The 288,358-nt window shown below is 36.6% G+C and overlaps 5 protein-coding genes and 1 long non-coding RNA gene across 13 annotated transcripts in view; 3 read left to right on the top strand and 3 right to left on the bottom strand.

The window, feature by feature from the left end:
- The window catches only part of LOC149925538 (ubiquitin carboxyl-terminal hydrolase 40-like), a 6,599-nt gene extending 1,379 nt beyond the window's left edge, over nucleotides 1–5,220 (top strand). The window contains exons 6-24 of the mRNA XM_090160770.1: nucleotides 19–103; nucleotides 332–469; nucleotides 536–604; nucleotides 675–814; nucleotides 869–1,002; nucleotides 1,065–1,146; nucleotides 1,205–1,373; nucleotides 1,630–1,723; nucleotides 1,809–1,882; nucleotides 1,943–2,135; nucleotides 2,903–3,084; nucleotides 3,143–3,260; nucleotides 3,326–3,414; nucleotides 3,475–3,601; nucleotides 3,671–3,931; nucleotides 3,991–4,276; nucleotides 4,350–4,569; nucleotides 4,641–4,825; nucleotides 4,896–5,220. Of these exons, the coding sequence (XP_090016896.1) occupies nucleotides 19–103; nucleotides 332–469; nucleotides 536–604; nucleotides 675–814; nucleotides 869–1,002; nucleotides 1,065–1,146; nucleotides 1,205–1,373; nucleotides 1,630–1,723; nucleotides 1,809–1,882; nucleotides 1,943–2,135; nucleotides 2,903–3,084; nucleotides 3,143–3,260; nucleotides 3,326–3,414; nucleotides 3,475–3,601; nucleotides 3,671–3,931; nucleotides 3,991–4,276; nucleotides 4,350–4,569; nucleotides 4,641–4,825; nucleotides 4,896–5,016 (2,767 nt within the window). The 3' untranslated portion in view covers nucleotides 5,017–5,220. The remainder of the gene's footprint in view (nucleotides 1–18; nucleotides 104–331; nucleotides 470–535; nucleotides 605–674; nucleotides 815–868; nucleotides 1,003–1,064; nucleotides 1,147–1,204; nucleotides 1,374–1,629; nucleotides 1,724–1,808; nucleotides 1,883–1,942; nucleotides 2,136–2,902; nucleotides 3,085–3,142; nucleotides 3,261–3,325; nucleotides 3,415–3,474; nucleotides 3,602–3,670; nucleotides 3,932–3,990; nucleotides 4,277–4,349; nucleotides 4,570–4,640; nucleotides 4,826–4,895) is intronic.
- Nucleotides 5,221–27,540: 22,320 nt separating this feature from the next.
- On the bottom strand, nucleotides 27,541–28,156 carry LOC149925537 (uncharacterized). The gene is made up of 3 exons (XR_016477120.1): nucleotides 28,056–28,156; nucleotides 27,645–27,749; nucleotides 27,541–27,558 (listed from the first exon to the last, which is right to left on the bottom strand). It is a non-coding gene; the product is annotated as an uncharacterized LOC149925537 (long non-coding RNA).
- Nucleotides 28,157–40,730: 12,574 nt separating this feature from the next.
- Imp (IGF-II mRNA-binding protein) lies at nucleotides 40,731–113,300 on the bottom strand. 6 transcript variants are annotated; one of them, XM_090161426.1, is made up of 12 exons: nucleotides 113,232–113,300; nucleotides 101,706–101,763; nucleotides 48,774–48,880; nucleotides 46,846–46,912; nucleotides 46,591–46,779; nucleotides 46,217–46,453; nucleotides 46,016–46,132; nucleotides 45,489–45,948; nucleotides 45,322–45,408; nucleotides 45,132–45,260; nucleotides 44,947–45,060; nucleotides 40,731–44,873 (listed from the first exon to the last, which is right to left on the bottom strand). In XM_090161426.1, exons 1-12 carry the CDS (start codon nucleotides 113,266–113,268, stop codon nucleotides 44,652–44,654), a joined length of 1,824 nt encoding a protein of 607 aa, XP_090017552.1. In that variant the 5' UTR covers nucleotides 113,269–113,300; the 3' UTR covers nucleotides 40,731–44,651. The 6 variants fall into 6 exon arrangements, with proteins under 6 accessions (XP_090017552.1, XP_090017553.1, XP_090017550.1 ...); XM_090161427.1 differs by having other exon boundaries at nucleotides 46,217–46,441; XM_090161424.1 differs by lacking the exons at nucleotides 101,706–101,763; nucleotides 113,232–113,300 and adding an exon at nucleotides 83,337–83,581.
- Nucleotides 113,301–141,095: 27,795 nt separating this feature from the next.
- Nup205 (nuclear pore complex protein Nup205) lies at nucleotides 141,096–147,181 on the top strand. The gene is made up of 2 exons (XM_090161398.1): nucleotides 141,096–141,158; nucleotides 141,235–147,181. Exon 2 carries the CDS (start codon nucleotides 141,253–141,255, stop codon nucleotides 147,103–147,105), a length of 5,853 nt encoding a protein of 1,950 aa, XP_090017524.1. The 5' UTR covers nucleotides 141,096–141,158; nucleotides 141,235–141,252; the 3' UTR covers nucleotides 147,106–147,181.
- Nucleotides 147,182–147,305: 124 nt separating this feature from the next.
- Zyx (lipoma-preferred partner zyxin) lies at nucleotides 147,306–152,209 on the bottom strand. Of its 2 annotated transcripts, XM_090161399.1 has the most exons (10): nucleotides 152,083–152,209; nucleotides 151,413–151,617; nucleotides 149,650–149,858; nucleotides 148,803–149,061; nucleotides 148,451–148,552; nucleotides 148,303–148,370; nucleotides 148,191–148,238; nucleotides 148,000–148,130; nucleotides 147,818–147,938; nucleotides 147,306–147,752 (listed from the first exon to the last, which is right to left on the bottom strand). In XM_090161399.1, exons 2-10 carry the CDS (start codon nucleotides 151,603–151,605, stop codon nucleotides 147,621–147,623), a joined length of 1,263 nt encoding a protein of 420 aa, XP_090017525.1. In that variant the 5' UTR covers nucleotides 151,606–151,617; nucleotides 152,083–152,209; the 3' UTR covers nucleotides 147,306–147,620. The 2 variants fall into 2 exon arrangements, with proteins under 2 accessions (XP_090017525.1, XP_090017526.1); XM_090161400.1 differs by lacking the exons at nucleotides 151,413–151,617; nucleotides 152,083–152,209 and adding an exon at nucleotides 149,945–150,088.
- A 25,438-nt stretch (nucleotides 152,210–177,647) lies between these two features.
- On the top strand, nucleotides 177,648–277,842 carry LOC149925533 (ubiquitin carboxyl-terminal hydrolase 48-like). Of its 2 annotated transcripts, none has more exons than XM_090160525.1 (22): nucleotides 177,648–177,694; nucleotides 181,668–181,798; nucleotides 181,857–181,977; nucleotides 182,045–182,104; nucleotides 182,164–182,251; nucleotides 182,314–182,389; nucleotides 182,459–182,641; nucleotides 182,705–183,030; nucleotides 183,103–183,384; nucleotides 183,781–183,893; nucleotides 183,952–184,136; nucleotides 184,206–184,298; nucleotides 184,368–184,484; nucleotides 193,401–193,531; nucleotides 193,618–194,023; nucleotides 216,040–216,147; nucleotides 219,131–219,252; nucleotides 226,564–226,754; nucleotides 230,856–231,128; nucleotides 234,594–234,719; nucleotides 267,955–268,030; nucleotides 277,543–277,842. In XM_090160525.1, exons 1-22 carry the CDS (start codon nucleotides 177,650–177,652, stop codon nucleotides 277,563–277,565), a joined length of 3,276 nt encoding a protein of 1,091 aa, XP_090016651.1. In that variant the 5' UTR covers nucleotides 177,648–177,649; the 3' UTR covers nucleotides 277,566–277,842. The 2 variants fall into 2 exon arrangements, with proteins under 2 accessions (XP_090016651.1, XP_090016652.1); XM_090160526.1 differs by lacking the exon at nucleotides 177,648–177,694 and adding an exon at nucleotides 181,450–181,605.
- Nucleotides 277,843–288,358: the final 10,516 nt, after the last annotated feature.

The raw sequence follows: 288,358 nt of genomic DNA, 5'->3' as shown, positions 1-288,358 counted from the left end.
TGTGTGTTTTTTTTTTAGCGGATGTGGATACGGTGGTCATTATCATGCTTATATCCGTGATATTGATAATTTAGGAACATGGAAAGCTCCACCCTCAGCCGTGGTATGTCTGTTCTACACAATAAGGGTGTGCGAGTGGTTTTTTTTGGTATCAAGGCCTTTATAAATTGCGCTGTACTAGTATTTTTTTATTGTTTATTATTGAGTTATATATATTTTCCATGTACTTATTTAAGTTGTAAAATAAGAGATTAAGAGTACGTGTACCCCTTAATTTTTGAGTTCTTGCACACCTTTAGTTTACAAATGATTTTTATCTACTTTTCTTTAGCCCAAGCCACCAATGAAAGAGTGCGAAATAAAACCAAAAGTTCCTAAAGTTGTTGATAGAAAAAATCCTTTGCAACTACTGATTAGTATTCTTTTAGAGCAAGTAAATGGGAGTACTACAGTAAATAGTTTATGTTCTGTAAGTTTTTTAAACGTTTAAAACAAAGATAATACATGTAAGGGTATTTATTTACAATTTTTACAGCAACTCGTAAACTTAGTTGGTTCATCTTGGAAATCACTTTACAGGCATGATTATGGTCCTATTGTCAAGGTTTAATTCTATATACTTTTAAATGTTTAATAAAATTTTGCATATCTTGATCATATCTCTTTTACTTTAGTTCCTGATAAAACATAGTGATATATTTACTATAAATGATGTTACAAGTATTGTTTCTTTGAATAAAGTCAACAAACCTTCCAGCCCTACTGTGCCTGAACCAGTAACCCCAAATACAGAAACGTTGCCTATTGATGAAATGTATTAATGTTCATTTGAAACTAGAACTTGAAATTTGATTCATGATTATTTTAGACAAGCGTGGTTTGATTTCAATGATGGAGACATCACTCCAGTATCAGTTAATGATATAGAGAAACAATTTTCGGGAAACGAAAGTGCCTACATGCTTTTTTATCGTCAGAAATGCCTAACAAGGCCTTCTGAAGGTTCTATTTCTTTATCAATTTTATTATATGTTACGAGTTTTATAAATATTTTATTTAAATAGCCAAAGAAAATCCGTTATACCAATTACCAGAGCATTTATTAGAGCTTGTACTGGAAGAAAATTCAAAGCTACTTAAAGAGAGGTAATTTTTATCTTTTATTTGCAAATTTTTCTTTAAATCAACGTTTAATTACGATTAGATTGTCTTTCGAGAAAAGTTTGAACGAAGTTAACATTAAAGTCTGTTTCGGAATTCACTATCAATACGTTGACGGAATGCTCAAGTCTTTACCAGACTCTATCAATAGTGTTCAGGTTAGCATTGACCAAAGAAATACCCTCAAGCAACTTCGTGACCAAATATACAACGTAATTACTTTGACTTTCTTTGGTTTGTTGTACCAGAACATTATATATGCATACAAGTTTCGAATTAGAAAATCAATTTACAACTTATATTTGAAATATCTTAAGCCCCTACAGTTTTTCTTGGTCTATTCGCATTAAGTTAATGGCTATGTAGCAATATAAATATTCCAATTGTATGCGTATACAGTTTCCTGGTTGATTTATGTGCAAAAGCTTAAACACGCAGTTCTTCAGTTAAATAAATGTCTGATTTTAGCTCGCCCCAGATTTATGCTCCTCTCCGGATTTCAATTTGTATTTTGCCAAAGATTTACCCGCAGGTGTACATTTACTTAAAAAGTTAACATCAGGTTTGCTAATTTTAATATTTAAAGAAAAAGTTGCGTAAATTCTTCTTAATCATGCATTTTTTATTTAGTAATTTTTTGGTTTCAGATTTAGAGGAAAAATGTATTTCTGAGTTAAAACTAGTTAATAACGACATCCTTTTCGTAACTTATGGAGAACAGGTATTGTCAAAAATGATATACTAAAGCATTACCAAACTCTTTAAATCCGTGACTTTGTAGCTTTCAGATGTTCCTATTGGTGAAGAATGTATCCCGATTCTTCTAAATATAATCTATTTGATGGAAAACCAGGATAGTCATCTGAGTCGAGCCTTTCCACATAACTTCTCAGTGGCTGAAGTAAAATTTTTCCTGAGTAGTGTCACAAAGTTGACTCTTCCAATTACTCTGAAAATTTCTGGAAGAATACAAGGTAGTTCAGTCATTTAAGGTTAACCATAAGTATGTAGAATTTGTATAGTTTAATATTTCAGTTGAAATCAGAGATATGCTTTATTTAATGTATTAAGCTAAAAGTTATTTGGTGACTTGAGTATAAAATCCAAAGAATAATATTAAAAACAACTTTATTTGTGCAAAAAAATTTAATGCGTAAATGAAGTTGTTGTGTTATTTAATGCATAATTAAACCTTAGAAACATGGCCATGCAGAAGGGGAGCAAAATCCACACAGCCGAGTGGAAAAAAGCCCCAGAAGCATCCATTTTAAGGGCCCAGTAGCCTTCACCAGCACCCCCTCTCCCTTAGAAGGGCCCGCGATGTTTTGTAGCAGAGCAATTTTAAGGGTTGATACTTTTCCCCAATTTAAAATGTTACCTTCGCTGCCTCTCTCTAATTTTTCAAAATACATTTTTGGAATATTGAAGGACGAAATATGTCATAAGTATTAATTTATTTAACACAATTAGGGTTAAATAAATTATATAGTATTAATTTATTTAACTCTATTAGCGGTAAAAAATATGGTTTATAAATTAGTAAATCCATAAAAAAAACATTGTCGTTATGTAGAGTAATATAGATGATAAATTTTAATCCCTAACCTTGCAATAGTATGTTTTCATTTTTATGGCATAATTGGGCATTTATCTCCTAAGATATATTGAATATACTTTTGGTTTTCTTATATCCTTCGTTATCAGGTTCAGTATTATTAATTATAATTTTTATCAAAATCAGGCGAAATTGAATTAGAGGACGATAAAAATTTAAGTGACTATGTTCTGTTTGACGGCGACACGTTGATGGCTCATGATACGAATGTTGATGAAAATGTTATCAATCTTATCATTTATAATAAGTGTAAAGGCGTAGAAGCTACAGTGTGTCAGTCAGCTGATATGTTGATATCAAGGAATGTTGTAAGGTTATGTCATGTTGTATTTTATTTTTGGAAATTGATTAATTGTGTCTTATCAGAGATTGTCCAACTTGAAGATTGAAGTTCTGTTAAAATTTGGAATGGATATATCGTGTCATGGTACTTACAGGCTTAAAAAAGCTAATGAGTGCGATTCAACAAACAACAGGACCCCATGTAATTATACATTAAAATTCCAATTACTTATTATGAATTATATTTTATTTTGTCTCACATTACAGTGTATGAAGAGGATATAATTGGTAATGTTTTGGTTAAAAATGAACGGGAATTTGTTTTGGAAGAAGGTGTACCTCCAGCTGCGGATGAAGTATAAGTTTTTGTTAAACTATTTTTTATTCATTTCACTAATAGAATTTATTACTTTCAGATAACTTTGTATTTTGGCATTGGAAATGTAAAGGATGCCAACACTTTTACTCTGAATAAGAATTTTTCTAAAACAATGACGGTGCAAGAATGCAAAGATCAAATGATTAAAGCAGTTGGTTTAAATGGTATATTTTGCAATGACATAATCGGCTATAATGACGTTTGTGTACTTAAATAAATTCCCGTATCTTTAGATGGATTGGAATGGAATCTTTGCCAAATAGATAGCTGGTCGGAGGAATTTAAAGTTATCAAGGACACTAAATTGACTTTGGAAGATGTTGAATTAAAACACGGAGAGGTGCTTTGTCTTAAGGAGAAAGTGACTCCTATAAGTGCAAAAACAATATTAACATTCTATTTGCGCTTGTTTCGTACCCCTGAGAAAATTTCGTCCCTCGTTAATAAAATTTTTCCAAGTGAATCTCAAAATGAATTGGGGAAAGCTATAAAAAGTATATTCTATTTTTTAATTTCACATCAATTTACGTTGATAATTTTTAATTGAATTTAGGTTCGGTTGAGGAGCTCTTCTCTGGGGGTAACGAGGAGTACATTGCCTTGGGACCCATTGAATTAGAAGATAACTCAACATTTCTTGACATGAAGAACCAAATCATGACATTGCCAATTATTTCAAATCTTCCAATTCCTAACGTTAGATATATGAGGTTACGCCTCTTTGAAAACGGTCATCTCGCGACTATCATGAAGAATCATGAACAGACTTTGAAACAGTCAAAATTAGTGGATAAAAGTCTAATTTGCATTCAAGTTTTGCCAATGGAGGAAGAGCTGAAGTACAGTGGTTTTCATATTTTTTTGTATGATCCTTGTAGAATTTCTAGTTTAATTGTTTTGTTCTATACTTAGATCAAGAGAAACTTTACTAAGCATAACTCAAAGAATCCCTGACACTAAAACTTATTTACCAGCTAATGATATAGTATGGGATGGAGAGAAGAACTTCTATTTGAAATCGTTTCAAAAGTGCATTTCAGAAGCTCTTGGAATACCAGCTCAGAAAGTGATCATGGCAAAATACTTTCCTAATAAGCATGAATGGAAAGTTTTAACTGATTTTCTCCATGGGGTACTTACGCCACAAAAAGTTAATCCTCGAAAATATTAAAACTTAACAATTTTCTTTTATTTACTAACAAGAAAAAATCTAATAAAAAGAAGGGAAAGATAAATATACGGCAAAATCCGTATTATCTGCGCGACGGAGATACAATTGGAGTTATAAACAAAGAATTTGATCTCGATTGGGAGGATTTTTCAAAGGAAGAGGACAAAACAGAGTTCCTTATTAATGCCATGGCTGAAGTCAAACTTCATGAACCAAAGTAATTAATACTGACAATTTTTATGAATTACGTGATTTTAAATTTTGGTTAATATCGCTTTTCTTTGTAGTGAACAACCCCAGTTGGTGGGAGAGTCACCAAGAATCAGGGGTGGATCTTTAAACAGCCCGGTTAAAACATATCGACGTTCAGAAGTTGGATTAAAAATACACGTGGATGATTTTACATAGTGATGTTCAGTCTATTGTTTTTGTATCAAAATTATAACATTATTAATCTGAAAGTGCAGTTTATGTTATTTGTTATTAAATAGTCAATTGTATAAAACGCGTGTTGTCTTTTTACTTTGTTATAAAATATATTAATATTTGTACCTTTTTAGCCGAACTATTTTAATCGTTCGTTTTTACATTAAAAATTATTTGTTTTTAAAATATGCACACTGCTTTTCATTTCTATTGGGTAGTTCCAACACAAGCCGCAACCATATTCTGGAGCTCAATTCGCCTTAAATTGAATATAACCTGCAAAGCAATCTTTATGGAAGACCCCTTCAATTTTTCAAATTTCCCTGTACAGTGGCGATAAACATTTTTAAAGCCAAAGGCAAGAGCGGCCAGAGCTGCAAACGTTGGTGTTCCACACCAAATACCTGAGGTTTTATTCCCTTTAAAGGTATTGCATGACGCAGAGAGCAGACAACTGTTTGCTTTAGAATTTAGGCCTTGATCTGTCTGATTCTGTCACGTGGTTTGAAAACAAGGTTACTAAAGTATTTCTTATAGATTCTTTTACGGAGAATATTCGTGGGGGAATCCATAGCTTGACTACATGGGGAGGGGACCCGTTTGGGGAAACAAATTCAATAGTGGAGGCAGAGGTAGTACGTCGGTGGCGGCCGCCACATGGGAAATTGTAAAGGGGGGTCCATCGCAATGGTCTAACCACGACCAACTTTGACTATCGCACAATAGCGGCCAACCAATTCGTTGAAGTTTCTATGTTAACCTCAATGAGGGGGAAATCCTTGTTCATGGAATTTCGGCGAATGGGTTGGCCGTGGTCCGACTGACGTGAAGTTTTCAGCATGTTTTCTTATTTAATTTCGTTACTGGTTTTTATTAGTTCCAGGGGCGAAGCCATGGGGGGGGGGGCACCCATAGAGATAGAAAAGAAATAGAGGCACTATTGTATCTGGCGAAGTTGACCGTGAGTGCCGACCCCCTTTTCGCCAATGTAGGAAGCCATGAGATGGGCAGATTACGTGGCGCCATCGACGCGCGGTGAAATGAAATACGTTATGCCTTTTGGAAAATCAACCGTCATTTGATGTAAACAAAGGAAGGATAGATGGCGTTGTAAATTCAGCGCGGGGGGATGAATTTTCCCGGTCAAAAACAGGGGTGCCTTAACGCGGTAATCTTCAACCTATTTATTTTATATCTCTATGGAGTCACCCCCACCAACTTTTTCCAGAGTTGGCAAACTAGGCCTTTCAATAATTATAGTTGGCAAACTTAGAATTTCTATATTTCGAAAAAAAAACTTCAATTCGTTAAAATATATTTTAAACTATATGTGTCGCTCCTCTAGATGCATTAATCCCAAAATCCCAATATATATTTAGCCTTTTTCCAACTCTAGTCCAGGCCCGGACTGGCCTGGGCGGCTAACCGGCGATCGCCGGTCAGATCGGGGCCAACTCAAATTGGGGGCCAAAGAGGAAAAATTTGGCATTAATGGGAAATGGGGCCCAGACGATTGCATAACCGGTGGGGCCAACTACTAGCCAGTCCGGCCCTGCTCTAGTCTGTTCTGACTAAATTCCCTACGCCGTTTTTTATTTAAAGGGAATATAACCTGCAAAGCAATCTTTATGGAAGACCCCTTCGATTTTTAAAATTTTCCTGTACAGTGGCGCCAAACATTTTTAAAGCCAAAGGCAAGAGCGGCCAGAGCTGCAAACGTTGGTGTTCCACACCTAATACCTGAGGTTATATTCCCTTTAAAACAATAGAGTAATATCGGCATGACGTATGTCGACGTCATCCGGCTCTCTTAAATCCTGATTGCAAAGCCTCCTCGTGGCGAGAGCCGGGCAACGTATGGCGGCTGATTTGCACAGGTATCACTGTCCCTATCCGGATTGTCCTTAATGGGGTCACTGGTGTCGTTCGCGGCTGCCGGGCCTGATTTCTGGGCTTGCGCGCCAGTTCGCATCGCCCCCTTCGCCGCCAGCCGGAGGGGTGACGGATGTGTTCGTGGTTGCTGGGCTCGGGGTTTGGGTTCGCGCGATGGTTCGCTCCATACCTGTCATTTGATAACCTTATCGGGGATGGTATTTGCAGTGGAAGAGAAAGTCTCTCTAGCCCTCAGCTGTGCGAGGATGGGTTCTCGGGCAGACCCATGGTGTCGCCTTTTGTTGGGCCGTGATGAGGGCGTTTGTTTGCCATATGTGAGCCTGTTCTTATAGCTGTCTCACTGGCCGAACGTTTGTTTCGCAAAGCGCATTTTTGTCCGGACCTGGTTGAGTGTTGTGGGCCGCCGTAGTGCCTAGTGGAACGGCGGGGTACAAATACATAACTTTATGTCGACGTCATCCATACTTTTTCCTATAGATAAAAAACTGCCCTCAAAATGGCGGCCATAGCTCAAACCAACAGATCTATACTACTCTATAGAAAAGTGGGTACTCGGAATAACAAGTAACGGGAATAGTGGGTACTCGGGACAGCAAGGAACTGGAATAGTGCGTAATCGGAATAACAATTAATGTATCTAAAGGGCAAATGTTTCATTCCGGAATAGTCGGTAACGGGAAAGGTGGGTACTCGGAATAAAAAGTAACGGGAAAGGTGGGTACTCGGGACAGTAAGGAACTGGAATAGTGCGTAATCGGAATAACAATTAATGTATTTAAAGGGCAAATGTTTCATTCCGGAATAGTCGGTAACGGGAAAGGTGGGTACTCGGAATAACAAGTAACGGGAATAGTGGGTACTCGGGACAGCAAGGAATAGTGCGTAATCGGAATAACCAGTAATGTATTTTAAGGGCACATATTTCATTCCTTATTAGTCGGTAACGGGAAAGGTGGGTACTCGGAATTACAAGTAACGGGAATAGTGGGTACTCGGGACAGCAAGGAACTGGAATAGTGCGTAATCGGAATAACCAGTAATGTATTTAAAGGGCACATATTTCATTCCTTATTAGTCGGTAACGGGAAATGTGGGTACTCGGAATAACAAGTAACGGGAATAGTGGGTACTCGGGACAGCAAGGAACTGGATTAGTGCGTAATCGGAATAACCCGTAATGTATTTAAAGGGCACATGTTTCATTCCTTATTAGTCGGTAACGGGAAAGGTGGGTACTCGGAATAACCAGAAATGTATTTAGAGGGAAATAGTTGATTCCTTATTAGTCGGTAACGGAAAAGGGGGGTACTCGGAATAACAAGTAACGGGAATATTGGGTACTCGGGACAGCAAGGAACTGGAATAGTGCGTAATCGGAATAACCCGTAATGTATTTAGAGGGCAAAGATTTCATTTCTTAATAGTCGGTAACGAGAACAGGGGTACTCGGAATAACAAGTAACGGGGATATTGGGTACTCGGGACAGCAAGGAACTATAATAGTGCGTAATCGGAATAACCCGTAATGTATTTAGAGGGCAAAGATTTCATTTCTTAATAGTCGGTAACGGGAACAGGGGTACTCGGAATAACAAGTAACGGGAATAGTGGGTACTCGGGACAGCAAGGAACTGGAATAGTGCGTAATCGGAATAACCAGTAATGTATTTAAAGGGCACTTATTTCATTCCTTATTAGTCGGTAACGGGAAAGGTGGGTACTCGGAATAACAAGTAACGGGAATAGTGGGTACTCGGGACAGCAAGGAACTGGAATAGTGCATAATCGGAATAACCAGTAATGTATTTAAAGGGCACATATTTCATTCCTTATTAGTCGGTAACGGGAAAGGTGGGTACTCGGAATAACAAGTAACGGGAATAGTGGGTACTCGGGACAGCAAGGAACTGGATTAGTGCGTAATCGGAATAACCCGTAATGTATTTAAAGGGCACATGTTTCATTCCTTATTAGTCGGTAACGGGAAAGGTGGGTACTCGGAATAACCAGAAATGTATTTAGAGGGAAATAGTTGATTCCTTATTAGTCGGTAACGGAAAAGGGGGGTACTCGGAATAACAAGTAACGGGAATATTGGGTACTCGGGACAGCAAGGAACTGGAATAGTGCGTAATCGGAATAACCCGTAATGTATTTAGAGGGCAAAGATTTCATTTCTTAATAGTCGGTAACGGGAAAGGTGGGTACTCGGAATAACAAGTAACGGGAATAGTGGGTACTCGGGACAGCAAGGAACTGGAATAGTGCGTAATCGGAATAACCAGTAATGAATTTAAAGGGCACATATTTCATTCCTTATTAGTCGGTAACGGGAAAGGTGGGTACTCGGAATAACAAGTAACGGGAATAGTGGGTACTCGGGAGAGCAAGGAACTGGAATAGTGCATAATCGGAATAACCAGTAATGTATTTAAAGGGCACATATTTCATTCCTTATTAGTCGGTAACGGGAAAGGTGGGTACTCGGAATAACCAGAAATGTATTTAGAGGGAAATAGTTGATTCCTTATTAGTCGGTAACGGAAAAAGGGGGTACTCGGAATAACAAGTAACGGGAATATTGGGTACTCGGGACAGCAAGGAACTGGAATAGTGCGTAATCGGAATAACCCGTAATGTATTTAGAGGGCAAAGATTTAATTTCTTAATAGTCGGTAACGGGAACAGGGGTACTCGGAATAACAAGTAACGGGGATATTGGGTACTCGGGACAGCAAGGAACTATAATAGTGCGTAATCGGAATAACCCGTAATGTATTAAGAGGGCAAAGATTTCATTTCTTAATAGTCGGTAACGGGAACAGGGGTACTCGGAATAACAAGTAACGGGGATATTGGGTACTCGGGACAGCAAGGAACTATAATAGTGCGTAATCGGAATAACCCGTAATGTATTTAGAGGGCAAAGATTTCATTTCTTAATAGTCGGTAACGGGAACAGGGGTACTCGGAATAACAAGTAACGGGGATATTGGGTACTCGGGACAGCAAGGAACTATAATAGTGCGTAATCGGAATAACCCGTAATGTATTTAGAGGGCAAAGATTTCATTTCTTAATAGTCGGTAACGAGAACAGGGGTACTCGGAATAACAAGTAACGGGAATAGTGGGTACTCAGGACAGCAAGGAACTATAATAGTGCGTAATCGGAATAACCCGTAATGTATTTAGAGGGCAAAGATTTCATTTCTTAATAGTCGGTAACGAGAACAGGGGTACTCGGAATAACAAGTAACGGGGATATTGGGTACTCGGGACAGCAAGGAACTATAATAGTGCGTAATCGGAATAACCCGTAATGTATTTAGAGGGCAAAGATTTCATTTCTTAATAGTCGGTAACGGAAAAGGGGGGTACTCGGAATAACAAGTAACGGGAATAGTGGGTACTCAGGACAGCAAGGAACTGGAATAGCGCGTAATCAGAATAGTGTTATTGGAATGAGAACTCAAAAAAAATTCGAAAAAAGTTTTAGTTTCGGATAAGTAAATTTGGTTTTTCAACCCCATTTATAAAAAAACGACGTCAAACAAACAAACCAATAACTACCTATTTTCCGGAAACTTAAAAGTTTGCAGCTCACGATGGCAGCGCCACCAAGTAACAGATAAGTTATATTAAATACAAAACGGTGGTTCACTTTATATAGAACGCGCAATAACATGGAGCCGGTTTTTGAGTTAAAGTTACTATGGATACGTAAAATTTTATATTGGGAAAATTAACTATGCATTAAATTGGAATTCAAATTCGTATTTTATAACTTATCTGATATTTGTATATATTTCAGGAATTTGGGGCAATACATTATTCCCTCCCCTTATTTTTCTAACCACTTGTCATACGTGTTAAATATAGTGGTTTTTGAGGAATTATCCCACTAAAAGTATCCCCGCTTTGGTAGCGCCTTAATTTCTTATATCTACTAGAACGTCTTTCGTGAATCTAAAACCACGTACCTCATTATTAAGAAATTATATTTGAATAAATATCCAAACTATAATGAAAATAATTAATTGATAGCTCTGATATTGTTGTTTATATGTTAATGAAGGGTTCAATGAAAACAAAACCACTAAATATGAAACAACAAAGGTTTCAAGTGAGAAAACCTCTTCAGGACGGGCACGCTTCCTCTAATAGAAGAATTGGGGGTTTCTACTACAGAGGTGGGCATTTTCCGAAATGGTTCGTTTTGAAAAATTTTCGCTCACCGAATCTGAAGCGCATTATAACGTTTCACGGCAGTCGTTCGCGAGCGAGAACTGATTTACGAAGGGGATTTCCGAACAAGAGCGAACGTTTCTATAGAACGAGCTTTGGAATAAAAGTTCGTTAAGCGAACCTCTCTAGAAGGAGTTTCGGAATTATAGTTCGGGAAGCAAACTTGTCTCTAGAATGAGTTTTGAGTAATAGTTTGTCAAGCGAACGTGGGCTAGAACGAATTTTGTAAGAGTAATTCGATAAGTGAACTTGTCTCTAAAATGAGTTTTGAGTAATAGTTCGGTAAGCGAACGTCTCTAGAACGAATTTTGTAAGAGTAATTCGATAAGTGAACTTGTCTCTAAAATGAGTTTTGAATAATAGTTTGTAGGGATGCAACGGATAACCGGAACCGGCACCGGAACCGAGAAGAACCGCGTAAATTCTAGGAACCGGAACCGAAACCGGAACCGATAATATAAAAATTTGATAACCGTATCCGGAACCGGAACCGATATTTGTAAAAAAATGATAACCGAAAAAAGAACCGGAACCGAGTTTTTCATTGTTTTAAACGGTATTTAAACGGTTCTTTAACTTTATTTACCAACATTTAGCGCATGTTGAAATTCAGTAATTAATCTTCCTAATTTACTATTAGTTTTTCATATAAGGTCATCTTTATCCTATCTCAGATAACTCTATGTGGGTTAATTTTCTACGTAACTGTCAACTGACACACCCTTACGTATTCTCAATTTGAAAATGGGCTCGTCCTCCAAATGTTTGCTTTAAAAACTGGCATAATCCGGAAATCCGCGATAGATTTAGTTTTATTTTCCGCAGTCGAAAAACACGACACAATTTCACAACTGTAGCAAAGGCCACAAAAAATATTTGTCGTCTACTGCTACTAGTGTACCTAGTGGGGCAATGGGCAAGCATAATTTTTGATCCCCTTTGAACCCGACTTAGAGGAGAAACAGCAGAAAAGACAGTGGCGTAAATAACGCCCAGGCAGACTGCGCAGTGCGGGGGGGGAGTTCTGCCATCGAGGGTCCCCCAAATTGCCTATGGGACTGTGTACAGTCTAACCACGCGAGGCCTCGTCTAGTTTTTTCTCCTGTCGTCTCAAGTTAATGTTTTACTTGCTTGAAATATTTCTTTATAAAACTTTATAAATACAACCACAATAACCGTCGCATAAATAACCAAACAACGTACATTATGAAAGTGACATACTGAAGTTTGAAAAGTATCGAGACAAGTGTTTTATAGCACATCGTTAAACCTTGTAAATTAATAACTAAGTAAGTTGTGTTTCTGAATTTTAAGTTTTTAAGGTATGGCTAATTCGTTTGCATAATATAATCGTTGGCCTGGGTAGTTTTTGTCTAGAAAATCTAAAATTTAAACTTATGCATTTGCTTACATTTCACAAATGACAATGCTTATTGAAATCCCGTCTTTATATTTTTCAATGAAATGAGGCAGGGGCGTAGGAACCAGGGGCGCAATGCCCCTCCCTATAATTTTGCTAGGAGGAACAAATAATGTTATTGCCCCTTCATCTTTTTGGTCAATTGAAATCTTCAAAAGCTCATATTCTCAATTTAAAAGTATATAAAGCTTATAGAAACGCAACTGTGTCTTTTCCCGCCAATTTACATAGTAGTCAAACAGTAACACGTGAAGCTACACTCCTTTAAAAATTCAAAACCATTCTCATTTTATTATTGTGGATTTGTGTATTTAAAATCATAAACGACTCTAAAGACTAATATACACTTCGTATGATAACTGTTGTTACTGTTAATGCCTTAATGACATTCGCGACCGATTACTCACTCTACATCGGGGGCTAAGTTCCTAGACCCCCGTTTCGTTTCTCTTTGCCCCCTCCAACTTCTAAAACGTTCCTACACCCCTGAAATGAGGAGCGGAAGGGAAGGCATGTCTCCCCAAAACTTGAAGGTACACCATCTTGAAACAATGAAACCGTGGGAATTTTCAAACAGAAGATTTCATTTTACCCTACTTTATTGAATAAACAAATGAAGCGCTTACATGAGTTCCCTACGAGAGCATAGTAGCAATAATTTTTTTTAATTATTTTACATTAAATCATCTAGATCGTGATTCTGGTCGGACTTGGGAGTCTGAACTCCAGACTTGCAAGTTCTACCAGATCCTTTGTTTTTAATGCTCCTGACGAGGATTGCCGTGATTTATCTTAATCGTATCACTTAGGGCTTAAAGCCATTTTTAAGCGTTTTATCTATTTAACACGCAAGTACGCGTTAAATCTAATTGTAGAAGGCGAAACATGTTAGCCCTAACTCTAGATGGCGATAATCGTGACTCGGCCTTAATGAATATAAGGGACCCCAAACCCCGAAACCATCGCTACGTCACTAAGAAAGCTACTATTTTTATAATATAATTTATCAAAAACAAATTTAAATTCTATATAAATAAATGTGGTGGATTTTATTTACCTTTGACTTCATTTGAATTGCTTGTGTATTTAACTTTAATTAAAGGGCAACGCAAGTGACCATGCAGGGGGGTAAATTATCTTATAGATAAAAAGAACGACTGCGCATGCGCTATCTGCCATAGCCTTTCCCTCTGTAAAAAAAGCAGAACCATATTTTCCGAATTTATTTTGTATAAATGCGCCTCTCGCGGTTTTTACGCAAAATCCATGCATTCTTTAGTCGCGAAAATGGCCGAGGAAAGTGAAGTCTCCGTGCTTACCGACAAATTGGATCCTAAACTTCTACAAAATAAATGTAATAAAAAAAGATAAATATTCTGTCGGGGTATAATGATATGGAAATTGTTAAGAGAGACGGGATATAGGAGTGTGTGTGGTGTTGAATTTTCTTAATTCAATGTGAGGCTAGCGGCAGAGATTTACCGCGTCCAAGGCCTAATGTTTCAACTTCCATTATTAAAAATATTCAATTCACAAATAATTTTATTCCAAAACATTGTTAAATCGAAAATGTCAAAGTCCAACTCTCGGAAACTAACCCAGTTCTTTTCTCCATAATAAATAAATTAAGCTAGGAATAAATTCCTGGGTTCGTTGATTGCGAGCTAACTCAGCGAAGAAAATCGAAAAATTCGCGAATGAGAGCGAAATTGCGCTGTATAAAATCATCCTTGGAAAACCTACTTACGGCTTGTTGAAGAAAACATAGATCCCCCCCTGCATGACCACTTGTGTTGCCCTTTAATACTAAACACACTGGAACCGTATAGGAACCGGAACCGAAACCGGAACCGTTAAATTAAAATTTTAAGAACCGGAACTGGAACCGGAACCGAGATAGTCCAAAAAAGTGGAACCGTTGCATCCCTAATAGTTTGGTAAGCTAGAACGAATTTTGGAAGAATAGTTCGAGAAGCGAACTTGTCTCTAGATTGAGTTTTGAATAATATTTCGGTAAGCGAACGTCTCTAGAACGAATTTTGGAAGCGAACCTATCTTTTGGCCGTGGGATCTCATTCGGTTCTAACCTAGATTTTTCGTAGGAATAGAGCGACTACCCTTTAAAAATTTCGAGAGCCATTTTTTCAGGAGTTGTTCGGAATCCGCTTGTCTGCAGAATCGTTAGTTCTCATTTCTCGCCAGACAACGAAATTTTGAGCTAGTTTAAATTTCTTTAAATAAAATGCTATTCTTTAGACTTACAGTGGTGGGCATTTTCCGAAATTGTTCGTTTTGAACAACCTTGCTCACTGAATCTGAAGCGCCTTCTAACGCTTTACGGCAGCCGTTCGCGAGTGAGAGCGCAACTACAACGGGGATTTTGAAACAACAGCGAACGTCTCTATTGTCAGTCGGAGAAAACACGAGTCGAGTGTAAGAGATTTAAATTGATTGACAAACTTATAATATACAATCCAGAAAATATTTATGGAAGTTTCTTCTTTTGGGAGGCACTATAAATAAGGCAAGCTTTCACAGCCTAATGCTTCCTATCTCTAGCGCTCTCGACAGGCTTGGCTTTTCAGCCTTAATAAATCCCGTTCGAAAGAAGACTCTCCTCTTCGGCCACTGTGGGCATGGGCCAAATAATGATAAATACAGGACATGCCTCTGGTACCTTCATACGTACTAAATCGGTCGTCCACCAAAAGTAACGGGCGGCCATTTTAGTAGGCGGGGAAAAGGTGCAAATAAAAAAAATTGGGAGCAAAATCAAGCAGAAATTTCCGGTTTCCCGAACGCCATCTTGTGTTGACTAAGTCGAAATTCGGAAATAAGTGGCGGTTGTAATTCGAAAATCCTGCCATATTGGCCCCTCATTTTTAGATTAATGTTAACGATTCTAGGAAAGTAAATATGTTTAATATTATATAATTATATATATTATACTAATTATGAACCTAGTACGTAAAAAAGTACTTACATTAATAACCACACTAGATATGATAACTGTGAATAAATATTCCAGGATATTTACTACGACGACCACGTGTATTTTTTTTTAAAACTGCCTCTAAAAAATTTGCCCCCAAAATGACGTAGGTCCGCGATCGCGCATTTTTCCCAATAGTGGTCGGGTGTTAGCGCTATTGGACGGGTTTTTCGCATAGAGTCATGTCCTGGATTTATCATTATTTGGCCCATGCTGTGGGGACCTTTTATACACTCTTTTGCGCGCCTCCGAAATCGACCGCCATTACATTACAGTCTACGGGGAGGGTGATGAAAAAACTGGTTTGGGGGGATGAAATTTCTGCGGTAGAGCGCTTGCTCGTTTGTTTCCTGTAGGATAATGGCGGCGCCCAGAAAACGTTTCTAAAAAGAGTGTATATCCGGTCGAGGGGACGCGCTCTTCTTGCGGGAATAACCCTTTATCCCTTCGGGCGGTGACGTACGCGATTGCTGCCCGCTGAAGGTTGACTTGGTGTCCGTCGTTGGGCGCGACACTATTGAACGAACTTTGGAATTTTAGTTCGTTAATCGAGCATCTCTAGAAGGAGTTTTAGAATAATACTTCGGGAAATAAATGTCTCTAGAATTTTCGAGAGCCGATCGTTCACGAGTTGTTCGCAATCTGCTTTTCCGCATAATCGTTAGCTCTATTTCTCGTCAGACAACCAAAATTTGAGCTCGTTTCAATTTGTTAAATAAAATTATTATCGCGTAATGAACTAAGGTAATGGTCGCTAAAATATAATTTATATCAGAGGTAGAAAAAATCTTTATACAAAAAAGAGAGGTCGCGTGATTACGTTAGATTCATCGTACTGTTCAGTACCGTAACTAGAACGGTGCCAGCGCGCGCGCTGTAAGATAAAACGCTTTTTTACGTGTATTTGTTCGTGTTATATTATAAGAAGGCCTATTGCAAAGTGCTACGTGATTTAGGCTATTTATCTTGGTAGAACCTTTTAACAAGTCGGCCCAGGCCGTAATATTAGTTCCACATCAGTGTATTCGAGTGAGCAAACCCATACACCCTTAGTAGACACAGGTAGGCAAACTAATATAAAAACTGTTGAGGCCATGTGATTTCCTATTGTTTGATATATAATTTACCAATCTATGTTAAAGAGTGCACACCACCCACCCTCTGGATAGGCGGGTGGGCAAACCAATACAAAAGCTGTTGAAGCCATGTGATTTCCTATAGTTAGATATATAAAATACCATCCTAAGTTGAAGGATTAAAGCTTGGGCGTCACCCACCCTCAGGATACGTGGGTGGGCAAACCAATACAAAAGCTGTTGAGGCCATGTGATTTCCTATTGTTTGATATATAATTTACCATCCTATGTTAAAGAGTGGCCACCGCCCACCCTCAGGATACCCGGGTGGGCAAAACAAATTAACCAATACAAAAGCTGTTGAGGTCATGTGATTTCCTATCGTTAGATAGACGGAAAGTATCAAAGGTGAAATAGGTAAGCAAAACACGACGAACATAATTCTTTTAAATTATTGAAATTAGTGGAAATATGATTTAAAGAAATTCTTAAACTGGGATTCAAATGGGTTTATTTTAGGAAATTTATATCAAATGTTTGGGTAGTTTAGGCACCAAAAGTCATGTAAATTCGCAAATTCATAAAAAATACCCATGAATTTATTAACTTGTCTTTTTCGATCACTCTCCCTTTAGGGGGCTGGTCGGTGGAGGCGGAAATTAACGGCACTGCGTGCGCGTCAAAGAGTTCTATCAAATGAGACCAACTTGTTTTTTTTGTCACTCTCCCTTTAAGGGGGTTGGTCGGAGGGGGCGGAAATTGCCGGCACTGCGCGTTCTATCGTTTGATATAAAAAGTACCATCCTAAGTTAAAGAGTTGATTTTAACGTATTGTTATGAAAGGGGGGTCGAAATTGTGCCCCCTGTTTACCTGACAGACCTGAAACTGGCCATTGGTAAAAGTTGTGTAGCTCCACACTGTAATTCAAATTTCCCGCCACGCCCCTGTCACCGTTCGTGAAAATCCACTGGGTGGGGGGGGGAGCCGAAGTTTGAGGTTCACTGGACCTTAAAACGCCGGAAATATACGTAAAATAACGCGGAAAAAGGAACGACAATTGCGACAACTAAAATTGCCAAATCCCCCCGCGTCGCTAAAAATGACTAAAAGTTCAAACAAAAATCGTAGAGAACGGCTTATCTCGGTTGGTAAAGGCGTCCGTTTTGGAGGTTCCGCGGCCAGCAGCTATCTGTGTTCGAGTCCCGGTGCCGCCAATAATATAATTTATATAGTTTATTTTTCGCAGCGATGTGGAACTAAAAAACTCAAGACCTCTTATTGGCAAAATGGCATTGCTAATTGAATTCCAAAATTACGATTTCCTAATTCAATTTGAAATTAATTTCGATTTACTAATTCAATTTGAAGTTAATTACGATTTACTAATTCAATTTGAAATTAATTACGATTTACTAATTCATTTTAGAAATAATGTGTATTAATTCAATTCCAAAATTTCTAAAATGTACCCCTACTCCCCATTTTCTCAGGTGTTCAAGACACTCGCGTCGAGTTTCATTGATGTCACCACCTAATTTTATTTGTATTGTATTTTTGTATAATAAAAACTAACTAAAATCGAAGCCGTCAAAACGGTAAAAAATAAAGAAATCATTTAAAATCAAATCCTGATGTCCGCTTAGATATGTTTTAAATTAGTAAAAAACTATATGCGCGTTTATAAACTTCAATAACAAGGCATTTTTTAAATTAAAACGAAGGCTGTTAAGTCCCCTAATGTTACGCAACCCCAATTTTATCTAAAAACCTAAAACAAACCTATTACCAATGGCGAAGCCAGAAATTCGTCGAGGGGGGAGGGGGTGGCGAAGTATGTGAATGTTAAGAGTCGGTGGAGACGGTGGTAAAAGTACAGTCAATGGTAGGCCCAATTGGACACGGCACTGGCTCTTATATCGTTTTATTCAGTCGGCGAAGTAAAAATTACTCTCCCAGAGAACCAGCAAACCCGAATAGAAAATCATCAAACCCAGATAGAAAATCATCAAACCCAGATAGAAAATCATCAATCCCAGATAGAAAATCATCAATCCCAAATAGAAAATCATCAAACCCAGATAGAAAATCATCAATCCCAGATAGAAAATCATCAATCCCAGATAGAAAATCATCAATCCCAGATAGAAAATCATCAATCCCAGATAGAAAATCATCAATCCCAAATAGAAAATCATCAAACCCAGATAGAAAATCATCAATCCCAGATAGAAAATCATCAATCCCAGATAGAAAATCATCAATCCCAGATAGAAAATCATCAAACCCAGATAGAAAATCATCAATCCCAGATAGAAAATCATCAATCCCAGATAGAAAATCATCAAACCCAGATAGAAAATCATCAATCCCAGATAGAAAATCATCAATCCCAGATAGAAAATCATCAATCCCAGATAGAAAATCATCAATCCCAGATAGAAAATCATCAATCCCAGATAGAAAATCATCAATCCCAAATAGAAAATCATCAAACCCAGATAGAAAATCATCAATCCCAGATAGAAAATCATCAATCCCAGATAGAAAATCATCAAACCCAGATAGAAAATCATCAATCCCAGATAGAAAATCATCAATCCCAGATAGAAAATCATCAATCCCAGATAGAAAATCATCAATCCCAGATAGAAAATCATCAAACCCAGATAGAAAATCATCAATCCCAGATAGAAAATCATCAAACCCAGATAGAAAATCATCAATCCCAGATAGAAAATCATCAATCCCAGATAGAAAATCATCAAACCCAGATAGAAAATCATCAATCCCAGATAGAAAATCATCAATCCCAGATAGAAAATCATCAAACCCAGATAGAAAATCATCAATCCCAGATAGAAAATCATCAATCCCAGATAGAAAATCATCAATCCCAGATAGAAAATCATCAAACCCAGATAGAAAATCATCAAACCCAGATAGAAAATCATCAATCCCAGATAGAAAATCATCAATCCCAGATAGAAAATCATCAATCCCAGATAGAAAATCATCAATCCCAGATAGAAAATCATCAAACCCAGATAGAAAATCATCAAACCCAGATAGAAAATCATCAATCCCAGATAGAAAATCATCAATCCCAGATAGAAAATCATCAAACCCAGATAGAAAATCATCAATCCCAGATAGAAAATCATCAAACCCAGATAGAAAATCATCAATCCCAGATAGAAAATCATCAATCCCAGATAGAAAATCATCAAACCCAGATAGAAAATCATCAATCCCAGATAGAAAATCATCAATCCCAGATAGAAAATCATCAAACCCAGATAGAAAATCATCAATCCCAGATAGAAAATCATCAATCCCAGATAGAAAATCATCAATCCCAGATAGAAAATCATCAAACCCAGATAGAAAATCATCAATCCCAGATAGAAAATCATCAAACCCAGATAGAAAATCATCAATCCCAGATAGAAAATCATCAATCCCAGATAGAAAATCATCAAACCCAGATAGAAAATCATCAATCCCAGATAGAAAATCATCAATCCCAGATAGAAAATCATCAATCCCAGATAGAAAATCATCAAACCCAGATAGAAAATCATCAATCCCAGATAGAAAATCATCAATCCCAGATAGAAAATCATCAAACCCAGATAGAAAATCATCAATCCCAGATAGAAAATCATCAATCCCAGATAGAAAATCATCAATCCCAGATAGAAAATCATCAATTCCAGATAGAAAATCATCAATCCCAGATAGAAAATCATCAAACCCAGATAGAAAATCATCAATCCCAGATAGAAAATCATCAATCCCAGATAGAAAATCATCAATCCCAGATAGAAAATCATCAAACCCAGATAGAAAATCATCAATCCCAGATAGAAAATCATCAATCCCAGATAGAAAATCATCAATCCCAGATAGAAAATCATCAAACCCAGATAGAAAATCATCAATCCCAGATAGAAAATCATCAATCCCAGATAGAAAATCATCAATCCCAGATAGAAAATCATCAAACCCAGATAGAAAATCATCAATCCCAGATAGAAAATCATCAATCCCAGATAGAAAATCATCAATCCCAGATAGAAAATCATCAAACCCAGATAGAAAATCATCAATCCCAGATAGAAAATCATCAATCCCAGATAGAAAATCATCAATCCCAGATAGAAAATCATCAAACCCAGATAGAAAATCATCAATCCCAGATAGAAAATCATCAAACCCAGATAGAAAATCATCAATCCCAGATAGAAAATCATCAATCCCAGATAGAAAATCATCAATCCCAGATAGAAAATCATCAAACCCAGATAGAAAATCATCAATCCCAGATAGAAAATCATCAATCCCAGATAGAAAATCATCAATCCCAGATAGAAAATCATCAAACCCAGATAGAAAATCATCAATCCCAGATAGAAAATCATCAATCCCAGATAGAAAATCATCAAACCCAGATAGAAAATCATCAAACCCAGATAGAAAATCATCAATCCCAGATAGAAAATCATCAATCCCAGATAGAAAATCATCAAACCCAGATAGAAAATCATCAATCCCAGATAGAAAATCATCAAACCCAGATAGAAAATCATCAATCCCAGATAGAAAATCATCAATCCCAGATAGAAAATCATCAAACCCAGATAGAAAATCATCAATCCCAGATAGAAAATCATCAATCCCAGATAGAAAATCATCAAACCCAGATAGAAAATCATCAATCCCAGATAGAAAATCATCAATCCCAGATAGAAAATCATCAATCCCAGATAGAAAATCATCAAACCCAGATAGAAAATCATCAATCCCAGATAGAAAATCATCAAACCCAGATAGAAAATCATCAATCCCAGATAGAAAATCATCAATCCCAGATAGAAAATCATCAAACCCAGATAGAAAATCATCAATCCCAGATAGAAAATCATCAATCCCAGATAGAAAATCATCAATCCCAGATAGAAAATCATCAAACCCAGATAGAAAATCATCAATCCCAGATAGAAAATCATCAATCCCAGATAGAAAATCATCAAACCCAGATAGAAAATCATCAATCCCAGATAGAAAATCATCAATCCCAGATAGAAAATCATCAATCCCAGATAGAAAATCATCAATTCCAGATAGAAAATCATCAATCCCAGATAGAAAATCATCAAACCCAGATAGAAAATCATCAATCCCAGATAGAAAATCATCAATCCCAGATAGAAAATCATCAATCCCAGATAGAAAATCATCAAACCCAGATAGAAAATCATCAATCCCAGATAGAAAATCATCAATCCCAGATAGAAAATCATCAATCCCAGATAGAAAATCATCAATCCCAGATAGAAAATCATCAATCCCAGATAGAAAATCATCAATCCCAGATAGAAAATCATCAAACCCAGATAGAAAATCATCAATCCCAGATAGAAAATCATCAATCCCAGATAGAAAATCATCAATCCCAGATAGAAAATCATCAAACCCAGATAGAAAATCATCAATCCCAGATAGAAAATCATCAAACCCAGATAGAAAATCATCAATCCCAGATAGAAAATCATCAATCCCAGATAGAAAATCATCAATCCCAGATAGAAAATCATCAAACCCAGATAGAAAATCATCAATCCCAGATAGAAAATCATCAAACCCAGATAGAAAATCATCAATCCCAGATAGAAAATCATCAATCCCAGATAGAAAATCATCAATCCCAGATAGAAAATCATCAATCCCAGATAGAAAATCATCAATCCCAGATAGAAAATCATCAAACCCAGATAGAAAATCATCAATCCCAGATAGAAAATCATCAAACCCAGATAGAAAATCATCAATCCCAGATAGAAAATCATCAAACCCAGATAGAAAATCATCAATCCCAGATAGAAAATCATCAAACCCAGATAGAAAATCATCAATCCCAGATAGAAAATCATCAATCCCAGATAGAAAATCATCAATCCCAGATAGAAAATCATCAATCCCAGATAGAAAATCATCAATCCCAGATAGAAAATCATCAAACCCAGATAGAAAATCATCAATCCCAGATAGAAAATCATCAAACCCAGATAGAAAATCATCAATCCCAGATAGAAAATCATCAAACCCAGATAGAAAATCATCAATCCCAGATAGAAAATCATCAAACCCAGATAGAAAATCATCAATCCCAGATAGAAAATCATCAATCCCAGATAGAAAATCATCAATCCCAGATAGAAAATCATCAAACCCAGATAGAAAATCATCAATCCCAGATAGAAAATCATCAATCCCAGATAGAAAATCATCAATCCCAGATAGAAAATCATCAAACCCAGATAGAAAATCATCAATCCCAGATAGAAAATCATCAATCCCAGATAGAAAATCATCAATCCCAGATAGAAAATCATCAAACCCAGATAGAAAATCATCAATCCCAGATAGAAAATCATCAAACCCAAATCCCGATTTTCTACACCCTAGTGATAGCGACGGTCACCTATAAATTCCGACTTCTCGTGGGCATTGTAGTTGCTGGCAATATTGACAATAGTTACAATGCGGTTTCTATACCAAAAATATAATTACATATTTGGAATGCGAAGAACTATCACTTAACTAATATTATGTTTAAAGGCGTATGAGTTGAGTGTATATATACGTTTGATAAAAAATTTGAAACCCAATAATAATAAAGCTACAGTGGAAGTGTATAATATACGTATACCTGAGAAGTGTGCGTATCCCGATAATCCTAAGGTTATTAGCTTTATAGGCAGACTCCCTCTAGGTTTTCAAAATATTTAAATATGTAAATTCATTTCACAGTGCGATTAATGTTTCCGTCAGGTGCCAATTTTTCATCATTTTATTTTAGACTAGCCGAAACGCCCGGCGTCCGGCCGGGCTTTCAGCTAGATGAGTATATTTGTGTTCATTAGACTACAGGCAAAGTCCGAAGATCATGTCACACTTATATTTTACTTCTGAGCGCTAAACATCAGATTTTATATACAGGGTCTTTTTTTTTGCTCGGAAAAGTGTTTTTTTTTCAAAAACTATTTATAGTACCGATTTCAAATTTGGAAGGTCAATTCTCTATACCGGGGGACATCGGTTTGAGAAATTTGAGCGTTTTCGGTAATGTTTTTCACCAATTTTGAAAAATTATTTTTCGACCACTAGGTGCGAGATAAAAAATTTCTATTATAAAGTTGTAGGCCGTCATCGAAAACCCTTAAAAATTGTTCACTCGACGAAAAACAACTTATTTATCAGTGAAAATTCGAGCTTGAAAAATTTACAAGTTGGTGAAGCCAAATTACGATTGTTTGAAACGATAATTGAAAAGGGAACAAGTCTAATACAAACGTAGTAGAGTTTTCACACTTGAAAAAATGTACACGTTTGGTTTTTAAATGCAGATATTTTATTCACATAAATTCTTACAAAACATTTTCAATAATATCACCATTGGCTGCAACACAGGTTTGTGCGCGGACAATTAAGTTCTCAAACGCTTTCTCTACCATTTCTGGTGTGACGTCTCGGCAAGCACTGATTATTCGTCTAATGAGTTCCTCCCTAGTTTCAATGGGCGTGGCGTATACCTTTGCTTTAACGAATCCCCAGAGAAAATAATCCAGCGGTGTTAGGTCAGGTGACCTTGCTGGCCAATGCACTGGACCATTTCTCCCTATCCACCTTTCAGGAAACTCGTTGTTGAGGTGCTCAGTTACTTGCCGGGGAAAATGCGGAGGGGCGCCATCTTGCTGAAACCACAACTGACGTCTTTCAGCCAATGGAAGGTCGTCGATTGCGTCACTCAGTTCGTTCTGTAGAAAATGTAAATACCTTTGGCCGTTGAGGTTCGTCGGCAGGAAAAAGGGACCAATCAAACGGTTTCCAACAAGTCCAACCCAAACATTGACCCGTTCAAATTGAACCTGCATGGTGATGATATTCAAAACCCCAATGTGGGTTGATGTCAGACCAAAGATGGCTGTTTTGATGATTAAAGGGCCCATCTCTAGAAAATGACGCTTCGTCGGAGAACAAAACATGGCGCAAAAATTGTCTATCTTCTTGGACAGCATTTAGTAACCAGTTGCTAAATTCATAACGTCTTTGATAGTCTCCGTCAATTAGTCCTTGGTGGAGCGTAGCTCTGTATGGGTGATAGCGATTCTTACGAAGAATTTTCCACACACGATTTGCAGAACAACCCAAATCAGCAGCGGCGTTAGCGCAACTGTGACGAGGATATGCCACAAAGTACGCGAGTACATTGTTCTCGAAGTCTAAATCCGGTTGACCCAATCCGCGAAACCTAGGTTGCAAGTTACCAAATTGATTGAAATCGTGAATTGCTCGTCTTACTGTATTTACAGATGGTGCTCCATTTGGATGTCTTTCTGCGAAGATTTCAGTAACTCTTCTAAGGTTTTGCGCTGCTTCTCCATAGTAAATGGCAACTATCTCGGTACGCTCAGCTACTGAATAACGAGGCATTGTTCGAAATATTATCAAACACTGATAATAATCTCCCAAAGTTTTCCTTTAAATACCCAATGCATGTTTAGGATTGACCTATAGCCTCGTGTTTTTTAAATCCGGTCGTTTTTTTAACCAAAGTTTCAACTGGATTAGGTAATTCGGTTTCAATTATCGTTTCAAACAATCGTAATTTGGCTTCACCAACTTGTTAATTTTTCAAGCTCGAATTTTCACTGATAAATAAATTGTTTTTCGTCGAGTGAACAATTTTTAAGGGTTTTCGATGACGGCCTACAACTTTATAATAGAAATTTTTTATCTCGCACCTAGTGGTCGAAAAATAATTTTTCAAAATTGGTGAAAAACATTACCGAAAACGCTCAAATTTCTCAAACTGATGTCCCCCGGTATAGAGAATTGACCTTCCAAATTTGAAATCGGTACTATAAATAGTTTTTGAAAAAAAACACTTTTCCGAGCAAAAAAAAAGACCCTGTATATAGATTTTTGCTCATATACAGTACTTTACCTTAAATTTTGATTGTTGCGAGGTCAGATTAAAGTTTCGAAGAGTGAAAGGTTTTGACAAGGTTTGACGAGAATCATACCCGATGAGAGAATTCCAGATTTTAGGGAAAACCATTGAAAAAATGAAATTTCCTATTCCAAAAACCCAGCGATACGTCTTCGCTAAAGAATCCTTTCGCCTTATCAATTTTTATTTACTTGTCAATAAAATTATTATGACCAGATTCCTTTACTAAACTCCATTGGTGAAACTGGCCACAAATGAAGCTTTTTCCCAAATTTGGGTAAGATTCATTTATTTATCTAGCTTCTCGAGGAGCGAGCGAAAATAACATGTTCTCCCAATTGTTGCTCTATTTTAAAAATCACAGAAGTTTCGTTCATTTATCGAACTTCTCGGAGAGCTTGCGAAAATAATACGTTTCCCCAATTGTCACACTCTTTCAAAATTCACGAAAGATTCGTTCATTAGTCGAACTTTTCGCAGATCAACTACAAATAAAACGTTCACCCAAATTTCGCTCTCTCCTAACAACCTTTGTACCAAGGCTCGATTGAAAAAAACTTCTTTGCGGGAGAGATTTTTTCAAACTTTAGTGTCGCCGAATTCATGCTGAGAGAGATAAGGAGTACGTTTGGGTCCGAATAATTCATGCAGTGAATTTTGGGCGAACGAACTAAAAAAAAGTTCAAGAGAAGTGAACTAAATGTCAGTTTTGCCCAGCTCTGTTCTACCACGGCCAACTTTGATTTCGCGCTGCCGCGCTATAGCGGCCATAACAAAATTTTCAAATCCCATGTAAATAAGCGAAAGAAAATTGTCCCGCTAGGGCGCTACGTCTCCTCACAAAATATGTAAATTTTATTACAGGCAAAGGCGGGGGACTCGAATTAAATCCGGAAAAAACGTTTTCTCTCGTAATAACATAATTTTTTCGGAAAAAAACACGTTGGCATAAATGAAATGAAAATAACATGTTTTAGAATTATGTTCGGGTAAAATTGCCAGATAAACTAAACTAATTAAAGGAAATGTGTTTTTTAGTCAAAGAGGGGAGAATTTCATATAAAGAGACGCGTAATTGATACAAGGCGCCATTTTTGAAAATCGGGCTTAGAAACGTCTCGGTAATTTTTGATTTATTGTTATTAATAATAAAACGTATATAAATATGAAACCATACCATCTTGTACCTCAAATACAAAAAATATGACAGATTTGTATTTTCACGAGTTCCCAAGCAATGAAAATCTTCGGTTATTATGGTTAAAAATCATTAAATGAAAAGATTTTCAAATGAGTGAAAATGGTAAAGATGTAGTCTACATTTCAAGGACGACGATTATATTTCAGGTTTGTCTCTTTATTTAAAAAAATATTTATCAGTCATGTTGAAAGTGCTAGTGCAAGTTCTTCAGGAAAAAATATTTCTGAGGTGGCTGAAGATGAAATCGAAAAAGAAATTGTAGAACTATAAAAACTCAATAAAAGTCACCATAAATAACTGGCAATCAAAAATTTGGCGTCAAAACCTAAAATTACAGGTTAATTAAAGGTTACCAATTTTCAAGGAAAAATGGTTTCCTAAAGCTCCCATCAAAGATGACACTGAAGAGATACGTTGGAAAAATTAATGGTGAAACGGGAGTTACAAAAGCCATCTCCTTGGTGTGATACAAGACCTTCTAAATTGTCCGACAATCAAATTCCTGAAGACTATAAAAATATTTTAGATGCCCTTTTGATCACTCCTGAAACTCAATGTTCTACCTTAAAATTAGCCTGTGAAGCATACTTAGCTGGGTATGTTTTGAGGGAATTACAAAAGAAGGAATTTTGTGGCTGCTGCGTTGTAAACATTTCCCATCCATGTCACAGCTCTCCACTATTGGATTTGATTAAAAACCAAGATAGAGGAAATCTTAAATATCCAAGTCGTCCATTCATATTAATTGTATCAAGAATAGTCACCTTTGTGCAACATTTGCGGGTCTCAAGGTGTTTACGATGAACTTGAGAAATGCATTTTGCCAAAGCACGAACTCTGTCCACTATTTTATAGTTGTGATCCAGAACCTGCCAAATTAATTGTAGGAAAATAGTCCCTCCGGTTATGGATAACATAACGCGCACAATTTCTGCTAAGCATGAAAAAGTAAAAGAACTTGTATATAAGCCAATATCTAGAAAAGAATACAAACTTCAGTAACATTTACTTTGTTATTCAAAGATTCACTTTACAACTATACTAAAAATATATCTATTTAATATCAAGAATAATTATCAACAACATTATTTTAAAGATGTAGGTAAATAATTACTTAATTTAAAATATTTGAATTATTGGTTTTATAAAAAATACTATTCATAATTACGCATTACCGTGATAAGGTGTTGACCACATCTGCCGGAGCAGAGCCGGAGATACACATTTTTTATTTTTATTGTCGTAGAATATAAATAGAGTATTAAAAATATTTCAAAGCTAAATTATAATTTAAATATAACTAAAATATTAATTTACTCTTTCGTTAATATAAAATATAAAACCTGGGAAAAAACGACTTTTTCTTTGAAGAATAACAGCTGATTGCACTGGAAGGCGGCAATAAAAAGAGAAATTATGTGAGGAGTTCTAGCGCTACTTCTCCCTGGCGGGAAAAATCTTATTTTGCAAAAACACGGCGATTGTTATGGCCGCTATAGCGCGGCAGCGCGAAATCAAAGTTGGCCGTGGTTCTACTATCGTTCTAGACTAGCGCCATGAGCGAGAAAAGAGAGAAGCTATGGCGCACCCTCCCAAACAAGGAGGGTTCTACTCCCTTTAAGGGAACCAAGTACTTTGTTAAAACGCTGAGCTTCGACTGAACTGTAAATTATGTAATAGCACATAGTGCATTAGAAATATGATTTTTTACGAGTCTATCAACTTTCAATGTTAAACGAAATACCGCACGAAACATTTGGTTACAATACCTAAATGGTTATTTTTAGATACTTGATTTTGGAAATTTAGTAGCCAATCGCGAAAACGAACCATTTCTTGATTTTTCTTTAGTGAAACATAAACTTTTCACATACCTTTCAAACTCAGAAAGAGGTGTAGTCATTTTTATTTACTTTAAGTAACGGTGCCAAATACACAGTCAACTAAAAAGGTACAGTTATATTTAAAAGGCAAAAAATTTAAATTTAATTTTGGCAACGCCACTGTTTTGAGTTACATGACTGCAGGGGATCTAAACGTACCCAAGACGATCACAAGAAAAAATATTATTAGAATGGTCTTTTTATGGCAATTTTAGAAAAGCGTTGCAAAATCATGGCAAATTAGTGTTTCCGAAATATGTTGGAAAAGCATCGACATTACTAGGTGGTCCCGATCGATAAAAATTGAAAGATTTCGCAATTTATGACAAGAATACCTAACTACTGCGATATTTCGGTAACAGCAATAGTTCTACCCGAAATATAGATCGTTATGGAACTAAAAACTATTAAAATATAGGTATATTCGAGGTGAATTGCCAAGTTTATATTCAAGCAAGTGTCGGCTCTATCATTGCCACCTGTATTACGAAAGGCCCTTGTTATTAGAGATGGCAATGTATCTGTCTGATTCTTCAAAATAATGACTTTACTGGAGAATGTGGTGCCATCTATTAATGGCCAAAGAAGCTAAAATTCAAAATAGCGAAACAATAACGTCGTCAGAGAGCCTTTGTAGCGTATAATTAGACTAATAATACTCTACTTAGTGTTATTAGTAGACTTTAACCTAAATTATATATCCCATATAAAATATATTGATAATATTACTATAATTTATAAGTTATTGTTATTATAATTAGAAAACTTAAACTACTTACAATTGTTAGTTAACTTTAATCTAAATAAAATAACCCCAAATATAATATATTGTTAACATAACCATAATTTAAGTTATGAAATTTTCGAAAGTGCCAATCAACGCGAAGGTTATTTTTATGTCCAGAATTTTGGGTCAAAATATAGCATCATGTTTTGATTTGGACGCTAGCGACATCTGTTGAAAAAAGAGTTACTTCACGTGGAGCCGACACTTGCTTTAAATTGCGTAAAGAAAAACAAGTTGGCAAGCCAAAATATACCTCTCCTCGGAAGAATGGTCCCTAGTGGTATTAATTTCTCGAGATAACCCTTAAAGATATATCTCCGCAATTTAGAGTTATTTGTTAAAAATATTAACCCATTTCTATCCCGCCCGGTATAAAATTTTAATTTTAATTTAAATAATTGAGACGAAACAATCGAGTTTAATTTATTCAGAATATTATAAATTAAGTAGTTACAACAGCGAGTTAGACTTACTAAAACAATGCACAATTGAATTTAACCCTTTTTACAGTACATGTTTATCAGTTGAATATAATACTAAGCAAATTTTAATGAAAGAAATATCTACAGATGGTAATTGTATTTTTCTCGCTTACGAAATACTTGCCGCATCTTTAACGCTCATTTTATTTCAACACTCGTAGACTTCCAGTTGACGTTGTGACACATACCGCATGAAAAAGACCAATGCCGTCCAATTTCCAATATCATATAATGACTCACACACCCAGGAAATCACTGACTGCGTTAGAAATCGTAGATATCCAAATATCCACACCAGATATATTTACAAGAAGCAAAAACCTTACCATTAACAAAACACAGAGAGCCACTTGACTAACCGCCAGCTCTTAAAGCAATAAACGTTAAATTATCGTCAAGCAGGAGGTCACGGGTTCAAATCCCGCCCGATGCGATCGCAAATTGATACTAAGACGAATACCGTGTACAACTGGTGGAAACCCTGCCATTGGACGTTGAGAGGTAGCATTATACTCAGCACTCGGTCCGTCCCAAAGTCATTAAGAAGAAGTTGGAGAGAAAACGCCCATATAAACACAACAGACTTAACATGCACAACCATCAGAACACAAACACAACAAATTCAACATGCACAACCATCAGAACACAAACACAACAAATTCAACATGCACAACCATCAGAACACAAACACAACAAATTCAACACTCAAAACCTACGCATAAACATTACAGAAACGTAATACACCAAACCGTCACGACGGTGAGCGAAAAAACACCATCCAAACCAAACCGCAAATGCATCCGTTAACGCTCACCGTCACGCGGTGGTTTTGCCAACCCTTCGAGAAACTGCGAACGCAGTGATTACACTTTGCACCGAAAATGCGAACGCGTTCGCAGGCCTGACAGACAGACCCACAGACAGACACGGTGGTTGTATAACCCCTCCTAGGGGACTTTGTCCCCTCGGAGAGGTAAAAAACACTTTTTCGACGCTGTCCTCTCTCTCGTAACGCAGAGTAACAAATAAACAGACCCTCCACCCTAAAATTACGTCACAAATGATCAATTCCCCCTCAATGATTAAAGCACCTTAACATTATTGATTTGAATGATTTTACTGACTAATTGGATTACGCACTATTCCGCTTTCTTGAGATTCCGAGTACCCACATTTCCCGTTTTCTGCTAATTTTGAAATCGGTGCCCAAAAAGTTGGATCTTTGACCATTTTAGTGTTTTTCGCGATTTTCGACTTTAAATCTACATACTTTTTTTTTATTAAGACCGACTTGGTTGAAAATTTTATTTTCAGTTAGTACTGATCATTTCTGAACTACGTTTTCGGTTGCATTCTGCCAATTCGCGAGACTCCACAACCCGTGTACGCACTATTGTGATCGCCTTGACTGCGTTCGGGTTTCGCTACCTGATATACAAAACCAGGTAACTCTAAAAAATTATTTTCAATAAAATTCCTCTTGAGTTTATTAAGTTAATGTACAATATTATTTGTTCAAATTTAAATTTAATATTTGAAATACTTTTAATACATCGGGGGGATTGTAAGTACTTAAATGTCCGTGACATCTTGTTCTATTTAGTTCAATCTTCCTTTTAGCAATTTGAGACGCCATATCTTAACCGATTTCGCTGTACCACGACTATAAGATTATCAGGGATGTAGGAACCGGGAAGGGGGCAATTTTCTGGGGGAAGCAAGGGGCAATTTTCTGGGGGAAGCAAACTAATGAAATTGCCCCCCCCCCCAGTTTTAATTATCAATTTAAATACATCTATATAAAGGAGCAATTTGACGTGCACAAGTAGAAACTTTTGCCTCCTAGGCTCCTAGCTCTTAAATTTGAAATGAAAGGTTTTTAGTATACAGTTAAAAATTCTATATTTTAGCAAAAATGTGTTACGTAAGGTTCTGAATTTAATAAAATGTCAAGTTACACCCTGTTTTACCCACCCAGTGGCGTAGCTAAAGGGCAAGGGCCCCGGTGCAAAAAACAAATGGGCCCCCTAATCAATATGTTTAAATTAAATAGATAATGAAAAATCTTTTATTTTTCTATTTAAAAAATGTTAAATGAAAACTTGCAATCTTTTGTTTAAAAAATTATGTTAATTATTATGTTAATTATGTTAATAAAATTATCAATCACTTCGTTCAAATTCAATTTTGATGCAGCCTTGTTCTCGATAAATAGCCAAGCCGATTTTGTCCCAGACTATTCCGCAAATAACTTTGAATTATTTTTAGTTTGCTGAAAGATCTTTAAGCTGTTGCAGAAGTTACAGATATAGTGTGAAATAATAAAATTGCAGTAAACACTTCTGTTACGTCACATTCAAGAACTCTGCTCCGTCCATATCTGCTAAAACTTTTGGCGTTAGAAAATCAAACGTGTTACATATAACATATTTCTCTCATACTAACGCCGCTTTACTGGAGATATCAAAATGTCTAACACATTATTGAAAATGGTCACTTTAAAAATATCTTCCCTTTTTTCGAATCGGTGGTCAGAAGCTAATTCGTCCAAATATTTTTTTAAATTTTCTCTGCCGTTTTACTTGGAATTGGGGATCAATATCATATTTTGCTGAAGTTTCAGTGGCCTTGCATTTAAATGATTCGAAGTCAATTCTGTAACTTTTCAATTTATATCGAGCGTCTTCTAAATCTTCGTCCAAATCGATTTCAAATTTTGGCAAAATTTTTTAAACATAGTTAATGCACACGGTGCATGAATTCGCAGAGTAACAAATATTCGAAATTGAACATTTGTTTTAATATTTTCTGCTTCAACCCGTTCGTCTTTACTGTGACTTTTAAGGATTATTTCTGACAACGCTTTGATAATATCGAAAAAACCAAGTTTCACTACACATAACGTGTTAACCCTGCTGGACCATCTGGTAGGATTTAATTTTTTCAAGCTGATTTCTGATTCGCTAGTGAATTTCGATAGCAGACCCCAACGCTTAATGCTATTACCAAAAAAATATATACGGGTCTTGAATAGTTCCGAAAAAGTTCTGTATTTCCACACAACCACGCACGGCATCGTTTATCACCAAATTTAGGTTATGACTAGCACAGTGTACATATTCGGCGTTTGGCTGAATATCCTTAATTTGTTTTGTACACCATTATACATACCACTCATTACACTGGCCCCGTCATAACCTTGGCCAACACACTTTCTCATATCAAGATTTATTTCGGAAAATAAATTTTTCGTCTGGGGTATTGATTTTAAACGTCGGATCGAGCCGACCATCGAGAGGCTCTAGCCTAGATTTCTCAACCGATTGAACCGATGAGGTGGCGACCAGTTCCACATCTTCAAGCAGTAATTCCTTATCAAAAGTGGAGTCTGGCGGGCCGGGCGACTCTGGCACTTTCGCAGAAATAGCTGAGGCCGGTTTAACTAAATATTTATCTAGTTTGGGCAACTTTTGTTTACTTTCTTCTCTTTCTTTTTTTTTCGGCATGACGAAGCGTCGAAGTATTTACGTAAATACGAGCATGTCACGAATTTTTCCACACTATAGCCTAGGCTTAGGGGCCCCCCCTGAGCTATGGGGTCCCGGTGCACCGCACCGCCCAGCCCTATGATAGCTACGCCACTGGCAGCGTCCCTCGAGAATCTTCTCTCCTTTTGAGGGGGTGGAATTTTCAACGAGAAAGAAACTTACCCCCCACGCTTTTGTAAGGCATTTGCGTTTCCAGAATTTCAGGCTCTATAGAATAATATCGGCGTGACGTATGTCGACGTCACCCATGCTTTTTCCTATAGATAAAAAACTGCCCTCAAAATGGCGGCCATAGCCCAAAGCTACAGAGCGATACTACTCTATAGTAACTTCTCCTAATCTAATTCTGGGAAGACCTATCTTTGTACGAGTTTTTTAGCGAAGAAAGCCTTCGAAGTTTATGGTTAAAAAACATTTGTCGGGATGATTTTGTACCAAAAGATACACAGAAGGTCTGCAGCCCGCATTTCAAGGAGGATGATTTCTGTTCAGGTTTGTACCTTTAGTATGGAAAACATTTTTAGTCAGATAAAATTACAAACCCTTACCAAAAATGTATTTATTTATACTCAGGGAGAATGAATATGTCGAGATTATTTTTAGCGTTTCTCCAATTAGTTTTTTTACAATTAAAACAAGGAATAAAAAGAATAAACCGTTTGTTGCTCAAAATATTTCTGAATAACTAGGTCTACTTTCTTTTTTTACCCATTTTTACCAAATAAAACTTTATTTACTTATTTAAATGATATGCAATTATAGAAAGAATACTATATTCTTAAGCTAGACTACTTCGAAGTAAGGCTAAACCAACGCAGATGCTCGGAATAACCAAGTGAAAATAAAACTAACATTTTAGCAGACGACAGATGAATTATGAATGTGAATTTTTCTTAATCAGGGCTAGACATAAGTATTCTTCCTATTAAACGTATCAAACTATTCTAACACGGCCTTCGACTCCTTGGAAATTCGCAACCAAAACGAATCTTGGTGGCGCAGCGGTGCCTAGCTCTTCGACCTACTGTTTGCTGGAGTTAAATTACATTTTTAAACGATGCAAAAATACACTAAAACGCGAATAACGTTCGGCTTTGAGTTTTGTAATCTTGTGCCACGTATTTTAGGTACATTTTAGCCCGAAAGATCAAAGAAAATTGAGAAAGTGAAACACGAGTACGATGGTAAATTACGATGGTAATTTACCACAGTAAATTACCCTGGTAATTACCAGGGTAATTACCATTTTCGTAATTTACCAGAGAAAATTGTAAATTACTGTTACCAGGGTAATTTACCGCGTAAATTACCAGGGTAAATTACTGATTCGTATCTCTACCCCCGGTATGCTCCTCCGCTTTAATAAAATCAAATAATACTGCAATCTCATTGGTTCTTAAAAATTACGTTTTTCGACGCGATTAACGCTGCTGCGAGGACGCAAAAAATAAGACCCCCTCCTTTTTTCATCCCCCCCCCCCTTAGCGTGACGGGGTTAGGGGCTCAACGTGTCCGTCGATAGTTTCGACATATTCATTCTTCCTGAGTATAAATAAGTACATTCTTGCCCTTACTAAATAGACCATATTATTCTAGGTTTAAAAAGACGAAAGCTTAAAACTTGTTTAAACCTAAAATTATAATTTACTGCGCTTATAATATATTATTATTATTTAATTTAAAATGTTAAAATAATATATTTACCCTGAGGCTACAGTGAATATTCTTTTCACTTTTTTTTGTATTTTTTTTATTTATTTACATGTGTTTCAAGTATTACGCAATAATACTATGTTGCTGCCATCTAGGAGCAACAAACACAACACGGTCAACACCCCACACAAGGAGAACGCAACCCTTCGAAAGCCGTGCATTTTATCGTGTACAGTTTTCATTGGTTAGACGCTTTAGCGCCTGCTGCCGTCGGTAGGGGAAAATTCGGAAGTTGTCCTCCCCCTTTCCGTAAAACGTTTAGCATAAAGGTTCGTCCAATGAAATTTGTACACAGCCCTGCGTTAGCGTGTTTAAAGGCTAGCTGCGTTCTCCTTGTGTTTGTTGCTCCTAGCTGGCAGCATCTAGAGGAAGTTGTTGGTTTCTGTTTAACTCTTTTATAATTTATTAACACCGTTTAAAAATTAGAATATTTAAAACAATATTATACTATTATTGAAATATTAATTAATTGATTTTTCCTATGTGACTTAAGTTTAAAAAATTTCGTAGCGGAACCCTGGCGGGAAAATATTTACACGTTAAATTCAAGCGATTTACGGAGCCGCTAAAGCTAGTTCGAAAAGTGGCAAGAAATGGCAGCTAATAACTAGTGTTTACATAAACTCACAATTACCCGAAATTAAAAAAGAACTCTCCGGAGAAAACCAGCTGGCGCAGGCTTCTCTGCAAGGCAAAAATCATAAATTAAAAACGCAAAATACCAGATTGCAAAACTATCTGACGTAAACAACGGGCTACTGGAATTTCTAACTCAAGAAAGGAATAAAAAGATATTTGCCCAGGCTGAATAGGCGCTTAAATATCTTCAAGGAAATCACTAACACTTGTAAGAGGCAATATTTCCGAGATCCTGCAAGTTACTATAGACAGGGTGTTTTTGAATTGCTCTGACTGGTCATTTTTTTCAGAAACTGCAAGAGATAGAGTTGCGAAATTTTCAGGGTATTATTTCTAGTGTGGGATCGCTTTAAATCCTAAATTTCAGAAAAATCGGAAATAATTTCGGGTTTTTGTAAAAAATATTTTTTCACTGGTAGGTGCTAGAAAAAACGTTTCAATGAGAAAGTTGTAGAGTGCTGTCGCAAATGTTCAAAGAAATTGGTTTCATTGGAAAAGAACACTTTTTCACGAAGATGTGAGCTGATGAAAAAAAAACATAATGTTGGGCGGGTTTGCTCGGGGATCGAGTTATTGGCCCATTTTTCCTCCCAGCTAGTCTTAAAGGGGCTCAAAAGTTCGGTGGCAAAAAAAAATTGAGGATGCTTTTCAGGCAAGGTCAACCGTAAATTTCGCACTTTACTGACTTTACACACATTTTGTCACCGAACTTTGGAGCCCCTTTAATGGACAACGCTACTTGGCGCTTTTGCAGAACGAAGTAGCAGACGCTTTAGAAGATATTCCGCGGGAAGCTTACAGACAGATGTGGTACCAACATGACGGCGCACCACCCCACGTACCAAAATGTGTAGTGGAGCATCTTAACAACGAGTTCCCTCAGCGTTGGGTTGGCAGGACCGATCACGTTCGATGGCCTGCGAGGTCTCCGGACCAGTGATGTTCCGGCGTGATTTAGGAATGTACTTTCCCCTAGGTCAAAATGTACTTTTGGAGGATAAAATGTACTTTTCGTTTATAAGCTGAGCGGCGCGCGCCCTCTATGAGTTTTTTTACCAAAAAGCGCGGGAAATTTCCAAACGTTTCTAGTTTTTTAACTTTTTTATTGCTATAATCATATGTAACATAATCACTTAAAAGTATGCCAAAAAAGCATTTTCGCTAATGAAACCTTGTTCACGGGATATGACCTAAATTACGTCACTTACAATTCCGTGACGAAATACGCGTCATCAACTTTACTGATTGGAAACGGAAGTTAGTGAGAATTCCTCGCGCGTTTCTGGCTTTGTCCATGTCAAGTTTAGCTCGTGCCTCGCGATCACATGATTTCATTTTCATGGTAACCTTTTCAATAGCGCAAGGATTATAAACATTTTTGCATCTTTGGGTCCGCTCAATGTATGTTCCGCGTGAAACAAGGTCTCATTGAATTTTTTTTCATTGGAAATGTTATACAGAGCCATACTTATCAGTAATTATGTTACATATGCTATAATAAAAGAACAAACTGTAATAACGCAGATGTTCCTAGGTATAACTCAGATGTTACATTACACAAAATTAGATGATGGACGCGAAAATTGTAAATACAAGAAATGAGTGGAAACAAAAATTTGCTCAAATTTTAATATTTGTCCAAAGTTTTCTAAAACCCACCCCATCTATTGTGTGGTGAAAACCCGAAAATAAACCATAAAAGTAGTAAGTACACAAAACATTCCACAAAACAAATGTACACCTGTTACCCCGCGAGTGATTCAGAGCAGTCAAGTAGATTTCACTATTCACTTCATTTCCTGCATTTAAAGCTGCTCTATGTCTGCAAAAGAGGTGGACCCCCTATTGATACTGATGAACGGTCAAAAGAAGAAGTCCGAAATATTAACTGCCTTTAAAACGCAGCTGCCCTTGAAAACCAGTATTCCAGTAAGTCGGAGCTATGAGCGGAATAGGTGGTTCTACAAAAGATTTTTGCTATAGAGGCTCATGGGAATTCAGTATGTTTGAGCAAGGCATCGTCTGCTAAGATCCGGCTGCTGATACTAAGGCCCGCGTATAGACAATTTTAGTTTTAAATATTAACCGGGAGGCAGAGCTTGTGGATGGCCGTGTGAGGACGACCACTAATTCCCCAACGGGTGGTTGTCATACTTCCGCCACGGGTGTCCCAACCCTATCCCCAAGTATCCCCCCGTTGGCGTGGCCGTAACACATATCTCGCCCCTGATTAATCAAATGGACGAGCGGACTGAATTGTCCCACCCGTTACAATCGCTCATAACGAGCTTCTAAAAAAAAAAAAATTATTAACCGCGTTACAAATAAATAAATAGATAAGGCTAGGGTTGTATTAAAAATATCTTTTTATGTGTTATGTATATTATAAGGTAGTCTGGTTTTAGTTATTTTTAATTTACTAACCTTGAAAGATATAAAATTCTCAGCAAAAATAAATAATCTTCTATAGCAGTTAGAACTTTCACTTTACTGTTAAACTAAACGACAGGTAAGCCTTGTCTTAAATAGCGGACGACACTAAATTATCGGCCAACTTCGAGATTTCATTTGACCGTAGTGACGCAAACTTACTGAAAACACGTGACCACCGATCTTTTGTAAAAACACCTATTTCGCTATCTATGCAGGTGGCTGAGGTCAGGAGGGTGGGAGAGCGGGGGTTTACAATGGAAATTCGGAGAACATTTGTGATGGTTAAATTTAAAACAATCCCCCAAATTAAAAAATGTACTTACTATATGTGAAAAATATAAAAATGTATTTTCGTTTCATATATTTTCAAAATGTACTAAACACGTATCTAAAAGTTTACTTTGGTATCATAAATTTACAAAATGTACTAAATACGTATTAAAAATCTCAAAATGTATTTTTGTACTTCAAAATCAAAAATGTATTAAAAAAGTACAAATGTACCGCCTGGAACATCACTGCTCCGGACCTAACTCCGATGGACTTTTCTTGTGGGGGCTCATCAAAGCACAAGTTTACGGGACGTCCGTTTAGAACATCGAAGAATTGCGTCACCGAATCATTGCAGCCTTCGAACTTGTCACTCCTGATATGATCAGACGCTCGTTTCAAAACATGCTTCATCGTGCCCAAACATGTATCGCGGCCAACGGATTTATCATAGAACCTCAATTGTAAAATTCTTACGTTTATTCGAATAAAATGTTCAAATATATCTTTCAGACATTTCTTTCCTTTACGTACAAAAATGCGACAACTTGTTTGTTTTCATCAGCTCATATCTTCGTGAAAAAGTGTTCTTTTCCAATGAAACCAATTTCTTTGAACATTTTCGACAGCACTCTACAACTTTCTCATTGAAACGTTCTTTTCTAGCACCTACCGGTGAAAAAAATATTTTTTACAAAAACCGATTTTTCTGACATTTAGGATTTAAAGCGATCCCGCACTAGAAATAATACCCTGAAAATTTCGCAACTCTATCTCTTGCAGTTTCTGAAAAAAAATGCCCAGTCAGAGCAATTCAAAACACCCTGTATATAGCGCTTGTTGAAATAATGGAAACTTTTCACTTGTACGGTATGCAACAAGTGTTTAATTTTAACCAGGTAGATATTTTTTAACATATTTGCAGGTCCTGGCTCTCGGAAATATTACTTATTGGTGATTCCCTTGAAGAGGTTTTATTTAAGCGCCTATTTAGACGCTTCAATAAATCATCCTCCAAGGAAATTGCCAAGATGTAGTATTTCCGAGAACCAGGACCTGCAAGTCACTGTTTATATAGTGCTTGTTAAAGTAATGGAAATTTTCACCTTTACGGCAGCAACAAGTGTTTCCTTTTAACCAGTTAGGTTTTTTTGACATATTAAGGCTTGGCAAAAACAAGACGTTCTGTTTACAGGTGAAAAGTTACCATTATTTCAACAAGCATTATATAAACAGAAAGTTGCAGGTCCTAGCTCTCGGGAATATTACTTCTTGGCGATTTCCTTTTAGGATGATTTATTTAAGTGCCTATTAATATAAGGAAATGTTCCAGTGCACAAGTTATTAAAAAATTAATAATTAAAAGCTCTTGATAATGGTACCATAAAGGTTATCAAAACCTAGTTTGAGTTTTCTAATTACACTTTCCATTTGATTGCTCGAGATTTGCTCCGAATGTCTCCGACGTCATAGATCTCGCCCCAATCGACTAGTGTAAAACCGCAACATTCCACTATCATATTCCGGCGCTTTGTTGTTTTTCGTCTGCTAGTAATTGGAATTTTAGCGTCTTGGTCTGCCATTTTGCCAAGAAATCGAAAAGGAACACGCAAAAATTTGCTCCGATCTCGATCCGTTGATCTGTCGAAATCGGCAGATTGGTTTTGGGCGATCTCGGAGCACACGAGAGCGAGAAATGGAATACGCGAAACTTGATCCAAGCACGCAAATGTTGATCAGAGCGATCTAGATCAGTCAAATGGAAAACGCTATGAAATACGCCAAAAACTAGATCAGTCTACCCATAAATATTATTAAACTTAAAATAGTATTTGTAAAAAGACACTTAGTTTCCTTTTAGACGAAAGATGGCGCCACAAAATGTTTAAAATGGATGGAATAGGAAGTAGATAAGCCAGCACACCCTAGTACTATGCTGGTTAGTTTTCAGTTACATCCTGTTCTTGCAACATTTATTGATTTACCGTGAGAAAATGATGGATGTAATATATTAAACAGAATTGCCATACAATATTTGATATAAAAAATTCAGCTATTACGCGTATGTTTTAATTATAAAAAAATTGACACGGAATTCGTTTAACTAGAATAATTTAATTTCTCGTTAGAAAAGGTAGAACGTGCGAAATATGGTATCAGTACAGCAAAACTGGAAACAGCTCTGACAATCTTAAGGTTTTTTTCTTATGAACTTTTCTGGCAGTCTGTTTCTGTTTTTATTTTAAACGCCAAACTTTCACGAGTAAACAATAGGGCTCCATTTGGCCTCCTCCAATTTTAACACTACCACCAACATACACGGACCATTATTAAGTATAATATAAAAACCAAAAAAATGTAATGCAAAAATTATTCTATCAAATAGGTTCCACTAGATTACCGAGGTTTTTTTTTTCAAATAGACTATTACAATATTAGAAAATGATTTTCATTAAAAAAATTATGACAACAAAAAACAATGTAAAGTAACGGAAAGTGGGAAGGGATTAAAAAGAGTACCCACCACCAAAACAGCTACAGTTCTGAACTCTATTATAAAACGAAACGTTTGTACAGTATGGTATTAATTATTCGCTTAGTATTTTTCAATTATAAATATTGGTACTATTTGCTTTAATATTTAAAACCCGTTTTTTTCCTGTAATACTATACAGTATATAATTATCAATGTCGAAATCCCTGCATTACGAGGTATATGGCACAAACATGCCAATTATTTTAAATATATATAGTTCATTCTCTAAATAAAGTAAAACATAATATTCAAAAAATCCTGAGTCAGTTTCAAGAGTTCATCTCTGGCTGTTTTGGAGGTTCTATTTCTAACAAATCGCGAGGTATTTTTTATCGTTATATTTAGGTAAAATTAGAGCCAGTTAAATGACTTTTTCATAATATTCAAAACAACAGCTCCTGAGGGGGTATATTTTTCTTTGATTTATATATATTTTCTGGATATTGTCTAATTAAATAAATACTGAATGAGACTGGCCTACAGATTTTCCTCTCGTGACCAACACATCTAGGGTTTTACCTCACATTTGACATTTTTTATATATAATTTTTCTTTTTATAGAACTACATGCTTACAATAACAGAATGAATTACCTAAGAATGATTGCGGGAAACGAGTGTACATCAATTAAAAATAAAAAAAAGGAAATTACTAATTTTTTTTTCCTATTTCATTGAATAGAATTGGTTATTTTTTAAGAAAACAATATAAAGCTTTAATATCAAACTACGTGCCACACTACTAAAAAATAGATAGGGGTTTTTTATTTCATTTTTTCATTTGTTTTAAAAAATGCCATTTGATTTTAAAAATTGGCAGTGGGTTAGATTCCTTTTTCAATTAACTCCAAATTTTTGTTAATTCGCTTATCAACTTTTTTCGCTTTGAACGTAATTTACATTTTCACCAAGGGGCAATATTTTGACAGGATTTTTTTTAAAGGTGAGCAAAAAACCAGGGGAGTTAAGCGTGAACAATTACAAAATAATGTAAATAAACTAAATTGGCTTTTTATAAAACGAAAATTATTCCTCACATTTGAGGCGCAATGCTCTCTCTATAATCCACTCAGAAACAGTTTTCATTTTTTCCCCCGCAAAACGGACAATTAGACCATAAACTGCGAGAATGGATAAATGTTCAATGTATTTCATTATTTTTCCCCCGAAACTAAAAATATAAGATTAATTTTATATCCAGTTAAATTCATTCCAAACTGGTTATTCTTTTTTCATAATTGTAGATTTGCTCCGTATTTTTTGTTTCATTCCATAAAGTGGAGGGAAAGAAATTAAAATCAAGGAATAATGGCAGTTTACTTTCATTGGCTTTTACCATTCTTTGTCATTATACACAGAATTTTGCCACAAAACCATGACTTTTTCATTATCGTAAACTTTAATCCTTTTAGTTCTTTGCAATAAACTTTTGTGCCCCTTTCCTTTATTTCTTTATAAATTATCTGTAGATTTGAGGTAGTTTTATATACGATGCGGTCCAGCTACTCAGACAAAATAACACCGGCAAACGGCTCCCAAATATAAATGGTATATTTGGCACCGTCAAATTGAACTATTTATCAATTTTCGTGAAATTGAAAAGGAAACTTAAAAATTATTTTAACAGTCTTTTTATTTTTTTATCTCTGTCATTAATATTTCCTTTTCATCTTTGTTTTTTTGGTAGAACTGGAAAACATTCGTAAATCCGGTTAGTTTCGCTTTTTTCTTGACCAGCATTATTTTCACACTCTTTCCTTAAGAGCATTTTTGTTTAAAAGAACGTGGGTTAAATTTTCAAACAAAAAATATTCTGGGATCTCGAACATGTTAAAAGGGGGGAGGCAGCAATTTTTTTTTAAACGTATTTTCTTCAAAACTGTTGTTTATTTAGTAGCAAATACCCCTGATTTTTTATGCTTCCCCATTTTAACTTGTACTAAAACATCTATAAATTTTTTTAGTCTTTAACAAGGCATCCAAGATTGTACTGTTTGTTGCATTTTGTTTTGTTTTTTCTTTTTAAATTTCTACATGATTTTTTACTTATACTTATGATTCTTTCTATAAAAACCTTTATAAAGTTTTTATAATCATAATAATGTTCTTATAATCATTTTGAGAGTGTTTCTTCATTTTTGGGCCATGATCATTTTAAACTTTTTTTTTAAGAAACAAAAAAATTAACTTTGCAGGTATTTACAAGTCTTATTGAACTGATTAATTTTTTCTTAAAAATGGAAGATGTCAAGCTTTGTTTGGTTTTTATTTAAATATTTTACTCAAAAATATTTAGTAAGGGATTAGAAGTCGTCCCTACATCTGGACAAATTTCATTCGGAGCTGAAATCAATGGAAGAGAGAGATGTCTAATTTAATTTCTAATTAAAGGATTATTTCAAACACGGTTTTCATTTAAAAAAAAAGCGTGTATGAAATAAAATCCTTTAAGGTTTTAACAGTTACGTTTTTAATATTATTACCATTAATAAGTTAGGACCCAGATCTGTCGATTACATTAAGGTAAAAAAAAGAAATGCTTTATGATTAATTCGTTTAGCGGTTAGAAGATCTTGCGTCTTATTGGAGAAACTTCGGAACTGATATTAAACGAGTTTTGTTTATATTTATATACTTTCCAGAGGTATTTTTGGCCACTTTTATTTAAAGCTTATTTTTTTGGCGTAATAAATGCCACTTTTATAAAAATTCTTAACAAAAAAAAGTTTCTCCAACAAGTATCAAAAATAATTTTTCTTATAACATCATTTTACAAAAAAGACCAAGATATATTTCAACAATAGTGGTCCTATGTAGTTATTCTTTGTACTAACTAAACAACAGCTGCATTCTTTTAGTATACCATTTCTCCAAATCTTTTATCCTTTTCATTTCAACAAAAAAAAACCAAGAATTTGCCAAATCTAGTGGCAAAATTTAAAAATCCTAGGACGTAGCGCAAAAGGGCGCTCTTTCGTTAAATAATTTATATTAAAAAAACCCTTTCTCTCTCGACTCTCTCTACATTTCTTACTGAAACACACATTGAAAAACCAATATATTTAGTTAGGAGAAAGCGAGAGAGCAGGGTTTTAAAATTTGGGTCCCGCATCTCTGGTTTATTATAAACCACGCGGAAAACCAAACAAAGCGTTCCAATTCCTCATTTGTCTCGTTAAATACCATTTCAAAACAAAAAAATAACTTTAACAATTATTTATCTTCAATTATTTCGCCTAAAAGACTTTTAAATCACCAAACATCTTTTCTCACAAATACTCTCCGGAAAAAAATTAAGGAAGCCAGAAGTCCCTTTATTTTCCTCCTAGCTCACCTCTCTTTGGTATTTGTTTCGTCAAGTCCGTAGTTTAAAAATAAAACTCAGCAAAGATGCCGAAAGTGGATTAAAAGTCTCTACCTTTTTTAAACCTCATGACGAAGCAACGATAACGCGAAGTTTGCGAAACGCTTAAGTTTCCATTTAGTTACCAGTTTGATTGGGACGTTGAGTAGGTTGTGGGGCAGTTTGTTGAGGTGGCAGTTGCTGCTGGGGCGGTGGAGGAGGCTGTTGATGAAGTTGAGGTGGCACCTGTTGCGTTTGCGGCTGATTTGGTGGTTGAGGTACACCACCGCGGCGACTAGGCCCCCGCGGGGCAATGGGTTGATTTCTGTTGACCAGAGCTCTAATTTGCCGCTGCGCAGCCTTTGTGTCAGACAAACCACAAACCGTTATTAACCGATAAAATACTACTGTAAAGAAAGTAAAAATTAATTACCTGAGTGCTGTAAAAATCGCCAATAATATGGACAGGCGTTTCTTCAGCCGTTGTGTTTTGACTTTCTTCTGGGAGTTTAATGATAGCGTGAGTCATTCTTTGAAGCTCTCGAACCTATCAATAGATATTGTAAAATTTATTGATACCGAAGGACCAATGGGAAGCAAAATAAAATAGGAACTTACAGTTTGACCACCCTTGCCAATTATTCTTCCTACTTGATTAGATGGTACAAAAATTTCAACTCGAAGTCTCGCTTCTTGTGGACCAGCAAAACCTTCGTAACTAACTTTCTTGAAGATCATAAACTGAGCCTACAATAAAACACTTATTGTAAAACCTATTAAAAATAAATTTGGAAAAATATAGTCCGACCTTCCATTGTGATTCTGGTGAGCCTACTATTGTAACTTTTCGTTCCGCTTGCCTATCTAACGGTTCATCTTTATTGGGTTGAGCGACCTACATTGAAATAAAAATTTAATAAACTTCAATTGAGGGGATCCCAATCAGTGATCAAACATTGGAAAAGAGACGCTAACTTTTATACTGGCCCCAGATGAGCTAATCATATCTCTAATGGTACTTCCACCTGTTCCGATAATGGCGCCAACAGCGGAATTGGGGATGTATAGGAACACGCTTTCCTTGGAAGGCTCCTGCTGCGCCTGAGGAGGTTGTTGCTGTTGCTGAGGACTAACGGAACTAGGAGGATACATCATAGGCATGTACGAAGGGGGTGTTCCATACATGCCAAAAGGCGGGGCTTGAGTGGGTCCACCCCTGGGAGGAGGATAACCCTGGGCACCCAGAGTTGACATCATGGCCATCGGGTGCAAACCAGGAAACATCAGGGCTTGAGGAGCCATCACCGCTAAGTCATTTTCATAGCTTTGACGTAATTTGGCACTAATCATTTGTTCGGCTTTACATATGTTTTCCAATTTCCCTTTTATAGTGATGATGCGTTCCAAATTAAAACTGTTTACATCGTGAATACTACTGCAATTTTGCAAAAAAAAGGTATTATTAAGTTAATCATTTAAGCCATCTATAATTCAAAAGTTACCTAGATACTGTAATTTTTGTGTCAGTCTGTTCCATAATTCGTTTGATAGTATTTCCGTTCTTTCCAATAATTCGACCAATTAAATTATTGTGAGCTAAAATCTTTAAAGGTATTTCACTAAAAAATGAAAATTAAGTTAGGATATTTAAACGTTTACCAAATTTTATCGAAATAAAATTTACAAGGAAAAAGGTAGCTTACCCCCTATTCGTGTTATCAGCTTCTTGCTGCATGACTTCGAGGATTTTCTGGCAAGCTAAGGAACAATTTTCAGGATTTCCATAGATGGTGATCACCTTCTCGAGTGAGCCGGCGTTTTCTTTCCTATGCACGTCGACCCTGGCCCTCGATTGCTGCGTGATCTGCCTGATTGTTCCCCCCGATCTCCCGATAATGGCACCAACCATGTCACTCAGGACCAGTATCCTGTAAGAAAGACTATTTCCAGCCTTACGCTTTATCACGCAAACACAAACAAAAATATTGAAAATAATAAAAATAATATAATGCCCACAAGAAATGGATGTCATGCAAATACCAGCACCAGTCTCGGATGAATCTTAAGTTTTGTATACCTGAGGGGAAAATCTGTGGGACGAAGGTTAGACTGATTTCCTGAGTAGGGGAACGTGCCCCGAAAATTGCCGCCACCACCACGGCCACCCCTCGCGCCTCGTTGTTGCGTCCTGCCAGGTTGGTCCATAACAAAGTCCACCTTCAAGGGGGAACCTTCAAATTCATAGCCATTAAGCTGGGCAAATGCTCTGTCAATAAAATAAGATTTTAAACAACTCTTTTGGCACTCCCAACAGGTTTTTAATGAAACATACTGTTGCGCTTGGTCCTGAGTTTCATATATCACAAGAACACAGTAGCTTGATTCAACTTTAGAAGGACCTTAATGCAATAAAAGACATTTACAATCAATTATTTATTTCAGCAATATTGAATTTAAGTTTATGAGAAAGTACAAGTCAACTCATTTATGGTAGCAAGTACTACATATGCCTGACTGAATAAGGCAATGCAATTCAAATTGAAACAATAGACAGGTTAAAGGAATTCTAGTTTTTCCAGATTCTAATTCCCTGTTTTCCCAACCATTAAGGTAAATTAGACAGTTTTTAACATCACATTTTACTTTTATCAGAAGTTCATAAATTTGAATCAACGTATATTTCAGTACAAAGGTTATTTCAAAGTTAAAAAACCTTTCAAGGAACTAAATAATAGTTTCAGCAAACCCATTTCTAGGTGTTCTATCAACCTCCTGAAAGTAGCAGACTCTCGTGTAAACGTCTAGAAATGGGTTTGCTGAAACTCTCTAATAGTAATAGAATTTGTCATAGAGTAAAATACCTTCAAAAAGTGTCAAGATAAAACTTAACTGACTTTATAGATCCAAATTTAAATTTCCCGACTTTTAAGGCAAATTTTTAAAGTTACTCCCTAAACTTCTACAAGTTCCTCCTATGAATTTTCTGGCGCAAGATTAACCTGTCTAGTAACACCCTGTGTCAGAAACTTGTTTTGAAGTATTTTTTATTGACAAGATTATTGATAATTTACTATTTTGCTAATTATAATTAAAAAATAAATCATTAAATCCAACTTAAATTAAAGTGGCACAAACTGAACTTATAATTAAATTAAACCTTATACGCCTTTCCTCGAAAGGTAAAAGATAAGGTTCGATACCAGATGGCGCTATACAATTAAAAAAATAATGGTTTGGGTTTTGAGATTGAAATTTAGGTAGTAAGATCAAAGATAATTTAAACTCGTACCCTAGATTCGAAATCACTCTCTCGCGCGTTGCCGATAGCGTTTACCCACTTCCCGCCGGAACTCAGAAAAAATTCGCTCCATGGTTTGCGCCTTACCGCAACCGATGGAGCCCGATTTTTCTGAGGTCACGTGCCGGAAAAGGGTAAACGCTTCGTAACAAAACCGTCAATGGGAAAGCTCTCAGTATTCGATTCTAGGGTACGAGTTTAAATTATCTTTGGTAAGATCATGCTCGCGTTGTAGAATCATTGAGTTGGGAATAAATAGAGATACAACTAAATCTGGCTGGCGCGGGACCAATTTCGTTCAATATGGAGACTTTTTCAACTATATCGTTCAACCGTGGCGGCATCTGTCTCTAGTGGTGGCAACTATATTGCAATTGAATTTTTGCGCGAATCATATAACTTTACAAAATATAGATGGCGCTACCGCCTAATTATAAAGATGAATTTCGTAGTCTTCTCAGAACAGGTCCCGCGTAACCATGGCAACCGAAATCGTAATTGTAATTCTAGCAGTATTATTCCCAATTCAATGAGTAGAATCGATCGTTCTCAGTTAACTAAATAAGTTCTGAACACCTTCAATAAGTAAAACAAAGAAAATAAATTGAACAAATTTTTTTAAACACCCCTGCACAAGAATAAAGTAGGTCTTAAAAATCCACAAACATTTTAACAAAAAAAAGAGGATATATTAATATGCACAAGGTCATAAGTGTAAAAAGTTAGTTTTTGATCACAGACCTTGGAAGTTAAACCTGTTTCCCCTATGTGAAATTTTTTATTTAACTTATAAAGCTAAGTTCAAGATGGTAGATACACCCTCCTCCCAAAAAAACGTACCCAAAAACACCAACGAAATCGTTTAAGTTACCCTTCATTTATCCGCAGATAAAACCTTTTTTTAAAGACAAAACCCCTGAGGACTTATTAGCGGGAGAAGAAGATATATATTTAATACTGACCTTGGTCGCACTGTTGAACATTCCCAAACGTGGACAGTAGCCTTTTGACTTCGTCCCACTGGACATGGTTAGGAATATTGCTTACTTGAACTTTGTTGGTGCGACTCCTAAAGAGATAAATAAATTTACTTTATTAGTTAAAAACCGAAAAATGTGACTACGCCTACATATTAAAATTGTTTACCCGCCGAACAAGTTGACTTTTAAACTAGCCTAACTCTAAGGGGTGATATTACTTGAAAACAACAATGTTCGGGATTAGAGCTCAATGGTCAGCATGCTTCTACAGGGTTGCCACAATTTTCATATTCAAATTCGACCTTTTTTAGAGATTTTTCCTTAAACTTAGAAGGCCAAAACTAGTCATAAGTTGAATGCCTTTCCTTCGGCTTATATTCTAATATAAAGCTCAATGTATTTCAAGTTTCACAAACCTTAATTTTGGTAATAACATTTTCAAGATTTAACACGGTTGCCAAAATATTTTCAGATTCAAATTCCTTAACTATTCCCTAGTCATTTTTTTAAGAGATTTTTAGTGACTTTTTAAGGCCCAAAATTAGAAAAATTTTAACTTTTATCAGAAGTTAATAAATTTGTATCGACTTATATTTCAGTTCAAAGTTTATTGCAACGTTAAAAAACCTTTCAATTAAATAATAACAAAATTTGTCTGAGATTTACAATAAAATTACCTTCAAAAAGTGTAAAGATAAAACTGAATTCCCGACTTAATAGGAATTCTTAAAATTTCCCGACTTTCAGGCTTATTTTTAAATTCCCCAACTTTTCTCTGGCGTGTGGCAACCCTGTTTAAATTCCCGGATTTCTACGCTTACTTTAACCGCGTTTTATGATATTACTCCAAAACTATAAAAAAAATGGTTTCATTTATTCCAATACAACCCTGACTTTTCCAGATTTGTACGCTTATCCACGCTCTACGATATTACTCCACAATTAAAAAAAAATGGTTTCATTTATTCCAATACTTGAGAGATCACAATGGAGAAACCAAAATGGATAAAAGGGGATCCAAAAACGGCAACAAATTTAAGCCTCAAAATGTAATATCATTAAGAAAGTGGGAAACCCAAAACTTTCAGCCGGGAGAGACGGTTTAAAAAGGTTGAAAAGACGAAATGCGTCACTCCGTCTAAAAATAGGTAAGTCAGAACGGTACCCCGAGGGTGAGCCTCTATGAACCAAAGCTTAGATGCGAAGCTTCAATCTCTTCTCTCTCTAAGACTATTTTCAACCCGAAGAAAAGCTATTTTTGCTCGCCAAGGGGCAACGCCGGGAAAAATAAAACCACACGTGAAACTTCAGACTTATTCACACGAGCCAACATTTTCGCGAGACCCTGTTGGCAAATACGGTTTTCGAACCAAGTTGGTTTTGTCCCCCAAGTTGTAATTGACGTCCGAGGCTTAGCGATATTTAAATTTAATAATTTTCATACACATATATATTATCACGCAAAACTGAATAATAATACTAAATATCTTTATTAATGTAAATTAGAGTTGTTAATTTTCCGTAAAAATTAAATGCGGGAAAATTTCGGCAAATCGGATAAATAAAATTTCTAAAACATTTTACTTTTTAAGAGATTTAATTTTAGACTAGTCTAGAGGTTTAGTTTTACTTTTGGATTCGACAAAATCATGCGAAAAGCCGCGAAATTTAAATTTGCGAACAATATTAGGCTAGTCATGGAATTGAAAACGTTTTTTAATTTTTTCCGGAAAAATACGGAAAATGTTCCGGAAAAAGGCCTCGGTAATTAAAACTCTAATGTAAATTGACATATTTTGCCGCCAATACCCGAATACCGGAAGCAAAAATGTTATTTGCTTTATTATAAATTATTAATGTAAAACTTAAATATATATATTATAAAAACAAACAAAATATACGATTGTAAAAAGATTTAATTTAAAACGGCGCAAGCTTGAGAAAAACAGCTAAGTTGCAGAAGGGGCGGTTTCGGGGAATCAATCAAAACTAATCACGCCATTTACAAAAAGTAGCGCATCATTGAACCGTAGCAAAAACTTACCAATATCCCATGGTAAGAATTTCTAGCCAACTACGCGAAACAAATTCATCCTAACGGTACCATATTTATTTTTAAGAATTAAGAGTACATTTTAGAAGGCACGAATTTCTTTAGCGACTAAAAAATAAAAAGTCGTACAGGCAAAAACAGAGGGAACGACAAAGGCCGATAAGACAAACTGAAATACACGTGATCCCATAAAAGAAAAAAAATCTGACAGACTTGAACAGAGAACTTCCACTATCGTAATTTCAAGAAGCTATAGTAGTGGTGTTTCGATAAAGATTACCTAACAATTGAATAAAACGCGGGATGACACCGAGATTAGCCTCTAGTAGTATTAGTTAACCGTCCCGGGAGAGACGTTTGGGGTAATCCTCTTCTATCAAAATGGCAGTACATCTACATCGAGCCAGAGGGCAATAGCTCGCGGCGAGGGGACCCGCTGGCCTTGAATGATATCCGCACCCCCTCATCTCCATTTTTCCGTCCGCGCCAGTCCCCCCCCCCCCCTCCCACTGGCTATGGTTACGACGCTTACTTCCGGTGGACGTGACGTCGTGAATCATTAATGGTTTCTTCTCGATGTCCACCCGCCTTCGAAGAGTGTCTCATTGGGAAGACCCAGAGACAAGCATTTGCACGCTGTCGGAATTGCGCTGGCATTTTTTACGTTATTACATATTGCCCGTGTTGGTTTTTATCAGCGTCCATCGTCGATAAGTTTAACAGGGTTGCCACAATATTCTCAGATTCAAATTCACTGTTTTCAATGACCATTTTATGTTATTTTACCTGACTTAGTCAAAATTAGACAATTTTTAACTTTATATTTACTTTGATCAGAATTTAATAAATTTATATCGACTTATATTTCAGTACGAAGGTTATTGCAACGTTAAAAAATCTATCAAATCAAATAATAACAATATTCGACTGAGATTTACAGTAAAATTAGATTCAAAAAGTGTCAAGATAAAACTAAATTCCCTGACTTAATAGAAATTCTTAAAATTCCCCAACTTTTTGGGTTCATTTTTAAATTCCCCAACTTTTTGGGCTCAGTTTCAAATTCCCCACTTTTCCCTGGCGTGTGGCAACAATGTCTAAATTCCCTGATTTCTACGCTTATTTCAACCACGTTCTACGATATTACTCCACAATTAATAAATTAATCTAATTATATTTCAATACAAAACTTATTATTTCAACGTTAAGAAACCTTTCAAGGATATAAATAATAACAGAATTAGCCATAGATCTAGAGTAACATTACCTTAAAAAAATTGTCAAAATTAAACTGAATTCCCCAACTTTTTACAAATGCTTAAACAGGGTGGCCACAAAATGTTCAGATTCAAATTCCCTGACCATTTTAAGAGGTTTTCCCTGGTATTTTTTTTTTATTTTTTGCTTTACCTTTATCAAAAGTTAATAAATTTAGATTGACTTATATTTCCGTAGAAATCTTATTGGAAAAATTAGCCAAACTTTCAAGGAAATAAATGATGATCATAGAATTTGTCATAGATCTAGAGTAAATTTACCTTCAAAAAGTGTCAAGAAAAAATTGAATTCCCTGAGTTTTCCCAAATTCTTAAAATTCCCCGACTGTTTAGGCCCATTTTTAAATTCCCTGACTTTTCGATGATTTCCCTGACGTGTGGAAACCCTGTTAAAATTCACTGACTTTTTCGGCTTATTTTTAAATTCCCAGATTTACCTGACGTGTGGCAACCTTGATTAATATGACCATGAATGTACAGGGTTCGTACAAAATTTCCGGTATTAAATTCCCTGACATTTCCAGGTTTTCCCTGACTAAATTGCCAAAATTCCCTGACCATTTTTGTAGAATAAATTTATGTTTTGATGTATAATCTTGCAAAATGTTAATTATGTATTTTTAATACATTTTTCAAAAAATTATTTGTCGGATTTGTTTTTGGGGTCTTTTAAAATTCCCTTACTATTTTGGACCATTTTAAATTTCCCTGACTATTCCCTGACCATTGGGAATCATTTTCAAATTCCCTGACCTTTTGGAAACATTTTCAAATTCCCTGACTTTTCCAGGTTTTCCAGGTATTCCAGGTCGTGTACGAACCCTGATGTATGAATTTTATTCATGAACATCATCGAACTGCATTAGGTAGTCTAGACTCAGTCGCTAGGATAGGAGGAACTTAATTATTATGACGTTGGTAACGCGCCGCCGCTCAATAATTGTATTGAAGGGAATCATTTCGGAACATGACTAGCTTCAGTGCCAACGCTTCGTGCGAAATTTAGTTTCTAAAATTTGAATATTCATCTTTTTGATTGAACGAAAATAGGTAAGGATATTAATAAAAAAATCCTTTATGATTATCAAGTAATTTTGATAAAATACAGGTATTTTTCTAAGACTCACGAGTCATTTTGTTCGCCGGTTAAACGAGCAATCCCAGAAACGTCTCCTGATTGGCTCAAGTGATGACGTATGCCGCAGAAAGGCACCGCCCATCTTAGCCCCAGATGGTAGAAAGGGTAATGATGTAATAATAATCCCAAGGCACCACCTTAGACCTAAGTCATACAGCGACTTTTAAAGCAAATAATTCACGTGGCCGGGTTACAATGCGTAGGAGGGTGGTGGAAAGCCCTTTAAGCCACGCGAGCCGATATTGATGGTAGAAGTTACAGGGTTGCCGGATTTTTTCACAATCAAATTCCCCGACTTTTCCAGGTTTTCCCTGACTTATTTTGTGCCATGATTTTGAAATTTTTTACCTATATTTTAGTAAAAGTTTCCTATTTGCAACCGAAATTAAATTCCCTGATTTATAGAGTAATTTTTAAAATTCCCCAACTTTTCCCTGATTTTTATACCCGTATTCAAATTCCCCAACTTTTCCCTGATTTTTATACCCATATTCAAATTCCCCAACTTTTCCCTGATTTTTATACCCATATTCAAATTCCCTAACTTTTCCCTGATTTTTATACCCATATTCAAATTCCCTAACTTTTCCCTGATTTTTATACCCATATTCAAATTCCCTGACTTTTCCCTGATTTTTATACCCATATTCAAATTCCCTGACTTTTCCCTGATTTTTATACCCATATTCAAATTCCCTGACTTTTCCCTGATTTTTATACCCATATTCAAATTCCCTGACTTTTATACTCATATTCAAATTCCCTGACTTTTATACCCATATTCAAATTCCCTGACTTTTCCCTGATTTTTATACCCATATTCAAATTCCCTGACTTTTCCCTGATTTTTATACCCATATTCAAATTCCCTGACTTTTCCCTGATTTTTATACCCATATTCAAATTCCCTGACTTTTCCCTGATTTTTATACCCATATTCAAATTCCCTGACTTTTCCCTGATTTTTATACCCATATTCAAATTCCCTGACTTTTCCCTGATTTTTATACCCATATTCAAATTCCCTGACTTTTCCCTGATTTTTACACCCATATTCAAATTCCCTGACTTTTCCAGGAATTCCAGGTACCGTGGCAACAGTGAGTTAATATATTCATGTTATGACTATATTTAAATATTTTCAGGGATACCACGGGTATTTCAATGTTTATGTTCAATATAAATAGTTCTAAGTATGCGAAATACGCATAAATATATGGTAAATTACTGACCCACAGATGGCGATTATAACATATGGTTCAATCAAACTCCACCCACAAAATTTGGAATAAAGTAATCTGGGAAACTTTTGGATACCTGTTTGTTTGTTCCCAGTTCGTGTTTCTACTTATATGGCTCTATCGAAATTTCGATAAAATAAGTATAATAAAATTCTTCAGTTCAAAAATAGTTTGACACTATTGAATTCACAATGCAGGGTTGCCACAAAATTTTCAGATTAAAATTCCCTGACTATTCCCTGACCATTTTAAGAGATTTTCCCTGACTTATTAAGGGCAAAATTTTTCGTTTATATTTTACTTTTATAAGAAGTTAATAAATTTGGATGGACTTATATTTCAGTAAAAAGGTTATTGCAATGTTGAAAAAATTAGCCAAACATTCAAGGAAATAAATGATAATCGTGGAATTTGTTATACATCGAGTTAATTTACCTTCAAAAAGTGCCCAGATAAAATTAAATTCCCTGACTTTTCCCTGAATCTTTACAAATTCTTAAAATTCCCTGACATTTCCCTGACTTTTTAGGCCCATTTTTAAATTCCCTGACTTTTCCCTGACGTGTGGCAACCCTGCAATGGAATCGCGAAATCCGACCAGATAAGGGAATTTAAAATTTTCGATTCTAAAGTTAACAAAATATTTCTGTTGGTGTTTATAGTACAAGCAAAGATAAAACCCTAGATTCAAAATCACCCACTTCCTGCCGAAACTCCGAAAAAAACTTAGTATTGTTTGCATTTAGTTCAACTGTCTAACTACAGTTCAATATAAAAAATGCACCGCACCCTCGGAGAGTGGTACAATGTCTAGAATAAATAAATGTCATACTGGCATTGCAATGTTAGTATAGTCACCCTAGAAGTATTTTATTTCACAGACCTACGACGATGATAAGCGAAAATTCAAGAAATTTATCTTAAAATGTATTCTATAGATTGAGGGGGTGGAATATGGGAGTTATCTGAAAGACCCTTAACCGAGTTACTATCTCGGTTTAGAAAGATACACCAGCGTGATTGCAGTATTGCCAGATATCCAGATTTCCCACTCACTTGGGCTTCTTTTTCAAGTGCGATGCGGGGAAAACTACGCCTGGAAACTTTTATTGGACACATTTTGAACGGTTTAGATTATAACAAGAATATTTTCTGAATATTGGTTTTATTGATAATAATGATTACTAAAGACGGCATCTTTTCATTTCTGGGCGAAAAATTACCGTTACTATTTGTAATATTTGAAGTTATGTTTGAAAAATATTTGTTTTAATAATAATAAAAAATTTTGGGCAAGAAATTGGGTTTTCTAAATTGAAAACTGCCCATTTCTTTAAACACGGTTCGTAGAAAATTTCCGGAATTGAATTCCAGAACATTTCCAGGATTTCCCTGACCAAATTGACAAATTTTCCCTTACAATTTTTGTTAAATAAATGAATGGTTTGATGTAAAATCTTGCCAAATATTTAATATGTATATTATGTATCTTTCAAAAATGTATTTGCCTGATTTTTACGGGGTCAATTTCAAAATCCCTGACGTGTTGGCCATCATTTTCAAAATCCCTGACTTTTCCCTGACCTTTGGGAAGCATCTTCAAATTCCCTGACCTTTTGCAACCATCTTCAAATTCCCTGACCTTTTGCAACCATCTTCAAATTCCCTGACCTTTGCAACCATCTTCAAATTCCCTGACCTTTTGCAACCATCTTCAAATTCCCTGACCTTTTGCAACCATCTTCAAATTCCCTGACCTTTTGCAACCATCTTCAAATTCCCTGACCTTTGGGAATCATCTTCAAATTTAGACCTTTTGTAATCATTTTCAAATTTCCTGACTTTCCCCAAACCTTTTGTAATCATTGTCAAATTCCCTGACCTTTCCAGGTCGGGTACGAACCCTGTTAAAGGAACTTGAAAGGTCTGGATGGAAATCCAGTAGCACCACGTGATAGATCAGGCCACTCGTATTAAAATTATAGGAAGTATAGGGAGTATAGGGATAGGAATTTTTTAGGTAAAAATATATTGGAAAAATACTTCCCCATAAAAACCCTTGTAACAAAAGTCAAATACTTAAAAACTTATATCGCTTCAGTATTTACTTAAAACGTGTTTTAAAATTAAAATTGTAAAAATGTTTTAGTGTTTTGAGTTTATCTTTGAAAAATTATATTTCATAAGAATGGCATAACGCTGCTTACATCATTATTATCAGGTAAGAGCCCCGCTAAGTGATTTTTTAAGATTTCCTATAAGTTAAGGTGTTTAGTACATTTCCCATAAGCGTTTCAGCAGCTACCTTATGACAATTTTTTAAAATTATAGGGATTTATATGTACAATTTTGTAAAAATAGGAACAATTTGAAAATATAGGAATTTATGGGTATATTTATACATCGCGCTGAAAAAATAGTACAAAAGCCTAATGGGCTATAATCAGTGGCGGCGCCAGGAATTTTCGCGACGGTAGGCAAACCAAATAAATGGGCCCCCGACCCGGGACCCCCCTTTTCTCAACGAAATACTTCAATAAAATAAAGTAGTGATGTACATGACGAACAAAAAAGTTCTAACAACAGTAAAACGAGTCCAAATATAACAGAACTGGTTTTATTTACTAGGAGATACCTCAAACATTTCTAAATACATTATCGACATTTGTGTCATTGTTATTTATAAATAATTTTATCTCTTGGGACAATTTTGAGACCCTTTCTAGATCAATTTGGGGCCCCTTATAGGGTGATTTTGGGGCCCCTCAAAATTTTAAGGTAGGCAGTGGCCTACCTGGCCTACCCCCTAGCGCCGCCACTGGCTATAATTTCCGATATTTTAATTTCCAATTTATACCTGGCAACACCGCAGATTGAAGCTATGGGTCCCCCCCCCCCCCTCCCCCTCAGTCAAGCAATTCAATTTACTTGACTAAGCTTATTCGTTCGTATAGGCGGGTTTTAGAAGGAAACTCCAAGTCATGGCGAAGCGATATATTTTCCCTCACCTATTCCGACCTTAAGTTTTCCAATCGCGTTTTACAATAGGCGTGAAGCCACGGAGTAGGATAATCGAATGTGGAGTTTCACATACTGAAAAAAGTAGCGCTGTGAGAAGTCTACTGAAACGTGATAAAAGCCATTGTAATCGTGTTCCCGGATACGTATTTAGCTAAGTAATATCATGATTGTATTCATTTCAACCATGAATGTCGAACTACATTAGGTAGTTTGCCCTCAGGTGCTAGGGTGGACCAAAAACGCTTTATGAGAAACGTTTCGATACTTGACTTAGTATTTTTTCGATTTAATATTTAAAATTTTAGTTTTTATTTACGATAATCGTTTAATTTTTGGGCCACGAAAGGTTTTGCGTATCAAGTCAACGACAAGCGAAACTTCTCCTGACTGACTTATAGAGTCACACCGGCGTTTGAAATAATTCAGGCCGGATTTACCACGTGGTAGCAGATCCGACCATTCATATTCTGGATAATTCCCTGATTTTTCTAGGTTAAAGATAACTTCAAATAAAAACTACGATTTACAGAGTAACTCATTTTATGATTGTCATTTAAGTTAAATTGGTTCCATATTATAATATAAAATAAGTATTAAAGTCAAAGAAAAACTTATTGATGTAAATTTGTATTTACTATGGACTGATGGAAATAGGGTAAAATAGTGACCAAATTTGAAAATAGGGACCAATGTTCAACAACATGCATTATTTTCATTATACTATCCTAAAACCTCCAATTAGTTTTTGAATATATGTTCCAAAACATTTTCAATTTTATTTATACCCAAAACATACGTTTTCGAGCAAGTTGTAACTATTGTGTATTGATTAACATCATTTCTGCTTTCAAAAATTTTAAGTTCCCTTCTATTGTATAAAACAAAATTATAAAATTGTTGGAGTTTTTTACAGAATTTATTCATAGTAGGGTACTTTAGGGACCTAATCTCGATTTTTGGGTGGTTTAGGGACCTTGAAAAATAGTAGGGACTTTTAGGTATTCTAGGGATCTGGTTTAAAAAAATTATTTTTAAGCGCAATAACTATGTTTAAAACTATCTTTAGAAGTTTCTACTTGCATTTCATTAATATTAGACTATAATTGAGAGATGTTAAACCCCTCCTAAAAAACACGAACGGGAACTTATTGGCGTGAAGATAGTACGCAACAAAGCTACGGCGACACTTCAAGTTGTCCGTTGATGTTTTTAAGGATTGGCTTAACCTCTAATCTAAAAATTATTATTAGGCAACTTACGTATAATAACAATATAAGGAAACATGAAAAAAAAAACTTTAATTACGCTATAAAAATTTAAAACATGGTAAAAATGTTTTAAATAAATTTTTATGGCGTATCTCAAGTTGTTTTTAAATTTCTTTATATTATTAACCTCTAATATTGTCAATAACTTGGGTTATTTATAAAAATACAATAACAATAAGAGACAGCTTTGACTGCAATAAATTTTTGACCCTCTTTTCAACCCTCTGCCCAAAAATTAACTTATCGCCCCGAAACCTAATTATCAAATCTATTTAAAAAAAAAGATTTCAATGAATTCCAGTTCCAAGTTTTTCCAAGAATCGTCCAACAAAAAAAATAGTGGAAATAAGTTAAAGGAACCACCAAAGTTCTCTAAAAACTACTTGGTAAAAAACGCTGATAATTTCTGAGAAATGCAATAGCAAACCGGCCCCGGGAAGAAAAAAAGTTGGCGTGGCGGTGTATATCAATCGGCAGTGTTGGTAGACGATATTAAAAGAGAACGAAGGAGCGATAGGATTCCCCCACTCTCCACCAGGGGTCGTTGCTCAGGATCTCATGCCCCCGAGCCTCTACAAATTCTTACATATTTCTTGACCCCCGCTTTCTCTTACGCAACGAGATCTCAGCCTTTGTATTCGCTGACAAGTGACGCTGAGAGAAAAATACCCAGGGGAGGATTCCCTTTTTTAACGGTTCCGAAGCCCAAATTCCTGTTTATATAATAAGCGTCAGCCAATTTACCCATTTTTTGAATTCTTTCGTAGAGTTTAAAGAACTATTTAAAATATACTAATTGTCTTTTAAAATGTTCCGCTTGTTACGTCATAACAAATTCAAATACAAAAATCAAAATCTTATTAATAAATGCGAAGACTACATTTTAAAAAATAAATGAGACTGAATTTGAATTTTAAAATTCTTATTTTTTCCGCGAACAAAACGTACCTACGCAGTTAACCGTTCGTATAGCTAAAGACTGGGCCGACAGCCGGAGTATTTTGTTATCTTTCCTAAGCCTCGGCTCTGAAAAAGATGCACCACGTGGTCGGACCGGCGGGCGAATAGAAAAAAGAAAAGTCAAACGCACCTGTAAACAAGATCGCATTTTTCTAACGTTACGGAACATGGCAGTCTTCGAACGTATTGTAAATAACGCAAAAAATGTTTGCGTAATAATAAAACTAGCGGGAGATTCGTTACAATGGCTCCATGTTATTATTTAAAAAACTGGAAGTACGCGTCGGGTCATTTTTAAAATTGCTAGACCCCATTATAACGGGCCAACTAAAGCTCGTTTGTATCGAAGGTTTTTGGGCGGGGAATTGTAACAAGAGCACCTTACCTATCGCTTTCACTGTATTCTTCGGCTTCCCAACCACTTATCTCTTCTTCGTACATTTTTTAGCTAGTATGGATGTTCCAAAATATATCTCAATCTTTAATCAATTTTGGACAATAAAATTAATCCACATCAACGGTATTGTAGTTTGAATAATCCATCTGGTATTACGCAACGTAAGGCACTAGGATAAATAACGTAAATTCCAATTTCTTTTTATAAAGAATTTTTGGTCGCTTTTCACGAAATTTCACACTGACGCGCAACATTAGCCGAATATGGCGCTAAAGTACATTGTACCTGTCCTCATCAGAACTCGGTGTAGTAACGTTTTTACTACCAAACTTCGAGCCAGCGGTACAACCATCCAGGGTCATTACCCGAAGTAGGGGGAAGACCTCGAAAGGGGGTGCAGTTAAAAAAATTGGGGGCCGCGAAAGGGAGCCCCCAGATTTGGAAAACGGGTAAAACTCAAAGGCTTCGCGCCAACCGAGACGGTATCGCTCATCCAGAGGAAAGTAAAGTTTCGCGCGGACTTTTCCCTCGAAAATACACTGCCGACAATCGACGGAGAACTAGCCAAGATGATAAAACTTTTTCGGAAAAGTTGAAGATGGAGAAAAAAACCGAGAGATATCCGCCCTCTACGAAAAGATAACGTTACGCGAAAGAAGTCCTCGCCGCAAACCCCCCCAAAAACGTTTAGAATTTTAAATTTTTCTTAAAGAGACTCGTAGATTTTTAAAACCAAAAGGACCGACACAGCGCGGAAGGTAAAAACGGAATCAATTTTCTCTTTTTTTTAGTGAGGAGATCGCAACCTTTCTCGGGGCTTCGGCAAAAACGCGAAAGCGAAGTAAAAATAACGGAGCACGTGGCGTGATCTACCGGCGAAAAAAGGAATTAAAAATGCCGGTTTTAAAATGGTTTTTGCTTTTTCTAAGCCGAATATTTCGAAAATCGTCGAGAAAATTGTGACATTAGCGAGACGAAAGAGCTAATAGAGTAATTCGTGTCCGGAAATTATCTAGGAATGGATTTTCCATCGATTAACGTTGAGAAACGCAATATTTACCAGCGCGATGAGACTTGACCGAGGCTTAAGATTTTCGGGTAACGCTACGCCATAGCGGAAAACGCGTAGTTTCGAAGTGACATTTCGCGAAAACAATCTACGATCGCAGCCAAATCCAAGCCGTAAACGGTGAGTAGATAGAAACGGACGCGAAAACACGATGAAATAGACGAAAAAATACGCGCGAAAATGTTTGACGGCGAAAGAACTGGAAGGCGAATTTACAAACGCGGGAGCGTGTGGCCTCTTCGGGCTCGCAGCTTGGCGTCGCGGTGCAATTTTGCGTCTAGCAAAGAAAAGTATTCGGCGGGGGCTGAGGAAAGCGGCGCCCGGTTCTTCTACCAATCGCCGTCCACCATGCCTATTTCAGGGGGATAAAACCGTGTCAGCCCCCGCGGGACCCCTGGCACCTCGACTTCACCGCGATACTTCACACGAGCGCGGGATGAAAACGAAATAGTTAGGCTTAGTGGGAACATTTTTTTTTCGTTCGCTCCTCCGGTTCCGAGGACGCAAAAAGAAACGCTTAGGATGAAACTGGAAAAGACTGAAAAGAAGAGCGCCTCATCTAATTCAAGAACTACGCGCGGTTGGTTACGCTATATATTTTTTTTGCACAAGCTCAGCCAAGATTTTTCAGGATGGGGCCCGTTATGGGGAAACCCGGCTAGACGTGAGGCTAAAAACGGGTGCAATATCTGCGGGTTTAGCGCTCTCTCTCTCTCGCCGATAATTTAATAAGTCTATACGAGGTAAAAAACAGCAAAGATACGGTTCCGCGAAGGGTCGGGCATTATCAGGCGACACTTTTCACGTGATACGGAAAGTAGAAAGAGAAACCGGGGGCCCTGGATTTTTAGACCAGCTACAAAACTAGAAGTAGTAGAACGGCTTGTATAGCGCGCGCCCGGGACGATTTCCATGGTAACGCGTTGACGTCAGAAATACATTCAACAGGAACTCAACGCGGAGGGGCAGTGAGGGGAGGAATAAACATTGGAGAGAGGAGGGCATGGCGCAGAATCGGGCCCGAGATGGAAAGGGGGGGGGGGCGGCGGCGGGGGAGAAATTTATGGATGGTAAGAAGGCGCGGGGGTGGAGTAGGACAATGTTTCCGAAGCGGGCTGATATCGACCCTGGATCAACTGGCCTCCATTTGCCGTCTTCATTCAGAAGCCGCGGCTTCAGTCGCTCTCCGCGAGGGGGAGCCACTGTCATTCAAGGAATACGAGCGACGGCCGTGTGCGCGCAGTTTCCCGCCACGCAGTTCCGCTCGACTTTTCAAATCTCGTCAATTGTCAACTATGTCTCTACGATTTTTAATTTATCAAATTACGCTTACGAGATACGAAGCTTGTCGATACGCTGCTGCGGATAATATCGAGATTTCAACTACTCAAAACCAAATTACTTTCTAGCAAAAATTATCGTCTTTATTTCACACGACACAAATTTTAAATATAAAATAAATTTAATAAGGATTTCAACACTTAATCGTTACCTCAAATTCGGGGCTATTTCGGATTTAACCAAAAATAAATATTTAAAACAGTCCAATCACAGAAATTATCCAGTTCGATATCCCAATTTAGTCGCGAATATTTAGATAAAAAGAGTTCACGGCACTTTATAAATGTCAAATATAAAAGAGAGAGTTTTAACGGGTCGCGACAACCGGTCCGTGGTGTCCGACTGACATTAAAAACAAGCGGCGAAACTGAAGGGTTGGCTCGGATTAATTTTCGCCTACACAAATGTCTACGCGGCCTGGCCCGGGATCGTCTCCGATTGGTCGCCAAACGGTCCCAGATCGGGAGGAGGAGTCGGGCCCGGCCCGGGAAGGAGTGGCCCCGGAATAGGCCAAGAGGAGGAGCCCCGCGTTGTAGACCTTTTTTCACCGGCCACCGAGGACCGCCCCTGAAAACGGGTTGAGTTATGTAACCTTGAAAAGAACGACCACGTGCTGCTCCCTCTTTCCCTCTTTATTCCGTTGCCACGACGGACAAAACGAACCTAGTTCAATGCGAACGGGCCTCAAGTTAGTCGAAAGCGCGCGTCTCTCCGAGAGGCAAATCGCAACTAACTCGAATGTTGCGAAGCGATTTATTATTAAGTTAAAATTATTTATTGTAGACTTTTAGGGAATATAAGTTGGCCTTTTTATTCTTAAGAGGACACATTTTATTTCAGGGATCGTAACGCCACTATCAATCAACTAATTTCGCATTTATCTCACCAGGTTTTATCAGAAGCGAAGGTCAAAGTGCAGGGTGACCAGGGAAGGCTTTGAAAATTTTATAGGAAAAATAGCAATTTTAGAATTGTAGGAAAATACAGGAAATATAAATAGGCGAATTGTAGGAAAATAAAGGAAATATTAATAGGCCAAATGTAGGAAAATAAAGGAAATATAAATAGGCGAAATGTAGGAAAATAAAATAAAAATAAATAGGCGAATTATAGGAAAATATAGGAAATAAAATAGGCGAATTATAGGAAATTTTATAGGCTAATTATAGGACACTAAATAGGAAAATATAGGAAATAAAATAGGCGAATTATAGGACTTTATAGGCCAATTAAAGGACACTAAATAGGAAAAATAATTAAGTAATTATTGCATATCGGTATACTTTGACTCGATAATTTTTTGTACACTGCTTTCTTGCATTATTGGATCACTTAGCGGATTTAGAAAGCTATATAGGAAAATAGGTGAAAATAAATTAGTTTATAGGAAAGCATTAAAAATATAGGAAGTCTGGTCACCCTAAAGTGTGTAAGCTAAACGTTTCATTCTTGAGTGTTGTTTGGTTGTATTATTGGCAAGAGGAGCCGGGTTCGATCCCAACTTGTGGCACTGGGTGAAAAGTCGGACCAACTCCTGCGTTGAGTTTGCAAGTTCTCTCCCCACTGGTTAAAGTTCTTTTCCCAGAGTTCTTCGGTTCCCCCTTTCCATAAGAACTTGTAGAGGTTACCGGTTAGTTAGTTAGTGTCGGGAGCTGTTGGCTCGCGTGGCGTAAAGGGCTGGCCACCACCCTCCTACGCATTGTAACCCGGCCACCTGAATTAATGGCATTAGAAGTCGCTTGATGACTTAGGCCTAATGCCATTGGAATTAGCCTAGCTGATTATTTATTATTGTTATTTCAGGGCCTGTTCCGGAGCCCAAAGAGTACACCATTACAATAAAATAGTGCACCAATAGTGCAGATTAAAACTCGTTTTTACAGTAGGCTCCCCTAGGGGCTGATCATTTACTGCAATCAGTGTAGAGCCTGTAGCTTTGACTGTACTAAATTGATTACGTAACTTCAGATATGGGTACAGCCAATATTTCGGGCGGTATTAACAAAGTTATCTATCATAACAGTAGTGTATATGATAAAATCATTGTAAAATACGGACCATTCTTTTCTAATTTTTCATTAAAAAATTTTGCAAGAGCATATCCGAATTTTACTTGATACATATTTTCTATCACAAATCTAATATCGTTATTGGTTTACACTCGTAACCCCCGTTCTAAAAAAAGGTATGATCTAGCTTCTGAAGTCTGGCGTACGTGGCGCGGCCAATCAAATCAAATATTATCATTAGTTGGTTAATCGAGAATTTTCTTATTTTTAAAAGTTTTTCCTGAAAATATTTTACGAATACCGGTATCGGCCAATATCGGTTTCTTTTAAGCCGATATTAGAAAAATAAGCCGATATATCAGCGCATCCCTAGTAACTGATAAGTCTTTAATCGGTTTACTTTTATCAGAAGTTAATAAATTTAAATGGACTTATATTACGTTATTGCTATGTTGAAAAAATTAGCCAAACTTTCAAGGAAATAAATGCAGGGTTGCCACAAAATTTGAGATTCAAATTCCCTGACTATTCCCGGTTTTCCTGACCATGTTAAGAGGTTTTCACTGACTTTTAAAGTCCAAATTTTTTATTATATATTTTACATTTAAATGGACTTATATTAAATAAATAATAATCATAGAATTTGTCATAATTCTAGAATAAAATTACCTTCCAAAAGTGGCAAAAGAAAATTGAATTCCCTGACATTTCCCTGACTTTTTAGGCCAATTTTTAAATTCACTGACTTTTCCCTGATTTCCCTTGACGTGTGGCAACCCTGAAATGATAATCACCGAATTTGTCTTAGATCTAAAGTAAAATAACCTTCTAAAAGTGTCAAGATAAAATTGAATAGCATGACTTTTACAAATTGTTTAAATTCCCTGACCTTTCAGGCCCATTTTTAAATTCCCAGACTTTTCCCTGTTTTACCTGACGAGTGGCAACCCGGTTTTGAGTGGTATAATTAATTTTGTATCTTTCATATCGCAATTTCCCACGCTATATCCGGATAGCAAATAAACGTGCGAGTTTCTACCACTACTTACAGTGGCAGGTGTGCAAATATTCGTAGTAGAAAATAAATTGTTTTCAGCAAAATAAAATCAGTTTGTACGTAATCTTCAAGCGCAACTGAAATCGAGGGCTTGGCAACATTAACTTAAAATTATTTGACTAAAAATGGTAACCATTTAAATTAATTTGAAAATGCGACACTGAAACGAACGAATATAAAATTAAAAGAATCAATACGAACTTGGTATGCTTTTTTCCAATTGGAAAAAGCATGAGTGACGTATTATCTACGGTATGCTGCCGAGTGCCTAATTATAATTATATACTCATAAAATCTCGTGAAATATATATTCCACAGGCTAATAATTCCGGGTCCCACGAGAGCCTTACTAGTCTACATTTTCGGGTAGATAAATATTGAGAAAGATACCTGGCTTCTACAAAACAGTCCCTCAGGCGGCACGGGCCCCGGTACCGGATTCCCGGCTCAGTTTCCGGCCCAAACGTGTTGTCTGCGAACCCAGATCGTCATCTCAAAAGAATCAATGGCACAAGGGGAGTGTGCAAAACTCAATTCGGCTTTTAGGTCTCAGGGATGGGCGCAAAACTCAATTCGGCTTTTAGGTCTCAGGGATGGGCGCAAAACTCAATTCGGCTTTTAGGTCTCAGGGATGGGCGCAAAACTCAATTCGGCTTTTAGGTCTCAGGGATGGGCGCAAAACCCAACTCGGCTTTTAGGTCTCAGGGATGGGCGCAAAACCCAACTCGGCTTTCAGCTCTCAGGGATGGGCGCAAAACCCAACTCGGCTTTCAGCTCTCAGGGATGGGCGCAAAACCCAACTCGGCTTTCAGCTCTCAGGGATGGGCGCAAAACCCAACTCGGCTTTCAGCTCTCAGGGATGGGCGCAAAACCCAACTCGGCTTTCAGCTCTCAGGGATGGGCGCAAAACCCAACTCGGCTTTCAGCTCTCAGGGATGGGCGCAAAACCCAACTCGGCTTTCAGCTCTCAGGGATGGGCGCAAAACCCAACTCGGCTTTCAGCTCTCAGGGATGGGCGCAAAACCCAACTCGGCTTTCAGCTCTCAGGGATGGGCGCAAAACCCAACTCGGCTTTCAGCTCTCAGGGATGGGCGCAAAACCCAACTCGGCTTTCAGCTCTCAGGGATGGGCGCAAAACCCAACTCGGCTTTCAGCTCTCAGGGATGGGCGCAAAACCCAACTCGGCTTTCAGCTCTCAGGGATGGGCGCAAAACCCAACTCGGCTTTCAGCTCTCAGGGATGGGCGCAAAACCCAACTCGGCTTTCAGCTCTCAGGGATGGGCGCAAAACCCAACTCGGCTTTCAGCTCTCAGGGATGGGCGCAAAACCCAACTCGGCTTTCAGCTCTCAGGGATGGGCGCAAAACTCAATTCGGCTTTTAGGTCTCAGGGATGGGCGCAAAACTCAATTCGGCTTTTAGGTCTCAGGGATGGGCGCAAAACTCAATTCGGCTTTTAGGTCTCAGGGATGGGCGCAAAACCCAACTCGGCTTTTAGGTCTCAGGGATGGGCGCAAAACCCAACTCGGCTTTTAGGTCTCAGGGATGGGCGCAAAACCCAACTCGGCTTTTAGGTCTCAGGGATGGGCGCAAAACCCAACTCGGCTTTCAGCTCTCAGGGATGGGCGCAAAACCCAACTCGGCTTTCAGCTCTCAGGGATGGGCGCAAAACCCAACTCGGCTTTCAGCTCTCAGGGATGGGCGCAAAACCCAACTCGGCTTTCAGCTCTCAGGGATGGGCGCAAAACCCAACTCGGCTTTCAGCTCTCAGGGATGGGCGCAAAACCCAACTCGGCTTTCAGCTCTCAGGGATGGGCGCAAAACCCAACTCGGCTTTCAGCTCTCAGGGATGGGCGCAAAACCCAACTCGGCTTTCAGCTCTCAGGGATGGGCGCAAAACCCAACTCGGCTTTCAGCTCTCAGGGATGGGCGCAAAACCCAACTCGGCTTTCAGCTCTCAGGGATGGGCGCAAAACCCAACTCGGCTTTCAGCTCTCAGGGATGGGCGCAAAACCCAACTCGGCTTTCAGCTCTCAGGGATGGGCGCAAAACCCAACTCGGCTTTCAGCTCTCAGGGATGGGCGCAAAACCCAACTCGGCTTTCAGCTCTCAGGGATGGGCGCAAAACCCAACTCGGCTTTCAGCTCTCAGGGATGGGCGCAAAACCCAACTCGGCTTTCAGCTCTCAGGGATGGGCGCAAAACCCAACTCGGCTTTCAGCTCTCAGGGATGGGCGCAAAACCCAACTCGGCTTTCAGCTCTCAGGGATGGGCGCAAAACCCAACTCGGCTTTCAGCTCTCAGGGATGGGCGCAAAACCCAACTCGGCTTTCAGCTCTCAGGGATGGGCGCAAAACTCAATTCGGCTTTTAGGTCTCAGGGATGGGCGCAAAACTCAATTCGGCTTTTAGGTCTCAGGGATGGGCGCAAAACTCAATTCGGCTTTTAGGTCTCAGGGATGGGCGCAAAACCCAACTCGGCTTTTAGGTCTCAGGGATGGGCGCAAAACCCAACTCGGCTTTTAGGTCTCAGGGATGGGCGCAAAACCCAACTCGGCTTTCAGCTCTCAGGGATGGGCGCAAAACCCAACTCGGCTTTCAGCTCTCAGGGATGGGCGCAAAACCCAACTCGGCTTTCAGCTCTCAGGGATGGGCGCAAAACCCAACTCGGCTTTCAGCTCTCAGGGATGGGCGCAAAACCCAACTCGGCTTTCAGCTCTCAGGGATGGGCGCAAAACCCAACTCGGCTTTCAGCTCTCAGGGATGGGCGCAAAACCCAACTCGGCTTTCAGCTCTCAGGGATGGGCGCAAAACCCAACTCGGCTTTCAGCTCTCAGGGATGGGCGCAAAACCCAACTCGGCTTTCAGCTCTCAGGGATGGGCGCAAAACCCAACTCGGCTTTCAGCTCTCAGGGATGGGCGCAAAACCCAACTCGGCTTTCAGCTCTCAGGGATGGGCGCAAAACCCAACTCGGCTTTCAGCTCTCAGGGATGGGCGCAAAACCCAACTCGGCTTTCAGCTCTCAGGGATGGGCGCAAAACCCAACTCGGCTTTCAGCTCTCAGGGATGGGCGCAAAACCCAACTCGGCTTTCAGCTCTCAGGGATGGGCGCAAAACCCAACTCGGCTTTCAGCTCTCAGGGATGGGCGCAAAACCCAACTCGGCTTTCAGCTCTCAGGGATGGGCGCAAAACCCAACTCGGCTTTCAGCTCTCAGGGATGGGCGCAAAACCCAACTCGGCTTTCAGCTCTCAGGGATGGGCGCAAAACCCAACTCGGCTTTCAGCTCTCAGGGATGGGCGCAAAACCCAACTCGGCTTTCAGCTCTCAGGGATGGGCGCAAAACCCAACTCGGCTTTCAGCTCTCAGGGATGGGCGCAAAACCCAACTCGGCTTTCAGCTCTCAGGGATGGGCGCAAAACCCAACTCGGCTTTCAGCTCTCAGGGATGGGCGCAAAACCCAACTCGGCTTTCAGCTCTCAGGGATGGGCGCAAAACCCAACTCGGCTTTCAGCTCTCAGGGATGGGCGCAAAACCCAACTCGGCTTTCAGCTCTCAGGGATGGGCGCAAAACCCAACTCGGCTTTCAGCTCTCAGGGATGGGCGCAAAACCCAACTCGGCTTTCAGCTCTCAGGGATGGGCGCAAAACCCAACTCGGCTTTCAGCTCTCAGGGATGGGTGCAAAACCCAACTCGGCTTTCAGCTCTCAGGGATAATGTGTTTAAAATATGTCTGGCTCTTGAAACTGGTATCAAGAGCTTTAGCACTGGTCAAATATTAGAAATTAAATTTACAACTTTGACCCAAAAATTATAAGTTGAACAGCTAATGAAATTATCTTTTCGAGTGTAATTTAAAAAAGGCACGCCCCTTACGTTCTAGATGACAAAGCCATGAATATCGTTCAAACTGGCTTCACATTCAAATTCCCCGACTTTCCCAGGTCAAGGAATATCTGGTATAACCGGGATTTTCAACTAGTTCCGAAAATTACCAAAATGGTTTCAACTAGTTCCGAAAATTACCAAAATGGTTTCAACTAGTTCCGAAAATTACCAAAATGGTTTCAACTAGTTCCGAAAATTACCAAAATGGTTTCAACTAGTTCCGAAAATTACCAAAATGGTTTCAACTAGTTCCGAAAATTACCAAAATGGTTTCAACTAGTTCCGAAAATTACCAAAATGGTTTCAACTAGTTCCGAAAATTACCAAAATGGTTTCAACTAGTTCCGAAAATTACCAAAATGGTTTCAACTAGTTCCGAAAATTACCAAAATGGTTTCAACTAGTTCCGAAAATTACCAAAATGGTTTCAACTAGTTCCGAAAATTACCAAAATGGTTTCAACTAGTTCCGAAAATTACCAAAATGGTTTCAACTAGTTCCGAAAATTACCAAAATGGTTTCAACTAGTTCCGAAAATTACCAAAATGGTTTCAACTAGTTCCGAAAATTACCAAAATGGTTTCAACTAGTTCCGAAAATTACCAAAATGGTTTCAACTAGTTCCGAAAATTACCAAAATGGTTTCAACTAGTTCCGAAAATTACCAAAATGGTTTCAACTAGTTCCGAAAATTACCAAAATGGTTTCAACTAGTTCCGAAAATTACCAAAATGGTTTCAACTAGTTCCGAAAATTACCAAAATGGTTTCAACTAGTTCCGAAAATTACCAAAATGGTTTCAACTAGTTCCGAAAATTACCAAAATGGTTTCAACTAGTTCCGAAAATTACCATGTTAAATACATATATTTTCGCTATTATATAACCTGCAAAAAAATGGATGAAATTAAAGAATTAACATGATTTTAAAGTGGGTTATAGGGATTTTTTATGTTTGTGACTAAACTTAAAAATCCAAAATGAAATATTTATTTTTATAAATTAAATACTTAAAAAGCATTCCAGGATTTTTTAAATTAGCTGTACATAAATCATTTTAAATTGAATATAGGCAGAGAGCATGGACTAATTAACACAGGGACACCCCGTTCCCGAATATTTGCTTCGGGCGATTGTTAAATGTGCGCTCTGGCGGTATAGTTAAGAACTAACGGAAAACTAGGGTCAAACGGGGATGAGTAAAGGGGGGGATGAACATAAAGCTAGTCCATGTGGCTACCACGTTGTGGTGCGTACACTTTCGTTTTTCGGATTTAAATTAGTTATAATTGTCCATGGATTAATCCATGAATTGTCCTTCTTAATTTGAACTAAATATAAAATGATTTTTTCTTCATAAACGTATGAAGCGATGTTTATTTCTCCACTTAAAAAAGGGAAAAAATGAATTGGATGTCGATTTTGTTTTTGGTAAGTGTTTACCAAGGCTTAATAAACAGCCTTTTTATCGCTATCAATTTCAAAATTTAGCTATTGTAATATTGATTTTATTTTGTAGATGATGATGATGATTTAGGGTTTAGAGAATGGTTTAAAAAACTCCACTCATATGCTGTATCTTTAATAACTTTTACAAGATTTACAGAGTTTTTCATTTTTCCCAATAAAAATATAATCTAATGCTAAAAAACGATCATAAAACATATTATTGCAGCAAAAAAAGACCGTTGTAAAACCTGAGATAGAACCGTCTGCTACTTTTTCAAAATTCAGAAGTGATATTAAAACTACTAGATGGTGGTAGCCGTTTCCTTTTTGTGACGTTTTGACCCGAGTAAAATTCTGCCGGGGGGGATAAAAAGAGGAAGAGCATTTAACAAGGGTCTTTCGGAGCTCCCTATAGGAATAACATGGGAACGGTTTGTCCCTGTGTTAATTAGTCCATGCAGAGAGTATACTTGGTAATAGGCTGTAGTACTCTGGCATGGTTCCATATCGATATTTTTATTGCAATCCGAACCCTTATCGAGGAAATTTTATCAATGGAAATGTATAAGTAGAGAAAGAATTGTGAAAGAACGTTATACACGATGTTACGGGTAAATGTGTCGTAAATTTTAAAGAGTTTCTTTGGTTCCCAATGAGTCAAAAATTTCTTATGAACATGGGTCCTAAAATGCTCTGTTCCAAAGTTTTAGGCCCACAAAAACCGGGGCTCCAAAACCAATGCTAAAAGTTCATTATTGAACTAGCAGAAGTGTGCTAAATCCTACAATGATTTTATTCGTGCCAAGTTCAATTATTTTAAAGAATCTAGTTTAATCGACACTGTTAAACATAATCAGAAATTTTGGAAATAAGCAACTTGTACGAGGTGAATGCCAATTCAAAGTACTTTCCCCGATGGATGCTGCAAGGTTGGCAAAAACCAGAAAAAAAGTGGAAAAAGCTCTTTTCATGCTAAATTAATCATTGATATATCTATTAAGTGACTAATTTGATCATTGCAAATAGGAGAGATGAAAAAAGGCCAGAAGAAGAGAGAATAGAAGAATATACTGCTTTTATTATTTATTTTTTATGGAATTTAAATACCACTAGAGGTGGAAAAAACCATGGAAGTACGATTTTCCACACTGTTTTTAACAGGAAAACAATAAGTGGAAAAAACCGCGGAAAAATCTATTTTTTTTTTTCACCCGGTTTTTTCCGCCCTTGGCAAAATTGTGCCAACCCTGGGATGCTGTGATAGTGCTTTTCATTTTGACAAGCGCGCAAGAGCGGAATGAGAGTGTTAAGGAAACGGAATGGTACTTGTTAGTGTTCAATACGCAAAATGGTACTTGCGAATGCTTACAATTGCTTCCTTTCAGTAATAATTGGTTTTTTAATGGTGAAACGATTATGACCATAACTGGTGTCATTAATAGACTTAGTGTTAAGTGTCATAAGTCCTACTATGGATTTAATAACACTTAGATACAGTTTTTAACGAACCGACATTAATTGTAATTACTTGGGATTGAAGTTTGAAATGCAAATTGCTTTTAATTAAAACATTACAAAAATTGTTTAAAATGGCCACCTCCGGCTCTAATACAGGCACGAGCTCATCGAACAAACTTCATGTCTTCGAGTAGCTCGGGTAAATTATCTTGCAGAAATTGTAACAGGGTTGTCACAGTTTTTTCACAATCAAATTCCCTGACTTTTCCAGGTTTTCCCTGACCATCTCTGGAGATTTTCCCCGACTTATTTTATGCCAAGATTTTCTATTATTTTACCTATATTTTAGTAAAAGTGTTCTATTATTTTACCTATATTTTAGTAAAAGTTTTCTATTTGCAACCAAAATTAAATTCCCCGACTTTTCCCTGATTTTTATACCCATATTCAAATTCCCCGACTTTTCCAGGAATTCCAGGTATCGTGGCAACCCTGTGTAAGTATGCCTGACCATTCAACCAAGGCGGAAGAAAAAAAGGACTAACTATATGGTCACCAACAATACCACACATTTAAGCTGAGCTGCACTTGATGATATCTAACTAATCTCGTGGGGGTTATCTTGACCACTGGTAAGTGTTGTGCAGGTCGAGAATACCATCACAGGAAAAATTATCTCCATCGGCTGTTAACATAATACTCGAGAACCGATGGTCAACAAACCACTGAGAAAAGTCAACTCGCCTAGGATAGTCGCGTCGTTCAGAGCTTGAACCTTTTTTGAAGGTGATACGGGTGAAATTGATGACCATGCAGAAGACGCCAAACCACAACGTGATTTACACCCAATTGTCTCCCGACTCGCCGGGTGCTTGTTCCAGGATCGTTTTCGACAATGGTAAGAACTAAATTGTGTAAATCAACGTTGGTAAAGTAATTTACTTAACTAAAAGGCAAGACGAATCATTTCGAATAACGTTTTAATCAAAAACTAGTTGAAACAAATTGGTGTAAGTAGCTGTTCAAGGTTTTCTGGTACGTTTTGCACTCTCTCACCAGTTTGTCCTGGTTATCTCAACAGCAGCAAATGCGCGTCGATCTGGTAACTATCTTTGAGGGAACTGTACTCGGTACAATCTTTGGTCTTCTACACCATTTCCCTGAGCCTCCCCGTATCTTAGGTGCATGTCCGCGTACTCAGAATTAGTCAAATGCGCCATACTTAAATTTGGATACAAAATAATGAATTTCCGATACAGCAGTTTATTTTGTTCTTCAAAAAGCACCCTACCTTTAATAGTAAAGAACAAATTCTAAAAGGCCTTTCTGAATTTCAAAAAAAATAAATAACGAAATATAAATGGATCCCCTGACCTAATGCGTTCAGAGGAGATAAAGTTAGATAAAGCCTACACAACTACTGTTAGGTCACATGAAGTACAGCTTAGGCAAAAACGTTTGGTGTGGTATTGTTAGTGGAATTTGTTTCTTCCGCCTAGGCTAAATGGTCAGGCTTTACACAAATCAAACTGTATTAGTACCATTCCGTGTCTTCCACAGTTTCCTTAACACTCTTATTCCGCTTTTGCGCACTTTCCAAAGTAAATGGCACTATCCCAGCATGCACTAAGGAAAATACTTTGAATTGGCATTCGCCTCGTACAAGTTGCTTATTTCCAAAATTTCTGATCTTGTGTAACAGTGTCGATTAAACTCTAATCTTTGAAATATTGAAACTTGGCCGGGACGTAAGAGCTCATCTTGACGCGACTTTGCCTTTAAGGTGGATAGGTCGTGGTGGACCAGTTTTGTGGCCAGCACGATGTAACCCACGCGACGTTTTCCTCCGGGGCTATCTTAAAGACTTAGTTTACAAGACAAATTCGGGCCGTTGACGACGCATAAACGATGGCTGTGAAACTATCCGCAACACAGTTTCAATCTTGCAAGAGTTCGAGAATCGTTTGTTCAATGAGCTCGTGCCGGTATTAGAGCCGGAGGTGGCCATTTTGAACAATTTTTGTAATGTTATCAATAAAACAGAAACTTGCATTTGTAACCGAGGGGTAAGACACTCTGCGAACTCTGTGTACACTGCCGTACCTTTGACAGTGCTAAATGGAACTCGCGAACTCTTGAAAATACGTACCTTTAACAGTGCTAAGTGCACGAACTCTGTGTACAGATTATCTGAGACTGTCTTACCCCTCGTTTGTAACTTCAATTCCAATTAATTATCATTATTGTCGGTTCGTTAAAAACTTTATCCAAGTGTTATTAAATCTATTGTAGGACTTATGACACTTAATATTAAGTCTATTGATGACACCGGTTATGGTCATAATCGTTTCAACATAAAAAAAACAATTATTACTGAAAGGAAGAAATTGTAAGCATTCGCAAGTACCATTTCGCGTATTCAACAGTAAAAGTACCATTCAGTTTCCTTAACACTCGCATTCCGCTTTTGCGCACTTTCCAAAATGAAAAGCACTATCCCAGTATCCATCGAGGAAAATACTTCTAATGGGCATTCACCTCGTACAAGTTGCTTTTTTCCAAAATTTCTGATTATGTTTAACAGTGTTGATTAAACTTATTCTTTAAAATAATGGAACTTGGCATTAATAAAATCATTGTAGGATTTAGCACACTTCTGCTAGTTCAATAATAAACTTTTGGTATTTGCTATTGTGTTCATCGCTTCACCGTTAAAAAATAAATAAATAAATGGGAACCATTGGGTTCAAGACCGAATACCGAACTTCGCATTACTGGCTATTTCGCTGTTTGTTCATACGACATTTTTGATTCATTAGGACCAAAAGAACACGCCCAAAAATTTGACATATACTTATCAGTAGCACCCTGTATACGCTATTTTTGAGATAATCCAATCGGAATCTAGAGAGGCGACCTCATAGTCTTGTACAAAGCCGGAGAATTCATTTACGTTCTGTTGATCAACTAAATATCATCTAGGGGATAGTCATGATAAAATTGATATTGCCAATTCTAGACTCACTTGGCGAATATTTAAATGAAGGTGGTCGAAATCTTCATTTTGACAACTGAACAAAATGATTATAAAGGGGGGAATCCCTAACTTATCCCCGAAATGATTATTATTATTATTTTGCATTGCTACAACGCTATTAAGGCCTGAAATTATGGTTTTACTAGGGCCTGGGCCCGCTCTCTGTACCTTGCCTAATATTACTAACAAGAACAAACGAACTTTTACAGGGTTGCCACGAAATTTTCAGATTCAAATTCCCTGACTATTCCCTGACCATTTTAAGAGATTTTCCCTGACTTATTAAGGCCAAATTTTTTCTTTTATATTTTACTTTTATCAGCAGTTTATAAATTTAGATGAACTTATATTTCAGTAAAAAGGTTATTGCAATGTTGAAAAAATTAGCCAAACTTTCAAGGAAATAAATGATAATCGTGGAATTTGTCATACATCTAGAGTAAAATTACCTTCAAAAAGTGCCCAGATAAAATTGAATTCCCTGACTTTTCCCTGGATTTTTACCAATTCTTAAAATTCCCTGACATTTCCCTGACTTTTTAGGCCCATTTTTAAATTTCCTGACTTTTCCCTGATTTCCCTGACGCGTGGCAACCCTGTTTTAATTAACGTCAAAATTCAGAAACCTGTAAAAACCAAGTAAATTCATAGCACAAAAGCCAGCAGGGTCGCTTTTGGCTACATAAGTTCGCATATTCAATTATTTAAATTTATAAATCTAAGCCATCCCTGACCCGCAAAAGACTGAAATTGTTACGAAATGAACGTAATTTCTAATAGAAATGAAACAGAGTCGCGTAAGTGGGTTTTAGTAATACACCAGTAATGCACTGAAAATCCCGCCGATACACCGAGTTGCTCGGGTGTATCCAATAGAGGTTTCACTAATTATAGGGAATTATTACCATTAATTAAATTGATACGGATAAAATATTTATTAACTAATTATTATAATCTTGAAGAACAATTTGCGATGCGAGGGTTTCAACGTTACGCCTCCTTTAAAGGTCGAATTTTCCGCAATCAGAAAAATGAAAGATTTAAGTGGGCCAAAATCTTAAGGCTTCGGGTAAAATGAGTTGCCAGACTGGACTGCTGGGGCGGAGGGAGAGCGGAACACCTCTGACATTTAAACGGCCGATAACAGAGCGAGCACTATACAGAAGAAATTAAAAATCTCGAGAAATCTAGAGAAATCCAAAGAAATTTTGGAAATCTAGAAAAATAAACTGAAATATTTAGAAATCAGAAATCTTATTTACAGTTTTTTTCGAAGTGGCTACCCCCTCGCCAATTATTAATGCTTTATTGTATTAGACATATCATCATCAACGGAATAGGCGCTTAAATAAAACATCTTCCCAGAAATTGCCAAGAAGTAATATTTCCGACAGCCAGGACTCATGAGTTACTATGTTATTATTTATATAGTGCTTGTTGAAATATTAGAAAGCTGGAAACTTTTCTCGAACGTAACATCGGTTTTTTGCTAAGCCTTAACATGCCAAAAAAATTACCTGGTTAAAAGGAAACACTTGTTGCATACCGTACTGCAAAAGTAATATGTTTAGTTCTAAAGGAATGAGTTTTCATCTTTTTCCAAAAGATAATTTTATACGAAATGAATTAACTCTGCCTCCATGAGAAGCTTTAAAATTGCCTGGTATTATAAAAATATTACATATAATTTTAATTATTTATACCATAAGAGGATGATAATAATAATAATAATAATAAAATCTTCTTATACTTAGTTTTAGTAACATTATATATTTTATCTTCAAATATATTATCGAAAATGAACATTAGTATGTTCCTTATACACGTGAGCCGACGCGTTTCTTATCTGACGCAAAATTCTAATGAGGGCAAAAACGCGTCTCCAATTGGCTTAAATATGACTCTGTGGCTAGCCATTCTAACCGTTTAACCGACCGACCGGAAATAGCTCCTTCCCAGAAGAATTTGGAGAGGGGAGTAGAAACCGAGTATCTTTTATTGAAGCGTCCATTGGGTTTGAAAATCTTATGGAAATAGATTTTCGGATGAAGTACTACGTATCTTTAAGGAAAGATAATAAAATTTCGCCCCAAAATTACCCCTAAAATTCATATCTTAGAAACAGCATTTATCAATAGACCATTCTATAAAATACTACTTATGTGGCTATTTCCTTTTGCGTATAGAGAAGCAGAAGGTTTGGGTCGATTTTTCATGAACCAGGGAGGCTCAAAAACGGATTCTCTGGCAAACGTGCCAACCTAGTTGTCTGGATAAAAAGTGGATTTTTAATTACAATCCTACTCATTGAACGGTTATAGTTTTAAACAACCACTAGAAATTGTTAATTAACTATATCTCATTGATTTTATAAATAGTTCAGTTTTGGACTTACTATATTTTGAAATATACTATCTTCACGTAGGCTACCTTAGCTATATTTTGGAAATCGGCTTTATGGGTGACGCTTCAGAAAATATCAATCAAATATAAATAAGCATAAGCAAAATTATAAAACCAAAGAATAAATAAGTTTGCAAGTCCTACTGAAGTAGCGCTATGTTTGGCCTGTTTAACTAGGAATTTATAGAAAGGTCTATTGGAAATCGCTCTCGCACGCTCCTCAACGGACGTCACGCGTTAAAATGAGCGGGACTTTCGGGTCGGACCGATCGTCACATCCTATTACAGTAAACAAGGTCAATTGCGTTATGTTTCAAACTAATAATCAGCTACGCTAATACCCAAGGCACCACCTTAGGCCTATGTCATCAAGCAACTTTTAAAGCCATTAATTCAGGTGGCCGGGTTACAACGCGTAGGAGGGTAGTCCCGCATGCCACGCGAGCCAACAGCTCCCTACACTCACGATTACGGTTAACCTCAACAAGTTTTTATGGAAGTGGAAACCGAAGAGCTCGGGGGAAAACCCCTTTAACCAGTGGGGAGAGAACTTGCAAACTCAACGCGGAAGGAGTTGCTCCGAGTTTTCACCGAGTGCCTCAAGTTGGGATCGAACCGGGCTCCTCATGCTGCGAGACGAAAGTGCTAACCACTCCGCCACCGCACTATAAATAATTAGTAAATTAAGCTGAGCGTGCTACGCTTATCGCTCTAAGTATATCTCAAAATAAAAACTTTTACTTTCGCAGGTTCGAGACACTTTTCAAAGAGCTCGATTTTTCCGCCTTTCCGGGGTGGAAAATGTTTAGAGTGTAATTCCTATGGAATTTACTCGTGCATAGGTTATAGGTAGCTAAGCAGAACAAAAGAATTACAACCCAAAATTATGATATTTTAAACGGTTTTCTACGATATGAAGATTTCTAACTTTATTGAAAGTTAAGTATTCCTTTATTTAAGTCAATAATTAATAATAATTTGCTAGGCTATTACCTTAAGCCCACGTCATCTAGCAACTTTGAAGGTCTTTTATTCGTGTGGCCGGGTTACAATGCGTAGGAGGGTGGTGGTTGAAAGCCCTTCATACACTTACATTGTTAACTTTCCCGAATTTATGAATTATAATAAATATTCGAAATTCCCTAATATTTTTTTTATATTTTGGTCAAGAAATTAATTCCTTGATATTTCCCTGTTGTAACTTATTCCAGGTTTGTATAAACCGTGTTAGATATTTGCGTTAAGCCTCTTCAAGCAAACATTTTCTCCATTCAATGGGCTATTGAAGTTTTTAAAAAATGTTGGCTTTTGTGAATTAACGCGAAACAACGTAATTTCTTACTTAATAAATATTGTCTAAGCTAATACCCAATGGACCACCATAGGCCTAAGTCATCAAGCGACTTTTAAAGCCATTAATTCAGGTGTCCGGGTTTCAATGCGTACGAGGTTGGTGGTAAACCCTTCATGCCACGCGAGCCAACAGCTCCCTACACAAACTATTACCGTTAACCTCAAGTTTTTACAACAATTAGTAGTTCGCGATAGAAAACCCACAACAATTGCATGTTTATTCATTTTGACAAAGAAACGTTCACAAACCCTATTTTATCGAGATGGAAGACTTAAGTAATCAGTTGTACAAATCAAAGGTAATCCCGGGAAATCAGTTGTACAAATCAAAGGTAATCCCGGGAAATCAGTTTAAATAATCACTGGAAATCACCGAAAAATTATGAGAAATCACTGGAAATCACCGAAAAATTATGAGAAATCACTGGAAATCACCGAAACATTATGAGAAATCACTGGAAATCACCGAAAAATTATGAGAAATCACTGGAAATCACCGAAACATTATGAGAAATCACTGGAAATCACCGAAACATTATGAGAAATCACTGGAAATCACCGAAACATTATGAGAAATCACTGGAAATCACCGAAACATTATGAGAAATCACTGGAAATCACCGTATATTTTACGAAAATTGAAATCAGGTGTACAAAATATTTACCCCCTCGGCAACTTATCAGGGCCGAATAAAAATTTTAAATGATTTCCAAGCGTTTTTTGAGGGGAGGGGCTTGCAATGCGTCTATGTAATTTTCCTAAAACAGGGTTGCCACATTTTTCAGATTAAAATTCCCTGACTATTCCCTGATCATTTTAAGAGATTTTCCCTGACTTTTCAAGACCAAAAATACGGAAAATTTTCCGGGAAAATGGCTACGGTCATTTTCCAACTTACAACACTATAGTTCAGTAAAAATTTCATTGTAATGTTGAAAAAATTAGATACACTTTCAAGGAAATAAATGATAATCATAGAATTTGTCATAGATTGGCTGTTGGCTCGCGTGGCATGAAGGGCTTGCCACCACCCTCCTACGCATCGTAACCCGGCCACCTGAATTAATGGCTTTAAAAGTCGTAGCTGACTTAGGCCTAAGGTGGTGCCTTGGGTATTAGCCTAGCTGATTATTATTATTATTACTATTAGATCTAGAGTAAAATTACCTTAAAAAGTGTCAAAATAAAATTTAATTCCCTGAAATTTCCCTGACTTTTTACAATTTTTTTTAAAATTCCCTGACTTTTTAGGTCCATCTTTAAATTCCCCGACGTGTGACAACCCTGTAAAACCCTTACAAATTCGCTAAACAGCGATCATCCAACGAGCCCGGATTTGCTGATATATGTATTACAATAATTCTAGAAAAGATTATCCCTGGCGGAGCCATTACAGGTTTTTTTTAAATATAACGGGGAAAATTTTAAAAGTCAAACTAAGTTTATTACTCGAATAAAATCAAGTTCCTGTATCTGATAATTATCACCTTTCAGCAGTGTCACGCCGATTCTGCCATCCCCGTGCCACGTTTGTTGCCTTTTACTAGTAAACCTACCTCCCTGTATACTACCAACAGGGTCGCCGAGAGCGGGCCAGGGAAAATATTATTTCCGGGCCCCAAGAGAGCAGTTTCTACTGGAGATTAAAATTAATAAGTTGACAACTTACGTATATAATAACCACAATTTTAAAATTGACAACTTTATTTACTAATCTTTGGAAATTCTAAAACACCGTAGAGAAAAAAATATACTAAACTTTGGTTAAAAAATTGTTTGACGCGCCCACTGTGCAATCATGTGACGAAGTTGAAAACTCCTTCCACGGCCACTCCAGAATTTAGACCTGAAGATGCGAAACTAGTCGTTGTATTGAACTGCATATATGCATACATATGTTTTTCATTCTGTTTTCATTGCGTAAATAAAGTTGTCCATTTTAAAATTGTGGTTCTACTGGAAATGACTACAAACACGGGTCCCTAGACTGCACGGGCCCCGGTAAATTGTACCCCCCCCCCCCTCTTGTTGCGCCTGACGACCAATAATGAATTCGGGTACCAAGAAAAAGGGAAAGCCAAGATTTATAACCCCCACGCGAGCATATTTTGTGGAGAAAGTTCGTCAGATTTTCACGATCGGCATCTATGTTTACAAATTGAAGCTAAGAAGTATGCGAAGATGGTACCAGATGCTAACGCTATACTCCCATATTCTTAGGTACCCGAATGTATCCTACTATCATGAGTTAATTTGTAAATTATACCAGAAGTAAATGAACCGAAGTTATCAGACTGCTATACTCCCCATGTTGGAGGCGTTTTCCTTATGAAGTTAAATTTTTACCTCGAATTTAAAATTGTTTTTATGAAACAATTTTTTTATAAATATAAATAGCAATACCAACAATTCCCAAATGCAATTTACCACGTCCAATGAAATTAGCTTTTATTGGACTCGATTTTCTCATCATTTTCATAAGGAAAAGCAACTCCGATTTTGATCGCTATTTCGATAACTTCGGTTCACTTACTTCTAATTATACGATGTTAAACGTTTTTCTTGACGCGGCAGAGGTAATAGGCGAAACTATTAAGAAAATTTGGTCTTAACCCACTTGTTAAAATGGAAAAACAAAATCACGTGACTGCCAACTTCGATTCGGTAACTCGTGTTCATAGTTGGCCGTGCGACGGTAAAGAAAAAATTATTCCTTCCAAATATAGTAAATACTGCGGACAACTAATTAACTTACACCTTTCTATTACAAAATGGTTTAAATTAATTAAATAATATAATTAAAATTTAAACCGCCATTAGCAAAATAAAATGCATAATAGTACGTATTTCTTAGGATAGATGTCACTGCAGCTCTCCACAAAGTCACGTGACTACCATCTTTTCAGCCCCCCTGGACTTTATAGTTTCGCGTATTAAATTTTGGTGCCTAAACGTGCATATTTTGATGTATTTGGGGGGGGGGGGGCCATAGGCCTTACGAAACCGAATAATATAGAAGCATTAAAATGTATTTATTTCGCGTCACCCAATAGTTAAAAAATCCCCAAAATTCGTCGGCATTGTAGTTGCATTCAGATAAATTCTAATGTACAGGGTGTTTCAAAAGGTTATGCAAACATTTTAAGTGGTTGTAGGGGGTGAGTTGATAAGTATGCTTGTTTTTTTCCCGTTTTCCTACGATAAGTTAAAAGAGCGCCAGAGAGCATCAAAGTGTGGCCTACTAGCCCCTGGAAGTAGGCTGCAACGAGCGCAAAACCAAGCAGCAGGGAAATGCGAACATTAATGTTTGGGTTCGTGTGATAGGTAAAAAAGGACTTTGTAAACAAATCGAGGTAACCAGCGTAAAAAAGTAAACAAACAGTATTTAAAGCGATTTAAAGTCCCTGCTGCTTGGTTTTGCGCTTGTTGCAGCCTACTTCAACGGGACCAGTAGGCCACACTTTGAAGCTCTCTGGCGCTCTTTTAACCCATCGTAGGAAATGGGGAAAAAAGTTAAAAAAACAGGCATACTTCTCAACTCACCCCCTACAACTCCTTCAAATGTTTTGCATAACCTTTTGAAAAAACCCGTATAAATTGCTGTAGCGTTTAAAGGTTAATGTCAGATTTTAAGACAATTGGTTTACGATTTCTGATTGAACTTATCATCCTCGCGTACTTTTAAGGGGTTTTCCCATCTATAAACATTTGTTGAAGTTATCGGTAATAGTGAGTGTAGGGAGCTGTTGGCTCGCGTGGCATGAAGGGCTTACCACCACCCTCCTACGCATTGTAACCCGGCCACCCGAATTAATGGCTTTAAAAGTAGCCTTGATGACTTAGGCCAAAGGTGGTGCCTAGCTGATTATTACTCGCAACGTATGAGATGCTAACGCTATATACTCCTATATTCTTAGGTACCTACAATAGGCCAGAATCCAAGATATATCATATAAATAAACTTAACCTTAAACTATAAAGGGTGACCTTTAAAGACGAGCTAGTAAGCAACAACAGCAAAAGTACGAGAGAGGGTAGGAGCAGTGGCGCACCACCGGAGGGAAGAGGTGACGAGCAAGGTCGAGACAACAGTGGGGCCAGTGAGAAGGCTGTTGAGCCGGTGGCCTTACCTAAACAAGCGGGCTCTTTCGTGGTGGTAGTAGGGGTCAATGTACTGCGGAGGGGCGCTGGACGTCGAGGCCACGGCGTAGTGGGGATCGTGCGGGTGGTGCGGATGAGGCGGCGGATGCTGATGGTGGTGATGGTGATGCGGATGAAGGTCACCCCTGGAGGCCGGATGCATCGGCGGCTGTTGGTGCTGCTGTTGAGGACGACCCGGTCCTCCGTAATACTGAGAATCTCGGTACATGATCCAATGATTTGGTCGGTGGCACTAATATAGTCTATCGGCGTTTGTATCAAAATAGAAGTGTTCGAATGTCTATTCGCGAAACGTTATTCGTTTGGGCTTGCAGGATTGTTCGAGATTATTTTTGGCAGTTGAAGTTGTTCATAATTTAGCGGGTTTTTTTTGTTAATATCACATACGCTGCTCGTTAAATATCTTTTAAACTGTACAAGAAAGAAGGGACACTAGAAATACGCGGTTTCTCGCTTCCTATCTGTTACTAACAAAAAATTACAAACTTTTCTTGATGAAAATTACGTATCAGAGTTTTAAGATTAGATAATTTCTAGCTCAGAGGGAGGGAAACATTTTATCTTGCGATTAGTGGATTACAATTTCTCAACGAAAAAACTATACGGGATTTTTTTAAATATAATTATTTTTTATACAAACGATAAATTTAAATTTGAAATTTCATTAAAAGCAATGATTCCGTCGTTCTATAGCTTTATACAATATATTTCTAAAATATTTTTTATTTTTTTATATATATATATATATTTTTTGTAAATTAAATTTGCTTTTTCTTAAACGTACGATAGATGCTTTTAACGCGCGTAACAATTTAAAATGTATACATTTGTTTTGTACATATGAAAGGTGTGGGGGTGGAAAGGTAATATATATATTGAAATCTAGAGCCTATCCTAAACGACGTGAACAATGACTAGAGCAATAACCCGGCTGGACGTGCAGCCTCCTTCCGACAGCGACACCCTCTTCAGCCCCAACCTGCGCCAAACAACGTTTTCGTCTTTTAAACATACAACGCTCTGTGGTCGCGAACGTCTGAAGAAGATCGCTTCCAAAAGCGCGGCACCGTCGATTCCGAGATTCAAAAACGGCGCGCTTTCACGGCGGACTTGACGATCGGTCCGGGGCTCGACTCGCCTCCTGCACGGTGCATTTCCCGCACCGCGAGCTGCCTTTTCCAGTTTCAGAGGAATTAATCGTCTGGCTAAACTTTCGCAACCCGCGTCGGCCAATTTTTGCAATTCGTTGAAAGTTCCCGCCGCGAATTTCAAGTTATTTGTTCCTGCAAATTCGAGGCGCTCCTGGAAGGTGTCTCATCCGTATCGCGGCGTGTCCCGGCAGCGGAGATGAACCCGAGCTGGCGCACTGGCACTAGCGCGATTCGCTCCTTTCGTGAACTCCGGTGGCCCGTTCCGACAGAATAACTTCCCCTTCGAAGCGTCTTTCCCCTAGTGCTCCTTCCCGCTCTTCCCGTCACTATAGGAACAAGCCTTGACGTCAGCGCCGACGTCAGTCCTTGGATACGGCTATTGATTGGCCGAAAGACCCCGACACTTACTCGAGTCCAAAGGCGGCCGGAGAGAGACCCAGAAAACATTTCAAACTTTATAGATATACTGGAAAACGAGACAGCCCGCCACGCAATTAAACGCTCTTTATATTACCACGAGAAACATTGCGCAAATTACATCTCCTTAAAACCGTCGGCTCGCCGATACATTTTTACGCGTTCTTAGTTTTTCCATTTTATAAAAAAATAACACGCTATAGTTCTCGTTGCGTTAACGAATTAATAGAAATTCGAATTCTACAAAGCTAACATCTCTACAGATGCTATTACATTTCGCAGTAGCTGAGCGTTACTAATTCAAAAATTGCAAAATATTGGACGCCTATATCTTAAGCTATAGACGTCCAATATTTTGCAAAGTAATTGCGATTCGCTATAGATGCTATTACATTCCGCATTAACTGAGTTACTAATTTAAAAATAGCGCAAAATTTAACCATCCAATATTTTGCAAAGTAACTGCAATTAAATGGAAAGCTAACCTCGCTACAGATGCTATTCCATTCCGCAGTAACTGAGCGTTACTAGTTTAAAAATAGCTCAAGATTTAAATTTACAATATTTTGCAAAATAATTGCTACTAAATTGGATGCAAACAGAGCTACAGATGCTATTCCATTCTTCTACTGCAAAACACCGCGAGCAATGATGCTAATTTTCTTATTACACGTAACAAAAACTCAACAGGCAAAAATATTAAAAATCAAGCGAAAACTGGAGTAGAGGCGGTAAGATGGAAAGTGTAGGCTTTGCGTAGAAACGGGCTGCCTATTGGGATTGTAGGCTGCACTACACAACACGGCCTGGGGAAGATTTCATAGAACGGGGAATAAGAAGCTCGAGCTTCTGGATGCGGAGGGGGGGGGGCTGTCGAAGGGGGATGACGCCAGCCAGAGCCGTTCATGACGTCAGAAGAAGGGGCCGTGACGTGAGACCATTGTGAGAGACTGCAAAGCCACAACCGCCCGACGGGAAGCAGCGAGAGGGGGGGGGGGGGACTCGGGGTCACGGGTCAAGAGGTGCATCCTCCCTACATCATAAACCCCGCATAGACTATTTAAATTTAAATTAAGTTCTGGAATTTATTTAAAAAAGATACCTTAAATGTATACTGTAAAATATTATTGCAACGAAATTTTCCGGAAAATGACAGAGGCCTTTTTTCCCGGAAAATTTTCCGTATTTTTCCGAAAATAAAAAAAAAAGTTTTAATTCCATGACGAGTCTAATATTGTTTTCAAATTAAATAAAACAGCATTTTCGCCTCATTTTATTGAATCTAAAATTAAAACTAAACCTCTAGACTAGCTTTAAACTGATTAACAAAGAAACACAATGTTTTGTAGTATGTTTACTGTTATTAGACATTTTATATAGATAAAAAGTTATAGACATTAAAAACCCTTAAAAAGTAATTTGTGTTTAATTGTTTTATTTTTCCGATTTGCGCAAAATGTTTTGCAATTCGGTAAATTTTCAGGAAATTTTTCCGGAAAATTAACAACACTAAATGAAAATCATCACGCATTACTAAATATATCAAAACACGGGTTAGTACCACGAACTAAGAATATCAACGATTAGCTCAGTATAATTTTCCATCAATTTATACACTTCATACTTTAGTCCCTTTTGCAGAAATACCGGAAGTAACCGGATATTAATTTGTAGAGCAACGAATTAATCATTTGGCCACTAATTTCGGTTCACGGCAACATCACTGATCAACAAATGTAAGTTTGCTTCCGGTTAGGAAACTTTCATCATTTCAAATTCATAGTAATTATAAACATCAAAATCGCGACGTGCAAAAAGTGTCGACCAGAGAGCGGGCCCGGGCCCGGGCCCTGGTAAAACAACTACTAATCCCGTGAAAGTACGCGCTACAAGCGCAATCCCAGGTGCGTGATAGCGTGGTGGGCCTTGGTAAACCGCGGGCAACAATGGTAGCGGACCGAGTAACATATTCAGAGCCCGGGCAACAGTTACGGGCCCGGGCCTCATGCGAGCCGTTATTACGTTTTTGGAGAAACTCCGACCTACAAATACTTTGGTTCTTATTTCAGGGGCCCCACTCAAATCTTCAATTTGTTATAGGAAAAATAGGATTATATTTCTAAAATTATAGGACTTTATAGGTCTATTTTTCAAAATTATAGGACTTTATAGGTCTATTTTTCAAAATTATAGGACTTTATAGGTCTATTTTTCAAAATTATAGGATTTTATAGGACTATATATGTTATTTAATTTACGAACTTTATGCATATAAAAATAACATATATACTTACAATTTTGTTAGTGAAATAAATCTGATTTTCATTTAAAAAATAGAAACTATTTAACCATTTTATCACAAAAATATAATAGTAGCTAACCATGTTAACAATAACAAAAGTATAGACTACAATGACTTTGTACAAGAATTTATCCTATAGCTAAATCTAGCAATTTCACTGACAATGAGACTACCCGAGGTGGTTATCTCCGATTTGGTTCAAACTCTGGTGGTAAGTAGACCTTCATGTAACTTAAAAAATCCTAAAGGGAATTTATGCAATGGGCAACGGTTTTGCCATGGCAACGAAAAATGTTTTTGACAACATAAAATGGAATTTTTTCCTATTTATGCCATATCGGTTCATTTTCACCCATTTGGTTCAAATTGATCAATTTTGATTTTTTTCGTCAATTTTTAACATTTTTTTTTTTAATTTTGGTATTTTAAACTTTTTTCAATTTTTTAAAATTTTTGATTTTTCAAGTTACATGAAGGTCTACTTACCACCCGAGTTTGAACGAAATCGGAGATAACCACCTCGGGTAGTCTCCTTGTGAGTGGCGAGATTTGAAATGGGTAAAATATCCAAACTGTAGGATTTTATAGGACTTTTGGGCGATTTTGCTAATAATATAGGATGTTATAGGATATTTTTGAAAATATAGGATTTTATAGGACCCTCTGGAGGCCCTATTATTTCATTATGAAATTTTAATGTGGATTTTAATTTTAAATTAGTTTTCGTAACCGTAAACAGCTTTGTTTCCATTGAAAATATCACGGAAAGCTGGTTTTTTTGTCGGGGAATTTTGCCTAGAAGAGATTCACCCAGGAGCCAAAAATTAAAACTAATTAATTCGGTAGTTAAGCTCAAATTAATGGACAAGTATTTCCCCAATCTGGAAAGACAACGCACGGAGATATTTTATTCGACCAAGAACGTCTTTATGTTACTGAGAATGTACGCGTCAACATTGCATTTTAGAGAGAAAAAAATTAAATCCTCTAGTTGTTTCGCATTCCACCGAATAGTTTAAGTATATTTCAATTATTCAAATGATTATGGAAATTATACATATAAAACCAAGACTGATTTTTCTCAAAATCGGTGGTTGATTTTTGCACTGACATTTTCCCTATGATATCACGCCATCTAGTGTCGGTCAAAAAATTATTTTAATGGATCTTTCGAACAAACATAATTAGTTATGGTTAAGGTGCCACTTTTATATAAGATGGCTCAAAATGCTTAACAAACGAAAATCTTTGCGTTAATTGAAAAGTCTGAAGCAGTGATGTGACACGACGTCATCCATGCTTTTTCGCATCGAGAAAAAACCGCACAAAATGGCGGCCATAGCCAAAGCTACGAAGTTAAATTACTCTATAGCAAGAAAATTATTTAAAACAAAGTCCCCGACAGATGGCGTTTCCGTTTCAAGTTGAATTGCGATTCACAGTTCGTCCTAGGCAACACACTGATACTTATGGACCATGATCAGGGTTGCCACAATATTATCAGATTCAAATTCCCTGATTATTCCCTGACCATTTTAAGTTATTTTCCCCGACTTTTTAAGGCCTAAATTAGACAGTTTTTAACTATTACATTTATCAGAAGTTAATAAATTTAATCAACTTATATTTCAGTACAAAGGTTATTTCAACGTTAAAAAATATTTCAAGGACCTAAATAATAATAACAGAATTTGCCATAGATCTAGAGTTGAAATACCTTAAAAAAATGTCAAGATAAAACTAAATTCCCTGACTTCCCACAAATTCTTTAAATTCAGCTCGAGAGGGGAGAGGAGGAAAAACGTCACCAGCACGCGCTTCAATCGCAAAAGTAAATATTAATATTTCAAATAAAAATTACACTGTGTAAATTGAACTTTCGGGGCCTTTAAAACTGCAATCGGCGGCAAAGTTTGCTTACGTGGCATTTTTATTCACTGTATTAAACTAATCACTTAATTAAAATCTTTAAACGAGGTCCAAACAAAACCGAGCGGAAAGTAAAATGGTAGGCTAGCGTTTCTCTAACAGAAGCGGACGATTCGAGACGTCGAAAGCGAGGACCGAAACAATGTATCCCAAAATTCCCCGGAATGCACTACTTTTCGCGGGGAAATATGTCGAATAAAGTGCTTTTCTATTGGTGGAAAAAACACGTGATCGATAGCTCTTTAAAAAGGATGTCAAGCATGGTGCAAGGTAAAATCTGAAGGCACTATTAGACTATCCTATTTACTTTTGATTTTAGGGAGCCTATGAGAAACCGTGCTGATTTAATTTTGTTTAGGGGGAAGCCAGTACCAATTACCGGGGCCCGTGTCCTCCAGGGGTAGAGGTCGGGGATGGTTAACTTTTATTCAATAGATAAAGCTCTCAAAATTATTCGTAAAACGTTTTGATCAAGTAATTTATATTCCTGTATTATCCGATTAATTTTTAGATAAATTTGTAAAATTCATCGGAAAAACGACGTTTTTTTCGATAAAAGGCTCAAATTTTACGAAGAATACATATTTTTTAATCATTTTCCGAAATATTAACCGGTAAATTTCTTTGTTTACATTTTTCCCCAAAAAAAATCAATTTAATCATGGATAATGATTAACCGTTACCGACCTCTATCCAGGGGGCCCCCCGTGTTTGAACAACGAGGTATACTTCACCCACGTTTTTCTCCGAAAAAGTACCTCTAGTATTAACGGCTCTCTTTGGGACCCGTTATTTATATTTTATAGGGGCCTGGGTCCCCTCTCGGCGGCCCTGGTTAGTTCTTAGGTTCTTCGCACCCTAAATATGATCTTGATTGTCGTAGGGACCCAGAGAGCTCGACGATCTAAGTTCGTAGAAAAATGTCCGCCGTATGGGCATCGGGGCACGCGAAACATTTTCGGAGAAATGATCAAAGCGTTCTGTTGTTTGCAATCGGAGTACGCTTCCTACGAATTTAACGAGAACCTTAAACCGAGTCCTTTTCCTTCCACGTTACGCGATTATTAGTACAAGTTAACACGCCTTAATATACACCCATCCTAAATTGAGGGTGTCATTTAACGTATAATTTATATCATTTAATTTATCGCTAGTTGAATGAGAGATATTCGAAACGCAAGTGGTCATTAAAGCCGGTTAAAGCTCTGCAAAATACGAAGCTCCTAAAAACCCCTTTGATGTTTTTCCCGTATTACACCAATAAGGCCCGTAAGGCACCCCCCCCCCCTAGCGTCGCTTCAATTAAAAACAGCGAATACAATCTACTTAAGGTGTAAATTTCCGTCTTTACTTTTATTTTTCTTTAAGATACCACTCTATAGATTATTTTCAGTTCGTAGCTTTGGCTATGGCCGCCATTTTGTGCGGGATTTTTTATCTATGGGTAAAAGCATGGGTGACGTCGTGATACTGAAATCACTGTATAGAGTATTTTCACTTCGTAGCTTTGGCTGGGGCTGCCATCTAGGAGCAACAAACACAACACCCCACACAAGGAGAACGCAACCCGTCAAAACTCATGGATTTTCTTGTGTACGTTTTTCATTGGCTAGACGCTTTAGCGCCTGCTGCCGTCGGAAGGGGAAAATTCGGAAATTGTCTTCCCCCCGCCCGTAAAACGTTCAGCGTAAAGGCTCGTGACGCTCGTCCAATGAAATTCGTACACAACACTTCGTTAGCGTGTTTATTGTTTAAAGGCTAGCTGCGTTCTCCTTGTGTTTGTTGCTCCTAGCTGCCATTTGGTGCATGGATGACGTCGGGGGAGGGGGTTGTTTCAGATCACAAACTTAAGGGAGTGCACAGCTGAAACCTCATCCGAAATTAAATTCGGAGCCACCACTTTCTTTAACAAATCAAGTTGTACTTTCACCGAAGATTATCAGACTGCTATACACCCCATGTTGGAGGCGTTTTCCTTATGAAGTAACATTTTTACCTCGAATTTGAAATTTGGCGCGCTCCTAGGCCAAAAAAAAGGTTTTTATGAAACATTTTTTAATACATAGAAATAGCTATACCAACAGTTCCCAAGTGCAATTTATCGCGTCAAAAGACGGGGATCGAAATTAGCTTTTATTTGACTCGATTTTATCATCATTTTCCTAAGGAAAACGCCCTCCGATTCTGAACGCTATTTCGATAACTTCGGTTCATTTGCTTATGGTTTTACGCACCACGGTTCATACAGCTATTGGCAACCACCCGATTTCCCGGATATTTCCAGGTTTTCCCCCGGGATATTTCGCTGATTTTTCAAGGTACAAGATAAAATAAAACTAAGGTTGACGGAGTTACTAATTTCCTGATTATCATTTAAGTTAAATTGGTTCAATATTATAATATAAAAGAAATATTAAAGTCAAATTTTAATAAGAAAACTTATTGATGTAAATTTGTATTCATTAGGGCAAACTTTCTGAACCCTCCTAAATTTCCCTGATTTTTCCAAAAAAATTAGAATTTCTGACTTTTCTGTCGAGATATTGGAAATATGCCCTCGTCGGCATTGATAACATTCGTGAGATCGAGGCTATCAAAATCTACATACTTTTTTAAATTAAGAGCCACTTGGTTGAATGTTTTATTTTTAGACAGTACTGATCACTTCTGAACTACGTTTTCGGTTGCATTAAGAAATTTTAATTTTAAGTGAGATTTCTGACCAATAGTTCTTTTTATAAAATAACCTTGTCCGTCTTAAAATTTCAGGGACATAATCATTACTATATTTTCTATCATTCTGTAAAAAAACCTCGTAAATTTTGGTTTTGGTGACAATTTCCCTTTAAGTAGTTTTTATACGTTTAAATTTGAGTCAATCCTATAGTACTCCGATGTTAATAAACTCTATACCAAAATTTAAATTTATTTTTGGGGTTTATAAATAAGGGGCTGTTCACAAATTACGTAACGCGGTAGGGGGGAGAGGGGGTTTGTGCAAGCGTTACTAATTGTTACGTGGGGGGGGTTCACTAAAATGTTACGTAACACATTATTTTTAATATCGTAGAATAAAATTTTCACAACTTTCAGAAACAGTCGTAATTATTAAAAACATAAGCATTTTCATTGGTTTACTCACGTTTAAAAGAATTGCATATGACCTTGATCTACAGTTTCGCCTATTTTCCCCCGCTCGGGATGGACAAAAGTCTGGATCTACCACGTGAATTTTAAAGTTTTAAATTTTTTCCTCAGTTTAAATTGATTTTTCATTGTTAAAAATGGACAAAAGCGCTCTATTTACGTCCCTCATATCTGCTTACGGAAAAGCGTTCCCCGATAAGACACCACAATAAAACCCATGGGTGGGTATAAAGTGTTGCATAAAAATACAGTTGTCATTTCAAGTTTAAATTACAAACAATAAAATTTAGTACCTGATCTTTAATATTGTACTTTATTACCAGCATATTAGTTGTTAGGTGTTATAATAATATAAGGGGGGTCGATATTTGTTACGTTATTTAAGAAGAGCGGTCTTTCCATTTGTTACTTTTTGTTACGAGGGGGAGGGGGGAGTCTAAAAAGTAGTTTTTCTGGGTTACGTAATTTGTGAGCAGCCCCTAACCGAATTTTCCAATAGTATTCGTTTGAAAACGTAAGTTAAACGTTTATTTCAATAACGTCGCGTCACCTGACTCAGCGACTGTTCGAGTTTCGTTTAGTGTGGTTTTGTTTGCCAGAGTGACGTTAAGTGTGGGACAGCTTCACTGAATTTATTTCTAAAGCTTTAAGCATTTTGGCGAGAAATAGCTTTATCATTGCCACCTGTATTATGATACGGCCCTTGTTATTAGAGATGGCAATGTATCTATCTGATTCTTCAAAAACACGACTTTACTGGAGAGGGTGGTGCCATCTATTAATGGCCAAGGAAGCTAAAATTCAAAATAGCGAAACAATAACGTCGTCAGAGAACCATTGCAGAGTATTGTAATTAGAAAACTTAAACTAATAATAACCTCAAATATAAGCCGGGAGTAGTGGCTCACTCCTGTAATCCCAGGCGTCCGGGAGGCAGAGTTTGTGGATGGTCGTGTGAGGACGACTACCAATTCCCCAACGGGTGGTCGGAATACTTCCGCCACGGGTGTCCCCACCCCTGTCCCCACGTATCCCCCCGTTGGCGTGGCCGTTACACATATCTCGCCCTGATTAATCAGATGGTGTTTCGCCGGGCTCGCGGTCTTCTCAGACTCAAATCAGCCCTTTCTTCCTTGAATAAAAAAAAAACCTCAAATATAATATTTTGTTAAAATGACTATAAGATTGATAGTTTTAATCTAAAGGATAATCGTTTTAAATCAATTATTCGTTTTCAAAGATCATTGAAAATTTAAGAAATTTAATTAAAATCTTTGGCCTTTTTGCTTTAGGAATCGGAAAGAATCGGAATTTAGTTTTAAAATAATTGAAAAGTAAAAGTTGGCCCTAGATGGATTGGAGTGTGCAATAACTGGTGGCTTTACCGGGGAGTCGGGGTCCGGCTCTTGTAACACATAAGGGCGGTGGCGCACTGGGAAATGTTAGCTCTGATCAAATGGTCCTTTCTCCACCTCCGACTTTGGCCAGGTTTGGCTGTAAACTGAACTTCGGCTCGGGCTAACGGAGAGGATCCAGGCAAACTGGTCGCAAACCAAACAAAACTAAACGAAACGCGACCAGTCGCTGAGTTACCTGACGCGACGCTAACGAAAGAAAAGTTGTTTCTTTCCCTTTAAAAACCGATTATTCGATTATTCCTTTAAAAACGATTATTCGATTATTCCTTTAAAAACGATTATTCGATTATTCGATTATTCCTTTAAAAACGATTATTCCGTTAAAAACGATTATTCGATTATTCCACCTTTTTTCATGAAAATTAGAATAAAATGGTATGACACTGCACCGAACCGTACAATGATTTTATCATATACACTACAGTAGTGTATATGATAAAATCATTGTACGGTATAACAGTAACTGTAATATTGGCCAATATATCTTCCGATATTAACGCCGATAAATCGGCCGCCCGATATATTTTCTGTACCCATATCGGTGCATCCCTAAGAATTATCCGATGGAAAAACCATGATAATTATCAAATTACCGTGGATTTGGCAAAATACGAGTTTATTCAAGCATTATTTACAGGTTGTAAGTAGAATGTAAATGAGCGGCCACTGGCCATCGCGCAAGCTTCTACTGAAATACTCCTCATCACGACTGTCCTTATTTAATACTCCTTGGCGTCGGTGGATAATTGAGCAGGTTTATTGAAAAGTCTATTCTGGTTACGAATATGTAGGGCACTTTTCTACATACGTGCGATTAAAAAAACAGAAATTTTGGTTTTTTTCGGAAAAAACCGGATATTTATTAAAAAACCGGATAATAATAAAAAACCGGATAATAATAAAAAACCGGATAATAATAAAAAACCGGATAATAATAAAAAACCGGATAATAATTAATAAATCGGCTAATAATGATAAAAATCGGCTAATAATGATAAAAATCGGCTAATAATGATAAAAATCGGCTAATAATGATAAAAATCGGCTAATAATGAAAAATTTCGGATAATAATGAAAAATTTCGGATAATAATGAAAAAATCGGATAATAATGAAAAAATCGGATAATAATGAAAAAATCTGATAATAATGAAAAAATCGGATAATAAAAAAAAATCGGATAATAAAAAAAAATCGGATAATAAAAAAAAATCGGATATGATAATGATAAAAACAGATGATAAAAAACAGATGATAAAAATCGGATAATTAAAAAATCGGATAATAATGAAAAAATCGGATAATAATGAAAAAATCGGATAATAATGAAAAAATCGGATAATAATGAAAAAATCGGATAATAATGAAAAAATCGGATAATTATGAAAAAATCGGATAATTATGAAAAAATCGGATAATTATGAAAAAATCGGATAATTATGAAAAAATCGGATAATTATGAAAAAATCGGATAATTATGAAAAAATCGGATAATTATGAAAAAATCGGATAATTATGAAAAAATCGGATAATTATGAAAAAATCGGATAATTATGAAAAAATCGAATAATTATGAAAAAATCGGATAATTTTCACACCTGTCTGTGGTACAATTATTGAAACAAAAATACATTTAATATTTATTATTGAAACCCCATATTTAATTTTATGGCGCCAATCCGAAACGTAAAAATTTCTAATTATCTAAATACCAAGAAACTGAATGTTTCTAGTATAAAAAGATCGCTTGAAATAGTATTAATGGTTTTTGTACAAAATTATATAAGTATTTATTCCACATTGTCAGTATCTAGCGTAAAATTGAACCTCTAAGGATTTCGCTCTAAATGTTAGTTTCACTGTAAGCAATTTCCGAATCCGCGTACAGGGCTGATATCCTGGAAATTTTCTTAGGCCGCCTCTCCCAAAATAAATTCCCGCGCGAGGTCAACCAGGGGTCACGACCCATGTTTTCCAAAAGTAGAGATATTTTTTTCCCGGCGGGACACCCCTCGAAAACGCGAAAATGAGCCGGTTCCCCGAGAATCCGAATCGGAGACGAGATTTTTTACTCGGCGAGCAACATAAAAGGAGGGCCCTGGTTCGTTCCCCGTCCCAGCTCGGGCCACTTTGTTGAGCTCGCATGGGATGATTTCGGGGGAAGGGAGACACCCTGCCCTCCCGGCGGACGTTTCTCGCGCTTTCGGCATAAAAACACCGAAAATTTCGAAGACTCAACTGGCACTTCCGCGAAAAGCGGGGAGACAACAGACGGAATTGGATAAAAAATGTCAGGTGAAAGTCAAGGCGGACTTCGTGAAAATGCAGCCGTCAGACAGTCGCGTTTGACACCGAGCGCGTAGCCGCGAGTACAATTTACCGGATTCGATTTCTCAATGAATACTAAATTCTTATTTACCACGAAATTTTTTAGCAAAGCTTTTACCACTAATTTCTCGAAAGTGAATGTTTTAGTATATTGTCAGAAAAAGATTTAGTCCCGTAGATTTATATGGAAAATCATTCAAAGAAAATTCCAGATTTTGTTTAAAATCCAAAATTCCTTAGTCCAAAATCATAATTAAGATTCCAATTCCCTGAGTTTATCCTGACCTTTTAAGGCCAAAATAAGACTAATTCTTTAAAATTCCATGACATTTGCCTGATTTTTAGACTAATTTCTTAAAATTCCATGACATTTGCCTGATTTTTAGACTAATTTCTTAAAATTCCCTGACATTTGCCTGATTTTTAGACTAATTTCTTAAAATTCCCTGACCCCTGACATTTGCCTGATTTTTAGACTTAATTTCTTAAAATTCCCTGACATTTCCCTGATTTTTATCCCAATTTTTTAAAATTCTGACATTTCCCTGATTTTTATCCCAATTTTTTAAAATTCCCTGACCTTTCCCTGATTTTTTATCCTAATTTTTTAAAAATTCCCTGACTTTCCACGGAATTTCAGGTACTGTGGCAACCCTGTTCATGGTAGCCAAATAAATGAATAATCAATGGTAATTTTGTATTCAATGGTAAAATATCCAGATCATTTTGACACTAGGAATTCATAGAATTGGAGGAGAATGAACAAGTTTTGAAAGATATTTAGTAGGTTTTTCGTAGAACCTGATACTTTGAAAAACGTAAGCATTAATAGTTGATTCTGAAATATAATATCGACAAATACATGTACAAAAGAGTTAATTTTATGGGCGCGCGCTCTTGATATATTAGCAGATTGTGGCTCGCGCGATGAAAATGAAAAATAAAACGCACGCTCAAATACTTTAACCGTACGACAGAAAGTAACCAAATCATGTGACCACCGATCTTCTTCGGAATCACCTATAGACGCTAAAAGAAATTATTCGCTCCAAAATAAAACCGTCAAAAGGAAGGGTTTTTAAATTAAAAACGCGCGAATCTCGATGATATCGCCCATTTTTTCGTCGCACGTGTAATTATTTATTCTGATAATAAAATAGAATCACGTGGGCTTAGCAATATTTATCCGCATTTGTCTTAGCCAATAAGATTATCCCTTCCGAGCAAGCACGCGCCAATTTACACAATATAACCGTTGAATTTTTTCAAATCAATTTCTTTTAAGATCTATTCTTCCTACTGGCAAATCGAAGTAAATATTTAAACTTTTTAAGATAGTACAGGGTTTGCGCGCATTATTTGCAGATTGAAATTCCCTGACCTTTTTAAGTTAACTTATATTTAACTTTCGATCACAATTTAATTTATTCACTTCAAATATATTTTCGTACAAAGGTCATGTTTTTTGCTCCAATTAATTCCCCCTAAAAATTATGTTAATTGGGATTTAATTTGGGGTGAAAAGGGGTTGACGGGCATATTATACCAAATTACCCATGGTTTGACTAAAGATACGTTTCATTGCAAGGTTTATGAAGTTCCAAGACAAGTTTAAATTCCCTAACCTTTCACCTATTTCCCCGAACCTTAAATGAATATCGGTTTAACTTGAAAAATTGAATTAAAATTGCGATCATACAATTTTACAGGGTTGGCTGATTTAAAACTTGTCAAGGTTAACGGTAATAGTTAGTGTAGGGAGCTGTTGGCTCGATCGTGTGGCATGCAGGGCTTGCCACCACCCTCCTACGCATTGTAACCCGGCCACCTGAATTAAAGGCTTCAAAAGTCGCTGGATGACTTAGGCCTAAGGTGGTGCCTTGGGTATTAGCCTAGCTGATTAAAAAATCAACTTGATTTTAATCACGATTTAAATCAATTTTTATATAGTATTTTTTGAAAAAGAAAAAACCTCGCAATTGCTATTATTTAGGTTTAAATATAATCTTTCTCGTACTTTTCCCTAATGTTGCATTGGATTCTACCTGTGGCTGGGGATTATGCCGATTTGTTTTGTAAAGTACCAAAATAGATTTAAAAAAATAAAAACTTCTACATTATTATTAGCTTAAATTTAATAAATTTATTGTACATATTAGTCAATAAAAATTAAAACATTTGTTTTAGGTAAAATTATGATACAAATTATATAAATCCTTGAAATTTTAATTAAAATCAAATAAATCAATAAAAATCCGATTTAAATAAAAAAATCGATTTAATTGTTTTTTTTAAATCAAAAAATTTCCAACCCTGCAATTTTATTTCATTTTACTTTAAACTTGGCAGTTACGTAAATTTATTATTACCATTGTCCTATAATCCACGCGGATGATAAAATACGCGAAAAAGTAGATAAGTCCATAATTAAAAGGGATAATATAGCTAAATCCTAAACAAATTTGAAGAAATTTAAAAACTTACTAATAACTCGTACCGATAGGTCTTCGAGCAACGCGAAACTCGGATCAAATAGATCTTCGAGTAATAAACTAAATTAAAAATAAATAAAATAGCCAGAAATTCCAACGGTAGACCGGTTTCGTTCTATTTGGAACTCGTCAGTACCGTGCGGGAAATCTGGCTGGCGACTATCAAATCGAAAAGAGAAACTAAGCCTAAACATTAAAAATTTCAAAACGCGTTGCATATAATCCACGCGGCCTAAAATAGACAAAAACAGACTTAATAATTTTCTCAGTTTATTTTCCTTTCGAGATATTTTGGGATGTTTTCAAGGTGTCCGAGACGCGTCTAGGCATCCCTTTTTCGTTATTATTGCGACAATTTGTTTGTTACCTGCCATCCAAAGAAACCTCATTTTCTTTTCGTGCTGAAAGGTTTCGTCTAAAAATTCCTTTTTAAACACTTTAATCAAATCATCCCGGTACATCATTGGTTCCTCAAAAGGACGTCATCATTGAAGCTCGCGCCCGTGACGTCATTCCACCCCATCCCCTTTCGTGAACGGGGGACACTAACCCATGGTGGTCACAGGAATGTATTTGCGGTATTATTCAATTTAATAAATATGTTTGAATGAGAGTAGAAAGCAAATCGAGGAAATACAGGTATTTATAACTTGAGGGGTCTGACATTCACCAAAAATGTGTACGGGATTTTTAAATCCGGGATTTAACGCTTAATTTCCTGGGGGGTCCCGGATTTCGCGGTTTTCCTAACCCGGGGGGGGGGTCCCGGATTTCGCGGTTTTCCTAACCCGGGGGGGGTCCCGGATTTCGCGGTTTCCCTAACCCGGGGGGGTCCCGGATTTCGCGGTTTTCCTAACCCGGGGGGGGTCCCGGATTTCGCGGTTTTCCTAACCCGGGGGGGTCCCGGATTTTGATATTTCGCGTCGGATTTTTGATTTCATAAAGGATTTCGATATTTCGCGTTAGCTTTCTAGATTTCTTGCCGGATTTAGAAAAATTCTGAATTTTTCGAAATCTAGCCTGGAGTTCGGAATTCTTGGAAAGTGGATGGGATTTCTTTGACAGGGTTCATACTTTTTAACTTATCCAGGTTATCACTGATTAAGTACAAAGTGAAACCATTTTTGTTAATATCCCAAACTTAATTATATTTAATAACAGCATGTTGAGAGCGTCTCTCTCCTCTCTCGTGAAAAGGTGCCAGCCATGAGCGCAAAAGATAAATTACTTTATTTTCCTCTGTGACGCAAATTTTTGGACTAATAAAATCCCTGACTTTTTACGATATTATTTCCATCCCTGACCTTTTTCGCCAAATTGGAAACTTATCCAGGTTGCGTACGAATCCTGTTTGAATGTCCGACCCCTCACTTGGGTCATGACCCCGCCCCCCTCCCTCCCTTCAAAATTTGACGGAATCCAAAGAAATATTTATTTTTTGGACAATTTTCACCAGGTATAAATGGTTAATTTTCTATTTAACCGGATGATCAATTTGGATTAACTGCCAGGGGCGTAGGAACGTTCTAGAAGTTGGAGGGGGCAAAGAGAAACGAAAAGTGGTCTGGAGAATGGTTTTTAATTTTTAATGGGGTGTAGCTTCTCCGAATGCATGTGTACTGTTTACTACTATGTAAATTGGCGGGAAAAGACTGAAATTTAAACACAGTTGAGGTTCTATAAACTGTATATGCTTATAAAATAATTTGAAAATTTCAACTGACCAAAATGTTGGAGGGGGCAATAACATTAGTTGCCCCTCCCAACATAATTCTAAGGAGGGGCATTGCCCCCCCCCCCGGTTCCTACGCCCCTGTAAACTGCGGTTGAAATGGTATACCAGGGTGACCACGGAAATGCCTACGAGTTATTATATAACCATTTGTAGTGAATTATCGGAAAATATGGGGCACAAAGGCAAGGCAAAATAGGCTAGTTATTAGAAGGTAATAAGGTATAGTTTGTTCAAATTAGCTTTTGAAAACACTAACCGTATATATTAAGTTTTAAATAAAATATTACGCGAAACGGTAATATATCTTGCCGCTCTTTGGCGGGAAATCAAGATAAAAAGAAAAATTAAAATCGGTGCAATTATAGGGGAAATCTATAAATTATAGTAATATATAACGTTACATTAAAAATATAGGGGAAAAAATTGAAATATTCAGGGTTCATATATTTATTGGGTAACCGATTTCCCAGGTCTGTATAAACCCAGATATAGAAGCTTTGGTCAACCAGTAATACCGAATACAAAAAAAATCGTTGCAGTGATAAATTATGTAATCTGGTTTTTATCATTCCAGTTGGGATCTTATATCCACCCGTATCAGGAAGTTCGGAGCAAAGGGGTTGCCCACTTTTGGGGGCCTTGATTTGGGGACTTGTTCGCCATAAAAAAGGCGTCATTGGGGCCCTCTTAAGAAGTTCAGAGCCGAAACTTGTCGGGGTCCAAATAAGCCAACGTACTCTTTCAAATCTACTTTTTATATAAAAATATTAAAAGACCTTCAAAGGGGGCGCACTATTTGGATAAAATGCTCTTCCCAAACTATACTACGAAAACCAAAATATACGCAAATTTACGCGTATTAAAAGGTCTTGTTCCGGATTTAAACCTCATTTAAACTAATCTTACTATGACTTTAGCACTATTTTCTTAGCAATAATCAAATAAAATTGTTTTATTTAAATTATATTGGTTTTCTAACTATTAAAAAGGTCTAGTTCGTTTAGCATTTCAGTATTTAGAACCTCATAGTGCCGAGAAGTACAGCATTTGGTTAATTTAAATTAGGGAGCTCTATGTGAATTGAAAAGTCTTATTGATGGCTATTTGGTTTTTAATATTAAAATTGAATTTAATTACTAGATATTTTAGTTTGTATTGGAACGGTTTTAAAACATTTTTAAATTCATGCATTAAAACACTGATTTCAAAAAATAACACGACTTAAATCAAATTGATTGAACTACCTGAATGATTTAAATCTTAAATATTTCCAATTTTAAATAAGTTAATCATTTTAAATGTAAAATGTTTAAGATATTTCGAATTTACGAGATCTAGCAAAATGACCAACATATAAGTTTTTTCTTTAACTACGCTCACAACGGAGTCTCAATTTGTTAAAAAAATAAATGATCCTAACCTTCGTCCTTGAGGCACGGATGGTTCCACCAGCAAATTTGAGCCCATGAAATCGAAACCTGAAATGAAAAAAATCATTTGTAATTATCGGAAACAAAAGTTGAAAAGCTGTACATTATAACTTTATCATGCAGGGTGGACAGGGTTTTTTATATTAAAATTACCTAGGTTTCCTTGACCATCTCAAGAGATTTTCCAGGGTTGGCAAAATCCTTGTTTTTTTCAAAAAGAACAAAAACAATGTTTTTTATTGTTTTAAACAAGATTCATTGTTTTTAACTGTTTTTAAATCAAACAATAATAAACAATAAAAAACTATGTTTAAAACACGTTTTAAACTATTCATTATACTTATGAATCAGACTCACGAGTAAACTCATTTAATGAAATACTACGTATCATTAAACGTATTATCATAAGTGGCATAATTACCCTAAGTGTGTCAAGAAGATGAATTTTTCAATGATACCTTGTTTAACGAAAGTGACGTAAATGACGTCATTTTTTCCAGTGACGAAATTTACGTCATGTGTTTGCGAAGCGGCGTCTGCGGCGCCAGCATTAAAAATACCATATAGGGTACTTGAACGGAATTCGCGAGTCCTACGTTTCTTTGGTCTGTTTGGAACAAGCTCCAATTGAAGATTTTATGTGGGAAAGGCTCCTATTTGCACACTTAGGGTAATTGTGCTCCTTTTGGTGTTATAAATAAACTCACAGGAAGAAGAACCAGAGAGTACACGCTTATTTAAACGAGCCAGGAATTTCGCTAAGCGTTGTTGACCAACCATAGATGGCCTTAGGGTTTTCGATGCCCCATGCAAATACTACCTAACCTGTAGAAGGGTTTTTAATATGTAGCTATCATCCTGGAATTTTTGGTCGCATAGTACTAAGAAAAGGGAAAATAGCTAGTTATACACACATTGTTTTTAGTTTTGGTTTATTGAAATGTGCACGTCTGCAGTCATAAATCATCACAAATAAACAATGTTATAAAAAATAAGAACTTAGATACCTCTATAATCTTAAAACTTCCATCACATCATAAAATGTCTAAAAAATCGACCGAAATCCCTTAATTTTTATCTAGGAGTGCCGCATAGTCGGTTTTAACCCGCAGACCGGCCGTGTTTCTTGTACCGGCACAACCCGACTAAACAGCAACTCTACTTTTATCTCGTGCATAGGTAGTGTCCCAAATAGATGTATATTGGCAGCTATATACATTCTATTTAAACAAAGAGACAAAATCCATTGCGTTCGTAGGATTTTTGCACTGGTAGGAAATTTATGAAATCATATCGAGCTCTTTCAGTCGCTCTTTTCAGAGAATCTTAAAATAAAACTACCCATTATCGATACAATTTACCTTTCTTCTTTCTTAGAGCCTTGGAATGGTTTTTCTACCTTTTCCCTCATATTGAATAACCAAAATCTTACAAAAAAACAATGAAAATTTACCTTATAAAAAACATGTTTAAAACAGATAGTTTAAAACGTTTAAAACAAATTGGTGTTTGTTTAAAATATTTGTTTTAAACGTGTTTTAAACACTGGTTTTAAACATTTTGTTTAAAACTAGCCAACCCTGAGATTTTCCCCGACTTAGTTTGGGGCACACTTTGGTATTTTTGTAACCGATATTTTTCTTAAGTTTTCTTATTTGCAACAGAAATTAAATTCCCTGACATTTCCCTAATTTTAAGACTAATTCCTTACAATTCCATGACATTTCCCTGATTTTTAGACTAATTCCTTAAAATTCCCTGACATTTCCCTGACTTTTACACTAATTCCTTAAAGTTCCCTGACATTTCCCTGACTTTTAATACTAATTCCTTAAAGTTCCCTGACATTTCCCTGACTTTTAATACTAATTCCTTAAAGTTCCCTGACATTTCCCTGATTTTTACAATTCCCTAACATTTCCCTGATTTTTAGACTAATTTCTTAAAATACACTGACACTTCCCGATTTTTTTTATAGAGTAATATCGGCTCCCCGCCTTCGACTGTATTAGGGTCTACTCAGGAACATTCTGGTCCACGGGATAATAACGTAGCCGATACTACTCTATACTAATTTTTTAAACTTCCCTGACTTACCGCGGAATTTCAGGTACTCTGGCAACCCTGTTCATGGTAGCCAAATAAATGAATAATCAATGGTAATTTTGTATTCAATGGTAAAATATCCAGATCATTTTGACACTAGGAATTCATAGAATTGGAGGAGAATGAACTTGATTGGTATTAGAGTCGGGACCCATTTTGATATTTAGGTTTTTCGTAGAACCTGATAAACGTAAGCATTCATTCTTCCTACTGGCAAATCGAAGTAAATGTTTTTTTTAAATGCTAATACAGGGTTTGCGCATTATTTGCAGATTGATATTCCCTGACCTTTTTAAGTTATCTTGATATTTCACTTTCATCAGAAGTTAATGAATTTAAGAATTAAGGCAAATTTCGCTCTTCTATTGGTGCATTAAAAATAGTATAGACACGCCTATTGGATGGAGCTCAATTTCAGCAAGTGGTCCACTAAAGATCAGATTGGGTTTGTACAGTTTGTTCACATGTTTTTCTATCTGATATTTTACGCAACCTTTACCTTGTAAATGATATACTGGATTACTGGCCCAATAAATGCTATTATGTATCCAGTTAAATTAAATCTATTATTTTTATCTATCTTGACTTAAAAACGCTTACTTAGGGTAAGGCTTACAAATCTTTAAAATTAAAGATAAATTTAAATTCCTTGATTTTTCATAAATTATCAAAAATTCTGACATTATGGCCTTATTTCAAATTCCCAGATATTTACCCCACTTTTTAGGTCTATTGTCAAATATTTCCTTGACATTTCCCACTTTGTACAAATTCTCAAAGATTGTCCGACGTTTTAGGCCTATTTCCAAATATTCAGAATATTTAGGCCTATTTTCAAATTCCTCGATTTTTTCCCCAACTTTTTAGATCTATTTCCAAATATTCTAACATTTCCTTGACATTTCCCAGACTTTTTACAATTTTTTAAATATTAGCCGACCAATTAGGCCTACTTTTCAAATTCCCCGACTTTCCCTTGATATTTTACAAATTCTCAAAAATTATCTGGCTTTTCAGGCCTATTTTCTAATATTTATCGTTTTTTCTGGCCTTTTTTCAAATTCCCCGATATCTACCACACATTTTAAGCCTATTTTCAAATATTTCGTTGACATTTCCCAGACTTTTTACGAATTCTAAAAATCGCCCAATGTTTTAGGCTTATTTTCAAATATTAAGAATTTTTAGATTATTTTCAAATATTCTGACTTTTCCTTGACATTTCCCAGACTTTACAATTTTTTTAATATTAGCCGACCAATTAGGCCTACTTTTCAAATTCCCTGACTTTCCCTTGATATTTTACAAATTCTCAAAAATTATCTGGCTTTTCAGGCCTATTTTCTAATATTTATCGTTTTTTCTGGCCTTTTTTCAAATTCCCCGATATCTACCACACATTTTAAGCCTATTTTCAAATTCCCCGATATTTACCACACTTTTTAGGCCTATTTTCAAATATTTCGTTGACATTTCCCAGACTTTTTACGAATTCTAAAAATCGCCCAATGTTTTAGGCTTATTTTCAAATATTAAGAATTTTTAGATTATTTTCAAATATTCTGACTTTTCCTTGACATTTCCCAGACTTTTTACAATTTTAAAATATTACCCAACCAATTAGGCCTACTTTCCAAATTCCCTGACTTTTCCCTTGATATTTTACCAATTCTCAAAAATTCCCTGGATTTTCAGGCCTATTGTTCGATATTTCTCGACTTTCCGGGGCTATTTTCAAATATTCCCTGATATTTTACAGATTCTCAAAACTTCTGACTTTGTAGGCCTAGTTTCGTAATCCCTGACAACCGTGTAGTACTTTAAAAATATTTAACTAAATAACAGATCAAAAACGTAAAAGAGTCTCGACGAAAAACTCTCGAAAAGTGAAAAACAAAGTGTCGTTATCACCCTTCCAAAAGCTACTCAACCCTTGAACTTTGACATTATAGAGTCGCGATACAAGCTACAAAATACAGTCTCGCTCGTAAACAAAACGATAAGAAATGACAAGGTTCATTACAAATCCAAAAAGTTCCCAGTTGAAACGGCCCCTTTACCTAAAATTCCCACATTGCCAGAGAGAGGCTTAGCGAAAAGTTCAAAATTGGAAATCGCCGGCCGGCGAGGTCGAGACAACAAAAAAATTTCGCGTCCTCTCCTCCCCTCTCGTTTCAGTATTTTCCCGAATTTTCTCACGTCACGATCACGGCGGCCATTTTGAGAGGGTGGCGAATAGTAAGGGGAGGGGGCCTCCACGTTCGCCGCATCACCCGTACGCGAAAGTTTGCCACGCGCGAAACGAGAACCCCGCGTACGCGAAGTTGCCGCCTTCGACGTCCGGGGAGGGGACCTTTGGGAGGGCGGATGATACAATAATTGGCTCTCTTTTTTTTTTAAACAAAATAGTAAAAGTGTCATCATTGTTTCGCGGGATTAAACGCGACACTTACCGTTCAAAGTTTCGATAGCTTTGTCGGCGGCGGGCTGGTCCGAACATTCGACGAAAGCGTAGCCCCCTTTTTTGACGAGCACCGTTTTGGGCAGGACCCCGGCTTGTTCGTGGAACAACTCCCTCAAGGAACCCTCGTTGACGTCCGCCGGTAAATTACCGATATACAACTTATTCATCTTTCGCTTTTCGGAGGCGAAGTTTTCCTCTATCAATTTCGGACTATTTTCAATATCAAACTACGTTAACTTTCTTTAAAAAAAAACTAGGCCTAAAATGATAACTTGACATTCGTTTAGCGCAAATCTTCGGCGGCATGGAGCTGTTGGCGTTCGGGAGGGCTCCCACCAAAAAGAAGAACGGTTCCCGGCGAGGCTATACTATGGCTGCGTGACACGCGGGGAGTGAAATGAACGGCCGAAAAAGGCACTCTCCCATTTTCCCCGGCGCTCCGTGTGTCTCGGGCCTCGGCGTCTGTTTCCAACCCCCTCCGAAAAGTTGAACCCACGTGGTGATTAATCCGGTCACGTGACGCCATCCCCCCGAAATTTCCCGCCTTTTTTTATAGCCCCTGATAGTTAGGCTCACTCGATGAACACCCCGTAGTCTCAAACTGGAGTTGCTCGTGATTTGCGATTTTGGCATGGATAACCATGTTTTCGGCGAGTAGAAAGCATCTTTAAAGACGGGTGCGTTTAGAAACGAGAAATACCCGAAAAAATACTTATCAAGTGTTTGTTTTTAAACTCTTAAAACTAATTGTTAAGGTGTAAGGTTTTCTCTAGTGCTAGATAATTTTTAAAATTTCCGGTTAAACCGAACTTAAAATATTTGAAAATTAAGAATATTAATGTAATTTTTTTCGACGAAACACATTAGGGAAAATTACCACGGTGACCATGGTCAGGGCCGTGCTTAGAGGTCTCGCGGCCCCGGGCTAAATGCATGGGCGAAACTGACGACGTGAGTGTAGCGGCCCTCCGGTATATACATCCCTATGGTAAAATTTTAGCGGCCCTGGGCGACCGCCCGGCTCTCCACCCCCTAAGCACGGCCCTGACCATGGTCGCCGAGAGCGGGTCCGGGGCCCCGGTAAAATATAAATTTCGCGTCCCAAGAGGGCTCTTGCTACTGGAGATATTTCTACTTTTTCGGAGAATCCCGGGATAAGTATACCGCGTTTGTTCAAACGCGGCCAGTTTGGATGCACGGGCCCCGGGAAATTTGTACCGGCTTCCCCCTCTCTAGTCGGGCCTTAAGGAGACTAATATTTCTCTCGTACTAAAAGCATTATACTTCTGTTAAAACGTACTAAATTTTACACCTTGGTAAAAAATCAAATCTTATTCGAGGGGTCCAACATTTGCAAGTTTGGCTTACGGGATTTTGAACCACAAAGTGATTTCAGAATTCAGAAACTTTTTAATAGGCGTTTCTATAAAATAAAACAAAAATTAGAAGTATAAAATGTTTTTATCTGCGTCACGAACGCCAGCTATTCAAGTGCTTTACAGTGTTTCCACTTTGCGGCGAAAAAGTGCGTTTTCAGTAAAAACTGTCTCGATGAGCACCAGAAATTTTAAAAGTGGCGAAAACCATTGAAAACGGCGAAATTTGCGGCGAAAATATTTTTCGATATTTTTGGTCAGAAAATCTAAAAATTCATAGTCTCTGTAGTCCCCCTACCATGGCCCTAAATAGGTTAGAGTGTGCAATCACTGGTGGCTTTACCGGGGAGTCGGGGTCCGGCTCTTGTAACCCAAAAGGGCGGTGGCGCACTGGGAGATGTTAGCTCTGATCAAATGGTCCTATCTCCACCTCCGACTTCGGTCAGGTTTGGGCTGGATACTGAACTTCGGTTCAGGCTAACGGAGAAGGTCCAGGCAAACTGTTCGCCTCGGCGGATTGGGTAGCCTGCTGTGGGGCGGCGGGCCTCCATATGCGGGCACGGCGGTCCTGTTTCCCGGCCTTTTGGAGCCCACCGGGATCTCCGGTGCCAGCTGTGCCGGGTTACTTGGGCTGCTGTGTGCTCGTCGTTCCCCTTTAGGAGCTCTCTCCAAAGGGTTTGGCTCCTTACCTACGTAGGTAGGGTGTCGGCTGGAGTTGCTAGAGCATCCATTCTAAATCCCACTGCTGTGTGCGAAGTGGGGATTGGTCCACCCATTGCTGCACCTTCTGCTGGGTTGAGTGGCTCGCGTCAAAGGTGAGACCATCAGTAGTAGGGTTCCGCTACCCATGCTGGATTTGTCACCTGTCCTAGCTAGGTGGACGCTGGCGTAGGGCACTATGATGATAGGCCTCCGGTGGTATGGTCTTTGTTACTAGGTACACCGGGCTATAAATTCTGACACACAGTCCCCCTACTATGCCCCTAATGGTAACTAATTAATTCAATTTTTTGGCAGAGATAAACTTTATCTAAAATGTTTTTTTTATTTAAAAAACAAATAGGCAATATATTTTTTTTTACAAAAGGTAAGTAAGTCTAAGATTGGAAATATAGAGAAGATACATATGCAGTAACACTAAAGGAAATTAAGGTAAATCTATGGGGGAATTTGTGACGAAAACGGCGGCGAAAATCGACTATTGGACCGGCGAAAACTGGTAATATTTCCCCTAAAATAGGTGAAAATCTCGACCGCAGAGTGGAAACACTGGTGCTTTACTTGCACGCGGGTCTCAGATTGCGAAGCATCTCGCGATTGCAGCGCGTGCTCTACCTTCAAGCGCTACAGCTAAGTGACGTAGACAGAACATTGTCACATGACCTCCCATACTCGCGGTGGCAACTTTGATTCAGCTAGCCCACGAGCAATTTAGAGCGGCGAAAATGTCGCTCCTCTCATTTCAGTTTATTTATAGGTATTCATCGGAGTTTTAAAAATAAAAAAATTATTTCAATACATAGACGAAAATATATAGGTTTAAAATACCTTTGGTTTGTTTTTAAGGGGAATTTGGTTTAATATTTGTCTCGACTTCAGCAGTACAAAAAAATATGAAAATCTAGGAGGCTGTAATAACACTGCATTGTTACGCAAAGTAGTACAGTCTTTTACGTTACCGCTGATAAGGCTAAGTCGATTTTTCGTGAATTTTGTGAGGGAAAATACTTGGTGATTTGGTTGGCTAAATAAAACGGCTGACTTATCTGATATTCGGGCCCGTAACCAGCGAGGGGGCCTGGTCCCCTGAAAAAAATGAGTGTGCCCCTCAATAAGTCTGAGCCCTTTAATAATATCATTGTGCCCCTAACAAAATATTAAAGTTAGTAAACAAAATCAATAAATAATGAACTACTCGCGTATTATATTTAGTTAAGTCCAAACTATACTATTTACTTTCAGAACTTTCGCGTACCTTGCTTTACTATATTCCACCATTATAACTCGTTTCACCTACTTGTGTCGAGTTATAAGTTTACACTATTTTAGTTTCGCTCTCGGTTCGCACGAGATTAATCAAGTCGACTATTTATTATTTTAACCTTTAATTTAAATTTAATTTATATTTATTTAAATATCGTGTTCCTATGTCAAACGCCAGTGTGGCCCTTTAGGCTAATTTTAGAGGTCTTACGAAAAGGGTGGCCCCTTAGGAATTTGCCGGGCCCCCTCAACTGAATCACGTTTACTAGCCAGCTATAGAACATCACAATTTAATTTCAGTAAATATTTCAAACCTTTTTACTATAGTTCTGGAAAATTTGGTTTTCTCTCGTTTCACTGTACCAAAAGTTGAAATATTGAAAACAAAACTATAATAATTTCGGCAATTTAATGCGGAATGTTAAGAAAAAACTACAATTACTTGATAGGAATAATTTTAAGTTAGTTGTGGAAAAAAATATTTAGGTGCAGCTCCGGAAAACTTTTTCCGCGAGATCTTCAAGGACACTTATAGTCTATTGGAAAACGTTGCAACCTTTGTATGTAGTACCAATACATGTCAATCTACCTTTTCAGTTTTAACAAAAATAATTCGTTCTGAAAGGAGGTCAACTCGAAGTCAAATCTAACATTTCTAGCTTTTGGCAGGGAAAAAACCAAATCTTTGAATTCGGATTTATGAAAATATTCAATGAAAAAATCCTAAAATTATAAAAGTAATAACAATTGATGTCACATAACTTTGGTTACCTGTATTTTTCTATTTAAAATTAATTTAAATATTTCTAATAAAATATTCTATTTTCCACGAAACCCGAAATTCATAATAACAAAAAGCAAATTTTGGTATATTTCCTAATTTCATGAGTGGGAGTTAAAAATGTTGATTTTTGGTACTAACGCATTGGCGCCCCCGAAAATAATTTGAGCACCCCCGAGTTTTGGCGGTTGGGTACGGGCCTGTTTTAAATATTCCCTTTTTGCACGGTATTTACGGTATAATTTTGAGGGAGTCCAGCGAATTCTTTACCGTCTTTCAGCAGTTTCGTGATTTTTTCCAGGAGTTTTTGCTGGACTGCCGCTATTTACAAGTCTGCTGAGCACCCCGACGAGTTACAAAAATTATTCAAATCTTTCCCTTATCTTTTCCACCATTTTTGGAGATCCCCAATTTTTTCAGATTCCGTTTGAGCCCTGCACTAGCGCCGTCATTAAATGACCAGGATGAAATCATAAAAAAAAAACAACTTTATTTTAAAAATTGCAAACACACCGATTCTACGTAGTAATGGCCGAACCAAGACGTTCAAAGCGGGCGACCAAGTCCTTGGATCAGGGACCAGATTACTCCTGGGCTTTCCCTGCCAAACACCAATCGAAATTAAGAAGCCCGCACCTATGGGGTCCAATAGCCCGTGACTCACCAATTATAAATTAACCAACATACTGACCAATAGTGATATTTCATTGAACCCTTTAAATTTACTTTCCTTCCAAACAAATACCCTGGTGGTAGGCTAACAGCAGAACAGGTTGTATACTATTGGACCGAATCCCGTTTGACCGAATCCCATTGAACCGAAAAGTATTTTCGTTTATAGCCCAACATGGCGGGATTCAGTTGAATGGGAAATTTAAATCTGGTTCGTTTTCACTTCGGGTAGGTTAGTTCAGGTTGGGTTAGGTTAGGTTAGGTTAGGTTAGGTTAGTTCAGGTTGGGTTAGGTTAGATATGGTAGGCAACTATTTCACGTCGGGTCTTATCAAGGTTATTTTCCAGATTAAACCCGGAAAATATCAAATTTCAAGGGAAAAAGGTCTAAAAATACACGTCGGTACGAAATAATATATATTTAAGACATAGTTTAGTCCAAATTAGATATACTATCGTCACGTAACCTACGATATATAAATATGTATCACTAACGGTATATTGAATGCGGTTTTCGGTCGATTGGAATTCGGTTGAATGGTACATTCGGACGAATGGGATTTCGGTCCAATGGTCTACAATCGTTGGCTCACCACCAGGGTATTTGTTTGGAAGGAAAGTAAATTTAAAGGGTGACAGGCAGAAGAAAACCTAGGCCTTTAAAAATGCTCTTAAATATGTTTCAAATTTGTATGGCACGAAAAAACAAATTTCAATCTACCGTATGCTACAATACAATCGGACCTCGCAACGTTTTAAGTTCATTATTAGTACTAATTTAAGTATTTTAAATAAATTAACCATAATTTTCAGGTTAAATACCCAAAAAAAGTCCGAATATAGTGGACTACAAGTCGAGTAATCCGAAGTTTTCTCGTAAAATTAATTTCCGCAGACTGTACCCAATGGGGTAGCTTCGACGGAAGCGTCGGGACGGGAGTCGCCAGGCTCAGAGCCCGGCCAACCCATTCAAGCCCGGGAAAGGAGAATGAACGGCCAATGACTGTGGCGTCTGCCAATGACGTCACCGCGTAGCTCCCTCATTCATCGATCTATTTGTGGCGCGAAAACCAGCGAAGCTTACCCGACGCGAAATTAGACCATTATTCGAAAATAATTTAACATTCATTTGCTTCGTATTATTTTCGATAAACAATTTATCGTACACTTTTTTACGTGTAAAACAAAATTTGAGGTAAAATTTTTAACTATAATAGCAGATTATTCGCAAAAAATTGCTTTGCATCGTACCGAACGCTTTATTTGACCCTTGTCAATTTCGTGAAAAAATGATTTTGTGCTGAATTTTAAATATAATAGCGTAAACATCAGTGGCGTAGTCGGTATTTTGGTTCCGGGGGAGGGGGGGGGGGCAGATTGCACAGCATGGAAATAAAGAAAACTAGAGTTGTTAATTTTCCGTAATAATTAAATGTGGAATAAAATTTCCGCAAATCAGCAAAATAAAAATTGAGACATCACTTTTTAAGGTTTTAATTCTAGGCTAGTCAAGAGGTTTAGTTTCATTGTTGGACTCGACAAAATGGGGGCGAAAATTCCGCGAAATTTAAATTTTCGGAAAATATTGATCATGGACTGAAAACCTAGCCAAATTTTCGAAACAAGCCTACATAATGCTAGTGAAATAATTTAGCTAAAAATACAATAATTTTTGAGTTCGTATACCAAAATTTCCTTTTCTACATCTGGCAACGCTGGTCGGGCTCTACGGTTGAGCTTAGGAAGTCGCAAGCAAAACACCACTGTAAACCCTCATGTAAGCGGCAGTAAGCCACATTTGCCTACGAAATAGATATTATCAATACGCTCTCAGGTAGAAATAACTACACTCTATACTAAAAGGTTTAAAACACTAGTTCACTTGCTTTAGATTAATTCAAGGGTTTTTTTTAACCCTAAAATGCTTTAAACTTAGTACAAAGCATGAAGTATCAGCCCCTTTGATATTTTATTTTGTTAGTACAAAGTATACTACGGAATTAAAAAAAAAACATTTTATGATAAATAAAGGCTTAAGTTTAGTACAAATTAGGCTACAGCAGATTGGTAACCTAATATATAATATAACAGAATATCAATATAGTTGATTAAAGAAATTACAAAATTCAACTTACTTTTTCCGACTACCATAGTGGCGTTTTTCCGTAGCATAAGCGGGTGAAAGTCGAGTTTTATAGCAATTCGTTAAACAATTTCCCGATAACACCGGAGAACGAGGTTTGAAGATAAATAAAGAAAACGAATTAAATATTAGTAATTATAAAATTGCAAACCGCGAAGCAACCCGGAATGATTTAAGTATTAAATCTATAAAACAAAAAAATGAACTGCGGGGAGGGAACTTAAATCGGAATGCTATTAAAAGGCTACTAACTGGCGTAAGGCAGACTGTCGTCGAATTGACACGAATCCGCGGCCAGCGCCACGCCGTGGCGACACACGATAACAGCCCACATCATCTTCCCCCCGCGTAAAATTAAACTACGCTACTAGGCTCAAAAATTACGCTTTAGTCTTACGCGTTATCATATAAAATAAGTTAGCGGCTAAATTTTCACGCTTTCATAAATTTATATTATTTTAAGAGCGGAAATTATCAGCCTCGTACCACCGACAGATACCACCCATCTAATTCTGTCATTAAAAAATCCACCAACGGGTTTTAAGTTCAAAGGTCTAATTCAAACGCGTATTTTTTACATCGCAATATGCGAATAGAGTAGTATCACCTCGTAGCTTTGGCCATGGCCGCCAATTTAGGCGCGTTTTTTTCTCTATAGGAAAAAGCATGGGTGACGTTGCGTTATGTAGCACTGACACTACTCTATAGTTCTTTTTATTAAATAACGTGGCCTTATTGTTTAAATGTTGCTCTTACGTCACAGCCTACGATCGCACCCTACAATCGCGTGTGCAAATAGACCTTTCCATAAAATGTTCGTTACGGTAAGAGGGGGAAGGAAAACTGTTTTTACAAGGATGATTTAGATCAACGTTATATATATTACTCCTGGTTTTTACCCTCGCTCGACTCTTGAGCTCGGTATGTCGTCTGCTACCGAGTGTAAGTATTTACAAAACACGGCGGATTAAAATTAATCCGAGTTATATTGTTAAATTTATTATATCAAATGTTTAAAGTATAAAAGTATTTCGTTTACTTAACTAGTCATAAAAGGAGATGATTTTAATATTTTAAATAACGAAAAACTTACTACGGTTTCGATGATGTTGAACAGTTTATAGCCTCGTGAACTAAGGCTTAACATTTCATTGACAGCCACAGCAGTGTATCAGGTAAAGATTGTTGTTTATCATAAAATACTAGCTAGTAAATATCTAAGCATTTGTTGATATGAGTATTGCAATAATAATTCATTTAAATGGTATCGAAAATAAATCAGTTTGAACTCCAAAGTCACTAAACCTAACCCGAGCTCCGTGTAATACGTTAGAGGAAATCTTACCGGAAAATGCAAAAAAAGTACAGCCAACTTTTTGTTTAGTTTTAGCGAAATTGGTGGTGGGTGACGTAGAAAAAACAGTGAAAGCCCGTAGAAATATTTTATAGAACGGCCTATTGCTCGTGCGAAGAATATACTAATTAAGCTGTGTCTTGTAACGTAAGAGCAACATATTATATTTTTACTTTTTATTCATTTTATTTTACAGAAACAACTATTAATTAAATGTAAATTTTCCAGAGATTAAACCGCGGGGCTTGATAAAAATATAAATAGAACTTTACTGTAAGCGGCGAGTGTAGAAAATGTAGCCCAATCTGTTGTAATATTGTTCAACTGAATACGGGGGACGACTTTCAAATATAATCTAAAGGAACTCGATGTTCCCGGTAGCTTGCTTTTCATTTGACCGACGCCAAAAACTATATGGCGTAATGCTGTTTTCAATAAGGGCCTAACCAAGGCAATTTCCTTGAATACTGTAAATTCAAATGTTTTTAACACTTTTTGGTAAATTTTTGATCGACACGTTTATAAAATGCGATTATAATAATTATTTATCATCTGCTTAACGTTTATGGTGTTGGCCGCTATAGACGTATGTCGACGTCACCCATGATTTTTCCTATAGATAAAAAACTGCCCTCAAAATGGCGGCCATAGCCCAAAGCTACAGAGTGATACCACTCTATTGAAACGGCAAATTATGTTCAGGGATCCATACCTCTACTATACAGTGATTTCAGTATCACGTGACACGACATCACCTGAGCTTTCTCCCATAGATAAAAAATCCCGCACAAAATGGCGGCCATAGCCAAAGCTACGAACTGAAACTACTCCTGGATTCTTTCTAATGCTGTTCAGTATATTTTATATCAATACGTTTGTAAAATTTTATTATATTAATAAATTTATTTTTAAATACAAAAAATTGCAATTCGTTTTTATGATAGCGGAGTTTGCCACAGAAATAATATATTTATTTCCAGGTCCCTAGCCAGCCGGCCCCCTCAAAAATAACTTATGCCGCCTCAAATAAATCTGAGAGTGCCCCATCGTGCCCACTAAAAATATATGTGCCCCCTTAAAAATAGAATTGTGCCCCTAGAAAAATATTAAAGTAAGTAATCAAAGTCAATAAAAAATATCCTATATCACATATTATATTAAGTTAAGTTCAACTGTAGAAATATTGTATGGACTATACTAACTAAGGTTAATTTGAAGTTGAAAGTTTTAGCTGTAGCAGAAACAGTAATATGGCACGTAATCAAGTAGAAATATTGTTTGGACTATACTAAGTAAGGCTAATTTGAAGTTGAAAGTTTTAGCTGTAGCAGAAACAGTAATTTGGCGAGTAGAAATATTGATTGGACTACACTAACTAAGGCTAATTTGAAGTTGAAAGTTTTAGCTGTAGCAGAAACAGTATAATGGCGAGTAGAAATATTGATTGGATTACACTAACTAAGGCTAATTTTCCGTAGTACTGTAGTCTATATGCTATTGTACAGTATTGTCGTTTATTCAGCTTTACCCAAGTATACTAACTGCGGCTTATTTAACTTAATTCCCTCCGTGTAGTGACGTTATATGGTTCACAAGAATAGACCGTTCTCAGTTTACTCCATTTTAGTCATTGTAAGTCGAAGAATGGATAAATTTGTGGTAAAAACACAAAGAAATTAAGACCAAACTAATCTGATTGGAAATTTAACTTTTATTTACCTTTGATATAAATTTAATTTATATCTATTTACACCAAGTGTTCCAACGTCAAACGCCAGTGTGGCTAGATATACGAATCGGTAATTTACCCTGGTAATTTACGCGGTAAATTACCCTGGTAACAGTAATTTACAATTTTCTCAGGTAAATTACGAAAATGGTAATTACCAGGGTAATTTACTGTGGTAAATTACGATGGTAATTTACCATCGTACTCGTGTTTCACTTTCTCAATTTTCTTTGATCTTTCGGGCTAAAATTTACCTAAAATACGTGGCACAAGATTACAAAACTCAAAACCTAACGTTATTCGCGTTTTAGTGTATTTTTGCATCGTTTAATAATGTAATTTAACTCCAGCAAAGAGCAAACACTAGGTCATAGGCGTAACGCACTAACTCGAAGAGCTAGGCATCGCTGCGCCACCTAGATTCGTTTTGGTAGCGAATTTCCAAGGAGTCGAAGGCCGTGTTAGAATAGTTTGATACGTTTAATAGGAAGAATACTTGTGTCTAGCCCTGTTTAAGAAAAATCACATTCATGATTCATCTGTCGTCTGCTAAAATGTTAATCGTATTTTCACTTGGTTATTCCGAGCATCTGCGTTGGTTTAGCGTTACTTCGAAGTAGTCTAGCGAAAGAATATAGTATTCTTTCTATAATTTCATATCATTTAAATAAGTAAATAAAGTTTATTTGGTAAATATGGCTATAAAAAGAAAGTAGACCTAGTTATTCAGAAATATTTTGATCAACAAACGGTTTCTTCTTTTTATTCCTTGTTTTAATTGTAAAAAAAAAACCTTTTTTAAAAAAAAGAAAATTTCGGTAATTTACCGCAACACGGTAAATTACCGCGTAATTTACTGATTTCCTAAATTACCGTAATTTAAGAACTCTAAGTGTGGCCCGTGTGGACCTACAAGCTCATTTGACCGTTAGTCTTTCTTTGCGGGGTTTCCCTCACTTGTAAATTTTGTGCATTTGGATGAATAAAAATATCCTTTTGTTTTTAAAAAAATTAACCATTTAAGCCATTTCGAACATTTACCTACAAAACTAAATGCCTCCTATGATGAGCTTGATTTTGCATCCCCTCGTGTCTCTGATTATCTCCGTGAAAAATTTGTGTTTTTCAATGAAACCAACTTCATTGTACATTTTCTTTACCAAAATCTATATTTAGTGAAATGAATCTTTGATTTTAGCTTAAAAAATAAACTATTTGACCATTTTATCACAAAAATAAACTAGTAGCTAACTGTGTTAACAATAACAAAAGTATAGTCTAGAATAACGTAGGAATGTATGCTATAGCTAAATCTAGCAACTTCACTGACGAGGAGTGTACCCGTCACCCGAGGTGTAAATCACCGATTTTGATGAAACTCGGGGGGTATGTAGACCTTGTGGTAATATGAATTTTCACCAAGGGAAAAGTTACGCTGGGCTTCCGTTTTGCTATGGCAACCGAAAATGTTTTTGACAACCTCAAATGAAAAAATCTACATTTAAAAAAGCATGGGATTTTCTCGGTTTCACAAGGGGGGGGGGGGGGGCTACTTGATGAATTTCACCCAAAATATTATTTTTTTTTTGGGTTTTCAAAAATTTTCACAGGGTACCCCCCTGTGAAACCGAGAAATTCCCATGCTTTTTTAAATGTAGATTTTTTCATTTTATGTAGTCAAAAACATTTTCGGTTGCCATAGCAAAACGGAAGCCCAGCGTAACTTTTCCTTTGGTGAAAATTCATATTACCACAAGGTCTACATACCCCCCGAGTTTCATCAAAATCGGTGATTTACACCTCGGGTACACTCCTCGTGAGTGGCAGTGGCGTAGCTGATGGTTCGGAGGGCCCGCGACGTGGGGGTGCTCTGAGTTTTCAGCTACGCCCAATTGAAATGGGCAAAATATCAAAATTATAGGATTTTATAGGACTTTTTGAGGATTTTGCTAAAAATATAGGATGTTATAGAACAATTTTGAAAAAAGTGTCACGATTGGACATTTAATTTTTTTCTTTAAGAACACCCATTTTAACCGGTTTGGAGCTACTGAACGCAACCAATTTTTCTGATTTGGGTACATTTGTTCGAATTTCATTCGTCCGAACGGTGGTACAAATGTCCGAATGATCATTTGTCCGAATGCCGGAAAACAGGATCGTATGTCGAAAACGTATTTCATTTGCCCGAAAAATTTATTACAACTTTTGTTGGTGATTTAGTCGTTCAATTTATGTTAACTTTACTGGCGAATTTCATTTGTTCGAATAATCATTTGTCCGTTTTTTCGAATATTAGGAATTTGTTGTTTTTTTTTTAAATATTGTTAATATAAGAAAATAGTAACATTAACGTGAACCTAACCTAACCCAACCTAACCTAAAATATCTACAACATTCAACGCAATTCCCACTTACTATATCGGCCAAAGGAAAAATGAACATAATAGGATAACATGTAGTTTTTTTATTTTTAATTCTTGCACTAAAAATAATTCGGACCAAAAAAACAGCAATAAGAAATACTAATTTAGCGACAGAATTCGGACAAGTGATGCTACCGATTCGGACGAATGAAACAAACAAGTTGTCCAATTCGAACAATTGAAACATTTGTTATTTCGGCGGTTCGGACGAATGAAATTTGAACATTTGTTCCACCGTTCGGACGATTGAAATTCGAACAAATCTACCTACCCCATTTTTCATATAATATGAAATATAAAAATAAAATAATTTATAATATAATTCATACAACTGTTTGTAAATTTAGATGGCGACTATGACACATTTCACAATGAAACTCCGCCGACAGGGGACTCACTGTTCAGACTTTAAAAAGCACGCGTGGATACTGGGAATAGGAAAATCACGCTAAATTTTAGTCCAATGTCGACAAACTTGGCGCCGCTGAAGTCGATTTCCGGCGTAGTTTCGTTGAGAAGTTGGCAACTTGGCACGTTCAATTTTGACAAAATGGCACCGTTGTTGTCGGTTAAATGATGAGGCTTAGTAAGTTTTAGACCTTTTACTTTTGAAATTGGTTCTTTAAAAGTTTAATTAATGGTAATTAACCATTGTGTTAAGTAAAAATAACCAGTAAGCCGCGTATGGCTGAGGTTTTTTAATCAAATTCACTATCAGAATCCATTTTATTTCTGAGCCTCCATCTTTGATCAACACCACCATATGCCTAAGTCATCAAGCGACTTCTAAATCCATTAATTCAGGTGGCCGGGTTACAACGCGTAGGAGGGTGGTGGCAAGCCCTTCACGCCACGCGAGCCGAGGAATATAAAGCCCCAGGAATGGAAGGATTGATATTATTGGTGTTTTGGCTGCGCTAGAAACTTCCGGCAAAGCAAATCAGAGTAACCGGAAACGGTTAACGCAACCGGGTCTCTCTTTAAAAACGAGAAGGCCCAAAAGTTCCACTAGACGGAGCTACACCTTCTATTCCTGGGGCTTTATATTCTTTGCGCGAGCCAACAGCTCCCTACACTAACTATTAGCTTTAAAGGCCGACTACATAAATCTTCGGTTTACTCTGTCTTTCACTGGAAGTAGGCTTACTGCAATACACGTGTGCCATGCAGTCAGCCTACTTCCAGTGAAAGACAGAGTAAACCGAAGATTTATGTAGTCGGCCTTTAACCTCAACAAGTTTTTATTCTTGACTAGCCGAGAAGCCCGCCTTACAGGCGGGCCCTCAGCTAGTTGTGTGTTTCGAGGCACTCCACCCCAGTACGCCCCTTAACCCCTTTTTCCCATGGGATAATTTCCGTGCCACCCTTTACCCCATAGACGAACCACCGCAGTAAGGCACCCTACCCCTTTTACCCTTGAGAGATTCCGTGCCACCCTTTACCCCATAGTTGAACCACCGCAGTAAGGTACCCTACCCCTTTTACCCATGATTTAATTTCCGTGGCACCCTTTTCCCCATAGTCGAACCACCGCAGTAAGACCCACTCCCTTTTTTCCCATGCGATAATTTCCATGGTACCCTTAACCCCATAGTCGACCTCCCACCGTAAGGCCCCCTCCCCCTTTCCCCATGCGATAATTTCCATGGTACCCTTTTCCCCAAAGTAGAACCACCCCAGTAAGGCCCTACCTCCCCTTTTTCCCCATGTTATAATTATCGTGGTACCCACCTCCCCCTTTTTCCCATGTGATAATTACCGGGGTACTCCCCATTTTCCCCATGTGATAATTACCGGGGTACTCCCCATTTTCCCCATGTGATAATTACCTTTCCTCCCCTTTTTTCTCATGTTATAATTACCGTGGTACCCTTTTCCCCATAGTAGAACAACCCCAGTAAGGCCCTTTCTCTCCGCTTTTCCCATGTGATAATTACCGTGGTACCTCTCCCCCTTTTCTCCATGCGAGAATTTCCGAAGTACTCCCCTCCCTCTTGCCAATGCGAGAATTTCAGTGGTACCCTTTTCAAACTCGCAGTCGTACTAAACCCCCCTGTACCCCTTTAAACCCCCTGTATCCAATGGCTGATGCATAAAGGCCACGGGAGTAACATACACCGAGAGAGCCTTGGGACTTTCAAATCGGAACGACCCCGAAACCCCCCACCGTTACCGAAACCAAAAGTAAATAGGGGGAGAAAGTATATCACTGCCTTCAGATTTTACTTTCCACCATGCTTGATACCCTTTCTAAAGAGCTACTGATCACGTGATATTTCTAACCAATAAGGATAGCACATTACGCGCGAAGTAGTGCATTTGTGGTATTCCGGTCCGCGCTCAAGATGAAAATTTTGAATTTTATTCCCTGGCAACCATGTTGCCTTCTGAAACTACCCCATACGATCCCCCCTCCGAAATTTGCGGCGGAAACAGAGATAAAAGTTCGGGTGTATTGCGGGTTGGGACAAACACGGCCCAACTCTCAGGGGCGACAGATTTTGAGAAAATAGATAGTAGAACCACCTCAGTGAAAGGCTATTTCCTCGCCGGCCCGCCTTCGCCTTCCTTACTGACTAACTATCTATCGAAATAGATAGTCGAACCACCTCAGTAACGAAGCGGAAGGCAGTCTCGGTTCTCTGTTCCGCGGGTCGTTTTCTTTTCGCCGGCCCGCCTTCGCCTGCCTTACTGACTAACCAAAAGCTCGAACGACGACGACGACGACGAAGTGGTTTTTACACACAATCCTTAGGGATTTGTGTATTACGATCACCTACTGTGTAGCCGCCGCCGCCGCCGCTGCCGTACACACGATTGCTCGCGGTACGTTAGTGGTACAACGGCGATTGATATCTCAATCGATAGGCACTATTATAGCCTCGACGGGGTTTTCGTAATTTTGGGATCGGAGCCCGAGAAGTTGGGCAAATGCCCAATTTACTATTTTTTGTGGTTTCGCTTTGTGTGGTTGATATTTTATCTAAAATTAAGTCCGATAACGTTAAAAAAATATTTTTGGTTAGGTTAGGATTCAGTGGATATACAACTTCAGTTATATGAATAAATATTAAATTTAAGTATAGTTCCCTGGTTAATTTACGGGACCCCAATTTTCGTGGTTTTATATTTTCGCCTAAAAGTCTACATAACGTTCTTTAATTTAAGTCCGATTTTCATGAGAGTTATATTTTTGAATAGCTGTAGCTTCCCTTAAACCTAGATTTGCAATTACGTTGCTTAATTTTAATTCTAAGTGAGGTTTTTCGGACAGCGTATACGGACCCCCGCAACTTCCGACATGGTAAATCCGCGTGTCTATAGAGTTCTAAACGCCAGTTTCCCTCTCGCATTTTTCAAGGCCGTTCGCGCCGAGCTTTCAACGTGTTCCCAGAAGTAACAATAAGTGTGACCCCCAACGTTTTACGCACGTTTAACGCCCTTTTTACGCACGTCGTACGACAGGAAGTAGGTAAGTAAGATTTGATCAAAAATCACCAGTTTTGTTACTTCTAGGCCTATTCCAGCTTAGGTTGCAGCCGCGTTGGAAAAAGTTAATTTTAAGTGAGTTAATTAGCCATTTCGCGTCATACCCGAATTCTTTATTCGCATTCCATTGAAAGCCTACTGAAATAAGAATAACGTATGAACAGGCGCGTAAAAAATAAGTGTGACCCTAAATATTTGTTATGCCCAGAAGTTAAGCATAAGTTTGCCACTAAATATTGTTTTGACCAGCTGCCGTACACACGATTACGTTAGTGGTACAAAATCGATTGATATCTCGGTAGGCACTATTATAGCCTCGACGGGATTTTCGTAATTTTTGGGATCGGAGCCCGAGAAGTGGGGCATTTGCCCACTTTAGTGTTTTTGGTCGATTTTGAATTAAATGTACCCTACCACCCGCGTAGGCACTATTGTCATATTTGAATTTCGTGCCAATTGATACAGGTGCCATCTAACTCGTTCGCGTTTCGCTACCTTATTTCCAAAACCAGGAAACTCGAAAAACTTGGTTTTTACCTCTCCGAGGGGACAAAGTCCCCTAGGAGGGGTTATACAACGACCGTGTCTGTCTGTGGGTCTGTGGGTGGGTCTGTGGGTCTGTCAGGCCTGCGAACGCGTCCGCATTTTCGGTGCAAAGTGTAATCACTGCGTACGCAGTTTCTCAAAGGGTTGGCAAAACCACCGTGTGACGGTGAGCGTTAACGGACTCATTTGCGGTTTGGTTTGGATGGTGTTTTTTCGCTCACCATCGTGACGGTTTGGTGTATTACGTTTTTGTAATGTTTATGCGTAGGTTGTGAGTGTTGAATTTGTTGTGTTTGTGTTCTGATGGTTGTGCATGTTGAGTCTGTTGTGTTTATATGGGCGTTTCTCTCCAACTTCTTCTTAATGACTTTGGGACGGACCGAGTGCTGAGTGTAATGCTACCTCTCAACGTCCAATGGCAGGGTTTCCACCAGTTGTACACGGTATTCGTCTTAGTATCAATTTGCGATCGCATCGGGCGGGATTTGAACCCGAGACCTCCTGATTGACAGGCGGACGTTCTACCACAGAACCACCGACACTTGTTACGCCTTATTGAAAATTAGACCTTCAACTTTATCGGAAGCGTATTTAATAGAGTACGAAATTTTGGTTTAATTGAAATAGAATTGAAATTGAAATTATTGCATCGAAGAAATTCTAATTTAGCGTTTCTCTATTGATTAAAAACAAATGCGCCACCCAGGTTTCGAACCCAGACCATTCGGCTTGGCACTCGAGCGCTCTACCACAGAACCACCGATAGCTGCTTAGATTCACTGAAATTAAGACAGGCATCGTAAGCATAATAGGTAATAAAGTCTTTTTTTATTAATGAATTTATGAAGGCCTAATCTGGTTTTTTTAAAGGTTAAATCTTGTTTTAGCGCAGTCAGCCGAGATTAGAGGGTTAAAGGGTAGACCCTGTGGGTGGTCCACTTTGTTAGTTTTTTTTTGTTATTTATTTACGGGTGTTCTTAACGACCTATATATAGTTGTGTTAATTCAAAGGAGATAATTTAACGTTAATTGCTTTAAGAGCTGGCGGTTAGTCAAGTGGCTCTCCGTGCTTTGTTGATGGTAAGGTTTTTGCTTCTTGTAAATATATTTGGTGTGGATATTTGGATATCTACGATTTCTAACGCAGTCAATGATTTCTTGGGTGTGCAAGTCATTATATGATATTGGAAATTGGACGGCATTGGTCTTTTTCATGCGGTATGTGTCACAACGTCAACTGGAAGTTGAAATAAAATGAGCGTTAAAGATGCGGCAAGTATTTCGTAAGCGAGAAAAATACAAATACCATCTGTAGATGTTTCTTTCATTAAAATTTGCTTAGTATTATATTCAACTGATAAACATGTACTGTAAAAAGGGTTAAATTCAATTGTGCATTGTTTTAGTGAATCTAAATCGCTGTTGTAACTACTTAATTTATAATATTCTGAATAAATTAACTCGATTGTTTCGTCTCAATTATTTAAATTAAAATTAAAATTTTACACCGGGCAGGGTTTGAACCGAGAATACGTTTTTCGTAAATAACTCTGAATTGCGGAGATATCTTTGGGGGTCGTATCGAGAAATTAATACCACTAGGGACCATACTTCCGAGGAGAGGTATGTTTTGGCTTGCCAACTTGTTATAAAAATTAATTTAAATGAACGTGTTCGCGTTTCGCCACCTTATTTCCAAAACCAGGTAACTCGAAAAACTTGGTTTTTATAAAAATTAATTTAAATGAACGTGTTCGCGTTTCGCCACTTTATTTCCAAAACCAGGTAACTCGAAAAACTTGATTTTTATAAAAATTAACTTAAATGAACGTGTTCGTGTTTCGCCACCTTATTTCCAAAACCAGGTAACTCGAAAAACTTGGTTTTGATAAAAATTAATTTAAATGAACGTGTTCGCGTTTCACCACCTTATTTCCAAAACCAGGTAACTCGAAAAACTTGGTTTTGATAAAAATTAATTTAAATGAACGTGTTCGCGTTTCGCCACCTTATTTCCAAAACCAGGTAACTCGAAAAACTTGGTTTTTATAAAAATTAATTTAAATGAACGTGTTCGCGTTTCGCCACCTTATTTCCAAAACCAGGTAACTCGAAAAACTTGGTTTTTATAAAAATTAATTTAAATGAACGTGTACGCGTTTCGCCACCTTATTTTCAAAACCAGGTAACTCGAATAATTCTTTTCCGATAACATTCCTCTTGGGTTTATTAAGTTAATACATCAGTGGGATTGTGTGTACTTAAATGTCCGTGACATCTTGTTATAATATAGATGCGCTTCAAAGCGGTTGGCGTACCTCAGTATTCTGATTTAGGTCAAAATATCGGGACCAGTGAGTCCCTTAGATTCTTAGTCCACGCGCAAAGAGTGCATCATCTATATTTAGTCGCTTTCTTCTCAAAATCGGGACCTTAAAACCGAAGGTGATTTAATTATGTTTAGGCGATAAACTCCAAAAGGAAGAACCGAAATCTCCCAAATTAGAAAGTGTCGGCGATAGATCAAAGCCGCGGGAGGGGGTGGAATAAATGTCAGGGGTAAAGGTCGAAGTTAAACTTTCATTTGAAAGGTCTCCGCTTCGGCCTTCAATTAGGGCTTCCTTAAGTCTAAATATGGAAAATCTGTTCGCTCGCTAATTTTATTCATTTAAAAATTATAAATTCGACTACGGCAATTAACAAGGTGAAAGCCCCGTTTAAGCTCTTCTACGAACTTTCGGCTGTTTCACTTTCACTTTTTAATTGGAATTGAATTTGCTGGAGAGGAAAGTTTACTTTGAAATCTTGGCAAGGTCGTACTAAAAAGGGCTATTTTACTAAAAGCATCACAGCTTAGAGCGCAATCACACGATTTCTTATTTTTCTATTATTTACATTTTTTGCCCTGATATTTCTTCAAATATTTTAAATATTTGACGATATTTCTAAAATATTTTAGGTATTTCCACTGTTTCTCAAATATTTCCACTAAATCTCAAATATTTCCACTATTTCTCAAATATTTCTACTATTTCTCAAATATTTCCACTATTTCTCAAATAATTCCATTATTTCTCAAATATTTCCCACATTTCCCAAATAATTCCATTATTTCTCAAATATTTCCAACATTTCCCAAATATTTCCAACATTTCTCAAATATTTCCAACATTTCCCAAATATTTCCAACATTTCCAACATTTCCTAAATATTTCCAACATTTCCCAAATAATTCCATTTTTTCTCAAATATTTTCACAATTTCTCAAATATTTACAGTTTTAAAATATTTCCAACATTTCCAGAATATTTCCAACATTTACCAAATATTTCCATTATTTCTCAAATATTTCCAACATTTCCCAAATATTTCCAACATTTCCAACATTTCCTAAATATTTCCAACATTTCCCAAATAATTCCATTTTTTCTCAAATATTTTCACAATTTCTCAAATATTTACAGTTTTAAAATATTTCCAACATTTCCAGAATATTTCCAACATTTACCAAATATTTCCATTATTTCTCAAATATTTCCAACATTTCTCAAATATTTCCCACATTTCTCAAATATTTCCCACATTTCCCAAATAATTCCATTATTTCTCAAATATTTCCAACATTTCCCAAATAATTCCATTATTTCTCAAATATTTACAGTTTTAAAATATTTCCAACATTTCCAGAATATTTCCAACATTTACCAAATATTTCCATTATTTCTCAAATATTTTCACAATTTCTCAAATAGTTACAGTTTTAAAATATTTCCAACATTTCCAGAATATTTCCAACATTTACCAAATATTTCCATTATTTCTCAAATATTTTCACAATTTCTCAAATAGTTACAGTTTTAAAATATTTCCAACATTTCCAGAATATTTCCAACATTTACCAAATATTTCCATTATTTCTCAAATATTTCCATTATTTCTCAAATATTTCCATTATTTCTCAAATATTTCCATTATTTCTCAAATATTTCCATTATTTCTCAAATATTTCCATTATTTCTCAAATATTTCCATTATTTCTCAAATATTTCCAACATTTCTCAAATATTTCCACAATTTCTCAAATATGTGCAGTTTGAAAATATTTCCAACATTTCCTAAATATTTCCAACATTTCCCAAATATTTAAAACACTTTCAAAATTTTTTAAATGACATCAATTCCGCGCTAATTGTAGCAGCATATTTCTTAAGTGACCAACAGTTATAAAATGTTCGAATCAGGCTCTCGCTGATCGGGCAAGTTACGCGGCCAATAAGACCTTTGATTCGAGGCGAAAAGGCGGAATGACGTCACGGCAGTCCGTCGATGGCGTCAGCTCTTACCTTTGGAAATAGAATACGCTAGAAATAAACGGCAATTAGCATCGTAGTTCGCTTGTTTGTCGCGATAAAGGTGACATCTATTTGAAATTTAGTTTAAAATAATTACCGACCATAAATGCGTAAAAAAGCAATGGCAATGTTTGAGTTTCTCTTTGAAGAGATGAGGAGAGCGAAATTTTGCCCCCCCCCCAAAGATGTTTTAACACGAATTGCGTGCGCCCCCTTTCGATTCGAGCCCTCCACCGGCTCGTAACCTTCCGCCCCTTCGGGATCCCGTTCGCAAGTGGGGCGCATTTGACGTCATACGGTTTCACTCGGTTGCCCTGGAAACTAGCTGCTCCGGAAAACCAGCTTATAGCCTTCTCCTATTCAATATATAGAAGAGGTTAGGCCAACACACCTCCCCCCCCACACCCACCGCCCACAATGTAACGCCAAATTTAATGTAAAAAGTTAAGTTAAGTAAAATTTGTCCCACCTCATTTTACGCCGACCAAATTTATTGTAGGTGTTATTTTTATCCATTAATACTATTATAAAAACGCAAAGAATTATAAATATCATTGCGATAAAAATATGGAAATTTAAGGTTTCCAATATTAAAATGCAAAACGAAAATATTCGCAAATAATAATTATTAAATGAGTTGTAACAAAAGTTATTTTATTGCATAAGGCGTAATATATTTACGCGCTTAACAAGATGCAAAAAAAATGGAATGTAAATTTTAATTCCAATATGCACGCAATTAGTGCTTAAATAGAAATAAATAAAATAAAGGCTTTGGATTCTTCTCCGGCGTAACGAAGAGATTTTCTGAATGTGATGGGAGGGGGGAGGCTGAAGGAGGCTGAGGGGTTCGACCTTTGGTATTTGAAAGAGACTGTTTACGTGGCTGGCGGAAGAGAAGCGATGGCAGCTAAGACCTAGCCAAACTCTCACTTCTATCGCTTGCCCCCCTGCCCTCCCCCCGGATTAAGTAAAAACGGATATGACGTCAAACGAAGCCCGGACAGGAGGGATTTTCAAAATCTATCCCAGGACGCGGTCTGCGGGAACTATCGAGAGTGGAGTAGACCCCGACGCCGCCGATGTAGGCTCCGGCGCGCAGCCGACGCCGATATTTTTTTTGCGCCGCCTCCGCCGTACGATTTTGAACGGCACGCCGCCGACGGTTTATAATATTTTTAACAGGGCTACCAGATTTTCCGTGGATATCAGACTCTTTGCAGCTTTAACAAAAATTAAGTTCTTTCTTTATCACGTCTGTGGCTTCGTGTTTCGTAATCGCCCGATTGGTTCAAGACCTATAAAAAGGGATTGCTAAAACGTTCAACAATGAATTAATGGCTTTAAAAGTCGCTTGATGACTTAGGCCTAAGGTGGTGCCTTGGGTATTAGCCTAGCTGATTATTATTATTATTAAACTAAGGCTGGTTTTCACTAGGACAGAAACGCGACGAGGGCGAGGGCGGACGCAAAAATATTGTATTAGGCCTAACGGGAATTTTTTGCGTCGAAGCTAATCGTCGTGGCGTTTTTGGCCTAGTGAAAACTAGCCCTTATTGTCGGGGTCTAAAGTGGAGGCGAGCAAAGCTTAATGTGAGGTTCTTGGAATATTTTTACTCATTTTAGATAAAAGAGGGCGCTACCGAACCCACCTTCGCGCGAGAAAGCGCGCGCCTGTTTTAATTTTTTTATTTACTTTATTGCACGCGCTAATTTAGCCCCGTGCTGCCCCCTTTTAACAGAACCTCGTTAAATTGTACGTTGGTTTCTTTGAAATTGAATAAGATAATTAAACTATGGAATAACAAATTGCGGCTGAAATTAAATCATTCCAGGTGGCAATTTATCTAACAAACTTCGGCGTAATTATAATAATCATTCATACTCTCGGCGAGTCGCTATGACGTCACTTAGATAAAAAGGAGAAGAAAGGTGCGGAACCCACCGAGTAAATATCCTTTCATAGATAAACAGACCTCGCGCGGGGGAGGCGATTTTAGAGCGAGCGCTAGATTTGGCGCCCTTTTAGCCTAGTTCCTCGACCCCCAATTTCGTTTCCCTGTTCGCCCCTCCCCCCCTCTTCGCCGACTAATTTTTTTTAACTAAAAGCGCGGGAAAAAAGGAAAGATTGAGCGGGAGAATAAAGGAGGGGGGGAAGCGACGCGACGTCGATCGATCGTCTGCTTCCACCCCCGCGCGCGCGTTCTCTCTCTCTCTCTCTCTGGGGCGGCGCGCGCTCAACGTTTGAATCGTCGGCTGCTCTCTCTCGCTATCAATAGCTTTCTAAATCGGGTTCTCCCTGGATATGTTGAAAGGGCCGGAGCTATTTTTAGAAACAGCTTCGTTGGGCGGGCGTTGCCCGGAAGGGGGGCGGAACTTCATTCGGAGGGGGACGGAACCACGCCGGCCAAGAGAGAGTTCCCTCCGAGCGTTTGTGTACAGTAGGGAAAATAGGACCCACTTGTTTTTTTTTGGAGACAACTCCAGAGGTCATGTTCTTCATTTTCACCTAACGCCATCTAGCTACTACCGCCGACCTTGCAAAAAAATAAAAATAAACTAATAATAAACAAAATCAACCTACTAATTTATTTATTTTATGATGTTATAGTGATATTTATTAAATTAAAGTGCTATTTGTTTGGTTTTAATAATTTGCGCCTGGTAGAATTCGCAACCGCAATACTCGGGGACTTTTCGGAGAGTCGCCTTCCAGGGTTAATCTTAAAATTAGGTGATTTTTGCGTCTACAACGAAATTTTAACTTCTGATTACGTACAAAATTATAGTTTTTCTACGTATTATGGAATGCTTTTCCACAATGCTGTGAATAAATTATATTGATAAAATAGGCCAAAAATAGTAAAGCTGAATGTGGAATGCAGCTTTGTAACCATTATTATTATTATTATTATTATTTCATGATTAGTATGACTGATGAGATTTTAAAATCATTGAATTTACTAAGATGAATACAAAAATAAAAATAAAAGTAATGCTTATTTTAGTTAATACGCCTATTAACGGAGATTTTAAATGCATTAGGTTATGCAAGATGTGCACAGATGACTGATAACCGAATAGACCTTAAAATTGGTAAAAATCCAGGGGATCCAGCGGTGCAAGTGCATAATAGGCATTTAGGTCTACAAAATTTAAGCGTGGTTGAAGAAGCGGCAATACAGGTCACGAAGGGGGGGGGTCAAAGGGGGTGCACTCGCGCGAGGGTCACCGCTGGGTCGCTCTTCAAATCAAAACTCATTCAGAGAAGCAGCGAGCTATTTTTAGCATCGCCGAATCCAACGCGCGTACGACGCTGACGTCACGTGACCTTTTGACCCAGATTCCTAGGCTACGGGTCCTATCACTTCCGCTTTCGAAGCGCCCGAAACCCGCGGAAAATAACCATTCGGAGGCACCCTTAACCACGCGCGATTCTTCCAGGAATGAAAATTGAGCGAATTTTCATTCTTATGAAAAAATGCATCTAAAAGCGCTTAATGCACGCTAAAATCTCGGAAAACACCGAATCCTTTTTTGGGATAAACCACGCGGGTGGGTCAACTGAAATACGCGTTATAGGCTACGTTGCAATTAAGTGTAAATGGCGTTATTTTTCGTTGGTAACAGTTAGATTAGAGAAAGTACGCTAGAATGCGGAGAACGCGGTAGGCCAAATGGACTATTTGCCTAATGAAAATCGCGCTGCAAAGCTGAGCAACGCGAGCCTGTTGGAAGCGCTCGGCCGGGATATAGGTAACGAGTTGGCGAGACGCGGTGCATCGGCAGGGATGACCCGGGAGTTGTGAATGGGGGTAGGGCTTCTCGAGCCAGATATCGATCGCTGGCGGCAGAGTAGGAAGTGAATGAACACTCCGAAGGCTCTCCTCCCCCGCATCTCGGTGTGGCCTGGATTCGCGGCCCCCGGGGGTGAGGGGGGTCGCCGCGAACCTTCTATAGCTATCATTTTGTGAATGGGAGAGCCCAACGCTCTCTACGCGCTGGAATAGAAGGGCAGCCCGTAAAGGACGCACTCCCCCATACCCCGCTACTCTCCCCCTTGTTTTTACCTTCCCCGTAATGCTTGACGGGCGGGAGGGTGTTTTTCATAAATTAGGCCTACTCCGGGGAGGGGGGAATTCACTGCCTACAGAAATTTAATTGCAAAGGACCAAAGCGAGTGTTTATTACGCGTGGAGTCCAGCGAATTTGGTGTACACGAAGACAAGTGGTGCCCGTTGCGTGATGTTCAGGGTGCAAAGCAGTTTTCCCCGACGAATCTAGGAGCAACAAACACAGCATCCCACACAAGGAGAACGCAACCCGTCAAAAGCCGTGCGTTTTCTCACGTACATTTTTTCATTGGTTAGACGCTTTAGCACCTGCTGCCGTCGGAAGGGGAAAATTCGGAAATAATTGTCTTCCCACCCGCCCGCAAAACGTGCAGCGTAAAGGCTCGTCCAATGAAATTTGTACGCAACACTGCGTTAGCGTGTTTAAAGGCTAGCTGCGTTCTCCTTGTGTTTGTTGCTCCTAGCTGGCATACTTCGTTGTGAAAGTTCGTCCGCTTTATAGTCGGAAAAATGGATGAAGAGAAGACTGAAGAGAGAAAGCAAAAATTAAATCAAAAAATCCTTAGTGTTGTGTGGCGCCATCTTCGGGGTAGTCGCGGTAAAAATCTTGTACAATGAAGATAATTTACAAAAATGTATCGCATCATGCGTTTTCCTTATGTGCGAATCGCGCGTGATAAAAAAACATGAGCTGGTGGCGCCGAGAAAAACATGTTTAATTTTTATCATTTTAGCCTAATATTCTGCCTATCTATCCGAAACCAGATATTTCGGCTTAGCGGTAGTGTCGCGTATTTTAGACGCTAGAGGGCTCTGTGCTGAGAAAACATCTTGATTATGCAATAACTATGAAAATCAGTTTGGTTGTAAATCTCGTTAATTGTCATACTTATTGTTATTATGTTACTTATGGTTATATTTTATAATATTTGCATATCTCGTATATATTTAATTTATATTTATTTATGAATTATTTCATAGATTTTTATTTATAATGTGATTTTATTCATTATTCAATAATATTATAAAAAAAACTCGTTACAGCATTTTCCAAAAGTATATTTAGAAGTAATTTTATATTTGCGAAAGTTGCCATTGTTAATACTTTTGATTCCATTCACTAGATGACGCCTTCTGACTCTTACAACAATAAATAAAAAAATTGGTAGAACTACATGGAAATTAAAACTGCCGATTCCAAGTTCTTTCGTAAATAGACGCTTAAATAAAACCTGTTCAGTGATTTGCCTAGAAGTAGTAATACTGAGAGCCGGGACATAATTGTAAAAGTGTGATATTTTAAAGTGCTTGCTGCTCAATATTTCAATTTAGAAGGGCTCGTCCAAATAGTTCTTTTTATAAAATAACCTTGGCCATCTTGTTGAAATGTTGCCTCCCCGCTTCAGCTGTGGATCCGTTTTCTCTCCCACTAAAGAGTTTATGAACTCATTCTTAGGCATTGGCTGAACTATTCCAGGGCAACATTTCAACAAGTTGGGCAAGCGTAAAGACATTTTATAAAATCAACTATTCGCACGCGCCTCCTGAAGGAAAAAAAATGCGCACGCGCTCTAAACTTTAGCCTAACAAATTAATAAAACTAACATACCCACGTGACTATTTTATTCAGTGACTCGCGCATGCTCGTAGAGCGGGGGAAGAAAAAGAGAGCGGCTTTTATTTCCCGAATTTTTGCGTCAACATATTTAATTCTTGACTATTTAATTCTTGACTATTTAACTCTTGACTATTTAATTCTTGACTATTTAATTCTTGACTATTTAATTCTTGACTATTTAATTCTTGACTATTTGACTCTTGACTATTTAATTCTTGACTATTTAATTCTTGACTATTTAATTCTTGACTATTTAACTCTTGACTATTTGACTCTTGACTATTTAATTCTTGACTATTTAATTCTTGACTATTTAATTCTCGACTATTTAATTCTTGACTATTTAATTCTTGACTATTTAACTCTTGACTATTTAACTCTTGACTATTTAATTCTTGACTATTTTCTAATTCTACTTCAGTTGAGGCTCTTAAGTGGCGTGATTGTCGAGCCTTTCTTTAAAAACTAAATACTGTGTAATATCAAGAAAATATTTATCTATACTTGGAAAGAATTATTATACCTGCAGAGTATATTTAAACAGAGTACAGAAAATGCTTTAAAGGGAATATAACCTCAGGTAATTTTTGAGGAACACCAACGTTTGCAGCAGCACTCGCCGTTCTTGCCTTTGGCTTTAAAAATGTTTGGCGCCACTGTACAGGGAAATTTGAAAAATTGAAGGGGTCTTCCATAAAGATTGCTTTGCAGGTTATATTCCCTTTAATCTAAACAAATGTCCAAGACCTAATTTTTTTAAATTAGTTTACTCATGGGTCCCGTGTTCATTTTAAAGTTGAAAAATGTTAAATATTTAAATTATTTTTATAAACAGATTAAAACTGTTTACTACTACTATAATTTATACTTATACTCGGGGGAAAAATAAGTGTAGGAACCCGGTTTGAAGACCTTGCCTAGGGCCCTGAAATCTAGTAACACCGCCCTGACGAAAGGGGGAGGAAAAACCAATGAGATATTGGTCTGATTTGATCGCGTCTTAAACGGAGAAGCAGGGCCCTAAGCACTTAAATATTTAGTAGTGTGATGTGAGAAGTAAGACGTGAGACGTCCATGGCCATTTATAGCGAAATTCTTCAACAATTATTGCATGGCGGTTGCTATATATTATACAGCAGGCATCATTTACGCCCGGGCTTTCGTTGAAATCCAACGTTAAGATAGTTATTTCAAAAGTCAAAATTTCAGCCAAAGATTCCAACAGTAGACCGGTAAATGATGTCTGCTGTATAGCGACCGCCATGCAATATTTTTGAAAAATTTCACTATAATTCAATTTCAATTTTATTTAGTAAACCTTTTAAAAAGCAAACAAAAACATTATACACACAGCGGGCTAAGTCACAGTGTGACTTGTAAGCCAGGGCTATTAAATTAACAAAATTTTAGACAAACTAGTAACTAAAATACAGTCCAATAGTAGAACAAAATTAAAATACCGGAGTAATACAAAAAAAATCACAAAAAACAAAAAAATTCAGACAACATAAAAGAGAAAAATAAACCCACGATCAAATCAATTGCAATGAACTGCTCACATATAGGGTACCTTCGATGGTATATCAGATTAACAGATTTCCGAGTAAAGCCAGAGTTCCTACACAGGACTGATGAGCCAAAAAAGGGCGAAACCGGTCTACTGTTGGAACCTCTGGCTGAAATTTCGACTTTTGATAAATATAATATAATATATTCTCAAGGTTGGTAAATAAAGAACTTAAAGAATAATCAGCTAGGCTAATACCCAAGGCACCACCTTAGGCTTAATAAAATACGCGAAAAAGTAGATAAGTCCATAATTAAAAGGGATAATATAGCTAAATCCTAAACAAATTTGAAGAAAATTAAAAACTTACTAATAACTCGTACCGATAGGTCTTCGAGCAACGCGAAACTCGGATCAAATAGATCTTCGAGTAATAAACTAAATTAAAAATAAATAAAATAGCCAGAAATTCCAACGGTAGACCGGTTTCGTTCTATTTGGAACTCGTCAGTACCGTGCGGGAAATCTGGCTGGCGACTATCAAATCGAAACGAGAAACTAAGCCTAAACATTAAAAATTTCAAAACCTTAGGCTTAAGTCATTAAGCGACCTTTGAAGCCATCAAATCAGATGACTGGGTTACAACGCGTAGGAGGGTGGTGGCAAGCCCTTCATGACACGCGAGCCAGTAGCTTCCTACACTAACTATTACCGTTAACCTCAACAAGTTTTTATGGATGGGGAAACCGAAGAGCTCGTGGGAAAACCCTTTAAACCAGTGGGGAGAGAACTTGCAAACCCAACGCGGAAGGAGTTGTTCCGAGTTTTCACCCAGTGCCAGCTAGGAGCAACAAACATAAGGAGAACGCAGCTAGCCTTTAAACAATAAACACGCTAACGAAGGGTTGTGTACGAATTTCATTGGACGAGCGTCACGAGCCTTTACGCTGAACATTTTACGGGCGGGGGGGGGGGGAGACAATTTCCGGATTTTCCCCTTCCGACGGCAGCAGGCGCTAAAGCGTCTAGCCAATGAAAAATGTACGCAAGCAAATCCACGACTTTTGACGGGTTGCTTTCTCCTTGTGTGGGGTGTTGTGTTTGTTGCTCCTAGGTGCCACAAGCTGGGATCGAACCCGCCACCCATAGTCAGCATATGATATATTCCCAACTCAAATTAAAACGCTAGCGGTCACGTGTTATTATTAAGGACGACGTCACAAGTTGGAAACTCTCTAAGCAAATTGGGAAGCTATGGCAACGGATGATGAATGTACGTTCTGTGTAGAGCAGAGAGAAGTTAGAAATAAAATGGAATAAGTCTCGTGCATTGCTCTACACTGTTAAAAATAAAGGTTTATAAAACGACCAAACTTGGACTTTTAATTTATTTCAAACCATTTGGTTACTAAAAACGGTCTAATCAATTATTTTAGACCCATTTTACTCTTTCATGTTTATTACAATACCTTTTGGGGTATTGAAAGGGAACGAGCCCTAAGAATAAACCTTTTGCAGTCCTGGTGGTAAAGGTATAAAAATGTTATGTTCTAACATTTAGTCCTTTTGAATACCCATTTCATTCCCTTCAACGAAAAAAAAAAATATATGAACCAATTTCGAGACTAGTATTTTAATACTACGTTATTAGTTTTTGTAATATTTTCTTTAAAAAAACATAATGCGAAAAATTTCCAATCACCGGGAATATTTAACTAAGGTTAAGTCTTTAAAAATTTGCGATTTCTCGCTGGGTTTCAAGATTTCACGTAGGATTTCGGGATTTCTCGACGGATTTCGCAATATCGCAATTTCTTGTCGTATTTCTGGACTTCTTGCCGGATATGGAGATTTTGAAGAAATCCAGGCTGGATTTCGGATTTATTGGAAAGTGTACGGGATTTCTTTGAATGTCTGACCTCCTCGGTTCACATATAGGCCACCCTAGATGTATATTATTAAAATTTTACCATAAAAATAAACTACGATAAATAGGGTTAATTTGGGCAGCCCTGATCTGAAATAAATAAAATACTTTCATGACGTCAGGTCCAAATATTTTACATGACTTAGGACTGTGGTGATTAAGCTGAAAAGTGTATAAATCTGTCAGTATAAATATACAGATTATTTATGATTTGAAACTAGTTGGGTTTTATAATAATAATTTTTTTAAATCTTTTAAATAAAATTTCTTGCGCACTTTTTAAATATAGTTGTCATTTCTCGAACATAATAAAGATTATTGTTTAAATGTATTTATTTATGTTTAGGGAAAATGGCGGTTGAAACGATTTTTAGCATCGCTTCCAATCCCCTTTACCCTCGAACTGTAAGCCTTGCCCCCTGAAGAAAATGAAATCAGCCCGCTAACTGATTGGTTCCTTAAAACTGACGTTATTGAAATCCACGCCAGGGGTAAATTCACCTCGACTCTCCATTACTCCAACCAAATTGCACTCTGTTTTACCCACAATGCCAACTGCCCAAAAAACCATTTCACTTCTAAACTTAAAAAATTTATTGAACAAAGCCTAACCTAAGGAGCTGTTGGCTCGATCGCGTGAATTAAAAAGGCTTCAAAAGTCGCTCGATGACTTAGGCCTAAGGTTGTGCCTTGGGTATTAGCCTAGCCGATTTTTTTCTAACTTTCTCACCTAAGCCCCAACTAAGTTTCTCGTAGTGATAATTGAACGAACTGAAAAAGAAGTGCTACATTGATTTGGAAAATCACGGTGAGTTTCAAGTTATGAAATTACTATATTGAAAAATATAACTAACACTCGGAAATATAGGATTGAAGTTATAAAGGCTGCTGAGGTACATGTTAAAACCCTGGTTCATCCGGCTTTGTGTACTAAAACATGGGTAGATGCCGTTATTGCTTTTAAATACAAAAAGTTTGAAATAGATGATTCGGGAAAAATCATCAGAAAAGTAAGGTTTTTTTTCTTACTTTTCTTACATTGGGTCAGACTATGAAAATATTTTTATTAGGTTCCAACCAAGAAGGATCAATTTGGCATGTACAAGTATAAACTTTTGCTTTCAAGCTCTTAAATTTGAAATATTTTTATTATACAGGGTGTCCACTAAAAAACGATCCAGGGCGAATATCTCAGAAACCGTTTTCTCTAGGAATTTAAAACTTTTTATGTTTCGTAGCTCGTGCAGGGGGCAAAGAAGAATGATAACCTCGATGACCTTGAACTGTGTCTTCAAGGTCATCCAAAAACTATCTCGAGAACCGTAAGTGTTAGAAAGTTGGTTCCAATTAGAAATGTGTTCCCCGTCGAGAAAAATTTTACCAAAATCACAAAGGTCGTTAAAGGGAAAATTGCAAGACAGCGCTAATAACTCCAAAACAAGTCGTGCTACATTATCGAAATTTGCTAGACAATCGCATCATGGTAGGATATTTTAATATTTGGAAAATTGTATGACCTTGAACCATGTTTACAAGGTCATACTAAAATTATCTCGAGAACCATTAGGTTTAGATCAAAAATTCCAATTATAAATTATAATTTAAAGTTATTAATACTTAAAATGTGACGAAGAACAACTTGAAGACATGGTTCAAGGTCATCGATGTTATCATTCTTCTTTGCCCCCTGCACGTGCTACGTAACATAAAAAAAAATTAAATTCCTAGAGAAAACGGTTTCAGAGATATTCGCCCTGGATCGTTTTTTAGTGGACACCCTGTATATTTAAAAATTCAATATTTAAGCAAAAATGTGTTACGTAAGGTTCTGAGTTTAATATATTGTCATGTACGGTTTGAAATTTAAATAAAGTTTTCCATATAAAAAGCTATAATTAACTTTAATTATAATATTTAATTATGTACATTAAGTTTAGTAATTGCCAGATATTGTTGCAGTATCTGAGCAAATATATTTGTCAGAAATAATGAATTATCGATGAATCTTTCTACTCAGATTAAAATGCAAGTTTCTGTCCTACTGTCAAGTTACACCCGGTTTTACCCACAACGCCAACTGACCAAAACACCAACTGCTCATTACTCCAATGAAAAGTTGGTGTTTTGGGCAGTTGGCGTTGTGGGTTGCTCATAATGCCAACTAAATTCCGCGATACAGTAGCGGTTGGTGTAATGGTCAACTCATAACCCCGGCCGTAAGGCGCCAATACTTAGTTAATGATTATTCCCCGATCACTCAACCTGTAGGAGTTTTACCTCTGTCATAGATAAACGGAATAATGATTTAGTAGTTGGTGTAATGAGTAGACCATTTCGCCAACCGATGTTATATCCCGGAAATTAGTTGGGGTTATGAGCAACCTACAACGCCAACTACCCAAAACACCAACTTCTCATTACTACTCCAAAACAGTTGGTGTTTTGGACAGTTGGCGTGGTGGGCAGTGGCGTAGCTATCATAGGGCTGGGCGGTGCGGTGCACCACCGGGGCCCCATAGCTCAATGGGGCCCCTAAGCCTAGGCTATACTGTGGAAAAATTCGGGACATGCTCGTATTTACGTAAATACTTCGACGCTTCGTCATGCCGAAAAAAAAAGAAAGAGAAGAAAGTAAACAAAAGTTGCCCAAACTAGATAAATATTTAGTTAAACCGGCCTCAGCTATTTCTGCGAAAGTGCCAGAGCCGCCCGGCCCGCCAGACTCTACTTTTGATAAGGAATTACTACTTGAAGATGTGGAACTGGTCGCCACCTCATCGGTTCAATCGGTTGAGAAATCTAGGCTAGAGCCTCTCGATGGTCGACTCGATCCGACGTTTAAAATCAATACCCCAGACGAAAAATTTATTTTCCGAAATAAATATTGATATGAGAAAGTGTGTTGGCCAAGGTTATGACGGGGCCAGTGTAATGAGTGGTATGTATAATGGTGTACAAAACAAATTAAGGATATTCAGCCAAACGCCGAATATGTACACTGTGCTAGTCATAACCTAAATTTGGTGATAAACGGTGCCGTGCGTGGTTGTGTGGAAATACAGAACTTTTTCGGAACTATTCAAGACCCGTATAATTTTTTTGGTAATAGCATTAAGCGTTGGGATCTGCTATCGAAATTCACTAGCGAATCAGAAATCAGCTTGAAAAAATTAAATCCTACCAGATGGTCCAGCAGGGTTAACACGTTATGTGTAGTGAAACTTGGTTTTTTCGATATTATCAAAGCGTTGTCAGAAATAATCCTTAAAAGTCACAGTAAAGACGAACGGGTTGAAGCAGAAAATATTAAAACAAATGTTCAATTTCGAATATTTGTTACTCTGCGAATTCATGCACCGTGTACATTAACTATGTTTAAAAAATTTTGCCAAAATTTGAAATCGATTGGGACGAAGATTTAGAAGACGCTCGATATAAATTGAAAAGTTACAGAATTGACTTCGAATCATTTAAATGCAAGGCCACTGAAACTTCAGCAAAATATGATATTGATCCCCAATTCCAAGTAAAACGGCAGAGAAAATTTAAAAAATATTTGGACGAATTAGCTTCTGACCACCGATTCGAAAAAAGGGAAGATATTTTTAAAGTGACCATTTTCAATAATGTGTTAGACATTTTGATATCTCCAGTAAAGCGGCGTTAGTATGAGAGAAATATGTTATATGTAACACGTTTGATTTTCTAACGCCAAAAGTTTTAGCAGATATGGACGGAGCAGAGTTCTTGAATGTGACGTAACAGAAGTGTTTACTGCAATTTTATTATTTCACACTATACCTGTAACTTCTGCAACAGCTTAAAGATCTTTCAGCAAATTAAAAATAATTAAAAGTTATTTGCGGAATAGTCTGGGACGAAATCGGCTTGGCTATTTATCATTAATAGCAATCGAGAACAAGGCTGCATCAAAATTGAATTTGAACGAAGTGATTGATAATTTTATTAACATAATTAACATAATAATAACCATAATTTTTTAATCATTAAAGTGCCCTAAAGATTGCAAGTTTTCATTTAAAATTTTTTAAATAGAAAAATAAAAGATTTTTTATTATTTATTTTTTTTAAACATATTGGTTAGGGGGCCCATTTGTTTTTGCACCGGGGCCCCCTTGCCCTTTAGCTACGCCACTGGACGCTGGGTAACCATACCGCCATCTAACGTAAGCTAACGAAATTAAAATATCGTCTGCTATATCATACGTTTTACAAGGCTTAGATATTAAGTGTTGTTAGCATAGAGATAGAAAGATAGAAAAGAAATAGAGGGAAGATTACCGCCTTAAGGCACCCCTGTTTTTGACCGGGAAAATTCGTCCCCTCCCACGCATGTATGAGAGCGGAGATGGGCAGAATTTGCAACGCCATCTATCCTTCTTTTGTTTACATCAAATGACAGTTGATTTTCCAAAAGGCATAATGTATTTCATTTCTCCGCGTGTCGATGGCGCCACGTAATCTGCCCATCTCATGGCTTCCTACATTGGATAAAAGGGGGTCGGCACTCGCGGTCAGCTTCGCCAGATACAATAGTGCCTCTATTTCTTTTCTATCTCTATGACTGTAAGGCCTGGCGTCAAGTGAACCTCGGGTTACCCTGTCTTTAGCCGTAAAGTATTAATTTATTGAAGATACTTCAAGCATCATAAACAAGGTACATTTATAATAATGTGGTTTTTCTTATGCAGGGGGAATTAACCACATTTATGTTTAAACTGATATTTCAGCGTCTCTGATTGGCTATTTTAAGAGAAACTAGAGCCATCTATTGCTTAAGTGCCAAACTGCAGTCAAAAAGGCTGCAAAAGGCATGCCGGCTCAGTTTTGAGTAAGTTCATTACTGTTCATATGGCCGTTATCAATAAATAATCCTGTAAGTTTTTATATTAAACAAAATCGAACTATAACTATAAATATATTTATATTAGACCGAAATTTTTTCGTTCAAGGTATTTAAACTATACAAGATGACTCAAGTAGCCATTAATTTGTCTCGGAGTGTTCTTTGGACACCATTCAAAGAGCTTTATGCAACAGTGGAAGCTGCGATAGTTAAAAAAGAACTGGATGCTTTGCCGGAACTCGAAGCGCAGCTGAAATTGCATAAACCTAACTTTGTTTCTTTATTGAGAAATCCAATAAGAAGCCCTCTTCACAAAGCTGCGCTTTTACGCGCACCAACTGAGGGAATAGCAGCTGTAGGACAAGCTGCTCTTCAAGTTTTACCTCAATCAGTTGTAGATGAAGCCCTAGTTATCAGTGAAATGTTTGAACTGAATGAATTAACATCTTTGGAGCTACTGATTGCTGGTCAACAGCAACAACCTTCTTTTCCTGGATTAACTAGAGGATTGGTTTCAGTTTTATTGTACTATGATGGCCGCAGGAGTTTGGTTAACGCTCTTAGGGCCCTGGTCCAAGCTAGAGATGGAAGAACTTGGACTCTAGGGTTAAATAAAGAGCTTGTATACATGATCACCAAATACACAGATCAGTTAAGAGAAGATGGAATAATAACTAAGATATTTGAAGTATTAGATCACCTAAACCCGGTGCAAGAGATCAACCTACTCCAAAAAAACAGAGCTCTTGGTGGACCTAGGTATAGAAAACAAGTTCTAGATCTCATTGAAGAAATAAGACAGTCTTTGGCTGACACATTATTCAGCTGGTCTTGTCAAACTACGCTGTCTATCGTGGACACTAAACGGATCAAAAACTATCTAGCAAACAATCCAACCTTAAATTCTGATGGCACTTTGGATTCAGTTACACTGACTATTCTGATGGGATTTCTCTACACCATAGATGTTAGCATTCTTCAAACATCTGAAGAAATTGATGACAGTGTCAGGAAATATCCTTTAATTGGAAATCCCCAATTAATCAAATCAATTCACAAAGAATTAACAACGCGCATTCCCTGGGAAGTTCCAGGAATTGAGAATATACTGCACTTTTCCTGGGCAATTACGTTACGCACCTTGGCACAGTATCCTTGGGCACTGCATGGCTCCAACATTTCCGAATGTCTTGAAATGGATGAAAGGATTATGGATGGCGCTCTAAATTCCTCAGTTTTCCAGTCTTTGACACAATTGGTCACCCGCAATTCGGTCTTTCACAATGAAGAATTTTACTTGAAGAAGATTCATTCTTTAATAACGGATTTCATTACATTAATGCCTTTGAAAGTGAAAGTTTTACGGAATCAAGGAGATGAGTTAGCTAGAATTATTGCTGCCCACATTCATGAAGGATTGCAACCTCCAACTCACCAGAGCAAACATTTTGAAAACATGCTAGTTTTGATACAGTCTATATACGAGATAGACCCTTTACAGCTTGATTTGGCATTCAATTATTGGTGTCCCAATGATGCAATAACGGATGCTAGTTACGTTTCACTTCCAACTCAGCGTCAAGTTAACTTATACAAATTTCTACGCTTAGCAGGGGATTTACTACCAGCTCCTCTTTTTGTACCCTACATAAACACTTTACGAAGTCTCTCCCAGTCTAGAGGCTGTTCGCATCAGTGTTATATTATGCTGAAGATGAATGGTAGAGGCTCTGGGTCTCAGAGTATAGTGTCTTGGGACCATTTCTTCGAGTCCTTACACCAGTACTACAATAATTTAAGGCAGGAAATTCCCATTACTTCGGAAACGCAACATCTTTACCGTCAAAGACCATACACCAAGGGAATAACTCCCCAAGAAGTTGAAGGATTGCAAGCTATTCTGAAATTATTAGCTACTGTAGCAAAATTTGATGAAATGGCCAGAGTAGCTCTATGGGAAAATTCACAATATGTGCCTGGAATGGCTCTGATTGGATTAATCACATGCAGCGTTCCACCGGAAGTCAAAGCTAGTTTACTAGAAGCCCTGTCATCCTTCGCTCTGTCCCCAGAAATTGCCTCGAATATCTGGCAGCAATTAGAAATTGCCCAAATTATTCCCACAGTGAAATCTATGTCAAGATTCCCAGCTGGGGGGATTCAAATGGATTTAACGGATGTAGAATGCAGAATGGAAGAATATCCTATAACTAGAGCGGCTTTACTTTTGATTAAAAATCTACTCTTGCACCCTTTACCCTTGTCTTTGGGAGCTGGTCACAGACAACCAGGATTTGAACCATACTTGGAGTATGTTAAAGACATTGTTTTTCTTCAATTTCATACTAGAGCTTACAAATCTGAAAATGAAAAGTGGCAAGTCAGTTTGAATTGCCTAGAAATTATTCTCAAGCTTCTCAAAGATTATCAAATAGTTCAGAATGATTTTGTTGGCCAATCTTCAGATTTGCCTGGATTCAATTTGCTGGTTCAACTTTTTCAAGACAGTCCATTTTTATCTCTCATCCTCTTAATTCTTGATGAAGGCACTCGCATTTTAGATAATTACACAATCACTCCTTGGAGAAAAACGATTGAAAAAAACACCCTACTGTGCTTAAAAGTCATTCATCAAGCACTCATGAAGCAAGAAGAATTTCTTAATTATATTAGAAGCAGTGGGAGCAGTTTGCTAGTAACAAGCCTGGATCGCTTGTTGTTAGCTGTGAATCCTAGATCAGGCCAACCAGACTTCATGGTTGTAATTGCAAAATATGTCACGTATAATGTATTTCTACCCAAACATGCTCTGGAGAGTATTTTAAATTTGGAAATGCTTTGCAAAATTTCTCAAATTGCGCAACAGCTAGTGACCAGCTTCAAATCAACTGCTAATTTATGTGAGGCCTTAATTAATGGTTTTGTTGAATGTCTCGACTCTGAAGAAGGTGAAGTTAATGAAAATGATATCGGTAAAGAGAGTGTAGTTTCTTACCGAAGTGAGGCACGGCTTCATATCCTGCAACTCCTGTTGTCTTCCTTAAATCATCCAGCTCCTAATATTTCACACTTACTGTTGGGGTTTGAGACGAGACAACCGGTATCCCAAACTGTGCTCCAAGATCCAGGAATTCTGAATTCACCCAAAACCTGTTTGCACTCTGTATTATCTATATTAGACAGGGGATGCGAAAACAAAGGATATCCAAGCGTTCTACGTGAGATGCCAAAACTGGCAGATATGAGCTACCAGCTACTTTATACTCTATGTTTCAACAAAGAGACCACAAATCCAACTTTAAGATATTTAAGAACAAACAGAGACTTTGTGTACCGCCACATTCATTTTTTACCTTTAATAGCCACCAAAATTGAAGATGAAGCTACTACATTCAGTCAGCAATCTTGGCTTCTTAAAATTCTCGCTATAGAATTGAGAGTATTGGTCAATTACAATCAACGCTCCCACGTACAGAGGCTTCTGAAATTGCTCTTGGAAGATTCTGCAGAAAATAGAGATCAAACTGAAGCGGATTTTTTTGACGTGACCACAAGGTCAAACTTGATGAGTCAGTCATCAAACGTGACAGGAACAATCAGAAGGAAACTTTTGCACATTCTAGATGCGATGGATTTTACCCAGAATTGGCCGTCAATGCCAAATTTGGAATACTTGGATCCCCTTAAAGTTGAAAAAGCTATCAATCAATGCGAATTGGAGGAGAAAAATGAAAAAGGGATACCAAATGTTAACGTCTACAATCTTCATAAACTATTAACTGAAGATCTCCCAGCTTTTCAAGGAGTGCCTGCAATATCTCATAGACCACCATTCTCTAATGAAGTTAGGATTGTACTTCAATATGTGCTACAGAAAAATAAGACCAGACAAACTATTTTTAGCAAACATCAGTCATTTGAGGCTTGGCGCCAAGTAACGGAAGTTATTTTCTCGGCCTGCATCTTGGATCACTTGACATCAGCGTTGAAACAGCAAATAATACTTGAAATAAGTCAAGAATTATTACTTAAAATCCTACAAGATGGTGCCCTACCTGAATTAACTTCACCAGCTTCTGGAGTCCTTCTTATATTAATGACAACTATGCGCAAGAATTTAATGCCAGCTTCGCTTTTGAAAGAAACCCCGACTATCATGGTAACTTCATCATCGTCGTTAGCGGTTGTTCTTCGAGGGGTTTTGGAATCCCTTTTGAAGACTGGAAATGGCAATCAGAGAGTTCGAATTAACTACTATGGAACTATTCTAAATTTACTTGGCATTGTCCAGAAGTCTTTGGATTTGAAGGTCTCGGGAGAAACTAAAGAACCAACTGACATAACCATTTTGGACAGAGAAAATGATATTGAAAAATTGAAAAGGGAATTTATAAGTGTCATCTTTAATTTCGGAGAGAGCCTAATTGATGTAGTTTGCCGGGATGCTTGCGGGGGACATCATGTGACAAAAATGTCTTCCTTATCTGTCATTGAAACTGTAGTATCTTTGGACACGTCTCAACATTGGCAATCCTTTTTGGAATCTAAAGGTTATTTAAGGCATCTTATAAGCAGTTTATCCAAAGATGACGAAGATTTACAAAAACTTCTTAGCAAAGGCTCAGACTATATTAAGACTCTTTACGTCTTCGAATCAAAACTATCCCTTCTTATACGTATATCGGGAACTATTGGTGGAGCTGAAGCACTTCTCCGATGTGGTATGATACCAACTCTCTGTGAATGTGAAGCCTTGGACTTAAGACCCGAAAAAGATTACAGTGCTGATTTAACTAATGAATTTAGAAATGAAGATGTTTCTGAATCACAAATTCAATGCTTCCAACAGATACTAAAACCAGTATGCTTGCTTATACAGTCTATTGTCATCACTTTAGGAGACCAACATTACGAAGGAGCTACCCAGTTGTTACACTTCATTACGGCGCACTCTGAAATATTCAACCTTATACTCCGAGACAAATCAATATTGAACAATCTCCTTTCCGCTGAAGAATTCTCTCTGGCTACATCTCTTCTGGCCAGAGCATCTTTGGATTCTATTCGAGGTGCTTATGATAATACTCTCATTGAAAAACGAGGACAAGTGGCCATTTTTCAAAACAGACTGATGTCTCTACTTCCATCAGTTGTTTCAGCAATTGTAAATAACTTTGGGAAGAGTGGTAATAGTAATTTTGCTGAATTGAAACTGAAAGTAACACTACTAAAGATAGTGTCCAACACTTTATTATCTTGTCAAAAAGAAGTGTCAAGAGCATTCGCATCAAGGAATAACTTCTTAAGTAAAGTCATATTTCTACCTCATCTCTTTGACATAAAAACACAAGACCGCTACTTTTCCAAAAGTAATAGTTTAAATTTGACACAAAGAGGAGTTGGCCCACCCAATTTGGGATTACTGGTAACCTTAATTCAGAGCTGTTGCGATCAACTTGGAATGGCTATTAATCTAAGAAAGAAAATTGAGCTGAGCTTGCAAACTATAAATACCCTTTCCGTTGGGGAGCTCAATGATTGGTTGCCACCTGAAAATAGAAGTGACCGTTTAACTCAACAGTTAAGAGAACAAGCTCAAAATACAATGTCCCAATTGTCGAGAATAAGATCCGAAGAAATAACCTTACACAGTTACATAATTGAGGGCAGCTTATTTCTTTTGTGGAGACATTTGGAGTATTTCTTGAAACATTGTATTCCCGAAGAAAAAGTTGATGAGGAATTGAGCTTAAGAAACTCTTTCTGCGGAGAACCAAGAGAACCTAGATTCAAAGTCACCAAGAACGATTTGGAATTATTAAAAGATGACGTTACTAACGCGATAAATGATCAGTGGTTTGCCACTGTCCAATCAGTTCAAGAACATATCACGTCTAATTTGACCCAAACTGAATTTATATCCGCTATACTTCGTCGAATTAAAAGACTTGTTAAAATTAACCTTAATGTTAATTAAAATTTTATGATGTCAATTTGAATTTTTTTTAGCATTTATATTTGTAATAAAATTTTGATTTAGCCACTAACAGACTTTGCATGACTTTTATTGACAAATTTCAAAAAAAAACCTAATTAGTAAAGTCTGTGACAAAATTAAATTTAGATTTATTTTTAAACTAATGTAGGAATGATAAGAATGGCAGTAAAAATGACTAATTAGCCTACTTTAGAATTATAATCATATAAATCTTCAAATATATTACAAAAAAGAATTACATATACATGTATAAAAAAGCAAGGGTTTTATGGATTAACATTTGGTGACCTAATTTGTTTTATATATTATTTGAAAAATAACAAACAGAAACCGCATTGGGATGTTTTAACTCATTAACAGCTATTTTTTAGACGGGGGTTAAAAAAAGCCTTCAATATCGTAAATATACATCTTAAATCTATTCGATATTTTTTTTAAAACTCGCCAAATCTGACTTTTACAATTACTTTGTGTGATACATAATCATAAACTACTTAAAGTTCCGTGGTCATTCGCGATGTCAAGGCTTGCACTCTTTTAGCGTTACAACTTCGACACAAAATATGGTCATCTAAAGGATAGCATCCCCTGCCCTCTGCTTCCGACGATAACAATAAGCCACAGTCCTGTAATTGAATTAATTTTAAACTTGACCAATTGTTCCACCTATAAATCTATTTTAAAACATTACCTCACAACGGTAGCAATTAACGTGAAAACTTCTATCTAATGCCACCACCCTAACCGTTTCTTCTTGTCCAGGTTCAGGCATAATTGGTTGTTTACAAACGCAGCATCGTGGAGCAAATTTTCTTTATAAAATAAATCAAGTTTAGTCGCTTTAAATTATTATCTTAAAAGAAATTAACCAACTTATGAAAGTCATCAATGCAATGTATTCTATTGGTTGCATCAACTGTAAAGGGAATGCCATCTAAACATTTTCCGCACATAACGCATGAGAAACAGCCAGGGTGATAAGGCTTCCCGGTAGCTCTCAATATCTAGATATACACGGATCACTGATAAATGTAATTTACTATACTTTAAAAATAATAACTTACCCTATCCAAAATTGGTTTGTTACAAACGCAACATTTTTCTAAGGTGTTCTGCAATTAATTTTCTTCTTGAACATATAAGTTTTAATTGAGGAAAAATGTACAAGATACTTACCAAATAATCTTCTTCACAGTATGGTTTTCCATCCATAGCGTAAAAAGGTTTACCCCTAAGTTCCTTTTCTATTAACGAATCAAACGAAATACATTATACATTAATAGCGCTAGAACTCCTTGGTCAGAAATATTTAGACATTTCTTACGGCAAATATGACAAGTGAAACATCTAATATGGTATACTTGTTCCATGGCAGTGCAACCACTACCCTCTCCCAAAACTCTTTCACCACATTTGTGACACATTCCTAAAAGAAAGAATTCAGTTTCAACCCAGAACATATTCTTATCAATATTCTCCATATATAACACAAGTAAAAATTTAAGAAAATTTTATTGAGAAATCACACCTATTACAACGTCCTCCTCCTCATCTAAGACAGCAGCAGTATCAAAATATTAATTTGAATTTTAAGTTTGATTCTCTTTTTTAGATATTTGTATATCTTTCCCAAAAAATGGACCAATCAGAAAGTACAATTTAAAACTCCCACTCACCAAAAAAGTCAGGATCTCCGGAATTCTCCATACTTTGAACTAAAAGGTCAGTAAGATGGTCTACTTCGGCTTCCTTTCCGTTAGCCATGTTTCTCGTCAGGGTACCTGTGGCACCAGGCCTTATTCTGCCACCGGGTGGGTAGTAAGAAGAATATAGTGATGAACCACCGCTACCAGTGCTGTACGTGGAGCGATTTGACATCTGGCTTGGAGGCCTCGGAGTAATAGGCTCGTAAATGGAGCTTGTATCGTATGAACTCTATAATAATTGGATCAAAAGAGTTCAAAATTAACATATTACCGTTTAAAATATTAAAGTGGAAAATTAAAAAGAGCAGAGCGAAAGATTACCTGTCAAAATGTAACCAAATATAAAAAGAATATAAATTTGTTATAAAGAAGGAAAACTAAATTATCATTTGGATTTAGCTTTTCTTTGTGAAATAAGAGTTAACTTCTAGAATAACGATATCTAACAGGGTCCCTCTCATTGGAAACACTTTCTATTCGCATTATTTTGGCAACTTTCTCCAGCCAAAAATAACGCAGGAAGGAGGGAGATTTTTTTTTCCTCTGAAGGAAGTGAAGGCGAGGTTAAAGCGGAGAAAGACAGGATAAGCATCTCTATCTTATCCAATATAAGCCTATATGACTAAAATATTTGGGAGGAGGAGGAGTTTCAAATTTGTTTTTAAGCTGGAATATTTTCTCTAACATTGCGAAAAAGTTTTAATGCTAATGTTGGAATCCTAAACACGGGAGAGGTTGTAAATTACTAACTTTCATTGAAAGCAAAAGTAGCAGCATACAAATTTTTTACAAAAAAAAAACTTAAAGTCAAACTTACAGCGGATGACTGTGGCCTGAATGTGGCATAGCTTGATTGAGTAGCAGCGTAAGTTGAAGAGCTGCCTGGTGAAGCCGGTGCTGGAATATCTTCAGAATGTTGCGCTACTAAGCAGGAAGATGTGGATTTAGCAGTTGCGTGAGTTTGATTTGGGGGTGGTGGCGGTGGAGGTATGTAGTTTCTGTACACATGGCTATTGCTGTTTGCCACTGAAAATTAATTACAGTTATACTCTGGTCAAAAAAACATGCTAAAACCCACTAAAAAACCCTCATTGAATCGTAACTTAGTTTACCTGCCGCAGCTTTTTTCCGCTGCCAATATTCAATTCCAAAACTCATTAGTAAAATAACTCAAATGCTCCAACTAAATCTGCACTTTTATATTAACTAACAATAAATTGTCATATGAAATAACTAGGCAGACTGAACATCTAGAAAAGCGTATAGACACAATCTAAATGTCAGACGCAAAGGAGATCCTATTGGCAGTGGGTGGATGCAGTGTGAAAAGACATTTGAAGTGTCAAGCTGGGAGAAAGGGCTAGCCATTAACCGAAGAGAGACAATTTCCCTGTCTCAGACAAGCAATAAACTTTGTAGGCTTACTTTACCAAAGTGGTATGTTGTTTAAAGCTCTCTACCCCTCCTATTTTCGCTCTGTCTTGCTCTTTTTTTAATTGTTTCTTTAAGATGTAAATCTAAACTCTTTCTTCTTCGGACTATAGCTAAAAGTAGGCACAATGCCAAAACTTCCTATGTCCTTTTCCCGAATACTTTCATTTCACCCCTGTTGCACTTTCAAACAATTCATCATGTACAGGTAGGACTAAACAGAGCCTTGCTAACCATCTAAATGTCTGATCAAATGATTAATTTAAGTTCAGTTGTACTTTGTCCTATTGGTTGAATTTAAATAAAACTAGTCCTGATAAATTGATAATTTTCATTGTCACTGTGATATTGCAAAACACTCCTTTAAAATGTACCCATATTAAATTGTTAATTCATACATAATATTATACCCGTAAATAAATAAGATATAACATTTTCAAATTATTTTGAAGGGTTCTAATTATAATAAAATATGGTTTTATCTAGTTTATTCCAAGAGTTGTTAATTACCAAGAATTTTTAAGAGTAAAGAACCTTATAAGATGTATATCTTACACTTCTCAAATGCACTTGTAAAATTTTCTGCCCATTTTTAAAATTAGTACAGTTTTAATTTTAATGGACTGTGGATATAAATTTCCAGGGGAATTAAGTTTCGTATTAAAGGCAATCATTTAACAAATATTCAATCACCCCAACCACTTTTATCACCCTCTTCAAATATTAAACCAATTCATACTAATATACATAACAAAATCATTTATGCATTATGCTATGAAGATATACATTTTTTTATGAAATGTTGAGTGCAATGAAATATGCGTCAAATGATTTAGATAAGAACTGGAAGATAACACTCATTGGTTGCTTTGACAAGCCAAGTTTAACTAGCACCTTTTAATGTTTAACTTTTTCCATTTTAATTTTTTTGGATTGGTCAAATATCTAGATCTATGTTTAAAAATGTAAAAGGTATAGGCGAGTTAAATAAAGGATCATTAAAAAGATTTATCTGAGTATGTTTTACAGAAGTACACTCCCTAGTGATTACGTTACATATGATAATCAAAAATATTTGAGCATTGCTATTGATTTTATTTAATATTGGTTTTGGCTTGACAAGAACATAAAAATTAGGCTAACAAATACCTGAATTTATTGGGATATTGGTGCAGTTGGCATAAATAACAGAATCCATTTCCGCTGTCTTCTTTGGTTTAGGAGGAATCATGGGAGCGGCCTTTTTTCCTTGTATTGTTGAATATGTCAAAGGAGAGTACGATCCTATATTCAGCTGGGACATATTCTGTTCCAATTGATCTTCATGAGTACCAGTTGCCATTTTTTTGTTAACCTAATAAGGAAGCAAAATACTCCTTGATAAATCAACATGAAGAAAAGGGATAAACATGTACACACTAATATAACATTAAAATATAAAGTTAGAACTATTGAATGACATTTGGAAAGAAAAATAATAATTTATAAAGTTTATTGAAATTGTCAAAAAGACATTTAAAATCAAGGGGCGAACAAGAAATCATAACTACAGTCTGAAATTTCTGTGCTTCTTTGGGTGGAGTTGGAACTTTAATAAAACAAAAATTTCAACAAAAACTCGAATCAATTGAAATGTCTCTTAAAAACTGAGAAGAAGTTTATTTTAAATAATGACTTGGGTTTTTTTTATATTTTTTTAAATAATTTTGACATTGTCATTTAAAGCCAAGGGTTAATAATAAACTACACCTTTACATTTTAGATTAAATAGCTGAGACATTATTTATACAGAAAAATTTAAGAAAACCTATTTGCTTACCTTATGTTTAATTCCAAAAGAATTTCAAATCGTCAAGATAGCATTATTAAAAAATTCTTCAATCTGACATCACCACTTCAGATCAAAAACCGTCAGGAGACTCAACACAAGACTGAATCACCCCTCAACAGTCTAGTTCCAACGCATAGACTAACGAACATTATGGACAATCATATGTTTGGTCCCTGCGGTGCTTCCGTTATTCATATCAGAGACACCGGTCCGCCTATCTGTACCCCTCTGTAACGTAACACCTCAATGTTTAACATGATTAGAAAACAATTTGGCTTTGAATTTCTTTGCCACTATTTTTTATTTTAATGTTTTACGTTTGATTCCCATAACTTTTTTTAACCTTGACTGTGTGAGAGGCCTCCAATCAAGCCGACCTTCGGGTATTGCTTATCGTTCAGGTCTCCACGCGCGACGGTGGAAACCATGGAAATTGTATTACAATACAATGTCCTTATGGAAACCGACGAAGTCGAAATGACCCAGAGGCAATAAGTACGCTTTTCCACATTGCGGGATGTTGAGTGGTTGAAAATTGTAATTTGCCGTGTCCCTCTCGTATTACCTGACTTTACGTCTTCGTGCCAAACACCTCGTGGCCATAAAGATAATGGGGACCCCACATTACAAACTCAATGAATGCCAGCTCCCAGTGGTTTGAGGTGCGGTAATAGGTGTTTTTATAAATTAACGTGGCCTTCTTGTTTGTATGTAGCTACTACGTCACAACTTTAATTTTGGTAATATTACGAGCGCGCGCTTAGGGCGCTAGAAATCTCGCCGTCTCCCCCTAAACCGACTCACGTACTATTCGTAGTCGGGCATTCAAAAATTCGGCGTGGACTAAAGTCACTAAACTCATGTTAGCTAAAAAGCGATCTGACCCACTTCCAGCTCTGTCCTCGGTCCACGAACGCTATCGCCGGGCTAGAAACGCCCACACTAATCACTACCGCACCGTTCGGCGTAAATTAGAGCAGACCTTGACTTCCAATATCAAGAATAACCCGAAGGCTTTTTGGTCTCACATTAATAGGTTCCGTTCAACTAGAGTGGGTATCATCGAACTTAAGCGGCCTGATGGACCTTTCACTTCCACCACTGGAGAAGCTGCATCCCTCTTGAATGATTTCTTTGCTAGTACTGTCAGCACCCGGGCCCTGGTATCTTACCTGCATGCCGTATGACTACAGCTGAACTTCCACCCCTCCCTGCTTCTCAAGCGAGACTAACTCGATTCTCCTGTGAACCTTGGGATTTATACAGACTCCTCTCTACTTAATAAAATCCCTTTTACCTAATAATTTATCGCTCTTTCTCCCATTGTAAACTACCAACCTATTGGAAGGAAGCGAACATCACGCCAATTCACAAGTCTGGCTCCCGTATCTACCGTACTAAATACCGTCCGATTAGCAACCTTAATCATACCCCCAAATTGAGTGAACGCCTTGTGTACGATCAGGCTGCTAACCACTTGGCTAAAACCAACTTCTTCTCGGCGCCAGCACGGTTTTCTGTCCAAGCGGTCATGTCTTACCAATCTCCTGGAGGCCACTGTGGTCTATGTGGCTCGATGAGGGTTATAGTGTAGATGTTATTTATTTAGTCTTTTCAAAAGCCTTCGACTCGATTCGATTCCTCACGCGCGTCTCCTTGAATCCCTTCATGCTGCGGGAATTACTGATGATGCCCTGGCTTGGTTAGCGGATTACTTAAGTGGCCGGCGGCAACGGGTCGTCCTTAATGGGGTCTCATCTGCGTGGCGTGATGTGGGTAAAGGGGTTCCGCAAGGGTCAGTCCTGGGTCCCCTACTCTTCAATGTCTTCATTAATTCTCTGCCTGATGCAATTACCATTGCTCTCATACTCCTTTTTGCGGACGACTCCAAACTCCCCACTTTCCTGCCGAAACTTCGAAAACATTAGCTCCATAGATAAGACCACGGCCAACTTTGATGATGAGCTGTTCACTCAACAGCGAGTCATCAAAGTTGGCCTTGATAGGACAATATAGTGACCGATGCAGGCAGATTTAACGGAGGTCACGTGCCGGAAGTGAGTAAACGCTTCGCTACAAAACCGTCAATCAGAAAGCCTAAGGTGATGCCTTAGTTATTAGCCTAGTTTTTTCCAAGTTTTCTAAATGTTCTTAATCGGTTTTACCACTGACTAAAATGTCATATTGAAAATTAAATGATCTTTTATAAATGCAGATAATAATGGTTCTAGAGCCTTTTTCTACAGCAGGGGAAGACGCAGTGGCGTAGCCAGGGGGACACAGGGGGCACATGACCCCCCCGAAACGTATGGTCGTACGTACAAATATTTTTATTTTTTTACTTTTTTTTCCAATGGTGTGCCCCCCCCCCCAACAAAATCTTGGCTACGCCACTGGGAAGACGCAATCCACTTTGTATGTGTTAATGGTTCAGAGGTTTCTAGTTGTTTCATGAACTAAAATTCGCATAAGTGCTTTACTGAAATCTAATTTGGAATAGCGTTCGGCTAATTTGTCAAACATTTCTTCTAACCGAGGCATTGAATTTTGACCCACTTATATGGCGAATAGAACCATTTGGCTTAATTATCGGAACTACTGGTGTAACCAAATCGCTACAATCGAAAGGAGTTATGACATTTTCTTCTTCAATACGCTTCTTCTTGACCAACGAGTGGACGAGAATATTAAGGCACTTAAAACTTAGTATGTGCTTGTTTTCGAAGGGTAACGTGTGTCTCTAAAGTTTTATTTTTCCCTGCGAAGGATCATAACTTTCTTGTGTTTTTTCGTACATTCCTTTAATTCGCGAATAGGCTTTGAGCTGCTACAAAGGGCCATTAAATCGTTTGAATATAAAGGGTGGAGCTAGATAATCACATGTTTTGCGAAACGAAAACGTACGCCTGAGTCCCCTGACGCAGTCACTCACACTTGAAGCTACCTGAAATTCGGAATTTCTATTTTAGGCTTACATGGACTGTTAATGACGAAATATTCTAGTAGCCTCAGCAGCAGTGTTGCCACTCTATGATTTACAAAAAGCCAAGATCGAGCTCGAAAAATTGCCAAGAAATGCCAAGCGCGAAATTTGAAAGCAGAAACCAATATTAAGCGTGAACTTTTTGGTTTATACAGGTCACCGTGTTTTATAAAAAAGGAGTGGGCTCAAATTGACTAAAAATCATTAAAAAAATATATATTTATATTCGCGACCGAAACGGTTCTAGGTGGCGTTGTGGTGCCGACCTTTTTATAGCCACTTAATGTATAATACGTAGCATCAACCATGCAGTGCGAAAATTGGGTTAATTTTGGAGTCGTTTCCGTTCTGTTGTACATTGAAATAATGAAGCGTGTAATCCAACAGAAAACAATCTTTTCATAAATGTACGCGTTGGTTTTAAAACTTTATTTGTCAGTAACGTCTGCTAACAGTGGCGAAGCTAAGACCCCCGAGCCCCCCCCCCCCCCCGAGAAAGTCGTTTCGGGGTTTTATCCGCCATTTAGCATATTATTTGATAGGAATTTAGAGCCCCTTGAAGACCTGGGGTCCTTCCGCATTGCGGGGGATGCTATCTACGTGACTGTCTGCTGATTTAGTCTACGTTCGAAAGAGGTCTTAGCCATAGTTTTTGGTGGGATTAGGGGGTTACACCCGACCGTGAAAAAAATAAAAACTTACACAAACTAGATAGTAAGTAGCACATCATTATATCCGCCCCGGGTGTCACCCATGCTAGCTACGCCACTGGACAGCGGTCAACGCCACCTATAAACGTTCCTTATAAAGACATCACGCTGCCTTATTCATAGATCATATATCTATGGCCTTATTTCCAAAACCACGTAACTTTGTACACAAATCTTAAGAAGATATGTAGTTTTGGAAATAAGGTAGCTCAATTGTTTTTTCGCAAAGAAAATCCTAGGGAGAATAAAATATCCTAGAACCGAAAAAAAACCCTAGGTAAAATGCCAAGGTGTTGAAAAAAAATACCCAGATGCCAAAATCGATCTCAAAATGCCAAGATCTTGGGAGAAATGCCAAGGAGTGGTAAGTAGTAGCGGACGACACGACGTTTTGATTTTAAACCTTTTTTTTTAGGAGGAAAGCAGGGCTATTCAACTATTAGGAGGTTGACTTACGACGCTATACTAGTATATGTAACATAATCATTCATAAGTATGCTTTAAAAGCTCAATTTTTTTAAAGGTGATTACTATTCACTTAATGCATTTTTCTCAGAAATTGACTGGTCACTCGTGATATCCAGAAATTCTATAACAGACTCTTAAACCTCTTTTCTCTCTATTCTCCAAGCTGGCATTTTCTCCTTTATCCCAGCTACCAGCCCCAACCGTAGGCCCATTCTTCCACGCCATACCGCTTTAAGCCACATACATACCCAAAATGCGACTTTTCATTACCACCTCAGGTGGCTAAATTCCAATGTTATTTTCATAAACATGAGTACTTGAGATATAGGAAAATAGGTGGTGTGGGGTTCTATCGTCCAGCTATCCAAGATGGCGGCCGTTTCAAAATGGCGGCCGTAGAGATTCTGAAAGAGGTCATATCTCCGTTTCTATTTGTCGGACTTCGATGTGCAATAAATCAAACGAAAGTTATTTAGAAGTTCTACAATTCGTATTATATGAAAGATTGTGATATATTTCGCCATCTAGCGCCTAAAATTAAAAATGTGATTTTCGGTTTTTTAAAAATCGTTTATTTATCTTTTTACATAGACAATTACAAATAATATATATTTTTAAATATTATATTCCGAAAGATACGGAATTTTTATATTATTTAATGCTACATTGAACTATCTTGGGTAAATAGGGGCGTATTTATAAGTCAAAGTATACAAGGGGGTGACGATTTAATTTAGAGTAACTTTTTTATTCATCGTGCACGAAATAATAAAAAATTATCATATAAATGTGAAGTTAAAATTTTATTTAACTAATCATTTTCACTATCGCACACTGGAGGATTTCGTCACAATATCTGGTCAAAGTTCCAAATTTTAAAAATTGGCCAAATTGAATAATTGTTTTTCCCTTAAGTAGTTGATAACTTGATATATACAGGGTGTCTCAATTTGCTCGATCAGGCCATTTTTCTCAAAATGTATTTATGCTAGGGTTCTGAAATTTTTAAGGTTTATTTGTTAGGTATGGAAGGCTTTGGTTACTAAATTTCAGAAAAATCGAACGATTTTGTGCTGTTTTGGAAAATTTATTTTTTCACCGGTAGGTGTCACGCAAAATGTTTCAATAGAAAAAATGTAGGGCATAGTCGAAAGTGTAAAAATAATTTTGGTTCGGTTGAAAAAGACCTATTTTTCACTGAGTTTGGGGGTCGGGGGAAAAACAAGTTGTACTAGCAGGCAATAGCCTTTAACGAATTGTAGGTAACATGCATTTCAGTTATAAGATTTCGAAAAATAAACAAATAATAATTAGCCCAAGTGACAAATGTTTTTTAATGACTTCTACAAATGTTTTCAAAAATGCCACCTTCTGATGCAATGCACAAATATGCACGATGTTGCATATTGCGAAATGCTCCCCGAACCATTTCTGGAGTCACCCGGCGACATGCTTCGATGATTCTTTGTCGTAAATCTTCAACGCTCGTCACAGGTGTTTGGTATACGTAGTCCTTTACGAATCCCCAAAGAAAAAAGTCGAGTAGTGTTAGATCAGGGGATCTGGCAGGCCAACGAATAGGACCAGTTCTTCCGATCCATCTTCCAGGAAACTCGTCGTTTAGATATGCAACCACGTCACGATATTGGTGAGGTGGCGCCCCATCTTGCTGGAACCAGATGCGTCTGTACTCGGCCAGTGGAATGTCGTCCAACACGTTAGATATTTCATTTTGAAGGAACTCCAAGTAGTTTTGACCGTTCAGACGATTTGGCAGGAAGAACGGGACAATAATTCTGTCACCTAACAGACCAGCCCACACATTTAAGCGAAACTGCACTTGGTGGCGGGGAGGAAATCCCCAGTGTGGATTCTCGTAGTCCCACATATGTTGGTTTTGACGTTTGAAAGGCCCATCTCTTCCGAATGAACATTCGTCGGACATCAGTAGTTGATCGTGAAAATCCTGGTGTGCGCCAGCCATGAGGCAAAACCAATTGCAGAAGTCGAGTCGGCGCTGTCTATCACCGTCATGCAGTCCTTGGTGAAGTGTCGCTCGATAAGGATGAAAATGGTGTCTTTTGAGTGTTCTCCAAACGTAGTTTCGATCCAACCCTAAGTCAAAGCTGGCAGTCCTGACGCTCGCTCGAGGATAGGCGACGAAATAGGCAAGTATGGTGTTTTCCATGTCGATGTCCTGGAGACGACGACCACGAAACTTCGGATTGATATTACCCCTGTTGTCGAAGTCGCGGACCACTCTAAGAACCGTCGTATGACTTGGTCTGCAATTGTTAAATCTTCGTCTAAATAACTGACTTACTAGAGTAGCATTACGACGACCTTCTCCGTAAAATAATTCTAGCATATAAGCGCGCTGATCTCGAGTGTAAAGAGGCATACTGGACAACAATCGGCCAAGCTGAGATAATGTTTTAACTTTGAAATGTAAACGCTTTAAATACTACTCGGACAATTGATATTTCACGTTAAAAAACAACAAAAGAAAAATAAGCGTAATTTTTGGTCTACAAATCTTTGTTTGATGATCTTACTCGTAACACGTCGAAATGGAAGACGCGGTCTTTGTCTACTTTGTCTAATTAGGTGTTGAACGTAATAATTTTCTTTAACAATAACTTTTGGCAGATCTGATTATTAACTACATAGCTGAAAGCATAAGTTTCCTAAAATAAATGTACTCAGTGAAAAATAGGTCTTTTTCAACCGAACCAAAATTATTTTTACACTTTCGACTATGCCCTACAACTTTTCTATTGAAACATTTTGCGTGACACCTACCGGTGAAAAAATAAATTTTCCAAAACGGCACAAAATCGTTCGATTTTTCTGAAATTTAGTAACCAAAGCCTTCCATACCTAACAAATAAACCTTAAAAATTTCATAACCCTAGCATAAATACATTTTGAGAAAAATGGCCTGATCGAGCAAATTGAGACACCCTGTATACTTGACACAGTTATATTTTTTCAAACACGAACTTGCAGACGAAAGTTTACGAAGCAAGATTTTGAAACCTTTTACTTCTCGGATTTCCAAGCAACACACTCAATCTTGGTTTTCGGGTTTTTCACTTCAACAAATATTTTTCAACTGTTTCATTATGGAAGCTGTCGAACAAGTTAAGAACTTCATTTTCGTGTATTTTTCTGGTTTCTAGGACTTTTGAATGTGCACTTATACGACCTTGAAGTTAGGTTTGGTTTTGTTTGTTTTTTATTTGCTATATTTCACGAATATCCACTTGAAAATGTTATACTTCCAAAGGCTTCCAATCGCATTTGGGTTTACCAATATGATAAGTAGGGCTTCTAGTTTGCAGCTAAATGATCATTGACTGCGCTTTTTGGCGCCTTTGATTTATTATAATATTTTTCTCTAGCACTGCCAAACAGTATTTTGACTCTATTTTTCCAGAGTCAGGCACACAACACGTGACCATTGCGGTGAAGCCTAAGGCTGGTCCAAGGGGCCGCTCAGCACCCGGTATATCCAACTCTTACGCTGAATTTCAACTTTATCTTATGTAACTCTCCATTGCGGAAATTTCCAAACGAATATAAATGGTTTTTTTAAACCATACCAGTTTGATTACTTCAGTAGTTCATTCAATGCATTTTTTAATTAAACGACTGAAATAATTTTGGCCAACTTTTAAACCTAAATACCCCACTGTGTATCGGAAGAATCTGTGTTTTCCTCGTTATGAACGTATTGTTCGTCTTCTTCGACCATATTTGTGCTAGTGGAACTTTTGCAAGCAGCTGTACATTTCAGATTGTTTATTATACAAGTACACTCATTTGGACGACAAACACGAGGGCACTTGCCAGCCAATAAAGATAAGACTATTTCTGGAGCTGGTTGCGCAGTCATCCACAGGATATCAAGTACTTCTCCGTTCATTTTCCAACCGTAACCATCTGTTGGTTCAGGAATATCTGAAAATGCTTCAAGACTTCTTTTCCATATTGTAGCTTGATAATTTGCTCTCATTGTGTGCTATTTTAGCGTATCAGCGCAAGGTGGAAGATGCCTCGACTCAATATTCCCTTTCCTAGCGCGAAAAATTTGGTACCTGAGTGTGTTGACATTTGTTACCTTTGTGTTATTACAGTACATTTGGCATGTTATAATAGTTCTTGAATTCTGTTAAATGTCTCTTCAGATAACTTCCAATTAGTACCTAGATCATCACACGCGTCTCTGTATTTCTCATTTTTGTTAATAAGCTTCAGAGCTTTTAATTTACCTTGACCGACTATCGCACTAACCGTACCACAACTGGTCCAAGCGTGTAGCCCTACCAATGCGATTTAGATCTATTGGCCCGAGTTTCGCGTTTTTTGTTTGCTCGAAGACCTATCGGTACGAGCTATTAGTAAGTTTTTAAATTTCTTCAAATTTATTTAGGGTTTAACTTTATTATCCCTTTTCATTATGGACTTATCTACTTATTCGCCAATTTTATCATCCTTTTTAATTTTGTGACTAGGTCGATTTGACCAAACGCTAGTCCTTTTTGTGAGCCTTTAATTGTTCTTTACATGGACTTAAACGATTTTTTTGTAGACGTCAAATACTACGTCTATTCGATCACTGTCTCGAGCAACACGAAGAATTTGTAAAAATATTTGATCTGCAAGCTGGTCGAACGTGTGGTTTTAGCCTTGAATTTTCTGAATTAGTGCCATCGCGTCTATGATTGTAGCGCTCGGTGAAGGAACCACAGAAACGGGCGCTACTTGGCTCTCTAAATAATTTGCTAAGACAGCTTTGTTGATTTTTTTCATCGTTCCGTCTGCGTTGGCTAATGTCCACAGTAACGGACCTAGTGGTTGACTAAAAACGTCTTGCTTGTCCAACTTTCGGCTTTCCGATATGAGAACCATACCGGCAAATAGTCTTTGATCCGCTTTTAAAGTAATTTCTTGGTTTTTTCCTTTCCGAATTGGTTTAGTCATGGAACTGAACGTCTTCAACTTCAATTTTTTTATTGGTTCGAAGAAACCGGATCCTCCTTTTAATAAGCGTTGTTCTTGAAAAGACTTATAAGCTGCTTCTAATTTCTCTCTAGCAGACAAAAGAACTCCGAGGGAGCTTGCCTACCGGTAGAAATGCTTATTATATCTGATGGCTCTTCTGAAAAAAGGTTCGTCCAGCTATTCTCTAATATATCCGAGATTGAAGAAACATCATCTTCGTCTCGCTTTATCCGTGTTTGTTGTAAATCAGAATGCGAGAAGCTGGTTCTTTGGGTGCTGATTTGATCGCGAAGCTGTCTTATTGCAACTGCTATGTGTTCCGCGGTAAGATAGTGCCGGGATACCGTACCAGGTTTGAGGCTTTAACCACGAGTACCTCCGACTGTTTGAGTGTCTTTGTTAACAGTTTCCTCAATGGTTTGGTCGACTGCGATTCTTGAGAATGCGTTGGAATTTCGTAACTGAACGGAAAAACCTCCATTAATAAAATGTTCGTGTAACTCGGGACATGTTTTCTCCAGTTGTGTCATCGTGGCGTAATAAAACGGCAGGTATCTCGAATAATTAGTTTTGTCCATCGTGAAAGACCAGGAATTACTCGTATTGCGGATAAATAAATAAATGGAGGTACCAATCGCCTTCCCTATCAGCGCGTATTAGACGAAGGAGAACGCTAACCATGTCTAAATACGTCATCCAATACCTTGAAAGCGCGCCTCTTTCATTTCGTAAAGTATCTAGATAGTTGTTAAATTCTTTAATGATATATTCGCAAGATTCGTCAGAAATAGCAGCCTTAAATGTGTTGTCTACCATTTCGACTTCTTGTTCGCTTCCCTTTCGACATTGCATACAAAATCTTCTCCACGCTACCCTCATGAGGGCTTCGAACGTAAGTTTGTGTTAACGAACAGCTCGGTTGTATTGTTTTCCTTCTGCTATTACTCTAGACTCGACTGCTAAATCACGAAGTCCGGCATCGCCAAACATTTTCCCGATGCTTGACATAAAGTTTCCCATCATTAAATTCCCGAAAACATTTCTTTAATAGCCCATACTATTTCGCTGGCTTTCGCGTATGAAGCCTGGTCAAACACAACAGCAATGCTACTTAAATTTAGTGAAGTTTTAATATCGAAGGAATTGCGCAATATTTCCTGAACAGTGGCCATTTCGGTTTCTGGAGCGTTAATAGTAGGAAGATATCCAATTTAATTAGTGGCGACTACAATGTTATTTCTTATCAAGATATTGAAACCAGTTCAGGAACTAATTCGTTGACCCATGGAACCAATTAACTTGGGGACCTTTCGCTCTGCCGAAAAAAGAAAAATAACCGTTCCCCACGACACCTCTCGGAAAAATTGGCTAAACGGAAATTGTAGAATTTGTTGGGACAAACAAATCGACGTGCGAATTCGCGGCGTCGTGCGGTGTGTTTTTAAGAGAAATGTGATAAGGCTTAGGAAACTAGACCATTAATATTCAGGATATTGAATCAATAACTTTCCAATTTGATAAAGTTATTAGTCAAAAAATTTACCAAAGTAATTAAACTAAATAATGATTAGAAGTAATCTCATGAAAATCAGTTAATTATATTAAAAACCTTTAAATTATGAGCTTGAATCGATGAGTGATATTCAAATAAAACGACCGTTTAAACATAGCCTACGATAGTAGATAGGTCGCATCATATTGTTAAAACCCGTAGCGCAATAGAAATACGACAGGTGGCGCTGTAATCCATTTCCGTTTGTACCAAAAATGGGGGAGAAACTGGGGGAAGACAACCTAAAAATTCGAAACACCGGATGATGTCGCGTTTTGTACAGGTTTTTAATGAAGCGAAGCGTCCCTAAGTTAATTGGTTCCATAGTTGACCAATTAGCCTTTTTCAGTTTACATAGAGCCACGTTGTGACAAATGCAAGAAGCTGATAAGCTGCTGGATTTTCGTCTGCTAAGCAGACGCTTTATTGAAAAACCGTCTGCTTAGCAGACGAAAATCCAGCAGTTCATGAGCTTCTCGCATTTGCCACTACGTGGCTCTATGTAAACTGAAAAGGCTAATTGACTCAATATTTCGCACCATAACCCACATAAGATCTTTAACCTAAGACCATTTACACCTGGACTGCAATGGAGGTAGGCGTTGTTGTTAGGCTAGTGTCGCCGCTAACCCAACGCCACCATCGTTGTTTAGAGGCAACCATCGTCCACAAGAGAATTCGGGCTGAAAAAACGCGTTCACTTCGCTCTCCTTTCGTTCATAGCGTCGCCCCGCGAGCAGTGACCAATTTTCGCCCATTATGTACGGCGTCAAGGCTTAAGTGGAAACCACATGGCAAAGGTTATTGAAATTCCAACTAAAACGTTTTGGGAACTTGTTGAAGGTATGTTTAATTATGAATTATTAATGCGCGAGCACACGTAAAATCGTTTAGGCTGGTTGTTCGAGTATCGACTCTCCAAATCTTTCATTGTAGTCCGTGAGCCAGACGCCGAAAATTAACTTTTTGGTACCAACTCGAGGGACCAGAAAATTTTATAATATCTAGTTAGGGGGTCACGTGTGCATGCCGAAAACACTTGATAGACATCTGGATCGCCCAGCTATCCAAGATGGCGGCCAATCCAAGATGGCGGCGCGCGCCTTTCTATTAACGGCCATAACATTTGATCTACTCATCCGATTGCGACCAACTCAACGTTATAAAATAGGTATTTGTATTCTTAATATATTAGATCCTATGAGTTAATTTCGTAAAACTAACGGTTCACCTTAAAATACAAAATATCTCCTTTAAGTAATTAAACGTATCGCAGCTTAAGCAACTTCATTACGCTAAAAATAATGTTTAATTTTTTTGGTGTCAAATAAATGTAAGACTAGACTCCTAGCTTTCATTTGATGTACATTTTGACCGTCTACTATGTATACTTACCTACTTATGCGCAATATTAAGATAGGGGGCGATTTCGATTTTTGACTCAATTCGTGATATGTCTATACGAAAAATAACAATAACCCACTTACCCATCTCTATTAATAAAAAATAATGTGTTTAGAAAAATACAAATGATACGATGGCGTTACTAAGGGGTCACGTACCTATTCCCCCACCCAATCGTAACAATATTGTTTATTTTTAAATTTATTTGTTATTCGATTGTGTGCTCATACGATCTAAGATCCTACCTACCACACTGATGTTTTTAGTAAAGATTAATACTCAATTGAAGTTAATGTTAAAAAAGTCACTTTATTACTTCACATTTTATTCGCTATCACTTTCGTCAGTGTCTTCAAATGGAGTATAAATGTTTTCCTCTACATCAATATTTGTACATTCTTGGAGTTTGCACGCAGCTGTGCATTTCATTTTATTTAAAATACAAGTGCAGTTTAATGGACGACAAACTCTGGTGCAGCTGCAAGCCATTAGGCTTAGTACAACATCAGGGGCAGGAAGTCCGGTCATCCAAAGGATATCGAGTTGTCCCTTATCGTTCAATTTCCATCCGTGTTTTTCTGTCGGATCTGGTATATCTGGAGAGCTAACTAAACTTCTCTTCCAAATAGCAGTTTGATAATTTGCTCGTAAGGTATGCTGTCTTAGGGTGTCTTTGCAAGGCGGTAACTGTCCAGACTCAATGTTTCCTTTCTTCGCGCGGAACATTTGATAGCGTAAAGCGTTCACATCAACGAATTTTGTTTTGGCGCAATAAATTTGGCATGTTAACGTTTGAAATGATGAAAATGTTCTATCAGAGAGTTCCCATTCCGAACCGAGATCCGAGACGGCTTCCCGGATACTAGTGTCTTGCAAAATGCACTTAAACGCTTTGAGCTTACCTTGTCCCGCGAGGGCGCTTACAGAGTCGCAGCCTGTCCAACAATGAAGTCCAATAAGCGCATTACATATACCTGACCCCAAAGCTGCAGCTAGTTTTGATACGTCAACGATTCTTATTTTATCTTTTGTTCCTCGTCTTACGAAAATGTTACTTGAAATTTTAGAACTGAAAACTATGCACAAAATAAGAACGTCAGTGTCGTCAGCGGCAATTATTATTGTCGGGTATTCTTTTTCCGCGTGTTTTGCGTGTAAAATTAACCTTGTATCGGCCTCTTCTTGGCTTGACTCTAGTTCTTGAAGGTCTTCGCAGCTGTCTTTCTTCAGTTTCGTGCATTTACCATTGCACGACACGATCATGGTCTTCGTTAAAAGTCTATCTCTTATTTCTTGAGTTTTCCAATTTTTTTCCAGGAAAGTTATAAGATTAGACTTGCTTTCGGCGCATGTTAAAAGTCGTCTCCAATTTCGAATTTTGTGGCCTGGTCTTATGTCATGAAAAACCACTCCTTCGTTAGAGCCTCGATTTACGCGTTCGGCAGATTTTATTGATACTTTCTTGTAAACATCATCGATTCGATCACTGTCTCCACCAACACTTAGCATCTGCTGAAATATTTGGAGTGAAAGTTCCTCAAAAGTATGGTTTTCTCCGTGTAGTCTTTGAATAATTGCCATTGCATCGATTAAAGTAGCTCTGGACCCGCTAATACTTCTAGTCGGAGCCACTTTATTTTCGAGAAACTTCGCGAAAGATGCTTTGTTAGTTTTCTTTAGTGATCCATCCGCGTTCGCGAGCGTCCAAGGTATAGGACCAAGTGGGTGAGAAAATACCTCTTGCATATCTAATTTGCGGTTTTCTGCTACTAAAACCATATTGGCGAAGAGCCTTTGATCCGCTTTTAAAATAATTTCCTTGTTTTTAACTTTCATTGATCGAGGTTTCGTAGATGAAAATGTTTTCAATTGAAGTTTTTTAATGGGTTCATGAAAACCCTTACCATGCTGGATTCGATTTCCTTGAAAGCTTTTATAGGCAGCTTATCCTTTGTGATAAGCATTCAAAAGATCTTGGCTAACAGCGGGGGGTGCGAGGGCTCCAGTGGATATATTGACGATATCGGAAGGATCATCGCCAAATGGATTAGTCCAATTGCTATCTAATAGTTCGTACATCGAACGAACGTCATCTTCGTCTCTTTTAATTCTAGAGTTTTGCAAATCGTGATGAGAAAAAAGAACTCTTTGATTAGAAATTTGCTCTCTTAGTTGACGTAAAGACCATGCTCTATGTTCGGATGTAAGGTAATATTTCGAAACCGTCCCTGGTTTGAGACTGAAACCTCGTGTCCCACCTGCCGTCTGGGTATCTTTGTTGACGGTTTCCTCAGTCGTTTGATCAACTGCAATCCTACCGAACGGATTTTTGTCGCGAAGTTGTACGGAAAAACCACCACGTAGAAAATGTTCGTGCAAATCAGGTGCTGTATTTTCAATTTGGGTCATTTGGGCGTAGTAGATCGGTAAATACCTCGCGTAGTTTATTTTGTCCAGAGCAAAAGCCCACGGAATAATATCACGAATAGCTGCTAAATGGAGGTACCAATTGCCTTCACAGTCGGCTCGAATCAGTCTAAGCAACGTATCGACCATGTCAATGTACGTCATCCAGTATTGCGAGAGAGGGCCACGCTCTTGGCGCAACAGATTCATATACTTCTCGAGTTTGTTCAGTATAAGCTTGCAAGATTCGTTTTCCAGAGCTGAAATGTACGTATCCCTGTTTGCGTTCTCACAAATATCTGAAATAGAAGTTTTAGCTTCTGCTAAAACATTTTCGTCGTGTTCCAATTCGATCCAAGTTTCGAAGCCTTTGCAAACCAAACGCATCAGTGCTTCGTAAGTCAATTTGTGTAAGCGAACGGCCCTGTTATAATGTTTACCTTCAAGAACTTTGTTAATAGATCCTTCAGCGATCACCCCAGATTCCACAGCTAAGTCACGCAGACCCGAGTCCCCAAACATTTTACCAATATTTGACAGAAAATTACAGATTATGTGGAAATTTCCCATCATTATCACCACATTTTAAAAATATTCTTGGTTACTCCATACAATTTCAGCTGCCTTAGCGTAAAGTGCTTGGTCGAAAACCACTGCAATATTTTCAAGATTCAGGGAGTCCTTAATTTTTAAACACTGCTTTATAATTTCTTGTACTGTGGACATTTCAGTCTCTGGCGCGTTTATAGTTGGTAAATATCCTACTGTGTCTGCAATAGGACTTGTTCCGTTCATTTTTGTAAGAATGTTGAATCCTGTCCAAGAACATACTGTTGGTTTTTCAGAACAGTGGTTTCTAGAAAATATCCAAAGTAAATCCTGGACTCGAGAATTTTGTACATGTGTAAATGTGTGCTCGAAAATGTTCTTCGGTACAATCGCTGGTGGACTTTGCTTTTTACCAATTACGTAGACATCAAGTAATTTTTCTGCAACTTTTATTGTTCTTCTTTTTTCTTTCTTACTGATTACCGAAGAGGTTCTTGGTGGTAAACACGAATGGGACACATTCTGAACAATTATCCCGTTAACTCTATGTGAGGTTCCAGCACCACTTAGGACTTCTTCTTGGCGGTCAATATTATCGAAGGCCATCACAGTTGGGACATTTGTTTGGACGTTGGAGGGTAGTGGAACGCAATCGGTAGCGACGCTCTCTAACTTCTCGATACATAGAGCAGTATCAATTTCCTCAAGTTTCGAATAGGATATGGAATGACCCAAGCTATTCATAATTTTTATTAGCTCTACATTTCCAGTAAGGGTTTTGATGGCCCAGGGAAGTAAAATATGTTTAGGAGTTAAGACTTTGCCTAATAAAATAGCATATATAACATCTTGGGATAGCGACACATGATTCTAGAGAGCTTTGTAGAAAGAAGTTGATTTTCCCCCGCCAATAATACTCTTAAAAACTGGCTTAAAGATTCGGGTATCGCGAGATAGTTTGAATCCAACTCTCGTGGGTCAGGTGGCCAATTTTGCTCAAAAACGCTTTTTTTAACGTCTTGCCGCAAAAAGGTTGCCGCTTGACAAATAAACGATGATGAATTTTGTGTTTCGTTTAGCTGAATCAATTTGCGTTTTAATCGAATGTGATCCTGAAGTAGCGTATCTAGCGACATATTATCAGACCTGACATAGGATCTGTTATCCACGATAAAAAAGACAACGGACTCACCGAATTCGGTTTCAAGATTTCTTCTCATATGTTTTTTAGTTGAGTTCAGTATTTGGTTTTCTGGTACACCTTCGTTGCTCATTAGATTAACTAACTTCGCTGTAAGATCTATCATTGAAGTAAATGATGATTTCGAAATTAAATTATCTCTTAAGTATTGAAAAAGTTGGTTTAAAGCTGATATTTCTGCCAGTTTATATGGTTCAACTGTAGACAACTTCCCTACTTCACTTTGCTGACTTGCAAATGACTTTTCACGAGTGTAATCCTTGTAACAAGATTTATGGTAGTGAGCTTCCGCAGCGATTAAATCTCTTGACGTTATAGCTATCATTCTTGAATCACTTCGTTCAATTGCAATTTCGCGGACCTTTTTATCCGATCTCAGTTCGAGAGATTTCAAAAGTGGTTCGCGGGTATTGGTTCCAGGTTTATATTTATTTCGCTCGCAGAATATACAGAGTTTTTCATACACCCTTGACTCGGACGGGGCATTTCGCGTGGACCGACGTGGATCAAGATTTACACAATCACTTTGCTCTCCCGCTGCAGGTTCCACTTGCTTCTCTTCTAGTTCCTTGAGAGATTTTTTTAATGTAAAAGTTGACCTGCAGTTTCTGTGGTAGAAAATATCTGGGACACTCGATGTCGCTTCATTAGATACGTGTATGTCCAAAATTGGTTGGAACTTTCTAATTTCGGCAGCTTTCTACAATGCAATCCAAGACTCTACATCTTTTGGTTTTATAAGCTCGTTCAAGGGACTATTTTTCTCACATAAAACACAAACACCTAACTCTTTTCTGGATTTCGTTTTTCCCGACATGTTTCATTTAAATAACCTAGCTTAGTTTTTAGAGCACTGAGCTTCCTCGACCAGCTCGGAAAAATATAACTTTTTTAAACAAAAGTAGAAATACCCCAGCCCAGGCCCAAACGGACTACGTACTATTATACAAGTGATAATGGACACCAAAAAATTATCCCGTCCGGGGTTGAGGGCAAAGAGCATGGCTGTGTATCGAATATAAACGTTTTATTTCTACCAAAAACAATGACTCGGCACGAAAGCTCTATACTTTCGTTGTCTCGCGCATAAATAACAATAATAAGTAAATCGCCCCCTGTCTTAATATTGCGCATAAGTAGGTAAGTATACATAGTAGGCGGTCACAATTTACATCAAATGAAAGCTAGGAGTCTAGTCTTACATGTATTTGACACCAAAAAAATTAAACATTATTTTTAGCGTAATGAAGTTGCTTAAGCTGCGATACGTTTAATTACTTAAAGGAGATATTTTGTATTTTAAGGTGAACCGTTAGTTTTACGAAATTAACTCATAGGATCTAATATATTAAGAATACAAATACCTATTTTATAACGTTGAGTTGGTCGCAATCGGATGAGTAGATCAAATGTTATGGCCGTTAATAGAAAGGCGCGCGCCGCCATCTTGGATTGGCCGCCATCTTGGAACATTGGGGTCCGGTAAATAACCCCGAAAACTATACTTAAATTTAATATTTACTGATATAACCGAAGTTGTATTTCAAGTGAATCCTAACCTATCCAATAATATTTTTTTTAACGTTATCGGACTTAATTTTAAATAAAATATCTACCACATAAAGGAAATCACCGAAAATAGTAAATTGGGCAAATGCCCAACTTCTCGGGCTCCGATTTGAAAACTTTATGAAAGGCTATCAATGGTGATGTTTGTACATTCGAACGAGATATCATTGACTCTTCTAGCCCTAACCGTTGAAGAGGTATGCGTGATACGGCGTCATCGGCGGCATCGGCAACGGCTACACTGTACGTGAGACTAATACACACAAATCCTTAGGATTGTGTGTAAAAAGCGGAAGAGAGCGCGAACCGTTCGCCTCTTAAAGAAGGGGGATCAAAAGAAGGGGGATCAAAAAAAGGGCGGGGGGTTGCTGCATGTTTGTGGATTACTTTCGCGGATTTTCTCCACTTGGTGGTGTTTTGTAGCGGACACTCTGAAATCGGAGTTATAACGTTGGCATTGTAGTCCAGATGTAAATGGTCTTAGCAGAGCAACTTCCTTCGTGGTAAAACTGATATCTAAGGCTTGAATTGGTGATGGGCCTGTTCTCTTAACTACAAAGTACGAATCAAGTGGAGAACTAGTATTTTCGATAGGGTCAATGGAGGTAAGTGTGATCCGGGGGTAAGTGTGACCACCCCCTATTATTTCCCAAAATATTACTATAATAAAATATTTGATGAATAGATATTGAAATATACTTAATTATACACATTTTGTCTATTTTAAATATTAATTTAAATACTGCCCAGGATGTAAATGACCTATTTTTAATTTTTTCCAACTGCCGGAAATGACTGGATTTTAGTTCGCGAATCTCCATGAATTTTAGAGTATTTTCCATATTAATTGCCACAACGTAACGAACGGTACCCGCACGGATGAAATAGACACGATCGCTAACCCCCGTGCATATAACCTAAGACAGAGGAAATTTGTTACCTTAACATTTAGCACTTACTTCGAAAAACAGATACCTCGAATCTAACCCCAGGGCCGGCGTTAGGGAGGGGGGGTAAGCGGGGCAAAAGTACCCCGGGCCCAGGCCTCCGAAAGGGGCCGCCGAAACGGGTGCCTAACTAAAACTATCTGACTATTTCCAAAATACAAATTTTGGAGTAAAAATTACCTGGGGTCCGAAAATCCTAGCGCCAGCCCTGTCTAACCCTATCTAGCAAGGTTTTTTAAAGCTACATGTACGTAGTTTATCTTTTTTATAATATTTAGAAATAAAATTTTGTGGATTAAAAATGCATGTATAGAAGAAGGATTGACATTCGGTATAATCCAAAGTACACAAAATACGACACTTTACTCCCCACTGGTTTAAGAGGGTTTCCCCGAGCTCTTCGGTTTCCCCTTCCATAAAATGGGGTTGAGGTTAACGGTAATAGTGAGTGTAGGGAGCTGTTGGCTCGCGTGGAATGCAAGGCTTGCACCCTCCTACGCATTGTAACACGGTCACATGAATTAATGGCTTTAACAGTCGCCTGATGACTTAGGCCTAAGGTGGTGCCTAGCTGATGATTATTATTAAGGAAGGGGAGGGGCTGTCTGAAATTGAATACAAATTTTTGACGCGATTCTATGAATTTTTAATAACAGAATGGGAGCAAATAAAGCTTAGACCTTTACTTAGAGAGTTCTTATCGTTATATGCTTCGATCTTCGGAAATATAGCGCCATCTGTCTTAATATCAGTCAACTAATTATGTGAAGAAATAGCAGACGACTTTTCAATTTCCATGTTTTTCGGTTGAAACTTTCAGCTGTTGCGCAGAGATAATTTGGAACGAGCAGACAGCTTTCATATAATCAGTTTAAAACTCGATCGGTAGCAGTGTTGGAAATAAGCTTTATAAAGTACTGGTCAATGTGACCGCTATACCCCTACTTAAAAAATAAATTAATTGGTCATAACCACCCTTTTCTGCCCCACATCTCTTCCCCCCTTTTATTTTACCTTTGAAAGTGAATTGTAAATAGAGATTAGGAACTATAATGAGTTTTATTTATCACAAACCAAAGAGCTTTGATATTTATCACATTTCTTGAGGAACTTTAAAAAATATTTCGCCATCTTCTTGTTCTTCGAATAAAAACAGTTTTACTCCTTTTTGACCTTCTTTTTGTTTCTAAAAGTCATAAATTGCAATGTCTTCTTTGCTTATTTTCTTAAACATATTCTTAATGATTGATCTAGATGTTTCGCATTTAGTTCGACGAATCTGACTGATTGTACCAGAAGAACGTCAAATTTGCATTACTGCCAGATGCCAGGAAATACGTTCGATTTAGGAGTAGAAATAAGTCAAAATCCGCAATTTCATTGTCTGTGAGAACGCTTTTATCAGTTTCTCTTTTCGGTATAGAATTATACCAAGAATGTATTTATTTATGCTCAGGGAGAATGAATATGTCGAGACTATCGACGGACACGTTGAGCCCCTAACCCCGTCGCGCTAAAGGGGGGGGGGGAGGGAAAAAGGAGGCGGTCTTATTTTTTGCGTCCTCACTGCAGCGTTAATCGCGTCGAAAAACGTAATTTTTAAGAACCAATGAGATTGCAGTATTATTTGATTTTATTAAAGTGGAGGAGCATACCGGGGGGCCCAACGGGTGGAATTGGAGAAACGCTAAAAATAATCTCGACATATTCATTCTTCCTGAGTATAAATAAATACATTCTTGATTATACTTTTAATTAAAAATAAACTGGCCATTATGACCAGTGAACCCCCAGATTCTATTTAATGTACTGGTCATAGCCCAAGATAAACTGGTCTTTGACCGACCCCACTGCCTTATTTCCAACACTGGTCGGTAGGCGGTGATACTTATGAACAAAATTTAAACTACGCACGAAGCCTATAGTAAAACAAGTTGGCAAGCCAAAATATACCTCTCCTCGGAAGAGTTTTTAATTTTCAGTGAAGCGTAACTCTATCCGTGGTTCTGCGGTAGAACGCTCATCTGTCGTGCAAGAGGGCTCGGGTTCGAGTCCCGGCCGATTAAAAAATTATACTACACCCAATGACAAAAAGAGGGCGCTTTTGGAAAAACCTTTTCCCTGATTCTAAGAAACTGGGTACGCAGTGATTACGCTTTGCCCCGAAAATGCGAATGCGTTAGCCGGCCTGACAGACAGACATACAGACAGACAGACACGGTGGTTGTATAACCCCTCCTAGGATACAAAGTCCCCTCGGAGAGGTAATAATAGGTAACTTGGTAAAACCATGCAAAGAAGTAGAGAAGGAACGGCGGCGTCATGTTAAAAAACCTGTCGCCAAAAGCTTTAGAAATTCCCCTTTTTGTTCATTCCCCCCATACTTTTACCCGGCATCAAGTTTCGTTTGCGCAACCCTCACGCGCATTATACCTTATGTTATTGGTCTGAATGTCCGTATTCATTATTCAATGCTCTTTAGTACAACTTATTTGTTTGGTCATCTACTGCGTACTGTTTTTAAAATTTTTACGGATATTTTTTCATGTGTAAGGCTTAGGTAGGTTAGGGCAAATTAAATTGCTGATTTAATTATATATATATATATATATATATATATATATATATATATATATATATATATATATATATATATAACCATTATAATTAAAAGTTAAATCAGCAATTTAATTTGCCCTAACCTACCTAAGCCTTACACATGAAAAAATATCCATTAAAATTTTAAAAACAGTACGCAGTAGATGACCAAACAAAGAAGTATAATATAATATATATACCATTGTACAAAATTATTCATAAGCTAAACCTAAAACTATTTAAAAAATATGTAAATAAATTAGGCCTTTGCGCCTTGTGAAGCTCAACACAAACACGCGGAAGATATATTGTAATGTTTACAGCTGACTAGACTCCGCCTCGTGACGTAGTGCGCGTCGAATAATGCGCATTAAGGTCGGAGTGCCCTAACCGAAAGGGGGTTGAAATGAGGGAAGACAACAACATTTTCGGTACAGGCTTTCCTATTCTGGCCGCCGTTCCTTCTCTACTTCTTCCATGGTAAAACTAATAGAACATCAAACATTGAGGAAAAGTTGGTGGTTTATTATGTATAAACATTAAAGCAAGTGGCGGCTCGATGTGAAGTAGCTCATATTTCAATAGATGTCGGTAGCGTCGAAATCTAAAAGCGAGGGGCTAACCACTCTCTGAAAATCTGTACCAGTGGCGTAGATAAGGCCCCCGCCGACCCCGCAGTGCGGAGGGGCCCCGGAGCTTTAGGGGCCCCCTAATTTCATATCAAAGTATATACTAGATACCGGATAAAATTCCGAATATTGTTTTGCGGGGGGGCCTCGCGGGTCTTAGCTACGCCACTGATCTGTACACCGATTACCAATGAGTACAGCCTTTGGTAGTGCTAAATCTGTACTCATTTACGTAATCATTTTAGTGCAGTCAAAGGTACAGGCTTGTACACCGATTACGGGGAGTGGTTAGCCCCTCGTCTAAAAGGCGGTGCTTATAGGTACTCCTCGCGTTGATTGGATCGTTTGTAAATTGGTCAATAACATAAATTACAGCAATTATAATAATAATAATTGTTAAGTTCAGGTGAAAAAAAGGTGTACACTTATTGAGCGATACAAAAAAATAATGCAATATCAAAACAAAAAAAAGAAAACGCAATAATATTAAACACAATGGCACCATTTTTTTTCGGATTGTTGGAGCCATAGATATAGGAAACGTATATAAAGGTCTAGATAAAATATTTCAAAGGGAGTGAATACGGAGGTGACAGCTAGCAGAAACGCGTAATTTCTGCAGGCTATCCTTATAAGGCGCTATCTATCGGTAAGAAAGCTCGTGCTATCGTCGCGAGAGCCATTGTCTCCTGCTTAAAAATTATACTAAAAGTCACCAACAGATGGTGTCTAAAGACTACGGCCCGGAAAGGTCAACCACTTAGTACTAAAATGCAAAGAGAGCTCGCGCTCCTGGTCACGTGCCTTCCTCGGTGTCTGCTAGGTGTCAATTCAGTATTTTATGTTAGGCTTTAAAGGACTTTGGACAAACCCTCATACGCGCCTTAATTAGTGGTATTAAAAATCGCAAGCTGTGGCGGTGCCTAGCGGATTATTATTATTATTGTAGTGTACGAAGTCAGATCTGTTGGAATTCCTACGAAGTTCAAATTTAATTAAATCGGTCTACTTATCGTGCAAATGTGAAACTAAATAGGCTTCGTTCGTAGTAAAATTTTGGTGAGAAGTAATGCAGGGTTGGTCAACTTTAGGAGGTTAGATAGCTTTCGGATGGCGCCCACAAGTCAGAATTGCTTTCCCAAAATTATTTTATTTTAAATCTAGATAACCTTTTATTAACTTTGTTAATTACATCCAGTATTTCCACAAATAATCGACTCTACTATTGTTTTCTTATTTTTTCACAAGCTTTCAATTATTCAAATCAAAATCAAACCCCCTTCTTCACAAAGTTGGGGGAAGAAAGTCTAACCGAAACCTATCGCAACGCCCCCTTTGGTTCGCCATTGGAACCTAGATAGGTAGTGGCTAAAGCAGACGCTATTAGTTTCCCCTCATCGTTATTTGTAAATTTGACTTTAAATATAATTTTTGCATCGTTTGTTTATATTTTGATAAGTTTATTTAAGATAAAAAGTTCTTATGACGCTAGATCATAGGCGCTAACTCGGAGAAGCTAGCGCCGCTACCCCACCTAGACTCGTTTCGGTCGCGAATTGCGAAGTAAATTGTGGGAATGTTATGAATGTAAAGCCCAGTTCACACTATACAATTAATTGGGCAACATAATTGAAACCACCTAATTGTAAGCAAGAAAATTGAATAGTGTGAACAGAAAAATTGTAACCATGGTTCCAACTTTTTCTGTTCACACTGTACAATTTTCTTGCTTACAATTAGTTGGTTTCAATTAAGTGGCCCAATTAATTGTATAGTGTGAACTGGGCTTTACATATGCTAGTATAGTGTTGTAAGCCAACCTCCTAATAGTTGAATAACCCTGGTTTCCGCCTTAATAAAGGTTTAAAATCAAAACGTCGTCCGCTACTACAATATTTCGTCCTTAACAGTCCAAGTAATCATTAAAAATATTCCAAATTTCAGGTAGCTTCTAGTGTGGGTGACTGCGTCAGGGGACTCAGGCGTACGATTTCGTTTCGCAAAACATGTGATTATCTAGCTTCACCCATTTTTTTAAAACGATTCAATGGCCCTTTGCAGCAGATCAAAGCCTATTCAAAGGAATATACAAAGAAAAAAAACAAAAGAAAGTTATGATCCTTTGCAAGGAAAAATAAAACTTTAGAGACACACTTTACCCTTCGAAAAAGAGCGCATATTAAGTTTTGAAAAACACTTACAAGGAGACTACCCGAGGTGGTTATCTCCGATTTGGTTCAAACTAGGGTGGTAAGTAGACCTTCATGTAACTTGAAAACCCCGAAAAGGGTGGACAAGAATGGGCTTTCGTTTTGCCATGGCAACCAAAAATGTTTTTCACAACAAGAAATATTCAATGGAAAACGGAGACTTGTGCCCAAAGCAATTCCAACTGAGAATTTCATGTTGAACTAGAATCTTCAAAAGATATCTCTCAAACTACTGACACATACTTCGGTCAAGGATCTATTCGTGTAGGTTTAAGAATAAATATTAAAACCTTGCGGAAATTACTGTTACAAGCCGTGCATTTTACATACCTAATATTTCAATAGGGGAAAATCTAGTTGAAATGTCATTTTACTATATAACCTCGAGCGTATAACCTAGTACACTACTTTTTAAGCCTCGGTCAAATATTATTTACATTTTAAATTTATATTTTAATATTTATTTTCATTATTTATTTTAAAATAATATAATTTACGATTTGTCTACCTTTAATTTTCTACGAATTAATATATTTATTTGTATAATTAAAATTAAATAGCACCTTCAGATTACCAAAGAATCATTTTCTCGACACACGTGACCTTCGTGAAATCACGTGGGATTATGCAATTTCTTATTTAAACTGGTCATCGATAGAAGGCGCTTTCCGCAGTTTTTACCTCACGACTGCTAGGTCTTGCTGGTACACGCTCTCCGTGTAAAATCGTGGGTCTATTTTATTTCATATGTCTATGGTACCTTCTAGATGTAAACGCTGTATATTAGCGTTTTCCATTTGACTGCTCTCAAGCGCTCTAGATCGATCTGATCAACATTTTATGTTCCATTTGCGTGCTCGTATCTGCTCCGATCAAGTTTCGTGTGTTCCATTTCCCGCTCTCGGGTGCTCCGCGATCGCTCAAAACTGATCTGCCGATTTTGACAGATCAACGGATCGAGATCGAGATCGAGGCAAATTTTTGCGTGTTCCTTTTAGTTTTGTTGGCAAAATGGCAGACCAAGACGCGAAAATTAAATTTAATAGTAGACGAAAAACAACAAAATGCAGGAATATGGTAATGGTATGTTCCATTTGCGGTTTTACTCTAGTTGAATGGGGCGAGATCTATGACGTCAGAGACATATTTGGAGCGAATCTCGAGCAATCAAATGGAAAACGCTATATATTTCTGTGATTTAAGCGCACGCTCTAAAAATTACGTGAAAAATCGTGAGCGCGCGTATTGAAATTATGTAAAGACGGGCATCATTTCAATACCACGTGTTATTTTATCCATTGAAATGTAACTTAAGCCTAACAATGGGTATCAACAATACGGTGCTTTGCCGTTTTCCCCGAGAGAAGGTAGGTGGCGATAGTCAAACCTAGGCTCGATAGCCACTAAGCCCGTTAAATTTTAAAGGATTGCTTTAATTTATCGTTCCACGGATAATGATAATAAAATAATCATTTTAACATAACTAGCGCCAATCAGCCCTAACTTCAGTAAACCCTGTTGGCAGAAATGAGATACTCGTTGCTCCACCATAAATATGGTAATTCATTCTCCCTTTAAGCTCAAGCGTCCGGTTTTGAATTCCTGATTTAAAATGTAACTTTCTGTAAGAGAAAAGCAGTTGTTATGTTATTCGGATAACAGTGCTTCTTTTGTAGTCACTAGTGCCACGGTCGGAGGATGATAGATCTCCCCTTTCTCAATATGTGTATGTAAAGTTAGCCTAAATAATTAAATGTTCATCAGTTAAAAAAAAACTTAAAGGGACTTCCAAGGGAGGTGTGAGGGGTCGGAAGTCGATTCAAAAAACGTCATCATAGTGTAACGAACGGCGATCGAATGACGTTTTTTAAATGGACTTCAACCAAAGAGTATAAAAACTACGTAACCTAGAGATATAATGACGGTCGAAAGCAGTAAAGGAAGTTGTAGCAACCGGGGGGGAAGGCACTCAGTGAATTTGCACTTCAAATTTCGGTACCGCAGCGCCACTACGGCAGTTTTTAGTACAATAAATAATAATACCGGAGAAAAATGGCAGTTACGGTGTTGCGGAGGTGCTAAATTTGGTATTTTGGATATTTAATTGTCTAATATCTGTCAATTCAAAAAAGTGACAGTAATTGGTTACTGTTTCGTGATTTTTTTAGTTAGAATTTGTGGATTCGTTGTTTCGGTGTTTATTTTCAAAAAGTGAAGAATAAGGCGTTTGTTCTCTAACGTTGCCAAGTCCTAAAGGTAGCCAAGTCCTTAAGGAATTTTCAAGAATGTTGAACTAAATCAAAATGATTGCCACTTAAAACAGCCGTAGTGGCGCAGCGGTACCGAAATTTGAAGTGCAAATTCACTGAGTGCCTTCCCCCCCGGTTGCTACAACTTCCTTTACTGCTTTCGGCCGTCATTATATCTCTAGGTTACGTAGTTTTTATACTCTTTGCTTCAACCGCCCCCCAACTCTCCCTTGAAAGACTTGATTGAGCTAGGGGTCTCACAGAAACTGTGAGTAGACGCATATTTTTTATTTCAACGGCAGTCTTGACAACGCCTTCGTTTTAAGAAATCACGCGTCTTCTAAATTTCATGCCGTCGGTACCTTGGAGAAATAAAACCCCGAGGAAAGGCGATCGGATGGGGATTCGGTTTCATCATTAGGCCAAAACTATTCGCTCGCTTTGGGACGAAAAGAGTACACCTTTTAGGCTTTTACCCCAAACTACCAACTACTTCCATACAATAACAGCCAAACTGTATTTTGTAAGAAAAATGCAAAGTAGATTTTGAAAAATAGTAAAGCACGGGGCAAAGGAATCCACAAATACAATTAAAATTTAATATAAACCAAATTACAAAACCGGGATAAAAAATTAAAATAAAATTAAATGGAAAATTTCCAAAATAAGCTTATATTTAAGGATATACTTTGGTCATTGGTAATGTTGCTTGAGCTGATGCATGAAGAAAGGATAAATATCGCCAACATGATTATTGCTTAACATTCAAACGCTTAATAATCCTATCCTATGGAATCATGAAGGGTTAATTTATCCATCTGATAGTGTTGTTAAAATTCATCAAATAAAGGAAAAATGCATAAGAAGCATTAAACTGGAAAATCAAGGGGCCTCAAATAAACGCCTTACCTTAAAAATTGAGTTGCTGGTTCCTAGGAGCAGTGTTTGTTGCTCCTAGCTGGTTCGAAGGTGCCTCAACCCGTCAACCATGATCATATTTGACCATGATGAAACACTTCTCCCAGATTTGAATGATCACATGTTTCACCAAGAAGTTGGTTAGAACTATATCATTTAAATTTCCCCATCCCTAAAGTAATTAACTTTTACACCGACTTAAGATTCGGTAAAATAGCGAAGAATATTAATAAGAAGGTGAAAAGGGAATCCATTAGGAAAATACTAAATTGATATTGTTCAAAGGCCAAAAGTTATTTTCATTCGAACAGTTTGGAGTTATGTTAGAATTTAATAATATTTACTTTTTAATATAATCAGAATATTAAACGTTATTTTGAGTTTCTTCCCAGTAAATTAAATATCTAAATATAAATTACCACTAAGACTTTTTTTTAGTCGATTGTGGGACAATTCAGTCCTCTCGTCCATTTGATTAATCGATTTCTGAAGCCGTAATTGTATCTATAGCGATCTCTAGCGATCTCTAGTTATATATTCCCAACTCAATGAGTCAATGGAACATAGGTACACTAAAAATTGTAAGTAAAGTCAGTTTAAGAACCATTTATTTGTAAGGATAAAATTAAAGATAGAATTTGGATGTAGTAGCGCTCACGAAAAATTAAAACTAAAAAATAAACTACTGTCAAAGAAAGGTTACTCGTACCCATTGAGTTGGGAATATACTCGTACCCATTGAGTTGGGAATATACTCGTACCCATTGAGTTGGGAATATGCTCGTACCTTTGAAAGGAATAAAAACAGCAGTGTCGTTAAGCGAATCACTCGCATTGAATATTGAAAAATTAATTAATAAATAAATAAATTATTTCGCAAACAAATTACAGAATTTTCTGATATGAAATAATTTGGAGGCCCATATATTAAATTTTGGAGGCCCCTTAAGACGACTTTTGGAGGCCCCTACCAAAATTTTAAGTAGGCCCAGGCCTACCCCAGCCTGTTGCTGGCGCCGCTACTGCCCGGGGCGGGGCTATAGCGACCCTTTAGCAAATGATGACACCTTGGAAGAATGGAGTGAAACCAAAATCTCCTTCACTTTATTTCTCCAAGATGAAATCAAAATCCCCACCTTTCCCGAACACAGTCTACTCTAGAGTCTCCAGTCTGTAGGCTTCCAAAGCCGGTACTATAATTTTATTTTCGTTATTTTGGCAACGCTTATTGGGTCTTCCAAACAGCGTTGCCAGATGTACGATCTGGATCATATTTGTAGGATAATTTAACCATCGGTACGATATACGATCCGAAGGCTGGATAGTACGTCAAAAATACTATACAGTGTAAAAACTGATTTCTTTAGAGTGGAACCTTTATATATCTCTAAATATTGCAGTGACCACAGATCTTTAGCAAAGGCCCAGATTCCGGACGCCCACTTACAATTCCATACACACTTCCTCGCACGCTCTTGTGGTTTAAATTAGTGGGGGCGTGATAATGATAATTGTCGCTACGAATCCAAATATTACAAAAATATTTTATAGCGTGTTTTTTCGTACATAAACGTGAGGTTAACTATACGACATAAAAGGTTTACCGTTTAACAAACTTTTTCTATTTAAATAACTTTTGGTCTTAACTGACTGGTATTCAGCCGTACGATCCTGTTTAAAGGGTCCCGCCGGCGTTTGAAGTTTATGGGTTTGCTGCGCGAGCTCTGGAAAAATTCTAGATTATGATTAGCTGGTCCTGCTATCACGTAGTACAAAAGAGGTGGATCTACTAGATTTTGACCCAGATTTTTCAAACGCCGGTGTGGCCCTTCAATCTAGTACGATCCGGTACGATCAAAATCGAAACTCTATACGATAATCCAGCACTTTGAATCTGGCAACCCTGCTTCCGAACGCAGCCAGTGTCATCGGTCTACCAACACTACTCTCGCGTGGCAAATTTGCTCGATTTTCTTGAGTTCAAAATTATTTTACTGTACAGGTTCAAAGGTTGTCGGAGTTTTTGAATATTTTGTGCATGACAGTCAAAAATGTCACCGAACTTGTTTGTTTGAATCTATTAAATAATCTGCTCCATTTTGTTTTTGAGGGTAAAGTAAAAAGCAAGTACATTTTTTTAACTCACTAATTTTTTTTATTTTAAAATTTAAAGATGCCCAGTAAACAGCAGTTAGATAAGGCAGCCTGGGACTGGGTGTTAACAACAGACCCCCAAAAAATTAAAACTGAACACATTGAATGTGCTTACAGACTAAAAGTGCTACCATGCAAAACAGCATGCAGGTAAAGAATTTTAATACAATATTTTTTGCTTTAAAATTAAATGAAATCCTGGTTTCAGGCGTAATTGCAAAGGAAATCCCCACTGCCTGAGTGGCTTAGGAGAAAAAAATTGGATGAATGAAATAGCTGATGAAGAATGGCACGAAATTGACGACCCTAATTCCGAAAGACGTGAAGAGGTTAGTATAACAAGGTTTCAAGCTGATCAAGAACTCTGAATCTGATGAAAGTTTTAATTATTTTTAGGGTTCATTTGTGGGTTTGAAGAATCTAGGGGCCACTTGTTACGTAAATAGTCTATTGCAGGTATAATTGTACATTTACTTGTACTTAAGAATAGTTGACTCAAATAAATTTGTCTGAAGGTCTGGTATCACAATGTAAATTTCCGTTACGCTATATATAAATGGAAACCAGGTGAAGATCCTCTAGAAAAGGAAACTTTTAGCGAAGGTAACAAGATTTTACCTTTTGTTGCTTAGAAAATAAATAATTTAAATTGGTTCATCTTCCAGGAGAATCATTTTCACCAGTTTCTTGCATCGGGCATTTGCAATTAATTTTTGCTCTATTACAGTTTAGCTGTAGAAAGTAAATTAATTCTTTTTAGGGATATGAGTCTTTTCCAAGTTTATCATTAAGAAATTTGAAATATTTTAGATATATTGATCCAACACCTTTTATATCTATGCTTGGGCTGAACACAACCCAGCAACAAGATGCCCAAGAATTTTGTCAACTCTTCATTTCTCTCTTAGAAGAAAAACTTTCTCATCAAAGCGAAGTTTCTTGTCGAAATATAGTGCAGGAACAATACAGCGGAGAGAACGCTTACATTACCAGGTCGAGCAGCTTTCTTTATTGATTATTTACGGTGACTTTTCATTAATATAGTATGTTTCTCAGATGTCATAAATGCCACACAGAATCGCTGAGGCCTGCTCAGTTTTTTGGACTCGATTTGGGTATCAAAGGTCACAAAGATTTGTTCGAATGCTTAGACGAGTTTTGTCAAGAGGAGAAACTAGAGGGCAGCGATCAGTATTATTGCAGTATCTGTCAAAGTAAACAAGATGCGACTAGATTCATTCAACTAAAACGCCTCCCTCCAGTCTTGCATCTACAACTTTTACGCTTTGTCTTTGATCGTCAAACGGGATGCAGAAAAAAGCTAAACTCCTTCATTCGATTTCCCGAAGTTCTAGATATGAGTCGATATCTCCGCCAAGCTGGTTGGTTTCAGATTCGTTCTGGCACCTAACTTTGAAACATGCAATTTTTTTTTACAAAATTTCTGCTTCTAGAAAACACAACTGTTTATGAAGTATCTGCAGTTTTAATTCATAGAGGAGTTAGCGCTCATTCTGGACATTACGTTGCTCATATCAAAGATGCAGAGTCAAACTCGTGGTTCAAATTCAATGATGAAACTGTGGAGAAAATAGTCGGCAAGAAACTGAAACTCGGAACAGAGGAGAATCTGACTGAGGAAAAAGCCGCTTTCAAACCTCCGAAGGCCTTGAAAGGGTGGCATTCATCCAACAACGCTTACATGCTTGTTTATACTTTACGTGATAATAAACCTCGTGAGTTTTTTGTAGGAATTATACTAGGGAAGCACTGATATATCGGCTTAATTTTGGTAGATCATACCTTTTTTAATAGAGGGGGGTATGAGTGTAAACAAATAAAAAACTACAATATTCGATTTATGATAGAAAATAAGTATCACGTAAAATGAAAGGAAATAAATTCGGATATGCTCTTGCAAACTTATTTTCATGAAAAATTAGAATAAAATAGTATGACAGTGCACTAAACAATGATTTTATCATATACACTACTGTTATGATAAATAACGTTATTATTGTCCTATATTACCGCTGATATATCGGCCACGAATCGCCAATATATCGTCTGTTCCCTTATCGGTGCATCCTTAAATTATACAGTAATTTGAGTAAAATAAATGTAAATTTTAGCCCAAAACTTGCCTCAAAATGACGCTGAAATTCTGCCTATGCACTTGCAAATTAGTGTTTTAGAGGACAATAGCAGTTTTGAAGAATGGGTGAAAGAATTGGCCATTATGAGGGTATATGCCGGTAAAGTCTTCCAAATGATTCTTTTATTTATAAATGTATAATTTGCAGGAACAGAATGTTATGATCGGCAAAGAAAGGCAGAGTGATATCCGCCAGATTTATGAAAAATTGCCCATCAAAGACTGCAAAAGCTACGAATTCATCAACACAAATTGGCTTAAGAAGTGGTTAACTAGTAACTCCGGAGCTGTCTCGTCCGTTGATAACTCCCACTGCTTGTGCCCTCATGAAAAGTAAGTTTTTCTTTTAGATATATCAAAAATTAAAGAAAGATTCGTGACATTTATTACTCTTAACTCAAGATTAAGTCCTGATGGAGTTGATAAAGTAAAATGCATCAGCAAGGTAGGGGCGGAAGAAATCTATAAGAAATACGGAGGAGGACCAAGATTAGGGTGAATATTGACAACTTTGTCATTACGTATTGTTCTGTGAACCTAAGAACGTGGTTTTTTACGTTTCAGTGAGGAATCTTTCTGTAGGAAGTGTGTGGAAGCCCGTTGCCATATAATGAGAGTAAAAGCTCGACTCAAAGCTGATCAAAAAGTATTTACAAACCTTCTCAAAGCCAAGCTTAGCGAGTAAGATTTAGCGTTAATTCTGCACTTAATTCAATGTGATATTCCAATGAAAACTAATGGTTACGTTAGCCTTTCATTTTCAGGAAGTTTTACTAAATTAAACCAATGCTCGTAGTACTACACAAAACTATATACATTTTAAAGCAAGTCTCGGCTATATCATAAATATTTAAAAAAAAAATTATAAAACACTGGAAGGTGCTCGGAGGAAGCAATTTTATGTGTGATCTACTGAAATACACTCCAAGGCTATTGCAGTGCCTTAGGTGGAGCCACACTTGCTTTAAACTAAGATACCCATGATTTTATGTTGAGAAGTGTAAGCATAAGTCTATAATCCTTTATAAGTATGACACTTATAACTCACAAGGAGACATCCCAAGGTGTTTCTCCCCGATTTTATTCTGGGGTTAAGGGGTTAAATAGACCTTCATTTACCTTAAAAAGTTCCTAAAGTGAAAAGTTTTAATGGCCATTCATTTTGCCATGGCAACCATAATTGTTTTTCACAACTCAAGTTTAACTTTCTCTATGTAAAATAGCATGGGAAAAAATTAAAGTTTTGGCATAACCACTCCGCCACCCCACTAAAGCTCTCCACCTGAAGGAGATAAAGTGTAATAGCATTATCCATTTGCCGACGAGATTAACCCGATCAGCATTTCATTTACAGAGCAATTTTATTTGTGAATTCCATTTATGGTGTTCGAGTGCTTGAAATTAAGGCGTCTTTGTTAGTGGCTAGTTTTTTATCATTTAATACAGGAGTCCAAGTGCCCTATTTAGTAAGTGAATTTTCTGGACTTCTGGTGCCCTATTTTGGAGGTAAATTTTTGCACTCTAGCGTAGCTCAAACTGTCATTGGCCCCAATGAATGCATCAGCCTTTGGTATTCTAAACAGGGCTGCGTTTACCTAAATTCAATTATTTTTGTTGCTCAACGTGGCACAGATTTTGCTGAATGCTTTTTTTTACAGGCCACTGTAAACTTTTTTAATGGCGTCTACCAGAGAGTACCTCAGTTGTGCAAGGCTTATATAAAATTCAGTCATATACAAATAGTTAAGATTAAATATTGCAAATTTTTCGTAATTACTTTACATATGTAAAACCAAAATTATTAATCAATGGATTGTTTTTAAAGGCAGTCAATTTAATGTTCGCGCCATTCTGACCTCACTATACCATTGTGCAATGGAAAAACCTGTTCCTCTCTGACTTAGTTTAGCAACTGTTAAGCAACGTAACATTGAAACAAGGAATTCGAAAAACCATACAGTAAGATATTGGACTGAACGGTGACTCCATTGAGCGTTACTAAATACAGCCCTGACCTAAATTACCAGAGTCTGACAGGTCTAAATACCAATGGCCCCTACAACTTAGCCTCAATAAGCAGTTTAGCGCTCCCACCAATATGGTCACTGAGACTTAATATCTAGAACCAGGCTAGATTATACCCAAATATCCATTTTTGCCAAAGAAAAATAGTGAATTTACTAGAAATGTTTTATACTTAAATTACAATGCTTATCATAAATTCATCCATAAATGAAAAAGTAAAGCTAGTTATCAAAAAATAATATGTTATAAAGGTAAATAAATTTAAATCACGATATTGATAAGTTTTAGAAAAAAGAAGAATTATTCGAAGGTCATGTCGAGCTCCTTTGAAAATCCTAGAGAGTAGAAAAAACTTTTTATCTCATTCTTCAACTTGAAAAATATCTTTCAGGGAACCAACAAATATCTACAAGAGAAAAGTCCTGTTAGGTAGGGTAGCTTCATGGAGAAAAGTAACGGGGTTTTGTAGAACAATTTTAACACCGCACCATAAGTAATGGCAGTGCTACGTTACACGACGTCACTCATGCTTTTTCCTATTCATAAAAAATTCGCACCCACAATGGCGGCTATGGCCAAAGCTACGGAGTGCTACTACTGTAACTCTACATGTATAATGACCCCAGGAAGATAGAAAAAGGGTCGACAACTGGTCGTTTTCGTGCGTGATGACGTCAAATCCAGCGAATTCCCAGCTGGCATCCTCACGCGCTGATAAAACCCGGTGGTTACCCCCATTATTCTATTGGAGAATAGTGTAATTTCCAACTCTCCAGCTAGCATAGTGACGCGTAAAAATTGTGTTACAGTACCACCATATGTAACATAATTACTCATAAGTGTGCCAGAAAGAACTTTTTCTCAATGAGACCTTGTTGCAAGGATATGACGTAATTGACGTCACTTCCCAGTCGATGACGGAGACCTTGTTGCAAGGATATGACGTAATTGACGTCACTTCCCAGTCGATGACGGAGACCTTGTTGCAAGGATATGACGTAATTGACGTCACTTCCCAGTCGATGACGGAGACCTTGTTGCAAGGATATGACGTAATTGACGTCACTTCCCAGTCGATGACGGAGACCTTGTTGCAAGGATATGACGTAATTGACGTCACTTCCCAGTCGATGACGGAACCTTGTTGCAAGGATATGACGTAATTGACGTCACTTCCCAGTCGATGACGGAGACCTTGTTGCAAGGATATGACGTAATTGACGTCACTTCCCAGTCGATGACGGAGACCTTGTTGCAAGGATATGACGTAATTGACGTCACTTCCCAGTCGATGACGGAGACCTTGTTGCAAGGATATGACGTAATTGACGTCACTTCCCAGTCGATGACGGAGACCTTGTTGCAAGGATATGACGTAATTGACGTCACTTCCCAGTCGATGACGGAGACCTTGTTGCAAGGATATGACGTAATTGACGTCACTTCCCAGTCGATGACGGAGACCTTGTTGCAAGGATATGACGTAATTGACGTCACTTCCCAGTCGATGACGGAACCTTGTTGCAAGGATATGACGTAATTGACGTCACTTCCCAGTCGATGACGGAGACCTTGTTGCAAGGATATGACGTAATTGACGTCACTTCCCAGTCGATGACGGAGACCTTGTTGCAAGGATATGACGTAATTGACGTCACTTCCCAGTCGATGACGGAGACCTTGTTGCAAGGATATGACGTAATTGACGTCACTTCCCAGTCGATGACGGAGACCTTGTTGCAAGGATATGACGTAATTGACGTCACTTCCCAGTCGATGACGGAACCTTGTTGCAAGGATATGACGTAATTGACGTCACTTCCCAGTCGATGACGGAGACCTTGTTGCAAGGATATGACGTAATTGACGTCACTTCCCAGTCGATGACGGAGACCTTGTTGCAAGGATATGACGTAATTGACGTCACTTCCCAGTCGATGACGGAGACCTTGTTGCAAGGATATGACGTAATTGACGTCACTTCCCAGTCGATGACGGAGACCTTGTTGCAAGGATATGACGTAATTGACGTCACTTCCCAGTCGATGACGGAGACCTTGTTGCAAGGATATGACGTAATTGACGTCACTTACCAGTCGATGACGGAGACCTTGTTGCAAGGATATGACGTAATTGACGTCACTTCCCAGTCGATGACGGAGACCTTGTTGCAAGGATATGACGTAATTGACGTCACTTACCAGTCGATGACGGTTTTATCGTCATCAAAAGTAGTTCTGGCAGGGAGGGAGGGAGGGAAGTTAAAACCAGATTTACGCGACGTTAGTCTGTATTTTCTTTGGTGGCTGTGAAACAAGGTTTTATTTAAATTTTTAATACAGAGATGTTAAACAGATGTAAATTAGTTTTAGCATAAGTAACAAAATAACAAGTATGACAATTAACGAGATTTACAACCAACCTGATTTTCATAGTTATTGCGTAATTAAGATGTTTTATCAGCACAGAGCCCTCTTGTGTCTAAAATATGCGAGACTTCCTCTAAGCCGAAACGACCCGTATGGTATACGCAGACCGATACAAATTGTCGGGGCCCTTGTTTGAACACACGAGGTATTCGCGACCGAAAACTATCGCTACGCCCCCTTTGGTTTGCCATTGAAACCTAGATAGGTAGCGGCGGCTAAAGCTATTAGTTTTTCCTCATCGTTATTGGTCAATTTGACTTTATTAATAATGATACTTGCATTTTAATTTAATTTTTCCATCGTTTGTTTATATTTTGATAAGATAATTTAAGAAAAAACGTTCTTATGACTTTTTAATTTTTCTGTAGCAGTCGCTAGATCATAGGCGCTAACTCGGAGAAGCTAGCGCCGTTACGCCACTTACACTCGTTTCGCTCCGAAAAAGTATAGCTATCTCTAGTAAACTACTAGAGATAGCTATACTTTTAACCATAGACAACTCTAGTAGACTACTAGAGATAGCTATACTTTTTAACCATAGACAACTCTAGTAGACTACTAGAGATAGCTATACTTTTTAACCATAGACATCTCTAGTAGACTACTAGAGATAGCTATACTTTTTAACTATAGACATCTCTAGTAGACTACTAGAGATAGCTATACTTTTTAACTATAGACATCTCTAGTAGACTACTAGAGATAGCTATACTTTTTAACTATAGACATCTCTAGTAGACTACTAGAGATAGCTATACTTTTTAACCATAGACAACTCTAGTAGACTACTAGAGATAGCTATACTTTTTAACCATAGACATCTCTAGTAGACTACTAGAGATAGCTATACTTTTTAACTATAGACATCTCTAGTAGACTACTAGAGATAGCTATACTTTTTAACTATAGACATCTCTAGTAGACTACTAGAGATAGCTATACTTTTTAACTATAGACATCTCTAGTAGACTACTAGAGATAGCTATACTTTTTAACCATAGACATCTCTAGTAGACTACTAGAGATAGCTATACTTTTTAACTATAGACATCTCTAGTAGACTACTAGAGATAGCTATACTTTTTAACCATAGACATCTCTAGTAGACTACTAGAGATAGCTATACTTTTTAACCATAGACATCTCTAGTAGACTACTAGAGATAGCTATACTTTTTAACCATAGACATCTCTAGTAGACTACTAGAGATAGCTATACTTTTTAACCATAGACATCTCTAGTAGACTACTAGAGATAGCTATACTTTTTAACCATAGACATCTCTAGTAGACTACTAGAGATAGCTATACTTTTTAACCATAGACATCTCTAGTAGACTACTAGAGATAGCTATACTTTTTAACCATAGACATCTCTAGTAGACTACTAGAGATAGCTATACTTTTTAACTATAGACATCTCTAGTAGACTACTAGAGATAGCTATACTTTTTAACCATAGACATCTCTAGTAGACTACTAGAGATAGCTATACTTTTTAACCATAGACATCTCTAGTAGACTACTAGAGATAGCTATACTTTTTAACTATAGACATCTCTAGTAGACTACTAGAGATAGCTATACTTTTTAACTATAGACATCTCTAGTAGACTACTAGAGATAGCTATACTTTTTAACCATAGACATCTCTAGTAGACTACTAGAGATAGCTATACTTTTTAACTATAGACATCTCTAGTAGACTACTAGAGATAGCTATACTTTTTAACTATAGACATCTCTAGTAGACTACTAGAGATAGCTATACTTTTTAACCATAGACATCTCTAGTAGACTACTAGAGATAGCTATACTTTTTAACCATAGACATCTCTAGTAGACTACTAGAGATAGCTATACTTTTTAACCATAGACATCTCTAGTAGACTACTAGAGATAGCTATACTTTTTAACTATAGACATCTCTAGTAGACTACTAGAGATAGCTATACTTTTTAACTATAGACATCTCTAGTAGACTACTAGAGATAGCTATACTTTTTAACCATAGACATCTCTAGTAGACTACTAGAGATAGCTATACTTTTTAACTATAGACATCTCTAGTAGACTACTAGAGATAGCTATACTTTTTAACCATAGACATCTCTAGTAGACTACTAGAGATAGCTATACTTTTTAACCATAGACATCTCTAGTAGACTACTAGAGATAGCTATACTTTTTAACCATAGACATCTCTAGTAGACTACTAGAGATAGCTATACTTTTTAACCATAGACATCTCTAGTAGACTACTAGAGATAGCTATACTTTTTAACCATAGACATCTCTAGTAGACTACTAGAGATAGCTATACTTTTTAACTATAGACATCTCTAGTAGACTACTAGAGATAGCTATACTTTTTAACTATAGACATCTCTAGTAGACTACTAGAGATAGCTATACTTTTTAACCATAGACATCTCTAGTAGACTACTAGAGATAGCTATACTTTTTAACCATAGACATCTCTAGTAGACTACTAGAGATAGCTATACTTTTTAACTATAGACATCTCTAGTAGACTACTAGAGATAGCTATACTTTTTAACCATAGACATCTCTAGTAGACTACTAGAGATAGCTATACTTTTTAACTATAGACATCTCTAGTAGACTACTAGAGATAGCTATACTTTTTAACTATAGACATCTCTAGTAGACTACTAGAGATAGCTATACTTTTTAACCATAGACATCTCTAGTAGACTACTAGAGATAGCTATACTTTTTAACCATAGACATCTCTAGTAGACTACTAGAGATAGCTATACTTTTTAACCATAGACATCTCTAGTAGACTACTAGAGATAGCTATACTTTTTAACCATAGACATCTCTAGTAGACTACTAGAGATAGCTATACTTTTTAACTATAGACATCTCTAGTAGACTACTAGAGATAGCTATACTTTTTAACTATAGACATCTCTAGTAGACTACTAGAGATAGCTATACTTTTTAACTATAGACATCTCTAGTAGACTACTAGAGATAGCTATACTTTTTAACTATAGACATCTCTAGTAGACTACTAGAGATAGCTATACTTTTTAACCATAGACAACTCTAGTAGACTACTAGAGATAGCTATACTTTTTAACCATAGACAACTCTAGTAGACTACTAGAGATAGCTATACTTTTTAACCATAGACAACTCTAGTAGACTACTAGAGATAGCTATACTTTTTAACCATAGACAACTCTAGTAGACTACTAGAGATAGCTATACTTTTTAACCATAGACAACTCTAGTAGACTACTAGAGATAGCTATACTTTTTAACCATAGACAACTCTAGTAGACTACTAGAGATAGCTATACTTTTTAACCATAGACAACTCTAGTAGACTACTAGAGATAGCTATACTTTTTAACCATAGACAACTCTAGTAGACTACTAGAGATAGCTATACTTTTTAACCATAGACAACTCTAGTAGACTACTAGAGATAGCTATACTTTTTAACCATAGACAACTCTAGTAGACTACTAGAGATAGCTATACTTTTTAACCATAGACAACTCTAGTAGACTACTAGAGATAGCTATACTTTTTAACCATAGACAACTCTAGTAGACTACTAGAGATAGCTATACTTTTTAACCATAGACAACTCTAGTAGACTACTAGAGATAGCTATACTTTTTAACCATAGACATCTCTAGTAGACTACTAGAGATAGCTATACTTTTTAACCATAGACATCTCTAGTAGACTACTAGAGATAGCTATACTTTTTAACCATAGACATCTCTAGTAGACTAAGAAAGTAAACCTTTCTTAGCCTATGTTTTAACGGCACTCTTGGGGCCCGGAACTTATATTTTACCGGGACCGCTCTCGTTACCAACGGTTCTATTTAGATGTCAGGAAATTGGTCATATCCTTAAAACCATTGAGGCTAGAAATGTAAAGGATGCATCCATCAATATCCTACTAAGGCCAGCCGAAGGACATTCGATGTAAAACGCTTATTATGGTTGGGCAGACTTGTAAACTCTGAAAAGCTTCCTCCAGCAACCCCTCAAATTTCGTCCCCTAGGTTGTTAATTTTAAAAAAATGAAAAATCTATTAATTTGATTTTTTTATATCTATTCTTATATATTAGGGAAATTTATTAATAATTTCCATGTAAACTAAAATTTCATTTAATCTTAACTGAATTTACTTATTTTGTTCCGAATTGGCTCTGCTATAGACTGTGAGCTTTGTAAATATAGCGCCATCTGCCTTAATATCCGTCAACTAAATATGTGAAGAAATAGCAGACGACTTAAATTTTTATGTTTTTCGCAATTTCGGTTGAACTTTCAGCTGTTGCGCAGAGAGAATTTTGAACGAGCAGACAGCTTTCATATATTCAATTTAAAACTCGGTCGTTAGGCGGCGATACTTATGACCAAAATTTAAACTACGCACGAAGCCTATAGAACTTTTGAACGTTTTCATAAATCCATTGTATAATGCAAGTATAATTAGCTATTTAAATCAATAATTTGAAAAATAGTTATTAAATCAAATTAATTTAAATCAGACAACTCTAAATAGGACCTCAGGTCAGGCAAAGACAATACAATTATATAATGACTATGACCAAGAACGGGAATCCATATCTCTACATGGAATGCTTATAATGGCGTATCGCGTATGGTAAGATCACTGATGGCTTTGGCCGCGCCTACGAGATAAAAATTTCCCTCTGTGCGGACTCCACTCTCACGTTGTTGTTTGTTAAGTTAACATAGTGACGTCAAAAAAACCGTCAGCCGCATCGAGACGAAAATCTGCCGCGATAAACATTCCAAGTAGAGGTATGGATTCCTGCCAAGAATTAATTCAGATAACTAGAATATGGGAAAGCGGAGATCCTACACCCCATCTTAGTGTACTTCGTAGCAAAAGTTCGTCCATTTAGGATTTCGTGGCACTATTTTGCAAGGATGATTGCCATCTATGTTTACGTTTTGTAATTAAAAAGTAGGCGAACTTACGCTATGAACTTATTCTTTCTTTTGATGTGAAAAGTACCACTGTAATAGTTATTTTTAAAGATGATAGATGGCGGCGCGGTTATTGAAACTCTTATTATTTTCCATGAAATTTTTATTAATGTGTTTCATATTTAAAGTGAAGAGGAAGCTTTTTGGATTGGGAAAAGTTCACTGAGGAGCTGGAGAAGACTAGTACTGTTGCAAAATGAAGATTTGGGCGATTCTCAGCAAGAAGATGGTCCTGATGATGATGCCAACAATGATAACGGTTTGTTTCCTTACTTACTTCCCTTTTCCTAATATACTTTTGGCAACTTAATATAAATATATCAATTTTTAAATTAATTTCTGCAGAAATTAGTAATGATGGAGGAAATAATACGGAAGCACTTGGTGACGAAGACGAGGATGATGTCAAGTTCCTGTTCAACGAAGATCTGCTGTGCGAACATGGAAATTTAAAAGTGAATGAAAGTAGTCGTAGGTTACTGAATGAAGAAGCTTGGAAATTGCTTCGGCAGTACTTCCCAGACGCGCCAGAATTTAAAAGAAGCACTCCGCTATGCACAGTGTGCTTGAGGCAACAAGATATATCGAAACAAACGAAAGAGCAACACCGTCAGTTGGCTCTTGAGCAGAAAAGTGCACTGTCGGACCTTTATCTAGATAAAGGTCGACCCCCTTTTGCCAAACTTGAAAACAATATGTCCGTGTATGTGGTTTCCCAAACGTTTCTCGAGGAATGGAGGAAATTTATTAAGTAAGTTCGATATTTCGTTAGATATTAACAAAGTATGTATTTATTTATACTTAGGGAGAATGACTATGCTAAGCGTTACTATCAAACCACCTCATGTTCCACCAGTATGCTCCTCCCCTTAATAGACAATCAAATTGGACTAGTATCTCATTGGTTGAGTTATTTTCTTTAAATTAGTGGTGGGCCGAAACCGATATGATGCTCGCACAGATTAGTTGTAATATTCGCGACTATAAACTATCGCTACGCCCCCTTTGGTTCGTCACACTATTAGTTTTTCTTCATCGTTATTTGTAAATTTGATTTTATAAATAATGGTACTTGCATTTTAATATAATTTTTGCGTCGTTTGATTATAATTTGATAAGTATTTAAGAAAAAACCTCGGAGATGCTAGCGCCGTTACGCCACCTAGATTCGTTTCGGTCGCTAATATATCATCATTTACGAGATGTAACTTCCCTTTAATAATTAGCATTATTTTAGTGATGGGCCGAAACCGATATGATATCGGTATCGGATACCGTTATAGCGATTTTGCCGATTAATCGGTTCACGTCTAAATTTGCGATTTTACCCGATACCGATGTTCTCCGGTTTTTCCCGCTATTTTAAAACCGATAGTATCAAAAACCAAGCAGATGACGCCACTAACCTTGACCTTTGGCTTTGCTAATGTATTTGAAAATATCGGTATCGGTAAAGTTCGGTTAGATTTCGGTAATGTCGGTTAGGTACCGGGTAATGTCGGTTAGGTACCGGGTAATGTCGGTTAGGTACCGGGTAATGTCGGTTAGGTACCGGGTAATGTCGGTTAGGTACCGGGTAATGTCGGTTAGGTACCGGGTAATGTCGGTTAGGTACCGGGTAATGTCGGTTAGGTACCGGGTAATGTCGGTTAGGTACCGGGTAATGTCGGTTAGGTACCGGGTAATGTCGGTTAGGTACCGGGTAATGTCGGTTAGGTACCGGGTAATGTCGGTTAGGTACCGGGTAATGTCGGTTAGGTACCGGGTAATGTCGGTTAGGTACCGGGTAATGTCGGTTAGGTACCGGGTAATGTCGGTTAGGTACCGGGTAATGTCGGTTAGGTACCGGGTAATGTCGGTTAGGTATCGGGTAATGTCGGTTAGGTATCGGGTAATGTCGGTTAGGTATCGGGTAATGTCGGTTAGGTATCGGGTAATGTCGGTTAGGTATCGGGTAATGTCGGTTAGGTATCGGGTAATGTCGGTTAGGTATCGGGTAATGTCGGTTAGGTATCGGGTAATGTCGGTTAGGTATCGGGTAATGTCGGTTAGGTATCGGGTAATGTCGGTTAGGTACCGGTAATGTTGGTTAGGTATCGGTAAATTCTCAAAATCGATGTCTGTTAAATTACGATATCGACAACAACGAATTATTATTTACGAAGAATGTTTTGGTTTATGAGCTTAGAACAAGAATATATTTATATGCTTGGGGAGAATAACGATGTTGAGTAGGGATGCACTGATATATCGGCTTATTTTTTTAATATCGGTATCGGCCTATCCTCCTTGGAATTATGATTCCGCCCCGGGCGACAATGGCCCACGCTACGCCACTGTAACTGATGATAATATTTGATTTCATTGGCTGCGACACGGACGCCAGACTTTAGAAGCTAGATCATACCTTTTTTAGACAGGGGGCTACAAGTTAAAACCAATAAAAAACAACGATATTCGATTTCTGATAGAAAATATGTATCACGAAAAATGAAAAGAAACATATTCGGATATGCTCTTAAAAATTAGAATAAAATTATATGACAGTGTACTGAACCGTCTTTTACAATGATTTTATCATATAACTTTGTTATGATATATAACTTTGTTATGATATATAACTTTGTTATGATATATAACTTTGTTATGATATATAACTTTGTTATGATATATAACTTTGTTATGATATATAACTTTGTTATGATATATAACTTTGTTATGATATATAACTTTGTTATGATATATAACTTTGTTATGATATATAACTTTGTTATGATATATAACTTTGTTATGATATATAACTTTGTTATGATATATAACTTTGTTATGATATATAACTTTGTTATGATATATAACTTTGTTATGATATATAACTTTGTTATGATATATAACTTTGTTATGATATATAACTTTGTTATGATATATAACTTTGTTATGATATATAACTTTGTTATGATATATAACTTTGTTATGATATATAACTTTGTTATGATATATAACTTTGTTATGATATATAACTTTGTTATGATATATAACTTTGTTATGATATATAACTTTGTTATGATATATAACTTTGTTATGATATATAACTTTGTTATGCTATATAACTTTGTTATGCTATATAACTTTGTTATGCTATATAACTTTGTTATGCTATATAACTTTGTTATGATATATAACTTTGTTATGATATATAACTTTGTTATGATATATAACTTTGTTATGATATATAACTTTGTTATGATATATAACTTTGTTATGATATATAACTTTGTTATGATATATAACTTTGTTATGATATATAACTTTGTTATGATATATAACTTTGTTATGATATATAACTTTGTTATGATATATAACTTTGTTATGATATATAACTTTGTTATGATATATAACTTTGTTATGATATATAACTTTGTTATGATATATAACTTTGTTATGATATATAACTTTGTTATGATATATAACTTTGTTATGATATATAACTTTGTTATGATATATAACTTTGTTATGATATATAACTTTGTTATGATATATAACTTTGTTATGATATATAACTTTGTTATGATATATAACTTTGTTATGATATATAACTTTGTTATGATATATAACTTTGTTATGATATATAACTTTGTTATGATATATAACTTTGTTATGATATATAACTTTGTTATGATATATAACTTTGTTATGATATATAACTTTGTTATGATATATAACTTTGTTATGATATATAACTTTGTTATGATATATAACTTTGTTATGATATATAACTTTGTTATGATATATAACTTTGTTATGATATATAACTTTGTTATGATATATAACTTTGTTATGATATATAACTTTGTTATGATATATAACTTTGTTATGATATATAACTTTGTTATGATATATAACTTTGTTATGATATATAACTTTGTTATGATATATAACTTTGTTATGATATATAACTTTGTCATTTGTTTCATAAGATCGAACCTTCAGATGATCGAATACTATTTGATCGAATTCAAAAGTATTTATAGTACCAGTTGGTATTTTTTTATTTTACCGAATGTCAATATGAAGTGCAGAAGGAATAATGATGGAATAATTCATTGCTTTAACTGTATTAAGCCACAAAGATGAAGAGATTTTTACTTTATACACTATATGATGGAATTTTTTTATGACATCGACGATAACGGCTCGTTGTTTTTGATATATATAAATAGGGTCCGGTTAGGTTAGGTTAGGTTAGGTTGATGTACGCGCGCCGTAGGCGCGTATGCACCGTTGCCTTTTCGATTTACTTCCAAAAACTAGTAGTTTTACCCTACAGTAGCTTTCGATCAAATTTCGTTCGATCAAATGCAATTCGATCAAATGGGACCCGTTCGATCATTTGGGAATCGATCAAATAGACTCAAACCATATAACTTACTAAAGTTGTGGAAACGGTGGTTAGTTTAAATGAAAGGAATATTTTTCAGCATTGAAAGTTAGTTTATACTCATTTTATATTTAATTTCCTAATTACTCGAATAAAACCAGCTCCTAACCAAGTATACTCGATAACCCGACTCGTTAAAAACATTACTCGAGGGTTTTTTTTTGAATTGCACGACTCGAATAAGAAAATTTCCCCTTAATCAAGTACTCGATTACTCGACTCGACTTCAAAATTACTCGACTCGAATACTTGATGAAAAAATATTTCGTACTCAATACCCGACTCGATTACCTAAAACCACTACTCGTACAGCCCTACGATTTGATTGATATTTAATGGAACAGCATACTGGTGGTCCGTGAGGTGGATCACAGTGATTCCCAAAAAAAAATTACCCATGTACTTCACAAAAGTAGAGTTTACCTTAAATTTAGTTTTTAATTAGAAATTAAATTTAATTAATAATAATTTTTTTCACGCCGTTAAAAAAATCATTAAAGGGAATATAACCTCAGGTATTTGGTGTGGAACACCAACGTTTGCAGATCTGGCCGCTCTTGCCTTTGGTTTTAGAAATGTTTGGCGCCACTGAACAGGGTAATTTGAAAAATTTAAGGAGTCTTCCATTAAGTTATATTCCATTTAAATCGTTATTTTTAAAACCAAATTTGCTGTGCTCCTTAATATATTATTGGTATATAACAGGGTTGCCAAGATAAGGAATTTAAAAATGCCGTCTAAAAAGTCGGGGAATTTTAATAATTTGTAAAAGTCAGTGATTAGGCGCTTCAACAAAACATCTTCCAAGAAGTAATATTTCCGGGAGCCAGGACCTGCAAGTTACTGCTTGTTGAAATAATGGAAACTTTTCACCTGTGAACAGAACGTCGTGTTTTTGCAAGCGTAATACATCAATAAAAGCAGCTACCTGGTTAAAAGGAAGCACTTGTTGCATACTGTACAGGTGAAAAATTTCCTTTATTTCAACAAGCAGTAACTTGCAGGTCCTGGTTCCCGGAAATATTGCGTCTTGGCGATTTCTTTGAAGATGATTTATTGAAGCGTCTATTCAATTTAATCGTGGCACCTTTTTAACAGGGTTGCCACACGTCAGGGAAATCACGGAAAAGTCGGGGAATTTCAAAATCGGCCTAAAAAGTCCGGGAATTTTCCGAATTTGTAAAGATTCAGGGAAAAGTCAGGGAATTCAATTTTATCGTGGCACTTTTTGAAGGTAATTTTACTCTAGATCTATGACCAATTCTATGATTATCATTTATTTCCTTGAAAGTTTGGCAAATTTTTTTAACGTTGCAATATCCTTTGTACTGAAATATAGGTTGATTTCAATTTATTAACTTCTGATAAAAGTAAAATATACTGTTAAATATTGTCTAATTTTGGTCTTAAAAAGTCAGATAAAATTTATCAAATGGTCTGGGAATTCGAATCTGAAAATATCGTGGCAACCCTGTTTAATACTAATATCCCATATTGATTTAGTCTTACAACTAGAAATAAAAGTTGCTTTTTACACACAATCCCTATAAAGGATTTGTGTGTACAGTGTAGCCGATGCCGCCGTATTTGACATAACTCTCCTAGAATTAGGTTTAGAGTAGCCTGGGATATCTTAATCCGTAGCCCATTATGAATTTTAGAGATCGGGGCCCCAACTAACACGTACCTTTTTTGTCTTGAAAAAATAGCTTTTGGTCCAAAAAGTTGAAACGAAAAATAACGCCAGATGTTTGGGTTTGAATTTTCGCCGCCATCTTAGGGGCTGCCGCCAGCGCCCCTAACCCCGTATGAGCGATTTGCGAACTATCCTAACTTTTAAAATCGCGCAATTTAGGCTTAGGTCTTTTATAACTGAAACGCGCCGCGCGTGCAAAACATATTTTTTGCGTCTTCAGCAGCGCGCGCTTTTACGTTGTTTTTCTGTCTCGCCGACTTCTCACCAGGTGTCGCGGCGGACGCGGGCTTTTTGATTTCCCGAAATTTCTTTATTTTATTAAAAATTAATTAATATTTTTATGCGGTTTTCGCCATAAATTTTAGTTTTTAATGGGCTATAGGGTTATCTAACTGGTTAAAGCTTGACCGTTCCCCTTTAAATCTACATATTTTTTAAAATTAAGACCAACTTGGTTGAAAATTACATTTTTAGCAAAAGTAGCTTAAGACTTATGCTACTTTTGTTTTTAGTTAGTACTAGTGTTGTTAATTTTCCAGAACAAATTACTTTTTTAAGGGTTTTTAATGTTTTTAACTTTTTATCGATATAAAATGTCTAATAACAGTAAACATACTACAAAACATTAATAGTGTCACATTGTTAATCAGTTTAAACTAGTCTAGATGTTTAATTTTACTTTTAGATTCGAAAAAATGAGGCGAAAATGCCGCTTTATTTAAATTTGCAAATAATTTATATAATCATGGAATGAAAACTTATTAATTTTTTTCGGAAAAATTCGGAAAATTTTCGGACTTACAACACTAATTAGTACTGTTCATTTCTGAACTACGTTTTCGGTCGCATTCAGAAATTTTAATTTTAAGTGAGATTTCTGGCCAATTCGCGGGACCCAACATTCAACTTACGCACTATTGTCATATTGGAATTTCGTACAGGCGCCAATAAACATTTGTGTTTCACTAAATTTTTCAAAACCAGGTAACTCGAAAAATTCGGTTTGTCTAAATATTAATTTAAATTAGGGGTTTTTGTTTCGGTACCTAATTTCCAAAACCAGGTAACTCGAATAATTCGGTTTGTCTAAAAATTAATTTAAATTAAGGGGTTCGCTACCTTATTTCCTAAATCAGCTAAAATTATCTTGGGTTTTTTAAGTTAATGTACAAGATGATTGAAAAATTGTTCAAATTTAAATTTAATATTTAAAATAGTGTTGTAAGTCGGAAAGCTTTCCGCGGAAAATGACCGAGTCATTTATCCGGAAAATTTTCCGTATTTTTACGCAAAAAAAAATCATTCCATGATTAGTCTAATATATTGTTTGCAAATTGAAATAAAGCGGTATTTTCGCCGCATTTTATTTTTCCGGAAAATTAACAACACTAATTTAAAATATATTAATACATCGGGGGATTATGTGTACTTAAATGTCCGTGACATCTTGTTCGAAATTGATGTTTCTATAAAATAAAACTATAAAAATTATAAGTATAAAATGTTTATCCGTCACGAGCGCAAAATATTAACAAGGAGACGACCCAAGGTGTTACCATTTTGTTCAAACTCGGGGGATTGGTAGACCTTCATGTAACTTGAAAAATCCTAAAGGGAATTTATTCAATGGGCAACGGATTTACTATGGCAACGAAAAATGTTTTGACAACACAAAATATTATATTTTCCCATTGAAAATAACATGGGATTTGGACCGATTCCAAGGGTCCCCCCCCCTCCCCCCTGTGAAAGATTTTAAAAAATTGAAAAGTTTTAAAATACCAAAATTATAAAAAAAATTTAAAAATTTACGAAAAAAATCAAAATTGATCACATTTGGATCAATTTGAACCAAATGGGTGAAAATGAACCGATATGGCTTAATTAGGAAAAATTTCAATTTTATGTTGTCAAAAACATTTTTCGTTGCCATGGCAAAACCGTTGCCTTTAGGATTTTTCAAGTTACATGAAGGTCTACAAAATCGGTGTGTAACACCTCGGGTCGTCTCCTTGTAAGTGCAGTGCGTGCTCTCTACCTTCAAGAGTTACTACAGCTAAGTGACGTAGATAAAACATAGTCACATGACCTGCCGTATTATATAGAAACACCTATTGTTTGGGGCGGGTAAGGAAAGAAGAAAGTGCTATTTTTCGATGGCACCTGTTTTCCATACTTAACGTTACTTGGCGCAGTGACAATTGCCGCATTGTTGACTTTCCTGTTTCGGGAACTTTTAAATTTCATCCGACTCCTTTGTTGGTGTCTTTGTCTCGAGGCCGATTTCTATTTGTTCCATCCTCCTTCAGACACTGTGTCTTATTTTCCTTTAACTCCGCGTAACCCTTTTGTAGCATTATGTAAATCCATTTTGCCGAACTAATTTACATTAAAAAAAATAACCCTAGCCGTTCATTTACATTCGAAATATCTGACGTTTTTATGAATAACTTCCCGAGTCTAGTAAGACACCTTCACCCCCTTTAAACACATCTTATTCTTAATTATATTTAAAAGTTAGAAATTTAATTTAACCAGCGTTCCATTTCGGCTATTTTTGTAACACGTAACTCGTTACAGTTTCCTTTTGTGTCGAAAGACTTTATAGAAAGAACTTTCGTATCGCTGAAATTATTAATTGGAATGAGGGCGATCCTAGGAAAAATTTGGGAATTTGGAAATACGCCTTAAAAATCCAGGGAAGTTTAAAATTGGCCTTAAAAAGGTCAGCGAGAAGTCTGGGAACTTGAAAATAGGCCTTAAAAGTCAGGGAAATTTAAAAGGGGTCATTAAAGGCCAGGGAGAAGCCGGGGAATTTGAAAAATAGCCTTAAAAGTCAGGGAAATTTAAAAGGGTTAAATTAAAAGGCTGGGAAAATCGAGGAATTTAAAAAAAGGGATCAAAAGTCAGGGAAATTTGAAAGTGGCCATAAAAAGGCCAGGTAGAAGCCGGGGAATTTAAAAATAGGCCTTAAAAGTCAGTTAAATTTAAAACGGGTAATTAAAAAGCCAGGGAGAAGTCGAGGAATTTGAAAAAAGGCCTTAAAAGTCAGGGCAATTGAAAATGTGCCTTTAGAGTAAGGGAAATTGAAAATAGGCCTTAAAATGGCCAGGGAGAAGTCAGGGAAATTTAAAACAAGCCTTAAAAGTCAGGAAATTAAAGGGGACCATTAAAAGGCCAGGGAGAAGTCAGGGAATTTGAAAATAGGCCTTAAAAGTCAGGGAAATTTAAAAGGGGTCATTAAAGGCCAGGGAGAAGTCGGGGAATTGGAAAATAGGCCTTAAAAGTCAGAGAAATGTAAAAGTGGGCCATTAGAGGGCCAGGGAGAAGTCGGAGAACTTGAAAATAGGCCTTAAAAAGGCCAGGGAGTAGTCAGGGAAATTTCAAACAAGCCTTAAATAACCGAGAAAAGTCTGAAAATTTGAAAATACACCAACCCTGAGAAGTCAGATAATTTCAAAATGGGCATTAAAAAGGCCAGGGAGTTTGACAATATTCGTAAAACGTCAGTGAATGGCCACAAATTCTGTTACTTTTATTCAGTTCCTTAAAGGGATAATGAAATCGGAAAATACAGTACCTTCAAACTATTCAGCTTTCAAAACTACATATTTTTCCAATTTACAGTCATTAGAAAAAATGTAAACTCAAATTTTAAGAAAATAAAAACTACGCCGAAAAAAGCAGACGCCGCCAACGCGAAATAGCCGTGTGTTTTGAAAATCCCGTTATCTGTACGGACGACCAATGAGAAGCGACGTTTTAACTTCAAATGTCGCCTCTCATTGGGCGTCCGTACAGATAACGGGATTTTCAAAACACACGGCTATTTCGCGTTGGCGGCGTCTGCTTTTTTCGGCGTAGTTTTTATTTTCTTAAAATTTGAGTTTACATTTTTTCTAATGACTGTAAATTGGAAAAATATGTAGTTTTGAAAGCTGAATAGTTTGAAGGTACTGTATTTTCCGATTTCATTATCCCTTTAAACGTTCTAGTCAGTTTTCGATCCTGGTAATAAAAAGTATTTTTTTTAAAAACATAAGGGTCAGTCCCCCTATAGACGGTAAAATAAATGGGGGTGGAATTTTAAACCGTCATTGCCACTTAAAAGCTGGACACTAGCCAGGGAGGGAACACCGGATTGGTTGGTATTGGAGCATGCGGAGAGGCCAATTTTTAACTTTCAACGAGTAACAATTATCTAAATCATGATTCTTCGTAGAGCACGTGGCGCCATCTAAGTAAACTGACCATTATATTTCGGGAATAAAAGCTAGACAAAATGGTTGTTTAACTGTAAATTTACCTAGAACTTGAATTCTTTAAATTAAATTACAAATTATTAATTGAGATCTATCGTAATAGACGTGAAAAACGGTTGAAATGACTTCAGTGACAATTAAAGTCGCGAAGTGGGGAGGCTGGCAGCCATGCTGTCACGAAACGTTTCCCCTTTTTTCCTACCCCCAAATTCAAAAACCCTTCAGAGGCTGGGAAGCCGTTGGAATTTATTTTACCGTCTATTATCGGACAACTGATAGAAAATTAATTTTTAAACTAAGGTAAACAGCAGAGAGCCTTTTTTAAACCTCAGATGCTTTCGAAATTGTTTTTAAAAAAATATGTAAATTAGTGCTAAATTGAAAAATTAATTGGCTAGTACGAGTACCTATTATCGGACATTTGGATAATGAATCGGACACCACTGGTCCTTTTATCGGACGATGTACACTCTGTTCAAAAAGTCTTTGCCCGTGGGAGATTTCGAACATTTTCACCCGTCATTTCTTGTATAGTTGCATCAAGTCGAAGCGGACATCGGTAATATATTAATAAAATGTTTAGCTACAAATTGGCAAAAATCATTTTCTGGATAGACTTATAATTTGGCCTATTTTGGCCTAAAAGAGGGGGTGTCAACTTTTTTATTTCTGATCTCAGGTCATTTAAAACCCGATTTTCGTGTTCTCCGGGGTTGATTTATATTTAGAAAGTGTTGGAATTATTCAAATCGCCGCATTGGTTCAAAAGATATTCACCAAAGAAGTTTTCACAGAAATTGAGGAATATCTAAACATCTCACCAAGCCATTTAAAATAATAAATGTTAACGGGTTTGGTCGCCATCTATAGTTCCTAGAAGTAATCTTTTTTGTTTAATTCTAAATATGTAACAAATTGAAGGTTAACATAAATATTTTCTGACGTCGCCCCTGTTCGTTTCTCAAATGAGCACATGAAATCTCCCACGGGCAAAGACTTTTTGAACAGAGTGTACCTTTGGTTCGGACACTAGGAGTTAAGAACCGGACACACGAACTTAAGTTTCGTACACCAGTGCCCTCTAGCGGGACAAATGAACTTGAGTTTCGGACACCGGTGCCTTTCAACCGGACAAAGGGCCCTTAAAACCGGACATTTTCTACATTACCACTGGTTCTGACTTCATCGAGCGTGTTGCGGGCCCTGTTAATAATAGAGCTTCGATACTGGTCCTAGACATCACCGGGTTTCATTGCGGGCCCTATTAATAATTGAGCTTCTTTAAGGCCCTGTACATCATCGGGCTTCGCTGCGGGCCCTATTAATAATAGCTCTTTATACCGATATCATGGGAACTCGTTACGAGCCCCGGTATCATCAGAACTTTTTATGGGCCAATGATATCATCAAACCTCGCTACGGGCCCTAGAAAGCTTTGAGCATCGTTGCAGGCCCCAGTTTTCATCGAACCTCGTTACGGGCCCCAGATATCATCAAACCTCATTTCGGGCCCCAGATAGCATCAAAGCTCGTTACGGGCCCCAGAAAGCATTGGTCCTATATTTTGGCCCCTAGACATCATCGAGCCTCGATAATTCACCTCGGATTACAGGTATTTCGATGTAAAATGATCTGGTTCACACTTCTCTAATTGTAAAGTATCTAATCGTTCTAGTAATAATTTTTAATGACCTTGACGACTTGGTTCAAGGTCATTGTATTTTCGTTATTCAGTGACCCCCTAAGCGAGCTATGCCACACGAATAGTTTAAGTTTTTCGTGAATTTCAATATCTCTCATGGTAGTGTCCTAAAGTTAAACAAAGACCAAATATTCTAGAAGGCGGTCATTATATGGAGGGTTTTACCCCTTTGACTTCGGGAAATGTCCTCCCCGCTTATTTAACTTTATTTAATGAATCGATTCCCTTTTATTTTCCTTTGTTTATAATTTTCTTTATGTTAAATCCTTATTTCCCTGATCTAATACGCATGATAGATGTCTGACAGACAATCCGAAAAAATAGTATAAGACGTGTCCGATAATAGGGTTTTAATTACAATACGTAATCGAATTGTTTCTTTGCAATAAGAAAACGCAAAGCCATTTTTACTTTAAAAATTTATAGTGAAATATTCAGTCTTTTCATTGATACCCAGAATGTATTATTGGCAACTACTAAAGCACTTGAAAATAATATCCAAAAACCGGAGGGAAAGTAATTTCCTCTACCCCTTCTTAATTTAAAACAAAGAAAACTTAGTGACCCTGGTTCGATGCTGCTTTCTTCTTGCCACAGGGGCCCGCACCCCCTGTTAACTATTCTGAAATATAAATGGAGATACCACCTATTGAAAAATGTATTTTGTTTGGTTTTTCTTTCGTGGGAGTTTTTTTGTATAATATTAAAAATAATTCTGTCCGATAATAAATGGACTGACCCTACCTTTTATATTAAAATATAAGTTAATAAGAAAATGTACTAACTTTCGTTAAAAGTGGTTTTATTTTAGCCTTTGAATGGTCAGGGAATTTGTAATTGACCCCAAAATAAAACGATGTAATCCTACTATTTTATTCTAATTCTTCGTGTAAAAAGTTTGCAAGAGCATATCCGAAAAGGTTTATTTTCATTTTACGTGATACATATCTCAAATCGAATATCGTATTTTTTTACACTAGTAACCCCCTGTCTAAAAAAAGGAAGGATCTAGCTTCTGAAGTCAAATAAAATATTATCATCAGTTAGTTAATCGAGAATTTTCTTATATTTTCAGAAAAACATTTAAAATATTTTTATAATACCGGTATCGGAAAAATAAGCCGATATATCGGTGCATCCCTACATTTAACCTCAAACCATTCATTTAATCTACAAAAATGGTCTTACCTTGCAAAGCTCTAGATTTTAAATATTGTCGACTAGTGTTAAATAGTAGTTCAAAAACTAATATAGAGATGGCGGTAACAGGGTGACCAGACTTCCTGTATTTTCTATTTTTCCTATATTTTCAATGCCTTCCTATAAATTCCTTCAATTTTACCTTATTTCCTATATTTTCCTATAATTTCACCAGTTTTCATTCATTTTACTGGTTGTACTTATTTTGATTTTTAATTTTATTTTGAATTTCCACCAAACAATAGTTGCCATAATGCCCAAGAATAATAACTTTGGTTTTTCCGTGTAGTATAACCCAAAAACCTTTCTTCGTCGTGTACCCATATTTATCCTATATTTTACTTCATTTGGCCTATTTTTACATTTTCCTCTATTTTGCCAATTGAGTTGGGAATAAATAGAGGTACAACTAAATCTGGCTGGCGTGGGACCAATTTCGTTCAATAAGGAGACTTTATCAAATTTATCGTTCTACCGTGGCGGCATCTGTCTCTAGTGGTGGCAACTGAATTGCAATTGGATTTTTTCGCGAATCTGATCCGAAATTGAAATGTATGATTTCTGGTAACAAACAAACCTTTGAAGTTGTTTAAAAATAATTTAATTCGGTCAACACGATCTTTTTTAACTCAAGTTACGGTGAGTTAGCTAATACTTATTTATTTTTAGCCGTGTAACTTTACAAAATATAGATGGCGCTACCGCCTAATTATAAAGATTAATTTCGTACAGTCTTATCAGAACAGGTCCCGCGTAACCATGGCAACCGAAATCGTAATTGTAATTCTAGCAGTATTATTCCCAATTCAATAATTTTCCATATGATGTTTCCTATATATTCCTTTATTTTACGCATTTTGTATCCTATACTTTCTTATAATTCGCGTTAAAATTTCCTATTTTACCTATAAATGTTTCGTGTATATTTCCCTGGTCACCCTGCGGTAATGTTATTACAAAATTTCACCTACTATGACTGAACTTTACAAGACCGTTAAAAGTCTAGTATATTTTTAGCAAGCGCATCGGCTTATTTTGGGTGTCGAAATGCGAGTTGTAAAAATGGTGTCGGAAATCCTTTTAAGGTGAACGCTAGCTAGATTAAACAGATTTAGCGGCTGAGGGGCAGCGTCTTGGATGATGAGTGCTTTAGCGAAAGAGTAATTAGAGCGCCTTAATTCAACCCGCTTATATTAAGTCATAGCCGCTTCCAGCCCGAGTTTGTTTATTTTCTCGGTGGGCCGGAAAATGAGGCAAGCAAATCCCCGACCAACGCTTTAAATATTCAATGCCAAAGTGACGTTTTAATTCCGCGTTTTTGACGTGGCTAGGAAACCGCTCCGGCTTAGTTAATCTTTCATTAGAGTCCCGTTTCGCTAAGCCTCGTCTTCGAGACAAATACGCCTAATGAAGATGAACGCTCTTCCGCCCCGTTTTTACCGCCCTCTACTGGTACTTTTAATAATTAGCCTAGCTTCCTTAACAAACTTAAAATTTCTGATCGCGCGCGTAAGGAACTCCCCGAATACCTCGAATGTTAGCCTTTTTTCCCCCCCGTCTTCAAAGTCGACGTATTTTTTATATCTACGACCCTATGTTGACACATTTTTGACAATTTTTCGTGTCGTTTTCGTCGAACAACTTCGTAACGCGTGGTGCGCTTATGGGTGGCTTGGTTGATGCGCGTTTCGTAGTTCAACATTACTGTCCGGAATTACGGGGACGCGTAAAAACCCTCCTAGGCCTTGTTTTTTTATTCCCGTCATGGTGATTAATGCCAGAAGAAATATTTTTTTGCGTCTCGTGCGTTAGGCCTATGTAGTAATAACCTATCTCGCGTCCAAAAGACGCTTTTCTGGCAGAGAATTTATATATTTTTTAAAGTTTTGACGCCAGGGGGAGGAGTTGCGCTTGTTTCCTTGGCTAAAAGTTAAGTAGGCCAAGTCTTTCTGTGTCCCGTAGACCATATATGATGGACTCACGTTAACGATGATTATAGTTTGGCCGCCATTTTTCATTGTTGACTCTCGACGTGTCTTTGTATACGTATTTTACGTCACAGCGTAATGCTCGATTGGGGTAATGCAAATGCCAAGGCAGTGTTATTCAACTTTAAGAGGTTGGATTACGGAAATTTAAGGATGGTGCCCATACGTCAGATTTGCTTTTGTTAAATTCCATCTCGTTTATCGCTATCGCATCGGATTTCCATCTAGTTAATCTATTTATTAGGATGACAAAATTAGCGAGTAAGTAGTTTAGTCCATAATTAAAAGGGATAATATAGCTAAATCCTAAACAAATTTGAAGACATTTAAAAACTTATAATAGCTCGTACCCATAGGTCTTCGAGCAAACAAAAAGACGCGAAACTCGGACCAAATAGATCTTCGAGTGGAAAACTAAAATAAATAAAATAGCCAGAAATTCCAACGGTAGACCGGTTTCGTCCTATTTGGGACTCGTCGGTACCGTGCGGGAAATCTGGCTTGCGACTATAACACCGTGTTGCATAGCAACGGAAAGCCGAATAGGGGGAGAATGGTGGAGATTAGTATATATTGTTAAGTTGGACTGCATTGTAAAGGATGATAAAATTAGCGACTTTATTAATTTTGTTAATTATACTGAGATAGAACCAATTTTAACTCTGAAAAACTCCTTAATTCTGCGTTGAGTTTGCAAGCTGACTCCGCACTGGTTAAAAATAACTCGAAACATTAAGTTTGCCTATATATTAATTTAAATTAACGAATTCGTGTTTCGCTACCTTATTTCCAAAACCAGGTAACTCAAAAAACCTGGGTGGTTTAAAATATAATTTAAATTATCGCGTTCGTTATTTCCAAAACTCGAAAACATCATTTTCGGTAAAATTCCTCTTAGGTTAAATTAAGTTAATGTATTTAAAGTTTGTATATCGGGGGATTGTGTGTACTTATATGTCCGTGACATCTTGTTAATATAAGATATTACTACATTTTCTAGATTTACTAAAAAACTAAACACTAACACGGAGACGACCCGAGGTGTAACACACCGATTTGGTTCAAACTCGGGGGTTTGGTAGACCTTCATGTAACTTGAAACACCCTAAAGGGAAATGTCTCCATAAGCAACCGTTTTGGCATGGCAACCAAAAATGTTTTTGACAAAACAAATAGGAAATTTTTCCATTGAATATAACATGGGAATCTGACCAATTTTAAGGGTACAATCTGTAAAACATTTAATCAATTTCGAACTTTTGTATTATTTTTTTATTTATATTTTCTATTTTTAGCATTTTAAAAATTTAAATTTTTTTACACGGGGTACCCTTAAAATTGGTCAGATTCCCATGTTAAATTCAATGGGAAAATTTCCTATTTGTTTTGTCAAAAACATTTTTGGTTGCCATGCCAAAACGGTTGCTTATGGAGACATTTCCCTTTAGGGTGTTTCAAGTAACATGAAGGTCTACCAAACCCCCGATTTTGAACCAAATGGTGTGTTACACCTCGGGTCGTTTCCTTGTAAGTCGAGTTACCTGATTTTGGAACTAACAAGGAGACTACCCGAGGTGGTTATCACCGATTTTGTTGAAACTCGGGGGTTAGGTAGACCTTATGGTAGTATGAAAATTGCCAAAGGGAAAAGTTGCAATGGGCTTTAGTTTTTCCATGGCAACCGAAAATGATTTTGATCTCTCAAAACCAAAAAACTCCCTTTAAAAAAGCATGGGATTTTCTCGGTTTTACAGGGTACTTAATTACTTAAAAAATTTTAAAAAATTAAATTTTCAAAACTTACCCAAAAAGATGAATTTGACCTATTTTGGGTAAAATTGATCAAGGATTTTGGCTGAAATTGATCAATTTTGGTTAAATTTTAACAAAAATTTGGGTAACCGAGAAAATACAATGCTTTTTTAAATGGAGAGATCAAAAACATTTTCGGTTGCCATAGGAAAACTAAAGCCCATTGCAACTTTTCCCTTTGGCAATTTTCATTCTACCATAAGGTCTAAATAACCCACGAGTTTCAACAAAATCGGTGATAACCACCTCGGGTAGTCTCCTTGTAAGTTAGCGAATTATTGTTTTTGATTTTGTGGGGGTAATTAATTTCTTAGAAGGCGTTAATTATTATCGTGAAATGAATTTTCTGCTCTCCGTCTAATTAGGCAGGCGGAGTCGAATGCGATCGCGTGATTTGCATAAACGAAGTCGACGCCATGATAACGGTACGCGGTGAAATTTCCGGAAGCCGGTTCTACCGAAAAACCCTTTGAAACGCCGCCGCCGACACTTCAAAGGAGATTTTCCGGCGGCGTCATGTTTCGGCGTCTGGCCATTTGATTGAGTCTTTCAAATATTTAATAGCCTTCCGTATTTTGAGCGTATGGTCGTTAGACTTGTATGATTGGCACAGTATTTTTTTTAATCATTGATTTAAATCACCTTTTATACTTCAATGTATTTATGAAAATGTACAAAAGTAGGTTCACTAGCAATTTCGATTCAGAGCAAACTCAATTAAATTTAGTTAAATTAATAATTAAATTTAATGAAATTAATTTAAATTTATTTAACCTTACCGCCACGACAGTGTTTCGAGGTGTAAAAGTGTATTTTTCCGACCTGGCCAATGGGGAAAATAGGGTATTTTTCCGACCTGGACAATGTGGAAAATAGGGTACTTTTCCGACATGGTCAATGGGAAAAATTGGGTAATTTTCCGACCTGGCCAATGTTGAAAATAGGGTACTTTTCCGACCTGACCAATGGGAAAATAGTGTATTTTTCCGACATGGCCAATGTGGAAAATAGTGGACAGTATTTTTTGTATTGAAAAAAATCGTAAAAAGTAAAAATGTATCACAGATATTGATTAAAATTTAAAGACTTTTTTAACTATTTCTGTTACATTATGGCCAATTACAGTAGAATGTTATTTCTTTATATCAATAGAAATTGCAATTAAACTAGTGGTTTTTAGCTTTTTACACGCAATATCCCATTAGTATCCATTATTATACACTTTTAAATTTAGTTTAATTAATAATTAAATTAACTAGATTAACGCAATTGGGAATGGAGGGCAAACTCTGACGTTCTCGGTACCTAAACACGCGCTTGATATTTGTTAGTGGCCTTTTAGTAAAGTAATTTTATTTAAAACATTATTGATTTAAATCGCTTTTTATACTTCAATGGATTTATGAAAATGTTCAAAAGTAGGTTCACTAGGAATTTAGATTTAGAGAAAACTCAATTAAATTTAGTTTAATTAATAATTAAATTTAATTAGATGGTGTTACGAAATTGGGAATGGAGGGCAAACTCTGACGTTCTCGGTACCTAAACACGCGCTTGATATTTGTTACGAAAGCGACTCATGGGCGACCGTTATTCGCGTTCCCCCATTTGTTAAGAAATATACAAAATAGTATATGGCATCCGTCTGTCTGTTTAAATCATTTATAGGGTGTTTTTTTAGTCGTGTGTCGAGATCTGTCGTTGTCGGAGGGGCATCCTTGTTATGGAAATAGCCTCGCGTCCTATCGCTCAAAATCCCGACTCGAAAGATGACAGATTTAGCGATGGATGAATTCCCTGGCCCTTTTACGCGTTGGATAGCCTTGACTTTTACGAGAGGCCATGACGTGGCCTTCAAACAGAAACGGCCCACTTTCAGAATAATCGGATTGAGAAATGGCTGTTTTGATATTTTATTTTCTATTTTTCCTTATACGGAGATGTTCTTTAGTCACTTACTCCTTTCTATAGCCACTTCTCGAGTTTCAAGAAGTGGACAGTGTCATTGGAAAAAGCTAAGGTTAAATATCGAGGCGTCTTTTAAATCCTTTATATAGCCACGTAGATTTGTATATTATAAATAACCCGATATTGGTTTAAAGGCCTAGGTTTTTTCTGTCTGTCCCCCTTTAAATTAACTTAGTGGAGCACAAATACCCTGGTGGTAGGCCATCCGCTGAACATGTTGGTCTAATTTAAAGGGGGACAGGCAGAAGAAAACTTAGGCCTTTAAGAATCCTAAATGCAACACGTTGATTTTTGTAGTCGCTTTACTTACTAAATGTCTCTCTAGTTGTCAAAGTTAAATTGCCTAGTTTCTGCGTGGATTAAGTTATTTAACCAGGGTTGTCACTCGTCAGGGAAAATAGGGAAATCAGGGAAAATTCAGGGAATTTAAGAAAGGGCTTAAAAAGTCAGGGAAATGTCAGGGAATTTTAAGAATTTGTAAAGATTCAGGGAAAAGTCAGGGAATTCAATATTATCTTGGCGCTTTTTGAAGGAAATTTTATCCTAGATCTATGACAAATTCTATGATTATCATTTATTTCCTTGAAAATTTGGCTAATTTTTTCAACATTACTGAAATATAAGTTCAATAAAATTTATTAACTTCTGATAAAAGTAAAATATAAAATAAAAATTAAGTCAAGGAAAATCTCTTAAAATGGTCAGGGAATAGTCAGGGAATTTGAAACTAAATTTTTTGTGGCAACCCTGTTAACGGTGGAGAAAATGTTAGCTGTGTGTTAATTTATATAATTATATGAATATGTTATTATATTATGTATAATAATGTAATTATTATTTTATGAATTATTTTTAAATAATTTTCATCACTTATAATTATTTTTATTATTGATAATTTTTATTTAGAGTTTTTAACTTTTCGGAAAAATTAAATGCGGAAAAGTTTCCGCAAATCGGAAAAATAAAAATTTAAACATATTACTTTTTAAGAGATTTAATTTTAGACTAGTCTAGAGGTTTAGTTTTACTTTTGGATTCGACAAAATAAGGCGAAAAGGCCGCGAAAATTAAATTGTCGAACAATATTAGGCCAATCATGGTTTTGTCGGAAAAAATACGGAAAATTTTCCGACTTACAACTCTTATTTTTATTTATAATTATTAATCTGATTTATGAAATTTTTCGGGTACAAATACATTGATTGTATCCCCTTGAAATCTAGGATGCTTACACGAACACTTCCAATATTGAAATAGCCATTATTTGATTTTAGTTATTCCTAGTGAATTCTTGGTCAAATTGTTAGGGCTCCTCTATAAAGAATGCATTGAGTTTATATTCCCCTTAAGTTTAGGCACAGCTTAGGCGTTCCATCTACACGTTTCGTTGCACTGGCTTAATCTCTTTAACATTGAGCTTGATGAGGGCCCACTCTCACCTTGCTTTAGCCTCATCCGGGCCCTTCCTTCCTATTGGCGTGTTCCAGGGCCCCTAGGCTTAAGCGCACTCGTACTATAGAAGGAGTGCCACGGTACCTTGAAAAGCTGGAATTCCTGGTTAAGTCAAAGAATTTGAATATTGGTCTTAAAGCAAGTGTCGGCTCTATCATTGCCACCTGTATTATGATCAGGCCCTTGTTAATAGAGAGGGCATTGTATCTATCTGATTCTTCGAAGAAATGATTGGAGAGCGTGGTGCCATCTATTAATGGCCAAGGAAGCTAAAATTCAAAATAGCGAAACAATAACGTCATCGGAGAACCATTGCAGAGTATTGTAATTACTAATTAGATAACTTACAAGGAGACGACCCGAGGTGTTACACACCGATTTTGTTCAAACTCGGGGGATTGGTAGACCTGCATGGAACTTGAAAAATAATAAAGGGAATTTATTCAATAGGCAACGGTTTTGCGATGGCAACGAAAAATGTTTTTGACAACATAAAATGGAAATTTTTCCTATTTAAGCCATATCGGCTCATTTTCACCCATTTGGTTTAAATTGATCAAAATGTGATCAATTTTGATTTTCTTCGTCAATTTTTTTATAATTTTGGTATTTTCAATTTTTTTTTAAATTTTTCACAGGGGGGACCCTTGGAATCGGTCTAAATCCCATGTTATTTTCAATGGGCAAATTTCCATTTTATGTTGTCAAAAGCATTTTTCGTTGCCATGGCAAAACCGTTGCCCATTGAATAAATTCCCTTTAGGATTTTTCAATTTCCATGCAGGTCTACCAATTAGTGGGGTGGCGGCGTGGTTAGCACTTTCGCCTCGCAGCAAGTGGAGCCGGGTTCGATCCCAGCTTGTGGCACTGGGTGAAAACTCGGAACTACTCCTTCTGCGTTGAGTTTGCAAGTTCTCTCCCCACTGGTTTAAGGGGTTTTCCCCCGAGATCTTCGGTTTCCCCTTCCATAAAAACTTGTTAAGGTTAACGGTAATAGTTAGTGTAGGGAGCTGTTGGCTCGAACGCGTGGCATGCAGGGCTTGCCACCACCCTCCTACGCATTATAACCCGGCCACCTGAATTAATGGCTTCAAAAGTCGCTTGATGACTTAGGCCTAAGGTGGTGTCTTGGGTATTAGCCTAGCTGATTTATTTGATTATTTTAATCCCCCGAGTTTGAACAAAATCGGTGTGTAACACCTCGGGTCGTCTCCTTGTTAGTGTTGTTAGTGGCCTTTAACCTAAATTACATATCCCATATATATTGATAATATTACTATAATTTAAGTTATTTTGAAATTTACAAACGGGCCAGTTAACGCGAAGGGTATTTTTATGTCCCGAATGTTGGGTCAAAATGTAGCTTAAGCATCTTGTTTTGATTTGGGCGATAGCGACATCTGTTGAAAAAAGAGCTACTTTACGTTAGAGCCGACACTTGCTTTAAAATCAGAGAAAAGTCAGGGAATTTTCAAAATTAGTGTAATAATCAATGAAATGTCAGGGAATTTAATTTCAATTAACATAGGGAAGGTTTACTAAAATATAGGTAAAAAATACAATCTTCGCACAATATAAGTCAGGGAAAATCTCGGTATATTCCCGTTGGATAGAATCCTATTGGGTCGAATTCCCAATAGATTGAATCAAAAAATATACTTTCCCAATTGATCGAATTCTAATTTTGCAATCCCATTGGGTCGAATCCCATTTATTCGAAAAAGGTTTGTTTTGGGTTGGGTTAGGTTAGGTTAGGTTTCACGCTCACTTGTGACCAAACCAAATGTCGGTCGAATGGGATTCGGTTGAATGAGAATCGACCCAATGGGACAAAAGCAAAATCTCCGGAGATGATCAGGGAAAACCTGTAAAATTCGGGGAGTTTGAAAGTGAAAAACTGGTAACCCTGGTGCCCACTTGTGTGAATCCGCCACTGGGTATGACGCGAGGGGTCGGACATTTGCCTGTTTTGTGTACCGGATTTTGGATTTTTTATTGTGGATTTGTCATACAAAGTCTATCGGAGCAAATTTCTTGGATTTTGGATTTGTGGATTTTTTCCAAATTTTGTACGGGATTTGGCCAAATGACCGACCCCTCGGTATGACGTCATACATTTTAGAGCGTTGTCCAAGAATTTTCAGGCTTGAAGTAGCTATTAGTAACGGTAGTTTAGAAAGCGTATAATTGAATAAACACGTAAAAAAAGCGTTTGAAAGTTCTAAGTATATCTTTGATATCTCCCACGCCAGAGATCCGGTACGTCGGGAACCAATCACCGAGATCGGAAATTTATCGCTACTCTGCCATCACCGTGGTCTGCCGTTCTTACTGGACGAGGTCAATTCTCCGGATAACTGGTGAGTAGCTTCTCTCCATTACGTTAATGTACCATCAAGATTCCCAACTGGCAGCGGCGGCCGCGTCCAAACTTCGCCGGTTAACTCGGTTTAGTCTTAATAGATGGCGACACGGTCTCCGTCGTTAAATTTCTTCAGGCGTTGCGGGGGAGCCCTTTTCTCACGGAACTCGCCGCGTTTTTACGGCGTCGTTCCCTCTTTACGACGCATTGTTTGGGTTTAAAACAAAAGATAGTTCTCGGCGGCGTGTCTAATCGGTTCTTCTCTCGTATGATGATCTTCGGGTGCAGGATCCTCCCTAATTATCAGCCATAAGCCTAATTCGCAGCTTCAAATTGCGGATGTTTTTTATGCTAATGCCGATCGGAAAGTGGTTGTTGTTGTTTATCGGTGGTAGTAACGGAATATTTAATAATAAGTAATATTATAAACATAAGTATGTCACTTCCCATTCTTCCGACGCTAATGCTTTAAGCGGTAGTCCTTTTTGCCCAATGACCGTTTACAGGCCTCCCAGCGATTTTTTTTAATATTATAGCAATTATAGGAAATTTCATAGAAAATATAGGAATTTTTAGGAACATTTTTAGTCAAAAAATAGGAATTTATAGGAACATTTTAGCTAAAAATAGGAATTTATAGGAACATTTTAGCCAAAAATAGGAATTGATAGGAACATTTTAGCTAAAAATAGAAATTTATAGGAACATTTTAGCTATAAATAGGAATTTATAGGAACATTTTTAGCTAAAAATAGAAATTTATAGGAACATTTTAGCTATAAATAGGAATTTATAGGAACATTTTTAGCTAAAAATAGGAATTTATAGGAACATTTTAGCTAAAAATGGAAATGTATAGGAACATTTTAGCTAAAAATGGGAATTTATAGGAACATTTATAGCCAAAAAATAGGAATTTATAGGAACATTTTAGCTAAAAATAGGAATTTATAAGAAAATTTGAGCTAAAAATAGGAATTTATAGGAACATTTTAGCTAAAAATGGGAATTTATAGGAACATTTTAGCTAAAAATGGGAATTTATAGGAACATTTTAGCTAAAAATGGGAATTTATAGGAACATTTTAGCTAAAAATGGGAATTTATAGGAACATTTATAGCCAAAAAAAATAGGAATTTATAGGAAAATTTTAGCTAAAAATAGGAATTTATAGGAACATTTTAGCTAAAAATGGGAATTTATAGGAACATTTATAGCCAAAAAATAGGAATTTATAGGAACATTTTAGCTAAAAATAGGAATGTATAGGAACATTTTAGCCAAAAAATAGGAATTTATAGGAACATTTTAGCTAAAAATAGAAATTTATAGGAACATTTTAGCTATAAATAGGAATTTATAGGAACATTTTTAGCTAAAAATAGAAATTTATAGGAACATTTTAGCTAAAAATAGGAATTTATAGGAACATTTTTAGCTAAAAATAGGAATTTATAGGAACATTTTAGCTAAAAATGGAAATGTATAGGAACATTTTAGCTAAAAGTGGGAATTTATAGGAACATTTATAGCCAAAAAATAGGAATTTATAGGAACATTTTAGCTAAAAATGGGAATTTATAGGAACATTTATAGCCAAAAAATAGGAATTTATAGGAACATTTTAGCTAAAAATAGGAATTTATAGGAAAATTTTAGCTAAAAATAGGAATTTATAGGAACATTTTAGCTAAAAATGGGAATTTATAGGAACATTTTTAGCCAAAAAATGGGAATTTATAGGAACATTTTAGCTAAAAATAGGAATTTATACGAACAATTTAGAAAAAATACGAAATTATAGGAGTATATTGCAATTATAGGAATTTATAGGAACTCTGGGAGCCCAGCCGTTGATGTTTTCGGAAACACCGGACCTAAGCCAGAGCTAAGCTCTATTTAGAAGGCAAATTTTTCCCAAACGTTAAGGCTGTTTTCTAATACATAAATTTTAAAATTATAGGAATTTCTGGATATTGCTATAGAAAAACTAGAAAATTTCTAAAAAAAAAAGGAATTTATAGGAACAATTTTGAGAAAATAGGAAATTATAGGAACTCTGGGAGCCCTGCGTTTATAAGTGGATAAGGACTGAGAGCGATCCTATATAGTTCCTATTAAATCCATATTTTTAAACACATTAAATTATATTATCCTTTACTTTCTTGAACTCTATCGTTGTAACTGTATATGCTAGAGGCAGTTCACTTCGATGATTGAGTTTGCACCCTTGATCGATTAAATAACAATTAAGATGATAAAATGGATTAAATCACGATTAAGCTGATTAAATCGCGATTAAAAAATACATTATTCAAAAAATTAGATCGATTGAGTCGCAATTGAGTCGATTTAGTCTCTGGAAAAATAGAGTAATAGTAAAATAGAGCAGTGTTTATAATAACCTGGTTTAAACCCAAATACCATCTTTTTTGGGTTTTAATTAAAAAAAACGTGTTTTTTTGGGTTTTAATAAAAAAACGGCTTTTGGGGTTTTAAATTAAATAAAACGTGTTTTTTGGGTTTTAATAAAAAAAACCCGTGTTTTTTGGGTTTTAATAAAAAAACGGCTTTTTGGGTTTTAATAAAAAAAAACGTCTTTTTTGGGTTTTAATAAAAAAACGTGTTTTTTGGGTTTTAATAAAAAAACGTGTTTTTTGGGTTTTAATAAAAAAAAACGTGTTTTTTGGGTTTTAATAAAAAAAAACGTCTTTTTTGGGTTTTAAATTAAAAAAACCCGTCTTTTTTGGGTTTTAATTAAAAAAAAACCGTGTTTTTTTAACCCTGTAAATTAATGACTATGTTGAGACGATTTTTACCGTTACTTCCGATCCACCTCAAGCTCGAACAGTAAACTCCTTAACCACTAAACGAATTCAAATCATCCCGGTATAGTGGCGCCATCTAATCGGTGTCTGCTCTTAAACATTTCCCTAAATCTCTCTAATTTTGGAAATAATAGGTGTTTTTTATTTGTTAGTTTGACATTTCTGTGGCAGAAAGAGTGGGATTTGTTGAAATCGCAGTTCATCGTGGACGTTGAAATTCGGGTGTTTCGTAAAAGCAACGAAAGTGGAGTTTCATCTTTGCAAGCCAATCCCGGTAAGACAAACGTCGTTAGTTCTCAAGAAGTCGCGTTTATCAGTAGTTTTCTGGCAGGGGGTTTGAGGGTCGGATTTGGCTGGCGTTGAGATTCGCTTCCTGGTCGGATGGCCGGTGTCCGAAAGGACTCTCGCTGCTAATGACCAGAAGATCCGCTCACTCCTCTTATCTACAGTTTTTCTTCATTTCCGTGTTTTATTTTAGATTGATTATTTAGCGAAATATTGGCGATTGTAACAGATTATAACTTCCAAACATTTGGAACGCGTGGTATAGGTCATTTCAGTAATTAACTACCATTAGTTCGAAATTGATTTATGAAATTGTTCGAATTCTAAAAATGTGTTTTGTTATGCTCGAAATATGGAAAGACTGTTTAACCTAACCTAAACTATAGACTAATTAGAGCCTAAATTGTCCTTACTTTAAAATAAAAGAGCTGGCGTGGGAACGTCTTTTATCACGGTAAGCGTGGGAATATGGCGGGAATGAGAAAATTGATGTCAAATGGGATGGGAATGGTTGGAATATTATCACTTAATGGGATGGGAATGGTTGAAAGACAATCACTTAATGGGATGGGAATGGTTGGTAGACAATCACTTAATGGGATGGGGGTGGGAATGGTTGGATGATTATCACTTAATGGGATGGGAATGGTTGGAAGACAATCACTTAATGGGATGGGAATGGTTGGAAGACAATCACTTAATGGGATGGGAATGGTTGGTAGACAATCACTTAATGGGATGGGAATGGTTGGTAGACAATCACTTAGTGGGATGGGAATGGTTGGAAGACAATCACTTAGTGGGATGGGAATGGTTGGAAGACAATCACTTAGTGGGATGGGAATGGTTGGAAGACAATCACTTAATGGGATGGGAATGGTTGGTAGACAATCACTTAATGGGATGGGGGTGGGAATGGTTGGAAGACAATCACTTAATGGGATGGGAATGGTTGGAAGATTATCACTTAATGGGATGGGAATGGTTGGAAGATTATCACTTAATGGGATGGGAATGGTTGGAAGATTATCACTTAATGGGATGGGAATGGTTGGAAGATTATCACTTAATGGGATGGGAATGGTTGGAAGATTATCACTTAATGGGATGGGAATGGTTGGAAGATTATCACTTAATGGGATGGGAATGGTTGGAAGACAATCACTTAATGGGAAGTTATGGTTTCGATGGCAATGAACGGTTATGGAAATGTTTCTGCTTCAAAAGCAGCTTTGTATATAAATCGCTTTGCACAAAATCTTACAAAAATATTTTAAAGAAATTTAATTTTGATTTATAAGTTAAGAGGGTTTAAAGTGATCCATGACTTAGCGCGGTATCACTCTGTAAAATTGTGAAAGAAATTAGACAATGACTAAATTATTAATTTCCGACAAATTAAATTTGATAATTTAACACCAATTTCTTTTAAATTCTGAAAAAGGTAATTGGACCGTATATAACGGAATTAAACGTCCAAAAAGGTCAGGGAAAGGTTTTCAAAGGTGAATGAACTCAAATTTATCTGGAAAAATAAAGGTGATTTAATTATAATTTTGGGAAAATCTATGATTATTACGGAGTTTCTGGTTATTTTTTAAACGTTGTAATTAAACCTTTTTTGTTACAACATAACCTCATCTTCCTCAAGAGTCATCTTAATAATAAAAAATATAAGCTTAAGTAAATTACAATCGATGTTCCCAAAATATAAAGTTGTCTAAAGAACGAAAGAATCCGAGGGGTAAGACACTCTGCGAACTCGGTGTACACTGCCACACCTTTGACAGTGCTAAATAGAACTCGCGAACTCTTGAAAATATTTACCTTTATCAGTGCTAAATGCACGAACTCGGTGTACAGATTATCTGAGACTGTCTTGCCCATCGTAAGAATCGATAACCCATCCCCTCTATAGCTAGTGGAAGGTTGGTGTTACCATCACGCCCTGCCCTTGACCGCAACCTTGACCATTGAAGAACGGCTCTGTTTCGAAAGGCTGTACCTGAACCGTAGCAAAGCTCGTTTCAAAGTTGCTAGAAACTGCGTCGCATATTTTTTGTAGGCCACTCGAAATGTTCAGATTGCAAAAGGCTGGTTTCTCCGGCTTTCTTATATAAAAGGGGTTTCACTGACTTGCCAAGAAAAGGGAAACTACCGTGATGGGCCACGCGTAATCAAAGTATCATTAAAGGGGGGGCTTCTACCCCCACGTCTTTCCTTTTTTTGTTCCGTTTATAAGAAGTCACCGACTTCCCAACACCCCTCCCCCTCCCCTCCATCCTGGCTCGCTCGCGTTAAAAAATGTCTCTGTCCAAGATGGCTGTTCTAAGCCTAGGTCGAATTTGCAGTTTCAGTCAGTAAGAAAACTTTTCCCCTTTGTGTGTTCCGTAGATGGAAAAGAAATGGCCCCCGATTCTATACTTAGCGGGGGGGGGGGGTAACAGGGGGACGATATTTTGTTACCCCCTACCTCTCCTAATTTTCGCTTTGCCCTTTGACCCAGTTGCGTCGCATTTGGGTAGTTTTATACGCATTTTGTAATTTGCTATTTTTTAATTCAAATTTTATCATTTTCCTCTAAATTTAGATCTAATGGTATTGTTAATTCTAATAGTATCCATATTTTTATTTAATTGTTTTTTTAATAAAATAAAAAATCAGATAGGCTAATACCATCGAGCGACTTTCTATTGCCATAATTTTGCCATTAATTCTAATAGTATCAATATTTATATTTAACGGTATCGATATTTAGATTTAACGGTATCGGTATTTAGACTCAGTGGCGTAGCCAGGGGGGGGGGGGCACATGACACCCCGAAACGTATGGTCGTACGTACAAATATTTTTATTTTTTTACTTTTTTTTTCAATGGTGTGCCGCCCGAAACAAAATCCTGGCTACGCCACTGTTTAGACTTAACGCTATCGATATTTAGATTTAACGGTATCAATATTTATATTTAACGGCATCGCTATTTTGATTTAACGCTATCGATATTTATATTTAACGGCATCGATAATTAGATTTAACGGTATCGATATTTAGACTTAACGCTATCGATATTTAGATTTAACGGTACCAATATTTATATTTAAAGGCATCGCTATACAGATTTAACGGTATCAATATTTATATTTAACGGCATCGATATTTAGATTTAACGGCATCGATATTTAGATTAAACGGCATCGATATTTAGATTTAACGGTACCCATATTTAGATTTAACGGTATCGATATTTAGACTTAACGCTATCGATATTTAGACTTAACGCTCGATATTTAGACTTAACGCTATCGATATTTAGACTTAACGCTATCGATATTTAGACTTAACGCTATCGATATTTAGACTTAACGCTATCGATGTTTAGACTTAACGCTATCGATGTTTAGACTTAACGGTATCGATTTTTAGACTTAACGTCATCGATGTTTAAATTTAATAAATTTAATTTAATTTAGGATTATTCAAACTTTAGATTAATTTCCCAATTACATTTAATTTGCGATTCGTTTTCATTAGCATTAAGATTAAATTCAAAATTTATATATGGATAATAAATAAATTTTTTAAATATAAAATTTTTGTTATTCCGGTCTAAATTTCCAAACCGACTAAGATCTCAAACGGTTTTCCTCAGTTTCTTTTAAATCCGTCGGGGAAAAATGTTATTAAACGTCTACGGTTTCTGGAAATTGAGTAGGCTATCAATGAATGTAGTGGGCGGGCGAGGCGAGGTGAGATGGAATAATATCGGCGTGTCAGGTTAGCAAAATGCCGTCACCTATTATTGATGAGGTGTGCCCCCCAGCCGAAGCGAGAAAAAAGGGGTCCAGCACGATGACCCCCTTCCACAAACTGTCCATTAGTCCACGTCGGATCCCAAACTTGTAACAACGGACGTAGTCCCCCGCCAGAGGGGGTCGGTGGCGCCTTTCAATTCTTCCAGAACGATCCCCTATATTTCAATGTCCGAGATATAGGCGGTTGGAGTCAGTGGAAAAGATCTGTTCGCAGCATCCCAACACTAGAATCCTACTTTCCTTTACATCATCTTCAACCTTTAGGAGGGGGGGAGGGGGGCGGGAAGTTGGAGATATTTTTCACTGCCACCGAAACCGCCGATAATGTTATCCACTTTGTGACTATATTTTTTGCGAGAGTTTGACCCGCCACCTACGATAGTTCTTTTATATTGAGGGATTACTCTATTGTTACCTAACACTTCGGTTTAAAACGTATAGTGGGAGTACAGTCTGCTCGTCATTACCTCGAGTCTAACTTGACGATTAGCCCCTCACTTAATATGAGAATAAAAACGTCGTTATTTTGAAAATCACGTTTTGAGAAACGTTTGGAAACATGGTTGGCACTTTGTTGATTTTTATTTTGATAAAAATCAAATCAAACGATTTTTGTTATTTAAATCGCAATTTTTCTGATTTTTTATATAATTAATTGCTCTTTTCTTGTATAATTAACGCGTATTTTTTTTTCAGCTAGCTAATCTTGAATTAAATGAAATTATTTTAATTAAATTTAATTATTATTTAATATTTTAGTTTGCTTGGATTTTAATTTTTTAAGAACCTTTTTTTGACATTTTTTATTCCTCCATTGAAATACATTGTGTGATTTAAATCAATGATTTTTTAAAAAAATTATTTAATTTTAATCTTAATTTTTAATCATGATTTAAATCAAATTGATTCACTTTTTGACAATTTGCGAATATAAAAAAATATGTCATATATTATATATGTTTAAAAGATTTAATAATCAAGTTCCAGTTACTTAAAAACAAAATAATTAAAGTTATAACGGTGAGACCTCGGGTTGCCGTTATTTTCGTGTAATTATTTTCATTCAAAAATATCGTTAATTCAAGTAATCGACTTTTTAAATATTAATAATATCCTAACTTTAAATCACTGCCAAATTAATGAACTTTTTCTGTCAAAGGTTTTAGAAAATCTTTGAACCGATATATATTCTGAAAAAAACCCCATAATTAAATGATTATAAAATATTTGGTCAGTACGATAAAATAGCGGTCAATTTTGGGAAAGGTAACATTATTTTACGAATGTTCAAAACAGAGTTAAGTTTTTTTTTCGAGCCAACGATGGTCTTTTTTTAAATTTGTATACAAATTTCCAATAACTTCATTCTTGGCACCTTTGGTTTTTGGATATTTTCATCTTGATATATATCTCTGACCGCCAAATTCCGAAATAGGCTCCTTTATATTCGGGAAAGAGTAACGACGCCTGGTGGTGGGTTCGTGAAACTGATTGATACGGTGTTTTACTTATTCGCATATTCTTGGGGAGCTTATAGAGAAAATGGACAGGTCAATTTAACGTTCTTTAAATTGCGGTATAAAATGGATTATTTTAAAATGATAAATTTTCAAGATGCCATTGGTTTTTTTTAAATAAGGGTATGTAAGTTATGTATGCATTTGAAACCGAAACGTTATTATTCCTTCAAATTATTTTTGACCAATTTTCCATTTCTGTTCAAATATTGGTTTTCCAACCATTCCCATTCGATTTAAAGTAGTATTTTCATTCCGATTCCCGAAATTTCCATTCCCGCCCGTTCCCGTAATTTTAATTTCCTCTCATTCCCATTCCCATTCCCATTCCCGCCCATTCACATTCCCGAAATTTAATTTTCCTCCAATTTTCACCCCTCCCATTCTCGAAATTCCCATCTCCCATTCTTGAAATTAAAGTTTCCCCAAATTCCCGAAATTTCAATTCCTGTCCATTCCCATTCCCGAAATTTCCATTCCAGCCCGTTCCCGAAATTTTAATTTCCTCTCATTCCCATTCCCATTCCCATTCCCGCCCATTCACATCCCCGAAATTTAATTTTCCTCCAACTTTCATCTCCTTCCATTCTCGAAATTCCCATCTCCTTCCATTCTCGAAATTCCCATCTCCTTCAATTCTCGAAATTCCCAACTCCTTCCTTTCCCGAAATTCCCATCTCCTTCCATTCTCGAAATTCCCATCTCCTTCCTTTCACGAAATTCCCAACTCCTTCCATTCTCGAAATTCCCATCTCCTTCCTTTCACGAAATTCCCAACTCCTTCCATTCCCGAAATTCCCACCTCCTTCCATTCTCGAAATTCCCACCTCCTTCCATTCTCGAAATTCCCAACTCCTTCCATTCTCGAAATTCTTCCATTCTCGAAATTCCCAACTCCTTCCTTTCACGAAATTCCCAACTCCTTCCATTCTCGAAATTCCCAACTCCTTCCATTCTCGAAATTCCCAACTCCTTCCTTTCACGAAATTCCCAACTCCTTCCTTTCACGAAATTCCCAACTCCTTCCTTTCACGAAATTCCCAACTCCTTCCTTTCACGAAATTCCCAACTCCTTCCATTCTCGAAATTCCCAACTCCTTCCATTCTCGAAATTCCCAACTCCTTCCATTCTCGAAATTCCCAACTCCTTCCATTCTCGAAATTCCCAACTCCTTCCATTCTCGAAATTCCCAACTCCTTCCATTCTCGAAATTCCCAACTCCTTCCATTCTCGAAATTCCCAACTCCTTCCATTCTCGAAATTCCCAACTCCTTACATTCTCGAAATTCCCAACTCCTTACATTCTCGAAATTCCCAACTCCTTACATTCTCGAAATTCCCAACTCCTTACATTCTCGAAATTCCCAACTCCTTACATTCTCGAAATTCCCAACTCCTTACATTCTCGAAATTCCCAACTCCTTCCATTCTCGAAATTACCAACTCCTTCCATTCTCGAAATTACCAACTCCTTCATTTCCCGAAATTCCCATCTCCTCCCATTCTCGAAATTCCCATCTCCTCCCATTCTCGAAATTCCCATCTCATCCCATTCTCGAAATTCCCATCTCCTCCCATTCTCGAAATTCCCATCTCCTTCCATTCTCGAAATTCCCATCTCCTTCCATTCTCGAAATTCCCATCTCCTTAATTTCCCGAAATTACCATCTCCTTCCATTCTAGAAATTCCCAACTCCTTCCATTCTCGAAATTCCCAACTCCTTCCATTCTCGAAATTCCCAACTCCTTCCATTCTCGAAATTCCCATCTCACATTCCTGAAATTAAAGTTTCCCCCCATTCCCGAAATTTCAATTCCTGTCCATTCCCGTTCCCGAAATTCCCATCTTCTCCCACTCCAGAAATTTCTATTCCCGGCACAAAGTATCGCAACCAAATTAATTTTTCGGACTTAGTTGTAAATGTTATTTTTCTCCAGCTATGTTTATTTGGAATCTCGGTTATTTTCAGAAATCTGCGAGGAGTGTCTGCTAGCCAACATCGCCGCGAAGGAGAAACAAGAATTGAACTACACAAACGCGAAAATCTACATCCGTCGAGTGTCCAAACTGGACGCTGCCGGACCTGGTCAACCCGCGGGAGAAAACGACTATCTCGCTGAAGATTATTTGCCCGATTTGTACAGCGGAGACGACGAAACGGTAAGTCATATGCTGATCCGATGTGGGGGGCCGTGTAGCCTTGGGGGGGGGGGCGTGTAGCCTTGGGGGGCCCGTGTAGCCTAAAAGGTCCATTCTGGAAAAAAGGTTTTACTCCGACCTTCTTACCCTACTCCAAAATCCTGGAACAAGGGATCAGAAACCAACTAATAACCGCTCTCTCAGGGCCCGTAATAATTTTTTTCCCGGGGCCCGGGCCCGTTCTGGGCTGCCCAGATTTAACTGCAACAGTAAAAAATCTGAAAAGCCCCATCTTGAGGAAATTAAGATTACTCGTTAGATGGCGGTATAATATATAGGGAAATTAGCCAATGAAAATTGGTTTCGGCCCATCACTACAGATTAACGCGGATTGACATAATGACATGGATCAGGATTTCCACAGTATCTGGAAAAAAATCTGGAATTCCTGGAAAATTCTAAATTTTATATTCCCATTAACTCATCAGAAAAAAAGTTTCAATTTAGGGCAGAAAAGAGTTCTGTATATACTTCCCTATGGCCGCCATACTGTTATGTTTTTTTTAATTGGAAAAAGAATTGGTGACGTATTATCTACGTCATGCTGCCAAGTTGCTATTGACTTAATATATTTATGGGTTTTTCCAACCAAGATCTAGTTTAAAACTTACACTACCCGTTAACTTTCCAATTTTAAACTTCGACAAAAGACTGATTTTTTTTCTTTTATTCTTTTTAAGAATTAGCTGATTAGTTGAAATATTTAAATACGCTACGATAATCCTGGCGGTACCTGGTAGAAACGAAAGTTTTTAACTATTAACGATAGGGGTGTCGGTATACCCTCCTCAAAAAACCCCTCCGAGTTAGCTTATACTTCCTTAATTAACGCCGAACCGAACGCGGGGAAAAAATTAGTGCTTTTATAGTTTCTAGGATTTTTATAAATTTTTTAAAACAAGGCTCTCTCGTTACGCATTAAGGACCCGATGTGGCTTATTATTTATGTATAGCTAGTGGATTATCTACTAGGTACGGATTTTTAGTTTTTTTTATCATCCCGTAACCAAACCCTCACTCGCTAATTTCGTACTAACTACGGATAAGGGTGAAGTCTGCGATTTTCTCAACTCATTGGAAATTTAACGTAACTACTCGCGATGACTTGATAAATTTGGAGAATTTTTACCATCTGCAGCGTTTACTACAGGACGGGGATATTTTTTTTCTGTATCGTTAATTCGTTTTCTAAAAGAGGCAGGAAACTTTTAAATGGCGAACAACGAAGGGTAAATTTTAAATCGGTTAGAATATAGGAAAATACTTCGAAGAAAGGACTGAGTGTTTCTGTGAATTTTTTTTATCAGTGGTAGAACGCACCGAGGTCTTTAACTCTTTAGAAAGTTATTAAAAACGTATGACTAATGGTCTTCCTTAGAACTCCGCCACGCACTGAAAATCTTCCAAGTTCTGAGCTATGTTTTCACCATTAGATTTTTTTAACTCTATTTTTCAATTTTCTACTGTTTTGGGGGGGATCTGGAGTGGTTTCAAATGGACCCCGGGTTAGGCTCCTTTTAACAAATGTTTAGAGACTTTCCCCTCCCCTATAAAGTGATTAAAGACATTGTTTAGCCACCCCCCCCCCCCCCGTGAATTGGAAATGTTCTGTTTTCACATTTCTCAGAAAGATGTTGGGTATTCCTTAAATTTTTCGCGTTAGTTTTAACTGATTTTACAATTGTTGGCGGAGTATTTGAACTAATTGTTGGCGGAGTATTTGAACTAATTGTTGGCGGAGTATTTGAACTAATTGTTGGCGGTGTATTTGAATTAATTGTTGGCGGAGTATTTGAACTAATTGTTGGCGGAGTATTTGAACTAATTGTTGGCGGAGTATTTGAACTAATTGTTGGCGGAGTATTTGAACTAATTGTTGGCGGAGTATTTGAACTAATTGTTGGCGGAGTATTTGAACTAATTGTTGGCGGAGTATTTGAACTAATTGTTGGCGGAGTATTTGAATTAATTGTTGGCGGAGTATTTGAACTAATTGTTGGCGGGGTATTTGAACTAATTGTTTTGCGGGGTATTTGAACTAATTGTTTTGCGGGGTATTTGAACTAATTGTTTTGCGGGGTATTTGAACTAATTGTTTTGCGGGGTATTTGAACTAATTGTTTTGCGGGGTATTTGAACTAATTGTTTTGCGGGGTATTTGAACTAATTGTTGGCGGAGTATTTGAACTAATTGTTGGCGGAGTATTTGAACTAATTGTTGGCGGAGTATTTGAACTAATTGTTGGCGGAGTATTTGAACTAATTGTTGGCGGAGTATTTGAACTAATTGTTGGCGGAGTATTTGAATTAATTGTTGGCGGAGTATTTGAACTAATTGTTGGCGGGGTATTTGAACTAATTGTTTTGCGGGGTATTTGAACTAATTGTTTGGCGGGGTATTTGAACTAATTGTTTTGCGGGGTATTTGAACTAATTGTTGGCGGAGTATTTGAACTAATTTTTGCGGGGTCACTTAAACTAATTTTTGCGGGGTCATTTTACTCCGATTCTATGGTGGCGAATAGTTAGAGTCGGAGTAAAAACGTTTTTCCAAAATGGCTGCCTGTGGCCTTTTTAGCGGATAAATTCTGGCTAGCAGACGACCAAATCCGATTTACTCCTTTACACCTTCTTTCCAGAAGGAGTAAAAAGATTATCCCTAATACTCCGGAACAAGCGAATAGTGTATGGCCGGAGTAATTATCATCCCCGGAACAGGCGAATACAACGTTTGAGGTTAAAAATAGCACACCTTTAGTCCGAGAACGGGCGAAAAGAAACCACCTATTATTACCGATAACCTCCACAATAATATTTAGAAATATTTAGAAATATTTAGAAATTTAATAGCATTTTAATATATCGGACAATAAATATTATTTTTCTTAAATATAAAATAATAAATATTATTTGTGCATATGTTAGGGATGCACCGAAATATCGGCTGTTCGTGGCCGATATATCGGTCGATATTAACAAAGTTATCTATCATAACAGTAGTGTATATGATAAAATCATTGTAAAAGATGGGTCAGTGCACCGTCATACCATTTTATTCCAATTTTTCATGAAAATAAGTTTGCAAGAGCATATCCGAATATGTTTATTTTCATTTTACGTGATACATATTTTCTATCACAAATCGAATATCGTTTTTTTTTATTTGTTTACACTCGTACACACCTGGCAAATAAAAAGGTATGATCTTGCTCCTGAAGTCTGGCGTCCGTGTCGCCACCAATCAAATCAAAAATTATCATTAGTTAGTTAATCGATAATTTTCATATTTTTAAATGTTTTTCTGAAAATATTTTTTCTAATGCAGATATCGTCCAATATAATACCTAGGTTGTCTTCTGCCGGTCACCCTTTACTTTCCTTACAAACAAATACTCTGGTACCCATGGTGACCCTATTTGCCTTCGACAATGTGAGAGATCGCCTTCTAATTGAAGCGGTGGTGGTGACAAATAAATTAACCGGCCAAATTTCGATTAACCATAAAAGGTTGGGTTAATTGTTTTTATGAACATTTTATACGAATAAACAACGATTTAACATGCAAAAATATTCGGTTTTTAGTATATTTTTCGGATAATTTGCGGTTATGAATATAAATAAATAATTGGATAATTTCTTATTCAAACGCCGACCTCTAGTGACAAAGAAATTGCATCAAGATAACTAAACAATAAACCGCCGTATATAGAAACATTTGTAAATAATTTGTATGTATAATATACATAATTTTTTTAACAATTTAAATATATGTTCCAACATAAAATATATATATTTCTAACTTGTAATGTAATTATATAACCCGTGAGCTCGAAAAGGAATTTTTCAAATAAACATTCATTCATCGTGGTAGGCCAACAGCCGAACACGTTGGCCTACCACCAGGGTATTTGTTTGGAAGGGAAGTTGATTTAAAGGGTGGCCGGCAGAAGAAAACCTAGGCCCGCGAATCCGATATTTGCCGATACCGATATTAGTAAAATAGGCTGATATATCGGCGCATCCATAGCGTTTTTATAAGACAATAAATATGAATTTGCCCAGGCACCCGTGGCCCATAAAAAGGCTCGAGTGGTCTCGGACGGCGACAGCGGCCACGTCGACTGGAATCCCGGGAAGGAAGAGTCGCCTCTGGCCGAGATCGTCGAGATGAGCGTCTCTCCAGTCGTGCCGAAGCTGGTGACGAACGGGTTGAGCAGCAACGGCGGCTGGCACTCGACGTCCGAGATGCGGAGAAGCTCCCGCCGACGGAAAGGCCGCGGCGAAAAGGAAATGTACGTCTCTTCGTCGCAGTCTCTCAAGGATCTCAAAGTTCAGGTAAGCCGCCTGCATCCACGCTCAACCGCCGCGCTTCGGAGCGAAACGGTTGGAACACTTCTACAGGCGTTTGTAGACCAAAAATAGATATATTTTTTTTACTTGTTAAGATTAAAGATATTTTTTTAAATATAATATATGCGCGTGAATTTTTAAAACTTTATTTAATTTACTTGTTAAGATTAAGATTTATTTTAAATAGGAGATATTTAGTTGAAGGAAAGTGTGGTTGTTGCAGTCTATTTGCTGGTTGTGATTTATGAATTTAAGAGGGAAGAATACCGTAAAAGCCTCTTTTTCGTTCAAGCTGAACGTTTCTGTTTTAACCATTAAATAATTGAATTATATTTTTATTATTAGGCTGAACCTTCCTCTAGTGCTTAAAATAATTTTGATAATTCTAATATTAATAGTTAACGAGATATAACGTCCTAAGGTCCTAACTAAAGGGTAGTTTGGGCGCTTGCCCAACTTGTTTAGCTCCGGGGGTCCGAATTAAAACGTAATAACTTAATTATTTTAAAATTTAAAATGGTCAAAATTATTTTAAGCACTAAATATTAATTTTATAAGTTAAAATACAAAATTAAAAGAGTTCAGCTTGAAATAGCGCGAAAGTAGACAATGGCCACTGTAGTCTTCCCCTTAAAGTAAAAAAACTTAAATTTGCATATACAGGGTGAGGTTATGCAGACATTTTAAGGAGTTGCAGGGGGTGAGTTGAGAAGTATGCCTGTTTTTTCCCAATTTTCCTACGATGAGTTAAAAGAACGCCTGAGAGCTTCAAAGTGGGTCCTACTAGCCCCTGGAAGTAGGCTGCAACAAGCGCAAAACCAAGCAGCAGGAACTTTCAATACTGTTTAAGTTTACTTTTTTACGCTGGTTACCTCGATTTGTCTACAAAGTCCTTTTTTACCTATCACACGAACCCAAACCTTGATGTTTGCGTTTCCCTGTTGCTTGGTTTTGCGCTTGCTGCATCCTACTTCCAGGGGCTAGTAGGCCACACTTTGAAGCTCTCTGGCGCTCTTTTAACTGATCGTGGGAAAATGGGAAAAAACAGGCATACTTCTCAACTCACACCCTACAACTCCTTAAAATTTTTGCATAACCTTTTGAACACCCTGTATATATACGCGAAATTTTAAAAACTTTATTTAATTTACATGTTAAGATTAAGATTTATTTTAAATAAGAGATATTTAGTTGAAGGAAAGTGTGGTTGTTGCAGTCTATTTGCTGGTTGTGATTTATGAATTTAAAGGAAAAAACTTCGTTAAATATGCATATATAATTTAAAAAAATTAAAACTGTATTTAATTTACTTGTTAAGATTGAGATTTTTTAAATTAGAAGAGATACAAAAGTTGAATTTAAAATTTTAGAAACTTTTTTAAGTTAAAAATTATTTTAAATAAAATTTTATTTAAAACATTTTTAACATGTTTTTAAATAAAATTTTATTACGTAATTAAAGTTGTTTCTCCTAATTTTATCCTATTTAAAAACTTTTTTTGTTAAGATTAAGATTTTTTTAAATACAAATGGCAGTTAAATTTTAAAATTTTAGAAACTTTCTTTGAAAGTCATTGAATTCTTAATTAGTTATAAATTTAGGTTCTTGTCAAAATTGTTATTTAACTGCAAAATGATAAATATATGTTATATTGGTTTACGTTCATTCTTCGCGGAAAAAATCTAATTATTTTATCTTTATTAAACCGATAATTTCCCAAATATTTAAAACTTTTAGTATCAACATAAATTTTCCAATATTTCCTTATTTTCGAAAACAATATTACTAATCCATTAAATCGACTTTGAATTTCATATTTTTCTTATAAATAGTTTTTTTTCTCGATGGTCATCTTTTTAATGTTAATTAATGGTAAATTTACTGACTTAAATGCCTAGAAAGCATTTTAAAAAGACTACAAAAAGACCTCAAAAATGAGGATACGTATAATCATAAGTGTATAATATTTTTACATAAGTGTAACACTTATTATTCTTCAAATGCAAAAGTTTTGCGTCCGCTCGCTAACGCGACAGCTCCTCGCTAGGGGGAGATCTTCTTGCAATGACGTCACTCCGTTACTAGCTCTCAGTAAAATATCCTCCAAAGTGACAAACCTATGGAACAATATTATAGACTTATGAGATAACGCATTAAGCCGTACGAAGAAAACTTGTAGAGCGTTCGCGATAAGCTGCGTCTAAACACATTTCTTGATACGGGCTTAATCTTTTTCTTAACACGAGCGTTTTTCTCGTTCTTGCATCGCGATAAAAAGAGTACACCAAAAATAGAACCTTCGCTCGTTCTTCTTATTTTTTTAATCCAACAAAATTCATAATTCTTTTAAACCGGAAGTTTTTGAGAATTAAAAAATACCACTGAAACTATAAAAACGAAATGAGCAAACTTATTTTTTTTCTCTCATTCTCCACATCTTTTTATTTTCCACAACTCGTTTCAGGGAAATCTCTTTTCGGAATGGCACTTTGCTCGGGAAAGATCGAGGGACTGATCACTTGGAGTTTGCCCTTACGCCGAGATTAGTCGAAGAGTACGCGGAATTACTCTGATTTTACGCTGAAGTACGCCGAGATTAGCCGAAGAGTACACGATTTTCGCCGAGATTACTCTGAAGAGTACGCTATTTTCGCCGAGATTACTCGGAAGAGTACGCGATTTACGCCGAGATTACGTGAGGGGTACTAAAATTACGCCGAGATTACTCTGAAAAGTACGCGAATTACGCCGAGATTACTCGGAAAAGTACGCGATTGCGATTTACGCCGAGATTACTCGGAAGAGTACGCGAATTACGCCGAGAGTACTCTGAAAAGTACGCGAATTACGCCGAGATTACTCGGAAGAGTACGCGAATAACGCCGAGATTACTCTGAAAAGTACGCGAATTACGCCGAGATTACTCTGAAAAGCACGTGAATTACGCCGAGATTACTCGGAAGAGTACGCGATTTACGCCGAGATTACGTGAGGGGTACGCGAATTACGCCGAGATTACTCGGAAGAGTACGCGTATTACGCCGAGAGTACTCGGAAGAGTACGCGAGTTACGCCGAGATTACGTGAGGGGTACGCGAATTACGCCGAGATTACTCTGAAAAGTACGCGAATTACGCCGAGATTACTCTGAAAAGTACGCGAATTACGCCGAGATTACTCTGAAAAGTACGCGATTTACGCCGAGATTACTCGGAAGAGTACGCGATTGCGATTTACGCCGAGATTACTCGGAAGAGTATGCGAATTACGCCGAGAGTACTCGGAAGAGTACGCGAATTACGCCGAGATTATGTACTCTTTATGAGAAGCGTGTACTCCGATTACGTGGTCAGCCCCTCGACTGGGATGTGATTTATATCACCCAATTAACAACGTTCCTGTGGATTTTAGTGACACGTTGCTTTTGCTATTTTGTATTCCTCGCGTAGATCATGAGGGAATTTTCCGTGGCGCCCTTCGACCAGAATTTGTCCTTGAACGGAAAGCCTTTGCGTGATAACATGGCCACCCTGGCCACTCTCAGGATCGTGCCAGGATCTCTCATTCTACTTAAGGTAAGTAGACCACCTTCTCGTAAGCCGTTTAAACGATTATTTGGTTTAGGAAAAAATATTGTGTTACTTAACCGAGGGGCAGGTCACTTCCATTTTGGGTGCGTCTTAATCATAGTAAAATGATAAAATCGGGGTAATCGTGATTAAATCAGGGTAATCAAGATTAGAAAATCTAATCACGATTTAAACGAGATTAAATCATTCTAATCATGATCTAATCATTTTAATTAGATTTAATCATTTTAATCCCGATTTAATCAATATAATCGGTCGAATCGAGAATTTATCATTAAAATCAAAATTAAAGTACGATTTAATCATACTAATCACGATATAATTTTTTTAAACGGGATTTCATCATTTTAACAGATTTAATCATTTTAATCAAATTTAATCATATTAATCAAATTTAATCATATTAATCATGATTAAATCAGATTTAAACATTCTAATCATGATTAAACGTGATTTAATCAACTTAATCGTGATTAAATTGAATTTAATCAAAATAATCACGATTAAATCAGATTTAATCTTTTGAGGGGTGCGTCGTTAATCAAGGAAGTGACCTGCCCCTCGTACTTAACTTATTAGGAGAGTACCCGAGGTGTTTATTTCCGATTTTGTTGAAAGTCTGGGTTAATGTAGACCTATATGAGTTATGAAATTTCCAAAAAGGAGACGTTGCACTACCTTTTCGCTATGCCATGGCAATCGAAAATGTTATTGACCACTTAAAACAAAAATACGATTTTTTCCTTATTTTACCCAAAAATTGTTACAATTTTACCCCCAAAAATGTTCCCAACTTGATGAAATTTACCTAAATGTCGTTCAAATTACCCATTTCGTGATTTTCAAAAAGAAATTAAAAATTTAAATTTTTTAAAATTTAGCGTAGGTTACCAGTACCCTGTGAAACCGAGAAAATCCCATGCTTTTTTAAATGGAGATTTTTTTTTGGTTTTAAGTGGTCAAAAACATTTTCGGTTACCATGGCAAATCGAAAAGGTAGTGCAACGTCTCCTTTTGGGAAATTTCATATCTCATATAGGTCTACATTAACCCCGACTTTCAACAAAATCGGCAATAAACCTCTCGGGTACTCCCCAATTTCTTTTACTCTGAACATCTTATAATAATCAGCTAGGCTAATACCCAAGGCAGCACCTTAGGTATAAGTCATCTAGCGACTTTTAATTCGGGTGGCTGGTTTAAATAGGACCTTCATGCTACTCACTATTACCAAAAATAATTAATATTATGTAATATTATTTATTTTTGCTATTACCGAAGAACTAGTGGGGAAACCCCTGTAAACGTAGGTTCCCTAGCAACGTAAATTCAGAGCAAACTAACAAGTTAAATTTAGTTTTTAGTTAGTAATTAAAATTAATTTAAAATTTCGTTTACATTACCGCTGCACACAGATTATTAGTCAAGAAATCGGTTGTTTCAATTTAAAAAAATATCCACAAACCTTTTTTGAGATTATTATAATAAAATGAAATTTTATTACTCAAATGTAGAGCTCGAGATTTTGATAAGAAATATGTGTTTTATTTGTTTTTATCCACAACCGAAAATTATCCGAATAAAAACTTATTTTTTGCATATTAAATCGTTTTATAACCGCGAACAATATCCGTAAATAAACAGTTAACCTATCTTTTTATGAATAATTTAAATTTTGGCGGTTAATTTATCTCTACTCAAATGTTCTTCAAATGATTCCAAAAAAAGGTAATTAACAATAAGTTTCCATATCAATCCCTCCCCAAAAGCGTACCAAACTGAAAATACCAGAAATCAGAGCGCATTTTTATATATATATATAAATGTAGTCATTCTTTGATTTTAGTGGGGGGAAGAGATGGAAAGCCGTTGTGTATCCGATTCCATCAAAGTACTTCGTTTCGACTTTCATCTGTCCGTCCCCTGGCAGCGGCGCATCACAGATACTCCCAAAGCGACATCTCAACCCCTCTTTGTTAATTAAAACTCTTTCGATCTCTCCGAGATGCGAGTAAATTCATTTTGAGGGGGGGGGGGGGGGCATCCTCCGATATTTCGACGACTGACTCTTTTCTTAAGCTAGAAATTAATAAGAGATCAAAGCCGAGTTATTCCCTTAATTACGTGGACGAACGACGGATTAAAAAATTAACTTGCCCCCGGGCCAAATGTTATTTCGCTTGGTCGAATAAATTTTCCGTATCCGCCGAACGGACGTCGCGATCCCGATCTCTTTTTAGCTTGATTTCCCTTCTTAATTGGTTTAGTTTGGCCTAGCTTTATTTTTCAATTAGTCTCAGGAAATAAGTTGTACCGGTATGTCGCGTACCGAGGAGCCCTGAGGAACCCCCTTTTTTTATAACTGTATGGATTTTACCGCGCAAATAGTTTAGAATGAAATGTGTAAAATATTCCTCGGAAGAAGTCGTGCTAATTGGTTAATTTTTTTTAAATGAGTTACGAGAAAACCAGATTTCTTTGATTTACTAAACTCGAAGTTAATCATTAATTTAAACCGTAAAATATACTTATTTATTTATAGAAATTGATATGTTTAGGGTATATGACTGTGTTTGAGATTGTCCGCGGGCACCTCTGCCGTGCAAAGCGCAAAAGCATTAACGACCAAATTTTCGATTTACAGATTTTGGTTTTATTTCACCTTATTTTATACGTTAAATTCAATTTTGATCAAATTTTTGTTCTTAGAGAAATGACTTGTTGCAAAACGCATTATTTTAGGTTTTTGCATTATTTTCAAACCAAAAACGCATTAATATGTTTATTTTCTTTAAAAGTCAAATCAAGACGCATTTTTTCGCGTTTTAAGACATAAATAGTCCAAAATATACGTGGTAAAAAGCATTTTTTTTATATTTCTGAAATATCGTTTGGCCTGTAAATTGTTTATTACCAGAATATAATTTAAGTTGAAAAATCCAAGTCTACTATATAAACTTGAAAGAAGTAATTTTGGGTATCTTAAGGCAAAGAAAGTTTGAATTTCGCGGGTTTTCTCCATATTTTGGTTTTGGTCGTTAATGCTTTTGTGCTTTGCACGGCAGACCAGATTTTTCATTATGAGGCGGGGAATGTTGAACGTCATCCGCTTGTGTTTCCACGCAGTAGGAAGACGTCAGTGTTAGGGAACCAATGAGGTCCCGGACTGATTTGATTGACTTTTAAGGGGAAGGGCCAACCGGCAGAGCGTGAAAAGGATTGGGAGAAATTGGGTTCGTACACGACCAGGAAAACTCGGGGAATTTTGAAAATAGTCTCAAGAAGTCGGGGAATTTTGAAAATGGCTTAATAAATTTGGGGAATTTGAAATTGGCCTAAAAAAGTCAGGGAATTTTGAAAATGGCCTCTAAAAGTCGAGGTTTTTTGAAATTGGCCTAAGAAAATCTGGGGATTTTGAAAAGGTACTCAAAAAGTCGAGGTTTTTTGAAATTGGCCTAAGAAAATCTGGGTACTTTTAAAAGGTACTCAAAAAGTCGAGGTTTTTTGAAATTGGCCTAAGAAAATCTGGGTATTTTTAAAAGGTACTCAAAAAGTCGAGGTTTTTTGAAAAGGCCCTCTAAGAGTCGGGGAATTTAAAATTGGTCTCAAAAAGTCGGGGAATTTTGAAATTGGTCTCAAAAAGTCGAGGAATTTTGAAATTGGTCTCAAGAAGTCGGGAAATTTGAAAATTATCCCAAAAATCCGGGAAATATTTTTTTTAAAGATTTATTAAAAATACATATGAAATATTTTCAAAATTTTACCTCAAACCATTCATTTATTTTATAAAAAAAAGTAAATTCGGTTTAACTTACAATGTTAGTCATTCTCCCTAATTAGAAATAAATATATTCTTAGTTTACCGCGACTATAGACGCTAAAAGAAATTATTCGCTCCAAAATAAAAACCGTCAAAAGGAAGGGTTTTTAAATTAAAAACGCGTGAATCTCGATGATATCGCCCATTTTGTCGTAGCACGTGTAATTATTTATTCTGATAATAAAATAGAATCACGTGGGCTTAGCAATATTTATCCGCATTTGTCTTAGCCAATAAGATTATCCCTTCCGAGCAAGCACGCGCCAATTTACACAATATAACCGTTGAATTTTTTCAAATCAATTTCTTTTAAGATCTATTTTGGTTCGGGTGAAAAACGCCCAAAAATTTTCGTTTTGGGAAGTCAATATTGTCGCTTAGAAATTCGTCACCTCTCGAAGCTTCCAGAACCCGCCACTAGAAGTCTCAATCTTGGGCAAAATCGTCCAATCGAAAACTATTTATCTAGTTCGTAATTTTTAATAATTTGTGTTGGTTTAAAAATCCATCTATTTAAAATGCTAAACATTAAATGTTCAACGTGAAAGTAGAGTTCAAAAAATGGTATTAAAATATATTTAAAAAATTCCTATTTTAAGGTCAAAAGTATAATTATTGAATATGAAGGACCTGAGAAATCATGGTACTATTTTCAGATTCATCTCCTCTTTAACTACAAAATTACGTAAGTCTCGACTGTCCCTGCAAAAGATAATTTGACCTGGACCACTATTTTCACCGTCAATGTGTATTCAGGCCCAACTAGAGAGAGGGAAGCCGATACAAATTCCCGGGGCCCTTGTAGCCTAAGGGCCCGTGTTTGAACAAACGAGGTTTAACTACGAAAAAGGATAGCTATCTCCAGTAGTAATGGCTCCCTTGGGGCTCGGAACTTATATTTTACCGGGGCCCGGGCTCGCTCTTGGCGGCCCTGTGTCTATAATAATCAGGTAGGCTATTACCAAAGGCACCACCTTCATCGAGCGACTTTTAAAGCCATTAATTCAGGTGGCCGGGTTACAATGCGTAGGAGGCCACGCGAGCCAACAGCTCCCTACACTAACTATTACCTTTAACCTCAATTATTATTATTATTAAGGGGGAAGACTACAGTGGCCATTGTCTACTTTCGCGCTATTTTAACTTATAAAATTAATATTTAAGTGTAGAACAGCCTCTTGTTTAGTACTTAAAATAATTTTGACAATTTGAAATTTAAAGGTAAATAAGTTATTACGTTTTAATTCGGACCCCCGGAGCTAAACAAGTTGGGCAAGCGCACAAACTACCCTTTAGTTAGGACCTTTTATCTCGTTAACTATTAATATTAGAATTATCAAAATTACTTTAAGCACTAGAGGAAGGTTCAGCCTAATAAGAAAAAGATAATTCAATTATGTAATTGTTAAAACCGAAACGTTCAGCTTGAACGAAAAAGAGGCTTTTACCGTATTCTTCCCCCTTAAGTTAAATCACCTATACTATATCTCGTAAACGGTTCTATTGATCTTTCTGAAAATTCAGAATTGGTTTCAACGTTAGAAATAATAATACTATTTATCTGGTAAATTGGGCGCAGGCATCCATTTTTGGAATCGGAGTAAAATGACGTCATAGGGTTATACTCTTATTACCCTAGTCCCAAATCGCGGAACAAGCGAAAAGAAAGCACCTATGGAAATGCCGGTTATAAAACCTCGATTAACATTCGGGTAATTCTAGACTTTTCCCTGCCTCCCATTTTAGGCGGAATAGTTGACCCTTGAGAAAGGTCGCGATCCCACACCACCACCCACGACAAATCTGACTGAAGTCTGGCATGCCCTCCAAACTCCGCTATCTCGGAGTCGCGGGGAGGCTGGGACGCTTCGTTTCGCCGTATCGCGTTTCGCTCTCAGTCGAGCATCCGCGAAGAGACGAAATCTTTCGAGCCCATTGCCACGCTGCCGTTCTTAAATATTAAAAGTTCAGTGTCACCCCCCCCCCCCCGCCTAGTAAGACGACCATTCGAAGCTATCATTTGCGCCCCCTCCTCTCGTTGATGTCCCTCTAAATAAAATCAAAATGCGTGGAAATTGCGAACACATGGCCACCGATATTCCATTTCTCCGAGTCTCTTCGCCCAAACAACTCTCGTATCTGCGGAGGCCGTTTATTTTGTACAGGGTGATATTCTAACGGATAGTCGACGCTTTCATCTGGCCCGTTTTTTGGAAGGGATATAATCGGAGCACGGCCAACTTTGATGACACTCGCGCAAAAGCGGCCAACCCAGTCACCGAAATTCCACGAACAAGGATTTTCCCGCTATAAAACATGCTATAAACTATCGGCGTTCAGCGTCGAAGGGTGGGCTGATTTAAATCAATTTTTATATAGTATTTTTGAAAAAGGAAAAACTTCGCCAATTGCTATAATTTAGTTTTAAGGGGGAAGAATACAGTAAAAGCCTCTTTTTCGTTCAAGCTGAACGTTTCTGTTTTAATAGTTACACAATTGAATTATATTTTTCTTATTAGGCTGAACCTTCCTCTAGTGCTTAAAATAATTTTGATAATTCTAATATTAATAGTTAACGAGATATAAGGTCCTAACTAAAGGGTAGTTTGGGCGCTTGCCCAACTTCTTTAGCTCCGGGGGTCCGAATTAAAACGTAATAACTTAATTACTTTTAAATTTTAAATTGTCAAAATTATTTTAATCACCAAACAAGAGGCTGTTCTACACTTGAATATTAATTTTATAAGTTAAAATACAAAATTAAGAGTTCAGCTTGAAATAGCGCGAAAGTAGACAATGGCAACTGTAGTCTTCCCCCTTAAATATAATCTTTCTTGTACTTTCCCCCTAATGTTGCTTTGGATTCTACCTGTAGGTAGAGATTCCGCCGAATTTGTTTTATAAAGTATCAAAATAGGTTTTAAAAATAAAAACTTTTATATGATTATTAGCTTAAATTTAATAAATTCTTTATACATACATACATATATATATATATATATATATATATATATATATATATATATATATATATAGGTTAAGTCTTTAAAAATCAAAACATTTGTTTTAGGTAAAATTATGATACTAAATTATATAAAACTTGGAAATTTTAATTAAAATAAAAAAATCCATAAAATTTTGATTTAAATAAAAAAATCGATTTATTTGATTTTTTTTTAAATAAAAAAATTGCCAACCCAGGCGCCACGCTCGTTTTTAGATTGGCTTCAATGCAAAAACCATTTTAAAAATAAATTTTCGGCTAGGGGCGCTTAGTGCCGAGATATATTTTTCTTCGTAGGTTAACATAGAAACTTCAACGAATGGGTTGGCCGCTATTTGTCGAAGTTGGTCGTGATCAGGGCCACCTAGAGCGGGGCTCCCACCAGGTTCATAAAATAATTAAAAGCCCCTACTTTTTATCGAGGTCCCTAAATCACCCTATTTCTAGTAAATTTGGTGAAAAGTACCATCGGCTTATAATATTGAACCAGAATTGTATAGATTCACGTTTTATATCTATAATTTAGTACCAGCTCCGCTAAATTGAAATATTCGGTAAAATTCTTAATGAGCCTCCCTGTTGTAAATTTGAACTATGTAATTTTGAGTAAAGATAGGTTATTTTTTGTGATAAAATATGGTGTTGGTCCATTTGATCGAAAAATATGTGATCGACAGTCGATCATTATACGTTGCAATTGATCGAAATTCCATTTGATCGAATCTCATTTGTCATTTGTTTCATAAGATCGAACCTTCAAATGATCGAATACTATTTGATCGAATTCAAAAGTATTTATAGTACCAGTTGGTATGTTTTTATTTTACCGAATGTCAATATGAAGTGCAGAAGGAATAATGATGGAATAATTCATTGCTTTAACTGTATTAAGCCACAAAGATGAAGAGATTTTTACTTTATACACTATATGATGGAATTTTTTATGACATCGACGATAACGGCCCGTTGTTTTTGATATATATAAATAGGGTCAGGTTAGGTTATGTTAGGTTAGGTTGATGTACGCGCGCCGTAGGCGCGTGTGCACCGTTGCCTTTTCGATTTACTCCCAAAAACTAGTAGTTTTACCCTACAGTAGCTTTCGATCGAATTTCGTTCGATCAAATGCCATTCGATCAAATGCAATTCGATCAAATTGAAATTCGATCAAGTGGGACCCGTTCGATCATTTGGGGATCGATCAAATAGACTCAAACCTAAAATATTTTTATTAATTAAAGCTAAATCAGTTTTAGAAATATCCTTCATTTTTGTTTAAATTAAAGTTTAAATAAAGATCTATTTTTTTATTAAAAGTGTCCCTATTTGGTTCCTACTTTTCAAAATTTGGTTCCTATTTCCCCATATTTCTTGCCTAAAAATCCCCTATTTTTTATTTTTTTTTGGTGGGAGCCCGGAATAGAGTGGGCCCGGGCCGCGGAAAATATAAATTCCGGGCACCATAGACAGGCGTTACTATCGGAGATAGCCATACTTTTTCGAAGAGAAACAGGGAATAAATATACCTCCTTTGTTCAAACCCGGCCCCCGAGGCTGCACGGGCCCTGGTAATTTGTACCGGCTTCCGCCACGTAGCGGATAACGATAGAACCTCATAAATTGCTTTATTTTCGTCTGCTAATTGCAATTTTACCCAGACTTGCAAAGTGAACAACTTCACCAAATATTGAGAAAAGTCTAAAACGCTTAAAATAGACAGGATTTTATCACAGAGTTAAAGGTGCGCAATTGATTAAACTATTGCAGGGTTGCCACACGACAGGGAAAAGTCAGGGAATTTTAAGAATTTGAAAAAAGTTAGGGAAAGAAATTAAATTTTATCTTGACACTTTTTGAAGGTAATTTTACTCTAGATCTTACATTTATTACCTTGAAAGTTTGGCTAATTTTTTCAACATTGCAATAACTATTTTTTACTGAAATATAAGTCCATTAAATTTATTAACTTCTGATAAACGTAAAATATAAAACAACAATTTTGGCCTTAAAAAGTCAGGGAAAATCTCTTAAAATGGTCAGGGAAAACCGGGAATTTGAATCTCAAAGTTTTGTGACAATAAAACGGTTAATTCAAGAATTACGTCCAATTTTTCGTTTCGGTGCCATTCTAACATGATAATATTTTTTGCTTATTTTTTTTTCAATGACAATCGAAACGGTCTAGTATCTCATTGGATCCCCTTAAACCTAAGTTAGATGGAATTGACTATGGATAAATAAATTAAGTTATTTACATAAATAAATACAATCTTAGTAAATGTCCGAATTGTCAATTTTTAATTTTTTTAATTAAAATCAAATCAACCGATTTTTTTATTTAAATTGTATTTTATTGAGTTAATTGATTTTTATACATTTAATGACTTTTCTGTATAATTAACAGATATTTTTCTTTTATCAGTTAGCTAATATTGAATTAAATTAAATCTTAATTAAATTTAATTTAAGAACCTATTTTTTGTATTTTTTTATAATTTACAGATATTTTTCTTTTATCAGTTAGCTAATATTGAATTAAATTAAATCTTAATTAAATTTAATTTAAGAACGTATTTTTTGTATTTTTTTATAATTTACAGATATTTTTCTTTTATCAGTTATCTAATATTGAATTAAATTAAATCTTAGTTAAGTTTAATTTAAGAACCTATTTTTTGCAATTTTTTATAATTAACATATTTTACTTTTATCAGTTAGCTAATATTTAATTAAATTAAATATTAATTAAATTTAATTTAAGAACCTATTTTTTGTCATTTTTTATAATTAACAGATATTTTTCTTTTATCAGTTAGCTAATATTGAATTAAATTAAATTTAATTTAAGAACCTATTTTTTGCCATTTTTTTATAATTAACAGATATTTTTCCTTTATCCCTTTAATATTTTAAGAACCTATTTTTTACTATTTTTATACCTCCATTGAAATACATCGCGCGATTGAAATCAGCCAAATGTTAATTATAACTAATCTGGACCAGCATCAAAGCGAGTATCCCCCTGTACGTAATTTTTTCGCGCCTTGTTCGTAAGTCGCGCTTTTATCCGGGCCACTTGAGAGAAAGGAGATTATTTGTTCTCTCGCTCACTCGTTCTTAGCGCCCTATATAGTGTGCGTGCCAAGTGAGAGGCTCCCCCTCGCGGTTGATACCCGGCGACGACAGACTGTTGTTATTCGCCGTTGACAATGCCGTATTCATTTTCATTTGGCCATTTTTTGTTGCCCCGCATCCCTCTGTCGTAAATTGATGAGGCATGGATTCAAATGTTTATCGATCTCATTGGCCGTGAATGCGCGTGCTCATCGCCTACTCGCTCTTTCTACAGGGCTCATACAGACCTGGAAAACCTGGAAATATTAGATTGGCGACAGAAAAAGTCCGCTTTCTTAGTAAAAATCCGGGAAATTTACAGGGTTTGAAAAAACCCAATCCAGTGGGTTTTTTTGTGTTTTTTTTTTCATTTGGGTGGTTTTTTTATTTTAGTATACAATTTACATACAGGGTGTTACGTATAAGAGTACCGAAACTTTCTATATGCATTCTATGGGTCTCTATGAGTAAAAAATATCTAATAAACGATGGGTCCTAAAGTGCTTCGTTTCAGAGATATGGGCTCCCAAAAAAACTACCCCAAAAACCAGACACAGCCTTAAATCTGGCAAACAATATTCGTCCTTCAACCAAATTGTTTTCATTAAACTATCAATTGTTTTTTATCCGTGGGGCGAGAAACTTTAATAACAAGTGGCAAAAGTTCATAAATGTTGAATCTTCTAACCCATTTTTCTTGAGCCCGTCCGTGCAATAAGCGTTCCTAGACCAATGTGCCATATTAGCTACAAAACGAATTAGACAATTTTAAAACCATTCCTGTAGAATTTTTATGACATTTGTATCTTTAAATTTAATAATTAAAATCGTATCACTAAATTAAAATGGCTTTGTCTTCAAACTCATTTTATTTAGTCCATGGTAACAGTCACTCGCTGAAGAAAGACCATGGTCCGAAAGCTCCGAATAAAATAAAGTTTTTTCCTAAATCATGAAGTAGCAGCTTTTTTAAAATTTAACAATTTATAATAAACCATGGCTAAAAGTTTTAATATTTATAGTTGTATGAACCCGGTTATTACTCTGTTATATAATATATTAGGACACCAATTTAGCCTAAATGTAATTCGTGAAATGAGAGACTCAGAACCTCTTACCATTAACTGACGTAAAAATCAGGGAAATCGGTCTACCAATGCTTGTATGATCCATGTTCTATTGGCATTGCACGGTCGCCAATATTATTCTTTTCACCTGTTCTCGGGCTAAAAGTGTACTCTATTCGCCTGTTCCGGGGAGGAGAATTACACCGCCCCATAAACTATTCGCTTGTTCCGGAGTATTAGGGCTACTACTTCTCTGAAAAGGAGGTGTCAAGAGTCGTCTACTAGCCACAGGCAGCCATTTTTGAAAAACGTTTTTACTCCTATTCTAACTATTCGCCATCACAGAATCGGAGAAAAATGACGTCATAGCCTTACTCTGAAATCTCGGAACAAGCGAAAAGAAAGCACCTAATATTGTAGCAAGCGCTTTAAACAATCAAACGTTAATTTTGGATTAATATTGGAAATATAATCTTTTATTTGATAACAAAATCTACAAAGTTAGAAAAAAAATCGGACTAAATTATGTCAGTTATCACATCACGCAGATTCAAGCCAAATAATTTATCGCTCACTCAGCCCATTATTAAACCAAATTCCCCTTAAAACCATGGATTTTTAATTTCATAAATGATAATAAAAAATTTTATTTTACTGTAATTTAAATGAATTTTCAAACTGAATCGACGCTTAAATAAAACCTGTTCAGTGATTTGCCTAGAAGTAGTAATATAGAGAGCCAGGACATTTTAAAGCACGCGCAGCTCAATATTTCAATATAGAGCAGAGTTGGCATAGAACCAGCCATATGGTTATAGCCACCTGGTAAATCCGGTTATAGCCACCTGGTTAAATAAAGTTTTGTTTGTAATTTTTAAAAAAAAAATACAATATGAATATTTTAGTAAATTAATAGTTTTTATTTAGAAATTTAGTTGATTTTTTGTTTCATATTTAGAAACCGGTTTACTTTAACCAGTTTTTCGGTAGGTTTAAAGTTCCAAAGTCCGCTGCCTCGCTTCTGTCGGTGCGTCATACACAAAAACTAGGGGGAATTTCCCGAGGAAATAAAAAAAATGCAGTTATTTTATATAGTTATTTCACTTTATTTGTTTAGTTTCTTATTTACGACAATAACTGCAGACAATTTCTACTTACATAAGTAAAAGGTACTGTTTATATTTTAGCCGGTTATAACCGAAAAAACCGGTTATGGATTTTTTCAAAAAAGCGGTTTTTTTCCAACCCTGAGATAATAGAAGGGCTCGTTCAATTTCGCACGCGCCGTCTGAAAGAGAAAACTGCGTGCTCTATCAACTAACATAAACACGTGGCTATTTTATTCAGTGACTCGCGCATATTCGGGTACCCGATTACTCGAATAAGCTTTTCTCTAAACTCGTCGAGTATTTGTTTTTCTAACCTCGTTGCTTCAAAGTTCAAAGAGGGGTTTTTACAACTTTTTGGGGGGCAATAAACGGTACCTACAAAGTTGTCGAAACTGTGGTTCATTTAAATTAAAGGAATATTTTTCAGCATTGAAAGTTAGTTTATACTCATTTCAAATTTAATTTCATAATTTCTTGAATAAAACCAGCTTCTAATCAAGTACTCGATCGCCCGACTCGTTAAAAATATTACTCTAGGGTTTGGTTTTAGTTACTCGACGTGAATAAGATAAAGTTTCTCCTTAATCAAGTACTCGATTACTCGACTCGACTTCAATATTGATCGATGAAAACAAATTTGGTACTCGATTGCCTAAAACCACTACTCGCGCAACTCTAGGTTTCATTGATGAGTTCAAACGGTTCATAAAGGGCTTGCAACCACCCTCCTACGAATTGTATCCCGGCCACCTGTTTAAAGACATTATAAGTCGCTAGATGACTTGGGCCTAAGGTGGTGGCTAGAGGTCGGCGGAACAAATAAATTGACCGCAAAAATTTCAATTAATCCTAAAATTAGTATTATTTGTTTTATACGAATAAATTATACGATTGAAACAACGATTTAACATGCAAAATTAATCATTTTTTTAATATTTCTGAATAATTCTCGGTTATGGATAAATATAAACAATCGTATAATTTATTATTCAAACGCCGACCTCTAGTGGTGGCTGATTATTATTATTTAACACTTTGACTCTAACGACAGTGTGAACTCGACGTCGAAAATGGTTGAAATTCCCTAGGAATGAAGAGACTACAGAGAGGGGTAACTTAATCGGGTAGCTTCGGAACCGCCAAAGGGGTACAAAGCGAACCGCGTCGTACCCTTCTCCCAAAATTGGCACAGCCCCCTCGCTTCCGGAAGAAGAAATCTGTTAAATTTAGAAAGTCAAGTAGATGGTAGATTCGTTTATGAATAATTTCTTCGAATGACGTCATCGAACGTCGTCATTCGTGACGACGCGGCGGCTGCTGTAACTCTTTCCTGCCGTACATTGCTCAAATTCCTTTTGTTACGGCGAAGATTCTGTAGAAGCGGGAAGATTGTTACCCAAAAAAATAGGTGGCTAACCTTTAAAAATACGCCGTTCTGGATTCTCATTCACGGTCGGAACTACGAGTCGCTTACTTTCGCAACCCTCGCTCTCGGACTGGGAGGGTTTATATTTTCAGGGGGAGCGTTTGCGCTCTTTGAGGCCCTGGGTCGGGGGTGCCCAAATATGTCATCTTTAGTAAATGCTGATTTAGATCTTTGAAGTGGTGATTTTGACCCTGGAAAAATGGAGATTATGACGATTTAGACCTTTGAAAAATAGATTTAGACCTTGAAAAATGGAGACTATGGCGATTTCGACCCTGGAAAAATGGAGGTTATGGCGATTTCGACTTTTGAAAAATAGATTTCGACCCTGGAAAAATGGAGGTTATGGCGATTTAGAGCTTTGAAAAATGGAAATTTAGACTTTTGAAAGGGCGATTCTGGAAAATTGGAGATTATGATGACTTAGACCTTTGAAAAATAGAGATTTAGGGCCTGTTGCAAAAGGCCTAGCCAAAGTGCTAGCCCATAGAATTTAACATGTGCGATTCTAGCAAAGCAGACTTTTGGAATAATTGTGATTTTGGCGATTTCGACCTTTGAAAAATGGCGATTTTGGCCCTTTAAAAATGGTTATTTAGACCTTCGAAAAATGGCGATTTAGACCCTTGAAAAATGGCGATTTAGACCTTTGAAAAAGGACGATTTAGACCCTTTAAAAATGGTTATTTAGACCTTCGAAAAATGGCCATTCGAGCCGAGATGCAGATCCATTTAAATATGTTAAAATTCCAATTTGTAGCTCTGGTTGTATAAACATAAAATATATAAATCGTGATTAAAATTAAATTATTGATTTGACTGTATAAAGATAATATAATTAAATCGAGATTGAAATTAAATCTATAGCTTTAGCTGTATAAAGATAATATAATTAAAATATATAAATTTTGGGTTAAAATCGTCCTTGAAGAATATGGGCAACCGAAACTAGTTACGCCACTGCACTGTTTAGTTCGAGAATTTAAGATCGAAAGTTGATTTCATTTGGTAAAGCATTCGTTTAATTACGTTAAAGCAAGTATCGGCTCTCTCATTGCCACTTGTATTATGATCAGGCCCTAGTTATTAGAGATGCCAATGTATCTATCTGATTCTTCGAAAAAACGACTTTACTGGAGAGCGTGGTGCCATCTATTAATGGCCGAGGAAGCTAATATTCAAAACAGCGAAACAATATCGTTGTCAGAGAACCATTTATAATAATTATAATTATTCAACTTGTACTCTACTTAGTGGACTTTAATCTAAATTATATATCCCATATAATATATATGGTAAAAAATTAATATAGTTCAAGTTATTGGGAAATTTTCAAACGAGCCAATCAACGCGAAGGGTACTTTAACCTAAATTACATATCCCATATATATTGATAATATTACTATAATTTAAGTTATTTTGAAATTTACAAACGGGCCAGTTAACGCGAAAGGTATTTTTATGTCCCGCCTTTTGGGTTAAAATGTAGCTTAAGCATCTTGTTTTGATTTGGACGCTAGAGACATCTGTTGAAGAAAGAGCTACTTCACGTGGAGCCGACGCTTGCTTTAAATTAATAGTAAAGAGTTGAAACGAGAACTCCAGAATGCTTTGATAGTACTGGCAACTTAGCTTGACTAAACGTCGGAGAAGCACCTCTCTATTGAGAGTGTTAATAAGGGCTATTCTGAAATATTATAAATTTTGGTCTTAAACTATCTGGTGTGTATTTTGACCCATATCTGAGCGTTAATGCGGATAATCTGATATCTGATTTATCACAATTATTTTCTTTGACAATCGGCTGTAAGCGCTAATGCTATAGCAAAAAAAATCCAAAATGTCAGTTATGAAATATTTTATTCAGAAAATTAAAAATGTGTAGTGCACGACAAACAGTAATATATTGCGAGGAGACTTAAACAGCTGTAAACGTTTTCGAAAAATATATTAATTTTGGTAAAAAATATGGAACAGGGTTCGTAAACGACTTGGAAAGTCTGGGAATTAGAAAATGTTTCCAAAAGCTCAGGCAAAAGTCAAGGAATTTGAAAATAGTCTAAAAATGTCAGGGAATTTTAAAATGATTCCAAAAGGTCAGAGAAAAGTCAGGAAATTTGAAAATGATTCAAAAAGGTCAGAGAAAAGTCAGGGAAATTGAAAATGATTCAAAAATTAAGATCAGGCAAAAGTCAAGGAATTTGAAACCGGGAATTTTAAAATGATTCCAAAAGGTCAGAGAAAAGTCAGGGATTTGGAAATTATTCAAAAACTAAGGTCAGGTAAAAGTCAAGGAATTTGAAAATAGTCCAAAAAGTCAGGGAATTTTAAAATGATTCCAAAAGATCAGAGAAAAGTCAGCTAATTTGAAAATGATTCAAAAAGGTCAGAAAAGTCAGGGAATTTGAAAATTATTCAAAAATTAAGGTCAGACAAAAGTCAAGGAATTTGAAAATAGTCCAAAAAGTCAGGGAATTTTAAAATGATTCCAAAAGGTCAGAAAAGTCAGGGAATTTGAAAATTATTCAAAAATTAAGGTCAGGCAAAAGTCAAGGAATTAGAAAATGATTCCAAAAGATCAGAGAAAAGTCAGGGAATTTGAAAATGATTCAAAATTAAGGTCAGGCAAAAGTCAAGGAATTTGCAATAGTCCTAAAAAGTCAGGGAATTTGAAAATGATTCCAAAAGGTCAGAGAAAAGTCAGGGAATTATAAATTTTTTCCAAAAGGTAAGAGAAAAGTCAGGGAATTTGAAAATGATTCAAAAATTAAGGTCAGGCAAAAGTCAGGGAATTAGAAAATGATTCCAAAAGATCAGAGAAAAGTCAGGGAATTTGAAAATGATTCAAAATGAAGGTCAGGCAAAAGTCAAGAAATTCGAAAATAGTCCTAAAAAGTCGGGGAATTTGAAAATGATTCCAAAAGGTCAGAGAAAAGTCAGGGAATTTTAAAATGATTCCAAAAGGTCGGAGAAAAGTCAGGGAATTTGAAAATGATTCAAAAATTAAGGTCAGGCAAAAGTCAAGGAATTTGGAATTAGTCCAAAAAGTCAGGGAATTTGAAAATGATTCAAAATTAAGGTCAGGCAAAAGTCAAGGAATTTGAAAATAGTCCTAAAAGTCAAGGAATTTTAAAATTACCCCAAATAAATTTTTGAAAGATGTATTAAAAATAAATAATAAATATTTTTCAAGACTTTACCTCAAACCATTCATTTATTCTACAAAAATGGTCAAAGTAAACCTGGAAATGTCAGGGAATTTAATTCCGAAAATTTTATACGAACCCTGTTGAAATATTATCGACTTAAATGGCTTTTTTTTAACTTCAATGGCTTTTTTAACTTAAATTTCCCATAGCTTCCGTTAACAACGTAAATATCGAAGCGCAAGAGTAAAATGTCCGAAAATAATCGCGTGTTAAAATATCGAAAAACGTTTTGGGTATTTGAATAAATCGCGCGAAACCAGATAATGTACACCCTACGACGCTCTTGTTGATTATTTAAAAAGCGTAACAATCGTAAAGCTGGCTTCTTAAAAAATGGGCCAGATGAGAGATGCTTTTTTTTCCCTTTCGTTCTTCTTAAAGATGGCTGGTCATAAAACGTTCACCCGCCGCCGTGAAACATTTTTTTGGGTGTCGACCTCTGTCATTACACCCCCTGGCACTCTTTTTAATACGGGCGGGAGTCAGTCGGATCTCGGGGTCGTGAGAAAAACCCTTCCAGCGCGGTCGGATCAGAGCCAGCCGCGATTGAAGCCGAGCCGTTTAGTCGGCGGGTGATCGCGTCGGGCTCGCTACGAAAGCGCGTTGATCCGAGCGAGATGCCCGTTGAAATGGATACCCGCTTCAGTCGAGTCGCTTCTATTTTTATATTAAACTTCTTCGTGGCATCGAGCGAATTTGGAGGCGCCCCTCTCTCCCTCGTGTTCCTCGCCGCCCGTTGATCGAACCCCTTCGCCGCCCGCTCTCGGGGCCTCGTGGCCAGGGCCCCGGGGGCCTCATTCGCCCCTTCTTCTTCTTCTTTCATATCTGGCCACCTTTTTATAAGCACCCCTTCAGTCGGGTTCCTTGCACTCTAGTCAATCCCAGAAATTATCTAATTCGATTATCTGGCATTATCAGAACAGAATAATAATCATGTGGTAATTTGGCATTATCAGAACAGGATAATATTAATGCGATAATTTGGTATTATCAGAACATAATAATAATAATGCGATAATTTGGTATTATCAGAACATAATAATAATAATGCGATAATTTGGTATTATCAGAACAGAATAATAATAATGCGATAATTTGGTATTATCAGAACAGAATAATAATGCGATAATTTGGCATTATCAGAGCAGGATAATATTAATGCGATAATTTGGTATTATCAGAACATAATAATAATAATGCGATAATTTGGTATTATCAGAACAGAATAATAATAATGCGATAATTTGGCGCTATCAGAACAGGGTAATAATTTGACATTATCTGAACAGGATGATGATAGTAATAATGCGATAACATGGCATTATCAGAACCGAATAATAATGAGATAATTTGAGATTATCAGAACAAAATAATAGTGCGATAATTTGGCATTATCCGAACAGAATAATAATAATGCGATACTATCGCACTATCAGAACAGAATAATATTAATGCGATAATTTGGCACCGTCAGAACAGGATAATAATAACGCGATAATTTGGCATTATCAGAAAAATAATAATAATAATGCGATAATTTGGCATTATCAGAAAAAAGAATAATAATAATGCGATAATTTGGCATTATCAGGACAGGGTCATAATTTGGCATTATCAGGTCATAATTCGGCATTATCAGGACAGGGTCATAATTTGGCATTATCAGGACAGGGTCATAATTTGGCATTATCAGGATAGGGTCACATTTTGGCATTATCAGGATAGGGTCATAATGTGACATTATCAGGACAGGGTCATAATGTGACATTATCAGGACAGGGTCATAATGTGACATTATCAGGACAGGGTCATAATGTGGCATTATCAGGACAGGGTCATAATGTGGCATTATCAGGTCAGGGTCATAATGTGGCATTATCAGGTCAGGGTCATAATGTGGCATTATCAGGTCAGGGTCATAATAATGCATTAGCAGGGCAGGGTCACAATTTGGCATTATCAGGGCAGGGTCACAATTTGGCATTATCAGGGCAGGGTCATAATTTGGCATTATCAGGGCAGGGTCATAATTTGGCATTATCAGGACAGGGTCATAATGTGGCATTATCAGGTCAGGGTCATAATGTGGCATTATCAGGTCAGGGTCATAATGTGGCATTATCAGGTCAGGGTCATAATAATGCATTAGCAGGGCAGGGTCACAATTTGGCATTATCAGGGCAGGGTCACAATTTGGCATTATCAGGGCAGGGTCATAATTTGGCATTATCAGGGCAGGGTCATAATTTGGCATTATCAGGACAGGGTCATAATTTGGCATTATCTGGACAGGGTCATATTTTGGCATTATCTGGACAGGGTCATAATTTGACATTATCAGGACAGGGTCATAATTTGGCATAATAATAATTTGGTAGTTTGGCATTAACAGAACGAGAGTCAAATTTCAGGATACCCTTTTAGATGATCAGTTTAATTAATTCGGTTGGCATTATCAGAACTGGATAATTATCAATTGATAGTTTGGGGGTAATAATAATTTGATAATTTGGAATTTTCAGAACAAAACTCTTTTTTTAGCAGACCCTTAGGTTGAAGAAGTTAGTTTGAAGCAGTTATATTGGTAATTAGAGTAACGTGTTCTGAATCGCAATACAAAAATGTCAGTGGAATCTATATTATGGTAACAGCCCAAGACTTTTCTATTTACCTTTTGGGTCATTAAACGCAGTCGAAGCTTCCCGATAAATTTCCGCCAAAAGATGGCATTCGTGGCTTAGGGCAGTGATGGGAAGGAATTCCTCGAAATTCGGCCGGCATTGAATTACAACTTTAACGTATTAGTGTTAACCCACCGTTTGGTGAACAAAACTTTTCAATTACTTTCATTTTTAAAGGGGAACGGTCAAGATTTAACCAGTTAGATAGCCCTATAGCCCATTAAAAACTAAAAGTTATGGCGAAAACCGCATCAAAAAATATTGAGTGGTTAATTTTTAATAAAATAAAGAAATTTATTGAAATCGAAAAGTGCGCGTCCGCCGTGACACCTGGTGAGAAGTCGGTGAGACAGAAAAACAACGTAAAAGCGCGCGCTGCTGAAGACGCGAAAAATATGTTTTGCACGTGCGGCGCGTTCCAGTTATAAGAGACCTTAAGCCTAAGATTTTAAAAGTTAGGATAGTTCGCAAATCGCTCATACGGGGTTAGGGGCGCTGGCAGCAGCCCCTAAGATGGCGGCGAAAATTCAAACACCTGGCGTTATTTTCCGTATCAAAAGCTATTTTTTCAAGACAAAAAAATTACGTGTTAGTATATTGAACGTCTTGTTAATCTTTTGATACGGAAATAAGGCCATATTGGGAAAAGCTTGGCCGTTCCCCTTTAAGTCATTTTGATTTAGTATAGTCTAAACTTACACTTCGTCAATCGCGAGTCCTACATTACCTCAAAATAAATAAATCGCCTGACTTCAAATTTTTAGTCCGTTCAATCGCTTCTGATTCTGAGTTTAGAACACCATATTTAATTAATTTCCCAACACTGACGGTAGCATATAAATTATAGTTATTATAAGGGTAGGCTACGCGAGCTTTATACTCAGTTGCAGGTTAAGAGAGGTACATTTGGGCGGAAAGATACTACCACGAATTTCCGGTAAATCGGCGACTGGAATTTAGAATTCGACGTGTTTACGGCGGTTGAATTTCTAAGTATACCGGCGCGCGTTATATAATTTTGGAATAGTGATAATTAACTAACACAGATGAGATTTGAAAACAGTTTTAATAATTCATTTTTAGTACTACAAGTGAGGCATACTTAAACAATTCCGTTTAGCGAGTCCAGGTTAAGTATAGAACGGGTAATGCCGATCTTACCACGTGCGATTTGATGATTGTGAAGGAGCATAATACTAAAAATACGCTATATTTAAGCTTAAAAATAGTAATCTACATAAAATATTTATTGATCACTTTGAAATTTACGTAATAGAAATTTGTAAAATGGAAATTCCCGCGGCCGATTTACCGGAAATTCGTCCAAATGTACTAGATATTTTGCCTTTCTTAACCTGCAACTGAGTATAGCCTATTTTACTTTGGAGACCCATATTTCAATCTTAAGGGGCCCTGAAGGAGCCACCTGAAGTTAATTTGTAGGGCCCCAAATTCAAATATTTTTTATTATTTTTGTTTGTCATTGATGTTAGAGGGCCAAGTCTTCACGCGACTTATACAAATATATCATAAAATAACAATAACAAATCTAAATGTAAATATATTAAGTGATTAGTAAAAAAAACAAAATTATTTAAAACAAGTAAAACAATTTTTTTGTTAAAAGACTAACAGAGCAAAATCTTTTGACCGCCGAATATGTATTTAAATCTTTTATAGTATTGTACATTTGATTCAACATTTTAACTCCCGTATAAAAAATTGAGTTTATTTTTTTGTTGTGTTACATAAGGGCGGAGTTATTTGTAAACGTTTGAAAAAATATATTCCTAATGCGTTAAAATTTAAAGTAAAATGATTAAATTGGCGATTATCAAATTAAAAACTAACGTCTAAAATAGCGATAAATAAAATATACTAAAAACCACTTTTTGTACAAAAAATAAGTTTCATTTAAAAGCTAGACGACTAGCTTCATCGGATCTATTCGAATGTACAAGTGCCGTAATTTTTAATTTCATAACGTCTAAAAGCCATTAAAATAACTAAGTCGGTGTGGTTGACGCTTGCTGAAAATGATAAGGTGTGTGCCTTAAAAGCGGCTGGAATTTTTGGGATATTTCGGTCTCTTTTTCAAGTAGGTTTCCCTTTCCGTCGACTGCTGCTACGCGGGGATCCGGAAAAATATGTTTCGGTGGTCCTTTAGAGAAACTGCATCTGTTATCAATTTGCCACGCGGGCGGCTTATAAAACCCCTCCAGCCCGCGAATAGCGAGAGAGTGAAAATATTTGGGATATCACCCCGCTGCAAAGAGCCAGCGAGAGATGCTAGAAAATTATTAATGTTGTTGAGAAACGGAGGTACCCCTTCTCGCGAAGGGGTGTTTAGTGGGGTTCCAAATATTCGGCGAAATTGGTAATCGACCTGATATTTTTATACGGGAATAATTTACCCGTTTTTAGGGTGAGAAAAAAATCAACGATGAGTATTTTAAGGTATTGTTCTCTATTCGGCTTCAAATATTGGGAATGGGTTGGTTTTCGTATCCGGGTTAAACCGCTTTTAAAAATCGTGTGAAATAACGGGGTAGAAGTTTTTTTTAACTCGAATCGTGCTCGTGTTATACGGTAATTTATTTATGTGTATTATATATTATTCATATACAGGATGAAAAGTCCTGTATGGTTATCGAAGTATGCGAAATTAAGGTTAAAAATGATTTTGTATTTATTTTAAAAGCACTGGATTTGTTTTATTAAAATCGGTCGAAAAATATACACAAATTTATCGACCAATTCTACAAAGTTCGTAGGAAAAAATCGACAAATGCGCAAAAGTCTCGAAGTTATCCACAGATCTCCCTAAATTTTCATAAAAAAGATTTCTACAGCTCAGGTAATTTGAAAGAAGGCCTACAAAGTCAGGGAATTTGAAAGAAGGCCTACAAAGTCAGGGAATTTGAAAGAAGGCCTACAAAGTCGGGGAATTTGAAAGAAGGCCCACAAAGTCAGGGAATTTGAAAGAAGGCCTGCAAAGTCAGGGAATTTGAAAGAAGGCCTGCAAAGTCAGGGAAATATCATGGAATTTGAAAGTGCCTACAAAGTCAGGGTTTTATCATGGAATTTGAACGTAGGCCTACAAAGTCAGGGAATTTGAAAGAAGGCCTGCAAAGTCAGGGAATTTGAAAGAAGGCCTGCAAATTTAGGGAAATATCATGGAATTTGAAAGTGCCTACAAAGTCAGGGTTTTATCATGGAATTTGAACGTAGGCCTACAAAGTCAGGGAATTTGAAAGAAGGCCTACAAAGTCAGGGAATTTGAAAGAAGGCCTGCAAAGTCAGGGAAATATCATGGAATTTGAAAGTGCCTACAAAGTCAGGGTTTTATCATGGAATTTGAACGTAGGCCTACAAAGTCGGGGAATTTGAAAGAAGGCCTACAAAGTCGGGGAATTTGAAAGAAGGCCTGCAAAGTCAGGGAATTTGAAAGAAGGCCTGCAAAGTCAGGGAATTTGAAAGAAGGCCTGCAAAGTCAGGGAATTTGAAAGAAGGCCTACAAAGTCAGGGAATTTGAAAGGCCTACAAAGTCAAGGAATTTGAAAGAAGGCCTACAAAGTCAGAAATATCAAGGAATTTGAAAGAGTGACTACAAAGTCAGGGAATTTGAAAGTGCCTACAAAGTCAGGGTTTTATCATGGAATTTGAAAGAAGGCCTACAAAGTCGGGGAATTTGAAAGAAGGCCTACAAAGTCGGGGAATTTGAAAGAAGGCCTACAAAGTCGGGGAATTTGAAAGAAGGCCTACAAAGTCGGGGAATTTGAAAGAAGGCCTACAAAGTCGGGGAATTTGAAAGAAGGCCTACAAAGTCGGGGAATTTGAAAGAAGGCCTGCAAAGTCGGGGAATTTGAAAGAAGGCCTGCAAAGTCAGGGAATTTGAAAGAAGGCCTACAAAGTCAGGGAATTTGAAAGAAGGCCTGCAAAGTCAGGGAATTTGAAAGAAGGCCTACAAAGTCAGGGAATTTGAAAGGCCTACAAAGTCAAGGAATTTGAAAGAAGGCCTACAAAGTCAGAAATATCAAGGAATTTGAAAGAGTGACTACAAAGTCAGGGAATTTGAAAGTTCCTACAAAGTCAGGGAATTTGAAAGTTCCTACAAAGTCAGGGAATTTGAAAGTTCCTACAAAGTCAGGGAATTTGAAAGTTCCTACAAAGTCAGGGAATTTGAAAGTTCCTACAATGTCAGGGAATTTGAAAGTTCCTACAATGTCAGGGAATTTGAAAGTTCCTACAATGTCAGGGAATTTGAAAGTTCCTACAAAGTCAGGGAATTTGAAAGTTCCTACAAAGTCAGGGAATTTGAAAGTTCCTACAAAGTCAGGGAATTTGAAAGTTCCTACAAAGTCAGGGAATTTGAAAGTTCCTACAAAGTCAGGGAATTTGAAAGTTCCTACAAAGTCAGGGAATTTGAAAGTTCCTACAAAGTCAGGGAATTTGAAAGTGCCTACAAAGTCAGGGAATTTGAAAGTGCCTACAAAGTCAGGGAATTTGAAAGTGCCTACAAAGTCAGGGAATTTGAAAGTGCCTACAAAGTCAGGGAATTTGAAAGTGCCTACAAAGTCAGGATAATATCAGGGAATTTGAAAGAATGCCAACAAAGTCAGGATAATATCAGGGAATTTGAAAGAATGCCAACAAAGTCACGGTAATATCAGGGAATTTGAAAGAATGCCAACAAAATCAGGGTAATATCAGGGAATTTGAAAGAATGCCAACAAAATCAGGGTAATATCAGGGAATTTGAACGTGGGCTTCAAAGTCATGGAAATATTAGGGAAGTTTAAGAATTTAAGAAAAGTCTTGGAACTTAAACTATAACCTTTTTTTAAATTAAAATTAAAAAAGTACCGAAATCTGATAAAATGCAAAGTTCCAAACTGAGAAATTTTGGCCTTAAAGAGTGTCATTAAAATAACAAAACTGGTCAGGGAAAACAGTTAATTTGAAACTAAATTTTTTGTAACAACCCTGATTTTTATAATAAATGAGTTTTTGTAAAATACCCAAAATCCACCAAAAATTCAGTGCTAAAGTTCATTGTGTCTTGTATTGATGTGTTCGCAATTCGAGATATGCGGCCTTTGGTATAAATTCAAAATAAGAATGCTAGTGTTTTTTACTATAATTTCATTATTAAGTTATTGTCATAAATCTTGACCAGGAATCCATACCTCTACTTGGAATGCTTATCGCGGTAGATTTTCCTCTCGATGTGGCTGACGGTTTTTTTGACGTCACTATGTTATCTTAACAAACAACAATGTGAGAGGGGAGCGCGCGCAGAGGGGATTTTATTTTATCGTAGGCGGGGCCAAAGCCGTCAGAGTGATCTTACCATACGCGCAGTGTTACCTAAATGTCACTTTTTTAGAAAAAGTGACAAATATGGCAAAAAGTGACAAAGGGTGACAAATAATCAGTAAATACATTTAAATAATTAAAATAAATTAAAATAATATTTTTCAGATATGTAACATCACTTACATGTGAGATAATGTTTCAGTTTTTCACAAAAGAACCATTAAAAACACTTTTAAGATATATAGCAGACAAATTCAAGCTCAAGAAAAATCGTTGAAAAATAGCCAAAAGAAATAACTAGATTGGGCTATTATTGAGTTTCTAGCCCAAAACCTGGCAACTTATCCCGTATATTTGTCTAAAATAGCACAAATATATTTTTCTTTGGTATGATTTTTTTAATTAAAATGTATTATTTGCCACTATTTGGTATATTAGCCAGTAAAAGTATTATTCGACATGTCGATATTTTCCACTTTTTGCCACAATATTTGACACCTGACATTTACCACTTCGGAACACTGCATACGCGATACGCCAGGATAAGTATTCCGAGTAGAGGTATGGATTCCTGTCTTGTACTTCTTTTTACTGCTTTTAGACCAGCTGCATTTTGACAAAACATTTTTTTTCCCTTAACCAAATCAAAATCAGCTCAATATCTCATTGGTTCCTTAAGACTGACGGGTTCCGACGCGACTGTAGGTTGTAGCCTGTAGCTAGAGGTCGGCGTTTGAATAAGAAATTATACGATTGCTTATATTTATCCATAACCGAGAATTATTCAGAAATATTCGAAGAATATGATTAATTTTGCGTGTTAAATCGTTGTTTATTCGTATAATTTATTCGTATAAAACAAATAATACTAATTTTAATAATTAAATGAAATTTTTGCGGTTAATTTATTTGTTCCGCCGACCGCTACCTGTAGCACACGCCAAACTATAAATAAATTCATTCTTGATTCTCTCTCAGGTAGTGTGGAAATAATACGCGTATCCCGAAGGGTTTTTTGTCAACTTGTCTGAAGATATTTTTAGCTGAAACTGTACTAGACTGTCTATTCGATCTTCGAGGCATTTTTAGGTAGGCCAATTACATCCTTTCGGTAGACCTCTTTCTTTGAGCAATTCGCGAACCACTCTACGAATTCCTTCTCGACGTGGATGGTTCGATCTTGCACTCTTCTCTGGGGGGTAAAGATAGATATATATTTCTGTGTTATTTATTTCAAAGTTTGTCCTTTGAAATTATGTTGATCCAATTTCACGGTGCAGTATTTCAACTTTATATCCTTAATCTAATAGCTCTCCCCAATTTCCTCGGGGGCATTTTACACGGATCACGAGTCCTGAAACGTAGAAGGTTATTTTTTCGCCTCTTTTCTAGCAACCGTTTGTAGCAACTTTGCTCAGTATACAATCCTGGTAAAATTATCGTTATTTTAAAGTGAATTCCAATGGTACATTTTTAAGTATCAGACGTTCGAAAGCTAACTTCTAAGTTTGGGACCTCGCAACAGCATCCAAATATGTCTTTTTCAAAACGAAAAATGCCGTTTCATTTAAAATATCTAACTTTTCGCGGAAATCTTCTTAGTGTCATTGCTTAGTGCAATTACAATTTGTATTAGAAAACCAAGCCCCGAAAATTGGATGGGAATGGATAATTTCTCTACGGGAATAATCGGGAATGGATTTTAACCCTCATCGCAACACTTTGAATCAAGAATGGGAATGGTTGGGAATGAGAGGTATTATGTCAAATGAAATGGAAATGAGAGGTGTTATGTCAAATGAAATGGAAATGTTTGGGAATGAGAGGTGTTATGTCAAATGAAATGACCATGGTTGAGAATGAGAGATATTATAACAAATGAAATGGAAATGGTTGGGAATTAGAGGTATTATGTCAAATGAAATGGAAATGGTTGGGAATGAGAGGTATTATGTCAAATGAAATGGAAATGGTTGGGAATGAGAGGTATTATGTCAAATGAAATGGGAATTAGAGGTATTATGTCAAATGAAATGGGAATGAGAGGTATTATGTCAAATGAAATGGAAATGGTTGGGAATGAGAGGTGTTATGTCAAATGAAATGGGAATGAGAGGTATTATGTCAAATGAAGTGAAATTTTTTGGGAATGAGAGGTGTTATGTCAAATGAAATGGGAATGAAAGGTATTTTTTTCCAATGAAATGGGAATGAGAGGTATTATGTCAAATGAAATGGGAATGAGAGGTATTATGTCAAATGAAATGGGAATGAAAGGTATTTTTTTCCAATGAAATGGGAATGAGAGGTATTATGTCAAATGAAATGGGAATGAGAGGTATTATGTCAAATGAAATGGGAATGAGAGGTATTATGTCGAATGAAATGGAAATGGTTGGGAATGAGAGGTATTATGTCAAATGAAATGGGAATGAGAGGTATTATTTCAAATGAAATGGAAATGGTTGGGAATGAGAGGTATAATGTCAAATGAAATGGAAATGGTTGGGAATGAGAGGTATTATGTCAAATGAAATGGAAATGAGAGGTATTATGTCAAATGAAATGGAAATGGTTGGGAATGAGAGGTATTATGTCAAATGAAATGGAAATGGTTGGGAATGAGAGGTATAATGTCAAATGAAATGGAAATGGTTGGGAATGAGAGGTATTATGTCAAATGAAATGGGAATGAGAGGTATTATGTCAAATGAAATGGAAATGGTTGGGAATGAGAGGTATTATGTCAAATGAAATGGAAATGGTTGGGAATGAGAGGTATTATGTCAAATGAAATGGGAATGAGAGGTATTATTTCAAATGAAATGGAAATGGTTGGGAATGAGAGGTATGTCAAATGAAATGGGAATGAGAGGTATGGGAATGAGAGGTATTATGTCAAATGAAATGGGAATGGTTGGGAATGAGAGGTATTATGTCAAATGAAATGGAAATGGTTGGGAATGAGAGGTATTATGTCAAATGAAATGGGAATGAGAGGTATTATTTCAAATGAAATGGAAATGGTTGGGAATGAGAGGTATGTCAAATGAAATGGGAATGAGAGGTATGGGAATGAGAGGTATTATGTCAAATGAAATGGGAATGAGAGGTATTATGTCAAATGAAATGGGAATGGTTGGGAATGAGAGGTATTAAGTCAAATGAAATGGGAATGGTAGGTTATGAGAAATGTTATGTCAAATGAAATGGGAATGTTAGGAAATGAGAAATGCTATGTCAAATGAAATGGGAATGTTAGGTAATGAGAAATGCTATGTCAAATGAAATGGGAATGTTAGGTAATGAGAAATGCTATGTCAAATTAAATGGGAATGGTTGGAAGACAAATATTTGAAGGTAATGCCGCTGAATACCAAAATGTGAACAATTATCGGCTTACGCCACGATATGGGTTTGTCAGAAAGGAAATAATGAGGCGTTAGTACCGTAGCTAGTATAGTAATGTACTCTGTCTGATCGCTCGTAACGTCCCCTACTAGATAATGACCGGAATAGGAAGGGGGTATTTCCCCACCAAGTAAACCGCCTTCTATATTGTTTCAGTTGTAGGAAACCGAAGGGGCTCTATAACGTATGGTCTTTGTCGTGAAACGGGGGAAAGTGGCTCGCTTTAAAGAATTAGTGTGATAAATGGGTGGCGGCGACCCGACCCTTCCCCCAAATAGCCCCGAGTCGCATTCATCGGGCCCGCAAATAATGACCGGCACACTTCCTGTTGCTCTCCGGCGAGTCGAGGGGGAGCCACTGTCGCCGCCTCTTGAAAAGATTATTGTTTTGTTTCGCAGTCACTCGAGAGATGGCGACGCTGATTCTTTTAATTTACGCGTTCGCGCGCGATTTCTTTGTTTCGAGAGAGACGCTAAGCCTCGGTTCGCTACTTCCGGTGGACGCGAAATTTTGATATTGCTCTAATTAATAGCTCTCTCACCGAGGAGAAATATACGGTTATTTTTGAAGAGTGCTGGAATGTAGTGACGCTTTATTAAGGGGGGTGGGGGTGCGGAATTGAGGTCGCGGCAGGGGGCTGGTGTCGGGTTTCCCAGTGCCGTCATCTGGTGTTACATTCCGTACCAGTGCCTCGTCCACGAATTCACTCTGAAGTCAAATTTAAATCGAGGATGAATTGCCACCCCCCCCCCCCCTTTATGATATTTTGACGCGTAGAAATCTGAATGTAGTAAGGGTAAAAAAATATACTTTATTTCGAGGTTCCATTTTTGACGTACAGAAGGCGTTAGTGTCTCTGCACGGTGGACTTGAGGTAAATGTTAAACGCAAGGTCACCGTGTAATTTGGCAGATTGAGAGATGGCTAACGTTGGTGGTATATTCAGAATTATATAAGTTTATATTAGGAGATAAATCCTCATCTACCTGTATAATGTTTGCTAGTCCACAGAGCTCCCAGCGATCCTGTAATTCCTATATTTTCCTATAATTCTGAAATGGTCCTATAAAATCCTTTAATTACATTTTTATCCTGTGATTCCTATATTTTCCTATAATTCTGAAATGGTCCTATAAAATCCTACAATTACATTTTTACCTTTTCAGCGTTGTTTAAGGTAGAGTAAATTTCCCCAAATGTTGTTGGTCTTTTTTACCTTTTCGGCGTTGTTTAAGGTAGAGTAAATTTCCCCAAATGTTGTTGGTCTTTTTTACCTTTTCGGCGTTGTTTAAGGTAGAGTAAATTTCCCCAAATGTTGTTGGTCTTTTTTACCTTTTCGGCGTTGTTTAAGCTAGGAGCAACAAACACAAGGAGAACGCAGCTAGCCTTTAAACACGCCAACGAAGGGTTGTGTACGAATTTCATTGGACGAGCGTCACGAACCTTTACGATGAACGTTTTACGGGCGGGGGGAAGACAATTTCCGAATTTTCCCCTTCCGACGGCAACAGGCGCTAAAGCGTCTAGCCAATGAAAATTGTACACAAGAAAATCCACGACTTTTGACGGGTTGCGTTCTCCTTGTGTGGGGTGCTGTGTTTGTTGCTCCTAGGTTTAAGGTAGAGTAATACTGGTGTAGAGTTATAACAGAACACAGAACTTTAGTAGAGATTATAAATCGAGTTACGCCACGTCATAGAAAGATAAGTTATTTATTTTCATGACGAGATTGATTTGAAGAATTTGTGTTCAAAGGGGTTTTCCCCCGAGATCTTCGGTTTCCCCTTTTTATAAAAACTTGAGGTTAACGGTAATAGTGAGTATAGGGAGCTGTTGGCTTGCGTGGCATGAAGGGCTTGCCTCCTACGCGTTGTAACCCGGCCACCTGAAATAATGGCTTTAGAAGTTGCTAGATGAGTTGGACAGGATTGCCACAGTATCTGGAATTCCTGGAAAAGTCAGGGAATTTGTATATGGGTCTAAAAGTCAAGGAATTTTAAAAATTAATCTATAAATCAGGGAATTTGATTATGGGTCTAAATGTCAGGGAATTTTTATATGGGTCTAAAGTCAAGAAATTTTAAAAATTATCGAAGGGAATTTGAATATCGGTCTAATAGTTAGGGAAAAGTCGGGGAATTTTAAAATTTAATCTCGGGTAATTTGAATATGGGTCTAATAGTTAGGGAAAAGTCAGGGAATTTTAAAAATTAATCTCGGGTAATTTGAATATGAATCTAATAGTAAGGGAAAAGTCAGGGAATTTGAATATGGGTCTAAAAGACAGGGAATTTTAAAAATTAATCTAAAAATCAGGGAAATGTCAGGTAATGTGTAAAAATTTTATAAAATTTTTACACAAAATAATTGAATTTCAATCTGAAAAACTGTGTCAACCCTGCTTTGGTATTAGCCTAGCTGATTATTACTATTAATTATTGTTCGCAAACCTCCAAATATTAGTGCTATCTCGAACATACCCCTGCGATTTCTGCGAAGGAACAACTATTTCTTGGCTTTATTTATTTAGATGGAAGAGTCAGTTCGGAAAATATCTTTGCTTGACTGCGTGACGTCAGTGAATCGGGGGGGGGGGTTGAGCAGGGGGACTGTCTTCGGAGTGTCTTTGCTGCCTTCCCGCGAATTTAACTTTGTCACTGTCGCGAATGTCGGACCGTTGCCAACGCGAATATTTTCCTTGGAAATATTTTAATTAGGTAACTAGGAAAGTTTTCATATTTTTATGCATTCTTTCAAATCAATCAATCAAAATAGGTTTTTGGGAACGGAGAGCTTTGAAATTTACTTGCGTGGTGTTGCCAGATGACAAAATTATTGTCATGCCTAGGGTTTTATTCTGATTTAAATTGTCAGTAATATGTAATAAATAATTGATTTAAGTTTAACTCTGATTTAAATCAAGCGACGTTTCGGAGAATCATTGATTTAAATCCAGTGACTTTTCGGATAACCATTTATTTTAATCCAGTGACTTTTCAGAGAATCATTGATTTATAGCAAGTGACTTTTCAGAGAATCATTGATTTAAATCCAGTGACATTCCAGAGAATCATTGATTTAAATCCAGTGACATTCCAGAGAATCATTAATTTATAGAAAGTGACTTTTCAGAGAATCATTGATTTAAATCCAGTGACATTCCAGAGAATCATTGATTTAAATCCAGTGACATTCCAGAGAATCCTTGATTTAAATCCAGTGACATTCCAGAGAATCATTGATTTAAATCCAGTCACTTTTCAGAGAATCATTGATTTAAATCCATGACTTTTCAGAGAATCATTGATTTAAATCCATGACTTTTCAGAGAATCATTGATTTAAATCCCTGACTTTTCAGAGAATCATTGATTTAAATCCCTGACTTTTCAGAGAATCATTGATTTAAATCCATGACTTTTCAGAGAATCATTGATTTAAATCCATGACTTTTCAGAGAATCATTGATTTAAATCCCTGACTTTTCAGAGAATCATTGATTTAAATCCAGTGACTTTCAGAGAATCATTGATTTAAAACCAGTGACTTCTCAGATAATCATTGATTTAAATCAAGTATTTTTTTGAAAATCATATCAATATTATATATTACCGATATTTTGAAAAGTATGCATCAATTAGAGCCTTTAATTGTTTGAAAATCCATATCAATTCAATAAAATAAATTAATTTAAACTAAAAACGATTAATTTGATGTTGACTTTTAAAATGCAGAAATCAAAAGTGGTCGACCACAGGATCCAATTTAACGTTTCACACCCTGTCTTTTATCCATAGCCGCCAAAATTGGCAAAAATCTTTTATAAATGGTCTATTTTATTCGGAGGGGTGCTCGTGGTTCCTTCAACGCCTCGATGCCGCCCTGTAATTCCGCCGAAAGAGAAAGTGGGTCGGGTCACGGGGTCAATTCGGGACTCTTGATTTATTTTCATAGACGAACCATTTTTCCCTTAATAACACCTCCAAACATCAGGAAATGTTTTTCCTGAACTGTTATTTCCAAAACCTTTTTATATGTATTATATTATATAATATAATATTATATAATATATTACTTGAGATGCACCGCTATATCGGCCTATTTTTCTAATATTGGTATCGGCTATAGGATATATTCCTATACCAAGTCATTCTAGTATATACTTTTGTTATTATTAACATGGTTAGCTACTAGTATATTTTGTGATAAATTGGTTAAATAGTTTCTTTTTTTTAAGTGAAAATCAGATTTATTTCACTAAATATAGATTTTGTTTTAAATGCATAAAGTTGGTAAATTAAATGGCATGTATAGTCTTATATAATCCTATAATTTTGAAAAAATCGTCTTATATAATCCTATAATTTTGAAAAAATCGTCTTATAATCCTATCATTTTGAAAAAAATCGTCTTATATAATCCTATAATTTTGAAAAAAATCGTCTTATATAATCCTATAATTTTGAAAAAATCGTCTTATATAATCCTATAATTTTGAAAAAATTGTCTTATATAATCCTATAATTTTGAAAAAATCGTCTTATATAATCCTATAATTTTGAAAAAATCGTCTTATATAATCCTATAATTTTGAAAAAATCGTCTTATATAATCCTATAATTTTGAAAAAATCGTCTTATATAATCCTATAATTTTGAAAAAATCGTCTTATAAAATCCCATAATTTGGAAACAATCGTCTTATAAAATCCCATAATTTGGAAACAATAGTCATATAAATCCTATAATTTTGAAACAATATTCCTATAAATCCTATAATTTTGAAACAATAGTCCTTTAAATACTATAATTTTGAAACAATATTCCTTTAAATCCCATAATTTTGAAACAATAGTCTTATAAATCCTATAATTTTGAAACAATAGTCCTAAAAAATCCTATACTTTTAGAAATATAATCCTATTGTTCCTATAAACAAATTGGAGATTTCGTGTTCAAAATTCGCTAATAATCGTTTCTTCTCATTGACCTTGAAATTTTTAAGTTTTTATCGCAAAGGATGTGTTTTAAAACTAATTTTAGCAATGTGTTTGTTTCGCAGGCTGACGAAGTGGGGGAAGAAGCCTTGGTCATGGAAGACTTCATCAAGTCCACGACACCCGAGACGGGGTTCAAAGGTCAGAATATTCCCACCTAATTGCTTTATCCGATCAAATTAACCGATAAATAGCAACGTGATCATTTAAGGACTAAATGTGTCTTGGAAATCGTGCCTATTTTGACGTACAATATTTCGGACACGCCTAGAAACTCCATATTTAAGAAGTCCAACACCTGCGTTGAGTTTTTTTATTTTCCGTAGAACAGCAGGTGGTCTGTGTCTGAGAAGGGGTTCAACGCGTACGTTTCAACCAATCAGCCGTGTTCAATTAATTAATATGGCATCATTTCGTCGCGATCCGATTTAGCTATAGTTCACGTATTTTTACACCCGTTATTTTAATTACTTTTCAACAAGAAACTATAAATTTAAACGTGAATTTAGATTCGACATCTTGCGAAGTGGGTAAATAGTGTAAATATGGGAAATCCGGGTAAATAGTGTAAATATGGTAAATCCGGGTAAATAGTGTAAATATGGTAAATCCGGGTAAATATGGGAAAACCGGGTTATTCAGACATTAAATATGATGAGGAACATCTTTCTAATTGGAACGAAGTTTCTAAATCTAACGGTTCTCGAGATAATTTTTCAATGACCTTGAAGAAACGGTTCAAGGTCATCAATGTTATCATTTTTAATTGTCCCCCAACACGTGTTAAGTGCTACAAAAATTTGGTATTAGTACAGGAAACGATTTTGATGTTATCACCATGGATCGTTTTTAAATTGGACACCCTTTTTAATTTTATATATCTATTGAAAATCTGTACAAAAAATAAAAAATTGGCAAATATCGGCAAAATTTTTAATCGATATTGTGATAAACAATGAACATTCATGAACTTAAACAAAAAATTTAACTTAATCTACCTAAATTCATAACTAAAAGTCAAATTAATTCTAAAAGGAACATTTTAGTTAAAGACCTTAAAGTCGTTTTCCAGAATTCACACTATTTGAATTACGCGGCTTTGTATTATAGTTTCATAACTCTAAAATATCGATATCAACTTGGTATTGATTAGGGTTGTTAATTTTCCGGAAAAATAAAATGCGGAAAAATTTCCAGAAAATTTTCCGAATTGCGGAAAATTTTCCGCAAATCGGAAAAATAAAAATTTAAACATAAATTACTTTTCAAGGGTTTTTAATGTTTTAAACTTTTTATCGATTTAAAATGACTAATATCAGTAAACATACTACAAAACATTAATAGTGTTACATTTCAACCAGTTTAAACTAGTCTATAGGTTTAGTTTCCGAGCGGGAAATTTTCCGACTTACAACACTAGTATTGATATTTCCAAAACTAAAGACTGCAAAAAAATATCTTTACCTTTTAAATCAAGTCTGAATGTATACCAAAAACTATGCAAAAACACCTACTTAAAATTTCTAAGAAAATCTTCTACTTCTAAGGAGCCTGGTTGAGAATAAAATTTGCAGTCAAAAATCAAACACCGGTAAATTGCGCGGTGGTTTATAAACAAATATTATAAATTAAAATAAAATTCATACGCGCGATTTATTTTTTTTTTACTTTTGGCCAGGTTTGGGCTCAGTTTGCCCCACTGTGCGACGGTTGAATTTCTAAGAAAACCTGCGCGTGTTATATAATTTTAAAACCTAGGTATATTATTTTTCGGGAAACCATTAATATCTTAAAAGTTTTTAAAAGGAATAACTGTAGACATCATATCAAAATTATGTTCGCGGCGATTTTTGACAATGTCACTGAAAAAAATCGTGAATTTTGAGTACGCTCCAAAGACGGGCCATCTAAATCACTGCCATCCAGAAAAATATGGGCGTTCGGGGTCTTTCTAAACGATAGAAGAGCAACCTATTTTATCCCCGATCGTAATTCATCCCCATCTCAAAATACCTCTAAACTTTCAGGCGGTTTGATTTATAGCGCACCCTACCTATCCAATTTACAATATTTAAACCGCGGAAAATTATACGAGTATGTTTAACGTAATAATTTAGGTACGTCCAAAATTAGTGGAATCGGATCTGTTCAAACATACCAACTTCAACATTCATTTTTAACGTTTCTTTTCAGCCTTGGTGTATATTTTTTAGACGAGCCTTAAGCCAGTCTAATTTATGCACTTTTTTGCACGCCCCCAATTAAGGAAAAAGTCGGCTTCACTTTCTGACATTTCGAATTCCCCCCCTCCCCCGGGGGGGTTTTTTTTGGAAAGGTAAATGGTAACTTTGTCCAATTTTTTTCTTTTTCCATCTGATCAGTGGAAAATAGTAATTGGCGCGCGATAAATACCGAGTTCGTTAAGAAATCCAAAAAAAAATGGTTTTTACCCTTTGATTTTTTTTTTAATATTGCAACGTTTTCTTCATTTGATGTTTGCCTCGACAAACTTTCATTTTTTTTTACATTTTTAATTTTAACCCGGCAATTTAAATACTACACATTTACCGAATTAGTTTTCGTCGATGGACTGAAATTTTCATTTTATATAATTTTTATTTGGAAATTATCAAAGATAATATGCCGCCTAATATTAATCCTAATTCGAGGAAAAATTTTAAATTCCGAACTTAGTTTTAAATCGTTTAAAAAGTGTGGAAGGTATCGATTAAAGGGTACAATTTCAGGGTGAACAGGCTTCCTATATATCTATATTTTCCTATATTTTTAATGCTTTTCTATAAATTCGTATGTTTTTTCCTTTAATTCACGTATTTAGTTTCCTATATTTTCCAACATTTGCCTATTCTATTTCCTATATTTTCCTATAATTCGCCTATTTTATTTCCTTTATTTTCCTGTAATACGCCTATTTAGTTAAATAAATTTTCTATAATTCGCCTATTTAGTTTTCTATATACTCCTATAATTCGCCTATTTAATTTCCTATATTTTCCTATAATTCGCCTATTCTGTATCCTATATTTTCCTATAATTCGCTTATTTTATTTCCTATATTTTCCTTTTAATCGCCGTAAATATACGTAACCGATATTTGAAAGATATTTTTAAAATAATTTTTGAATTCCCGTTATTAAAAAATATGCGTAAAAGTTATTTTTTAAATAATTTTTGAATTCCCGTTATCAAAAAATATGCGTAAAAGTTATTTTTTAAATAATTTTTGAATTCCCGTTATCAAAAAATATGCGTAAAAGTTATTTTTTAAATAATTTTTGAATTCCCGTTATCAAAAAATATGCGTAAAAGTTATTTTTTAAATAATTTTTGAATTCCCGTTATCAAAAAATATGCGTAAAAGTTATTTTTTAAATAATTTTTGAATTCCCGTTATCAAAAAATATGCGTAAAAGTTATTTTTTAAATAATTTTTGAATTCCCGTTATCAAAAAATATGCGTAAAAGTTATTTTTTAAATAATTTTTGAATTCCCGTTATCAAAAAATATGCGTAAAAGTTATTTTTTAAATAATTTTTGAATTCCCGTTATCAAAAAATATGCGTAAAAGTTATTTTTTAAATAATTTTTGAATTCCCGTTATCAAAAAATATGCGTAAAAGTTATTTTTTAAATAATTTTTGAATTCCCGTTATCAAAAAATATGCGTAAAAGTTATTTTTTAAATAATTTTTGAATTCCCGTTATCAAAAAATATGCGTAAAAGTTATTTTTTAAATAATTTTTGAATTCCCGTTATCAAAAAATATGCGTAAAAGATATTTTTTAAATAATTTTTGAATTCCCGTTATCAAAAAATATGCGTAAAAGTTATTTTTTAAATAATTTTTGAATTCCCGTTATCAAAAAATATGCGTAAAAGTTATTTTTTAAATAATTTTTGAATTCCCGTTATCAAAAAATATGCGTAAAAGATATTTTGGAAATTTTTGGGTTCCCTTTGTTTAAAAAAAAATATACGTAATGTTCTTTGTATTTGGGTGGCCAAGTTTAGCGATTCTCTCGATAGGAGCGCTGGTGGGCAATGCAATTTGAAGAACGGGGTTTTCTCTTACGATTCCGGTCCCCCAGTTTACTCGTCCAAGGCGTATTTTCCCCTAATACACTGGCGTGTTACGGGAAAGCGCAGGCTGAGCAGTATTCTTATAGGTATAACATCCTAGTGCTTTCAAAACCGGGGTGGGGGGGGGGGGGTGGAGATGGTAGCTCATTGAGGGCAAACGGGGCGTCGGTGGGCCATGTCGGGTCGCGGCGTGTGTCCGTTTTCCCCTTTGAAGAGGATGCATTCGACTCGGGTCAAAGGTCGGCGGGCTTCCAATGCCCCGAAGTACTTCCTTCAACCTTCCTCGAAGGAATCTTTTCTTCTCTCCTCCTGAAATTCTTCTTCTCCGCGAGAGTTTTTTCTTCGACCGGAATATAATGCCCCTCCACGCTCCTGACTGCCGGCATTGACTGATTGGCTGACGCGCTATATTATTTTACGCGGCCCCTGTGTCACCTTCTTTGCGCCACCGTATTCGGGGAATAGCTATTCGAATTTAGTCTCGTGAAATGTTGGATTGTCAAGTATACCGGTTCAATTTTATAACGTTATCGCTGGTTCGGCTACTTTACAAGAGATGGCGCTGCGACACGCTTTTCGATCATTTCCCTGGACTCTGTCGTGTGCGAAATTGTGATTTGGACACGTTTGGAAAGATGGCGCTTCGACACTCATTTCAATAATATCTCTAAACTTTTAAGATAGTATCATCTGCAAATAGTGATTTGGCTATCTTAAAAGTTTAGAGATATTATTGAAATGAGTGTTGAAGCGCCACCTCTCCAAACGTATGGCTTTTTCTTGACAAATTGATTAATAATGCGAGTATAGCTAGTGCTCGGATTTCGATTAATTTTTATCCATGAATAAAATAAGCTCGGCTATATTTAAATAATATTTATTTAAATAACCAATAGTTGAATAAAAATTGTAAAATGTTTAAATAATCGAAAGTGAATAAGCCTATTATTTAAATAAAACAAACTATTATTTAAATAAAACAAACTATTATTTAAATAAAACAAACTATTATTTAAATAAAACAAACTATTATTTAAATAAAACAAACTATTATTTAAATAAAACAAACTATTATTTAAATAAATGCCACTTTTATTCAAATAAATGCCACTTTTATTCAAATAAATGCCACTTTTATTCAAATAAATGCCACTTTTATTCAAATAAATGCCACTTTTATTCAAATAAATGCCACTTTTATTCAAATAAATGCCACTTTTATTCAAATAAATGCCACTTTTATTCAAATAAATGCCACTTTTATTCAAATAAATGCCACTTTTATTCAAATAAATGCCACTTTTATTCAAATAAATGCCACTTTTATTCAAATAAATGCCACTTTTATTCAAATAAATGCTTGGTTGCGTAAAAAAACATAAATAAGTTAAAATGATATTCTTTTTCCCAACGTTTTTTAAATAAATCGAACAATTTGTGGATAATGAATAAACAATTCCGAGCACTAAGTATAGCTGTAACCTAAACTAAAATTTTAAATTAATGCTTATTAAATTTTGTTACTAAAATTTTAAAATTTTAGTTAGTTTTGCTCGAGGACATACTTATGTAAAATAAGTGGAAATATAAAAGCTGATTTTCATTTAAATCGCGATTTAATCACTGATTTAAATCAGACAACCCTGATTTATATAAATAAAAAAATTGTTAACCAAAATTATACAATAACTATTAAAAAAATAAAATATATAATCGTCAAATAATGAGGTAATGGTGACCACTAGTTGAAAGACTAGGTATACTTACGCTTGCAGGTTTATATTTGAAAGAATCAACGATTTCCTGCCGTGTCTTTCAATTACGGTGCTGAGTTCTAATTAAGCCTTCCTATTTGACTTAACGTTGTAATTAATCCCCCCGTAATATTCGTCTTAATTACGTGTTGAAATGTATTTAACCGAAATCGAGTCGATTTCTTCAGCTGTCAACGTTTACTCCAAAAGCGTCTGCTTCATCTTCATTTTCTCTGGGCTTCTACCCTTTCATTTCGGCCACGATTTTCTGTCTTAATTATCCTTTTCCCCAAACCATTATCATCGAACATTAGTAGTTTTTAACGATCACTATTTTCCCAAATTTCAAGTTGTAAATGGCTTCTGGTGGCTGGCTACCTATCATTACCTTCTATCTGTACTCGGTCCTTATTTGATATCGCGTATCGGTTGATTACGTCACTTCTTTTATGACCCTTCAAATACACGAGGTCACTTGATATGAGAGACATCTTTCGGTCGAATCTGTACCAACTTGGTTTCCTTTTGGATTTTTCGTCTGCTACACTTTTGGTATTTATTTATATTTTTGACTTATTTTCCAAATACGTTGTAAAATACGTTATTTTTAAGAATACTTTCATTAAAGAGTATTTATGTTTTTAAAATTATTAGTTTAATTACTTAAAAAAATTATTTATTTAAAATACTTGGTGTAATTATTATTTAAAATACTTGGTGTAATTATTATTTAAAATACTTGGTGTAATTATTATTTAAAATACTTGGTGTAATTATTATTTAAAATACTTGGTGTAATTATTATTTAAAAAGATTAGTTTAATTATTATTTAAAATGCTTAGTTTAATTATTTTTTAAATGCTTAGTTGAATTATTATTTAAAATACTTAGTTGAATTATTATTTAAAATGCTTAGTTGAATTATTATTTAAAATGCTTAGTTCAATTGTTATTTAAAATGCTTAGTTGAATTATTATTTGAAATGCTTAGTTTAATTATTTAGAATGTTATTTAAAATGCTTAGTTTCATTATTATTTAAAATACTTAGTTTTATTGTTATTTAAAATCTTAGTTTAATTGTTGTTTTAAATACTTAGTTTCAGTTTTATTTAAAATACTAAGTTTCAGTATTATTTAAAATACTTAGTTTCAGTATTATTTAAAATACTTAGTTTCATTGTTTTTTAAATACTTAGTTTCATTGTTTTTCAAATACTTAGTTTCATTGTTTTTTAAATACTTAGTTTCATTGTTTTTTAAATACTTAGTTTCATTGTTTTTTAAATACTTAGTTTCATTGTTTTTTAAATACTTAGTTTCATTGTTTTTTAAATACTTAGTTTAATTGTTATTTAAAATACTTTAATTTATAAATGTAAGTTCTTTAATTAGTAATATCAATAATATTCTTTTTTGATTCAATTCTTCTTATTAACACTACAAATAAACGAGTAGCTAGAAGTTAAAACAGTTAGTGTGACTTTCGGAACAATATTGGCCTATTACGAAGACCACTATAGTAATTTAAAGCTTAAAGAATGGTCTTAGAAACCTCCGACGTTTCCCGTTCTCGACGATGAATGCTTAACCTCTGTAACGGGCGTTAATATTTAATATTTTCACGGTGATCCATCTCATCCGCGAACCAACGAAATTTGCATACATTTTATTTTGGAAAATGGCCATTAGTATGCGAAACGTAGTTGTTTTTACAGGAGTCAATTTTAGGAGGAAAAAAACCTTAATTATTTGAAAAGAAATAGCGTGTTTTATCCAGGTGCAGATAAACGTTTTCCATCTTTTTCATTTAAATATTATTATGCCTGTGTGCAATTTGGTTTTTCGTGTTCCAGTTATGTTTTTGCAATCCGCCTTTTCGATCGATTTTGTGGGAAAGTTTGCCTTGGGTTAAAATATTTTCACCACAATCAATTTTAATTTTCTCGCGGATTTTGGTAACGATGTTTAACCCCTGCCATCCTATGACAACGACTACACCCTCCTAAATTTCCGCCAACCAATCACTAACGAGGCATCATTATTTTTAAATTTAAAAAAAATTAAAACGAATGTGAAATTAATTGTCGAATATAAACGTAGATCTTTTCATCTGCTTCCCGAAGTATTAATCTATACTAGGAGTTCCTTTAAGATTACTGAGAACGTACGAGTTTACAGTTTTATTTTTAAATGTAGAGCCATCTTCCGGAGAATAAAAGAATCGTTTTTTTTTTCTTCTTAACGCATTTATGCAGACTTAAAGCAAGTGTCGGCTCTATCATTGCCACCTGTGTTATAATAAGGCCCTTGTTATTAGAGATGGTAACGAATCTATCTGATTCTTCGAAAAAAATGACTTAATTGAAGAGCGTGGTGCCCTCTATTAATGGCCAAGGAAGCTAAAATTCAAAATAGCGAAACGATAACGTTGTCAGAGAACCATTGTAGAGTATTATAATTAGATAACTTAGTGGAATTTAATCTTAATTATATATCCCATATAAAATATATTGTTAAAGATTACTAAAATTGAAGTTATTCTGAAATTTACAAACGAGCCAATCAACGCGAAGGGTACTTTTATGTCCCGAATTTTGGGTCAAAATGTAGTTTAAGCATCTTGTTTTGATTTTGACGCTAGCGACATCTGTTGAAGAAAGAGCCACTTCACGTGGAGCCGACACTTGCTTTAAATTTGTGATTAATCCAAACATTAAAGTCGTTGAATTAGCTTTAATTATTATTAATTTAATATTTTAATTAAAATTAAATTAGTGGTTAAATGAAAATTTTCAAGGAAATGTGTTCTGTTATAAAACTAAAGAAAATGGAATGTTTTGGTTTGGGGTGAAGCTTGGGTCCTTAGTAATACCATAAGTCTATAATATTTTCCATAAGTTTGTCACTTTGGGGAATATTTTACTGAGAGCTATTAACGCAGTGACGTAATCACAAGAGGAAATTATCCCCCTAGCGAGGCGCGTTAGCAAGCGGACGCAAAACGGCGACGAAGCCCGTAATGCAGTCTGTCTTGTGAATAACTCGGTAAAACTTTTGCTTGTGAAGAATATGTAACAATATGTAACTTATGGTAATAGCGAGTCGTTAAAATTTATTGAGACCGTCTACATAAAATATAAGGCTTATTCAACGCATTCCATAACCCTAATTAGTTCTAGATTTCGGCGTGTTAGGTTTAAGAAGTGTATTGAAGTCCGACTATGATCTAGACGTATTTTGATTTCTTTTAACCCCTGTAATAAATAAAATTAGGCGTCACACTTATGTTATAATATATTATACACTTATGATAATACTAAATAACTTCTTGCCTATATTGTACTTTTAAGGGGGAAGACTACAATGGTCATTGTCTACTTTCGCGCTATTTCAAGCTGAACTCTTTTAATTTTGTATTTTAACTTATAAAATTAATATTTAAGTGTATAACAGCCTCTTGTTTAGTGCTTAAAATAATTTTGACAATTGTAAATTTAAAAGTAATAAAATTATTACGTTTTAATTCGGACCCCCGGAGCTAAACAAGTTGGGCAAGCGCCCAAACTACCCTTTAGTTAGGACCTTAGATCTCGTTAACTATTAATATTAGAATTATCAAAATTATTTTAAGCTCTAGAGGAAGGTTCAGCCTAATAACAAAATTATAATTCAATGATGTAATTGTTCAAACAGAAACGTTCAGCTTGAACGAAACAGAGGCTTTTATTGTATTCTTCCCCCTTAAGGAGAAAGTAGTGATATTTATTAAACCTAATTTTTTTTTATTATTCAGGAACTGGTCTACTCAGCACCTGATGAGTCATCGATGGACCTTACGTCCATGAAAACTATTTCGTGTGTTGATTTTCTTTTCAATATCTTAATTTAAAAGCTCGTTTGGACAAATATGGAATTGTTTTACTTGGAAGGTGTTTGCGTTTCCTCTAGTTACAAGCGAAATATATCTCAACCTAAATTGTGAAGGATAGTCACGAAGTTTAAAACTATTTTATTCCGGGATGAAAAATGTATGATGAAAAAATATTATTTTCTATTTATGACTGACAAAATTAATAAGAACGTTTTGTATTTAAGCTATTGTATAAAAATTTACATTATCTATCTCGAGTCTTCATTTATTTCTGTAGCTTCTCTTAGGTCGGTTTAGTTCACTCAGGAATTCATACCTCTACTAGGAAGTTATCGAAATAGCGCTCAGAATCGGAGGTCGTTTTCCTTATGAAAATGATGAGAAAATGAGTCAAATAAAAGCTAATTTCCATCCTAGTCTTTTGACGCGACAAATTGCACTTGGGAATTGTGGGTTTAGCTATTTCTATGTTTCATAAAAACAACTTTTTTTTTCGGCCTAGGAGCGCGCCAAATTTCAAATTCGAGGTCAAAATGTAACTTCATAAGGAAAACGCCTCCAACATGGGGTGTATAGCAGTCTGATAACTTCAATTCATTTACTTTTGGTATGGTGAGATCACTGACGGCTTTGGCCCCGACTACAAGATAAAAAAAAAAACCCCTCTGCGCGCGCTCCCCTCTCACGTAGTTTGTTAAGTTAACATAGTGACGTCAAAATAACCGTCAGCCACATCGAGACGATAATCTGCCGCGATAAGCATTCCAAGTAGAGGTATGGATTGCTGGTTCACTTTATTCGAGACCGAAAACCATCGCAACGCCCCCTTTTGTTCGCCATTGAAACCTAGATAGGTAGCGGCTAAAGCAGACGCAAATAGTTTTTCCTCGTCGTTATTCGTAAATTTGACTTTATAAATAATGATATTGCATTTTAATATAATTTTGCTTATATTTTGATAAGTTAATTTAAGACGCTAGATCATAGGATCTACCTCGGAGAAGCTAGCGCCGTTACGCCACCTAGACTCGTTTCGGTCCCGAATACACTTTTCAGACGTACTTATAAAACCGGGTTTTTTAAACGAAAATTACAGTGTAAAAGTTTAACTTTGTTTTGCTAAAAGGGGCTAAACCCGATTTTGTAAGCGTCGCCTGAAATGGGTATTAGATCATTTTATAACGGTGACCACGATAAGTTAGATTAAGTGTCGGCTCTATCATTGCCACCTGTATTATGATAAGGCCCTTGTTATTAGAGATGGCACTGTATTTAGCTGATTCTTCGACTGAAAACGACTTTTCTGGAGAGCGTGGTGCCATCTATTAATGGCCAAGGAAGCTAAAATTCAAAATAGCGAAACAATAACGTCGTCAGAGAACCATTGTATTGTAATTAGATAACTTATACTCTACTTACAAGGAGAAGACCCGAGGTGATAATCACCGATTTGGTTCAAACTCGGGTAAAGTGTACACCTCCATGTACCTTAAAAAACCTGCAAGGGAAAAGTTGCGACGGGCTTTCGTTTTGCCATGGCAACCGAAAACGTTTTTGACAACATGATTTGGAATTTTTCCATTGAAAATAACATGGGAATCTGAAGGATTTTAAGGGTCCCCCCTGTGAAACCTTTTAAAAAGTGAAATTTTTTTTAAATTTCAAAAACGTTAAAAAAAATTAAATTGATTTTAAAAATTTAATTAAATCAAGTTTAAATGCAATTTGGTCAATTGGGGGACCCTTAAAATCCTTCAGATTCCCATTTTATTTTCAATAGAAATAATTCCAAATCATGTTGTCAAAAACGTTATCGGTTGCCATGGCAAAACGAAAGCCCGTCGCAACTTTTCCCTTACAGGTGTGAATATCACCTTGGGTCGTCTCCTTGTTAGTGGACTTTAATCTGAATTATATATGCCATATAAAATATATTGTTAAAAGATTACTATCATTTAAGTTATTGTAAATTTTACCAACGAGCCAATCAACGCGAAGGGTATTTTTATGTCCCGCCTTTTGGGTGAAAATGTAGCTTCAGCATCTTGTTTTTATTTGGACGCTAGCGACATCTGTTGAAAAAAAAGCTACTTCACTTGCTTGAAGTGTACAAATAACACGCGCTACGATTTGTTCTTAAACATAACTAATTACAATCATATCTAGCTTCTGTTAAACCTGGTGCCCGAAATGTCAAGGTCAATGATGCACCTTTAACTGCAAATGACGGGTGAATAATTTCTACTGAATGAGATGCTAGACTGCAACCATTCGTGGAATGGTCCAAGGGTCAAAATGGTTAGTATAAACTGTTCTTGCTATCTGATAACACCTAATTTTTTTTCAACCGTATCAAACTCATATTAACCGATTTTTAACCATCTGTAGATAGCGAACTGGTTCCAGTTATATTAACCGATTTTTAACCATTTTCAGATACAGTGACATGCTATCTGATAACACCTAGATTTTTTACAACCGTATGAAACTCATATTATCCGATTTTTAACCATCTGTAGATAGCGAACTGGTTTTCAGTTATATTAACCGGTTTTAAACCATTTTCAGATACAGTGACATGCTATCGGATAACACCTAGATTTTTTTCAACCGTATCAAACTCATATTAACTGATTTCTTACCATCTGTAGATAGCGAACTGGTTCCCAGTTATATTACCTGATTTTTAACCATTTTCAGATAATAATTAGCTGGTTTCCAATTATCTGAATAAAATTGAAATTCAACCGTTTCTTTAATTGTATTTACAATATGTTTTTAACTAAGTTATCAGAACAGAAATAATTCATTTAGTTTATTTCACGTGAGATAATTTAAAATGTCGCCTTAAAATCTGTGTAAAATTATTGATTAAATGGCTTTGGACCCATTCGACCGAAATCCCATTCGTTCGAAAACGATTTAACATTGAGTCCCAATCGATCGAAAATACCCCAATTGTGCGGTTTACAGCCCAATTTTGCACGTTTATATTATTTTTTATAGTACATCAAATTTCGTTTTTATGATACGTTTTTTAAATAGGTTTACTTCTTATATAAATAAGTGTTGATAGTCTTATTGGAGCCAGTTAGCTAAAATGGAGAAAATAGCTCACAAAGGAGGGTTTTTGTACATTAAGAATGATTATTTGTTTCGCTTAAACAAAACGGTAAATAAATCTAGTTATTTTTGTGTTCTTGATATAAATAAAAAGTTCAAAGCATAAATATATTTATAAAAGCGCGCCACCCTAGGAAAGTGAGAGACTAACCTAACCTAACCTAACCTAACCTAACCTTACCGTTAGTACACCTGTAGCTATTTTGTTTAGGTATAACGTTTTTTGCGTACCCTGCTATATCTCGGGGCAGAAGTAAAAAACAAAACAAAAGGTCCCAATGAACCGAATCCACCTTTTGGGCTATATTTCGGAAACATATTGAATTCGGTCGAATGGGAATATACCGATTAAATGATTTTTAAATTAGATTAGTTAACATATTCAAATAAGGTTTGTAATTTTTTTCTGATCAGATTAAACAAATGGCGACTACCTAGATGGTACGATAGATGTCGTGTTAAGATTTCCAACATGTTATATTTGCAACGGGCATGCTGCGGCCATAGACCAAGAATCTAAGGAGACTCACTGTTCCTGATATTTGGACCCGCTAGGCGTGGCCTGAATCGGAAGGCTGACTGAGGTACACCAGCCGCTTTGAAGTGCCTCAAGAATTCGGTTCAACTATCACTACGAGAGGCTTAGTCGTGGCTTAAGCGACAGTAGAAGTTAACGATAATAGTTAGTGTAGGCTAGGAGCAACAAACACAAGGAGAACGCAGCTAGCCTTTAAACACGCTAACGCAGTGTTGTGTACAAATGTCATTGGACGAGCCTTTATGCTGAGCGTTTTATGGAAAGGGGGAAGACAATTTCCGAATTTTCCCCTTCCGACGGCAGCACGACCAATGAAAACTGTACACAAGAAAATGCGCGACTTTGGACGGGTTGCCTTCTACTTGTGTGTTTGTTGCTCCAATGTGTAGGGAGCTGTTGGCTCGCGTGGCGTGAAATCCTATATTTTCAAAAATGTCCTATAACATCCTATATTTTTAGCAAAATCCCTAAAAAAGTCCTATAAAATCCTATAATTTTGATATTTTGCCCATTTCAAATCCCGCCACACAGTTAAATTGCTAGATTTAGCTATAGGATAAATTCCTATACAAAGTCACTCTAGTCTATCCTTTTGTTATTGTTAAGATGGTTAGCTAATAGTATATTTTTGTGATGAAATGGTTCAATAGTTTCTATTTTTCAAGTGAAAATCAAAAATTTATTTCACTAAATATAGATTTTGTTTTTTAAATGCATAAAGTTAGTAAATGAAATAGCATATATAGTCCTATAAAATCCTATAATTTTGTAAAAATAGTCCTAGAAAGTTCTATATTTTTAGAAATATAATCCTACGCATTGTAACCCGGCCACCTGTTGAAAGGCATTAAAAGTCGCTAGATGACTTGGGCCTAAGGTGGTGCATGGGTATTAGCCTAGCTGATTGTCATTATTATTATTATTATTATTAGTACGTGAGAGAAAGTTAGGTAAGCCTTAGTTAATAATTTTTAAGTTTATAAATGAAATGGACTCCAGGGAATTTGATTAAAAAACCTCAGCCATAATCGGCTTACTATTCATTTTTATTTAACACAATAGTTAATTTCCATTACTTAAACTTTTAAGAACATATTTCAAAAATAAAAGGACAAAAACTAACTGAGCCTAATCTTTTAACAGACAACAACGGCGTCATTTTGTCAAAATCGAAAGTTAACGTTCCAGGTTCTCTACGAAAGTACGCCGGAAACTGACTGGAGTTTGTCCACATTGAACTAAAATTGATCGTGATTTACCTATTGCCAGTATTAACGCGTGCTTTTTTAAGCCTTAACAGTGAATCTCCTGTTGATTTTTGGTCCATGCCACGTCGCTATTCAAGAATTTGTAATCTTTTCGATTGAACAAAATTAAGTTAAAATATTGAAAGGTACGTACCTACATTATGTTTATCAACAGAAATTGTAGTAGATTAAGTATTTTTAAATAGCTTCTTGGGTGAAAAAATTACGATAGGTGGCGATACTCTACGGGGTATTTTTGGTGTAATACGGAACAGCATTTAAGGATTTTTCTTTGGAACCACTGCCTTAGAAATTTAACATATGCTATATAACATATTTGAATTTCCTTCATAGTTAAGACCAAGAACCTAGAAGCAAACTAATGCTTTTTAGAATGATAAACCGCATGCAGTGCCATCTGTAGGTTGAAAACTAGTAAATGAATTATCTTTACAATAGTTTTGTGTCAATATTTAGAAATGGGATGAACTAATAATTTTGGTTCATTTCGGGTAAACTTGAGCCACGGTCGCACCAGAGCTTAAAACTCAGTTTAGGTCGGTTTGAATGCCAGTTTTGACCACCGACAATAATTCTTAGTTCACACGTGCGAAATCGCTTCACCCCAGTTCGCTTATAGCCAAGGCTTAACGTCATTCCAAATTATGACCACAATTTTGAAAATACTAAAATGTATCCCAAAACAATTAGTTAATCATGTTTACGATACATACAGTAATATTATTTGACATGTTTTAGAATTATATTCCCATTATATTTGAAAATAGGAGCAATTTGACTTCCCCGCCTTGTCATTTTGAAAGCGATTCTAAGCGAACCGACTTGGACGAGTTGCTTCCCGAACCAACATGAAGCGATTTCTCACGTTAGTTTTGAAAACTAGTTCTCTAAAACGAACGGAATTCTTAAATTGCTTTTTGAATTCAATCTTGACCAAGCATAGTAAGAATTATTTATTTACATTAAGGGATAAGTCTATCTTTAGACTATCCGTGGGTACCACGGATTAATTTACAATTAATTAATTAATTAATTTAATTAATATGTCGCCGGCGTGTGCTGGTATAATCTTCAAAGCAGATTCCGTTATTTCAGTTGAACGTTAGGGACCTAAATACTATCTTGACAAACGGGTCTTTTTTAGTGGTGGATTTTAGAGCCGTCATTTTTTTAAAGTTGTGGGTCAAACTTGTATATTTCTTGGGTGAAATTCCATAGCGTAGCCTTTAGAGCGTCAACCATTGTACGTTGATGGTATGGCATGAGTGGAGGGCCTGATAAAACAGTTTCCAGAAACCAAACGTCGTCATTTGGTCGATAGTTTCAAAAAGTCGTCGCCGCTACCATGTTTTTGTCATTACGCGGGAAGGCCTAATGGATCACTCAGTCACGCGGAAGAGGTCGGCCCGTTGTTTTAAGACACCCCATTTCTTAATGCGCCCCTCCACCCGAAGAACGCCCCCCCAAATCCACATTTTTTGCGACGGGGTGCTCTTTTAAATATTACCCTTCTCTCCGGGGCGGGTGACGTAATGGGTGGCTCTGGCAATCGAGAGAGACAAAGATGGAGGACCATTCATTACCGCCCCAAACACGATGCCCCCCCCCGCCCCTTTTGACTTTGTCATCTTTGTATCTTCGAAATTAGAATAATAGCTTCTCGTGAAACTTAACTCTACAAGGAGTTTACCCAAGAATCTTCCACTAACGACATTGTTTTTAGATACTTACTATTTTTCGGTGCGACGATACGCGGTGGTTAGGTCATTCGCAGGGTGACCACGCATACTGGTTGCTTTAAAGGGCTGGACATTCCTTTGAAATCCTAGTAAGCTCACTGAAAAATACACGGAAAAATCCAAATATACTTGAAAAACTCCGTAATTATTTGAAGTTGGTTAAAAATTCGGAACTTTTTTAAATCTATTAATATATGAAATTTCTTAGCCAAATCCACGAAAATCCCTCGAGAAATCTACAAACCAACGAAAATCCTGCGAAAAATCCAGAATTCCCGAAATTCCTTGAAAAAACCACACATATCCTTCCAGAAATCTACAAATCAACGAAAATACTGCCATAAATCCACAAATCAACGAAAATCCTGCGAAAAATCTAGAATAGCCAAAATTCCTTGAAAAAAACACACAAATCCCCGAAATTCCTTTGGAAAAACCACACAATTCCCCGAAATTCCTTGGAAAAAAAACACAAATCCCTGAAATTCCTTGGAAAAACAGCACAAATCCTCGAAAATCCTTGAAAAACCACCCAAATCTTCGAAACTCCTTTGAAAAAACCACACAAATCCTCGAAATTCCTTTGGAAAAACCACACAATTCCCCGAAATTCCTTGGAAAAACCACACAAATCCCTGAAATTCCTTGGAAAAACAGCACAAATCCTCGAAAATCCTTGAAAAACCACCCAAATCTTCGAAACTCCATTGAAAAAACCACACAAATCCCCGAAATTCCTTTGGAAAAACCACACAATTCCCCGAAATTCCTTGGAAAAACCACACAAATCCCTGAAATTCCTTGGAAAAACAGCACAAATCCTCGAAAATCCTTGAAAAACCACCCAAATCTTCGAAACTCCTTTGAAAAAACCACACAAATCCCCTAATTTCCTTTGAAAAAACCACACAAATCCCCTAAATTCCTTTGAAAAAACCACACAAATCCTCTAAATTTCTTTGAAAAAACTACACAAATCCCCGAAATTCCTTGAAAAAACCACACAAATCCTGGAAATTCCTCGAACAATTCCACTAAACTCCTAAAGAACAAAACTGAAATCCACAAAATACCTTGAAAAAATCCTTAAATCTTTAAAAAATACAATGTTGTTCAATTTATTTAAAATACTACATATCACAGAAAAAAGCCCCTAGAAAAACTGCAAAAGAACTAAGGATTGTTAAATATCATATAGGGTTTTTTTAAATTTACAAATTCAGGAAAAAATCCACTAAAAATGCGATTTTTAACCAAATTCAGGAAAAAATTTCTTTTGGGAGACCGCTAAAAATCAAATAATAATAAATAAAGAAATAATGATATAAAATTATATTAAAATGCAATAATTAACCTCTTGTAGCCATACGATTTAGCCATAAACTTAACAACCTTCATGAGATTATTATAAAATTGAAGGGATTTGAAATTTTAATAGCTCTGATTTATTTATATTTCGTGACATCCAAAATCTTCGGGTGACCTAGAATGATATCTTACGGCGTAGATATTTAAACTTATCCCAATTGACTTCTGAAATTACTTTAGTTTGTATTAAGCAGAGTCTCTTTAAAAAGTCGTCTACACTTTAAAATTGCACTGCAAAAATAACGTCTGCTACTACGTCACTTCTCACTATTTCCACTCGCTGCCGGACGAGGGCGTAGCGGTAGTTTTCAGTTCAGAGTAGACTTTTAGACGCCGCCGATGTAAGCACCGGCGCGCCGCCGACACCGATCGTTTTTTGCGCCGCCACCGCCGCCGATGTTTTCTTGGCGCGCCGCCGACGGTTTATAATATTTTAAACAGGGCTACCAGATTTTCCGTTAATATCAGTCTCTTCGCATCTTTAACAAAAATGTAGTTCTTTCTTGATCACATTTAAACGAACGTCTTACAATTAAAAAGAAATTTAATATAAACGCCGCCGACAAAAATAGTTGGCGCCACCGCCACCGATGGAAAATCACCGGATCGCCGCCGCCGGTCAAAATTTCGGTATCTTCCCATTGCGCCGCATCCCATTCGACCGAATTCCGCCAATGTTTTTGATGAAATTAGCCCAAAATAAAATTTAATAAAATAGCATAGTATAAAAACTGGGTGACAAAATAATAACAATTTTTAGTTTTCGTCTGCTTTAAAAAATTTAGTGGAAATAGTTAGGCTTAGGATAGGAAAGGAAATTGTGGTCGTAGTGGGCAAATGAGTTTAGAGGTCGGGGAAGGTTAATAATTATCCATGTTTAAATTGATTTTTTTCGGGAAAAAAATGTAAACAAAGAAATTTACCGGTTAATATTTCTGAAAATGATTAAAAAACATGTATTATTCGTAAGATTTGAGCTTTTTATCGAAAAAAACGTCGTTTTCCCGATTAATTTTACAAATTTATCAAAAAATTAATCGGATAATACGGAAATATAAATTACTTGATCAAAACATTTTACGAATAATTTTGAGAGCTTTATCTATTGAATAAAAGTTAACCATCCCCGACCTCTAAATGAGTTGACCACTTTAAAAATTGCCTGGTTAGGTTAGGTTAGGTGAGGTTAGGTGAGGTTATGTTAGGTTAGGTAGCACTGTATGCTGTTCTGACAGATGCTGAAACGGATAAAACCGAATCCCAAACCCGGAGAAGCGCGGGTTTTTCGGTCGAATGGGACAATCCCATTAGACCGAATCCTAAATCCGCCAAAGTGCGGCTTTTTCGGTCGAATGGGAATTGGTTCGGTCGAATGGGATTGGGTTCGGTCGAATGGGATTCGACGCAATGGAACAGATTAAAAATTTTGCGGCATCGGGGTCTAGTTCAGAGACCAAAAATATTTTTTTTTAAATTAAAATTTAGCGCCAATTATCAAATCCAAATTATATTTCTATACCTCATAAATTCCGCCTCACCAGGTAAGCCCTCCTTTCAGGGGATAACCTTTCGTCCGCAGCAGTCGATAATACTCTCTCGAAGTGCTGTTGACGGGATTTCTTCCTAATGGCAAATTGATGCGCGAAAAAGTTTAAAGATTGTTTCAAAAATCAAAGCTGATTTTTTTTCTGTACATCGATATATCTTCAAATGGGGGAAATTAACCCCCCTAAATTGCTATTAACGATTACTTTAAAGGAGGTTGGTGAAAAATAAAATAAATCCGAAGGATTAGAGCAGCCAGGATCGGGTGAAGGCGCGATTGTGGCGCCCCCTTTCAAAAAAATTAGTCGTCATTAGAGGGGGGACCTTCGCGCGCGATCATTTTCGGATGATTAAAAATGGCGTGCCTACGCCGATTGCAGCGCCATTCGACGGGGTTAGATGGAAGCTTTTTCGCCCTCGCACAGTTGAAAGGTCGCGACCACTACTCTTCTACTTCCCCGTCGTACCTCCCGCCTTCCCAAGCTCCCTCGCGGTACGAAAAGTTTAAAAATTAAAACGAAACTTTTTAATGACTTTTTTAGGGAAAAACCCAATTAATTCGAGTTTAGTTTTTTACGTACTTCAAAGTGTTATTTTTTTTTAACGAAATGGATAAAATAGCCATTGTTGTATATAGACGTGCCTTTTTTATGGACTCTCTGCAATTAAAACTTTTAGGTTTTACCAGATAATTTTGAAGCAATACACTAATGATATTGTATTAGCTTCTAAATGCCCGAAATTCTTTGTTTAACGAAGAAAAACTTTTACTCAATTTAATTTATTTAATTTTAAATTTAATGATCCAAATTCAAATATTTTATTCTAAATTTTTTTTTACAATCGCATTAGAGGGCCAAGTCAAATTAAGAGATATTTGCCTAATTAAAAAATTATATTAAAAACATTTACCCTAAAACATAGCAATAATTACACTGACGTGTAATAATAATTTTTCACACTTTTTTGTTCAGCAGTGCACATGTTTTCATGATTTTTTTAGACCGTTTAAAGTTTTAATCTCCTTTAGTTTTTCATATATATCTTTATAGAGTTTATCGCCGCTATAAAAAATTTAGTTTAGTTTCCTTGTAGTTTTATATTGGGGTGGTTTTATACTATTTTCAGATCTTGTTGTTGATTTGGTTACATTTAGA

This window comes from Leiobunum rupestre, chromosome 10 (assembly GCF_980474605.1).
Source record: "Leiobunum rupestre chromosome 10, qqLeiRupe1.1.hap1, whole genome shotgun sequence".
Taxonomy (NCBI): Eukaryota; Metazoa; Arthropoda; class Arachnida; order Opiliones; family Sclerosomatidae; genus Leiobunum; species Leiobunum rupestre.
This window is presented reverse-complemented; position numbering and strand designations above follow the sequence as displayed.

Coding starts and splice junctions, on each gene's coding strand:
- Imp (XM_090161424.1), bottom strand. CDS start 83,575: ATGTACCGAGATTCTCAGTATTACGGAGGACCGGGTCGTCCTCAACAG. Junction 48,881..83,336: donor GAAAGAGCCCGCTTGTTTAG/GTAAGGCCACCG, acceptor TTATCTCTTTAG/GAGTCGCACCAACAAAGTTC. Junction 46,913..48,773: donor TGTTCAACAGTGCGACCAAG/GTCAGTATTAAA, acceptor TATTGCATTAAG/GTCCTTCTAAAGTTGAATCA.
- Nup205 (XM_090161398.1), top strand. CDS start 141,253: ATGACTCAAGTAGCCATTAATTTGTCTCGGAGTGTTCTTTGGACACCA.
- Zyx (XM_090161399.1), bottom strand. CDS start 151,605: ATGGCAACTGGTACTCATGAAGATCAATTGGAACAGAATATGTCCCAG. Junction 149,062..149,649: donor TCAGGCCACAGTCATCCGCT/GTAAGTTTGACT, acceptor CAATTATTATAG/AGTTCATACGATACAAGCTC. Junction 148,131..148,190: donor ACAAACCAATTTTGGATAGG/GTAAGTTATTAT, acceptor GTGTATATCTAG/ATATTGAGAGCTACCGGGAA.
- LOC149925533 (XM_090160525.1), top strand. CDS start 177,650: ATGGGTATCAACAATACGGTGCTTTGCCGTTTTCCCCGAGAGAAG. Junction 177,695..181,667: donor GCCGTTTTCCCCGAGAGAAG/GTAGGTGGCGAT, acceptor TAAAATTTAAAG/ATGCCCAGTAAACAGCAGTT. Junction 182,642..182,704: donor GAGAACGCTTACATTACCAG/GTCGAGCAGCTT, acceptor TATGTTTCTCAG/ATGTCATAAATGCCACACAG.